The sequence below is a fragment of the Cetorhinus maximus genome, chromosome 4 (genome assembly GCF_964194155.1).
Source record: "Cetorhinus maximus chromosome 4, sCetMax3.hap1.1, whole genome shotgun sequence".
Classification (NCBI taxonomy): domain Eukaryota; kingdom Metazoa; phylum Chordata; class Chondrichthyes; order Lamniformes; family Cetorhinidae; genus Cetorhinus; species Cetorhinus maximus.
In genome coordinates, this window is record NC_135882.1 from 12,778,164 (window position 1) to 13,021,956 (window position 243,793).

A 243,793-nucleotide genomic window follows, 5' to 3' on the forward strand; every position below is an offset into this window, starting at 1 on the left:
CATTTACTGCGTGGGACCATTGTTTCAGTTCCCTGTCTTTGTGGATGGAATTGGTATCAAAGTAACAGCTAAGTGTAAGGATTTCTTTCTCGGGTCCATGATTTTTTTTTTGCTATTTTGTTTCATAATTGACTGTGCACAACCTAAGTCAGAGGTGTGAGTGCTATCAACTGAGTCTTGGCTGTCAGAGAATGGCTGTACACAAGTTAAAGATCATAATGTTTCAAATGTGCCCTTCCTGGTGAGTTATACTGAGTTGTTTTAACTTATTTAACAACTTTAAGGTGCACTTGGATTATCTTTGTCAATAGCTGCCTCACATTAATACCTTTGGTGACTGATCAATAACACAATTAATTTATTGTTTTTCTTCTTACCAATGCTGTTGGGTGCTCAAGGGTATTCAGGAGCAGAAACCATGTCTTGGTTGATTTTATTTGTCTTGTGTTGCTCACCAGCCCAGGATCACTGTAACATCCCCATGACTGCCAAAGCTGGGAGCTGCAGTTCCTCAGGGTAGTGTTCTCGGCCCAACCAACTTCAGCTGCTTCATCAATGACCTTCCTCCTATCATAAGGTCAGAAGTGGGGATGTTCACTGACGATTGCACAATATTCAGCACCATTCGTGACTCCTCAGATATTGAAACAGTCCATGTCCAAATGCAGCAAGACCTGGACAATATCCAGGCTTGGGCTGACAAGTGGCAAATAACATTCACACCACACAAGTGTCAGGCAATGACCATTTTCAACAAGAGGGAGAATCCAACCATCACCCCTTGACATTCAATGGCATTACCATCACTGAATCCCCCACCATCAACATCCTGGGGGTTGCCATTGACCAGAAACTGAACTGCACTAGCCATATAAATACTGTGGCTACAAGAGCAGGTCAGAGGCTAGGAATCTTGCGATGAGTACCTCACCTCCTGACACCCCAAACTTGTCCACCATCTACAAAGCACAAATCAGGAGTGTGATGGAATACTCTCCACTTGCCTAGATAAGTGCAGCCAACAACACTCAAGAAGATTGACACCATCCAGGATAAAGCAGCCCCCTTGATTGTCACCCCTTCTACAAACATTCACTCCCTCCACCACCGACACACAGTAGCAACAGTGTGTACCATCTACAAGATGCACTGCAGGAACTCACCAAGGCTCCTTAGACAGCAAATTCCAAACCCACAACCACTACCACCTAGAAGGAGAAAGGCAGCAGAAGTTCCCCTCCAAGTCACTCACCATCCTGACTTGGAAATATATTGGCCGTTCCTTCACTGTCCCTCGGTCAAAATCCTGGAACTCCCTCCCTAACAGCACTGTGGGTGTACCTACACCAGAGGTACTGCAGCGGTTCAAGAAGGCAGCCCCACCACCGCCTTCTCAAGGGCAACTAGGGATGGGCAATAAATGCTGGCCTAGTCAGCAATGCCCACATCCTGTGAACGAATATATAAATAATTTTAAAAATACAGGCTGGGATTAATCCTGGGACAGTAGGATGTTGAACGACATGGCTAGTGCAGTTGGATGTAAGTCTGAGCAAACCGTGATCCGATGGTATGGTGCTCTGTTTAGAGCAGAGCTTGAGGAATGCGTTCAGCTCAGCTTGTGAGAGAGATGAGAGAGACACTCAGGCGCTGGAGACAATGCAGAAGCAAAGAGTCATGAGGCTGATCTTTAGGACAAAGATGAGACAGGTTTGGGCTTTTCACCTTGGGAAAATATATATGTAGTTAATGGAATGGAAAACGTAAATCAGGAATATTAATTAAAATTAAATTGTGGTGTCTGAAAAAGGGACATGGGTCTTGATGGATGAATCAATGTGGGCCGAATGGTCTTCCTCATCCATTGTTATTTTGTGACCTTGTGCTTATGAATGCATCGGTTTGTGCTGGACCAGCCAGTGCCCATCTCCTCTGCTCAATCGATATAACACTCAGCAGGTTACAAGATGCCTTGCTGCCTTCTGCTTCATAGAAACCCGAGCAGAAAGTGTCCATTATTGCTCTGTTGGTGTGGTTAACTCACAAACAGGTTCACTGTGCTATGCACTTACCAGTAAGAATAATTCAGCTGCCTGAGCTGTAGTGTGTGAGGGTTGCCACTAGATGTCGGAATTATACAAATAGAGACGATTGCAAGCGACAGTAATATACAAATACCCCATAGATTCACTGATTCAATAGAATAAAAATGGTTGTTAAAAGTATGCCGTACAAACTGTTAGCAGGTATATTTTTATGTGAATTCAGTATTCTGTAAAAATAATAAGTCTCTTAGTAGCAACAGGGAATATTTTATTTAAACATCTTTTTTCACCACTGAATGAGTGAGGGTTTAACCATCGCATGACTGATTCACCCAGTATTACAACACACAACAGCTCTGTTTCATACTGAATGGCTGCTATGTTGGATGACATCGATTGTTGAAATCTCTAATTCTCTATTCCTGTACGAGGCAAGTCAAGTCCGGCCCTATCAGGGCCGAAATCTTGATACATTTGTTCTGTATACCCGGGAGGAGAAAGGACTTGCGTTTGTATAGTGGCTTCCAAGACCACTGAACTTCTCAAAGGACTTTACAGCCAATGAAGTACTTTTGTGGTGTCGTCACTGTTGTAATGTAGGAAATACAGCAGCCAATTTGCACACAGCAAGCTCCCACAAATGGGTAATGACCAGACAATCTGTTTTGATGATGCCGATGGAGGGATAAATATTGACCACGACACCAGGAACGACGACCCTGCTCTCCTTCCAGCTATTGTCACCCACTCGAGAAGTCAGGCCAGTGCCCATGGTGCAACCTCTCATCCACAACACAGCCAGCACATTACAGGTCGAATATCCTTTATCCGTAAATCCGATAGCCAAACAGATCCAAAAACCACACATTTTTTGAACCTCATCGACCTTTAGCGCCTTTTTATTTGCTTTAGGTTCTAGCTAGCCTAGGCTTAGGCTACTGTGATGTACGTAGGCTAGTCCAACATCCGCAATTACCTGAAATCCAAAACGCAATCGGCCCCGAGGGTTTTGGATAAGGGATACTCGACCTGTACCCGCTCCGTATCGCGCTGGGAGCGTCAGCCTGGATTCTGGTGCTTGAGTCCTGGAGGCAGGTACTTGAACCCACAAACTTTGGACTCAGAAGCAGGAATGCTACCAACTGAACCACAGCTGACGCCAGAGCAGGAGTGGCCATTTCAACAACACGAATGAGACTGAGTAAAAGGCTCCCTTGTAATGCAGTGATTCTCGCTGGAACACAGTTCCAAGGGCATCCTCTGACCTCAGCATCTCCTTCAGTCTTCGTGTGGGGGCCGAGATAATCACTCTGAAGGGTATGTCAGATGAGGCTCACCTTGCCCCGAGATTTACATGCACGCACTTTCCAACAAGGGTCGATTTATGTTTCTTCACTCCCTCATCCAGGGCCAGTAAAGTCAAATGTATCTCCCCTCCCTTCACCCTGGTGACCATCAACCCATACATCATAGACCATTTGTTAGCTATTGTGACTTTATGAATGTAACTCAGGACCTCACCTGATGGTACAGTTGCTTGCGATTCTACACATTACTAAAAGCGTTTTTAATGTATGAAAGCATTAGAGTCTCCCCTCCTCCACACGTTGCCCTCGAGGTGGCTGTGGTGGTGACGAGACCGTTGTTCACCTCCTTGTGGAATGTGCCTTTGCAAAGAAGGTCTGGAGAGAGATGCAGTGGTTTCTGTCGAGGTTCATCCCAAGCAGTGCTGTGACACAGGACTATGTGCTCTACGGGCTGTTCCCAGGGACACACACCGACAAACATCAACTGTAGCTGGAGGATCATCAACTCGGTGAAAGACACTCTTTGGTCTGCCCGAAACTTGTTGGTCTTCCAGCGCAAAGAGTTGGCCCCGACCGAGTGTTGCAGACTGGCACATTCCAAAGTCCAGGACTACGTGCTGAGGGATGCACTAAAGCTTGGGGCAGCCGCCGCAAAGGCGCAATGGGGAAGGGTCACTGTCTAAGACCTTTCTGCCACAGTGCACCAAGGGGCTGGGAATTGTATAGACCCCTCGGGCTGTACTGCTCACAATGAATGTATGTAGTGAATAATAAATGTATCACAATTGTATTGAAGCACCTCAGAGCAACATGATGTATGTTGATAACTCCAAAACCATTGCACTGTCTGACTGTCTGTAATGACCATATTGAAATGACTGTAATATTCATTGATTGTATTGAAGCACCTCATGATCCATGTGTAAAAGTTGAATCTGATTGTACTTCTGGTGATGGCCATTTAGAAATGTTTTGTAATGTTCTTTCAAATATTTTATGAATAAAGTATATTTTTCAAAAAAAAATTAAATAAATAAATGTTTAAAAACCAAGCCAGTTCATTCGAATGGTTCCAGGGATGAGGGGTTTGTCCCACGATGAGAGGCTGAGTAAACTGGCCCTATATTCTCTGGAGTTTGGAAGAATGAGAGATGATCTCATTGAAATGTACAAGGTTCTGAAGGGGCTTTACAGGGTCGATACAGAGAGGTTGTTTCCATTGGCTGGGGAATCCAGACCGTGGGAGCATGTCTCAGGATGAGAGATCAATCATTTAGTAGAAACTTCTTCCTCAGAGGGTTGTGAATCTTTGAAATTCTCTGCCCCCCCACCAAGAAGCTTGTGTATTCTCCATCATTGAATATACTTAAATCCTGGATAGATTTCTGGTCTCTCAGGGAGTCAATTGGGATATGGGGAGCAGATGGGAAAGTGGAGTGGAGGAATGATTTTGTTGCATGGCTGGGGTCTGGTCTTACTCCTATTTCTCATAATCCTTATCAATTGAGTTTTCACAGCTTTGAGCTTTTTTTCTGCATGTTTTTGATTTTGTAAAAAGAAAATGTTTTGTTCAAATGCACTAAACAAGTCAGAAGGCTGCGGGGGGGTGGTGGGGGGGGGGGGGGGGGGTGGGGTGGGGGGGGTGGGGGGTGACTTAATAGAGATCTTTAAGATTATGAAAGGGGTTTGACAGGGTTGGCGTAGAGACAATGTTTCCCCACCTACAGGACAGTCCAAAACTAGAGCTCATAAATATAAGCTGGTCACCAATAAATCCAATCAGGAATTCAGGAGAGCCCTTCCTTACCCAGAGAGTGGGTTATAATGTGGAACTCCCTGCCAGAGAGCGTAACTGTGGGGAATAGTATAGATACATCCACCCACCACCGTTCACCCAAAACATCCATGATCATGACATTCCTCCTTCCAACACCAAGTGTAGGGTCAGCAGACGCCTTGTTACTCGAAAGGCAAACAGACAACTTTCCAATTGCCAATAGTTTTCACTGGTAAACCAGAGCGCTCAGAGAAAGCATAACTGCTCCAAAATGGCCTCGATGTGTTAATAAGGAGGGTCCTGTCTGTTTCGCGAGGTTTAAGTTGAGACCTGCTGGAAAATGAAAGTGGAGAGGGGGGCTGCAGCCTGTAGCAAGCTTATTGTTTGGCCTTTTAGCCTCGGTTCTACCTGGTTCCTGCAGAAACAATTGAGCAATAGAGGGACTGTAATCGGGGGCCAGTGTTTCTGTGTTTTCAGTGGCTGCTAATTCGGGGGAGCTCAGCAGCAAATCACTGCGCGATCTTTACCTTTCTGATGTCCCCACACCCCACCCCCCACTACCATTCGCAAAGCACCCATAACGGCCAGCGGAATAACAAGCTCTGAAGAAGAAACGTTAACTCTTTCTTCTCTCTCCACAGGTGCTGCTGGACCTGCTGAGCTTTCCCAGCATTTTCTGTTTTTATTTCAGGTTTCCAGCATCCGCAGTATTTTGCTTTGATTACAGCGGAATAACAAGCCTCATCCCAACTGGAGATACCACAAGCCGACTGGTGCGATGCCAGGTATAAAACAACGAGCCAACTCTTACCCTCACCCAACACAAGCAGCGAGAAGAAGTGACTCTTTTTGAGTGATACATGATATATAAAAGCTAATGAAAGTTCAAGTCTGGTTTGAGGAGATCAAACAACATCTAACAGTCTAATAATGTGCTTCAAAAATTACCACTTCAAAAATCTTCTCATCTAGCCACAGTGACAATTATATGTATATAAACTATATTTATTTAGTTTTATGTAACTAAATATATATATATATACAATATATATACTTTTATATATGTCTGTGTATATATAATATAAATATACATATATGATATGTGTGTGTGTGTGTATATATATTTCTATACATGCATATTACATAAGCTAGTGCATAAAGTCACTTTCTGAAATAGTGCTAATCCACGGTCTATATTGAGGTTACTGATCTCAGGGGGTGAGGCACTGGACTCTGCAACTTAGGACTGATCCTCCAATCCCATCATGGGCCTTCCCTCACTTACTGACACTTTCTTAAAATTATGTTTTCATTATTGGGTTACCATAATAATAACTGGGTTTGAAGAGAATGTTTAGGAGAATTGAGGGAGAGAGGGAGAATGGAACCCTTCTAGACTCTCCAGCATGCTGCAGCAACCCTTACGCAGATGTCCAACAGCCCAGTAACTGCTTCTGTATAGCATTGAGTCTCCTCCTGTGAGCTGGGCCTCTGAGGCATGCACCTGAATCCTCTACAGTGGAGCTAGAACCCTGGGCTGGGTCTGAATCCCAATCTAGAGCAGAACTAGGACCCAGGTTGGGTGTGAATCTTGAATTAGAGCAGAGGATCTGAATATCAATCTATAGTAAAGCTAGGGCCAAGGTTTAGTCTATATCCTGATCTAGAGCAGAGCTAGAACCCAGGCTGGGTTTGAATCCCGATCTAGAGCAGAACTAGAACACAGGCTGGGTCTGAATCTCAAATTAGAGCAGAACCAGAACCTGGATTGGATCTGAATATCAATCTATAGTAAGGCTAGGACCAGGGTTGAGTCTATATCACGATCTAGAGCAGAGCTAGAACCCAGGCTAGCTCTACATCTCAATTTAGAGCAGAGCTAGAACTCAAGTTGTGTCTGCATCTTGATCTTCAGTCAAGGATTGGGTCTGTATCTCGATCTATAGCAGAGCTAGAACCCAGGCGGGCCTGTGCCTCAATCTACAGTGTATCTAGAACACAGGTTGCATCTACATCTCAATCTACAGCAGAGCAAGAACTCGACTGCGTCTGCATCTCAATCTCCGAGGGAACTAGAGCCAACAGAACCTCGATCTCTGAGGGCCAATGAAACAACAAGGAGTTCCTCCCAGATTGCTTCCTGTTAACAAGCAACAGTTTCCCCTGGTGACTTGACACCTGGTCTTTAAGAGTTACATTGGCCCTCTCATTGCAGGGGGTCCCAGGCGGAAAATCACACTCCCCAATTGGGTGGTCCACTTATCAGTAACACCAATGCCCGAGCAGCCTGTTGATAGCCATGGAGATAAGGCCCGGTTGTCAAAAACAGGCCAGAGACTCCAATGATTCCACCATTCCAGAGATTCCACCCAATGGCCACCTCAAATCTGTTTGGGCTGGTGGGGGGTGAAGGGTGAATGTGGATAAAAATCTGCCCCCACATCTCAGCACCCCCATTGCAGGCTGAAAAGCCCAAGGAGGCTAAATTGGTTTGCAATGTGTGATGACCCGGTGCCCATTCTGCCTCACCTCATTGCAATCTTACCCTCGCACATTTTTCCTTTCAGAGCTGCAAGGGGTGCAAGAGCAAGAGGACAATGAAGGTTGAAACACACTTCTCGCTTCCTTTAATACTCGTGGCCACCAGCTCAGACCCCGTTTGTGTCTTAAAGGCATTCGAAGGGTGAGATCCATGCTTGGTCAAACACTGGGCATGAGTGGGCTGCAGCCAGGACAGGGGGAAAGGATGGCACAGCGCCAGTTTCCTGGAGGGTGAGATTGCTTGTGAGTTCTGCTACAGAAAAGCACTTCAGTGGGCCAGGCCATCGCCTCAATGAAAGCGATCAGGTTGAGCAGCTAAGATCTTCCCTTTCTAAAACGATTTGACTGCCAATTAAAAGCTATTACCAAGATAGCTCCAGATAATTAATATCACACAGAATGGAAATAAGACTTGTGAGCCTACAGTTGTCCACGACTGTTCTTTTTTAATCCCCTTTTCGAATACAGCCACCACATTAACCTGGCTCTAACAGTGTTCATTGACTCATGATGATCATCAGTGCCTCACAAGCCTCACCAGTCTTTCTCGCCACTTTGGGATAAATAGTATTAAAAGTTTGTCTTAAAGTCTTTCAGTTTACCTAGGGCTCCCATCTCATTTCCATTGCACACGTACCTGCATTTTGTCTTGGTGCTGTTTTTAAAGAGAGGACATGAATACTTTAAAGGAGTACTCATCCAGAATAAGTACCATCATCCTCAGTTTTCAAGGCTTTTTTGCACCCAGTAATGTTCTCGCCTCCTCTGGCAGCCCTCTTAATACTGAAAGAATTCTTAACTGTTTTGCTTTTTCTCTGTGGCTGTGTTTCTCTTTTGAACATCTCCCTTGGTCCCTAATCGCTCTTTTGACCTGTTTCCACATGAATCTGTATGTGTAGACACCATTTTCTCTTCACTTCACTCTCAATTTGTCAATCCATTTAGAGTCAAACTTGTTTAGTCTGAGCTGACTGACCGTGCCTCGGTACTTGTCTCACATGGCCAGATTTGTGTTTTTAAAAGTACTACCAGTCCCAAAACATTGCTGCAGAGGCAGGTTAAATTCCAGTCATGCCTTTCAGACACCCTGGAGCTAATAGCTTCCTCATGATGTAATCCTTCGCAAAAATAGACAAAAAGCACCCAGATTCCTCAGCCTTCGTTTGTGTGGACATTGCACAACCTGGGCAAGCGAGAGGAGTGACGTTCAGGGCCTGGTTCTGCTGGACCTCCACCTGTACCTGATCCCGTTGGGTCAGGGTGATTGGGCTGGGGGGGGGCGCGGGGGCAGGGGGGTGGGGGGGGGGGGAAGAATCTGGGAGGGACAGGGGTGGCAAGCACTTAATGGGCACCCCTTTCCCAACATTACTGGAAGAGGCAGGGATATCAGGATGGCATTGGACACACAGCCAGTTCTGACTCAATTGTACAATACAGGTGTGCTTGTCCTGCTAGGACGTCCTCCTGCCAGAAGGGGGCCACGATGCCATTTTTTCCCGATATATCCAAGATTACTATTTTTTTTAACAACTCCACTACTGCTAAAGTGACGTTTTGATATCCTGTCGCCGTGATTCGGTTGGTAGTGCTCTCAAATCTGAGTCACAAGGTTCTGGGTTCAAGTACCACTCCACGACTTAAGCCCAAAAATCAAGCATGACTCCCCAGTGCAGTACTGAGGGAGGTGCTGCACTGGCAGAGATGCTGCCTTTTGGATGAGAACCATCTTGCCTGTTCGGGTGGATGTAAATGATCCCTTGGCACTATTTCCAAGAAGAGCAGGAGAGTTCTCCCTCGTGCCCTGACCAATATTTATCCCTCGATCAGCATCAAACAGATTATCTGGTCATTACCAGATTATGTGTGAGGGAGTTTGCTGTGTGCAAATTGGTTCTTGTGTTTTCTGATTACAGCAGTGACTATACTTCAAATAGTACTTCCCTGGCTGTAAAGCACATTGAGATGCTTTATAATAAGGCGTTATATAAATGTAAGTCTTTCTTTTCTTTATTTCTTTTCCTTTTTTTAAATAACTTTGCTTCTCAGCTGATGACTCCATCCATCAGATAGGGTCGCCAACTGTGGTTGGATATATTCCTGGAGGTTTCATCATATCACCTCCTATGATATTTTGTCCATGGCTGGATAATCCAGGGAAATCCTGGTGCGTTGGCAACCCTACAATCAGACCCCTGCTAACCCTCTTCACCCGCTGTCAGCTCTCATCTCATCCTTTCATGAGCAATAGACAGTGCCTCATTCCAGCCAACCCTTAGTGCATTCTGCGGTCTCAATCTCCTGTGGGAAATCCCAATATTTTCCATCAGTGGAAATCCCCAATTCAGACTCGAAGCTGAGAGGAAATAAAGTTATACTGTTCCGTGTGTGAGAGAATCGCAAACAGTCGCCAAACTATGTGAGTGAACAGGATTTGGGAGCTGGTTAGTGCAGAGCTGTCCTCAGGAAACTCCAAGAGGTTCACATCCGTCGACAGGGGGTTTCTCTGAGTTCAAAGCTTCTGCTGAAGGCTGACGTGAGGGGTGAATGCTGAGTGAGCTGAATACTGCCACCGAGGGCCAAATGGACAGCTAGTGAGAATCAGATAAATGCTCCATACAATGATCTGAAGTTCCAGATTGTTGACGTGGGTGTGTGAAAACTTTCCAATTCTGTGTTTTCCCTAAATTGGCCTGGCTAAACTGCTCGATTTACAGATTTCTGCACTTTAGCAGTCAACAAGGTGCTTAATATAAGAAATATGAAGGGATGTGCTGATTGGTCTGTTTGTTGCCAGGTAAGATAATCAAATTTGAGAGCCATGAGTCTGATGGGAGCAATCTTGGTCTACTGACCATTTTGATTGGCAACACATCGAAATAAAACTGTGAAACATTAACACCAGGGCTGAGAAACATTAAGTAGAACAGGACTATGGTGGACAAAATGCTCCGCACTGTGTTCAATACATAAACCTGGCTGCCTTTAAAGGCTTGTCCTTGATTTCTGTGGAGAAGCATAATAAATAGCACCTCTTTTTTTATTCATTTCCCTTTCTTCCTATTAGTCTCTTCTCTCTTGCTTTTCTTCCCCCCCACACATTTCTGCCTCAACTTGGTTTAATTGTTATCAGCTTCTGTCTCTCTCCTCTTTACCAGCGGTCTTGCTTCTATCTTCCCAACCTTTAACTATAATCCTGAAGACATTAGATCCAGTTGGCCTATCCTCACATTGACTTAGAGAGATCAACCGGGCCTTCCTTCTTAGCTCAGTAAGATGGTGGAGATGGGGGGGGGAAATAGGTTTTAATTTTTAACGCGACGGTCCAACGGGATTTTCAGCGGCAAATTCCCAGTTATTTAGGAAGTGGGACCCTTGGGAGGAAACATGCACAGTTACTCTTCACCTTGTGCCAACAAGCCTCACTGTCTGCACAACGCAACGCCCCCTCGCTCGCACTGTCTGGTACGAGAAAAGGATGCCAGGTTTTTCAGACGCCAGTTTGTGAACAATACGGTATTAATCATTTTAATTCCGCAAACAACTCAAGATGGACTTTAGCCAAGAAAGTAACTGAAACATTAGTTCCACATATTCTTCTGAAACTTGTCAACTTCCTAAAACAGCCCGGAAAAAATATTTACATCCAGGCTACAGCATGAATGAACTTATGACACACTTGGTCTCCTTCATTTACTACAACCCCATGTAAAATAAATCTTAGAATGCTTGCTATGGCTGCCTGTCTTTAGGCCTTATTATTATATAGAAGGTGCCTGAGGGCAGAAACTAAATAAATATGTATTGTTATCTTCAACAATCTTTCTTTTCTTCTGGAAGGGGCTTTTATAAGGTTCGTTTTAGCTGGCTGTTCTCCTGTACCTTGCCCAACTGTGCATTCTTCATGTGTAAGCCTAACAGGGAGTGTTGTCTGGCTGTCCATCTGTGGGAGCAATCACATCTGGGAGCGACCCTATTATTGCCTGACAGGCCCACACGTAAAAGTCCAGCAGGAGACGTAGAATAGAAATGACCTTCAGCATCCCAGACAAGCTCCCCCATCCTTATTTGGAGACACTTTTCCCAAGAAATTGGGGAGAGATGTATATAAAGTGGTCAAACCCATATGGCCTTTTACAGTGTTGCACTCTCCCCCCGCCATACAATTGTTTACCCTTCAGATGCTCATCCAGTTCCCTTCGGAAAACCAGGATTGAATCTGCCTCCATCACACTCTCAGGCTGTGCATTCCTGATCTTAACCACTCGCTGCATAAAGAAGTTTTACCTCATGTCACCTTTGGTTCTTTTGGCAATCGTCTTAAATATGTGTCCTGTAGTTCTCAATCCTTTCACCAGTGGGAACAACTTCTCTTTATCTACTCTGTCTATACCCATCATGATTTTGCACAGCTCTATCTAATCTCCTCTCAACCTTGTCTTCTCTTGGGAGAACAACCCCAGCTTCTCCAACGTATCCACGTAACTGAAATCCCTCATCCCTGGAGCTATTCTCCTAAATCTTTTCTGCCTCTCTAAGGTCTTCACGCTCCTCCTCAAGTACGCTGGCCAGAATTGGACACAATGCTCTAGTTGAGGCTGAACCAGTGTTTTATAAATGTTCATTATAAGTTCCATGCTTTTGTATTGTATGCCTTTATTTATAAAGCTCGGGATCCCAAATGCCTTTTGAACCATTTTCTCAACCCACCCTCCCATCTTCAATGGTTTCCCTGCCCTGCCATCTTCAACCATTGGTCCACGTTATGGCTTAGTACACCAATACAGGTTCATCAATTTGACACTGAGACTTCCGTGGCTGTTAAGGCAGTTGGGTGACTCACACCAAAGCGCCTACCAATGCCCCCGGTCAGAGATGTGTGCCAGGTGTACCTTGTGACCTGCCGCATGTAGATAAGCTGGAATCTGGGTTAGTGCTTGACAGTTATGGCCTTCTGCAGAATTAACCGGCCGGCTGATTTTATCATTTTCGAGGTCTTCTTGCTTGTCTCTCAGGCCGGGGTGTTGCCTAGCAGGACTCAGATACCCCAACACACTATGGCAGCTGTAACTGAGGTTAATGGAGGATTGACATTGTGCTCCTCCCTGTCAGGTGTGGCCCATTGGAGGGTCCCATCTAAATCAGAAGGGTTCGAGACCCACTCCAGCGAATTGACCACTAAACCCAGACTGAGGGAATGTTATAACAGGTGAATAGAGACTCTGCCTCAATGTTGCTACCCGCCTGTATTGAAGACGCTTGGGACCAGATGATCTGCACCATTCCTCACGCTCCCATGAGCCTCATCCCACGCCTCTTCATTTAATGCTATCAGCATTACCTCGCATTCCTTTCTCCCTCTTGTGTTTATCCAGCTAGTTTATCTGCCAGTACTGTCAGGTATCCTGTCTCTCAGATGAGACATCAAACCAAGTACCACCCACCCTCTCTGAAGTGAACATGGCAATATTGGGAAAGGTTGGGGCGGGGGGGGGAGTTATCCCTGGTGTCCTGGCCTATATTTATCCCTCAATCAACATCACTAAAACAGATAATCTTGTCATTTACCTCATTGCCATGTGTAGAATCTTGCTGTGCACAAATTGGCTGCCATGATTCCCACCTTACAATTAAACTTCAAAAGTACTTAATTGGTTATAAAATGCTTTGGTATGTCCTGAGGTCATGATAGGTGCTATGTAGATGCACGTCTTCCTTTCTACACCGTCCATCAGTGCTCTGATGAGCATTGTCATTAAGGCTTTAATTTCTGGAAGATTTTTTTCATATATATATATATATATATATATAAAATCAAGCCCTGCCTCTGGATGGAGTTATAACCATCTGGCTTCCTGATTAGCACAGTTTGGGAATGCTTTGATCATTTTGGTGGGGAGGGGGTTCCTTTATATATAAAAAGTTCTGTACATTTTTAATGCTATGTTCCTTAAGGAGCAAGCAGCTGTGTCAGAACTGGCCATGGCAGCTGTTCTCTGAGATTCCCGTTCTGGTGGTCTGGCCCCTGGTGTTGATTGTTCTTCAGATCTTTATTATTTTCCTCCCCTGGTTTAATCCAGTCACAGTTTGGAGTCTGGCTTTATTCCACATCTGATGTCAATAATATGCAGTATGCGATACAGCATTCCAGAAATGTTCTACTGCAATTACATAGAATGACATTGAATGTATTCTATTATTGTGGGTAATGTGTCTAAGTTTTCTGACGATACCAAGCAAGGTGTGAAGGTAAGCTGTGGGGAGGACACAGAGAGGCAGCAAAGAGGTACAGGCAATTTAAGTGAGTGGGCAGTTGGAGTAGAATGTGGGTGAGTGTGAAGTTATTCACTACGGTTGTAAGAACAGAAAAGAAGAATATTTTTTTAAAGCTGTGAAACTGCTCAATGTTGATGTTCAGAGAGCCTTGGTTGTGCTGGTGCAAGGAATGCAGGAAATTAGCATGCAGGTGCAGCAAACAATTAGGAAGGCAAATGGCATGTCGGTCTTCATCACAAGGGAATTGGTGTACAGGAATCAAGAAGTCTTGCTACAGTTGTACAGAGCTTTGGTGAGACAACATCTGGAGCACTGTGTGCAGTTTTAGTCTCCACATTTAAGAAAGGATATATTTACATTGGAGGCAAAGGTTCACTAAATTGGCCCCTGGGATGAAGGGGTTGTCCTATGATGAGAGGCTGAGTAAATTGGACTTATATTCTCTGGAGTTTAGAAGAATGAGATGCGATCTCAGTGAAACACACAAGATTCTGAAGGGGCTTGATAGGGTAGATGCTGCGAGATTGTTTCCATTGGTCGGGGAATCTAAAACACAGGGGCACAGTCTCAGGATAAGGGGCTGATTATTTAGGACTGAGATGAGGGGAAATTACTTCACTCAAAGGGCTACGAATCTTTGAAATTCTCTGCCCCAGAGGGCTGTGGATGCTCCATCACTGAATACATTTAAGGCTGGGATAGACAAAATTTTGGTCTATCAGGGAATCAAGGGATATGGGGAGCTGGCGGGACAGTGGAGTTGAAGCCCAAGATCAGCGGTGATCGTATTGAATGGCGGGAGCAGGCTCGATAGGGCATGTGGTCTACTCCTGCTCCCATTTCTTGTGTTCTTGTGTGCAGCAGAGAAACAGGCCATTTGGCCCAACCAGTCTTTGCTGATGTTTATATGCTCCACATGAGTCTCCCCCGAGTGCTCTTCATCTAACCCTAGCAGCATCTTCTTCCATTCCTTTCTCCGTTGCGTGTTTATCCAGCTGGTTTACCAACCACAACCTTCAAGACAACAGCCATGTCTCTCCTGCAAAACCAAAGTACACCAGGTGGCTGTTCTTGCTGTGTAGTGCCACTGTTTATGTTTGACCAGTTCTTAAAATGGCAGCAACAGTCTCCTAGCACCACAGATAACTGCAGTATTTTAGAAACTTGCCACACAATTCTCTGGCTGTGATAGTCTGTGCTTGGCGACCCCAAGCTGGTACCCACACACCAGGCTGTAAGGTCATATTTAGTTCAACCTGCCAGGAAAGATGAGAGTTCTGGCACAAATTGGGTGAGGTACACATTTATGTAGTATAAGGGTGTTTGCGTTGGTGAGGGTTGATGTGGGACTGGGGAAGTATTAGATGTAGAGAGTCACATGATGGTACACTGTGCGCAGAGAGTGCCCGAGAGAAGCCGGCATGAAGATAGCATCTAGGGCTATACTTTGGAGATATGTATATAGTTGTGTCTTAACAATAAACAGTTCATGTTCAACCACACAAAGGCCTCCAGACCTCTTAGTGAGACACCAAATGATCTTTCAACAATTTATGATGGCCTCTCATGCCTATCCATAGAGGTGCTGCTGTTTCCAGAGACAACATTTGGATCCGGATCCCAATGCCTCTGGCTCCCAGAATATTTGGGAATGTTATAAGCATAATACCAGGGCTTTACAAGGAGGGTAGCAAAACTGGGAGGTTATATCTAGCTGGAAAGATTGAACAGCATGGGGCTCTTTTCCTCTGGGAGTGTGAAGCTGAAAGGGGACTTGATAGAGGTCTTTAAGATTATGAAACGACAGACTTAGAGAAGAAGTTTCCACTTCTGGGAGATACCAAAACCAGGAGCCTTCAATATAAGATAGACACTCATAAATCCAATTGGGCATTCAGGAGAAACTTCCTTTACTCCTAGAGAAATGGGAATGTGGAACTCACTATCAAAAGGAATAGTTGGCACTAAAAGCAGAGATGCATCGAAACGGAAGCTATGTGAGAGAGAAAGGAATAGAGAGATAGGCTGATAGAATTAAATCAAGAGGGACAGGAGGAAGCTCGTGTGCAACATAAACACGGGCATGGACCAGCTGGCTGGCCTGTTTCTGCCTTGTATATTTTATGTACTTCTAAGGAATGCAAACAAACATGTTGTTTAATGATCCTCATCTCGCTGAAATTCATTCCTTATCTACTGTTTATCCTTCCCTTGCCACTGTACTTTCATACATATAATTGTCAGGCAAACTGCCAGATCTCTATCCCCAGTATTCAGCCAACACCCAACACTGTTCTACCATCAAAAGATAGATGCTGCTTTCTCCAATCCCCATTAGCTGAAGCATCTCATCTCCAATGATCCACCTGAGATCAGATGTGGAGACACAGACGCAGAGGGAAATTGTATCCACCTCATCCATGCGCAACAATATACCTGCAATTTCCTGGCAATGCATCTACAATTTCCTGTAATGTGTCTGTAATTTTCCTGTATTGCACCTGCAATTTTCTGGCAAAGCAGCTGTAATTTCCTGCATTGCACCTCCAATTTTCCTGTATTGCACCTGCAATTTTCCAGCAATGCAGCTGCAATTTCCTGCAATGCATCGGCAATTTCCCTCATCGCCCCGCCTTTTCCTGCAAAGCACCTACAATTTTCCTGCAATGCATCTGCAATTTCCTGAAACGCATTTTTAATTTCCTGCATCGCACCTGCCATTTCTGGCACTCCGTCACTAATTTCCTGCATTGCACCAGACCCTCAATACATCTGTTTATCATCATCTTTCTTTGCTCAATCCAAGGGGCATATTTGATGCAAATAGAAGCTGAAATTTGGCTGGTGGTTTTCGGCTTGCTGATCTGCCAGATTCCAGCTACCTTGGCAGCTGTCGATGTGAAAGGTTTGCCCGCAGCTGGTTGCTTCCTTGCCACAAGTGGCTTGTGCCTCACTGAGAAGGCAGTTGCCAACCTTCCTGACCTGCTGGCAGGAGCTAAAGGGTGCAAGAAGCTGTGGACTCTGTACAGTGATCAAAATCAACGTGTTCAATGAATGTGCAAAATCCAGTCCAGGAATGTGTCATTTTGTTTCCAGGTACTTTCCAAAAATCTAATGCAGCCCCTTCTGCAGTACAAAGTCCCCCAGTCAGCTCTGTGTTTTTCTAAATATCGTTGGTGGTGCCTACAATCACACTGAACTCATGTTGTCCAATCGTCAAATATTGCAGAGGAAATTTAAGCTCCGAATTTAGTGCTATAAATATTTGCAGACAATGCCTAACATTGTGCTATATAACTGCAAGGCATCAGCTTTACATTTCAGATCGCATTTTGGGGGTCTTCACAGGGAGGTTTTGAGGATGAATTGTGTGAGGGAACATGTATAACAGGGCAGGTAGCCAGTTCGCAAATTAATCTTGAGTTGTCAGAAAATTAAATTGGGGGCAGATTGCACATAATAAAAATAATGGTATTTTATTAATAAACTTGCAGACCTCATACGCCTTTGAGAAATTCATGTTACAATTACATTGGAAAGTAAGTGGCGAAATGGGATAGGGGAATCCAGCGGTAGAGCTACACATCTCATTAAAAATAACTACGCATGTTAATAAGTCCACAGATGCCACAGCATCTATCTTTTGATGGTAGACGCAGACTGACCAATGGATGTTGTAAGGCTGTTTGGTGTCTCACTGAGAGGTCTGGAGGCATGTGTGGCTGAACATAAATTGTTTATTGTTAACACACAGCTATATGCATGGGGAGAATTTTCTCCCTGTCGGTGGGGGGAGGTTGGGTGGGAGCAGGCGTACAGCTGATCGCCGCCCACGATCGGCTGCGTGCCGCCATTTTATGTGGGCGGGCCAATTAAGGCCCACCCAGCGTGACGCGCAACCAGAAGCACTGAGTGCTCCCTGTGCGGGTGGGGGGAGTAGGCTGATTCGGGGCCTGCGCAGAAATCTCCCTGAGGCAAAGAGCTGCCTCAGGGAGATTAGTTTGAGTTTCAAAAATTTTAATGAAGAAAGTAAAAATTTAGGACGTGTCCCCCTCATGTGAAAGTATCACATGAGCCGGGACATGTCTGTGAGTTTTAATGAAAATCTTTATTTCACTTATAAATCATCAATGAAACCTCATCCCGCCCTTGGATGAGGTTTCATGAAAAATGCGAAGGCCGCCTGGGCTCTTCGCCTGCCCCCCCGCCAGCCTTAAGGTTGGACGGGCAGCTATGTTAAGTGGTTTAATTAGTTTTTAAACGGCCTTAAGAGGCCTTTGACGGTTTGGTGGGCATGAAGCCAACTCCAGTACGTGCCCGCCGAACTGAAAATCGGAATGATGCGCGGTGACATCGGGACGCACGCAGGACGTCACCGTGCATCATTTTATTTGTCGGCAAGTGGGCCCTATCCCCCGCTCACCGAGCCGAAGATTCTGGCCCATATCTGCAAGGTATAGCCCTAGCTAGGTGCTATCTTCATGCTGACTTCTCTCAGACTCTCTCTCTATGCAGTCTATCATTATGTGACTCTCTGCATCATGATGTGGGTGGTACTGTTCTCCAGTCCCCAATGAACCCTTGCTTCGCTGAACCCCCTTATACTACAATGGGTTTTATTTCTTCAGGAATAGGACATATGTTACACTTGCACAGAACCTTAGTTAGACCACACTTGGAATACTGTGAACAGTTCTCCATACTATAGAAAGAATATAGAGGCACTGGATAAGGCGCCAAAAAGATTAACTAGAATGACATCAAAATTGAGAGGTTATAGCTATCAGGAAAGATGGAACAAGCTGGGGCTCTTTTCTCTAGAAAAGAGAAGGTTGGTGGGTGATTTGATAACAGTCTTTAAGATTATGAAGTGGTTTGCTAGGATAACTGTAGAGAAAACGTTTCCAGTTGTGGAGGGGTCCAAAACCAGTGGTCACAAACGTAAGATGGTCACTGACAAATTCAACTGGGACTTCATGAGAAGCACCTTTGCCCAGAGAATGTGGAATTTGCTGCCACGAGGAATAGTATAGATACATTTAAGGGGAAGCTAGATAAACACATGAGGGGGAAAGGAATAGAAGGGTTGATGAGGTGAGATGGATCAAGGCAGGAGGAGGCTTGTGTGAAGTATATAGGCTGAAAGGCTTATTTCTGTGCTGTAAATAATCTGTCACAATTCCATTTTTTCACAATTAGTAAGCACTTTGAACCTGCAACCCTCTTTGCCAATGCTGCGGTGAGGCATATCCTGTGAGTACCAAATGACGCTGGCTTACTTCTAAGCCTAACGTTTTTGTTTCCCTTGCATCACTTCGCACGGCTTTTCCTGGTGCTAACTTGGTCTTGTTCGTACAAGACAAGCTCATCAATCACTTCCTGCAGTGACCTGCTGTCTAATGAGAACAACCTCGCTAATTAGTAGGACCAAGTCTGTGTCTTCCTATCGTAAATCTAAAGGTCGCGCAGTCTTAATCCTGAAAGAGAGGCTCTTGTGAAGTCAGAGTGTGTGCTGCCTCCTCGCACTCTTCCGTTTACCTGCTTTTTATTGCAGCTGGGGAGAGATTATGTGGCACGGCTGCTGGCATTCTCCCCATGAAAACAGTGTGAGAGCAATGGAATGCTACTTTTCCTGTGTTAATTAGTCTCTTCTCTTCCCATTATTCTTAAGAAGAAAGAACAAACTGTCTGTAAACTGTCAATAAGGTAGCATTATAGAACGATACAGATCAGAAGGAGGCCATTCGGCCCCTCATGCCTGTACCTGCTCTTTGAGAGAGCTGTACCAATTAGCCCCATTCCCCTGCCATTTCCTCACAGCAATGCAAAGTTTTCCCCTTCAACTCTGAATCCAATCCCCTGTTGGAAGTTACTGTTGAATTTCCATTCAGACAGCACATTCCAAGTCACAAGAGCTCGCTGCGTAAAACATCCCGGCTTTTATTTTCCCATTTCCATTTTTTGGAGGAAGGAATGTCAACCTTATTTTAAAGTTCTCCATTTTCATTATTTTAGTTGATCATTTCATTGTCAGTTGCCTCTCCTCAGCTGAAAGAGGGGGAGGAAAATTATTCCTGGGGTAGAACTTTCCCCCTGTCGGCAGGGTTGCGCGCGGATGGGCGCAGACCCGGTCAGTGCCCCCGATCGGGTCCGTGCCACCATTTTACGTGAGCTGACCAATTAAGGCCCGCCCAGCGTGACACGCGCCCGGAGGCGCTGTGCGCTCCCTGCGCAGGCGGGGTGGGTTCCCTGAGTCGGGAGTGTGCTCTTGAGTGCAGAAATCTCCCCGAGGCACAGAGCGGCCTCAGGGTGATTAGTTTTGAGCGTGAAAAACGGAAAAAAAGGTTTTTAAAAAAAATATTCGGACATGTCTCCTCATGTGAAAGTGTCACATGGGCTGGGACATGTGAATTCATTTCAATAAAAACGTTTTTCAAAATTTAAAATCGTTCATGAAACCTCATCCCGGCCGTGGATGAGGTTCCATGAAAAATGCGAAGGCCGCCTGGGCTCTTCACCTGCCCCCCGCCAACCTTAAGGTTGGACGGGCAGCTCCGTTAATTATTTTAATTGACAGTCAAATGGCCTTAACAGGCCTTTGATAGTTCAGCAGGCGCGCAGCCAGGCCAAACTGAAAATCTGAAGGACACGCGGTGATGTCGGGACACACGCCTGACGTCGCCACGCGTCATTTTACGCCTCGGCGAGTGGGCCCCACCTCCACTCGCTGAGCCGAAGATTCAGCCCCTGGGTTCCTAGCGTGTCTGCGCGAGTCGCTATGAGGAGTTCCATCAGAGCAGCCTAACCTCACTCACTCCCTAATTATCCACACCTCCCTGCTAAAAGCCTCAAGCCTCCACTCAGTTGCTTCCTATATTAGTGCAGCTCTGTTTTAAGGCAAGAATGGTTCTTCCTGGAGTTGAATGTAACAGATCAATCTCACAAGGTATCACAGCACCTATAGCACTAAGCAGCTCAGGAAATCTCATCAATGGCCAAGTGAGTAAAGGAATAGGCTGGTGGCGTAAAGGAAAGAAAGGCCTGTGTTTATGTAGCGCCTTTCACAAACTCAGGACATCCCACAGCGTTTTACAGGCAATGAAGTACTTTTGAAGTATAGTCACTTAGATGAAATTCATAGTCTGAATAAGTTGGTCTTGGGAAGATTTGCTGGTCTCTCCCTGCCCATCAGTGTTATATGTTTGTATGTAACCAAGGAAACTCACAGGTGAAAACGAAAGATACTAAATGTTAACAATGACAACTGATTTTTGTTGTCTCCACTTACTTTGAAATTGATTTTTGCTGGTTTTCTAAAGAGAGTGTAACCCACAAGGTATATATTGAGCAGTTTACATTCCCAATGCATCAAGGCTTGTTTAGAGATATGCTTCACACATTTTAAGCATTTTTTGTGACAAGCCTATTCGACGTGTCAGGGCACTTGAATAAGCATTTCATGGGTTGTGGAGGTTAAAATGTTTCTACCATGACGACATAACAAGCCTGAGATTGACATTCCTCTGGTCAGAATATAGGTGGGGGCTTCCTCTTTCAAGGGCTCTGCATCTGGTAACACATCTTAGTCACAAGGAATGAATGATTTCTCTGCACTGTCGAACTCTTCCAGGGTGGATGCACCCACGTGAGAAAGGTTATGTTGAAAGTTCAGCATTCCTCTGTGGTAAATGGACAAACCAGTGAACTGCCCTAAGCCTGATTGTTGTGACTCATAACAATACTGTTCTTCCCCAAAAGGAGGCCTGCAATTAATTGAAGCCCAAACAGCTTGTGTCACTTGTCATACATAGCAGGCAATCACCTTGCAAAAGATCTTAAATTTGCCGCATTACCAAAGTGCGGAGAGCAATGTGATCCCGTGTTCCTTCATTTTCACCAGGAGGAGAGGTACAGATAGGTATTATTCAGCACCAAGTGAGGCAACGCAATAGCACGGATAGATCTGTGTAATCACATTGAATTGTTCTGTCCCAAATCCCCGTCCACTCTTCTTTGTGGCCAGGTCTTCAGCTGCTTAAGCCTTTTTGGCATTTTCCTTATGTAAACTGTCCACCTCCCTCTCCTTTCGACCCACATCTCTGACCCTCCTTGTGGTCACCCTTCCTCATCGCTCCTCCTTTAAGACTCCCCTTACAGCTTGACTTTTTAACCTAGCTTTTGACCATGCCTCCTAATCCACTTCCTGTGGGTCCAGTAACATAGTGGTCGTCATACTGGACTAGTAATCCAGAGGTTTCTGGACTAATAATCCAGAGAAACAAAGTCAAATCGCACCAGGGCAGCCGGGGAATTTAAATTCAGTTCATTAAATCAATCTGAAATTTTAAGAACATGTTATCAGTAGAAGTGGCCAGAAGGACATATCAGCCAGACTGGTGGAAGAAGCAAAATGAGGAAAAATGCGACTTCACCTCGTCCTCACCAACCTGTCCATGACGGTATCGGTAGGAGTGACCACCGCACAGTCCTTGTGAGGATGAAGTCCCGTCTTCACATTGAAGATGCCCTCCATCGTGGTGTGTGGCGCTACCACCGTGCTAAATGGGATAGATTCAGAACAGAGATAAAAACAAAGGGTCAAGAGGACTCGAAACATCAACTCTTTTCTTCTCCGCCGACGCTGCCAGACCTGCTAAGTTTTTCCAGGTAATTCTGTTTTTGTTTTAGATTCAGAACAGATCCAGCAGCTCAAAACTGGGCATCTATGAGGCACTGTGGGCCATCAGCAGCAGCAGAATTATATTCAACCACAATCTGTAACCTCAAGGCCCGGCATATCCCCCGCTCTGCAATCACTGTCAAGCCAGTGGACCTTTGATTGTTGAGGCCTGCCTGCCTGCCTAGTCCCGACAGAGAACAAAGTTCCGTAAATTGAAGGAAGTCTCTCATTCTGTTTGCAGCCTCAGCAGTGGCTACCTCTCCCGGTGGTGCTGCTGAGGCTGCGGAGCTGCCTGCTGTCTGATTGGGCTAGGAGCTTGGAGAGCCTGCCCGCTCTCCTTAATTGGCTCGACGGCAGCCAATCAAGAGACCGCCTCCGGAAAGATTGCCACTGTGGTCCTGCTTCCTGCCCGTGCTGAAGACCCACTTATGGTCCCAACATCGGGACTTAGCCCTTCCGAGAAATCCCGGCTAGTGTGTTTATCCATCAGGAACAGTTGCTGACGTGACAAGAAGCCTTAGCCGATCCCTCTCTTCCCAAACCCTTTTCTGCATCTCGATTTCGTTTCGATATTGACAGCTCTTCAAAACCTGTTTCTTTGACCCAAAATCCTGTCACCTCCCTTGGCCCAGCTCTGCTCCCTACCTACTGGGAGCTGCTTTGGTTCTCTTTGCTACATTAAAAGAAAATTGTTTTTCCGACTATTTCACCAACGCATCTCCCACATCAGGCGGTGTTTTAATTATTGGTCACACTGCACTAAGTTAAAACAACAGGGTTTAGGAATACAACCACTTTGTTGCAATACTTGTGCGAGAGCTTTATTTGGCCAACTACCGTTGACATGGGCCGGGATTTAATGCACCCCATCGGAGTGGGCTGGGTGGTGGGTTAATCGTGGGAGAGGCTGTGTGGCCCATTCCCACCGAGAGGGAAAACCAATCCCCATTTAGTCAACAGCAGGAATGAGATGACGTGAGAAACCTGCCCACTGGCTAATTAGGTTCATTGTTGAGACACTTAAAGGCCATTACCCCGGAGTCCACTGGGATTTAGTGGTTGCTCAAGGATTCTCCCAAACACGCTCGGGTCTCCCGTGCCTCATGAAGGCCGCCCGACCCTGGCCTATTGAGCATTTCCAGCACTTCTGTTTTTATTTCAGATTTCCAGAATCTGCAGCATTTTGCTTTTGCATTAATCACTCATATTTTCAATGTAGCTTTGATGTGTTAGTAAGTGGTGATTGAGAGACCCAGCCTTACAAAGGGGTGGGGGTGGGGGGGGGTGTGCCCGCTGAAAGCCCCTTACCCTTGCATCTGACCCCTTCCTGACCCCTCTCTGGCGACCCGCTCCCCGTGACCCTTAACCCGCCCACACTCACCTGTCTCCAGGGATCCAGCTAGGCTCCCTGGTAAAGGCCTCAGGATATTATCAGGGGCAGCCACCTCTCCCGGTGGCTCTACCAACAATGGAGAACTGCCGACCTCAGATTGGCCAGTGGCTCCTAGGGGGCAGTATTTCCACCCTACCAGGGGAATTAATTCTGTGGGAGGCCAGACGTTGCCCACTTAAGTACCTGATTGTATCTTACATGGTGTTGGGTGCCCCTTGGAGAGGTGACCTGGGTTTCTCATCGATGGGCTGAACTCGCAGCACCAACACTTCATTCCATCCATGTTTTCTTAGTGATTTGCAGTTAATGTCTTAAGATTACTGATTGAAGTTAAGGGTATGATGAGGCTATTCGAAAGCCAAGTTTCTGATAGATGCAGACGAGCAAAATTAACACTGTGGGCTGAATTTGCTGATTATGCACAAAACTGATATCATGGATCACCCACAGAATCAAAGAATTGTTACAACACAAAAGGAGGCCATTCAGCCCATTACATCTGCACCGGCTCTCCGAATGAGCAATGCCCCTAGTGCCGTTCCCTCACCTTCACCTCATAACCCTGCACATTCTTCCTTTTCAGATAATAATCCAAGTCCCTCTTGAATGCCTCGATTGGATCTGCCTCTTAGATCAGACTCTCAGGCAGAGCATTCCAGATCCTAACCACTCGATGTGTGTGAATAAGCTTCTCCTCATGTCACCATTGCGTCTTTTTGCTAATTATCTTAAATCTGCGTCCTCTTGCTCTCGATCCTTCCACCAAAGGGAACAATTTTTCCGGATCTACTCTGTCCAGACTCGTCACGATTTTGAATACGTCTCTCGAATCTCCAAGTCACCCGCTTTAGACACTGATCTCAGAATAAAAAAAAGAGCAATTTCCAGAATGGGCGTTTGATCAACAATTCTGCTTTCGCACCCGCCTTCCTTCTCTTTTAAAAAATACATTGAGCAAACCTCCTTTCGTTTTGCAATTCTCAGAGGCAGTTCATCACTCTTAACTCATCTGAGTTGGGGCAGTTTGTTTTTCACCGTGAGATCAGCTTGCATCTCTGCCAACCACAGACTGACAGAAACCAGCCAGCAATAACAATGGCCTTCCTTAGTCCATCAATGGAGAACAATTGAGCGTAACCTACACAGAGAATGACTTATCGTTGCTGACCACCGCAGTCATACTGAAAGAAGCAGAGTGCCTAGAAGTACAGGCTTGTTTTTGTCCTCACCATGGAGTCTGTCTGAGTTCTGTGCCAATATATTTCAATGCTGTACATGCATAGACAATAGTCTCCAGCCTGGGTAGGCTGCAGTTAACAAACAGATACTTTGTATGGAGCCAGACCCGAGGTCACAGGGCGTAAGTTGAGAAAGAAAGTGATATAGTGGCTTTCGACTATATATCTGTTCAATATAAGGCACTTTGTTTGCAAACAGTTCACAAACAGAGAATACCCTGAATGGAACTAAGACATCATGAATGACATTACACTGACTCCTGTTTGGTTAAGTACAAGTGTGTGTCTGTTTTGAGCTCCTGCATTCATGGCACACAAACACTAAAAGGTAACCCTGGTATACATGCAGATGGAGAATGACACCATTTGAACAGGAGTCATATCCTATTTGAGTGCCTGCTGTGCCCACCTGGCACAAACAGACGAATACCAGCTCCTCAATCACCTCTCTAGCCTGCCTTGGTCTCGAATCCTGGATTCACTAATGTCCTTTAAGGAAGGAAATCTGCCGTCCTTACCGGGTCTAGCCTACGTGTGACTCCAGACCCTTAGCAATGTGGTTGACTCTTAACTGCCCTCTGAAATGGCCAAGCAAGCCGCTCAGTTCAAGGGCAGTTAGGGATGGGCCACAAATGCTGGCCTTGCCGGTGATGCCAACATCTCATGATTGAATAAAGAAAAAGAAATAAGGAAGAATTCATCACCAATTTAGCCTATCCCTCATCTCACATATAACACAACTGCGATCCCATTATGGGTACATTGCATATATCACTGATTGATGCAGTAATAAAGCATGTCCCATTCATAATTAACCCTTCACCAGGCTGTATCTTACCAGGTTTATAGAAAGCAGGCACAGCAGAGCCTGACACTGGAGGAAGACTAGCCATATTGCAAAAGCAAAATACTGCAGATTCTGGAAATCTGAAATAAAAACGTAAAATGCAGGAAATACCCAGTAGGTCAGGCAGCATCTGTGGAGGCAGTAACAGAGTTTCAGGTTGATGAACTTGAATCTGACGAAAGGTTATATGACCGGCAACAGGGAGGGTTTTTAATTTCGGTGGGCGCGCGTGATCAGAGGGCCCAGGAGCCTCTGGGGAATGGACCGCCGACTGCAACCGGCTCCCGGCTGCAATTTCACGCTGGCCGACCAGCCACCGTAAAAGGTGCACCAATAGGCTCAGCGCTGCCAGGGTGGGGGGCGGGAGGAGGGTGAGCGCTGAAGTCAGCGCGGGTGCGGGGGAGCGCGGAATGAAAGCTCCCTGAAGGCAGAGAGCTGCCTGAGGGAGCTGAAGAATTTAAAAGCAATGAATAAAGATTTTAAAATCTAGAAAAAAATATCCACGCATCAGAATCCGTCACCTGAACATTTAGACGATGAAAATTCTGTGCAAACATTTTAATTTTTAAAAATTTAATAACAGAAACTTCATCCCGCCCTTGGATGAGGTTTCATCAAAAATGCAAAGTCTGCCTGGCAGATTCGCCCATCCTCCAGCCGTAAGGTTGGACGGGCCACGAAAAATCAGAGTCAATTGGAACTTTAATGGGTTTAATTGCCCTCCTAATTGTCGGCGGGCGCGCTGGCGAAATATCGCGTGAGTGCGGGGTTACATCGGGACACTTACCCGAAGTCATCGCGCGCTATTTTACACTCGAGTGGGTCGGGTGCACACACGCATGTCGAGCTAAAACTTCTGCCCGTTAACTCTGTTTCTGTCTCCACTGACGCTGTCTGAACTGCTGAGTATTTGCAGCATTTTCTGTTTTTAATCAGCTATGTGTATTGGCAGTTGTCTTTTGCTCAGCAACTCCACGGTGAGGAGAAGAACAAACCTCTACCTCTGGGAGCTCTGCTTCTTTCAGTGTTACTGCGGGGTCGTCAGCAACAATAAGTCATTCTCTGTGTAGGATGAGTAATGTGCTCATTGGCCTCCATTTGCCCCCAGTCCAACAACGCCTCAATCTTAAAATTCTCAACCTTGCCCTCAAATCTTCCCATGGCCTCACCCTTCCCTATCTCCTCCAGCCCTACAACCCTTAGATCTGTAGAACCCTCCAATTCTGGCCTCTTGCGTATCCCCGATTTTAATCACTTCAATGACCATTGGCGGCCGTGAATTTAGCTGCCTAGGCCCATAGCGCTGGAATTCTCTCTGTAAACCCCTCTGCCTCACTCCCTCGCTGTCCTCCTGTAGTAATTATAATTTTGATAAACGTAGGACTGTAGCTTTAAGAATAATCCTGTGTTGTGAGATCGCATGATATGTGTAAACGAATGAGTTAGCAGCGTGGGGAACCTCTATGGGAGAGTTCCTCTTTAGTTATAGAGTTTGATGCACACATGTAGTTGCTGCTGCTGTCTTGTAAATAAAGTTAAATGTGTCCACCAAGAAAAGTTGCCTGGAAGATCAACTCTATAACGCCTCCTTTAAAACCTACCCTTTTTTGTCCTCGTATCTCCTTATGTGGCCTAATGTCAAATTGTGCTTGATAATGCCCTTGCAAAGCCTCTTGGGATGTTTTTTAACAACATTAAAGGTGCTATATAAATGCAAGTTGTTGTCGAGTGAAGAGTTTCTACTCTGTAGGTTACATATCAAAATGAATTTGCAATGTAACAGCCCTGATTGACACTGTGTGATACAAATGGAGAAATGCCCATTGCATTACCTAGCCATTTGTTGCAGTGAAAACACATATTCTATTTCAAAAAGGCATCCGCTACAAAATAGTCGGCCCCCAGAATGAAAAGGAATGATTTTAATCCCGCACAGTTGGCATATACCAGATGATTGGGGAGTTAAAATTGCAGAGGTCAATTGGATCTGATTGGGGCTGAGCTGCCACTATTTTAACCTGTTCGCATGAGCTGGTGCCAAGATAACGACCCAAAGCCAATGGGGTCCTCAGGGCTGCCTGAATTTCCATTACTTCCCACTGTCTTCACAATCCAAACAGCTGGGGGCCGTGAGGTAAAATACCCTCTTCCCCTTTTCGTTTTTCTGCAATGGGTGAGGTTTCAGTTGACCAAAGCTCACCCACTGAAAACTGACCCACGTTTTAAAATCGGGGCTGAGGTAAAGTGGAGCCGTGTGACTAGTCCCTGAGCATCACAGCCCGAGGCTCCTTCGGACAAACTGCATGCGGAGCAACTAGGTTGGCCTGCATGAAAAGAGGAAAACTGAACAAGTGGTTTCCGTTTAAAAGTCATGCATTAGGTGATCCATGACTGACGAAGAGGAATGTCCAAACCCACAATGGAAACAGAGTGGAGGAACCTCTCTGACTATTGGGTCTGATCATAATACAAGGAGATGCCACCTTTTCAAACATAGCCATGAGGCAAAGGAAGAAACTGGACAAAAACCCATGTACACTGGCAGCCTAGTTCACAAAGCGAAGAAAACAGACCGAGGGACGGGAAGCTGAGTACAGTGAAGGAAAACCCCTGGGAGAAGAAGAGGAGCATTCGGCAGAAATAGCTTGCATTTACTGCCCGTCCCTGGTTGCCCTGGATAGATGATGGTGTTGGACCTTCTCATTGAACCACCATTCTCGTTGCACTGTTGGTGCTCACGGAACCTGTAAGGCAGAGGTCAGCATTACACAATATCACCAAAAATTGTCCTAAAGTTCAGTTGCATTGTTTTCACTTAAAGGTTTTTGATATAGTGCCTCATGTGGCTCTCATGCCAACAGGAGGTCCTGTCATATTTCAAACATTGATGCCAATGGAAGAGGTATCCACCATTGGCAGGCAATGGCCATGCAACTTAGGAGATGATGAGGCTGGAGGTTACACACCACAGGTTGTTTGGTCATCTTCCCTCCCTTTTCTCTTTCTGACTCTCTCAGTCACACATTCACACTGAAAATGAGATCCCACTCATCTGTCAGTGCTTATCCACGTGATTGCATGCAAGCTTGTCTTAACCTAGCTCGATTAAATGACGTCATCCTTTCAGAAAGACTGAGGAAGTGGACCTTCCAGGTGAAGAGCCAATGCATGCTGCAAAGCACCAGCAGAAAATTCACTAAGTTGGACTTAGTGAGTGATTTAGAGGGGTTTGTGCTGTGGGAATTCACCAACTGTGAGTGAGCAAGAGCAGCCAGAGGTGGCAAGGACCACCCAGAAAAGGGTCAGTAAAGGGCATCCTCGAGCTCAGCTCTGCTGAAGAGGCAGGAGATGCTGGTTTCAGGGGTCTTTAATGAAAGATAGGGGCATGGGAGTATAGGAATAGAGTTAGGCCATTCGGTACCTCAAGCCTCTCCACCCAATCAGTCGGATTTATATCTCAACTCCATTCACTCGCTTTTGTTCCATGTCCCTTGATACCATTACTTAAGAAAAATTTATTGATCCCAACCTTGGGAAAGTTCCAATTGACCCCTGAGTTCCAGATTTCCACTGCCCTCTGTGTGAAAGGGTGATTGATTTCTGTGCCTCAGCAATTGCTGAATGCATTGGACTGCCAGCCAGGGAGATACTGCAACATGTCAAAGAGTGTGGAGGAGTCCACTTCCAACCTTATGGCCTTCTCACACATGACATTAAAACTCTGCAGTCAACCATGGAGCACACGACCATCATAAGGGACGACCCTGCAGGAGTGTTCTACCAGGACCGTATAGGCTCAGGCATCTCCTCCACGTTGGACAAGGGTCATGATGAGGCCAGTCATTTCCTCCTCATTATTTGTCCCCTTGCAACCTCTGTTGCTTTGCTCAGATTGCAAAATCAGCTTCCAATGATTTCCAATTATCCACTCTAATTTCAATGAGACAAAGTCTAGCAGTTTAAAAAAAACATTATGTTTGCTGACAAATGCTGCTGAGGAATCCTAAGAGGAGCATTTAATCAAGGTGGGGACCCCACCACTTCCCTGCCTCTGCCCAATTAAGTCTGAGGCTGGAAGGCCGCTGGACTGCAATTAATGCTGTTAATTAAGAGCCCCATCTGGTCACCACTGGTATTCATCCAGTGACAGGCAGGGGACTCGCTATGTGGGAAGCATAGTACCAGCAGCAGCCACTGTCACCCCGGTGGTACTGCCAAGCTAAGAAGAGCTACCAACCTCAGACTGGTCAGCAGCTCTTGGTGGGCAGGACTACCATCCTCCAAGGTCCTTGATTCCGGGGAAGGCCCACCACTGTCCAGCTAAGTGCCTGATTGGCACTTAATTCGGTAGACCTTCCCGAAAAGTGTTCAGCAGGCAGGCAAGAACCCGCTGCCTCCATTAAATACCGCCCACAGCCTTTACTACTCCAGTCAGTAGTTTCAAGCAAATTTAAACTGAACCGATGGGACAGTATCTTGAGAGCCATTATATGAATTATTACCTGGTTAGATACACCGTACTTGGTTCAATGACTTAGTAGGTTTCCACCATGATGTGTTAGCAACGCTTTTTGGCTTTTCCTTTTAGCTTCATAAATAGAGGCATTGAGTAAAGCAGGGAAATTATTCTGAACATTTAAGAAGCTCTGCTCAGGCCACAACTAGAGTGTTGCACCCAGTTCTGGTCACCATACTTTAAGAACGTGAGCGTGCTTGAGAGGGTGCAGAGGAGATTTACCAGAATGGTACCAGGGATGAGCGATTTTAGCCACCAGGTTAGGTAGGAGAAGCTGGGGTTGTTCTCCTTGGAGCAAAGGAGATTGAGGAGAGGTTTGATAGAGATTATGACAGGTTTAAATGAGTTAGACAAAGAAAAGCTGATTGTAAAAGGACTAGGCGGGAGGCACAGATTCAGGATTTTGGGCAAGAGTTGCAGAGGAGATGTGGGAAAGAATGCTTTTGTTTCCACAACGAATGTTAATGATCTGGAACTCACCCTCCTCGAGGGTGGTGGAAACAGAGACCAACGATTTCAAAAGGAAGTTGGATGGACATTCCAAAGAAGAAAGGTACAGGGCTGTGGAGATTGAGGAGCTGAATGGGACTGATTGGATCGCTCTACAGAGAGCTGGCATGAAATTGATGGGCCAAATGGCCTCCTTCTGTGCTGCAAATGACTCTATGACAATACGTAGCTCAGCTTTTCAGTTAATTATTACAGCACCATAACCGTGACTTTGAAGGCTCTGGAAGCACATCTAACAGGACTGACATAATCCAGTAAAATCAGATAAACAGTGAAGAGAGAGAGAGAAAAAACCAGGCTAGATCCTTCAGGAAATTGAAGGCAAATGGCTTGCTGCCTGGAAAGGTGGTTGTTAGCCGGGTGCTTGATCAGGCGTTGCACAGTTACTGCTAATGGTAGCTGAAAGTCAGGTGACAGGATTAGACTCCACAGGGTTGCTTTTCAAATGATGGCACTGTGCCTGCTTTTTGTTTTAATTGGCCATTCTTTGGACTAATTTGTTAAAGCAACCATACTTCTGAGATTGTCCTTCTGCGATGAATTTTCCCCACCCCGCCAATTTCCCCCCCACCCCCACCTCCTCTTGTGGTCACAGAGACTCAGCCCAGCAGCAGTCAGGGGACCAGCCTGTTTTTTATTCTTTCACGAGGTGTGGGGGTCACTGACAAGGCCAGCATTTGTTGCCCAACCCTAACTGCCCTTGAACTGAGTGTCTTGCTAGGCCATTCAGAGGGGAGTTAAATGTCAACCCCATTACTGTGAACCTGGAGTCACATGTAGGCCAGACTCGCTAAGGATGACAGATTTCCTTCCCTTAAGGCACTAGAGGGGTTTTAACAACAATTGATGATAGTTGTCATGGTTACCATTACTGGCTTCCAATTCCACATTTTTTACATAATTGAATTTAAATTCCACCAGGGATTTGAACCCATGCCCCCAGAGCATTAGCCTTGGCTTCTGGATTACTAGTCCAGTGACATTACCACTATGCCACCACCATTTCCAACTTACCTAACTGGGCACTTTGACATGTGGGCCAAGGCAATGAATGTTGACAAGCACCCTTTATTATTGGAAAGATTGTCACAAACAAGCCTGGTCCTCTCCTGATCTGATGCCCAAACAATCAAGGGGTGGTGGGGTGGACAAAGCAGGCAAAAGTAGATCAGCTACCCATTACACACCCTGCCTGATTTTCATTTCCCTTGCATCCCAGCCAGAGAGGAATTTTACCCTCTGTTCTTTCCAGAAAGGGTCCCAGGGACAGGGGATTTTATTTTCAAGGTTAGATTGGAAACATTGGGGTTGTTCTCCTTGGAGCGAAAGAGAGTGAGGGGAGATTTGAAAGACGTGTACAAGAGTAAGACAGGTTTAGATAAGGTAGACAGGGAAAAACTGTTCCCGTGAGCTGATGGTACAAAGACGAAGAGGCACAGATTTAACATCTTGGGCAAGAGATGCAGTTAGGATGTGAGGAAGAACTTATTTTACTCAACGAGTGGTAATGACTTGGAACTCGCTGCCCACCACAGTGGTGGATACGAAAACAATCAATGATTTCAAAAGGAAATTGGATGGGCACTTGAAGGAAATAAACTTGCAGGGCTATAAGGATCAAGGGAGCGGGAGTGACTGGAGATCCAGCTTGGACTCAATGGACCGAATGGTCTCTTTCTGTGCCATAAAATGACTCTATGAGTCTAAATGGTCACTTGATTGCGGTAAGTAATGGGAACCCAATTGCTATTTTCCCCTCTTTAACGTAGGGGCACAATAATGCCAATCATAGCACGTACTGGCATGCCAGCTGAGAGCTAACCCTAGAATGAATAGGGGACTGAACCTTGCCCCTTCTCAGCTTAGTAAAACAGTAAGCTTTTCTCACTATGTCAGCAGTGAGGGAGCCAGCATTTGCAGGGTGTCCAGTATACCTGAATGTCACGGAGGTCAACATCCACGGAGCAAAGCTTTTAATTTTAAAAATTATGATTAGTGCATCAGAGAATTGCCAGTTTTCGTAAATCCTTGAAACAGCCAGGGAGACCCTGTGCCAAAAACCCAGCTGAAGAAATAATCGCAGTATTGGCTAACCGAGCAAGCTTGTACCAGAACAAATACTCTATCTGCTTGTGTGTCGTTCTTTCACACGTCATTAAATGGCCTCCATTGTCCGTTGGCATGCTTGAGTTATCAGTAATGGCGGTAATCCAAAGCTTACCATTACCTTTTGACATTTAGTGGTTTACAGTTCCCGTTCTCTTACGCTAATATGTTACAGTAAAAGCTTAAAATGTTTTTTTGCGTAAGTATGAAACTGCTGAATCCAACAAAAATATGGCCTCAGTAGATTTCAATATTTTTAATTCATTCTTGGCATGTGCGAGTCACTGTCTAGACCAGCATTTATTGCCCATCCCTAATCACCCTTGAGAAGGTGGTAGTGAGCCACCTTCTTGAACCGCTGCAGTCCAGGTGGTGTAGGTACACCCACAGTGCTGTTCTCTGTTGCGGTTTGATACGACTAAGTGGCTGGCTAGGCCATTTCAGAGGCCTGTTAAGAGTCAACCGTGTTACTGTAGATCTGGGGTCACATGAAGGCCAGACCCAGTAAGGGTGGCAGATTTCCTGCGCTGAAGGGTATTAGTGAACCAGATGGCTTTTTATGATAGCTTCAGGACCATTATTACTGAGACTAGCATTTTATACTAGATTCATTAATTAACTGGATTTAAATTCCCCCAGCTGCCGTGATGAGATTTGAGCTCATGTCTCTGGAGCATCGGTCTGGGTCTCTGGATGACTAGTTCAGTAAGGGGACAACTGTGCTCATCGCTAATGTATTTTAAACAATGTTGTACTCACAGAAATAACACAGAACCTGCAGCTTCCAATTTGCTTCTATTGCTATACTTCGCCAAGCCACAGGGAGGCTTACAACAACAATCTGACAACAAACACGCCTGTGATTTTCTCCACTGATGGAATAGAGACTCAAATCTTTAGCAGCGGGGAAACCAAACCTACATCTTTCTTTTCTGTGGACTCACGGTCTGGATTGTTTTCTAATAAAGAATGCCCAGTTTCCGGCTGTCTTCAGCTGGTCTGGCAAATTAACTGGACAGAGAGGTCGCTCCACTGAATGTCCCTCGTAATTTCCCTCCTGTTGTAGTAATAGGGTCTGGAACATAAAGGCCAGAATCTTCGGGTCGGTGAGTGGAGTAAAATGATGGGCGGTGACGTCGGGCGTGTGTCCCGACATCACCGCGTGTCATTCAGATTTTCAGTTCGGCGGGCGTGCACGCCGAACTGTCAAAGGTCCATTAAGGCCATTTAAACACTAATTAAAATAATTAACGGAGCTGCCCGGCCAACCTTAAGGTTGGCGGGGGCAGGCGAAGAGCCCAGGCGACCTTCGCATTTATCATGAAACCTCATCCACGGGCGGGATGAGGTTTCATGAAGGTTTTATAATTCAAATAAATTTCTTCATTAAAATTCATTGACATGTCCCAGCTCATGTGACACATGAGGGGACATGTCTGAAATGTTTCATTTCTCTTTATTTAAATTTTTGAAAATGTAATTAAACTCCCTGAGGCAGCTCCGTACCTCAGGGAGATTTCTGCACTCTTTCACGCACATGCACAAAGGAGCACAGGCCCCGACTCAGCTTACTTCCCCCGCCCGCACAGAGAGTGCTCAGCGCTTCTGGGTGCGTGTCACGCTGGGCGGGCCTTAATTGGCCCACCCACATAAAATGGCGGCGCTCTCCCTCTCCCACTCAGCCCCCCCGATGGGGAGAAAATCCTCCCCAAAGGGTTAATGCAGGACTGAGTGCAGTACCACCCACACAATGATGTAAGAAGGCAGATGACCTAGAGCCAGGGTCAACCTAGAGATGGACAAAGCTGTGTAAAGATGTAGGATGGCGTCATCTCCCCAACTATATATCTATATAGTTATGAGTTGTTAATAAAGACTTGCTGTTGATATACTCAAGGCTACGAAGGCTACTTCATGGTGTCCAAAGCAGAATTCTTCACCTGTGACCCTGCCAGAAACCAGTCCACCACATTTAAATGGGCCACCCAGTTGCCTTTGCTTTTCACACCATTTGTTGCCTCCGAAATATGCTGGTCTGGTCCAGGTGCTGGATCTGTATAGAGTCACACAACAACAACAACTTGCAGCTATATAAAATCTTCAAAGTAGTTAAAGTACCAAGGTTGCTGGACAAGAGTCTGGTCAAACAAAATTTGACACCGAGCCACGTAAGGGGCTATTAGAACAGGAGGCCAAAAGCTTAGTCAAAGTTGTAAGTTTTAAGGACCTTCTTAAAGGAGAAAAGAGAGGTGAAAGAGGCAGAGAAGTTTCAGAAATTACAGAATTTAGGGCCTAGGCACATAAGAACATTAAGAATTAGGAGCAGGAGTAGAGTTGGCAACTGCGATTAAATGTATTCCTGGAGGCTTCATCAGATGACTTGCTCCCACATTCCAGCCATTAGTTGGCCAACACACCCATCCTTGTGGCTTTATTGCCTTCCTAAGCCAAATGGAAAGCAAAAAAGACTCATTACCCAATTGGATGGTACATGACTGTCAGCCTTTTTTCCCTCACTTTCAACATTTTTATGTCTGGTAAAGAGAAATGTACAAAGAAAATGAAGCAAAAATAACATTTTTTTTCCAATGTCCCAATGATTTTTCTCCAGGGTTGCACACAGCGCTGTCCTCGAGATTGATCTTCAATTCCTGGAGACCCCAGGCCAATCCTGGAGGGTTGGCAACCCTAAGTGGGAGTAGGACATTCGTCCCCTGGAGCCTACTCTGCCGTTCAGCAAGATTATTGGTGATCTGACTGTGGCCTTAACTCCACTTTCCTGCCTGCTCCACATAACCCTGGACTCCCCTGTCAATCAAAAATCTAACTCAGCCTTGAATATTTTCAATGGCCCAGCTTACATTGCTTGCTGGGGAAAAGAATGCCGAACACTAATGACCCTCTGAGAGAAGAAATTTCTCCTCATCTCCATCTTAAATGTGAGATCCTTTATGGCTGCCAATGGTGGAAATTGGTCAGTCTTGGAGGTGCACAGAGATGTTAGAGGGTTGTAGGATAGGAAGGGGTTACAGAGATTGGGTGGGTGGGTGAGGCCACAGAGGGATTTGAAAGATGACAATTTAAAAAATTGAGGCACTGCCTGACCGGGTGCCAAAGTAAGTCCGCAAGCACAGGGGTGATGGGTGAACAAGTCTCGGTGTGAGTTAGGACGAAGGCAGCAGAGATTTGGTTGAACTCAAGAAGGTGCACGGTAGGAGGCTGGAGAACATTGGAATAGTCGAACCTGGAGGTAACAAAATTACGGAGATAAAATAAGTGCAGGGATTTGGACCAATGAGGCGAAGCCTAACATAGGCAGGGCAGAGACAGTCGTTATGGCGATGGAAGTGGGCGATTCGGTGAAGGAAAGGATATGGGGTCTGAAGTTCATCTCCGGGTCGAATTGAACGACAGTTTGTGATCAGTCTGGGTCAGAAAGTGAGCAGGAAAGTGAGGAATGGAGTCGGACATGACTAAGGGCAGAGTTTGTGGTGAGGGCCAAGAACAATGGCATCGGTCTTCCCAATATTTCATCGGAGGACATTTCTGCTCATCTAATATTAGATGTTGGGCAAGCAGCGTGACAACTCAGAGGCAGTGAAGGGGCTGAGAGACTCGGTGGTGAGGTAGAACTGGGTGGGCGGAATGGTCCCAGATTTGCACTAAGTGCAGTGGCAGGTGGGAAAAAGAATGTTTTACCTGTCGGCTGCAATGGTGGATTTTCACGCTGTATCGTTCTCGTTAATCATACATTCCAGGGAAACACGCCATTTCGCTGATGGCAGCCTCCGATTTGCCTGCCACGCCATCACTGCGCTGCTTCCTCATGCCGGGCACCAGATTTAAAGTACAGCCACGCGCACACCTCTCAGTGCTTCCAGCTCAGGACAGCTACACAGAAGACATGGTCCCGAAAGGCAAGAAGGCTGCAGCCCCCCGATTCAGTGACGCATCCCTGGAACGATTTTTGGACACCATTGGAGCCCACTGCAATGTTCTCTACCCCCGCTCTGGCCGCAGGAGGCCCATCAGTGTCACTACTCCAGCTTGGGAGGCGGTGGCAGAGGTGGTCAGTGCCAACGCTGCACAGAAGAGGTTCGCCACCCAGTGCAGGAACAGGAGAATGATCTCATCCAGGCCGCCAGGGTAAGGCAACTGTTTCATCACTCTAAACTCACACACTCACAAAGCCATCAAACATTCAATGGCATCTCAAGGGACATCACCACTCACTCTCTCACACATACCCTCACATCTCCATCTGGCCTCATCTCCTCTGGAGACTGCCTCCTCAGCCCTCAACCTCTTGGGGCCACTTGCGCAAATCATCATGTGTCCCGACACACGCCTTGGGATGCCCTCCTTCCCCAGTACAGTCCTCAAAGTCCTGAGTGAAGTGCAGCTCGCAAGGTGCACGTTGCTTACGTACAGTTGTGAAACACGTCGGACATGCTCGGATGATCCAGCGTGTGGGAATGATTCCGGCGAGCTGAGCTTATAATGAGATGCAGATGTATTACAATGAAGTTTCCGAGGTCTGATGGTGGGAAATTCGGCCCGTCATTGATGGGCAGAGCAGACAATTACAAATTGGTTTCACGACGTCATGAAAGCAATTTTTGGCCTTCTTGCCATATTGTCTGCTCACGCCCGCCACCAATGGGCACGGAAAATTATGTCCATTATGTTTTCAAATGATGCCACCAAGGGGCAGCATGGAGATGAGAAATAGGATGGCATCCAAGGATAGATCCTTGAGGGACTCCAGAGGTTAATTTGTCAGGGTGATAAGAGCAGCCATTGCAGGGGAATCTTTGGCTACAGCTGGATAGATAGAAATGGAATCAGCCGAGTGTATTCCCATTGAGCTGAACAGTGGAGGAGAGGCTTTGGAGGAGGCCGTGGTCAACTGTGTCAATGGCTGCAGACAGGTTGATAAGGACGTGGAGGGAAATTTTACTATGGTCACAGTTACATCGAATCCCATTAGTGACTTTGATAAGAGCTGTTTCATTTTGTGGCAGGGGTGGAAACCTGTTTGGAGGGTTCAAACATGGAATTATTCAAAAGATGGGCATGGATTTGGGTGGCAACCAAACATTCAAGGGCTTTGGAGAGGAATGGGAGAATTGGCCGTAGTTAAGGATGGTGAGTTCAAGGGGTAATGCCGACAGATTTGAATGGGGGGAAGGGACAGTGCCTGAGGAGAGGGAACCATTAACAATATCAGCAATCATGGGGGCCAGGAAGGAAGGTTGAGTGGTCAGCAGTTTGGATGGGAATAGAGTTGGGAGAGAGGGATGTGGGATTCATGCACCGACTGAGCTTGGAGGGGGCCTGAAGAGCGACAAATGCTGGCCTTGCCAACGACACCCATATCCCATGAAAGAATAAAGAAAAAAACCTTAAAAGTAATTATCCCTGAACCCAGGTGGCTCAGGGATTACACAAGACTCACACAGCCCTCCCATGCCTCCAGAGAGCCGCCAGCCTATTGGGATTGCCAGTGGCCTACTGGGAGGTTGGGGGGGAGGGTTGGTCCATGTTCATAGGTACTCAGTGCCCGATGAGGAACCTGGCATTGGGAAGGTGGAGAGCCTGCTGACAGCCTCCACCCTGCCCTTGCATCCGGACCCCTCCCCACCTCACAGGCAACCCCATCCCCGTAAACCCTAACCCACCCCACTTACCTCTTTCCAGGGATCCAGCGTCAATTCCTGGTGAAGGGGTACGTTACTGGGCCTTCTGATTGACCAACAGCTCTCGGGGGTGGGATTTCCGTACTACTGGGGACTTAATCTGATGTGAGGCCCGGCGCTGTCCAGGTAAGTGCCTGCTAACCTACGAATTGCCTCTTGGAGAAAGGTTCCCACCGATTCTCCAACCGGTGGGCGGGACACCCATCTCCAACACTAAATTCCTCCTTAAAGATTTCTCTCTGAGGTTCCTGTGCTTTGTGGAGGAGGCTGATGAAGATAAGGAAGAGTAAAGGATGGATGCAAGAGATTGTGCCCCTGTGCATACAGGTATAGACCCTGCCACAAAATCTTACAGATATATAGACTCAAAGTAATTTTTCCTCTTGGCAGTGATTGAGAAGGTGGCGTTTTCCCCTGACAGAGATATCCCAGGTACGGGAATGTGGTTTGAAGCCTCTTTTCACAAGAGGCACAACCTTGCTTGGGGCTGGGAAGACGACAACCGCACTTAACGTTTCTTCACCCTAGTGCTCCCATTTGATCCCTGGTGACAGTCGGCATATCAGTCAACCAGTCAGTAACTCATCGCTGGATTGGATATTGGAAGAATCCCCCTTCAGGTACACCTTTAAATTCCACATGGACCCAAGGCAGAGAGAGAGAGAGAAAGAGAGAGGGAGAGAGGGAGAAGAGAGAGAGAGAGAGAAAGAGAGAGAGGGAGGAGAGAGAGAAAAGAGATATCAACTTCTTCCGAGTGGTTGAAGTCCCACAAGTGTTGGCTGCCATTGATGCCAAACATATGGTTATGCCGACTGAAAATCTTATCACTTTCACCAACAGGAAATGTTTGAAATGCATAGCAGATTGATTAGCATATATGAAGAGGAAAAGATAGATTAATGACTTGAGGTGCCATTTTAGAACTGGGTTTGAAAGCTTTGTTTTGATGATATTGAGTTAGCTTTTTGTTTTTACCCTTATCCAATGTTCATTTAAATAGGTTATATCACCATATCCTCAATCTGGGTTCCTCTAGGCTGCTACAGGGTCTAGAATACAGACAGTTTCAATAATGAGCCAGGTTGTCCTGTGAATGTAGAATGTGCTGCCAGTTGGGATTATTTTAGCGCTGTGCTGTAAAAGGTTTCAGTTCACAAATCAACCTTCTATATAGGAACACAGTAAATAGGAGCAGGAGTAGGCCATTCGGCCGCTCGAGCCTGCCACACCATTCAACTAGATCTTGGCTGATCTTCTACCTCAATTCCATTTTCCCGCACTATCCCCATATCCCTTGATACCTTTAATAACTAGAAATCGATCTCCGTCTTGACCATACTCATTGACAATATGTCTGGGTTAAGATGTGAATTAAATGTAACTGGATCTAGTATTATTGCATTGAAATCCTTACACGGCGCATAGACTTGGATTATATTCCCTAGAGTCTAGAGAGAGCTGATCTAATCGAGATAAAAAAGGATTCGGTGGAGTTGATACAGAGGAGTTATTTCCTCTGTTGTGGGAAATCCAGAAAAGGGCGTCATCACCTTAAGATTAGAGCTAGGTGGTTCAGGAGCTATATTAGGAACCACTTCTTCATACAAAGGGTTGAAGGAATCTGGAATTCTCCCAATCAGCAGACAATGTTATTGAAATCTTCAAGGCAAGGGATATGGATCAAAGGAGTTGAGGCACAAATGAGCTGGAATCTAACTGAACAGCCGAACAGACTCGAGGCTCTGAATGACCTCCTCCTCTTCCTGAAATGCACAGCAACGAAAAGTTGGTGGAAGCAGATTCAATAGTAACTTGCGGAAGGGCACGTATAGCGAAACTGGTAAAATACAGATACCTAATTATGGATCAGTGCTCGGACCACTGTTGTTCACAGTTAACGTTAATGATTTTGAATTAAAGACTGCGGAGGAGAAATTTGCTCGCGTAGCGCCACTGTGTGATCTGTGTGATGTTCTTCAATGATGAAGAGAGCCACACCGCTGCCTGCCTAACTAATCGGCATACGTCTGCGCAGCACTGTTAGAAGCAGAGCTACACAAGCAAAATGCTTGCCCAAAATTTCTAAATTTGAGGACAATACCAAATTGGGGGGGGGGGGATGGTCAATATTGAGGAGGACTGTAACAAAATAAAAGAAGATACTAATAATTGTGCAGAATGGGTGTATAATTGATGTATAAACTTCAGCATAGTTAAGTGTAAGGTAAGAAAAATAAGGAGGTGATATATTATTTGCAACTGGGGTTGAACAGCCGAATAGATCCCGGAGTACTAGTATGCAACTCACTAAAGGTAGGTAATCAATGCAGATTAATTAAACCATTAAAAACAAATCAAACCAAACACTAGGGCTTATTTCCAGAGGGATAAAATTGAAAAAAGTGGAGAATCCTTGTTAAACCTGTACCGAATCTTGGCTAGACCATATTCGGAGTCCCGTGTACAGTTCTGGTTGCTGCGTTATAAAAAGGATATCGAGGCACCGGAGAGTGTGGAGAAAGCATTTTCGAGGACGATACCAGAACTGACAGGTTATACCTATCAGAAAACAAGGAACAAGCTGGGTTTCTTCTCTCTAGAAAATAGAACGCTCTGAGGGGTGACCAATTAGAGGTCTTTGATATTGTGAACGATTTCGATAGAGTATAGACACAAGGAGAGTGTTTCTGTTTTTGGGGTAAAGCTAAACTATGGGCCATCAACCTAGGATAGTCACCAGGAAATCAAACCGGGAATTCAGAAGAAGCTACTTTACTCAGAGAGTGGTGGGAATGTGGAACTCGCTACCATCAGGAATGGTTGAGGTGAATAGTGTATATACATTTAAAGTAAAGCTGGATAAGCATATGAGGGAGAAGGGAATAGAGGGTTATACTGATAGAAATAGATAAGGATTGATGGGAGGGAATTTGAGTTGGGCATAAATATCGGCATGGGCTGGTTGGGCCAAATGGCCTGAATGTATATTCAACTATCAACTATCAACTATCCTTTTTGCAGGTCTCCTTATTTTCAAAATGTCATTGTGTTTACCGACTGCAATCCTGGCTGATTCAAGTCTCAATATCGGTTGGGTCAAAAAGGAATCCAGTGACAATCCATCAGCCACTATGATCTTCAATCTCAGGTACAGTGCACACTTTGAACATTTTATAGTGTGCCATCTAGCTCTGTGCCGTGTTTTAAAGCGTAAAAGGGCTTGCTGCATTGAAAGCTGCCTATAATTTGTGACTTGGGAGTGTCTATTGTTTCAGCATGCCTCGAGGATCTGTTATGATATAAGTTATTTGGAACTGTCAATAAATGTTCACTTTTTGCCTGTGTTCAATTCTTGGGACTGTCCGCTTTCATGTGCCTGCGCAGAAACATTTTGCAGGGCTAAGGGGAAAGAACAGAGGAATGAAAGCAATTGGAGCTGGCACAGGAACAATGGGTCGAATGGCCTCCTTCTGTGCTGTAAAGTGCTATGAACGACCACTTGGAGTAGGTTTGGCATCTTCGCTGCGCAGGATGAGATAACAACGCGCAGGCGAGCTACTCTGTCAGATGACCAATCAGACAGTGAAGACAGAAATTAAGGCCCTTTCATTTACATATTTAAAATGCCTGCAAACCTTCCAGGATAAATTATTCTTCGCTTGAAAGGCAAAATTACAGCAGGCTCCAAAATGCTAGAAAACAGACCATGGAAAGCGTCAACAATCAAGCTGTTCTGGAAGGACATGTCGTTCTCTCCCCCTGAAAATAGATATTGCACCATCAATGTTTTTATCACTAATGTCTAAATCCATCACTGCTGCAAACTGAGCTGCTGTCTGTTTTAGGTTTTTCCCAGGCAGTAAAAATGTTGGAAATATTTGTACCATAAATCAAGACAAGCTGAGCCTACTGCATTTTACCCAGATTCCTCAGATTTTGAGCTGTCATCTTTTATGGATTTGAGACTTATTTGTCAGGCTAACAGATATGACACTTGACAATACAGCTACCAAATGAGTCATGCAAGGATGAATTAATGACTAATCCGCCAACTCGGTGACTAAGAGTTGTGATCTATCTTTACTGATGGGTTATCTTATTCTTCCTTGTGCCGGGTCCTCTATTTATTATGCTAGTCCAGATCATCATAACATATCCTTGCAATGCCCATTGAATCACAGCTTGTGATTTAAGGAGACAGCTGGTTCTTGCTACATGACATGAAGTTCATACAGATTTTAGGGACACCATTTTTACAGGCTTAACTGGAGTGACCACAGGCTGCCAACCTCGCTGTGACCCACGGCGATGCTTCGGTAGTCTGCACAACCTCAAGGACCAATAACTCTGAGTTGTGTAGGCTGCCAAGCAGGTCATATGAGAGCCCTTCAGCTGAATAATATCTGAGGCCACTGCCCAATGTGCCCTGTTCCTATGGACACCCTTACTGTAGGTTGTTTAGCTCAGTTGGCCAGGTGGCTAGACTGTAATGTAGAATAATGTCAACAGTGCAGGTTCAACCCTTGTACTGGCTGTGGGAGGTCATGGAGGCCTGCCTCCTCACTTTGCTCCATGTTTCTGGCATGATGCACCTCTAGCTATATATCGCCAATTGTCTCCCTCTAATGGAGAGAGATGCTTATGGTCCTTTGTGGACTAGACTTAATTACTTGTTAAGAAAGCCACTTTAGATACATGGTTCAAATATAATTTAAGACATATTCTGCTGCCAGGGCAACCACTAGTTAGTGAGTCAAGTAACCAGGCTACTTTTAGCAATAAACACCACTCTGTTGCTGGCAGACATGCAGCTCTCCTGCTCAACTACCTAGGTTTCCACATTGAAATCCATATATTTTTCTTTATGGGGGCATTTGGATTCCTTGCTCAAAATCATCCTATCAATGATAAAGATCTCTCACTGGCAATTAATCTGTCAAGCTTCCTTACTGTTTAAGGCCACCATGCCATGTTGGTAGCACTTCTGCTTCTGAGGCAGAAGCTTGTGAATGTTATTTCCACTCTAGTGCATATAATCAAGGCTGACACATCCATGCAGCGCTGAGGGAGTACCACAGCGTCAGAGGTGCTGTCTTTCAGATGAGATGCTAAACTGAGGCCCCGCCTGCTCTCTCAGGTGGACCTAACAGAACCCACAGCATTGTTGTGAAGAAGAGCAGAGGAGTTCTTCCCAGTGTCCTGGTCAAAACTTAGCCCCCAGTCAATATAACAAAAAAGGATTACCTAGTCATTTATTTCATTGCTGTTTATGGGACCTGGCTGTCCACAAAAGGCTGTCAAGTTTGCTACATTGCAACAGTGACTACACTTCAAAAGCACTTCATTGGCTCTAAGGTGCTTTGGGGTGTTGCGAAAGGTGCCATATAAATGCGAGTCTTTCTTTATTACTCCTGGCTCTTCCACACCAGGAGGTTAATCTGGATGCCTGCCTGATGATTGCCATGGGAGCCTTCAAGTGGTGCTTCCTTACTTTGACTGTCGGCCATTGGCCCTTTAAGTGGAGGGAGTAATGGAATACAATCTAAATTTCAGAAGGCTTTCATCATTGGGAGGAGTGCCACCTCCATCCATGGAAACCTAAACTGGCTCTCCCTGTGCTGGATTGGGAACAGTAATATCTTAGCGAAGCTGTCTTTCTTGTGCACTCGGTCTCCTGAAGAAACACCAGCATCGGACCAATATTGAATCACATGATAACGGTCACAAAATGGCTGCCTTTAACCCTTTCAGTTGCTGCAACAGCAGCGCTGGATTCTTTCTGAGGGCACCTTGAAGGTTCACTGAGGAAAAGTGCTGGGTTACTGGTCATATAACACCGACAGGTTTAAGGACATGTTCAAAAGAGGAGCTTACAGAACAATTTTAGTGCATCTCCAGGGCAAATGAGGAAAATCCAGTCCTGGGGAAGGATAGTCCAGAGGAAGGAATATGAATTGGATCCAACAAATTTGGTTCATTCGGCCTGAACGTGGCGCTATGCTAATTTTGGCTCAGTATTAAATTGTGTTTTTCTTTGCAGGTTAGATGTGATGACAAAACGCTCCTGCTCAAAGTTTTAGTGCAGTGGAAGTGGGTTGCCCTCACTGAATAACCTTGGATGACCGCCCAGTGCCTCTGCACGCAGATTTTATCATGAAGCTTAAAGAACATGAGTGCTCCACAGTCTCATTCAGTAATGCAGGGACACGTCCTTCAACCTTGCCTATTCTAAGATGCTGCCGAGCTGCAGCCTTCGCTGAGTGGTGTACTTACTCATTGTGCGAGTGGGGCCAAAGGCTCTTTGTTAAATGCTTGGGCAGTGGTGTATAGTGATACGCACCCTCAATCCATAAATAATACTGCGAGATTACATTGCATTGCCAGCTGAACGAAACGACTATAGTTGCTGAAGCTGCAATTGCTCAAGGGCGTTTCCAGTGATAACCTTGCGCCCAGAATTTAGCAGCAATTATTTATGAATGTGGAACATTTTTACAGGAGGGTTCAAAGATTAACCGTGGAAGCAAGATTCCATACAATTTTAAAATTTTCATCCTTGTTTTGAAATATCTCCATGGCCTCACCCCATCCTACTTCAGTAACCTCCTCCAAGACCTACAAGTCCTGTGTTTCTTTTCTAGAGGGATGGAATTGAAATGTTATGCGAAACCTGTACCGAACGTTGGTTAGAAACTCTTGAGAGAGCCGCGTGCACTTCTGGTCACCATATTAAAGAAAGGATGTAGAGGCACTGGAGAGGGTGCAGGGAAGATTGAGAAGGATAATCCCAGAAATGTGTCGGTTTACATATCAGGAAAGGCTGGGTCTTTTTTCTCTTGAAAAAAGGCTGAAGGGTGACCTCATAGAGGTCTTTGAAATTATGAATGATTGTGATAGAATGGATACAGAGAGAATGTTTCCTCTTGTGGGAAAGAGCTAAACTAAAGGCCAATAATATAAGATAGTTCCCAGGAAATCCAATAGGGAATTCAGGAGAAACTTCTTTACCCAAAGGCCAGAATTTTCCAGCCCCCTCCATGACGGGATCTCCCATTGCGGGAGGCTGCAAGCCATTGAAATCTTTATTCACATCGGCGGGACTGGAAGATCCCGCCAGCGTGAGGGGCTGGAAAGTTCCGGCCAAAGCGTGGTGAGAAAGTGGAACTTGCTACCACAAGGAGTGATTAATGCGAATAGTTCAAATGTATTTAAGGGGAAGCTAGACAAGCGTATGAGGGAGAAGGGAATAGAGGGTCACAAAGATAGATTTAGGTGGGGAAAGATGAAAGGAGGCCCTAGGACAGGATAAACACTGGCATGGACTGGTTGGGTTGAATGGCCTGTTTCTGTGTTACATATCCTATGTAATCCTATGTCCTAGATCTCTGCGCTCCTCCAATTCTGGCCTCTTGCACATTCCCAATTTTCAAAGCTCCATCCTTTCAGTGGCCTAGGCCCTAAGCTCTGGAATTCCCTCTCATAAGCCTTTCTGCCTCTCCACCTCCCATGATGCAATTAGGAACCCAACACCATTTTAGCCCAATAGCACAGAAGTCCTGCCCACTGCTCAACCCATAAGTAAGACTTTGTGAAATTGGTCTCTCAGAGCCTTATCTAAAAAGGCACTGATTATACAGGTAGTTGGATCATAATGATGTCTGTGCTGTTTCGATTGGCCGGAGAGTTTCAGTTTCTAAACCATCAATTCCTTTTTTTTCTCTTCGCTTACCCTTAGTAAGGTGTTATCTGCTTTAGTACTGCCAATTTTATTTGGATAGAAAAACCACTGGAGGAAGAGGAGCAGCAGCTGGGCCTATTATATGACATCAGTTTTCTTTCAATTCTATCTTGTGGGGCATTGCAGGCAAGGTGAGCGGAGCATAGTGATAATGTTACTGAATTTATAATCTAGAGTGCTGGATGAATATTCTGGAGACTTGAGTTCAAATCCTACCATGGCAGTTGGGGATATTTAATAAATCTGGAATTAAAATGTGAATTCCTATTAGTAATGATCATGAAACTCCTGGGTTGTTGAAAAGCATTTGATTCACTGAGATCCATCATGGGAGGAAGTCTGACATCCTTACCTGGCCTGGCCTGACTGGGACTCCAGACCCACAGCAATGTGTTTGCATCTGAAACCACTAGCAAACCACTTCGGGAAAAAAAATCGCTGTATGGTATACCTTTACCACATAGACTGCAGCAGTAGCAATTCAAGAAGGTGACTCACCACCACCTTCTCAAGGGCACTTAGGGTTGGGTAATAAATTCTGGCATTGCCACTGATGCTCACATCCCAAGAATGAATTTTTAAAAATGTATTGCCATCCCTGATGGTGCTAAGTTGCCTTCTTGAACCGCTGCAGTCCACGTGGCGTAGGTACATCCACAGTGCTGTTAGGTAAAGCGTTCTAGGATTTTGACCCAGTGACAGTGAAGGAACAGCGATATAGTTTCCAAGTCAGGATGGTGCGTGACTTGGAGGGAGCTTGGAGGTGGTGTTGGTCCCATGCATCTGCTGCCCTTGTCCTTCTAGGTGGTAGAGGTTGTTGGTTTGGAAGGTGCTGTCAAAGAAGCCTTGGTGAGTTTCAGTGCATCTTGTAGATGGTTCACACTTCAGCCATGTAATGCTGCTGATGGAGGGAATGAATGTTTAAGGTGGTGGATAGATTTCCAATCAAATGTGCTTATGTTTTATGGATGGTTTCAAGCTTCTTGCATGGTGATGGAGCTGCACTCACCCAGACAAGTGGAGAGTATTCCATCCATTATGATTCCAGCTGAGGTTACCCCTGGACAAACCTAATCCCAGAGTGGAACCCAGCTTGATAGATACTAACTTTTATTTATTTGTTTAGATGCTTGGAGAGGGGCTACTGAACAGAGTCACTGGAGTCAGCTAATGAACTTTTAACAAAAGCATAAAACATTTATTAAACAAGGAAAGATGAACTATACTCCTTCACCCACAATTATGCCTTTACAGATATATACAGACTTGTAAGGATAACATAAGTTACAAAACTATCTCATAATCTAATGTTCACATTAAGCACATAGTTCATGTAAACCAATTGCCCACCTGTGGTCAGACACACCACACTCTGAAACCAAGTGGCAGATGCCACCTCAACTAGATGGATGTCTCCTCAACTCCCCTCCCCCTCCCAGACACTTGTCACACCGTGAGCCAACCAGTCTCACTGAACTTCGTCTTTCACACGAGGGTTTCCAATCTCCACTCTCCAACCTCACCTTGGAATCTTCTCCCTAACTGATACTTTCTTTCAGACGCCTTATGCGAGGGTTCATCTCCAGGGTTTTGAACTCTCTTTCCAACGTTCCTCTTCCCTGGGTCACTACATACATTCAAGCTGTCTTCCATGCACCCTCTCTCAGCAACACAGCCGACAACAGTAACACTGCTTCACATGCCCATAGCAAAGTGTTATAGACTTTCAGTTGTCTCTTTCTACCTTCTTGCCTCTGCAAGCTGTTCTCACTTTAAATCTGCTTTCTGTAGCTTTTGTCTCTTTAAATCTGAAGCTTGGAGACTTTCTCTCTGCCCCTCACTCTTAACTTCATCAGCAGGGTCTTTTCCAGGTTCCTGTCCTTCCTTTGACTAGAGGGTCTGCTTGGGACTTTCTCCTGTTCCACTCCTCTGGCTTTTTGGGTCTTTTCTATAGCTTGGGACCGGTTATCTGTCCCCTTTTGCTCCAGTCTTTCTCTCTGGCAGCTACTTTCAACCAATTTTAGCTTGGGACTGGCTATCTGTCCCTTCTAGGTGGCTTCTGTTTGGCAGCAGTCTTCAAAAACAGAACTCAAAACTGTTTCTTTAGTTTTGTGTGTGTCTGTGGGAGGGACCTGCCTCTCTGGATCCCTATTGCTAGGCAACAGCACTATTTTTTTTTCTACTCTTGTTTGCTTAACTTAGGTTACAGTTGTAAAATTCTCATTAGAAATGCAAGCACCTTTTAAAGAGAAACTAAACTCAATTTAACCTTTCTTAACACACAGATACAGAAATATAAATCAAACTTAAACTTTAAAGCTAAAGCTCATTCCTAACACCCACAATATACAAATATAACTTACTTAAACTATCTCTATTTCCTAACACATCACACTCCTGACTTGTTGATGGTGGACGGGCTTTGGGGAGTCAGGGGATGAGTTACTTGCCGCTCTTGTAGCCACAGAATTTGTGTGGCTGATCCAATTAATTTTCTGGTCAATGGAGACAACCAGAATGCTGGTGGTGGAGGTTTTGTTAATGGCAATACCACTGAATGTAAACAGGGGGGTAGTTAGACTCTCTCTTGTTGGAGATTGTCATTGTCTGGCACGTGTGCAGTGCAAATTTGATTTTCCAATTATCAGCCTAGGTCTGAATGTTGTTCAGGTCTTGCTGCATATAGACACAAATTGTTTCATTATCTGAGTAGTTGTGAAATGAATGTTGTGCAATCACCAGCAAACATCCCACTTCTGACCACTTCTAACGATGGAGGGAAGATCATTGATGAAGCAGCTGAGGATGGTTGGACCTAGGACACTACGCTGAGAGACTCCTTCATCAATGTCCTGTGGTTAAGATGATTGCCCTTCAACAAGCACAACAAAGGGCTTGTTGAAACTCTTACACCTCACCTTTGGAGTTTACCTATTCTTTCCATGTTTGGACCAAGGTTTAAATGAGGTCTGGAGCAGAGTGACCCCCATGTCAGAACCCAAACTGATCATCGATGAGCAGGTTGTTGCTGAGGAACTGCTGCTTGGTTTCACTGATGGTGACACTTTCCATCGCTTTGCTGATGGGTGAGAATAGGCTGCTGGAGTGGTAATTGGCTGGATTGGATTTGGCCTGCTCTTTGTGGGTAATTTTCCACATTGCCAGCTAGATGCCAATGTTGTAGCTGTACTGGAACAGCTTGGCTACAGGCACAGATTGTTCTGGAGCTTGAGTTTTCAGTACCACATCCCAGGGGTTGTCAGGGCCCATAGCCTTTGCAGCATCCAGTGCCCGCAACCATTTCTTAATGTCATGTGGGGTGAATTGAATTGGCTGATGATGACTTTGTTCATGTTGGGGGCCTCAGTTGGAGGCCAAGATACATCATTCACTAGGCACTTCCAGCTGAAGATGGTTGCAAATGATTCAGTCTTGGCTTTTGCACTGACATACTGGGCTTCCTGCATCATTGAGGATGGGAATGCTCATGGGCCCCATTGGATGTTTAATTGTCCCCCACCAGTCAGGTCTGATCCATTCATTGCAGGATGCTTATGTCTGTCTATTGATTGCTGTTTATGCTATTTAGCAGGCATATCCCCCTGGATAGTAGCTTCACCATGCTGGTAACTCATTTTTAGGTACACTTGCTGCTCCTGGCATACTCTCCTACAATTCTCATTGCACTAGGGTTGGTCCCCTGACATGATGGTATTGGTGGAGCGAGGGATATGCCAGGCCATGAGGTTACAGAGTGTGGTTGAATACTGTTCTGTTGCTGCTGGTGGTCCAAAGTGCCACATGGATGCCCAATCTGTTCTGAATCCATCCCATTTAGACAGTGCTAGTGCCACACAATATGATGGAAGTTAACTTTTGTGTGAAGATGGGACTTCACCTCCACAAGGACGATGGGGTGGTCACTCCTACTAATACTGTCATGGGCAGATGAATCTGTGACAGGGTATGTTGGTGAGGACGAGCTGAAGCTGCTGTTTTCTCTCTTGTTGGCTCCCTCAGCAACTGCTGTGGGCCCAGTCTGACAGACATGTCCTTAAAGATGCAGTTTGTGAGATCCCTGGAGTCTAGTAAGTGAAGGTTGGATGGGGGATGTGGGCAGGGGTGATCGCCAGCGAGGGAGGGAGACAGGGGGTTAGAGGAATGGGCAGTGGAGTAGCTCTCAGCAGACATTCCCCCCTTCCCAATGTTGGGTCTCTCAATTAGGCATCGAGTGCCTTTGAATGAGGGGCTGTTCCCCAGAATGCCGCAAGCAACCCTAACAATGGCAGCGGGGTGAGGCTCCTAAGTGGGCATTAACTGGCCCCTTAACGGCAGGAAGGCCACCCACAAGCCATCAAGCCACCATACCCTAGACTTAATTAGGCGGAGTTGGGGAGCCGTTGGGGCTCCCACCCCGCAATGTCCCGCCCGATCAAAAGCCCCCTCCCCATCTCAGAATTCACCTCTGGGGGTGGGGGCGGTGGGGAGGGGGGCATTAAATTGCACCCCAGGGCTTGAATGCAACAATCTAGGTTGACACTTAAGTGCAGTGCTGACGGAGGGCTGCATTATTGGAGGTGCTGCCTTTTTGAGGTTAAATGCTAAATCGAGGCCACTTTTGTCCTCTCGGGTGGATGTAAAAGATCCCATGACATTGTTTTGAAGACGAGCAGGGGAGTTATCCTTGGCGTTCTGGCCAATATGTATCCCTCAATCAACATCACAAAAACAGATTATCAGGTCATTATCATATTGCTGTTTGTGGAGCTTACTATGTGCAAATTGATTGCTGTGTTTCCTATCTTACAACACTGACTAAACTTCAAAAGCACTTCATTGCCTGCAAAGTGTTTTGGGGTGTCTGGTTGTCATGAAAGGCACTATATTAATGTAACTGAGTTCAAATTCTCCAGCTGCCCTTGTGGGATTTGAACTCATATCTCCAGGTTATTAGCCCAAGCCACTAATCCCCATGCTGCCATTCCCAAAGCTATGTGGAGCGGGGTTGGGTGAGGGCATTCGTGGAAGGTCATACCCAGACACTGGATACAGACCAGGTGTTAGTGTTATAGGTCTGTCCTTGCAGCAGTATATCATAGATGCGCTTTGCCAGGCAGGCGGACGGAGACCTCTGTAACCTCTCGAAATGACTTGCTGGCTGCAGGACCAGGGAGCTCATGTTTTTCAATCGGTTATCAAAATCACTACAGCACTTTGCCCTTCCTTCCAACCTGCTACAGGTGACCTCAGCCGCATCTCGCAGTCTGCTGTCCAGAAAATGCATTAGGCAGGCCAGGGCCGAGTGGCATATCAGCTTCCCCTTTGACCTCAACCGTCAAAATGAGAGAGCTCAGGGGTTTGCAACTGGCTTCCCCCGCGTCCAGTGACTGCACACGCATTGCCCTCAGGACACTAAGCCTTCATTAGCAGAAAAGTTCAGCCGTCTATTAATGTCCAGGCAGTGTCAGGTCACAGATGTATGATCATGCAAGCTCGTGTAGGCTATCTAGACAGCTGTCACGGCCATTTATCAACTGAAAATTGACCACTTCCCCATTATTTTTCCAGGAACATGACAGGATGGCTGCTGAGAGATGGGTGATACCCCCTACAGATATGGATCACAATACCTCACCTCAACTCCACAACCCCATTACGGCCAACACAAGTATCATCAAAGTCACGGGACCCCTCAGGATCATTCGTAGCCATACCATCGAGATGCTGAACTCCAAGAGTCGAGCGAGGTCTGATGGTTTCCGACAACATGTCCAGCAGAGAGGCTCCCACATTTTAATGGTGTTCTATAGCACTACGAAGGCAGACAGAGAGGCCTGCCTTTGGAGGAGGCAACAAGAGCCACAGCAACATTCACCTGCAGAAGAGGAAGTGGCAGAACAGGAAGGGCCTCTTCAAAGCCTGGCAACAGGAGAGGTGAAGGGTCAGCTCGCGATTCCACAGACCTGTTCAAGCTCCTGCCCTGACAACCTACACAAGGTCCATCTGCATTAACCGTCCTTGTGACATTCCTCACTAGTCCCTTAATCCTGCAGCAAAAAACGTCAAAATCATTCAACCACACGCTAAATGAATGATATACTGACCGTGCAGAGCCAGAAGCTGCTATGAAACCACACTGCAGGCTAAAGTCCAAACAACAACAACAGCAGTGTGCATTTATATAGCTCCGTTAGCAAAACAAAATGACCTCACAGAAGCATACCGGAACAGATTTTGACACCGAGCCACATAAGGAGATATTAGGTCAGACAACCAAAAGCTTGGTCAAAGGGTTCGGTTTTTAGGAGTGTCTTAAATGAGGAAAGTGAGGTAGAGAGGCATAGGGAGGGAATTCCAGAGCTCAGGCAGCTGAAGGCACGGCCGCCAAAGTTGGAGTGATTAAAATCAGGAATGCACAAGAGGAAAGAATTGGCAGAATGCTGAAATCGGTGGGGTCGGGAGGCGTGGGTTGCTGGACTGGAGGAGATTACAGAGTTAGGGAAGGGGGAGGCCACGGAGAGATTTGAAAAGAAGGAGGGGAATTTGAAAATTGAGGTTTTGCTTGGTTGGGAGCCAGTGTAAATCAGCAAGCAGCAGGGAGGCTGAGGGTATGATTGAGGGCGTGGCAAGGAAGCAGACGTTGAGAGCCTGAGAGAAGGTAACATGATGGGTTCCATTGGGTGGCTCTCGTTCCTAATGAGGCGGAGGCTCATCACTTCCACTGAGCTGCAGGAACGAAGACTGCAGAGCTGATGGGCTGAATGGCCTCCTTCTGTGCTATAAGATTCAATGAAGGTGAATGGTTCCTTGAAAGTCTTTGTTTATTGACTCCACCAGCCTCCCCCAGGTGGACACCTGTGCTTCGAAGGCATTGTATAGGTGTGAGCTCGGAGCCTGTCGGAACTTCCAGCAAAGCTGCCAAAGCTGGTGATGATGGCTCCACTTGTGAGGACATGGCTGGAGGTGGTCACACTGTCCCGAAAACAGAGCAAAGTGGACTGCTGCCATTGGAGATGGCAACACAAGGCTGGAAGTGAACTCCTCCAGCCATTGTAGTTGTCAGTCTTTCCCATGCTTGGTTTAACTGCTTGTGTGAGACAAGGCGTATTTTCTTCATGGTTGAGCCCCTGAATTTCCCATCTCTGTCCTGCTCGGCTGAGCTGGGAGAGGATCTTCCTGGATTTCCTCCTGCCACCAGCATCATCTGCTGCTCACTGGTGCTAGGTGTCGCACCACAGGCAGATCCCTCTGGCTGACTGTGTGACTCATGTGGAATGGCAATACTACTGGCAGTGCTTGGGGGGAGATGGACCACGTGACAGTTTACCCTCAGGAGATTGCCCTTCTCTGAGGTGTTTTCTTCAGGGGATGTGGGCATCACTGGCAAGGGCATTTGTTGCCCATTCCGAATCACCCTTGAGAGCAGTTAAAAGTCAACCACATTGCTGTGGGTGTGGAGTCATCTGTAGGCCAGACTAGTAAGGATGGCAGATTCCCTTAGTGAACCAGATGGGTTTTTACAACATTTGATGGTAGTTTCAGGGTCACCATTACTGAGACTCCCTTTCCATTCCAGCATTATGAATTAATTGAATTTAAATTCCACCAGCTGCCATGGCAGGATTTGAACCCATCTTCCCAAAGCATTAGCCTGAGTTTTTGCATTGCTAGTCTAGTGACATTACCTCTGCAAAAAGGGACTAAGAGGGAAGAGAAAAGGGGCAGGGGTTAGTATGATGCTGAGAGGCTGGATGTTAGCAGTTGACTGTCTGGAGTGGACAACTCGAAGGTGTTAAGCCTGCTGAATGTTTTCACGAGTGAATGAAGGATTAGGAGGAGTATATGCTGACAGGTTGTGCAGACAGGCTGCCAGTTTCACCTCCCCTGATATTCATGCTCTGCCAGGCCCACTAATCTCCAGGGATTGCAATGCGAGTGAGGATGTAATGATGGGGATCCCTCCCTTCAGTCTTGGTCCTCTCCCGCCCATTAAGCATGGCCCTGGCCTGCGGAAAGAAAAGGTGGGAGTCAGTGTGTAGCTGTTTAAAGGTGGAGATGTGTAGGGCTCATGTATATAGTGCATGGGGTGAGAGGTGAAGAAGAAGGCAGATGGAAGGTGGATAATTGTAAAATCAATGTGTGGGGTAAGAAGTGAGGCAAAAGCCAGGCTTGTATCAGTGTTAAGATATGAAAACGCTGCCACTGTGAGCAGTGAAGAGAACAAATGAAGAGATGAGGTTGTTTGGAATAAGAAAGAGACATTTTGCAGTCCTCATCATGATTTAAAAAAACAGGTATTCTTGAGATGTGGGTGTCACTGAAAAAGCCAGCATTTATTGCCCATCCCTGTTTGTTCTGAGCAGGTGGTGACCTGCAGCTTTCTTGAACATAACTGAAGGTAGTAAAGGGTCAATCAGTTTGGAGTCACATCTAGATCAGCAGGTTTCCTTCCCTGATGGACATTAGTGGACCTGGTGGGCTTTTTTGACAATTTAACTGCTTCGTGGCCGTTTCTTTAAGCAGCTTTTGACTTTCAGCTTTTTAAAGCTGGTTTTAAATTGACAAACTCGTTCTCACGGTCAGGCCTCTGGTTAACCAGTCCTGTGACAGAACCACTGCAACATTGTAGCACATCCATTCTATGCTGAAGGATGTATTGGAGGGAAAGGAATTGTGGTGAGATAGGGGCTGGGTGAAAGGAGTGACGACGAGAGAAGTGGAGGTATGAAGAGCTGTACTCACCCTTGCTGCTCTTGGTCTAACTCTCCATCTGCATAACCTCCTACTCCTGTCTCCCTCTTACAGTTTTTTCCAGATTCCCCCTTCAAGGTGTCAGCAGTGGTTCAGTTGGTAGCACTCTCACCTCTGAGTCACCAGGTTGCAGATTTAAGTCTCATTTGAGAGGCTTGGACACAGAAATCTAGGCTGACAATCCCGGTCATTACCGAGGGAGTGCCTCAATGTCTGAGGTGCCACCTTTTGGATGAGACGTTAAACCAAAGCCCCATATGCTCTCTCAGGTGGATGTAAAAGCTCCCATGGCACTATTTCAAAGAAGAGCAGGGGCGTTCTCCCCATTGTCCTGGTCATTATTTATCACTCAATCAACATCACTAAAATGGATTATCTGATCATTACCATATTGCTGCTTGTGGGAGCTTGCTGTGCACAAATTGGCTGCTGGTTTCCTACATTCCAACAGTGATTACGCTTCCAAGAATACTTCATTGGCTGTAAACCACTTTGAAATGTTGCGAAAGGCACTATCTAAATGCAAGTCTTTTTTTAAAAAATTGCATCTGATGCTACTCACTTCAACTACTCCTTAGCGAATTCCACATTCTCACCACACTGCGGATAAACAAGTTTCTCCCGAATTCCTTATTAGATTTATTAGTGACTTATGGTCACTGTGACTCCTGCACAATTGAAAACACCTCGTCTACACCCACATCCTTTCATGATTTAATATTTAAATCTATTTTTATTTGGGAGCAGATTTGATAGAGGTGTTCAAAATCATTAAGGGTCGGGACTATCTCGGGAGAAACCGTCCCTATTGGCGGAAGGATCGAGGATCAGAGGACACAGAATTAAGGTGATTGGTAAAAGAGGTAATGGCAATATGAGGGAAAATATCTTTACGGGGGTCAGTGGTTAGGGTCTGGAATGCACTGCTGGAGAGTGTGGTGGAGGCAGGTTTAATTCTGGCTTTCAAAAGAGATCTTGATCTGAAAAACACACAAAAAAAATAGTGCAGGGTTATGGGGAAAAGGCAGGGGAGTGGGACTAGGCGTGGTGCTCTTGCAGAGAGCCAACACAGACATGAGGGGCCGAATGGCCTCTTGCACTGTCATTATTCTATGATTATTTAAACGCCGATGAACATTGCATTTCAGGTTTCACTCGGACACAGCCTGAATGTTGCAGTATACACTGCCAGGCATCTTTTTTTGTGTGAGTGTGTGTGTGTGTGTGTGTGCTTGCAAATCACCTTGCCAGCAATCCAGTCAGTGCTGCTTCACAAAGAGCTGTGCCAGAGCCACAGTGCAGCTGTGTAATATCCTGTGATCCACCCACTGGAAATGGAAAGGCTTTGATTGACAGGGGGCAGGCGGTGCAAGTGAATGTGTGTGTGTGTTTGTGTGCTGCTTTTACCCTGTGAACTGGCGTGAAGCTGTGGTAAAGCAGACAGGCTTTTCCCTATTGAGTCTCTGCATTTCGTTCAGTTTGCGGCTGCTGTAGTGGAGACCACGTAGGCTTTCCCGGGCAGAGGCACTGGCTTGTGATATATCTGCTCTTTTTGTTCTATTTCTTTTGTGTGTGTGCATTTTGGTTGAATGAACCATGGCCCCATCCAGTTACCTGTCCAGCTGGCCCCTGCTCCTACTAACTCTGCTGCTGGGCGTCCTGCCTCCCTCTCTGCAGGAACAAGAGGATGAGCACAGCAAACACCTTTACAACGCCGAGCTCTTCAACCACGCCGTGCAGATTGCTCCTCACTTCGTCATGTTCTTTGCACCTTGGTAAAGTTTGGCATTTCTTTCTCTCTCTCCCTCTCCCTGTCTTTTGTGAACCATTTATTATCCCTAATCAGATTTTTCTTTCGTTGGTATTGGAATGTGGAGAAACAAAAGTTTGTAGCCAAAAAAACAGAAAAGTTGCCCACTTTCCGCTGTGTTGGGGAGAGTTGAATGGGAGTTTAAAATCCCAGCACAGTTTTCTAATAAAAGTTGGGAGGGAAGAAGCAAAGGGGCCAGTTTACTAGAAGTTTACTCTTTTACAGTGTTAACTCAATGTGTTTTAAGTTTTATTGCAGCTCCTAACGTGCTGTGTGCCTGTGTCTGTGTACGTGGCATACGACAAAGGATGGGAAATTACGTTACGTAACATTGTTTTACACAAAAAAACTAACGATCCGTTTGTTTACCGGGGCGAGGTGCTTTTGGTGAACAATTGTGGAAGGAAGTGACCCGTGTTTGAAACGCTTCCAGTGCACCCTTCATGGAGTGGCTGCAAACGTAACTGGGTTTTGCAGCAGTGTAACTAACCCCCTCCCCATCATACATTTACATTCTCAGAATCAAACTGTTCCTGTCCCCTACACTTCCTTGTTTCTGAGTTCCTATTGAATGTATGGATGTGCAATGAGAGCTCCTCATGACTCAACACTTGAGCTTCTTCCAATTTCTCCTGTCCCCTATGTTACATTGGATGCTGATCTCTCTGAAAACTCTGTGCAGACATCAATTTTTATTTGATAGTTTAAATGTATTATATCAATTCCTCTGGGTGCCGTTTCTGAGTTGTATCAATGCCAGACACGTAGTTGAACATGGCTGATTTTGAATAATTATAAGAATACTTTGAAGTGTTTTTGCACTGTTAGTGTTGTGTCCTGCTTTTTAAACGTATACATTTTTTATTACAGTAATCCATTTAATTCGAAATGATAGGAAAGAGCAGACAGACTACCTTGTTAATTCTTACCAAACAGTAGTTGATGCTAGATCAATTGTTAGTTTTAAACCCTAGATTGATAGAAAGGTCTTAAGGGATATGGGGCAAAGGCAGGTAAATGGAACTGGTTGAATGGTGGAACAGGCTCGGGGAGGCTGAATGGCCTCATCCTGTTCCTGTGACCCCCTTCCTATAACCTAATTCGAAGTTTCAGTGGCAATTTTGTCTTGGTGGGTTTCTGTCTCCCTACTGTATTAGTTTCAAGACTTAAATTCAAATAAACCCCAACTTCTTGGAGTAGATTCACACTCTGATTGGACTGCACCAACTTAACATCACCTAAAAAATTCAGTTGATACAATTAGAATTGGGGAATATGTTGACTGTAGGGCTGGTGATTTGTTTGAATTTAAATCTGAAACTAGTGCAGAGATGGTTGCACTTTGAATGTAGATAACATCTGTGATGTGCTGTAGTACAGGCAGAATAAATTACCTGTACTGCCAAAAAGGAGATTCTTTTTAAAGAGGCTCAGTGAGTGTTCATGTGTATGCGGATGAAACATGTCTATGCGTATTGCATATCACAGGAAATGTTCGACCATGTATAGTAAAATCTTTTAATGAATTTTCCTTCCCTTGAACGATTGTTGTCAGAGATGCAGCTCACATCTGTTAATTTAAATGGATAAAATGTGCGGCATGTGGTCTCCAGTGTATGTGGAAACATTTAGGTCTGAGTTGGAATATTAATTTCCACTTAAACTGGCAAACTCTCATTCAACATTCCGACTGAGTTTTCTCACTTTTTAGATTTACATAATCTGGATGATTTATAACTTGAGGGATGGGGGAGGTTGTAGAGCCTGGCTGGGTAGGGAGGGGAGAAGGTGCACAGTTGGGTCAATCTGAACGTGAGAGACTGAGGAACAGGCTAATGTTTGGAGAGTAGGCAAGGGTTAAAGTCTGACCTGTTGGCTTGAAAGTGATATGTTTACCATCAGGGGAAGAAAGTTCACAGAGGAGACAATAGGCCCTAGAGGTTATATGCTTTTCTTATGGATGTGAGATCTCACTGGGCTTTGCTTCATAGTTGGCATTTAATACTGCACGCTAGCACAGATACATCAGAAAGCACAGAGGCACATTACATACATTAATAGACACATGCACATTAAAGTTGTGATTGTATTCTGTAGTTGCATCTTTTTGTTTGATTGTCATACATCAGGGAGCAAATGCAAATCAGACTCGACCTCTCTAACCTATAATGTTAAGTTGCCTCCTTCAGTCTTTTTGACTTTTTCAGTTTCATAACAATCTGCAACTGCTGCTGATTTGGATCTCGAAGAGTAACCTGTGTTTATTCCTGCAATTCACATGGCATTGCCACTGGGATCAGTAAGAAAGAAGCTGGCCAGTAATCTGCTCCTCAATATCATGGAGAGGAAGGAATAAAATGGTATTTGAAATAACAGATGTTACTTTGCTATACCGGATCCTTCTTATCTACTTACAGTTTCTGCAGCTGGTTGGGAGAGAGAGAATATCTTAAGTAGACATAGTGCCTGGTGCATGTGATTAATTTGATAGGATCTTTTAGTCCTTAAAAGTTGTTGATTTGCTTCACGGGACTGGGATGATTTTAACTTTGTGAAAACGGTACAGGGATTTGCCAATTTCTTTTACATCGCTTGCAATATTTATTTCGATTGAAATAAAAATTGAGGAAGGTGTAAAAGGGCTGATGATTTTCTATTATCCATTTTACACTATCAGAGCTAAAATGGCTCCCACTGTGGTTTAAAGTCTTTGTGAAAAGTACCATTGTCTGGGCAAGATGTGCCAGCCTTAAAGTTAGTACGCTCACTCGAGCATTATGGAAAAGTGCACTGAAACACTAGCAGGCAACACATGGAGTGGTAAGGCACGAGTTTGCACCTGTAATCAGCAGAATGAGAGTCAGCAATTACAGACAATGCTGAGGTTTTACCTTGGGGAACTGCAGCCCCAAGCACCATCTCCGGGTATGTCCAGTTCCAATGGCAGGACTGATACACCACAGGCAGGCGAACAGTGGTATACAGTCAGGTGGACTGATCCTGTGGCTGGAAGTCCTCAGCATCGATTCACATGAAGTCTCATAGCTGCAGCTCAAACATGGGCAAGGAAACCTCCTGCTGATTACCACCAACTTCCCTCCCTCAGCTGATGAATCAGTGCTTCTCCATGTTGAACACTACTTGGAGGAAGCACTGAGGCACATCGTGTACTCTGGGTGGAGGACCTCAAATGCCCATCACCAAGAGTGGCTCGGTAGCACCACCACTGACCAAGCTTCCTGAGTCCAGAAGGACATGTCTGCCAGAATTTGCCTGTGGCAGGTAGTGAGAGAAACAATACGAGGGGAAAATCCTAGTTGATCTCGCCCTCACCAATCTACCTGTCACAGGTGCATCTGTCCATGGTGGTATTGGTAGGAGTGACCACCACACAGTTTTTGTGGAGACCAAGTCCCTTCTTCACACTGAGCGCGCCTTCTGTTGAGTTGTGTGGCACTGCTGTGCTAAATGATGGGGAACAGATCTAGCTGCTCAAATTGGGGCAACCATGAGAGGCTGTGGGCCACCAGCAGCAGAATTGTATTCAACCACAACCCGTAACCTCGCGGCCCGGCATATCCCTCACTCTGCCATTAAGGCAAGGGAACAACCCTGGTTCAATGAGGAATGCTGCAGAGCATGTCAGGAGCAGCACCTAACACTGAGGTGTTCATTCTGGTGAAACCACCATACACGACTACATGCATGCTAAACAGTGGAAGCAACGTGCTATAGACAGTTAAGTGATTCATTACCAATCGATCAGATGAAAGTCCTGTAGTCCTTCCACATCCAGTCATGAATGATGGTGGGCAATTAAGCAACTAACTTGAGGAGGAGGCTCCATAAACGTCCTCATTCCCAATAAGTCAGAGCCTAGCATAAGTGCAAAAGACAAGACTGAAGCGGTCGCAGCTATCTTCAGCCAGAATTGCTGAGTGGATGATCTTTCACTGCCTTCTCCCGAGGTCCCTCCCATTATAGATATCGGTCTTCAGGCAATTTGACTCCACACACACACACACACCCGCAACCCCCCCCACCCCAACGTCTCAAGAAACAACAGCTGAATACTGGATACAAGGTAAGCTACGGGTTCCAACAGCAACCCGGCTGTAGTGTTGAAGACCATTAACACGTTTCTTTCTTTCTACAGTTCTGTTCTTCCACAAGTAGAGTGCATGAGAATGAAGTAACATGCATCAGAGAAGCCCGTGTATGGTTAGCACAAGCTTTAGATTTTAATCCCATTCACTTTACAGTTATACTGAATGTGCTGTATTTTCTCAACAGGTGTGGCCATTGTCAGAGACTTCAATCAACGTGGAACGAACTAGGGGACAAATATAACAACATGGAAAACCCTCCGGCAAACGTAGCTAAAGTTGACTGCACCAAAGATACGCAGACCTGTTCAGATCAGGGAGTCCGTGGATATCCTACGTAAGAGGGGTGTTTTTAAGGAGATAGGCGGGGGGAGGGGGAGTGGGAGGAGGGGGCCTTTCATTGAAAATGTTTTTAAACACCACGCGGGTCCTGAAAAAAGCCAGCCACCTACTCTAGGGCATTCGCAAAGTACCCGCACTTGTTGGACATCTGTACTCTCTCTGAAGATGTCAGTGATGTACAAGATTTATTCATTTTGGATCTTGGTTTTGATTTGGTGACGAGAGGGAGCGATCCTGCGCAAAAATCTGGGGTTTTTAGTTGTGTAATATTTAGTGAGTGCTGGTTTATATTAAGTCTGTCATTTATACAGCTTTATTTCTGCAATTGTTCCTGGCAACCAGGCTGATAAATTCGTAAAAACAAGAAAACCAAATGATTGAATTGATAAAATGTGCTGTCGGGTGCAGTGTTTTCTGCAAATATTTATTCTTCGTATTGTCAGCAGACCCGGGGAGATGGCCCGCATTGGAATGTGGGAAATCATTGTTACAGTAATAACGCTGCTCTGATGTAATCTGCAGATTTGTTACTGTGGTGAGCTGCAACCAACTAAACTGCATTTAAAACACAATTTTAATTATCTCTGTTAACACTTTATATGCTTGGTCAACCCACACCACCCCTGCCAATAAATTTTGAAAGATCTCTTGGTCACTGTGACATACCCAGCGTCTTTTTTCCTTCTAATCTTACCAGATGCTTTGTGCAAAAAATGTTTGTTTTTTTTTAAACCAAATAGCACTTTGAAACTAATATTAGATATATAACCAGTTTGCTGTGCGGGTTAATCGTTTTTTTAACATACAAACATATGAATTAGGCCACTCAGCCCCTCGAGCCTGCTCCATCATTCAATAAGACCATGGCTGATCTGAATGTAACCTCAACCCCACATTCCTCACATACCCCCGATAACCTGTCACCCCCTTGTTAATCAGGAATCCATCTGCCTTAAAAATATTCAAAGACTCTGCTTCCACCGCATTTTGAGGAAGAGGGTCCCAAAGACTCTCAGCCCTCTGAGAGCAAAAATTTCTCCTTACCTCTATCTTAAATGAGCGACCCCTAGTTCTAGATTCTCCTACCAGAGGAAACATCCTCTCCACATCCACCCTGCCAAGACCCCTCAGGATCTTAAAGGTTTCAATTAAGTCACCTCTTACTCTTCTAAATTCCAGTGGATACAAGCCTAACCTGCCCAACCTTTCCTCATAAGACAACCTCCCTAGTCCTGGTATTAGTCTGGTAAACCTTATCTGAACTGCTTCTAATGCATTTACGTCTTTCTTTAAATAAGGAGACCAGTACTGTACACAATTTTTCTGATTATCCATTAGACTGAAGTTGTTCAGACCTGACCAGGAGGCAGTGAAATATCAGGGACCACGAGACCTCCAATCGCTGGAAACCTGGATGCTTCAAACTCTGAGTGCTGAACCTGCTGTAAGTCTTTAGGAAGTCACTTAACTCTTGCAGTCGGAAGTGCTTTAGAATGGAGACTGTCACTGAGAAATCATAGTGGCCACTGTATGTTCTTATGACCAACTTGTTCTCCTCTTCCTGGACAAAACATGGGATATTGCTCATGTTTGTTTGCATGCTTTTTTAACAAAACTTTCAGACTGTCAAACTGTCAGCTGTGTTGTTACAATTAATCTACTTTTATCAAGGAAGGTATTGTTTGTGCCTTAAGCAATAACTGTTTCTTCGAGTGGTTCTAGATGAGGTGTGAAAGGCAGGGTCACAACCACCCGAATGCAGTGTATGGGGATCAAGAAAGAAACAAGAAAAAATGCATCAGCAAAAAGACATGAAACAAAATGGGGCAAAGGTTATGATCTAAACTTGTCGTACTCAGTGTTGAGTCCAGAAGGCTGCAGAGTCGAAAGATGAAGTGCCATTCCTTGAGCTTGCGTTGAGTTTCATTGGAATAGGGCAACAAGTCAAGGACAGAAAGGTCCTTGAAGCAAGGTAAAGAAATGAAATGACAGGCGAAGCTAGGGGTCACACTTGCGGACTGAATGGAGGCGTCAGTAAAGTTGTCACCCAACCTGCGTTTAGTCTCCCCAGTGTAGAGAAGATATTTCATTGCGTCTGTCTTATACTTTTTGTTTTATCTCTACCACAGAGAATAACAATATTGTAATACAGTGCGAGTGGCGATTGTTAAAAGCCTCAAACTACCTACAATAGTACAAATTTAAAAATGCAGGCAATATTTTTAAGTGTACAGTGGTTTTAATATCATTATTAAGGTCTAGAGTCTTAATATAATCCACTCCAGTCCAAAAAATGGAACAAATTAACAGCTACATGCAATTTTCTTTAGATATTAACTAGTTTTTCCCCATATTAATTCATAAATTGGGGAAATACCAGTCTCTCTGGAACAACTGTTTGTTTTTATAGCTTTGCTAGAGTTCAATTATGGCTTTGTTTCAGGTCCATAATGCTTCAAAAAAACTGTAAGAAAAAAAATCAAACTGCTGCTGGCTTGATTTTCCCTGTTTAACCCATTCTGTCTTCCACAATCTTATTTGAGTTCTTAGTCTAATTTCTGCCCTATTCCAACTTCTGTGTAGCCTTTTATTTGGAAAAATCCTCTAACACATTTCACTTAGCCTGTTGGTGAAGGGATTGCAAGTAGACAAACATAAATTCGAAATGATGTGCGTGTTTTTTTCAAAATAGCAATCATAGCGTATGGTGAACAGATAAAGTTGTTCTGTAGGAGTCTCTTGAGAGTTTGGTTTTTATAAAATACGTAAAAGGGAAACTCATGGTTATAATGACTCAGTAGCTCAACAAGCTAACTGTTAGTTTTGAATCCAAGAACGTGAGCAATTGTGGATCACCCTCAGCTTCTTGTCTTCCCTATTCTTGTTCCTTTCCACCAGCTTGAAAGAAATGAGCACTATGACCTCTTCATTATGAAAAGTGTGGAATAACTTTTATTCATTGCGATATTGAGGCCCGACTGGATAATTCACAAGAGTTTGAAATCAAATGAGGAGCTTTGGGTTTCCATCAGCTAATTATACATTTATTAAGGTCTGGTTTTTGTGGCCTTGACTCTGAAGTCCAAATGATGTTGTTCGAAGTCCATTACTTGCTTACTCTGTTGACCACTCTGAACAGTTTTGTGTAAATTAATTGCTACTTTTTTCCCCTCCATCCCAACATTCATTAACTCAGCCTGCTCAATTAATTGCAAGTTTTTGTAACTGCTCACTGTTGAGAAAGACCAGGAAAAGGATAATCCTTAAGTTTGCACTTGGAAAATGATATTGCAAATTCATTAGGACTGCCACATGTTGCGTGTCAATATCCATTTATGTGTTTTCTCAAACTTGACATCAGAGGGTCACTGTGGGTGGTTAAGGAAACTTGGCTGCACAGTAATATTGCAGTGTTCGGGCACCAAAGCTGACCAAGTCTCTCGATATCAGTTCCTTATTTTTAGAAGGTTCAGCTTCATATTTAAAGAGCAATAGATAAGAAGGGGCTATTGTGCCGAAAGTCATTTGCATGCCTGCAGGAGAAATATGCAAATGTGTTACCCTGTAACACCAGCAGTCAGAGAATACCGTGATAACCCTGAGTTACAGCAAAAACAGCGAGAGGCTTTGAATGGCAGGATCTTTGTTTTGCATTGACTGATCTTGATGTGCCCAATTTCGGCTTATTGCTGTGTTGAAATAGCCTCGAGAAATTGTAGCAGAATGGGAAAAGTCTGAACGTCCAGTGAGGATAGGTGTTTGTCTGGTAGTGATGACTCCAGTGTTGAATAAGTCAACTGACGTTCCCTGTATAATCACCTGTGATGAGTGGCTACTTGGGTGAGTTACTCTTCATAACGTAGGAATAGGAGGGATCATTGCAGATCGACACCTCAACTCCATTTACCTGACTTCTCTCCATATCCCTTGAAACCTTTAACCAATAAAAATCTATCAGTCTCAATCTTGAAATGTTTATTTGTCCTTTCATCCAGTGAGTTCCAGATTTCCATTACATTTTATGTAAAGGAGTGCTATCTGGTTTCACTCCTAAATGGACTCACTCTTAATTTTAAGATTATGCCTCCTTGTTCTGGTTTCCTTATTGAATTCCTTAATCAGTTAGATACCCAATTAGCCTCCTAGACTCAAGAGGATGCAAGCTAAGTTTAAGCAACCTATTCTCATAATTTACACCTTGGTATTTGTGTAGAACTCTATCCCTGCATGAGACAGCACCCTCAAAACAAGAGCGGACAGAATTGGCCAAGTTATTTGCCTTGGTCACGCGTTTATTTGAAAATGGAATCTGTTGTAATGGGGGAGTACTTTGACTGTCATTGTATGTGCTATTCGGATTATTCCTGCCAGTGTTACTTGCTGATTTAGGAGGTGATTGTGTAAGATCTGTCCTATTGTAACTCCTTTCAAACTTTCCTCCCCATGGGAATTCCAGCTCATGATTTCCTGTCCAATCATTTTATGAGCTGGAAAATTGTGGGGTAGCTGATGCAGCAACAAAGTCCCACTCTGTACCAGAGAGCTCAGTGACTCCGGCAAGTGCTATCTTTTGGCCTGTCACATCTACATGCTGTCCCTAAATGGTTTGGATTGACTCCATTCCTGGTAATAGAAGAATAAAATGAAGTACTTTTGGAGAATAGTCACCTTTTGTAAAGTTGCAAAGGTGGCAACCATTTGTTCATAACAAGGTCCAGCAAACAGCAACCTCTTCAGGCATGTTGTTTGAGGGATAAATTTTAACTGGGGTTTTGGGGGGGGGGGGTGGAATCTCCTGCTCGTCTTTGAACTGAGTTCAGGGATCTTTTACGCCACCCGAGAGGGCAGATGGGGTCACAGTTTAATGTCTTCATTGATCTCTGACAGTGCAGCACTCCCTCAGTACTGCACCGTGTCAGTTTAGGTGTTCAAGTTACTTGAGTTGAACTTGAGCCCACAAACATCTGCCTCATGTGTGAGTTTTATCACCTGAGCTCAGGCTAGTACTTGAAGCATTCGATTTAGTGCCTGAAATTGTAACCTTGATGTGATATTGAAACTCCAGCAGCCGGGCGTTTTAACAGTTGCCCCAACTCGTTCACAGCGTAGCAAAGCCAGAGAGAGGTGGAATAACGGCTGCCTTGGGCTGTTGTTGCTTTGAAGGCTGCACTGAAGTATTTCCTGTTCTCAATATTTCCATGGGCTCTATTTTTAAGAGGGTAGCTGCCCAAGGACATGCTGATGAATTAATTACCTTTGGACTTGTAACACCTACCATAAATTTGTGAAGCATAGGCAAGTAAGCCCGAGGAAGGGACAGCTGTGGAATCACAAGGCTGTAGTGTTTTCACTAGGATCTTACCAAGGCACAATGAATGGGTGTGTAAAAGCTTTATGTCCCACATGAACTGTGAGAAGTGACTAATGTTACATGATAAATTTTTGCCCTTTAAAGCTTGCATTACATGTGGAGAGAATATTTTGAGGTACAGAACAATAGTATGAGAAATTTACTCTAGAGTTAAGACAAAATAAGGCAAAGAATTCAGCCTCAGACAAGTGGCATATTGCTCATTAAAGTGTACTGGTTTAAATTCTGTTCCCCAGAAACCCTACCCGCCCAAGATTATGTTGCTAATCTCCTAAACGAACCTACTGATGCTTAGATCTAAGCACAAGAAATGGCCTCTCTTACTGTGGTCATATTTCTGGATCTAATGTATTCTGTTTTGCCTTCCTCCCCAACCCTGTCGCCCTTTAAGCTTGTCATCCTTTAGGAATTGATGTGGTCCCCTTATAAATGTGTCAGCGTAGTCAGTATTCATTAATATCTGCTGCTTTTGCTGGGAGTCTGCTCTGTAAATTGATCAAGCTTAAGCTCGAAAGACGTATCTGGCACAGCATTGGGCTATAGTCCTGACAATGAGTAGCTGCTGTTGACAGTCCAAGTTGCTTCCCTTTGTTGGGTAAGTTCTTAAATTTGGCTGTTCCCTATCAGACCTCTGGGTGAGCTTCTCACCAGGACCTGAAAGAGTGGGTACATGACATTACCTCATGTAGCTGGATTAATTAAGTTTGGGGTGAGAGAATGAGCGGAGAGGGCCGCACACCATTCTGTCTGTGGTAAGGGAAGAAAGTATTTTGATCAAACGCAGCATTAAGGAGATGAAGGGTGAAGTATGTTGTCCAAAGAAGAGATATATTTCCTTTAGGGTCAAATACCTATTGCTAAATTTGTACTTACAGTGCTGTTTTATCTCCCAATAACTCTGATTTAAAAATGTTATTTATTCTTGGTAGCAAATAGAATCTGAACAGGAACCTCCCACAGTCCCAGAAGCCAAGCAGGGCTTGTATGACCTATCAGCCAATAACTTCAAGCTTCATACTACACAAGGTATGTTTTACACCTGGTTAAGTATTTGTTTGTTTGGTGTTTTTAGGTCTGGATGTGCTGGGGCTCCATTATGGCCTTTTAATCCCTGTTAAAAGTTTGTAGAATAACTCGTATCCCTAGTATAAAAGCAAAATACTGCAGATGCTGGAAATCTGAAATAAAAGCAAAGTGCTGGAGAAACTCAGCAGATCTGGCGGCATCTGTGGAGAAAGAACAAGAGTTAACGTTTTGAGTCGATTGCGCCTCTTCTTCAGGACTGAGCAGCTTTGAAGAAGAGTCTTATTGGGTTTGAAACGTTAACGCGGTTTCTCTTTCTACAGATGCCGCCAGACCTGCTGAGTATTTACAGCACTTTCTGGCTTATATGTATCTTGTTTGATTCCGAGAATGGTGATGCAGTAGTAATGTACTGGGCGAGTAATCCAGATGCCTGGGCTAATGCTCTGGGGACGTTGTTTCAAATCCCATCTCAGCAGCTTGGTGGAATTTAAATTCAGCGAATTAATATATTCATAATTAATGATCATGAAAATACTGGATTGTTGTATAAACCATCTGCCTCACTAATATCCTTTAGGGAAGGAAATCTCTCATCCTTATCCCGTTGGCCTACATGTGACTCTAGACCCACAGCAATGTGATTGATTCATATCTGCTCTTGGAAATGGCTTAGCAAGCCACTCAGCTGTATTAAAACTGTTACAGAAAAGTTGAAAAAGAACCTTAGCACAGTGCCGTGGGTGTATCTGTACCGCATGAATGGCAGCGGTTCAGGAAGGCTGCTCCCACATCCTTCTGAAGGGCATTTAGTAAAGGGAAATAAATGTTGGCCTGTCTGCGATGTTCACATGCCAAGAATGAATTTTTTTTTAAAATTGTATTAAATGAGTCCCACAACAGACTTTCAAATGTGAATGATGGAGCTTCAGTTCCTCTTTTTAAAGGAAGTGGCTGTTTTTTTTAATTTTTTTGGAGTGACCACTTCAAAACACGGCTTTCCTTTGAACCATACAAGTAGGCCATCAGGAGGAGAGAATTTGCAATTACTATTTCACTGCTTTAATGGTAGCTACATTGTTAACCTTTTGTAAAGATAAGCACTGTACTTGATGAGCGTGTTAACCATTGGTAAACTTGCTATCGTCCTTCGAGTCCGTATGACTCTTCTTCGATCTGAAGAAGAGTCATACGGACTCGAAACGTTATCTCTGTGTGTCTCTCTCTCTCTCCACAGATGCTGTCAGACCTGCTGAGTTTTTCCAGCATTTTTTGTTTCCGTTTCAGATTTCCAGCATCCGCAGTATTTTGCCTTTTATATTATTGCTATAGTCCTGATTGGTTGACGTGTGTTAATGGTTTGAAGGAAGGTATATGGTTGCTCCTGCGAGAACCGTCCGTCCAATGCAAGTACCGGTTTTTGGGAATCTAATAGAAACCAGGCTTTCCCTTGTGAGCTTCGTGGAGTCACATAAAAATATTCAAATCAAGTAGACTCCTACCAGTCAGTTAGTACAGATTACTGATGTTAGACAGCCATTGGGCCAGCCATCAGTTGGATTCAGTACAAAGGAACTTGGAGCAAATAATTAAACCTAATTACTGATACGCTCATTATGAAGGAAAGAATTGTACTTTGGGAGAATAAGGCATGTTTCTCTCCCATCTGTGTTTGGGCTCTTCATGTTTTCTGTCATATTTCAAATGGGCACTGTGTGGTTTGCAAAAATATTCCAGTGTGACAGAATATGGACTCTGCCTGACCTCCTTGTCAGAAGTAGCTTACCCGACCGCCTGACCACATCGAGAACTTGGACCTGCAGGGGATTATGAATGAGCCTCTACTTACAGTGCCCTGCGGCTCCCACGTGTACTATTTACAGGGGGCACAGCAGCACCTCCCAACCTGTTGCCTCTACCGCTTAGGCTGGCAGGTTCACCATCACCTCCAGGTTCACCATCACCTCCAGGTTCCCCTCCAAGTCACATCTCACACCACCCTGACTTTGTACATATAGTGCTCTTCCTTTATCATTTTTGGGTCGGGGTCTCAGGACTGCCTACCCGACAGCATGGTGGGAGCACCTGCATCACACGGACTGCGGAACCTCAGGGAGAAGGGCCCACCTTCTCGAGGACAACTGGGGAAGAAGCTGGTTTTGTCAACCGTGCCTACATCCTGAATAATTAGAATGCAAAATGTGGTCAGTTTACCTCCGTTGGTAACACCCTGTGCTGTTGGGAGAACATTTTCTCTCCCTCGCACTTCTTTCCAGGTGAATTCTCAGGAATGATATTTAGAACTTTCGTCTGTTTTCTTTTAAAACAACTTCTATAACGTGCGATTTAAAACAAATACTTTCCAGGTTTTCACTTTATCAAGTTCTTCGCTCCATGGTGTGGGCACTGCAAGGCACTGGCTCCAACATGGGAACAGCTGGCATCAATGTTCGAGCATTCAGACGTGAAAATTGGCAAGGTGGGAGCATCAAAAGTAACAGGAAATATTCTTTCCAACAGAGTGTTGAAGAGTACGCTTAACAAGTTGTGTGCATAGCTGTGTTTACTCTAGATCACAGGATTTGATAGAACTGCTTGATTGTTGATGAGGATATGTTTGTTGGAGAGGAGTACAGTCTGATAATCCACTACATTATTTGCTATTATAAAGTCAATTCAAGATTAGTGCAAATTGCAGGGACTCTTTTCACCATTTCCCCCTCCCCCCACTTCCTTGAACACGATACCAGTGAACATAATTATTGGGATATAGAAATAAGTGGGGTGAGGGAGAGAGATCGCAATGATGGTTCTCTGTATTCCATCTTGGTTGCAAACTTTATCTGGGAATCTCTCATAAGAAGCCCCCGCATTACAAATTCATTGGGGCGCATTATTATTCCAACGCTGACATGTGCACTCTTTAGGAAGTGCTTTTCGAGGCTGTTGTGGTTGAGTAAACCCTGCAACCCTGGAAAGTGGTAGGATTGATCACTGAATCCTAATTGTGCCCAACCCCATGCCTATTCTCAAAGCCCAATTCCATTGGCGAGCTTTAAAGCCATTGGAGCAGAACTGCCTGTGATTCAGTTGTTGGGGTTGGCTAGGATACTGGAGAAGCATTAACTGCATACTGTCAACCTGATTTTGAACCCCACGAGTGATATCATGTACAAAATTGCCCTGGAGACCCTCCAACTAAATCTTCTCTCACTATCCTGAGAAGCCACAGTAGATCAAGGGCCATTTGACCTCCTACAGTGGTTGTCACTAAACCAGGGTACTTTGGTCAGTCATCAATTACAGCCTTTTGCCATAATTAACAGCAATGAGAGGTGAGCACTCTCTCAGGAAATGCTTTGGATCGAAAGTATAGATATCCCGATACAGTCCTTGACACATCAACAGGCTCTTGCTTTGAGCAATATGTCTGGCTGGGAACGATTTCAATTTGTGCTATTAATCTACTCTCAAACATAAATAAGGTGGTTTGCCCAGCTAAAGGGAGGTGCACAGCCCACAGACTGCCAGCCCTTTCACTTAAATTTTCTTCCTGATATAACTTGCATGTCAAAATTCCAGAAAAATAATTAGGCACAGTTCACTTTAGATGTCGAAACCTCTCAGCAATTTGTTCACTTTCTGACTGCAGCCTTTCCTCTGCAATACTGACTCTCTTGCGATCTAATCCTAGGTTGATTGCACTGCCCATCAGCAGTTGTGCTCTCAGAACCAAGTGCGTGGGTACCCGACTCTCCTTTGGTTTAAGGATGGTGAAAAGGTAAGTGTAATTTTTTATTTTAAATTGTGTGTGTGATGAATTTCTCCTCCCCCCTGGCCTGATTCAATAACGTGTGCTGCCTTCCATGTTTCTTAGCACATTCGAAACTTCAGGTGAGACTGTCTCAATTCCAAGGGATGGTCCTTGGTGCTTAATGTGTGCAGAAGTGATAGCCAAAGCTTATCTAACATGGTAAAACCTGTCTGCGTTGGAGTGGACAGATGTCCAATTTGCAGGCAGAATCTGTTCTTCACTCCACTAAGCACTGTGGAGCACCATCTGTATCAGACTGTGTGTGCACACCAATGCAAGTGTATAATGATGGAAGAGGCAAGGGAAAGGAATTCTCTGGGGGAAAAAGTGCATGTCATTTGCTGCCTTTTGACTGTGATCGTAACAATCTCTTTGGATATTCTACTTTTTCACTGTTCAGTTGTGAAGAGTGGTAAAGTGTAGCTTTTTGAGAATATTTTGAACCATAAAATCCCTCTCCAAATGTTCAAATGAATTCAGTGTTGCCCCTTTCTCAGGTTGATCAATACAAGGGAAAGAGAGACCTGGACTCTCTAAAGGAATACGTGGACTCCCAGTTAAGGGTAGCTGAACCTTCTGAAGAAGATCAGGAAAGTGATGAACATATTGAGGAAGAGGATCGACCAGAGGAGGAGGAGGAGGAGGAGATGGAGAAGGAACCGGTATTTAAGATATTTATGGTGGTTTCAGACAGAGAAGGTGCAAGGGCAATGTAGTTTTAGCCTCTTTTTGCTCTACAGTTGGGGAATTTCAGGTCTTGGGCACTGATTTTTCAATTCATTCATTCAACGATGTTTCATCAAACTAAAATGCTCTCTTCCAATCTTTATAAATGTTAGTGTCTGGTCACTGAACAAAGTTAATATGTGCCTTTCATGGTCTTGATTTGTTTGTGTTAGTCCTGGGTAGGAGATAGTTTGCAGGTTTAAGTTGGTTAATGGTGCTTGTAAGTAGATTATTGAAATCAATACATTTTTATATGGGGGGGGGCCATGGTGGAAAATTCACCTCAGCTGAAAAATGTTCATGTTGTGCTAAGCAACACGCAACACTTTTTTTTAAGAGGAAAAACCTTAAACTCAGTTAATTTAGTTTTTCTTTGATAACTCTGGCCCTAATCTACTGCCCAATTTAAACGTGCAATAAATAGGTTTTCGTTTCAGATGTTGCTTCTAATTTTAGGCTTGTGAAAACAGTAAATAAGTTGCACTTGAGAAATTCTGTGTTCTGAGATTAAACAGGTTGATACCTAATTAGAACACAAGGTATCAGGAAATGTTTTTCAAAGGTTTCATATGTAGATATTTTTTTCTATGCAAAGACCCGACAGGCTTGATGTAAAAATTAGCCATAATCACATCACAGTGGGTGGTCCATTTCTGTCCACCGTTCACCACAGACTGGAGTTCTGTATCCCAGATGTGCTGTGATGGTGAGACCAGGTACATTCCCCCTACATTTGAGGGGGGGGACGTACTGGCTAACGTAGTGGATGAAAATGAAGAATTATGGAGGTTTCTCAACTTGCCATCCGAGAGGGCCCAAGTTATGCCACTGGGGACCTTAAACGGGATGGAATAAGAGACTTTAGGATTCTTTCAGTCTAAAGCTGTGATGTGCATGCTTTACACTCATAATGACTGTTTATGTTTTTCCCTCACTGCAGTACAGTGTGCTGACCTTGACTGAAAGTGACTTTGAGCAGACCATAGCCATGGGGGTGACATTTGTGAAGTTTTATGCTCCCTGGTAAGTAATGTGTTCTTCTTCTGTGATTTATTAATGGAGGGAAATGTAGGCCAGGTCAAAAGGATCAAGCGGGTTAAGTTTATTCAGAGAACTCCCAGCCCTAATTAGTGTGCAGGCGAGAACTCATAATCTTGCAGCGTTTCATAGTTTGGCTGCTAAGGGAATATCTTTTCCTGTTAGGAGTGGGGGGGGTTTGTGGTAAAAAAGGAGTTGGGATTTGACGTTGTTGATTCTGTCCCACGATAGAGAAGTTTCTGGATAGAACATTCTGCAGTGTGGTGTCCTGGAAAGCCACGTGAGGGGTCTGTGAGGGACGAAATGCTGGCAATAACTTGTCACTTCAGCTACCACCCACCTGCCCCTTGGAAACCTTCCCAAATTTCTGATGCATTCGTAATGAAAAAATGAAATTGTAACCCACATAGGAACCATGTTGAGTGGATGGGCTCACCAATTCCACAGTGGGGGGTCTCTAGATGTCACTTACTTACTTTCTTGCTGTGGGAGGAGAGCCAGCAGGAAGATTCCAAGTAGCATGTTCCAGCTAGTCTCTTTCTACAAATCCTCCTACCCCCTGATGAACAGTCCTGTCTTTTCCTCTAGAACTTTCTTCTACTCCCCCGCCCCCCCCGCCCAGGTACCATGCCTAAGAGGGCGTTGGCAACCATGGATTTCGATCGGATTGGTCCATGATTATGCTTGGCAAAGTACAGCAGTGGTTTGCCGTTGCCTTCTGCAGTATGGCCAACCAGGAAACTCTCCCACTCTTACCGCCTGCCATCAGGCATATTGGAAGGATTTACAGGCCGATAATCAACCTGTTTGGCCACGTTATAGATGCACCTTCTGTGGCCATCAAATCCTGATATAAGGCTGAACTCAGAGCCTTTGGCCCAGAGGTAGCGATGCTGCCATTGCGCCACAAAACCTCTCTAGGACTTTCTACTAGATCCTGTAAATAACTGGGCACAATCACAAATGGGTTAATGCAAGTGTAGATTTGTAAGCTTTGGTCCCACAATGGGACTTGAGCAACTTTCTAACTCTGTGACATAACAGAGCCTTGGAGTCTTTCTGCGGAAACTCAGCAATGGTTTATGGGTTTGCATTTGTGGGAAGGAGGAAGAATGGGGGTTGTGGCTGTGGTTTGAAAGGGGGAGGGGGGTGGGGCTTGGCACACCTCCTAGTGGCTAATTTCAGTATGGCATTAGCAGCAGCCTTCAGAGCAGGCTGCACCTTTCAGAAAGGGAATGTGCACATCAGAAAACACACTTGAGAGGTTTGGCCCTCAAATAAATGTTGACATAAGGACTACAATATTTCCTTCAATATAAAGCTGTCAGCTTAATGAGCATGGCAACTGAATCTTTTGTGAAGTGCCATGTAGTTTCGGAGACCAGTGAGACAACTTAGTGGGCACCAGTACTTTGAACATCATCAGTAGTTAAAGTCCCCTTGTCTACAGTCTAGATTTGTAAAAGGCTTCCCTGTTTCTGTTCTGCTATGGGTTAACTCTCTTTTGGAAATGAGGGTGCAGGACCCTTGGAGGTGTGACAATATTTACAGGAGGGGGCCCCTCCACACTTGTGCACCAGTTTACAGTAAAAGCTAAGATATTCATTTTTGGACACTTCTGCTCAGCACATGGAAGAAGTTTTGCACTTTTAACATTAAGTACCTCCGCCTGTAATCCACACACTCTCTCTCTTTGTCAATAGGTGTGGGCATTGCAAGAGTCTAGCACCAACCTGGGAGGAACTTGCCAAGCAAGAATTCCCTAGTCTAAATGATATCAAAATTGCAAAAGTGGACTGCACTGAACAGCGTTCCCTCTGCAATAAGTACTCGGTAAGTAGAAAAAAAACTATCAGATGTTAAAAAGTAGTAGTTCGCGAGTGACTTTCCTTTTTCAGTTTGTCATTTTCCACGTGGTTCAAAGTAGCAGCATTGCTAAAACCGCAGTTTTTTCTTTGCAAGGTTAATTTAATTTTATGTGGCTGGCTTTCAAAAACTCGTGCAGGCTGTAAAATACAGGCTAATCAAGACTGACTTTCTCACTCTGGTTGGGAATACTGTGCAGTAGCAAGAAGTGTATCCACCAGCAAATACAGCAAGGTCTGCTGACTGATGGACTGTTGCACATAGAATGGCAGGCCTACCACATGCTGCTATTGAGCTGTGTTGATTTCTGCTCATGGGTAGGCGAGTAAATAAATGCTTTTTTGTTTCTAGATTATGTGGACAATATTTTCAGTTGACAGACCTCTTCCCTGTCCCCACTTTCTCTCTAGGATTTTGAATTTTTAAAAAATTCAATAAAGAGCAATGTCAACTCTTTTTTTGCAAGCTATCTTGTGCCAAGGTTTTGACGCGCTAGATTGTGCTTTGTCTCTCAGTCGGTCTTGTTCTACATTTGGTAGGCCAATAGAGACACTTTTTTTTTAATGTTGCATTTTGGTGCCAGTGTGTAAGTGTGTTGTATTACTGGACAGTGTGCTAGAAATTCTATGGTTTTAAGTGGGCTAGAGAAAGAATTAGTTTAGTGAAAGCAGTTTTAGGGTGACCATTAGGCTTCAATTTAAATGAATTCTACAAGGATCAGTCATGGGCAGGAAATCATACACTACTCGGCTTCTAATTCTCTCTGAGGTCTTGGCCTGAAAGCACGCCTCCCTCACAGCGCTGCGGTCTCCACCATGGGTAGCTTTCTAACACTTAATGAAAAATAGAATCGCAAAAGGGGTGGCGCAGCGGTTAGCGCTGCTGCCTCACAGCTCCAGGGACCTGGGTTCGATCCTGACCTCGGGTGTCTGTCTGCGTGGAGTTTGCACGTTCTCCCCCGTGTCTGTGTGGGTTTCCGCCGGCTGGTCCGGTTTCCTCCCACCGTCCAAAGATGTGCTGGTTAGGTGGTTTGGCTTTGGTGAATTATCTGTGTGAGTGTGTGCCCTGTGATGGACTGTGGCATCCCATCCTGGGTGTACCCCTGCCCATTGCCTGTCAGGATAGGCTCCGACTCCCTGTGACCCTGAATTGGATGAGGTAGTTCTGGAAAAATAAGTTAATGAGTGAGGATCACAGAAGCTTCTGGTTAATTGTGAGTTGAGAGTGACTGCCCTTGGCATCGAGGCAGCATTTGACCGAGTGTGGCATCAAGGAGCCCTAGCAAAACTGGAGTTATTGGGAATCAGGGGGAAAACTCTTCACTGGTTGGAATCATACCTAGCACAAAGGAAGATGGTTGTGGTTGTCGGAGGTCAATTATCTCAGCTCCAGGACATCACTGCAGGAGTTCCTCAGGGTAGTGTCCTCGGCCCAACCATCTTCAGCTGCTTCATCAATGACCTTCCTTCCATCATAAGGTCAGAAGTGGGGATGTTCACTGGTGATTGCGCAATGTTCAGCACCATTCACGACTCCTCAGATACTGAAGCAGTCCATGTCCAAATGCAGCAAGACCTGGACAATATCCAGGTTTGGGCTGACAAGTGGCAAGTAACAGTCGTGTCACACAAGTGCCAGGCTATGACCATCTCCAACAAGAGAGAATCCAACCATCGCCCCTTGGTGTTCAATGGCATTACCATCACTGAATCCCCCGCTATCAACATCCCGGGGGTTACCATTGACCAGAAACTAAACTGGACCAGCCATATAAATACTGTGGCTATAAGAGCAGGTCAGAGGCTAGGAATTGTGTGACAAGTAACTCACCTCCTGACTCCCCAAAGCCTGAACACCATCTACAAGGCAGGAATGTGATTGAATGCTCCCCACTTGCCTGGATGAGTGCAACTCCCAACAAAACTCAAGAAGCTTGACACCATCCAGGACAAAGCAGTCCGCGTGATTGGCACCACATTCGCAAACATTCACTCCGTCTGGAACCACCGCAGAGTAGCAGCAGTGTGTACCATCTACAAGATGCACTACAGGAATTCACCAAACCCACAACCACTACCACCTAGGACAAGGGCAGCAGATAAATAGGAACACCACCACCTGGAAATTCCCCTCCAAGTCACTCACCATCCTGACTTGGAAATATATTGCCGTTCCTTCACTGTCGCTGGGTCAAAATCCTGGAACTCCCTCTCTAACAGCACTGTGTGTGCACCAACACCACATGGACTGCAGCGGTTCAAGAAGGCAGCTCACCGCCACCTTCTCAAGGGGCAATTAGGATTGGGCAATAAATGCTGGTCCAGCCAGTGAAGCCCACATCACATGAGTGAATTTTTAAAAAATTATAAATCTATTAGAATATTTACCTTAATGTGGTCATGATGCTGAGACCCCTAACTGCGTTCAACGCTGCGTATTTGGCTTAATGGCCATAAAATCTAATTCTAAGCAATGGTGACTTCTGACTGGAGGATCCAGCCTCATTTCGTAAATTTAAATAAATGTTTTCAGTTCTGCACAGAACGAAGGGCCTTAACTTATTCTCTCAATTTTTTCCTTTGCTTGAATATCATTTTTTTCCACTTAGAAATGAGAAGGGCATTATCAGAACACATAGTTAGAGGGCAGTTACTGTGTTTGTACTTTGCTCTACCTGAGGGGTTAACCTTTTGCTGGGCTACGGCCCCACCAGCATCGGCCACTCTGATCCAAGTGATGTTTTGTTTGAACTCTGCCGGTGAATGGCGGAGGTTATCTGATCACGTGCTGGGCTTTTGTCCTGTCCTGTCAACTTTCAGTAGGTGTTCCTGGATCGAGGTTGCAAATAGGAAAATCCTTCGCTCTTGTATAGAGTTCCTAAGAGATCATCTATGAGATGCACTAGGAAACTGTAACAAAGATCAAATGCTTGTCAGCAGGTGCCTTCCTATGATATCATTTGGATCAACTTCTAGTATTGGTCCAAGGCAGTGTAGGGAGGAGGAGGCCATTCGGCTCCTTGAGCCTGCTCCATCCTTCAGTAGGATCTTGGCAGACCTGATTGTGGCCTTACCTCCACTTCTCATAACCCTTGACTCCTTTGTGGATCAAAAATCTGTCTTACTCAACCATGAATACATTCAATGACCCAGCCTCCACTGCCCTCTGGAAGAGAATTCCAAACATGAACGGCCTTTGGAGAAAAAAATTCATCCATACTGCAACCTTGTTCTCGGTTCCCATGAGGAGAAACATCCACCCTGTCAAGTCCCCTCCAAATATTATGTTTCAATAACATCACCTCTCATTCTTCTAAACTCCGAGTGTAGACCCACCCTGCTAAAACCTTTCCTCCTTAGGTTCATCCTAAGGAATCAGCCAAGTAAACCTTCTCTGAACTGCTTCCAATACAAGTATATTCCTCCTTAAATAAAGAGACCAAAATTGTGTACCGTTCTCTAGATAGTGAACCTCTGACTTAGGATTGGAGTGTAGTCAATATGGATTTTTGAAAGACACATTAAGCTTGGCTAATTTAGTTGATCACTGGCCATATTCAGAAAGTAATACATAATAAAGAACTGGTTACAAAGGTTGAGCCCCATGGTAAGTGTAGTGGCTGCTTTGAGGACTAGCTTAAGGATCAAAAAGAGGAAATGAAATGGACAAATTTTTCAGATTGATAGTTATGGTTAGTGTCATATTCCATGCACAAGTGATGTGGACAGTGGTGTGGAATAATTCATAGATTAGGTGATTTTTTTTGTCATTCATTGGACATGGGAAAATGTTGAAGGGTACGGGAAGAGTAAGAGGGTGTAGATAATTCTGATGTGGATATTGCATAAGCGCAGTGATCACCTGTGATTTCCTATTGTTTAACAGCACTGGCTAGAGTTTAACATTCATGGGTTGTACATGTGATATTCTATAGCTTGATTTCCACTCTCAGGTCTATAATACATAAAATTAATTGCTTTTTTTTTAGAAATGTGTTTGTGTGTTTTTTTTAAGGTCCGTGGTTATCCAACGTTGTTGCTGTTCCGTGCTGGTCAGCAGTTGAGTGAGTACAACGGAGCAAGAGATTTAGAAGCTCTTCACACCTTTATCCTACAGCAAGCCAGAGATGAACTGTAAAACTGTTTTGCCCAACCACCACCTCGTGTCACTGTTTACAAGAATTAAGTGGTTATTTTTTAATGTGTAAACTTTTCTGTTGTCATCAGTGTATGTACATAAAGGTTAATGCCAACTTACCCACCCTTCTACAAGATGGAGGTTGGCTGCAGCTTTCACCAGGTAGTGGTGCCTTCTATGTATGTGGTACTGAAAGGTGAGATTTCACTTATTCCACCACCCCTGTCTGCCATCTTTTAAGACTTCTGTGGATGTGGTTCATGTGTAGTTATCAGACAATCATGTTACATCAGTTGTACCTGATTAGCAATGACAATACGGTGGGGAGAAAACTAAACAGAATACCTCAGTGTATCACTAAGCCACGTTCACTTGCACAAGTTAATAAAAAGGAAGTCAAGCCAGTTTATTATGTGAGTGAATGATAGTGTTGTAGTGTGTGAAAGTTTGTATTGAATAAAACAAGAGTATGACTTGCAGTAGCAGACAAAATCCTTACTAGGATTAATAGTAAATTGGTTGAAGGATGAGCATTTCAAACTCCACTGAGTGAACAGAACTGGATAACGTTGTAGTTACCATGTTATGTGGTAACACGCTGCATCCCCTTTTGAGTTCTAAGTTGTGGGCTAAAAATCTCCAGGAACACTCTGCTCTCAATTGCATTTAATGAACGCATTTTCTTTTTGAAAACTGTGCACTAGAGAAGGTGGCTGAAAGTGGTTGTTTTTCATTTCATGCTAATTTTTAAATTGAAAGGTTCCAAAATGAATTAAAGCGTCAGACACGCCAGGTAATCGATTAAGCTGGTGGCCATTGTCAGAGCACTTCTTGAAAGAAAGAACGTGAGTGCTTGAGAACGCAGCCCCAAAGATGCATAACCATTTTACTATACATGCAAACTGTACAGGAAAACCACTTGATTTTAACATTGTTTATTGTTAGCATGTGTGTATGGAGAATGAATTGTTCTTCAAGATGGGCGGGGGAGCAGTAAATGTGTGTGTGGTTGGCACTTAGCTTTTGTATAAAACGAATCATTAAACAAATGTGATACTATGTCAACAGTTTACACTACTTGGCAATTTCTAATAAAAATTTCTTAACAAAATGATTGTCCAGAGTGCGTCTTATAAAAGTTAACGTGCAGAGTCTGTCCAAATGAGGGGCTGCAATGAGGTGGCGTTGCAGCTTTCCCTAAGGCTCGAGTTTGAAGCGGTAAAAATTTCCTTCCGAACCACATACACTGCATCTTCCACCCTCTTAAAACACAGTGACTGCTATCGCCATCATTACAGCCCCTAGTTAAAACGCGGTTACCAAAAAAAAACCCAAAACAAATAAATTACATTTTATGAAAACTATGTACAAAATATATTACAAAAGCCTTTTTAAGTAGAAACCTTTTTTTTAAAAAAAAATTGTAAACATTATTTACAGAGGTATTGCTCCAGGGAATCTTATATCGCTATGCCTTGAGGATGTAGTTACTCTCCAGTAGTTTTAGGTCAAGATGAACTTCCTTGTCCTTTTAATGACAGCCACATGCTCTGACCACCATGTTCCTGTACTTTTTCAATATAACATTGGAGCTGTCATCGAAGAAGAGGACAGAAATTGCATTCAGCTTGGTAGGAGCACAGCAGGGTTTTGGAATGTAGTCTGGGTTCATGAGATGGACCTACAGTCAAAGAAATTCAAAATGTTTAGGTCCATGCACTCCAATGCACCCTATGATACGCTTTCACACTGCCTTCCGTCAAACTCCAGCAGCTGCTGTGTGCTTTTTAATGTAAGATTTGACTTGCAATATTGGTATCAAATGCTACATTCAGGCAGCGAAGTCAAAAAGTATTCTCAACAAAAAAAATACTCTCATAGCGTGGAACCTCGACAAAACTGCCCAACGGTTGGACCTTAAATAATAGGAATTTTAAACTGCTGTTGTAGACTCACATTTAAGTGCCTGAATCTTTACTGTGCAGTTCTAAGAATATTATGCTCAGTCAATGTGTAGCATCGTCTTTAGATGTGAGCACAGACTTAGAAATCCTATGGGCAGAATTTCACGGCTCGTAGGTGGGCGTAAAATAGCGCACGATGACGCAGGCAAGCATGCTGACGTCATCGCACAATAGTTAGGTGAGTTGGCAGTGTGCCCGCCGACACTTTAATGGCCTTAATAGGCCTAAGCACTAATTAATAGCAATTTTTCGCTGGCAGGCTTTGCATTTTTGAGGAAACCTTATCCACGGGCAGGATGAGATTTCCGACATTAATTAAAAAAAACCGTTTTGACAATTTTTATTATGCTTCTGTTCATGTGAGAGTCCTGTGTGGGGACAATTTCTGCCCCCCCGCCCCCCCCCCCAGTATTTTCAAAATCTTTAATTTTGATTTTAAAACTCGTCAGCTCCCCGAGGCAGATCCCTGGCCTTCAGGGAGATTTCAGTGCACACTCCTCCGCGCATGCGCAAACTTATACGCTCGCCCTCCTCCTGACTTCCACCCCAAGCATTTCAGCGCACCTTTCACGCTAGCTGGCTGTTAATTGGCCAGCCAGCGTGAAATCGCAGGTGGCGGGCCATTTCCCAGCCGCTTCCGGGCACCCAATGACCCGAAAATCCTGCCCCCCCCTCCGGTGACTTTTTTCATGGGATGTGGGCATCACTGGCAAGGTCAGCATTTGTTGCCCATCCCTAATTGCCCTTGAATTGAGTGGCTTGCTAGGCCATTTCAGAGGGCATTAAGAATCAACCACATTTGCTGTGGGTCTGGAGTCACATGCAGGCCAGACCAGCTAAGGAGGGCGGATTTCCCTTCCCTAAAAGGGGCATCACTGATAGTTTCACGGTGACCATTTCTGACAGCTAGCTTTATACTCCATATTTATCAACCGAATTCATATTCCACCAGATGCCGTGGTGGGATTTGAACCCACGCCCCCCACCCCCAGAGCATTAACCTGGGCCTCTGGATTACTAACATAGTGACACTACCACTACACCACCGTCTCCCAGCATAGCATAGAGTGAGGTTAGGTACTTCCTGGGAGAAAATAAAACCGAAGTAAATGAAGAAACACTGGTCTGTTCACAGAGGTGGGGGGGGAGGGGAATTGATATGTCAGCAGGAAATTATAACTTTAATAACTCTAATCCCTGTTTGTAGACATGGATTGGAAGAACTATTGGGATGGTTGGGAAATCGAGAGTTTATTTAGTAAGGTCCATGTTGTACAACCAGTTGCATTGAAATGGCTTGTGTTCCAATGAGAGGGATAACCTCAATTATCAGTCATGTTTCTCTACACTGAATTTGGAGTTGGTATTCCTGTTTTTGCTTTCTGTCTGCATCAAAATTGTTCAGGCTGTCTTGCCTTTTTTGAAAAGTCTTTTTTTTTAAAAACATACGACAATTTAGTCCATCCGCATTCACGTGCCATTCTGTTTATTCTCACCTCTGCACCTTTGCCCGACTCTGTCCCCATCTCAGCTCTTCTGCTGCTGAATTCCTCGTTCATGCCTTTCTTCCCTCGAGACTTAACGATTCGGAAGCTCTCCTGGCCGACCTCCCACAGGCTGTCCCTCCACAAACTTGAGGTCATCCGAAACTCTGCTGCCCCTGCCCTAACTCACACCGAGTTCCATTCACCCGTGTGCGCGCTGACCTGCATCAGCTTCCAGTTTGCCTCCATTTTAAAATTCTAATCCTGGCTTTCAAATCCCTCCACGGCCTCGCCCTCCCTATCGCTAATCTCCTCCAGCCCTACAGGCCTCAGATCTGTGTGCTCCTCTAATTCTGGCCTCTTGTGCATCCTCGATATTAATTGCTCTGCCATTGGTGGCTATATCTTCAACTGCCAAGGCCCTAAACTCTGGAATTCTCCCCCTAAACCTCTCTGCCTCTTTCTTCCTTGAGGCATTCCCTTAAAGCCTACCTCTTGGACCAAGCTTTTGATCACCTGACCCAATATCTCACGTGGCAAGACGTCGCATTTTGTCTGTGAAGGGTGTTGGGACATTTCATTATGTAAGAGGCGCTACAGAAACACAAGTTATTGCTGTTGTCATTTGACTTCACCAGGGGTTCAGCAAGCGCGACTTAATATCCAAGATTAAGGTGACTTTAATTTTAATGCAAACCCAACAAAATAACACACACTTCCCTGGGTCAAAACTTAATTTTGCCTCGGCTGTTCTTTAAAAAAAACCAATGTTTTCACCGGGTTGGATTTTGTGGAGTAGGTGTGCAGGCACGGGAGAATTGTGCGGTGCGTCAGATTCCCAGTGGTGGGAAAACTGTAAAAGATCAAGTCAGCAGCGGGCAGGCAGCAAAACGGGAAACTTGCCCCGTCAGCAGCGATAAGCTCGTTGATGTGCTTAATTATCCATTTGCGTATCATCTAAATAAAATTCAACACAATTTAATCCTGCCTTTCCGATTTAGCGAGACGCTCATGTGTCTCTCGTGCTTCAGTACCCTGCCCTTTATATGTGGCTTCCTTGACTCAATTTGAGTGTCCTTTGGACTTCCAGGAGACTGAGTCACAGAGCACTGGGGTTGATCTCGGAGATGTTTCCTCCTTGTGCAAACTTGCTGAGCTGACATCCTGAGGGGCGGAGCCTCAGGCAGCGAATTCGTAACCCAGGAGAACTGTGTTCAAAATTTGCAAGGGTAAAGCGCGCGACTGAGGGGTAGAGGAGTCATCCCTTAAAGTGACATCACAGATCTGAGTCCCTAAGGGGAGGACACTTAGGCAGCTGCCTGTGAAGGAGGAGAGAGGTAGTGGCTGCATGGGAATCATCCCCCCCTATCCTCCTCCATCCTCGAGCTGGACTTTGACACCTCAGTTGAACCTGCTAATGCCCCCCCCCACCGGAATGATCTTGTGTGATGGCAGAAGAACCTCCTCCCTGGTCTTTGGGATGCCTTTTTGTGCTGTAGCAACAGAAGTTCAGATGCTGGCAGGTGGGGGAGAACTGCAGAACTTTCTTAAAAAGCCCGCCAGGCGATTTCCAACTTTTAACCCAGGGCTGCCTGCTCTTCGAATAGGGCACAGCAGCTCTTACCCGGCCACTGGGTGGCGCGGGCTTTCCGATTTCAGAGCACCCCCCCACGCCGTGAGATCCAGCAGCAAGCCCGCATTACTTGCACTAATTGTCTGTGCCAGGCCCCCGCCGACTTCTGGCAGTTGGTATGTGCCGTGACGATAGGGTTAGATCCAGCCTGTTATGTTATACTCACCAGTGTCTGTACAATTGCATGGTTTGTGGCATTCATATGTGCATTAAGAGGAAATGAGCACTCTCCATCACAGTAATACGCTGCATATCCTTCAGGTGCTATTATCCAATCCTTTGAAAACAAGAATCATAATATTGATAACCTTTATATAATTTTAGTAAAAATACTTTGCAGCTGTTGGCTGGGTATATTTCTTTCCCTGTCGGCTAAATGTTTTGCCTCCTTATCTCATTTCTAGTGATTATTTTCTGCTGTTGTCCCCTGAAACCTTCCTCACCAAACAAACTCTGCCAAGAAAAAAACCTCCAGTATCATTGTAAACCAAAGAGAATATTGAGTGCCAGGTCCCTCAATCATGTATAATCTCAAAATATAACATCACTTAGATACAATTCATGGGAAACATTAGGAACCCACCTGTCACTGGTCCAAGAACCCCACTGGGTCTCATTAACAACCATGTGAGCGCAACTGGTCACAAAATGGCATTTCTTTACACAATTTAGGCACTTAAAAATGTGACGAAACTAGTGCGTTAAAAATACTGAACATAGTATAAAAATATAAACAAATAGTAAAAATACTAAATATACTATAATAATATAAATAATAAAAACTAATTTAAAAAATCATTCTATGAATACTGCCAATACTGCATCAGGGCTCACTGTGTTCTTTCGAATGGACTGCAATTGGAGTCTTTCACTGTATCTTGTCACCCTCTGCACAGTCAAGGATATCTGTGGCCCCTCTGACTCAGTCTCAACAGCTGGGCCATGATTCCACTGTATAAGGGTGGGGTCTTTTTTTAGCAGGAAGCCCAGCTGACTCCATTGCACCTACCGCCCCTAACCCCAGTCCATCCCCGAGAGGGAGTGACAGCCTGATCTGCAAGTGATCATTTCAAGACCACTTCCTGTTTACTGAGAGAGGGCAGGAGCAAACCAGAGAGGGGGAAAAAGCAAAATCCCAATAGGAACGGGAATAGTGAAATCTGCAAAAGGAAAAGCCAGATAAAGAGAAGCAGGTGAGAGGGTCACTGAAGAGGGGGAAAAGAAGAGGATGAGGTTAGGGAAAGCAGTGAGGGTGCATGGAGGAAAGTGTTGGAGAAGGTGAAGGTGAAAGAAGGGGGATTGAAGGAGTGTAGCAGATGGAAGGGAAGAATGAATGAAATACAATGAAAGTGAAGAACGAGGAAAGAATGAGATAGAGAAACACAGAGAGACTGGAGGCAAAGAGGGGAGAAGGGATGGAGAAGAAAAAGCAGTGAAGGGAGAGGCATGTCATAAGGTAGATGAGGCAGACGGCAAGGAAGAGATGTAAAGAGGGGAAGGTCAAAGACACACCTTAATGGGTATGAGTTGATGGATTCAGAAGGAATGAGAGCAACAAACGAGGTAAAACAAGCCAATTTCCTGAGTTTTGTGTTTAAAATTAAAGCAAACTGGGGTGGGGATGGGTGGGAGAAATATGGGGCAGGATGTGGGCATACTTCTTACCAGCATTGCATTGGGGAGCACTGTAAACAGTTTGAGTGCCACCCTAAGGGGCAAACTGCCAAGTAAAAGTCAGACCCCCTTCTAGTGCTGCAGTGAACCTTGCATTAATGTCAAACCAAAGAGAATATTGAGTTCCAGGTCCCGCAATCACGTTATAATCTCAAAAAATAACATCACTATATCACTATCACAACATCACATCACAACATCATTATGCACAATTCATAAGAAACATTAGGAACCCATCTGTCAATTGATCCATGAGGGCCAAGAACCCCACTGGGTCTCATTAACATCCGTGTGAGCGCACCTGGTCACAAAATGGCATTTCTTTACACAATTTAGGCACTTAAAAAATGCGACTAAACTAGTGTTTTAAAAATAGAGTATAATATAATAATATAAACAGATAGTAAAAATACTACATTTACTATAACAATATAAATGAATAATAAAGGTGAAGTGACTGCTTTTAACCCCCAGACTTAGGATGAATTTTTAAAATATATTTAAGTGGAGCCGGTTAGCTAAAAAAGGTTTGGTTTTTAAGAAAGCTTTTTATTTAAGACAGTTTTCTCTTAGTGGCAGGGATAAAGTGTTGTACGAGCCAGCTGCATCGAAACAGCATAAAACATTTTCTTAATGTAGCAAGTTATGAGGATTTGGAATGCACTGCCTGAAGGGACAGCGAGCACTGGTACAACAGCAACTTTCAAAAGAGAATTGGAAAAATATTTGGAGGGAAAAGAAAGTTGTTGGCCATAGGGAAAAAGCAGCAGAGTGGGATAAAGTGGATTGCTCTACCAAAGAGCTAGCACAGACACAATGGATTGAATGGTCTCCTGCACTATTTCATCCTGTGATTCTATGAACATATAAAGTTTAAGTGTGCCCTGGACAGTAGGCTGAAGAATTTTTTTTATATATCTGGTGGTCCATGCAGTGCAGCTTCAGGATGAAGGTCCAACATTAATCTTTGAAATAAACAATTGAGGGAAGCAAATACAAAGCTGCAAACAACGGATGTACAGCAATTCAAGCCATAACATAACAGTGATGCGAAAAGAAGGATTTATGAAATGAATATTGAGGGGGGAAGGGACAGGGAATAAGCACACAGCAGGCGAAGGAAGGTTTTAAAGGAGAATCTAAGAACCAATCATGAAACACTGATCACTGCTCATCAACAATGGGCAAAGAGAAGAACCCACTCAGTATAAATCTTTGAGCAACTCCATGAGTTGATCAACTAATAGTAAATAAAGTTTACATAGTGCCTTATTACTTTAAAAGCACCTCACCCTTTGAAGCACAGTAAATGCAAACAAAGCAGCCTTCCACTAACATCCAATAATGAAGTGATTGACTGTTTAATTTGCTTTTTTTAAACTGTTGATTGAGGGCAAAAAGTTGGCCTAAGTAGAGCAGGAAAGATTGCTACTCTTTGTACCGTTTAGCGAGATCGGATGGGTTGGTGTGATCATTAACAAAAAAGCAAAAAGGCTCTTGGTTCAACATTGCACTCACAAAGGGCATCATTTTTGACACTTTTTCCAGTCCTGAGCGGGCTGCTCATTCCTGGAGAGCATCAAAGCTGAATCTTGCTCTGCCAAAACTCAACTGCTACCTCCACGCACGAATCACTGGATAGCATGCAGAGGCAGGAATGAACTGATTCCCCGTGCCCACCCTCCTCTCCTTAACATATGGGCGTGAAGGCCAATTGCAGAATTCCTATCGCCTCCCTCTCTGTGATCAGTTAACTCAGAGCGGGTCAGGAATGAAAGCTGGGTCATCCCTTTCCACATAGCTCAGTAACAAACCCAGTGCTGATGTACCCACTTAGTGAAGCAGAGAGCTGCGGGGGCTCTGTTATTTGGGCGGGTGGGGAAAGAGGTAATCGATTTAAGGGACTGTTAGGATTCATAAGAGCCATCAGCAAAACTACAAGTGGCTGACGAGATGCTGCTACTTGGACACAGCAGATTCACCTTGGGGCAAATCGAGATATCTAAAATTCTTTCAATGTGAAGTCTGCTGAGCTATTTCTGAAATAATGTGACCAAGTACTATTTAACTGTATTGCTTTGAAGTGCACTGTTGTGCAGATGGATACAGTCTTATTCCACACAGCAACTTTACAAAAATGGCAATTCGATTGACCAGGCAATTTGGTTTTTGCCATGATGCTTGATGAAGAATATTGGCCAGGGTAGCAGATAATTTCACGAGACTCCTGATGTATGTTTGTTCCAATTAACATGTTAATCGAGACTAACTTAGGCCCAAACTCACCTTTCCATTCCCATTGCCATAGCACTTGGGAACAACACCTCCCCCCTTTCTCTGCCATTAGATATCAACAGACAGACATATAGGCATGGATCCTCATCATTCTACTGAGTGAGGAAGACCAAGTTAGGGAAAAGGTATCACCTTCATTTTTTGAAGAAATTTTCTCTTAAGGGATGACCTCCTCCATCTAAGAGCACTTAACACAGAGATTGTGGTCCACAACATCTGGGGGTAGAAGTAGTAACTAGTATTTCTGCTTGCCTGCCAATGCGTCTGTGTGTCTGCGGTGTCTGTGGCATGCGTGTGCGTGTGCGCATGCGTGGTTGTGCACAGCCCTCCCCCTAAACATGGGAAAAATTTACTTCAGGTAGCACATTAACATTAGTTCTCTGGAAACGAATGCTTGAGAGATTTCCCAATTTGGCCCAGGAATGTGCTACTTGCTCAGCTCGTCCTTGCCAAATGGGTGATAGACTCTTTAGGCTGGACTTGTGCTACCAAGGCAGGTAGCTCGAGTCGGGAAATTTCCTGACTCGGCAACCCACCTTGGTTTAAAGGGCCCTGTTGGAGCCAATTTTCGCTCTAGGGCGGTGGGGGTGCAGGATACAGTTGTACCCGCTGACCCTGGAAGCAGTTCTTGCTGACCATGGGGGCGGACGAATGCTGAGACAGGCTGGCTAGAAAGCCCGCCTTATTTCTCTGGAACTTTCCCCAGTAGCTTTAGACGCTGTTAGACCCTCACCTCCCCCCACCCACTCCCCATGGCCCCTCATAACCTCCCATTCCACCTCCAAGCCAATTCACATCTCCACCCACCCTATGCCCCCTCATACCGCCATGCCCATCATGCCCCCTCACAGCCCCATACCACCTCCATAGCCACTCATTCAGTAACCACCATTGGGCAGACCTCAGCGACCATATGGAGATGAAAAAATCATTTCTAACAATCTAATACAACTATCTCACTCATACACACTTGATAGGGAAAAAGACGTCCCATTTCAGGAACCCATTCAAAGCTTTTAAATCTCAAGTGGTTAATCGCTCATTAAAACAAACTTATATTTAGGCCCTTCATCAAAAAAGGCTAATTCTTTAAGAGACTCTTTGAACTGCCAAGCTGTGAACTCAGAACCCCATGCTGAGATAATTGTAGCTTATGAAACTCAGCCAGACATTCATAATAACACCCCTTGGGGAAACATCAACATTGAAACTCTATTGAAAGTGCATGGTCAGGGGTAATTTTTTTTCTAACCTACACCAGATGGCCTGTCAATCAAAGCAGTTCAGCAAAGGTTTTTTTTTTCAACTTTGGCTAGCAAATTTGGCCTACATTTTTCATGGTTAAAGAGCAGGGGTACATTAAAAAAAACTTCAGATCATGACACTTAGACTTTATCTGCCCATCAAGGGCATTTATATCTACCCCCATCAATTTGTGACTCCCACATTATGGGTTAAAGCCCTTACAGCAGCCAAAACGTGGTCTGTTTGAACTTAGCACTGAGATTAGATGGCCCTGCTGAATTGGGGTTTCCATTCTTTTGTGAATCACACACCGTCCCCTTCTCCCAGCTCACAAAAAATTGAACTGTTGGAAATGGGGACGGGACCTCTGTATCCAGGTCCTGTCTGCCATTTTGAAAGGTCCACAGAATTGGAAATATAGCCCTTTATATATTAGTGATCAGGGTGTAGTCTGACAAGGGCATTGTATGGTTTTAAAACCTTAAAACCTACTTCTTTAACTGAACTTTTGGTTGCCTGTCCAAATACTCATTTGGACATTTCACTACATTAAAGACTCCATATAAATGCAGGCTGTTGTAGTTTTAGTATGACACTTTGACTTAAACTGAACTAATTAAGCAATATAGTGAAACATTTGGCACACTTTGCTACTCAATAATGACTCCAAACGTAAGTTTACCATCATCCCCAATTCCCTTCTACTCAACATATAGCTTTTTCCAACCCCAGCCATAGAACAGGATTTAATGTTCGAGGAAGGGTGTGTGAATGTCCACTGGTTGGGAAAGTGGTGCCAACCATTTTCGGAAGGCCTGCTGCAACTTTGTGAGAACCAGGATCTTACCTGGACAGTGTTGGGCCTCCTGTTGAATTAAGTCCCGAACAGGGTGGGAATCCCACCCGAGAGTTGCTGGCCAATCAGAGGTCTTCATCACAGGTTGCCACTGGATCTTCAGAGAGGCAAGTGGGGCAGGATGAGGACAATGTGGGGGTGCTGGAAAGGGAGTGGGGGAGGGGCATCAACAGCAAAGGCAGGTGTTGCCTTCCCATGCCATTCCTTCCAAATGCCAGCTTCCTCACATAGTGGCTACCTAAGGGCCTCAATGCCGTCTGGACGAGAAGGCCAACTTTCACCTTCCCACCCAGAGCTTGGTTGGGAGAGGTTTGGGGGCGGTGGTGGGGACTTAGGAGGGTAGCCAGATCTCCACCTTGCACCCTCCCACCTGATTTAAACAGCCTCTCCCACCTTTGAACTCTCCTCCAGGGTGGGGGCATTAAATTCCGCCCATAGCATATTTATCACACTTATTTGAACTGCATATCATCTGCCACTGATTTTCCCATTTGCAGATTTTACCTAAATTCTTCTGTAGCTCCCTGACTATTTCTTCCTATTCAATCAACTTGCCTCTCCAGTTAAATATTTGCAAACTGGGACAGTTTTCATTGGATTCCTAAATCATTAATGCCAGCGAGTGTTAGGATAGGCTACGAGAGTTGAGGCTATTTTAGTTAAGAGAAATGCAAGCCTGAAAGAGATTTGATTGAAGTTTCACAATTAAGGGATTAAATTATCAAATTGGGTTACGCAAAATTGAAAAGAATGGTGGGAAAGAAAAAAAAGACAGACTTTATTTATATGGCAATTTTCACAGCCATTGGACACCTGATAGCCAATTAAATCATTTTGAAGCGTGGTCACTGTTGAAATCTGGGAAACACAGCAGCCAATTTGTGTACAGCAAGCTCCCAAAAACATGAGTGCGATAATGGGCAGATAATCTGTTTTGTGATGCTGATCGTGGGCTAAATATTGGCCAGGACTCCGGTTAACTCCCCTGCCCTTCTTCGAAATAGTGCCGTGCGACCTAGTACATCCATCTGAGCAAGCAGATGGGGCCTCGGCTTAACGTCTCACCCAAAGGTCCAACAGTGCAGCACTCCCTCAGTGCTGCAGAGCACAAAAATCATGGCTGATGCAAACCCTGGTGTTGGACTTGAACACAGTGTCTCAGAGGAGAGAGAGTGCTACCAATGGAGCCAGGCTGACATTTAAAACAAAGAGAAATGCATACTGAATTCATGGGAAAAACAGTAACAGTTGAGTACTTCCTTTCACAAAGTCATCACCTTCTGGTAGAGGTTACTGACGTGTGCCGTTATCATGGGCTTCCTATAGTTGTTTGCGAAGGGGACAATTTGAAATAGTTGTGGATAAGGCTCACCCAGGGACACTCTTTGTAAGCTTGTGCCTACTGTGAAAAGCCAGATTTCAGATGGTGAGGTTCTGTAGAAAGATTAGCCCTAATTATGCTAACAGTATTAGTATGTAAACAGTCAGTAATTATACAACCTGGCTGCCCTGGAATTGAGCCAACAGGACCTTGGCTTCCAGTTGTGGGTGGGTGATCAAGACACCGAGAAAACACCCTGACTGCTAGCCCTATAATTAGGCCAGGGCCTAATTACATACAATCTGGCCTTGTCCCTGAACATTATTCTGTTGTTAAGCATCTGGACCTAGTGTCTGCTTCTCGCAGATATGAGCTCAGTTCATTCCCAAACAATAACTTGTAAGCTCAGTTCGTTTGCTACAAGAACATTTTAACTTGCCATAAACAGGCAAGGTCTGAGAGGACAATGATCAACTTTCTTTCTGAACTGGCATTTGAGCGATTAATAGTCACCGCAGTCACCTGGAGTTTTCCTTAAGGAGTAGGAGAGAAATTTTCCCACACTATATCTCCCCCTAAACTGACCAGGATTTCTCCCATCTCAGAAGATTGTGGGACTCGGAATGGGGTGGAGGAGGGAATCAGGCCTTAGCTGATTTCAACCCCTAACTCAATATTTGTGCAATGTTCACTGTTAGCACCAGTTTGCACACATATCCTTACAGGGCCGCGCCCCTGTCCAAAAAGCAGGACAAATCTAACCCGGCCAATTGCCGCCCAACCAGTCTATTCTCAATCATCAGTAAAGTGATGGGGTCATCAAGCAACACTTGCTTAGCAATAACCTGCTCACTGATAGCCAGTTTGGGTTCCACCTGGGCCACTCAGCTCCTGACCTCATTACAGCCTTGGTTCAAACCTGGACAAAAGGGCTGAACTCCAGAGGTGAGAGGACAGTGACAGCCCTTGACATCAAGGCAGCATTTGACTGAGTCTGGTATCAAGGAGCCCTAGCAAAACTGGAGTCAACGGGAATCAGGGGGAAAGCATTCTGCTGGTTGGAGTCATACTTAGCACAAAGGAAAATGGCTGTGCCTGTTGGAGGCCAATCATCTCATTCCCAGGAGTTCCTCAGGGTAGTGTCCTCGGCCCAACCATCTTCAGCTGATTTATCAACGACCTTCCTTCCATCATAAGGTCAGAAGTGGGGATGTTTGCTGAAGATTTCACAATGTTCAGCACCATTCGCGACTCCTCAGATACTGAAGTAGTTCATGTCCAAATGCAGCAAGACCTGGGTAATGTCCAGGCTTGGGCTGACAAGTGGCAAGTAACATTCACTTCACACAAGTGCCAGGCAATGACCATCTCCAACAAGAGAGAATCTAACCGTTGTCCCTTGACATTCAATGGCATTACCATTGCTGAATTTCCCCCACTATCAACATACTAGGGGTTACCATTGACCAGAAACTGAACTGGACTAGCCATATAAATAATGTGGCTACAAGAGCAGGTCAAGGGCTAGGAATCCTGCAGCGAGTAGCTCACCTCCTGACTCCCCAAAGCCTGTCTACAATCTAAAAGGTACTAGTCAGGAGTGTGATGGAATACTCTCCACTGGCCTGGATGAGTGCAGCTCCAACAACACACAAGAAGCTTGACACCATCCAGGATAAAGCAGTCTGTTTGATTAGTACCCAATCCACAAACATTCACTTCTTCCACCACCAACCCACAGTAGCGGCAGTGTGTACCATCTACAAGACGCACTGCAGGAACTCACCAAGGCTCCTTAGACAGCACCTTCCAAACCCAGGACAGCTACCGCCTAGAAGGACAAGGGCAGCAGATGCAAGGGAACACCACCACCTGGAAATTCCCCTCCAAGCCACTCACCATCCTGACTTGGAAATATATCGCTGTTCCTTCTTTGTCACTGGGTCAAAATCCTGGAACTCCCTCCCTAACAGCACTGTGGGTGTACCGGCACCACATGGACTGCAGCAGTTCAAGAAGGCAGCTCATCACCACCTTCTCAAGGGCAATTAGGGATGGGCAATAAGTGCTGGCCTAGCCCACGATGCCTACATCCCGTGAAAGAATTTGAAAAATATTTAGATTACTGGCTGATTCAAAGTTTCTCCTGGGGTATAAACAATCAATCCTGGCTGGGACCTCTGCATGATCTTTCCCTCATAACTTCCTCAAAGTTTCCAGTTAAAGCTTCTCTGTCACTAGGTCTTTCAGGGCTTCTCACAGGTAGCAGTATGCATTATACATTCTTTATTCTTTCATGAGTTGTGGACATCACTGGCAAGGCCAGCGTTTGTTGCCCATCCCTAATTGCCCTTGAAACTGAGTGCCTTGCTAGGCCATTTCAGAGGACAGGTAAGAGTCAACCACATTGCTGTAGGTCTGGAGTCACACATACACCAGACCAAGTAAGGATGGCAGATTTCCTTCCCTAAAGGAAGGTCATTAGTGAACCAGATGGGTTTTTAAGACAATCAATGATTGTTGTCATGGTCACCATTACTGAGACTAGCTTTATATTCCAGATTTAGGAATTGAATTTAAATTCCATCAGCTGTGATTGTGGGATTTGAACCCATGTCCCCAGAGCATTAGTCTGGGCCTCCGGATTACTAGTCTATTGACATTACCATTATGCCATCATCTCCTCCATGGATCCTGAACTGTAAGCCAATTGGGCTGGGAGACCATTTCATTTCTTAGTATTGTAAAGATGGTACCAATCCTCGATTTCTCCAGATTTCCAAAGTTGGCTTTTAAATCTCATGAGATTAAATGGGAAGTTTTGAGGGAAGCAGGTACACAAGAAGAACTTCTGTAGACAGGCCAAGAGACAACTAGTTCTTTGGGCACATACTTAGGAGAGAGAAACTAGAACAACTGGTAAAATTGAGGGCTGCAAAACAAGAGGGAGACAAAGGGAACCACCGACAGTTTAAGAAGCAGAAGAGGTAGAAGATTTGAGAACACCACCAAGATATTGGCTCTTATCAAGGACCGTGAAAGTTGGAAAGCCATGAACGCTGACATTGTAAAACATGGCACCTGAAAAGATTGAATGGTTCACATCTGCACCATTCCTGTTTCAGAATCACTGCTAAAAGCTCCAACGCAGTTCCTTACTAGTGTAGTAAGTTTACATCTTTAACCTTTCATCAGCTTTCTGCTCGATTCTGTTTATCTCCTCATCTTGTCCTCTTGCTATGCTGCAGCTCCTGGCAGCCCTGTTACCATTGAAAATCAAAGTTAAAATTGAAGGAATTTGCTCTTGGGTTTGTCCATGACTTTGTTTGGCTGAGATTTACAGTTAGGGTCTGAGTTGATAGTCAAATTATATCCCCAATATACTGTTGGTATGACCTGATGCGTGAACAGAACAAATTAAACAACGGATTCCTGGATTAGAATCATACCACTTTTTATGAGAACAGAACATTGCAGTGGCCCCCTCTGCACTATTAATTTTCAGCCCTGACAAAGACACCAACTCCTGCGGGAATAGCTCCACAGGAGTCAGGAACTGCTATGTACGTTATTCACGTATGAGCTTAAGACATTGAGTGTCAACTGGCTATTCGCCAAAGATGCCTCACAGCCAAGTTCCGATTCTCATCCAGTGTCCAGACTTATTCACTTTCCAGCAGAGGTCACTGAACAGTAATCAGGAGCAGGAAGCCTGGTTGATTCTGCCTTCCCCATCCTTAGCACAGGAGTGAAGAGACCAAGTCTCTCTCTCCAATTACAATACCAGCTAAGTCAGCAGGGAGCAGGAATCAAACTGGGGGCTTTCTGGCTGCATGCTCAGTCATAGGAGGGAGTGGAGTGGCTCAGGTTAGCAATGATGACAGGTAGAACTTCAACAACCTTATTTGGCTCCCTGGCCGTCAATACAAAATTAATAGGATCCCCTCAGAAATGGCATCTGAAACCTTCTTAAAGCCTTGACTTTTCATTGACGGAAGAATATAGTCTTATACTACTTTTTGGTAATTGGGAGAGATAATATAAGCTGGGCAAAAAACAGTTAATGAACATTTGTAATGGATTAACCATACGCACATTCAAATGAGGAAAGTCCTCTTTTATAATTAAAGCTGTTTGTATAAAAGCACAGGCTGTTGAAGGTACTGTATATGTCACTGTTACTGTATATGTCACTGTTACTGTATATGTTATTTCTTTATCCTTCTTGACAGGTTTCATTTCTTCTCCAGATGTTGATCCTTTGCTGGGATCCGATTCCATTGGTGCAAAATAACCTCAACTACCCTGCCTTTGACTCCCATTAGTGAGTTTGTGCTAGCAGGCATTTTATGGCAGGACAGGGCAGGGACACAGGATCACAGCTGAGAATGCAATGTGTTCATAAAAGCACCTTCCAACAGCAATTAGAGTCATGTTGGCACAGGAGGATGCCATTTGGCCCATCGATTCCATGCTGGCTCTCTGTACAGCAATCCAGTCAGTCAGTCAGTTACTGAATCCGTGCTCTATCCCTGCAAGTTTATTTCCCTCAAGTGCCCACCCAAATTCCTTTTGAAATCATTCGCCATCTCCATTTCCATCACCCTCATGGGCAGGTCTTTACTACTCTCTGCTTAAAAAAGCTCTTCCTCGCAATCCCCCCACCCCACCCACCCTGCACCTCTCACCCAAAACCCGAGTCTACTAGTCCTTGTATGTATCAGCAAGTAGGAGCCAATTTTCTTTGCCTGCTTTATCAAAACCTGTCATAATCTTTTGTGCACCTCTATCAAATTGCAAGACAATTAACAGCAGGAACCTTGGTCAACTTTCTTCTTCCTAATGCAGGGCACCAATCAATTTTAGCGTCACGGACACCACTGAGTAACCTACTACATATTAACATACACATAAGCATTATTACTTGCCGGAGAGCATTGTCAATCCTTCTTTAATAAATGTTGGTGAAAATAGAGAGTGAGCAATCAGCAGATTGGGAAAGGACCAGGCTTAAGGATCATACACCAAGAGCCCAACAAGGCACAAAACGTACACAGTCTGACACTCAATGAATTCCCATTGAAAGATTAAACCAAAAATTGAATCCTGATGCTAACAATGTAAATAATTTGATTCTCAAATTCTGCCTTGTCCCTTTGCCCAGAGGTGAATGTATGCACATTGTTATAGGCCTACTCAAAGAGCCCCCAAAACGTAAAAATCTTTTGATGCCCTGAAATTATTCCTACAATAGTAAAACCAAACAGAAGAAACTTTACAAAAGAAGGTCAAAATAAAACCCAAATTCGATTTGTGATTGAAGCACTACAGTCATCTGTGACAAGGGCAGTGATGCTGAGGATTGAGAGTTCAGTTTCCGATCAAATCTAGGGCAGGTCTGCTGGAAATACAGGAGCAGCTAGGGGTAGAGGGAAGGGCTGGGGAAGTGGCAGATGCAACTGAGAGGATTGGGAAGGTAAGCCATGAGAGGAAAAGCAAGCAAGCAAACTGGTTCAGAGTCAACACCTCGCTTGCAAGCACAGGGTTCTGTAAGCATCATTGCAGCCCTGCAAATAGACAAGGTCGGGGAGACACATTAAAAGGCATCGAGAGATAGGAGCCAGACAATATTTTCTGCTGGGTGCTTGAACAGGTAGGCCTGAGCTGCGCACAAAATTGGGCCTCAGATCTCACTTAAGTGAGGTGCAGACGCCTGCTGGGCATTCTCAAGCAAGTCACCAGCTACAGGGCTTCAGATTTCAGGCTTCTTCATCACTGACAGAAACCTCAGGTAAATCTTTACAGGGGGATAGGGGCTGTAATGGGCAAGGGTTGCAGCCAGCATGGAGGGCAATCGGGCGACTGTGGTTGACATCGGTTTTGAGGCGGTGATCAGTTTGGCAGTGGTTTTGGCAGGCCATAATGCACAGGTCAATTGTGTCCCTCTGCTCTGAGGTGTTTCCAACCATTAACAGCTGTGGCTTTCTGAACAAACTGGGCTCCTCAATTTTTAGGGTGAAAATCATTACCAATCGGTAGGTTATAGCCCAGCGGTTTCGAATCTGGGTCATGTATGGATTGTAGAGCCAGTGTACTCCAGGTACCACACCCTTAGAGCAGGAGAGCTATCCCCAATGCTCTGGCCAATGTTTATCCCTCAACCAACATCACAGGACCAGATCATCTGGTCATTATCACAGCGCTGTTTGTGGGAGCTTGCTGTGCACAAATTGTCTGCCGTGTTTCCTACATTAAAAAGGTGACTACACTTCAAAAGTAGCTAATGGCTGTAAAGAACTTTGGGACATTGAGTTTATGAGAAGTGCTATATAGATGCACATCTTTCTTTCAACAGCTGGCTTCTTAAAGACAAGATCTATATTTCCTAGAATTTGGAAAAATGAGAAGTGATCTCATTGAAACATAAAATTATAAAAGGGGTGTGACAGCATAGTTGCTAGAAGGATGTTTCCCCTGGTTGGTGAGTCTAGACCTAGGGTTCTCAGTCTCAGAATAAGGGGCTGACCAATTAGGACAGAATGGAGGAGAAACTTCTTCACTCAAATGATTGTGGATCGTTGGAATTCTACCTACACTAGTAGGTGTGCATGCTTAGTTGTTGAGTACATTCCAGTCAGAGATCAATGGTTTTTAGATACTAAAAGGAATTAAGCAAGATTGGGATAGTGCAAGAAGGTAGAGTTGAGGTAAAAGATCAGCCATGATCGATTTGAATGACAGAGCAGGCTCGATGGGCCGAATGTACTACTTCCCTCTTAGGTGCTTTCCCACTGATTCCATTTAGGCACTTGGGACACATGGACCATTATTTCTTTAATTGATGAGTGTTTAAGCCAATCAGAATTTTGTGTTTAATGGGCATTTTTGCTCTGTGGTGTATATGACTTACAAGGCCTTTAATTATGTGAACAAAGAGGTGCAAAAGTATGGAATTATAAGTTCCAACTAGCTGCTTAGTTCCCTGAATGTATGTGTGAATTGACTTTATTTATTATGCAAGCGTTTTTTCTGGAGTTGAGATGCAGGTTAAAGAAAGTGGCAGACGATAGTTTTTAGTCACGGGTCTGAAAATACTTTCTTCCCTCAAACTTCTAATAATGTTACTAAGCATGGCTGGCAAAAGCATATCTGACACCGGAGTCTCCAGCATCACCAATGCCAAAATCAGAAGCGATGTACAAAATGGGGGGAAAAAGAAGTGTTGTGTTTTTTTACCTGCCATCCTAAGTCCCGAAAACTCACATAGAGTTCATGCTTTTTGCAAGCTTGTCGCTGGTCACTGGTGTTGTATTCTGTTAGAAGAAATAAAATTAAATTAAATGAATAGCCACAAAGTTAAGTACGCAGGAGGGATGCTCTTTGGCCCATCTTGTACTTAAAGCGAAAACATCCTCACAGCAACCAAATGCCCCTCGAATTGACCTGCGTTTTGACTTCTGTGATTCTACACAAAAATTGATTCCAGGTATTAATCACTGGAAAATTTTTTCCCCAATGCCCAGTCCTTAACTTTCCCATTGACAGTCTGTACCCAAGACCCCTTGCCCTGCAGCCATGGTGCAATTTGATATAGTATTTGGCATTAACCACTTCCAGCCCACAATATCTCACACATCTCTACAAAAGGTCCCTCTCATTTGTTGCCTTTCAAAGCTGGAGTCAGTTTGTCTCAACATTCTCCAATAATCCTGTGGTCCTACTCAGCATCATTTCCAAAACTTAGGGCAGGATTTTTCGCTCGACATGTGGGCACATGCCCGACCCGCTCGAGCGTGAAATAGCGCGTGATGACATCAGGCGATGGCATCACGCACTCTCGCGATATTTTGGCCGGCGGGCGTGCGCTAAGCTCTGAGGAGCGCCCGCCGAAAATTAAGCCCGTTAATGGCGCAATTAGCAGAGATTTTTCACTGCCCGTCCAATGTTACGGCTGGCGGGCGGGTGAATCGGCCAGGTGGCCTTTACATTTTGCAGGAAACCTCATCCATGGACCGGGTGAGGTTTCCGTGATAAATTAAAATGAAAATAAATTTCGGTGGACTACATTACCTACATTTTCAGGTGACTGATTATGAAACTTGGACACTTCTTTCCGGTTTCTGTGCCCTTTATTATAGGTCGTTCAGCCCGCACTGACTTCAGCGCTCGCCCTCCTCCCACCCCCACCCCAGCAGTGCTGAGCCTTTCTGCACGCCCTTCATGCTGGTTGGCCGTTAATTGGCCAGCCCAGCGTGAATTCACGGTCGGCGATCCACTCCCCGGCCGATCCCGAACCCGCCGATTGGGCCTGCCCGCCAGTCTAAAAATCCTGCCCTTAATGTTTTCTTGTGTCTAAGTGACAGCATCGAAGTTGCTTCCTCCACAAAAGCACTCATATAGCTTCATCAAGCTAGCCTCAGTCTTAAAGTGCATTCATTTGGCAAATCTGATAACTGCCGCTCTGTAAGGATTCGACATGAGTCAGCATTGGGTCTATCTTGACTCTCAGATCTCTTCCACCCTCTCCAGCAATGTTTAAGACCTTGTCTCTTAAATTATCTCTCTCTAATTTCACCGGTCATTAAGTCTGAACGCTTCTGGAATACTTGTGCGAATTCTTCGTAATTCTTCAGTTTTCTCTTTCTCGGGCCTACTGCATCCCACTCCACCATTTAGTACAGCATCACTTGTGAATTTAACAAACTTACACTTAGGCTCAGATTCAACTCAATCGTGTAGATCAGAAATAGAAAGGGCACCAGTACTGTTTCCTGCTCAACTCCATTCTTGTTACTTGGATGTCTTCCTGCCCCCACCACGTCAATCTGTAATTTCAGGTATTTTATCTAGAATATGACTAACATAGGTTTCTGTAGCAACCGTTCAGGTGCAACTTGACTCAAAGGTTTGAGAGGCTAGGTAAACAGTTAGCATTGGGTTTTTGAATGCCCGCTTAGGATATCACATCCCTCAAAAAAGTCAAGATGGTGTCAATGTGACAATTGCAAATGTGACATGAGGGGAAACTTTTTCAAAACAACGAGTGGTTCGGGTCTGGAATGCACTGCCTGGAAGTGTGGTGGAGGCAGGTTCAATTGAGGAATTCAAGAGGGCATTAAATGATTATTCGAATAGAAACAATGTGCAGAGGTACGGGGAAAAGGCAGGGCAAAGGCACTAGGTCATAATGCTCATTTGGAGAGCCGGTGCAGACATGATGGGCCAAATGGTCTCCTTCTGTGCCACTAAAATTCTGTGACCCTGTGAATGCCTCTCTGCCTCAAACCAAGCTGGCAGCACTTTCTAGAACTTTAAAAAAAAGTTATACTCAATTTTGCTCCGGATGATTGATATATAATGAATGAATCTGTTATCCAGGATTTGCTTCATCAACTTTCCTGAAATTAGGTACTAGACTGGCTTGCCAACAGTGGGACCTCTTACGATGGGTGGCATGCTTCTAGAATCTACTTTGATGGATGTATCGTCATCAAGTACTTTTAAATTTATCTTTGGTTTCGAGCCCATTTTGATCCATAAGGATCTCAATTGGAGGAAAAAGATTCTTTCTGTGGCATTTCATTTTGACTTCAATAGCTGTGCACCTTTCTAGTTCCCCCTTTGTGATAGGACAATCCTAGTGGTTTATATGGTCTTGTTAAAGAACATGTGCTTACTGATCCTTGGTAATCTACTCACCACGCATGTTCAGCTGTTTTTTCCTTAAAATATTTCTTTTAACGTTGAGTGATTTTTTTTTTAAAAAAAGGTTAAACTTGATTGATTTACTTAAGCTCTTCCTTGTCCTATACCAGAGTATTAGTTTGTATTACTAGTTTATCCCAGGTTTTATCAAACATAATCTCATTTCAGCTGCTGTTGCCCAAGGTTACCACTACAGCCATTCCCAGTGTACAAATCCATTGCCCAGCTGAAAGGCAAATTACCCCCTTTGACATGCTAACAAACACACAGAAAGCAGCCATCCATTGCTTTCATTAGCTTAGATCCTAAATAGCTTTAGTTTATGTAGAACAAAAAAAATGATACAGCACCTTTCACAGAACACCCAAAGCACTTTACAGCCAATGAAGTACTTTTGAGGTGTAGTCACTGTTTTTAATGTAAGAAACACAGCAGCTAATTTGCGCACAGCAAGCTCCCACAAACAGCAATGTGATAATGACCAGATAAAATGTTTTTGTGATGTTTATTGAGGGGTAACTTGAATGAGCGGGGATATCTCCCTTGCTCTTCTTTGAAATTGTGCTGTGGGATCTTTTACAACCACCTGAGTGGGGAGGGAGGAAGGAGGAATGAGCCTAGATTTAAAGTCTAATCCAAAGATGGCATCTCCGACAGTGCTGCACTCCTTCAGTACTGAACTGGAGTGTCATCCTTGAATTTTTTTTGTGTGTGCTCATGTCCTGGAGTGAGACTTGAACCTCTAGAATTATTGTCGCTCCCTTTGCACTAAATTCTTCCAGCCAACTGCACAAATTCTCAACATACCCTGCTATCCCATCACCATTGCTGTTTAGGCTGTGAATTCTGCTACTGTGGCAACCCTTGCATGTTGTACACATCCCCATCACTAGGGGCCAGCTTTTCTGGAGCCTTGTGGAATTTCCCATGGATAGAGACCTTATCCTTAAGGCCTTTTGGAATTTTGAAACAAATTAACTAGTACTTAACAAAGAGAGAGAAGTTTTCTTAAATCGACCTTCATTGGCAAAGCCAAACTGATAAATGTGGATATTAATTTTCTGGGTGTTAGAAGGTCTTAATAATTAAGACTCATGGGGTTAATGTGGGGTATTGAGAGGGGCGGTTCATTCAACATGCTGGTCTTTTGCACTTCCCTGTGATCAAGAGGTGGCCATGATTTTACATGACTGGGCTGGATTTCTCACACCCCTGCCAGCGGGTCTGAAGGCTGGGGTAAAATCGAACAGGCGGCCTTCCCACCCCATACCCACCCAATTAATGGCCATTTAAGGGCCTCATCCCACCGCTGCTGCGGTTTTACCTGTGGCAGGCGGGTCACCCATGCCATGTGGGAAGTCTGGCAACTTCACTGTGCAGGTTGGTGTTGGGCAAGGTGAGGGTGGGGGAGAAAAGAGGGGAAAATCTCCTTTGCTCCCTTCTGGGTCCATCGGAGTCACACCCTCCAGAGGCCCGCCCTCACTCTTTAACTCTCCCACCTGGTCTCCTGAATTTCAAACTTCCCCATGTATCTCTGCTCCTCTTATTACCTGTTGATCTGATCCTGCACCATGCGCCCTCCATTCAGGTTAGTTCTCTGCTAAAATGGCAACCAGTGTCCTATGTACTTTACAGAATTATAGAATGGTACAGCACAGAATGAGGCAGTATTGCCTGCGTTAGCTCTTTGGTAGACCTATCCAATTAGTCCCACTCCTCTGTCCCTTCTCGAGTAAGCCTATAATGCTTTCCCCTTCCAATTCTCTTTTGAATGTATATCACATTCTCTTTGAAAGTTACTACAGAATCTGCTTCATTGCCCTTTCAGGCAGTGCATTCCAGATCTCAGCAACTCACTTGAGTAAAAGAAAATTCATGTTGCCTCAGGTTCTTTTGCCAATCACCTTAAGTCGGTGTACTCTGCTCACCGACCTATCACTGGAAACAGTTTCTCCTTATTTGCTCTATCAAAACCAGCCATTATTTTGAACATCTCTATCAGATCTCCCATTAACCTACTCTGCTCCGAGAAAAAACAATCCCAGTCTCTCTGCATAACCAAGGCCCCTCATCCCTGGCTACCAGTCCAGTAAATCTCTTCTGCACTCTCTATAAGGCCTCGACGTCCTTCCTAAAGTGCTAGGGCCTCTATTTAAATATTAAAAAGGGGAACTACTGCTTGATACAGGCTGGTGCTCTTGTAGGCCCCTTTCAAAGTGGCAGGGGACAATTAATAGGGCGAAACAGGCTAGCAAGGCTGCCAACCCTCTTTCTTTTTTTAGGCCTTTACTGCCTAACATTTGCACAAACGAAGAAAAAAATAAATCAGCCCTAATCTCTTTTTCCCAGATGTACAGGACAGATCATAAACAAACATACATACTCATGCTCTACACTGGAAGGTGCAAGGCATACATTTCAACTCAGCGACCATTTTGTCGTTGACATTCACGAGTTCAAAAGCTGCAAAAAGACTTGCCCAGCTTTATAGTTGAAAAAAAATTAAGACAATGGAAGTCTGCCCTGCGACCTTCAAAATCCAATGTATTGTATTCCTGTGATTAAATATAAAGGGGCAGTATGGATAAACGATGCAAAAACACCATCGTCCATTCAATCTAATCAAGAGTTAACGTTTGTACCCAATGGACAGTGTCATGTTCTGGTTAGAAATTGCTGCTGACAGGAGTGAAAAACTATCCTTTCAATTGCAAACCACAAAAGGAATTTGGGATTGGTAGGGTTAAGCAGAATTTCAAAAGTTTCGCTGTTTCATTTCTAAAGCTTCTTTGGAAATAGTGTGTCGGACATGCCTGTGTGTCAAGGTGTTTCCTTGCCCCTTGGTGCCGGTCTCTATTACGTCGCTGGAAAACCCTTTATGCCCTGAATTTTATTACAGCTGGAACTTTCTTAAATAAGTGCAGCTGTGTATGTAGGGCTCGGAGGTACCCTCCACACTGGTGTCCTTGTTGAGGCTCCCTTTCCTGCTGAGTTTGCTGCGATTATCCTGCATTTCCTATTCCTTCATATGAGCTCAAGTGCTCTTGGAGAACAGACAAACATTTACTGAGGTTAATCCTCAGAGGAACTGTTTGACAAGTCTAGGGCTGCCAAATTATTTAATACTTCAACATAATTAACTGCCACCGAAGTCACTAAGTTGAAGTAGCTTAGAGTTCATCTTTTTAAAGACCCTCCCTGTTTATTTAAGCGATCTTACTATATAAATGAGCGAGTGAATTGCTGAACCATTTTCTAACACCGTTTAACTTTGAAACAATCTTCAGCACAAATTCTGGGTGGGCAGCGGAACAAGACAATCGCTAAATACACATGGTCTACTGACACTAGGCTAAAAAGGGAGAAATGTAGATATCTGGTTTGAATGTAGAAAGGTTTCCCTCTTGTTTATACAGCAGCAGTTTTCTTTGACAAGAGATGAAATGCAACTTAAGAAAGTGTGAGTGTAGGGGCCAGTCTCTGTTGATAGAGTGAGTCTACGTCATCTTCACTGTCCAAGAGGGAGGGGGGGGTTTGAAACATTTTCCTGCAGTTGCCACTTCAGGCAGTGGAGCAGCCCTGGCAGCGACAGCACGTGACTGCCGTCTGTAGCAACTCTAGCATGGTAGGGGTGGGTGCACGGGGGATCTCCGTGACAGGACAAGTACCTCAAGAGTCTTTGCCAGGTTTGAAAGTGGGCAAGGCTCATAGGTGTCCCACAGTGTCCTCAGCTCCCACTGATGTCTCCAAGCAGCAGGCAATGCACCTCAGCGGACATACCCTTGTAGTTCATCTCAGCTGGTGAGCTAAACTAAGGGCAGCATCAGCTTCGGCTGCTGCAGTTTGGGGACGTCGCCTCTCTTAAGTGCATGGAGTCTGGAATGATGGAAGATCCTAGCAAGAGAACAATGGCTCTGAAAATGGACACCAGCAAGACGCATGATACATCCAAGGCACTCTCCTGACAAAGTGGGCTTTTGGCCAGTCACCTCGGTAAAGATTGGGACCTTACCAAGTTATCAGGCCACAGTTGGCAATGAAACCTAGTTACAACAATGCTTTTGCTTACAGTTGAAGTGATTGGCGCAACATTGCATCCAGCCCTTGGCAAGAGGAAGGAACCTGAAGAAGAGACAATAGAGACTGTTCAAATCCAGCAGTGCAGAGGGGAAGCAATGCTGCTAATTGCAAATCTAACACTTGGCTGCTGTATGCTTCTTGGAAGCATGCGAGGAAAAAGAAGTTTGCGAGGCTGCTGTTTACATTGCCACAATAGCAGTGTCATATCAGTGTGAAATGGGAGAGAGTTGATGGTGGTGCAAATACTACACTTTCTCCAGGGTTGAGTGTACTTGGGTGGTCTTACTCCAAAATCATTTGCACAGCGTAAGCAGCTTGAGTAAAGTGAATCACGCATGAAAACAACATATTACAAATAGCTGGACACTGAAGCAAGCCAGAGAGCTGGATTAGGTTTCTTTAAAGCAAGTGCTTTATGCAAGAGCAATGTGTACATTTTAAACAGGGAGCGTGATCCAAATCATACTTGTGGCTTTTCCTTTGGTATCAGAAAGTTCTCGGCCTTATACATGTTGTTATATTTTGACCAAGACTCGTTAGGTAGTCTTTAAGTCTCATTCTCAGAGCATGCCTTAGTTTTCTTAACATGTGATAGGAGTAGCAATAGGATGGACCAAGTCAATGTTGGGAATTAAAAGGGGGATTCGCTTGCATAAGGTCAGAGACAAACCAAAAGGGTAAAAGAGGATCTTCGTGCATTACAGTTAAACTTCTCCTGTAAAAATGAGAAGAACCTGTGTATAACCTTTTGCAGTGTCAGCAGACAATCGGTAGGTAGGACTTGCACCAGAGTCTGGTGGTTGTGTGTTCAAGTCCCACTCTAAGAGACTGGAACACAAAATCAAGGCCGAAACCCCAGTGTGGTACTGACAGAGTGCTGCACTGTTGATGGCGCTGACTTTCAGGTAAAATGTGAAACTGATGCCTCGTCTCCTCTTTCAGGTGGACGCAAACGATCCCATGGCACTGTCATGAAGAGCAGCAGGGGAGCTGTCCCACAGTGTCCTGGGGGCCAAGATTTATCCCTCAAGCAACATCATTATCTGGTCATTATCTCTTTGCTGGATGCGAGATCTTGCTATGCATAAATTGGCTGTTGCCTACATTACAGTAGTAACTGTACTTCAAAAATACTTACTCAGCTGTAAAGTACTTTGGGATGTTCTAAGTCGTGAAACCACCATGTAAAAGGGAGTTATTTCCATACGGATAAACAGCTTGCAAAAGCTACGGTCATGGACATGAAGGAGGTAAAATTTGCCTATTACAGGTCAAGTATCCTTCATCTCAAACCCTTGGCGCCAACTGTGTTTTGGATTTCAGATAATCTCGGTTTTCAGATACCGCATATAGACTTAGGCCAGTTTACATTATGATAGCCTAAGCCCAGGCTGGCTATGGTCTAAAGTAAATAAAATGGTTAGAAAAGCAAGATACCCACCCATGGCACCATACGCGACTCTGCTTGTAGAAGAGGGTTCACAAGGTAAACAGTGCAGATAAAAATCTCAAGGTAAACAGTGCAGACAAACGACGAGACTTCCCACGCTAAAGGTCAGGTGCAGTCAAGCGAGGCTCGTGTTGGCTAGGGTCAGAGACTTGCTGCGCTAAAGGTCGATGAGGTTGGAAAAAAGCAGCGCGATTTTTGGATGTGTTTGGTTTTCAGATTGACGGGTGAAGGACACTCGACTTGTACAGAGTGTGCAGAACAGGTAGTGGAAGACTGGCCACCCATTATACAGCTCAAATAAAAAAGGAAAATGTTGGGCAGCGGGTACAATCTGCTACCACTTGTTCTGAATCGCCGCCAAAATTAATCTTTAACTGCAACAGCCCAACACTGAGCCATCTTACAGCACTGCAGCCCCAGTTACTATATCTTATACCATAATATTTTATAAATCATCTCCACGGGTCAACAAGATAAATTTAATACAAAAAAGGAAGGGAAGATTACAGAAAAAGCATTTAATACAGAGGGTGCTTAAGATTCTTGGCATTAAGATTAAGGTTCCTGCTCAACGTGGCCCACATTCAAAGCTTAGTTCTTTGGGCCTCTCCTAGCCCTGATCCTCTTCTCCACTAGACTGGCATTTCCCGGCTCATGGTGTCGAGCTAAAATTGCCACTGATCTCAATGGGGTTATTGGGACACTTCACATGCTCAAATGGAACCTGACGGCGTTAGGTGGGTCCGCCTGCTGCACGCTCAAGTGGAGTAGACTAAAAACTGCAATTGGTCAGCTCCCCACTGCTCCAGGGTGGATAAGTAAGCTGGGTGATTTTAATAGCCCACATGCCCACTTTCTGCCAGGGCTGGTAGAGTTCCTCTCTTCAACAGCCCTCACTGGGAACTTTGTTCTAAAATTGGTCATGAAAAGTTGAGAGATTCTGTGACAGGTACAGGAATTTGATGCTGTCCAAGGTTGTGCACCTTTGTAAAAGGGCTCAGTCAAAATCAATGTTATATCGGGGCTTTAAAACCATAAGGTAGTCCCCACACCTGTCAGCTGAAACAGCTTCTCTTTAGTCAAAAACTAGTTAGGATTAATAAAAACACTGCTTAAAACATAAGATGTCAGTGCCCTGACCTTTGGCTACAGCTTTTATGGTAAAGTTGCCATTCTCATATAAAAGGGCCCTTGAAATGTCTCCTGCCACAATGTTCTATTATAATCTGAATCTGCCTATTGCCATGTGGAATACAGCATTGTTCCTTTGATACTCAGTTTAATTAAGCTCATAGATTGACCCTACACCCAGAGTAAAACTACCCCGAAACTTCCAGCTCAACTCCCATTCTCAATGTGATCACGTAGAAGAAACTCGACCAAAAGCTGAACTGGAAACCAGCACTGGTCTAGACGGCTTGCTTTTTTATATTAACTCCCTGTCTTCTATTTCTGGGCACTGTGTACAGTTATTGTGGTTGTACTGTATTTGATCCACCTCTCTACTTGCCTAATCCACACACAAATTCAACTGATTCGGCACCTTACAGTCTCTGAATGCTATTTCGAGTTCAATAATTCCAGCTCATAACCTTTGCTCCCATTTTTTCAGACAGAAGCCGTTGTGGATGATATTCTGTTTCACATTGGCTCCTCCTCTGGGCCATTTTGTTTTTTTTTTAAACTTGTCCCATTACCACCACCTTTTGTCTTACACCATCATTTAATCTGGGGGGGATGGTTGCATAGTGGTGATGTCACTGGGCTAGTAATCCAGCAACCCAAACTGATGTTCTGGGGACATGGGTTCAAATCCCACCCAGGTAGACTGTGGAAATTAAAGTCAATTAATAAAATCTGGAATTGAAAGCTAGCCCTGGTAACAGTGCCCATGACAGCTATCATTGATTGTTGGAAAAACCCATCTGGTTCACTAATGTCCTTTAGGGAAGGAAATCTGCCATCCTTACCTGGTCTGGCCTACATGTGACTCCAGACCCACAGCAATGTGGTTGACTCTTAACTGCCCCCTGAAATGGCCGAGCAAGCCACTCAGTTCAAGGGTAATTAGGGATGAGCAACAAATGCTGGCCTTGCCAATGACACCCACGTCCCATCAAAGAATAAAACTTCCTGCCTCCCACCCTACTACAGATCTTTTTGTTCTAGGAACCAGGAAGCTCGACACCATCCAGGACAAAGCAGCCTGCTTGATTGGCACCCCATCCACAAACATTCACTCCCCCCATCACCGATGAACAGTGGCGGCAGTGTGTAACATCTATAAGATGCACTGCAGAAACTCACCAAGGCTCCTTATACAGCACCTTCCAAACTCACGACCACTACCATCTGGAAGGAAAAGGGTAACAGAGACACATGGGAACACCACCTGAAAGTTCCCTTCCAAACCACTCACCATCCTGACTTGGAAATATATTACATTCCTTCACTGTCACTGGGTCAAAATCCTGGAACTCCCTCCCTAACAGCACTGCAGGTGTACCTACACCACAGATACTGTAGCAGTTCAAGAAGGCAGCTCACCACCACCTTCTCAAGAGCAATTAGGGACGGGCAATAAATGCTGGCCTAGCCAGTGAAACCCACATCCCGTAAATGAATTTTAAAAAGTTGTCCTCAAGGAGGTGATGGTGAGCCGCCTTCCTAAACCGCTGCTGTCCATGTGATGTAGGTACACCCACAGTGCTGTTAGGGAGGGAAATCCAGGATTTTGACCCAGCAACAGTGAAGGAACGGCGATATATTTCCAAGTCAGGATGGTGAGTGACTTGGATAGAAACATCTTGGTGGGTATTCCCATGCGTCTGCTGCCCTCGTCCTTTTAGATGGTAGCAGTTGTGGGTTTGGAAGGTGGCTAGACCACACTTAGAATACTGTGTGCAGTTCTGGTCATCCCAATTATGAAAACAATATAGAGGCACTGGAGAGGGTACAGGGAAGATTTACAAGGATGATATCAGAAATGTGTGGGTATACACATCAGGAAAGGTTTGACAGGCTGTGTTTCCCCTCTCTGGGAAGAAGGTCGAGGTCTTCAAGATCTTAAAGGTTTAAAATTATGAAAGGTTTTGATAGAGTGGATATAGAGAGAATGTTCCCCTATCTACATTGCATGGTATAATCATATTCTGCTTCTTTTAGCAACTTAACAGCACACATCCTAGGTAGATCGAGCTAAGCAACCACTTAACACCTGTAATTAATTTAACTAGCTGTATATCCAGATCAAAGTTCCTCAGTCATATAGTTCTGAAACAAATAAGGTGAATAACCAGTGATCTAACCTACAGTCCACACTCTGAACGCCCTTTTCAATTCCTCCTGCCCCAATACCATCTTGTCTGTACTCATTTAGGCAAATGGGCGCATTGTTAATGGAGTGATCCTTTTATACAAGCTTGAAACGTTAGACAATTGCTGCTATGGACAGCTGAATAAAGGAATTTTGGTGCCTACAGGGATATTCCCATTAAGGTTTTTGTACACGTTAACTATGATTGTAACCCTTGTAACAGATTGTTTGTCTTCTCCACACGCACATTAATGAAACTTTAATTAGGATCACTGCAGATGTATTTACCATTGTGTCATTAATCGATAATATAGTACTTAGTGTAGCATTTCCACACACACCACTGGATGCCTCATTAAGCGAGACAAGAAACTGTCTGCTTTGAGATTCCACTGATAGTAAATGCTACAGAGTGGCACCAATAAAATAGTTTCTGGTTTACTTCCTGCTCATAAAAATTTATGCCACACATTAAATGGCCGGATCTGCTTCTAACAAGCTGCTGAACGAAAGCCCCTCAAACAGCTACAATTAAGCTCGAGGTATTTAAAAAATGTTAAGTGACAGCTCGTCAGCCCACAAAGGCATTAACCCTTTCACCAAGCCGTTTGCTTTATGCCAGCATCCTTGTTAAAACAGCAAATACTGACTCCGCTACAATTAGGCCACAAGGAAGGGGAAGGGGGGATGTTTATCGTGGGGTTCAAACCCACCAGGAACAGTTTGAGCAGGAGATTAAGGCGAAGGCTGACTTTTCTTGGTTATTTTTTTGTAACAGCATTTCCTTGAGCTCAATATTCAGGCAGAAGTCGTCCACGCAGCTTCTCAGACGTACAATTATGTCCACATTTTTCTGCTTTGCCGGTTGAGAAAAAACAGGGCAGTTCGCAACTGAGTGGAAACATGGGTTCAGCCCTATGATTAATGACTTTCCACTGCTTGCATCTTTTTTTCCCTTTTTTAAAAAAAAAAATTTAAATAAAAGAAATATTTTCTCCATTCGGGGGTTGGGTGAATTCCTCACACCGGGGATGGTCAGTGATGTCAGCCACTCGCTGGCTTCCGACCTACAACTAACAAGTGGGAAGAGAGTTTGGAGTGATTGCCACGACGCCGGGTTGCTTCAGGATTCAGGCGGCTGTCAGTGCAGCCCCCTCCCCGCGAGTTATATTTCACCCAAAGCGATCCGCAACTTTCAAACCGAAGGTGCAGACAGTTTGCAGCGGTGAGATTTTGATGCAGGGCCTGTGAAGCATGCAATTTTTCCAAAATAGCCAAAAACATTCGGTTCCCTTTACTGAGATGTGTACCTGCTACCGGATTGTCCTTCATGTCCATCTACACGTCTCAAGAGGGGACACTGATGGCACCACACACCGGGTACGTCTAATGTAATCACTACAGTTCAGCTAAATTAGTGGGTCTTCAGCTTACATTTCTTACCACCCCCCCCCCCCCGCCCACCCCATCCTGCCTCAAGAAGTTACATTCACAGGAATGGGACCAGGGCAAAGGCTTATTGTGGTTTTACAACAACTTATATTGATGTAGCACCCTTAGCATAATAAAAGGTCCCAAGGTGCTTCACGGGAAGATTTGTAAAACAAAAACATGACACCGAGCGACACAAGGGGATATTAGGGCAGATGGCCAAAAGCTTGGTCAAAGAGGAAAGTTTTCAGGAGTATCTCAAAGGGGGAAAGTGAAACAGAGAGGTGGAGAGATGGAAGGAGGGAATTCCAGAGTTTAGGGCCCAGGCAGCCGAAGGCATCAATGGTGGAACAATTGGAAATCCAGAATGAGAGGAGCAGAGATATCGGGGGCAAAAACAAAAATAGCTGGAAAAATTCAGCAGGTCTGACAGCATCTGCGGAGAGGAACACAGTTAATGTTTTGAGTCCTTATATCTCTTCATCAGATATCAGAGGGTTGTGGGGTTGGAGGAGATGACAGAGGTAAGGAGGGCAGAAGGGATTTGAGAGCAAGGATACAACCAAAGAAAAAAGTTAGAGAGCAGAAAGTGGCCATTCAACCCATCGTGTCTGCGCTGGCCAAAAACAGTGAAAAGAAACTAGCTGTTCATTTTAATCCCACTTTCCAGCGCCTGGTCCGTAGCCTTGCAGGTAACAGCGCTTCAGATGCAGATCCAGGTACCTTTTAAATGAGTTGAGCATTTCAGCCTCAACTACCAACTCAGGCAGTGAATTCCAGACACCCATCGCCCTCTGGGTGAAAAAGTTTTTCCTCATGTCCCCTCTAATCCTTTTACCAACCATCTTAAATCTATGCCCCCTGGTGATTGACCTCTCAAGCTAGGGGAAATAAGTCTTTCCTCTCTACCATTCTTCGGCCCCTTTTCACAAATGTATAATAATTATCTTAATATTATTGTGATTTATTGTAAACATAGGTTAATAGTGGGGTTTGGATAGTGAATGAGTGAGTGAGAGAGTGAGAGAGAGAGAGAGAGAGTGAGAGAGAGAGATTTATTTGAACTAGAGAAGCTGGTCTGGAGCTTTGACTCATCAAAAGAAGCTCAGTTTGAAATGCTAAATACATAAACATGGCTGAAGTTTTGGAATGTGAGGTGAGGAGAATTTGCATTTTTAGATAAATCAGGGTAGTTTGAATTTCAAAGAGATGGTAGGAGTTTGCACCTAGCCGGAGAAGCTAGACCAAACAGTGTGTTAATTTTTCCCCAAAAGTTACTTTTCCCCAAAAGATATTATCAGCACCATGAAATGATTTATATTATGAGAAAGGTAAAGTTCTAAAGACATATGGGAACAATGGGATTTACATGAAAAGGGAGGAATATGTATAAAGGAGATTGAAGCCACGTGTCAGGGAAGGCATTGTAAGATCCAACACAAGTGTGAAAAGCCTCCAGTATTTGTGCATTAAGCTTGCTGTCTACAGAAACCGAAGCTGAGAAAAGCCATTTTGAATTCTCCTGTCCAGGGCATTGTGGTAACTTGCTGGCATCTGTTTAAAATCCATTTTTTTTTTTACTGTTGCCTTAGCAGGGGTGTAACTGGGAGCCAGATTAATTAGGGGCTTTAGGAGTTATTATAGTAAGAATTTGTAGACCTGTGTATGTCTTTGAAATCTTTTCTTTTGTTAATAAATGTTTAATTTAGTTTTCTAAAAAAATCTCAAATCTTGGTGGACTGAATTCAGGGCATGCATCTCAAAATAAGATACAAATTGCAAAACCATTGCGACAGCCGGATCGAGTTTCCCTCTTGGATTTGATCTGCCTGACACATGTCACCTGCCGCGTCATAACACCCTCAATTTCGTACACCTCAATTAGGTCACCCCTCAGCCTCCTCTGTTCTAAGGAAAACCACCCCATCCTATCCCAATCTCTCCTCATAGCTGCAATTTTCATGCCTTGGCAACATGCTTGTAAATCTCCTCTGCACTCTCTCCAGAGCAATTATGTCCTTCCTGTAATGTGGTGACCAGAACTGCACACAAAATTCCAGCTTTGGCCTAACCAGCGTTTTAAACAGTTTCATCATTACATCCCTGCTTTTGCAATCAATACCTCGCCCAATAAAGGAAAGCATTCCATATGCCTTCTTGACCACCTTGTCCATCTGTCCTGCCACCTTCAAGGACCTGTGGGCATGCACTCCAAGGTCTCTCACTTCCTTAAGCCCTCTCAATAACTTCCCGTTTACTGAGTATTCCCTTGCTTTGTTTGCCCTCCCCAAATGCACTGCCTCACACTTTTCTGGATTTAATTCCATTTGACACTTCTCTGCCCACACAAACACACCATTGATATCATTCTGGAGTCAACAGCTATCTTTTTCACTATCAACTACATGGCCAATTATTGTGTCATTTGCAAATTTCCCAATCATGCCTCCCACATTTCAGTCTAGATCATTAACATACACAACAAACAGCAAGGGCCCAACACCGAACCTGTGGAACACCACTGGAATCTGTTTTCCATTGCAAAAACATCCATCGACCATTACCCTTTGTTTCCTGTCGCTGAGCCAATTTTGGATCCAACCTGCCACCTACCCCTGTATCCCAGGAGACCTCACTTTCCTGACCAGTCTGCCAAGTGGGATCTTGTCAAATGCCTTACTGAAATCCATGTAGACAACATCCACCACATTACCCTTATCAATCCTCCTTGTTATTTCCTCATAAAATTCTATTAAGTCAGTAAGACACAATCTCCCCCTAACAAAACCATGCTGACTAGCCCTGGTCAATCCCAGCTTTTATAAGTGACGGTTTATCCTATCTCTCAGAATTGTTTCCAATAATTTGCCCGTCAGACCAACCAGCCTATAATTTTCTGGCCTATCCCTCACATGAGAATTGTAAATTCAAGACATTTCTTGAGCAGGAGCCAATATAGATCAGTAAGCACAGGGTTGATAGGAGAATGGGTCTTGCTATATGAGTTAAGATATAGGCAGCAGAGTTTTGGTCGACCTCAAGTTTATGGAGGGTAGAATGTGGGGGACCAGCCAGGAGTGCATTGGAATAGTCAAGTAATGATTTACATGTTTAAATATTAAGTAAACTCAATTGAATTAACTTAATAGATTATCCATTGAGTATTGCTGAAAAAAGAGACATGTCTAAGCTTTTCATCTTGCACTTGTCAGGGCACTCACAAGAATACCAATATAAGGGGAAGACAGCAATTTGTACTGTATGTGAAGAGAGTGCTAATTGGTTGGCAGGTGGCGTTGCCATGGAGAATGCATCACTGATGGTGACTGACAGCTAACTGCCAAGAATTGTTTGAAATTTAAACCAGGCCGCTTGACCCTGATTGGTCAAAGCATTGTCCCGAGGAATGAATCAGTGAATGGCTGTCACTTGTTTTGTTTAGCTGAAACAGGCGCAATGTGTACACATGTTCTTCCTGTCTGCAAAGAACAGGGCCCTGTGTATTAATATATGTAGCTTCCAGTACACACAAATGCGCCAAACTGCGAGCTGACTGACCATCTTAAATTGGTTGTCAGCGTAATTCTTAGCACATTGAGGATTATTCAGTAAATGTTGTCCAATCACTGATTGACAACTAATGTTGGGCACTATGTTTTGAGTTTTGCAAGCACAGACTAGTTGGGTACAATCTGTACCCTGCCCGTTGTGAACAATGGAAGGGGCATGCTGTTTGATACGGTCTGCCAGTCTTTGGCATGTAATGCCCACATACCTAGCATCACACTGGCACTGAAATTCATATACCACATTACTCATTCGAGAGATTGGCGAATGTCTTTTTGGCTTGATGGCAGCATCCTGTTAGTGGCGAATACCACTCATGTTGCTACTGCATAGTAGCAGCGTGAAACAGCTTCACCTGTTGCTCAAGTTTTTGAGATACCTTGTACTTCCAGGGTAATCTGAGGTAGACTGGGCACTTTTCAGCGCTGAAAGTGACGGCCTTAGGCCAGTTCATGAGCTTGCATGATACACAGCGCGGAATGATCTGATCAGGGTAGCCATTATCCTGCAGGATGCCTTTGATGCGGCCTATTTCAGTATCAAGCTTGCATGGTGAGCAAATGTCTTAGGTCCTATTTACAAGATTGCCAATAAAACTAGACAACATTTGCAGAATGATCCTCAGTGTCCTAGGAAGTACGCTGAAAACTAATTTAAGATTGTCAGTCAGGTTGGCAGTGTGGTGCACTTGCCTGTACTGGAAGCTACATATATTAATACACAGGGCCCTGTTCTTTGCAGGCAGAATGAACATGTACACACATTGCGCTATTTCAGTAAACAAAATGAGCGATAGCCATTCGCTGACTCATTCCTCAGGGCAATGCCCTGGCCAATCAAGGTCAATCTGCGTGGTTTAAATTTCAAACATTTCTTGGCAGTTAACCGTTAGTCATCATCAGTCTTGCATTCTTCATGGCAACACCACTTACCAACCAATCAGCACTCTCTTCACATATAGTATAAATTGTTGTCTTCCCCTTATATTGGTATCCTTGCAAGTGTCCTGATGAGTGCAAGACAAAAAGCTTAGGCATGTCTCCTTTTCAGCAATACTCAAGTTCTGCACCACCAAACGACAATTTAGATTATCCCTTGGGATTAGCTAAAGAAGGTTTTCTCACACCCTCCTTTCTCAAGTGCATGGGCACAATTTGAGCCAAAGTTTAAAGGAAACAAACATTTGTGTGTCATGTTGGGGATGGTGAACTTTTTAAAAACAAAAGCAGCATCTTCACCACTATTGTGTTTATTTAACAAATGAATTTGATCAGAGTGCAATATGTTTCGCATTTTTCTGCACAGAGGGAAGTTACAGTGCTCATTTTCTACATTGCCGTGCAGTTCATTCTCCATTTTTAATCCAAATGCAGTGGTACAAAGAATAGTGAAATTATCTCTGCAATGTATGCTAACTTATTCTAACGATTGTGCATGTCAAAACTGAGAAATCAATGAATTAGTAAAGACTTGTGTCAAGGGTTGACGTGGCTAAATGAACATCTTCACATGAAACGATACGAGTTTCACTCTTCGCTAGTTGACTTGGCCAGTCGAAACGGACAGAGACATTCCACAATCCTCATGGTAACATATTTTATAGCGATGGGCTTGCTTAAGGTTGTGTCAATTGAAACATCCAGATTTGTATAAATCTTTCGTCCTACTGATACAGTTTGCCTGTGCTCTGAAGATATCTGCACAATGAGGTCTGTGTTTGATCTGTGAGGAATGTGGTGGCAGGAACCATTTTAGCACCAAAAAATGTCTCGAGGAAGATACAATTCATTGAAAGAAAACATTTTCGGAAGGGGGGATAAGATTAGCCTAATCCAACTGCCTGAAACATCCTGCTATAATGTGCTGAAACTGAAAATTATCTTAAGTGTGGGATAATTTAAGTTCTCAAATGTGTCATGGGTTCAATATGAGTATCAGATCAATGGAAAAGATGATTAAAGCCAGACAACGGGTGGAATTTTCAGGTCCCGCCTGACAGTGGGGTTTACTGGTGTCGCCAAAGTCAATGGACTTTTGACTGTCTCACTGCATCCACCACGATGGGCCAGAAAATCCCGTCCACTGGCATTAAAGATGGAAAAAGCCTCAATTTCCACTAACTTTGGCCCAACAGGGGCTCCCGTGTAGATTTTCCATTTACTGGGAATGATACATCACTGATTGAGGCCATTTGGCCCACTGCGCCTGTGCTGTCTCTTTGGCAGAGCTATCCAATTAGTCCATTCCCTGGCTCTTTCCCAGTCAGCCTGTGATTTCTTTCCCTTCAACTATTTATCCAATTCTCTTTTGAATGTCACTGTTGCATTTGCTTCCACTACCTTTTTATGCAATAGGTTCCAAATCACAATCACGCACCATGTGAAAACTTGCTTCCTCAGGCCACCCCGAATTCCTTTGCAAATTGCTTTAAATCCATGTCATCAGGTTACCACAAACAGTTTCCTTCACAGTTACTCTGTGAAAGCCACTGAAGATTTTGAACACCTCTATCAAATCTTCTCAACCTTCTCTGCTCCACAGAGAACAACCCCAGCTTATCCAGTTCCTTCCACATGATTGAAGGCCCTGGCACCATTCTAATAAAACTCCTCTGTGCCCTACCCAAGACACTGACATGCTTCCTAAAGTGTGGTTGCCCAGAATTGAACAGAACTCAGCTGAGGCCCATCAGTGTTTCATAAAGGTTTCAAAGAATCACAAAACCTTAATGGCACAGGAGGCGGCCATTCGGCCCATCGTGTCCGCACCGCCTCTCCAAACGAGCATTGTAACCTAGTGCCATTGCCCTGCCTTTTCCCCGTACCCTTGCACGTTGTTTCTATTCACATAATCATCTAATGCCCTCTTGAATGCCTCGATTGGGCCTGTCTCCACCACACTTCCAGGCAATGCTTTCCAGACCAGAACCACTCGCTGTGTGAAAATGTTTTTTCTCACGTCACACTTGCTTCTTTTGCAAATCACTTTAAATCTGTGCCCTCTCGTTCTGGATCATTTTCACGAGTGGGAACAGCTTCTCCCTATCTACTCTGTCCAGCCCCCTCATGATTTTGAACATCTCTATCAAATCTCCTCGCAGCCTTCTTCTCTCCAAAGAGAACAGTCCCAACCTCTCCAATCTATCTTCACAGCCGAAGTTTCTCATCGTTTCACATAACTTCCTGGCTTCGGTACTCTATTCCTCCATTAATAAAGCCAGTGATCCAAAGTCTTCTCAACTTGACCTGCCACCTACAAACATTTGTGTGCATACACCCAGGGGTCTCTGTTTCTAAACCCTAAAATTGTACCATTTTGTTTATATTGCCTCTCTTCGTTCTTGCTGTCACCAATCCTTTAATTTTGTGCAAAAGTCTATTATGTGGCACTTTGTCAAACATTCTTTTTTTTGGAAGTCCAGATGCACAACATCTACTGCTCTACCTTTTCCGATATTTCATCAAAGAACTTGGTAAAGTTAGTCAAACATGATTGGTAAACCGATACCGACCAGCCTACAGTTCTCGGGATGCTAATCGATTTTTCTCCTCAATTACCGTGTCAAAGTTTCCCCATCACAGACGTTAGGCTGCCTTATCTCTCACTCCGTGTAAAAAAAAAACAAGAGTGTAACTTTTGCAATCCTCATGTCCTCTGGCACCACCCCCCTATCCAAGGAACATTGGAAGATTGTGGTCAGATCCTCAGCAATTTCTAACCTTACTTTCTTCAGTAATCGAAGATGCATCCCATCTGGATAGGGCGACTTTCCTGCATTGAGGGCTGCCGATCTTGCAAGTACACCCTCTAGCTACCCAGTATTGCTACTGCCTCCTCCTTTACTGCATGGTAACATCCTTTACTCTAAAGAAGGCAGATGGAAAGTACTCACTTAGCACCTCAGACAAGTCCTCTACCTCCACAAGGTTTGACTTTTTGGTTGCTTATCCATACCGCAACCTTCGTCTGACTACCCTTTTACTATTTGTTTCTTTATAAATGACTTCTGGCTTCCCTTTAAATGTTAGATCTTATCCCCCCCACCTTAATCCTTTTTTAGATCTCTTCTGTACTTTCTATATTCAGCTTCCGTATTATAAACCTTGCAATTGTCATAAGTCTCGTTTTTTGGCGCCATTTTAACCCCTATACCTTTATCATCCAGGGAGCAGTAGCTCTGACTGCCCTGCCTTCTACTACCCACCCACACCCCCCCCTCCCCCTCTCAGAAACGTGTCTATTCTGCTCCCTGAACCACCGCCACTTTGGAGGCCTCCCATTGCTCAATTAGACAAAGGCCAGGATTTTCCGCTCCCATTCGCGGTGGGGGGCGGGGAGTGGGAAATACCGCGAGGCGGCCAAAAATCGGTTTTACGCCGTGCTAAAGCCAGTTTGCGATTGGGCGCTCCAGCTGCCAATGGCGGGCCACGTTTCCCGCGGCAGCATGTCAGGAATGTCATTTCAATATATTTGCATCTGATTATCAGGGCTCCTCACTGGAACCACACCGCCCCCCCCACCCCACACCCCCACCCCCAACGCTGGATCATCAGGGCACGTCAGCGTGCAATTAGACCAACGTGTTTCACAGCGTATGTGAGCGATGTGCAACTGGCGACCTGCACATCGCTCATGACTTCCAAGGTTTGTTTGCCCACTTTTCATTGCGCAGCGCTCAGAGTCATCAATGCCAGGCTTCGCAGGCAGGACCACATCGCTTTCAGTGGGGTGTCACAGGCAAGTCTCTACCTACCAGACCAGCAGTAAGGCGGGGGTGGCTTTTAAGGGGCTACAGGGCTAGGGGTGAACAAGTGGGGATGGTTGCGCTCAGACACATGACTGGGCGGGGGGGGGGGGGTGGGGGGGGCCAGTGTGCTAGGGTAAGCATCCTCAGTGCCAGGATGGGCAGGATGTTACAGAATGAAATAAGCCACTTGGGGCCAGAATGGGAGGGATGCTGAATGAAGGAGTGCTTCAGTTTACATTGTTGAACTTGCAAAGTCTGTCCTTGTCCCAGTTCAGGGAGTGGGAGTCCAGTCTCAGTTGCGCCCAGCAGCATGTTGTGCACAGGGCATTGTCGTAACATCACGCGCCTTACCCGTGGGGTTTCTGGCATCATACTGGGCCGCAGGTGGCACACAGTCAGGGGAGGAATCCACAGCCTATAGATGGGGAAAAGGCACTGTGGGGGTATCCAAGGGTGCAAGTGACCTCAAGATGGGGAGGGATGAGGTCCACATGGGGCATAAGCACATCCACCTCAAATTGTTCAGGGGCTAACAAACGGATATTCACCACAAACACGATAGAATCAACGAACACAGAGGGAGGGTGGAGAGGTCTTGGAGGGAGGGAAACCTGAACATGGAGCTCCTCCAAGATGATGGGGAGGAGAGAGGCACAGCTGAGGCATGTTAGGAACCTTTGTGTCTAATGCTGAGCGGCACCATGGTAGACGAGAAGAAATCAGGAGCTGCCAAGAAAAAAATAATCAAGAAAACGCCACCAAAGGGCGGGAGGAAGAGGAATAGATCCAGGACAGAGAGTTGCTCCATCCAGAAAGTGATGAAGCAGGTTCACCCCGACATCGGCATCTTCTCCAAGGCCATGAGCATCATGAACTTATTCGTCAACGAAGTTTTCGTGTGCATTGCGGACGAGGCTTCTCGCCTGGCCCATTACAACAAGCGGCAGACTATTAGCTCCCGGGAGATCCAGACCGCCGTGCGCCCGCTGCTGCCTGGGGAACTGGCCCAGCACGCCGTGTCGGAGGGCACAAAGGCGGTGACCGAGTTCACCAGCTCCAAGTGAAACACCACAACACACTGGAAAAAAAAGACAAACCAGGAAAGCAAAGCAATGATGCACATTCATGCGAGACTAATCCTGCAAAGTGGCACCAAGTGATCTCCTTGTTTTAACCCCTTGTTGGCAGTGTGGAAATTCCCCAGAGCGATAACGAACTACACAGCAATTGGGTGACTGGATAAGCTTCAGAAGTGTGTTAGAATTATGGCGCTGGACGATGATGCCTCAGACCCCCCTCAAATAATCTCATTTCCTGACTAAATATTGACCCTCATGTTTATTCCAAAGGGTGTAGAATCAGTGCAGTGAAGGAGGATCCCAGTGTCCAAGCGCCAGGCCAAAGCAATCTATAGAGGGGTCCGTCATGTAAGGGAGGGTGGGGGCACACCTTGATATGGACCCGGCACTGGCCATCAATTCAAAGGTGATTACTCTCCGACACAGGAACAAAGCCCTTGAATCCACATTCACCAACCAGTCATTGACAGAGAAAGGATCTTTGGAGACTAATGCTGGCACTTGTCTGTTTCTCATTGATGCTGCAGAGAGGAGACCGTCAGCGATATGGAGCCTGGAATTATTGCTGCCTGCAGGAATCGCATACAGGCAGGAGAGAAGGGGAAGATTGCGATGGAAGCAGCTAGATCACCAATGGGAGGAGCAAAAGCCTGAGGACCAAGGGGCAGCAGAGACCCCTCCGGATACAGCGGAGGAGAGTCACAGAAACGTTGTGCATAGGCGGCTCACAAAACCGAGGGTGTACAGAACTCCTGTCTTACCTGCAGATGAGCGAGAGACAGTGTCGCCAACGCCTCTGCATATCCAGGGATCTGGTGACTGACATTTGTCACATTTTCCAGGAATTGATGCCATGGAGACTGGGAGGGCATCCATTGCCGGTGGCTCTGAAAGTAACGGCCACACTCAACTTCTACACCAGTGGCCGGTTCCAGGGCTCCACTGGGGACCTCTGCGGGATCTCCCATGCGTCCACCCACAACTGCATACGTGAGGTGACAGACACCCTTTTTGCCAAGGCCCACAATTACATCAACTTCGACAGAAATCAAGCAAGCCAGGATGCCAGAGCACAGGGATTTGCTGAGACTTCCGATTCACAGGCACTCATGTGGCTATAACAGTTCCCTGCAACAAGCAGTCCAATACAGGAAAACCACCACTCGCTCAACGTACAAGTAGCCTGTGACCATAAGAAACTTATCATGCAGGTTTGCGTCAGATCCCCAGGAAGCATCCACAACTCTCACGTCTCGAGTAGATCGCAGATCCCAGACATCTTTGAGGGACCACTCAGGATCCAAGGCTGGCTCCTCAATGACAAGGGGACCCACAAAGGACGTGGCTGATGATGCCCATGTAGCATCCACTGAACCCTGCAGAAAGAAGGTAAAACAAGGCTCATGTTACTACCTAAAGGTGCGATTCTGATGCCTGGACAGATCGGGTGAAGCACTCCAGTACACTCCCCAGGAGGTCTCACAGATCATCGTGGTCTGCTGTGTGCTGCACAACCTGGTGCTGCAAAGAGGAGAGGACCTGCCAGTTGCCAACCATGGAGGAGCTGCACATCTCCTCCGATGAGGAGGACATTGAAGAGGATGAGGGCATTGAGTTCGAGGAAGCTGAGGCTGCAGGGGAAGAGGCCAGTGCACGGGCCAGACAAGGCAGGCGTGCACATGAGGCCCTCATAGCCACCAGGTTCCACGAGGTGGATGACGAGTTGCAGTGAAGGCCCTATTGGACAAGTGCCCTCCATCGTGGGCCAACATGAACACCAGTGTTGCTATTCCTCTCATTTCAATCATGCACTTCAATATGAGAGTGAATAGTTACACATCAGGCTCACATTGCCCTGATCCTTTGAAGGGTGATGAAGCCTCGGGAGCATGTGTCTTTGCTGAGTTGAGGTGCTATTGGAGGAGGGAGTCCCGGTGTCAGACATCAGGAGCTGCTGCCTCTTCCAGTGTCGCTCTAGCACCCCAGTCGCAGCAGCAGCCTACAAGAACCAGGAGCTGTTCCACTATCCTCAGTGGCTTGTAGCTGTCTGCCTTCAATCTGATAAAGCTCCTCAAGGAGATCCATCTTCAACAACAGGGCAACACATTCTGTGTAACGTCGATGGTGAAACTGAAGGTGACACTTGGGCCAAGACAGCTGAGGACATTCCGCAGGTATGTATCTAATCAGAGATGACTCAATCCTCTGTGTCACCTTCTCCTCGACCACATTAACATCGGCACTCTCAGTTAGGGATGCTGGCCTGCTTTTATCCTTACCTTACTCTGCATGTGGACCACCTGAAGATGACAACGTCACCTCTTGTGTGCCAGACATTAAAATGCCTCCTCTCTCAGACCTGGCCCTTGCGAACTCCAAAATTCTCTCACACCACGAAGCCCTTAAGGTGACGAGTCGCTGCTAATGAAGAACAGACTTCAGCTTCAGTACATCCTCGCTCCTATCCCATTGCCCCCCTCAACATTGTCTAAAGCTACAATGTGCGCTTCCAGAGAATGCTCAAAGGCTCTGCTGACCACCAAAAATCACCGTTTGCAATTAGCATCCCCCATCTCGGTGAGTGTTTAGGTGATGGGACGCACGGCGCTGCATTCCCAACATGGTGACCAGAGCCTTGTGGCCGTAATCCAGACAATTACAGATCGAGAAACGGTCAAGGTTCTGGTTCGAGCGTCAGAGCAATAATGTGGCCGAGAGGGCAGAGTTTCGGCACCTTGAGTTGGGAAGGTTCTCCCACCTATTGGTGAGTTTAGCAGATATAGACTCAAAGTCAGAAACACAGCTGGCAGACATCAGCGCACACAAGTTCTGAGTATTGGCTCATAGCATGAAAAACCTGCCGGACAACAGAGAGCACATGGAGTTGCACGATATATAACCCTTCTCCAAGCGTTAACACATCTCTCCTTGCACACTACACCATCACCTTTCAAGAATGCAGACAAGATAGGGGAATACATCTGCCTCAATCTTACACAACCAAGAATAAACATGGCATGACCCTGCAAAGCATGTGAACGAGGTCCGTTCCACAAGCACTCTTAACATTAAGGTCGAGGCATCACTGATGTTGAGAATGATCTGGAAAAGGGACACACACTGTGGTGATATGGAAGAACACAACACAGACCAGAAGCCCATGATAGCGACATCTGCGATAAGTGGGGGGGGAGGCACTATGGTATCACACCTGATTGACAGCAACACAGCTCTTCATTAAAAAGAGGCATACACAACAGGAGATATGAAATGGGTGAGATTCTATTTACACTTGTGAACATTATAAACATGTCGTGAACACCCGTGCCACTGTTGTGTTCCTAAATATTTTTAATTTTCCTAACTCCACCACTACGTCTTGGTGCTTCGACAACGTTCACAGTGGAGGTGGAGGGAGCCTGCTGACTACTATGCCCTGCTGTCTGTGATGAATTTGGCAGGCGCCCTCTAGAGGGCCAAGGTGTGGCCCTCATGGAGGGCCCCGGCCTATTTTGGACGTCCTGCTGCACCCTTCTCGGCCTGTGGAGCTGGAGGTGATGGGGGTCACCGGAAGAGGGGATTGGGATCGGCCAGACAGTCCCAGAGTCACCTGGGTGGATGGCCCCAGGGTACCCAGCTTCAGGTCCTTCTCCCTATGGGTGTCCGAGTGCCCCTGGCTGTCTCCATGAGCAGAAAGGGCAGCTGGCGTGAGATCTAGGTGCCCCGCTACTCTCTCGTCTAGCCACTGATGGATGCCACCAATGGCTACAGCGATGGAGTGCCGCTCCTGCATCAGTGCAGGACCAATGTCCTGGACCGAGGTCTCAATGGTGGCCACCATCCTACCAGTGATGGCCTCGGTGCGTTGGCATGCCAGCACTATCACCTCAGACTGAAGGTGGACGGATTCCTCCATTGTGTGTTGCAGTCTGAGGAATGCAGCCGACATCCCTTCCCAATGTTCCCGTGACTGTCGCTGCAGCTTCACCAACTGATTTAGGACCGAGTCCAGAGGCTCGTCATCAGACTCGGACTCAGCAGAATTGTGGCCTCCAGCAGTGCTCCGCTCCCAGAGCCGGGTAACCTCGGATGTCCCTGCCTCCACCTGCTTGAGGACCAGGTTATGCACTAAGCTCACTGGGTCGTGACCCTGAGCCTGTTCCAGAACGAGGTCCCATCGAGGTGTGTCTCCCTGTGCTGCTGGACGGTTTGGGTGAGCGCCGTGATGGGTCTTCCAGGATGCTGTCCTCTGGTTCCTCATCCGAGGAGTTGGGGTCGGAGCTAAGTGCCTGGCTTGTGGATGCCCCCGGGAGCTTTCCAGAGGTGCCTGTGAAAGAAAGGAGAGATAATTAGTGCATTGCAGCCGAGTGCCAAACAGGACAATGCTCTCACAGTATGGTTGTCTGAGGGATGAGCTGGTGCAGGATCCTTCCTTGGGTGTGCACCACATATCTCACCGCCGCCGCAGGCACAATCCATGTCCTCTCCGGCCAGCTCGACGGCTCAATTCTCGGAGGGAGTGAGGACCTTGATGTCAGCCACTCCACCCTCAGTCTAGGGCCTCTCCCTTCAATTGTGTGCGAGATTGTCCTTCATAAGGGCAGATGGAGTGAGAGAGCAGGACGCATGCCAGGGCAGATGATAAAGGTGCCCTGCCAAGTGTGGGTGGTGAGTGCAGCCATGGACAGGATGAGGGCACAGACGGAGATGTGAAAGTGTGCGAGACAGAGTGAGTGGTGATGTCCCTTGAGATGGCAGCATGTGAGACGCCAGTGAATGTGTGATGGGCTGGTGAGTGTGGGAGTGGAGAGTGATGAGATGGTTGACTTACCCTGGTGGCACAGCTGAGATCATTCATTCTCTTTCTTGAATTTTGTTCTCCTCTGATTGAGAATTCTGTTGAAGCCTATGAGAGATGGAAATGCTTATCAGCCGAGGAAGTGTGAGCCATAGACAGGCAAAACTCCCCAACGACCTCTAGCAGTCTGTCAACAACAATTGTTCCTCTATCTTGTATTTCTCAAAGTATTTCAGATATCTGCTCTAGAGTTTTCTGAATGCTAAGAAGTCCTCATCACCCCTGGGTAAGTGGACTGATTTGGCTGACCTCTCCTGTGCTGTGTCAGCACTGAACACTGCTCCCACCGCCTCCCAAGCCGGAGTGGTGAGATTGGCGGACCTCCTCCAGCCATCACGAGGGTTGATCATCGTGGTGGGCCTCGACCGCATCCAACAGCGTTCCAGTGAGACGTCACTGAATTGCGGACGGGCATGCTTCTCCCCTTTGGGAGCCATGTTTTCTGTGGAGCAGTCCTGGGCTGCAGATAATAAAAAAGCCGTTTAAATATGGTACCCGGAGTGAAGAAGCGGTGAGCTCACAGCGGGACGGGCCAATCAGAAGCCGCCTGCCCGCGATCCGGCGTGCTTCCCACGCGTGCAAAACTAACGTGGCTGGAAGCAGACGGCACGGCGCGAAAACCCGCCATTGCAGCCGGCGGGCAGATGCCGGTTTTCGTGCCCGCTGTCGCACTTAGTGCGATGAGTGGGAAAATCCCGCCCAAAGTATTAAGAGAGTCAATATACAATCTCAATGCATTCTGCCACCACAAAGTGAATCCCTTTTACTTGGTGCTCTACAATTTTTAGAACGCATGATGATTTGGGCACCACGGGCAGGATTTCCTGGCACGCCTGCCCGCCCACCACCGCGATCTTCCGGTCCCGCCGAAAGTCACTGGGCTTTTGGCTGGCCCGCTGCATCCCCCATGGCTGATCCCGCCACTGCCGGGCTGGAAAATCCCAGCCTACGAGTCTATGAAAACATCGAAGGCAAGAGACTTCCACCCGGTAGTTTATTCCTTAAGAGCCAAACCATTTACAGATGGTTCCTGAGATGAACTGTGCTGGTTTTAACTGCCACTCTACAACATTGGAACCTGTCTGTGTAGCTCCCAAGATGCTAGCATTGTGCTCTCACACAGGAGTCAAAAATCTGTCCACTTACCCAGGGGTTATAAGGACTTCTTAGCATTCAGAAAACTCTAGGGCAAATATCTGAAATGCTTTGAGAAATACAAGATAGAGGAACAATTGTTGTTGACAGACTGCTAGAGGTCGTTGGGGAGTTTTGTCTGCCGATGGCTCACACTTCCTCGGCTGATAAGCATTTCCATCTCTTTTAGGCTTCAACAGAATTCTTAATCAGAAGGAAAGCACATTGAAGTATTCCTTCCCAAGAAAATAAAATCATCAAGCTGGAGTCCATCAGTCCCAGAACAAAATTGCTCTCACGTAAAGTGACTGGAGTTATTCCAGGGATGTAATGTCCATTTGTTTGGTTTGGCACGTTTCTCCTTGCCCCATAATGCTGCCACTTAATCTGCATTTCTGCTGAAAGTCATATAGAAGAGTTAATCTAGCAATACCAATGCTGCAGCAAAATCTGGAGCACGTAATACAAACAACTCAATTTGCTTGACCAGCATATTACGCGCACTTCTGTTCCAACAATAGCAGGCTGCGGATCCTGAAAGAGTAGAAGCACTAACCGTGCCAGCTAAGCAACAGGTGCAACCTGCCCTGTGAAGGAGATACATCTATCTAGACATAGCACTAGCGTGTAACTTAAACTGCTTCAGTGCATCAAGAGACGTGGTTGGCTTATGATTGGTCTCTGTTTTGAGACATCACCTTGTGTTCTGGACACCATGGAGCTCACTTAAGAAAAACCTCTCAGAGGCAGTCCTGCATCAATAAGCAGAAAAAAAAGACTAACTGCAGATCAGAGAAGAAATAGAAATCAATGCTCAAGTTGCATCAACCTCGAAACTCCCACCATGCACCTAAAAGTAAAAGTTGTGACACAAATTGCTAGTTTCCACCTCTGCAACATATCCGTCTCTGCCCCCTTCATAAGTGCTCTCCTCTCTCTCTCTCTCTGTCATCCCCTCCATACCTACAACGCTCCAAGACATCTGCACCCCTCCAATTCTGGCCTCTTGTACATCTTCGATTTTGATTTCTCCACCACTGGCAAACGGGCCTTCCATTACCTAGGCCCGAGGCTCTAGAATTCCCTCTCTAAACCTCTCCGACTCACCAACTCTTTCTCATCCTTTTAAGACACTTCTTAAAATTTACCTCTTTGACAAAGCTTTTGGTCACCTGTCCTAACATCTATTATATGGCTGGGTGTCAAATTTTCTTCTATAATGCTCCTACAAAGTACATTGGGACATTTCACTCTGTTAAAGGTGCTATATAAATGCAAATTGTTGTCATACTCATGAATATAGTGAAAATCAGCCGAAGTATTGAAGATATTATGATAAACGTCACAAAGATTCAACTAAAAATAGCCTATGTTTGCACACTGTTTTACAGAATGCCTATTTATGCCAAATGTGTGAATATTTTATTACAGTGTACCAAACGCTAAACTTCACTGAGAAACGCTCCAACTTCAACTTGAGTTGTGGATAAGATTTTGATGATAGATTATGATTAGAGTTTGCAGCTCACTTATAATCAAAGGGAATGATCGATTCAAATTGAGCAGTTTATTTGCAGCTCATTTCTCTCCCCATTGCCATTTTTATGCTCTTCCCAGTTTGCACTGTTCCCCAATCTGAACTGGTCAATTGACCTATTCCCAAGTCTCCTGTTTCTCACGGTAAGGAGTTCAGGTTGTGCCTGTCTGTGCATCAGTGATTTAGCTTTTCTTTTTAAATCGATTTAAATACTAGCCGGGTGATTAATTTCGAGTAGGTTTTCCATTAAGCTTTGAAATAAAAGCCCTTCATTTTTACAGAATGGTTCAAGGGAGGATGGGCTTTAACTACAAGGATAGCTTAGAGAAGCTAGGGTTGTTCCCCTTGGAACAGAGGAGAGTAAGGAGAGATTTGATAGAGGTGTACAGGATTATGACGGGTTTAGATAAGGTGGACAAAGAAAAGCTGTTCCCACTAGTTGATGGTACAAGGACTAGGGAGCATGGATTTAAGGTTTTGGGAACGAGATGCAGTGGGGATGTGAGGAAGAACCCTTTTACACGCCGAGTGGTAATGACCTGGACATCGCTATCTACAAAGGCGGTGGAAGCGGAGATGATGAACGGTTTGAAAAGGAAATTGGAGGAAAATAAACTTGCAGGGATAGCGCAGGGGAATGGGAGTGACTGCATTGCCCCACAGAGAGCTGGCATAGAGTAGATGGGCCGGGTGGCTGCTTCCTGTGTCGCACAGACTCAACCATTCTACTGCTTTTCAGGGAGCTACTTGAAAGTTTGAGGTGGCCTATTTTCACGTCCTCTCAGTCCCTCTCCCCAAGCACCGGTGAAACCAGAAGCTTTGCATGGAAGTAGCAGGCATGTGCGTCAATGTACTGAGTGTGTTTGCTATTTTTAAGTTATTGTTCGAATGAACAATGGCACCGAGGCACAAATCTCTTTGCAGCTCTCTCTGGCGAAGACAGATGTATAAAGGACAAAAGTGTCGTTTTCTTTTATTAATAAAAGCTGAAGGAAGGCTTTGTTCCACAACTTGTGTACTGCAAAAAAAAAGAACACGCTGAAATATGTGTCAAGTGATTTTGCTTCTTTTGGGTGGGGATGGGAAACGTGCACATTTATTAATGTAGCTGGTACAGTATCAGTAAAAGCTGCACAAACTACTAAACTTCAACTGTTAAATTTGTAATTTTGTCAGATGTTCTGACCAACAGTTTGGACATTCACAGGGAAAGCAGTGCCCATGGAGAAAGTGGATAACTGAAAAAATCCCTACACGACAACATCTGTGCTGACTTCACCTTAAAACCACTTTCATCTAAGTGGTCCATCACCGTCTTGCTTGTTCCCCTCCCTTCTGTCCGTCCCTCTTTATTTCAGCCCTATTTATATACACACACAAGGTTATTGCCACCCACAGTCTCCTTATACAGGATACATCAATTAATACAGAATCCAAAATCACAGATTTGTTGCAGCGCAAGAGGAGGCCATTCAGCCCATCCTGTCTACACCAGCTCTCTGAATGAGCAACTCATCTGGTTCCATTCCAGTGACTTCTTCCCATAACTCTGCACATTCATCCTTTTCAGATAACAGCCTAATTCCTTTCTGAATTCCTTGATCAAATCTGCCTTTCATCACAATCTCAGTTAGTGCATTGCAAATCCTAGCCACTTACTATGAGAAAGAGTTATTCATGTCTCTGTTGTTTCTTTTGCCAATTACCATTAATCTGTGCGCTCTTGTTCTCAATCCTTTCACAAGTGGGAACAGTTTCTCCCTATCTACATGTGTCCAGGCCTCTCATGATTTTGAATACCTCTGTCAAATCTCCTCTCAGCCTTCCCTTCTCCAAGGAAAACAGTCCCAACTCCTCCAATCTATCTTCGTAACTGAAGTTCCTTATTCTTGGAACAAATCTCATGAATCTTTTCTGTACTCTCTCTAATGCCTTCACATCCTTTGTAAAGTGCAGCACCTAGATCTGGATGCAATACTCCAGCAGAGGCTGAACCAATGTCTTATGCAAGTTCAACATAACCGCCTTGCTCTTTTACTCTATGCCCTTATTCTGTTCTGCCACCTTCAATGACTTATGCACAGATGCACCCTGGTCCCTCTGCTCTTGCACCCCCTTTAGAGTTGTACCCTCTATTTTATATTGTCTTTCCGTGTTCTTCCTACCAAATGAATCACCTCACACTTCTTCGCATTGAATTTCATCTGCCAATTGTCCACCTATTCCACTTGTCTCTGTCCTTCTGAAGTTCAACACTATCCTCCTCAGAGTTCACAATGCTTCTAAGTTTTGTATTATCTGTGAATTTTGAAACTACGCCCTGTATACCAAGGTCTAGGTCATTGATATATGAGGAAGAGCAAGATTCCCAACACCGACCCCTGGGGAACTCCACTACAAACTTCCCTCCAGTCTGAAAAATATCCATTAACCATTACTCTGTTTCCTATCACTCAGCCAGTTTTGTATCCATGTTTCTATAATCCCTTTTATTCCGTGAGCTATAACTTTGCTCGCAAGTCTACTGTGCGGCAAAGTATCAAATGCCTTTTGGAAGCCCACGTACACCACATCAACAGCATTACCCTCATCAACCCTCTTTATTATCACTTCAAAAAGATTCCAGCGAGTTAGTTAAACACAATTTTCCCTTAACAAATCTATGCTGGCTTTCCTTAATTAATCCGCAGTTGTTCAAGTCGTTATTAATTTTGTCCTGAATTGTTTCCATAAGTTTCCCCACCATCGAAGTCAAACTGACTAGCCTGTAGTTGCTGGGCTTATCTTTACACCCATTTTTGAACAAGTGTGTAACATTTGCTATGTCCCTTGCCTCCATGTATAAATCCCCTTTTTGATCCCTAATCAGCACACTCTTCCCTTTACCCCCTTTTATTATTTATATGCCTATAGAAGACTTTAGGATTCCCTTTTATGTTAGCTGCCAGTCTCTTTTCATACTCTCTCTTATTTGCTTTTTCACTTCTCTTCTGAACCTTCTATATTCATCCTGGCTCTACGTCATGTTATCCACCTGACATCTGTCATTAGCACACTTTCTTTTGTTAACAAAACACCATTTAACAATTCAAATAAAATAGTCTGCCCCTAGTAGGCAAATCAATTTGGAAGACATAAAAAGACAATGCGAAATACTTTAACAGAACGGCATTTTTGGAGGGAGTTGAAACACAGGTTTTAATGGCAGGAATCAACCACATTTAACACTCTTAACAGAAATTACTGAAAAAAGTGTTTATACATTAATTAGTTATTTGGCCAAAGAGGTCTTATTTATAGCTTCAGAGAAAGTTAATTATGTAGTATGTTACAACATTACGCTATCTTTTCTCTCCAACCTAGGCTACTGAAGGACCCAAGAAAGTCTATACTGCCTGAATTCAGTTCCCAACAGATACACACCCGCAGCACAAAATGACCTTTGATTCAGGAATAAGTGGTATAAATTCAACAATATCTTTTTGGAAGGGCAGATTGCACAGTGTAATAACGAAAGTTGTATTCACTCCTAATTTGAAAAGAAACTTTGTTAATAAAACACTACTTAACATTTCAAAGTAAAACATTCTACGCCTAATGGACAGGTAATCAAAGACTGAAATCTCTCACTCCCAACTGCTCTTAACTTACCAGTTAAACTTGTTGCTCTGGGTGACTCTTGAACTGATGTGGATTTAGTACGGCCTTGGTGTCTGCGTTTGTTTGTAGCCGATCGTGTTGTTCGAATGTGCACCTCACTGACTTTGAAGAAAACCACCATAAAGGGCTGTCTGTCATGTGGTCCATGATGTCCTATCAGGCCTGCCAGTTTGGGGTTGATGCCTTGACCTGCAAGAACATGAGATTCAAATTAAAAATACACAATCAAAACATTCGTTGTAGTCTATATATGCTTTTTGCAACACACGCTAGTTTATTTTCCAATTCAAAATAATTAGGAATATTCCAAAGGCAACATAGGGACACTGCTTCCTTACAGAAAGAAGTCATCTCAGTGGGGTTATGGGTTGAAGTCAAGTCTAAATGGATAAAAGTCTCCTTTACATGCTGTCTATGGTCTACAATTAATTTGGGTAATCCTAGCCCAGCTTGCAGAAGGCTGCTGAGTAAAGACCAGGAACTGAACACATCTGTTTAGCTCAGTGTCATTTATGGCCTTTTCATGTATAACTTTCAGTGTGTGCCTTTTTCTTAAAGGCTGTATAATGACTTCATTGAAACCCTTCAAACACAAGATCACTGCTTGACAGGCGTACCTGGCCATATGCTCTTTTATAGCCCTGTCCCCATAAACACCCTTGATACTGTGGTGACCTATTCTAAAATTAATTGCTCCTGAGCTGTTTTGCAAATATATTCTCGCTGGTCATATTTCATTCAAAGGATGACATCTTTCTGATTAAAGTCTACAGCTACAAGTCACAAAACATACATTAAAGGCCATGAATGATGGTTCAAGTTCTGTAATTCCCTCTCTCCACCTCTCTCCCCCTCTTTAAGCCTACCTCATTGACAAAGCTTTTGGTCATCTGCCCCAATCTCTCCTTGTGCTGGCCTATGAGAGATCAAGTAGACTAGGCCAATTAGAAGGGGGGGTCTCATTAAAATTCTCAACGATCTTGACAGGGTAGACACTGGGTGGATGTTCCCCTGGCTGGGGAATCTAAAACCAGGGGTCACAGGCACAGGGCAAGGGCTTGGCCATCTAACACTAAGATGAGGAGGATCTTCCTTTACTCAAAGGGCTGTGGAGTGTATTCAAGACAGGGTACATTCAAGACTCAGATCGACAGATTTTTGGATACTAAGTGTATCAAGATATTATGGAGATAGCGCAAAGAGGAAGAAATGAATGGGGAAGCAGACTCAAAGGGCTGAATGGCCTACTCCTGCTCAAGCTACCTATATTCTTATGTGGCATGTCAAATTTTGTTTGATAACGCTGTGAAGCTCCTTGAAACATTTTCCTTTGTTACAGACACTAATTTTTAAAAATTCTTTCATAGGATGTGGGCATCACTGGCTGGGCCAGCATTTATTGCCCATCCCTAACTGCCCTTGAGAAAGTTGTGGTGAGATGACTTCTTGAGCTGCTGCAGTCCATGTGGTGTAGGTACACCCATAGTGCTGTTGCGGGGGGAGATCAGTGAAGGAACGGCGATATATTTCCAATTCAGAATGGTGAGTGGCTTGGAGGGGAACTTCCAGGCGCTGGTGTTCTCATGTGCCTACTGCCCTTGTCTTCCTAGATGGTAGTGGTGGTGGGTTTGGAAAGTGCTGCCTAAGGAGCCTTGAGTTCCTGCAGTGCAAGTAATTGTCATACTCGGGTCTTTTGAACATTCCGGTGTAAATACTGCATGTTATTGATGACACAGAAAAATAATTTTAATCTGAAGGAGGTTGAAAAGACGGGTTACCGAGCCAACCTGTGAGGCAGATGAACATTGTTGGTGATGGTGCCTTTCAGATTCCATCTTTAACTCTGCAAGATAAGCCTTTCCACCATCTACAAGGCACAAATTGGGAGTGTGATGGGATGCTCTCCACTTGCCTGGATGAATGCAGCTCCAACAACACTCAAGTAGCTCGGCACCATCCAGGACAAAGCAGCCCGCTTGATTGGCACCCCATCCACAAACATTCACTCCCTCCACCACCAACACACAGTGGCAGCAGTGTGTACCATCTACAAGATGCACTGCAGGAATTCACCAAGCTTCTCTAGATGGCACCTTCTAAACCCACAACCACTACCCTCTAGAAGGACAAGGTCAGCAGATGCAAGGGAACACCACCACCTGGAAGTTCCCCTCCAAGCCACACACAATCCTGACTTGGAAATATATTGCCATTCCTTCACTGATCTCCCTCCCCAACAGCATTGTGGGTGTACCTACACCACATGGACTGTAGCGGTTCAAGATGGCTGCTCACCACCACCTTCTGAAAGGCGATTAGGGGTGGGCAATAAATGCTGGCCTAGCCAGCAACACCCACATCCCAGAAATGAAAAAAAAAAATAATGCAATACTATCAACTAGAAACTCCTTCAAACCAATTATCAAGCATCATCAGAAGTGTCTACAGAACATAATTTTTATCTTTGAATTATTCAGTTCTTTGTTTCATTTGCTTTTGGGAGTTGGGTGATGCTGACAAGATTATGTTTATTGTCCATCCCTAGTTGCTGTGAAGTGATGGCTCTGACCCTTCTTCAGCAGCTGCAGACTGTGCTTCTACTATAGACACCTTTGCTATTGTTACACAATAAATTTGACTATTTAAGTAGTTACGTAACAAAAAAAAATCATTAAAAGTTAATCATTTGTTCTGATGGTATGCTTCTGACCATTAAATCAATCTTAAAACGTAATACCATCCCATACAAATAAACTTGCCAAAAATCTAGCAAAATTCACTGCGTCTTAGTGCTTTAATATAATTCAAATTTCTTGTCAAGCCTGAAAGTGGATTCAGATAAGCTCCATACTTGGGCTTGAAAGACAAGTTTTAGCAGAACAATCAGGTTACAGTTAACTCCTTTTTTGAAATAAAAAAGAGAAAGGAAATTTTAGGAAGCAAATTATGGGGTAGGGCAGCTTTAAAATGAAACAACAATTTCTTTATTGCAATGTGTGTTCAACTTTTTCCAACTTTCTTCCATCGAGCCCAAGTTCAAACAGCTCACACCCGCTTTCCACGGCAATACGGGGGTAGGGCTCACTGTTCGACTTGAAGTGCGACAATGGAATAACTATTTGTGGAAAACTCTCTTTTCCCCTTGAGCCTGACCGACATGGGTTTTCCGAACGCAGCTTATTCAGCCCAGAAAAATAAAGTTAGGCATCTAATCCAATGGTTAAACAATTATTTTTCTGGCATCCTGTAGTTCCATATGAAATAATGACAGGTCAATTCCAAGAAAGACTTTTTTTTTAAAAATACAGAACTATGTCTAGACATAAGTGACGTGGCAGAAAATAAGGAAAATATTTAACTACGCTTAAACAAATCTGACTAACTCATTACACATTGAACCATACACTAATTCACATCTTTGCTTGTATTCCAATCTGTGATCTCAGTGATGTGAGCAATCCCCTTCTACAGATGTAATATTTATATTAAATATTTTGGGCCTGTATAAAAGTAGAGCTGTATTGCTGTGGACTCCCTTTGATTGGCCAGACTGCAGACTCGAACACGACTATCCCATCAACCAATGAGGTTCCAGTAACAGGATCCAATCAGATTCTAGAACTGTGCCTTAAGTACCAGAATAACCTGTTGTACTATTTAATTAACAAACTCATTCTGAGAAAAGTCAACAATTCAGAAGAAAATTGCGAACTTATCCATAAACTTGTTTCAACAACCACCACCACTCTCTTCAAATTAGCATACTGTATGTTCCCTCATCCAGTCAGCTGATGCCCCAACCTCGAAAGCCCAGAGAGAGAGAGTGCACAAGAGACAGAGATGAAAGGGAAATGTAAAGAGTATGAGTGGGAGAAATTAACCCTTTTACAATGAGAACATTTTATGCGTTGACACGAGGGAAATTACAAACATGATTATATTTCAAAAGTATCTCATTGGCAGTAAAAGTATTTGGGATACCCTGGGGTCAAGAAGAGTATTACATAATTGCAAATTGTTTATAGACATAATTATGCCAATGACCCAACTATCAGCAGTTAACTGCTAAGTCAGTGCCGTTTCGCATGCCAACATTTTAACCTGCTGGTATGTAAATGCCAATTAAAGATGGCAAGTTGTGAAAAATGAAAATGTTAAGTAATTTATAAAATTGTACTAAGTATTTTCAATAAATCCCAAAGAAAACACACTTTTTTGGTTCAGAATGACCGTTCTGACATGATACAATTCAATGAGGAATAGTTCTGACTGGTTGGTTATGTGACAGACACACGGGATGCTCAGAATGTGACTTGTCAAAGGTTTTCTCTCTCCAATTCTACTCTTATTTGTATCTCAAGTTTCTAAACTGCTTTTAGGGAAATAGGTTGGCTGGGTGATTTGACTCCATCAATGCTGGACATTTAAGCAGAGATGTGGAGGAAATTTTACACATTCTTCAAAACGTTTAGAGTTCTTGAGCTCCCCTAGTGCTGCAAGAGATTTGAATTAACTAGTGTAGTTAAAGTTGGACTCTGCCTTGGTTATAGTTTCTTGCCCAAGTGAGTGCATTTCTCACACACACTGCTTGAGAATGAACAAAAAAAGAATTAAAGGTATCATTTATGAAAAGAAACACAACAAAATTACAATCCATGTACTTGCATAGAATTTAAAGGCCATTCAGCCCAACAGGTCCATGCTGTCTTTCTTATGTGCCACATAAGCCTCCTCCCACCCTACTTTTAACCCCATCAGCATATCCTTCTATGCCTTTCTCCCTGATGTATTTCTCTCGCTTCCCCTTAAATGGATTCATGTTTTTTGCTTCAACTACTCCCTGCAGTAGTGAGCCCCACATTCTAGCTGCTCTCCGGGTAACAAAGTTTCCACTGGATTCATTGGTGACTGCCTTATAGTTACGATGTGCAGTTCTGGTCTCGCCCTCAAGTGGGAAAACATCCTCTCCACGTTTCCTGTTATCAAAACCTTTCCATTTTTTAAAAAAAAGACCTCTATTTTGACATCCCTCAAGCCTTCTCTCTCCTAGAAGAGTCGCAGCCTGTTCTGACTAACCTCGTTTTGCCCACGCAAGACTAAAAGGCTGAATTTGAGCCAAGTGTCTTATCAACGTTTTCAGTTCTTCATAATTTATAACACAAAAACTGTACTTAACAGCCAGATCAACTCTTTCATTTTGGCAGAAAAGGAGCCCCACCCCAGTTGCTGAAATGTTCGTCTTGCCCTACAAGGTTCTATTTCCAAAAAATCATTAACAAAATAAAATTTAATAAAATAAAACAAAACACCAGTCAATGCCACACTAACTCCCTTGATACCTCCAACTGAATAGTTGCAGAATTGACAATGTTCAGGAGAGTGTAGGTATGGACATCAAACCAGTAAAGGTTTAGTCGTTATACTCAATACACCCGTTCTTTTAAATATATGGATTTAACTCCTTCTGCTAAATGTTGTGCTGTTTATACTGCTCCTGCTCCTGCCAATTGCATTGTTTGAATGTACCCACCGAGAGTCATCATCACTGGAGCATAACTGAACTGAATAGGAAATGAAATTTTTGTCTAGCGCCTTGTTTCTACAATCTAATTTACCAATTTTGGGGTGTTCTAGCAGTTTCTTCAAGTCACGAGAGAGAATCTAGTCCAGTGATGATTCTATTATGGGAATGGCTGTTCTGATTGCAACATGATTACCATTTAACCTTTCTTTAGTTTCTTAATGCAGCAATATTGTTACAGAGACCAATATTTCTGCCCACGGTGATTGTAATATTTAATAAAATATTTTATTTTTTCTTTATTGGAATATGTTTCATGGGATTTGGGTGTTGCTCGCTAGGGGAGCTATTATTGCCCAACTGTAATTATCCTCGAGAAGGTGGTGGCGAGTTGCCTTCTTGAACCGCTGCAGTCCATGTGGTGTAGGTACACCCACAGTGCTGTTAGGGAGGGAGTTCCAGGATTTTGACTCAGCAACAGTGAAGGAACTGAGACATATTTCCATGTCAGGATGGTGACTGGCTTGGATAGGAACTTCAATGTGGTGGTGTTCCCACATGTCTGCTGCCCTTGTCCTTCTAGGTAGTAGTGGTCGTGGGTTTCGAAGGTGCTGTCGAAGGAGGCTTGGTGAATTCCTGCAGTGCATCTTGTACATGGTACACACTGCTGCCACTGTGCGTCGGCATTGGAGAGAATGAATGTTTGTGGATGGGATGCTAATCAAGCGAACTGCTGTTTCCTGAATGGTATCAAGCTTCTTGAGTGTTGTTGGAGCTGCACTCATCCAGACAAGTGGAGAGTATTCCATCACACTCCTGACTTGTGCCTTGTAGAATGCAGACAGGCTTTGGGGAGTCAGGAGGTGAGTTACTTGCCATAGAATTCCCAGCCTCTGACCTGCTCTTGTAGCCACAGTATTTAATTGGCTAGTCCAGTTCAGTTTCAGGTCAATGGTAACCCCCAGGATGTTGATAGTGGAGATTCAGTGATGGCAATGCAATTGAATGTCAAGGAGCGATAGTTAGATTCTCTCTTGTTGGAAATGGTCATTGCCTGGCACTTGTGTGTTACGAATGTCACTTGCTGTTTGGCAGCCCAAGCCTCGATATTGTCTAGGCTTGTTGCATTTGGACATGGACTGCTTCAGTGTCTGAGGAGTCGCGAATGGTGCTGAACATTGTGCAATCATCAGTGAACATCCCCACTTCTGACCTAATGATGGAAGAAAGGACATTGCTGAAGCAGCTGAAGATGGTTGGGCCTAAGACACTAACCTGAGGAACTCCTGCAGTGATGCCCTGGAACTGAGATGACTGACCTCCAACAACCACAACCATCTTCCTTTGTGCTAGGTATGATTCCAACCAGCAGAGAGTTTTCCCCTGATTCCCATTGACCCCAGTTTTGCTAGGGCTCCTTGATTATCTATTAAAAGTCACAAATGAGTAGCTTTAATTATCTCTCGACTCTCTATCCATTTTATATGTTTTACTTAAAGCTGCCCGGTTTGCATGATGGTAGCAGGTAACATGAAGCAGATTGGAGGGTAGGTATTTGGGGTTTTGGAACAATAAAGGAGGTAGTTTTGGGGTACAGCAATACTGATGGAGATTTCCAGGATTTGACAAGAGCGGTGGGGGTTGAGGATATGAGAACACTTTTGGGATAAAGGCCTGGGGCCATTGCCAGAGTTGGAATCAACAAGGAGAGCAGGAGGAAGGGAGGGATGGGAGGTGCCAGCAGTGGAGAGCACCAGACTGTGGAATACGGAAGATGGTCCAAGTGTGGAGCAGCAGTCTGGTAATGTTAGGCAAATACAACACTGGGATATACTGGACTGGGGGGTGGGTTCTCAAGATCTGGCATCAGTGGTGCGGGCAGTGGTCAAGATCTGATACGGGAGTAGGGGAAAGCTGACAGTCCTGCAGTATCGACTGGATAGAGGTACCAAAATCTACCAGTACTTGGACATGGAGGATCCTGATGTCTACTAACCATGGGGAAGGAAGTTCCAAGTCTGGTCATACTTGGAGCTAGATACTGGGACCCTAGCTCCGGGGGCATTGCAGGGAGTGGAATCTGAGACCAGTGGAGGGTACCAGGGTTGGCACAATTGCCTTCAGTGATGCTCCTCCTCCCAAGGACTGCTGGTACTGAACAGCCGCTGACCTCTGATGGCCAGCAGCTCTTGGAGGCAGGTCATTCATCCTGGAAGCCCCAGGAACCTCGACAGAAAACAGGTTGGCCCCCAATTGGATTTAAGTAGTGTTGGGGCGCTGAGAAATGGCTATGGTGGGGTTGCCACTGGCTCTCCAGCAGGCAGGCGGGTCCAACATGGCAGCCATTAAACCCAGCCCATTGCCTGCACTGTTTTCTGCAGCACAACACTGCCTACACTTCTAAAGTAGGTTTTGGCTGTGAAGTGTTCTATAAATTCTACTTTATTTAAAGCTGTAAAAACAGTTTGCTACACAGTGCATTTATTTCATTTACTTCATTACAATAGCTCCATTCCAGTGCAAAAGTAAGCATTAACAAAAGGCAGAATTCCTGCCACAGTCTGTGGTCAAGTGCTTATGCTAAAATATGAGCAAGTTATTAGCACAAGTTCCATGCTTCAGCATGAGTAGCCAATGAAGGGGTTTTCACATATAACAGAAGCAATGCCCAAAGTACTTGAGCCCTAGAACCTAATGAAGAAGTGGGAAAAGAGACTGAAACACTGAATTGGACAATTATCACACCTTAGAAAAAAGTGCTCGTAAACACCTTTAACAACAATCTAACACATTAATTCTCAAAGAGGGCTTAACACATCAGTCTTCACGTTGGAACAGGCGATTCTATGATGGCAACAGGAGCCTGTGGTCGGGGTGCTCTGGCCACTATCGGATAGTAAGAGTGGAACCAAGTAAGGATAGTCCCACTAATCCTGACAATAGATAATTGATCAACCATGCCCAAGGCTGCAGAGACATCAAGGAGAGATAATGCACCACTTCGGTTACGTTCCAATAGAATCTCTGGTCTAGAAAGGGATCTCTTTAAAGGTTATCGAACAACGCAAAGGAAATCGAGGAAGAAATCTCAGGAAGAAATCTGTAGACAAGTTCAAGCAAAGATCAAAAACCACGTTGGAATTGTTGGTGATAATAGGTACCAGATTGAGATAGGGAAAATGTATTGAGAAAGAGAAGAATTTCCTCAGTTAGCACAGTCACTTCAATAGGAATGAAGTGTTACTTAACCCAGTTCTAGGTAATGAGGCAAGCAGGCAATTTAGGAGGCATTAGCAATGTCAATATAATTTTTATAACTTCTTTATAATGGCACACCTACTCTAAGCCCAATCTAACTCAGGTCTGGTACAAGTTGAGCATTAGCTCTTTGCTCTTGTACTGTTTACCTCAAACTGCAGAATCAAAGGTTCTGTTTTCCTTCTTAAAGGCAACTACTTCACCATTGGTGACGTGCATTTATCTTCCTAGACTTTAGGCTCTGGAGTATCCTCCTTACACCTCTCAACCTCACGTTCCTTCGTTAAGACATTCCTTAAAATCTACCTCTTTAACCAAGCTTTTAGAAGAGGAGGTGTGTCTGTGTGCGTGCGTACACGCACATGGGGTGGGGGTGGAGGGGTGGCGGTGTGCGCTGTTGGGAAGAGGTGTGTGAGGTCTGTAGATGAGGGAGTGGCGGGGGGGTTGAAAGGAAGAGGTGTGTGCATGGCTGATAGGGGGGGTGCATGGGGAAGAGGGGGGTTGGGTAGGTGTGTCTATCTGTAGCTGTGTGTGTAGCGGGGTGAGAGGAGCTTCACGATTCTTCTCTCACCAGGGAATACGGTAATTGACTAAAACCTACAGAGTACCTAAAATAACATTTTTACAAAGTACTTTAGAAACACAGATTTTCATAGTTATATGATGTATTATTACATCTATAAATAGACAAACGTTTAACAATTATATACCGAATGTTACCATGCTGCTTTATTGATGTTTTGTTTTTGCTGGCATCTGGGGTCACGTTAATTTGAGTGTTAAAATTGGGTTACACTGAAAAATAGTTTGGGATGCACAGAGTTAGATAGCTGCTTGATTAAAAAAAGGAGGTATATTAACAGTTATGGGGTGTGAACAAGATAGTTTGAAGGAATAATTGGGTCAGGTGTTTGGAACACTGTCAAAGACCTAGTGGGACAAATGATTAACCGCTATCCTTTAACTTGCTATTGTGCACCAAAAGGTTTTGCTCTCGAGCTTTCCACTCTTGTCTTTACCAAAGCATCCAGCCTTCAACAATAACCTGATTTTAAGTCTAACCTCTGCATATCAAACGACCCCAGATTCACAGTGATGATAAAGGACCCCAAGCCCACTCTTAACCACGACTGTGCGCATCAGTACAGGTCAATTGGCAGCATTTGTATTTCTCAGCTAGGAGGTTGGAAATTGGGCCTCCATATCAGTACAGAGGGGATGCTGCATTATTGGCAAACAATTCTTTAATACAATAAAAGTGTAGCTCCCATCTGCTTGCTCAGCTGGACATTACAGATCCCATGACGCTGCTTAAAGAACAGAGAAATTTCCTAGCATGTGGGTCAGTATTTCTCCCTCAGCTGTAACAAACAAGTGTACAGATTAACTGGGCGTTTATCTTGGTGTTTTTTGTGAGGTGCTGCTGCTGCTCAATTGCTGTAGCACTTCCTAGACAAGAGATTTTATTATAAACTTAACTACTTCTGAATTCCAAAGTGCTTGGAGAAGTTTTGCTGTGAAAACAACAGGAGGGGGGCAGTTTTCAACTGCCCGCCGCACATTATTTGCCTGAAAAATGGGCAATTGGCGGAGGAGAAGTCAGGTGGGCCCTTCAGGCGACTCTTCGACCCCAAGGCCCACACCATTCAACTTTCAAAGCATTGGTTTAAACGGGTGCTCAGCACTCCCAGGAGGTAAGTTGAATATGGAAATCGAGCATCCTATGCCCATTGTGGGGGCACAGACCACAATTTTTGCGTAAAAAATGGACAGACCACGTGCCACAATTGAGACACCCAGTTGCACCAGCTCTTGAACGGCCTAACCAGCCATCCTTAAGAGGGACCCGCTGCCCACCTTTCGAGGAATAGTTTTGCTTATTGTTTATCTTTAAAAAAAGAGTTTTATGGGACCAAGAGGCCCAACTTGCTTATTGGATCCATGAGGTTTTCCAAACCCAACGAGCTGCTGAGATTGATGCCTGCAACTCGCTACTGAATTCAAAATGAGGCCTGACCCTGAAAATGGCCCCATTTTGGGCACAGTTTGTAAAGCTCCCTTTATATGAAGGCAAGTATTATTCATCTGTTTACAAGGTGTGGCTCCTAATCTTGGGTGAGGTGGGGTGGGGTGGGGTGGGGAGGGTGGGGAGGTGTGGAAAGGTCAGTTAAACAAGACAGGTGCCAACAACTTTGGTCTGGCACTAATTCGTGAGCCTGACCACCATTCTATGGGTGAAAACTCAGACAGTATTTACTCACACCAGTCAAGATGTGAGAGCAATTGAATAGCTGTTGTGCCAATAGTTTCCCCCTACTTGAAAAAGCGTTCTGCCATACGTCTCAGAAAAGTTTGGCTGAAAGCTTTCCAATCTGGCCAGACGTTTGGCAGCTGCTTGTAGACATGTGGTAAGCATTCCTCCTGCATGGGGACAAGCTTTGAAACTGACTGGAACCTGTGAAGAGGATTTCCGGAGAGGGTGTCACCTGGGACTTTTCCATAGTTCAACCACAAACCCCAGTTGTACAAACAGGCTTATGGCGGGGGGGGGAGAGAAAAATAGCAAGCACCTGAGCAAGCCAATAGAGCACCATGCTGAGTCAGCAATCCTATAGGCCAGTCACTTGTGGGTGGGATGCAAACATACGTCCAAGACAGGTTTACAGGTATCACTGACACTCTAAAGATTCGAAGGGATTGAGACTAGGCCAAAGGGCAATGTGCGTGTGCCAGCCAATAGGAATCACAAAACGTTGAGCTTCCCTTCCAACCGGCTACATGGAAACAAGTTATGTTTTAGGTCTACAGGTCTCATCCCATCTGCTGGGCATTTTGCCCGAGAAACTGAAGAGAGTTTTGGATCGATGACACCCTACTCCTTCAGATGACATAATTTTAGAATCAGGTCTTGCATTCTGCTCAGTGTTCTGGCAATACTTCCTTACCTCAGGAATCTACTACTTCCAAATATCAGGAGCAAAAGAAAACGAGCACTGCGTACTACCGAGCGAAACACAGCTCGGACTCCAATTTCAATTCTTGGTCAGTGCCATGTTTTTTGTGGGGGAGCTGGATCATTTGAGAGGGTAGTCACCTCTGCCCTTTCGCGAGTCACCCCAGGCCCAGGTTAAGGGCCCCACACTGAGGGTTACGAGCCACGGCCAACAGGTGAACCAGCGAATATTCAACAGAGATGGCAGAAGACCTACGGCCTCGAGGGACGATGGCTGCTTAACAGGTGGAGTGTTCCTCGGGTAGAGGGCTTGCGTTTCCATTCAGCACATGTGAGGGATGCAACGGGAAACCGCCTCATGTATTCTTACCCTTGGTCATCTTGTTCACTGAAATTGAAAATGGGAGGCACCTATGAGCAGAGCACGGGACTGCGAGGTGTGGAGAAATGGGCATAGGGTCTCACTACTACTACAATGCTATTTGACAGAGTCAGGATAATCGGGAGCTTGGCGGGGAGTGGGGGGCTTCATTACAATTGGCCTCATTAACTTATATTTACCCAGATTAAATGTAACTGGTGAGGAACACTTAATCAGGATCAGAAACGGTTCCCTTTACACATTTAGCTTTATGCACTGTTTGGCTGTTCCGAAACCAATGACAAAATATTAGCGTTCACACTGATTCAGTCATATTCCTTTCTGAAATTAGCCCCTGCCCTATCCCGGACCAGCTGATCTGAACCAGGTCAGGAGTAACTACTTCAGTCCTTCATTTTCTTTTTGTGAGTCGCTTCAGTCCATTTTGATTAAACTTGCAGAGGGTAAAGTTATAATCCACAGGGAGGAATTGAAGGGTCCAGAAAGAAATGTTTCCTGCATTCGAGTCAGAAATGTTCAAGCTAACTTCAGCGCAACTAAAAACCTGTAAAAAGCATACAGCCAGAAGTCAACTAAAAATAACAGAATCTCGCACACTAGAAATAGACACTGTGTTGTCAAGAAAAAAGATTTCGTCTGCAGCACTGTAAATACAGATGGAGTGGAAAAAAACCTGTTGCTATCGTATAAAGCAGCATTGGAAGACAAGTCACTTCTATTCATAAAGGGACATGCACGCATCCAGTTTCTTGGATATACACAGAGTTCTGCACATTTTATGGTTTACTAAATAATCTTGCCACAGCTAAAGCAGGGAGTGTGGCTCCTAATCTTGGGTGAGGTGGGGTGGAGAGGTGTGGAAAGGTCAGTTAAACAAGACAGGTGCCAATAACTTCGGTCTGGCACTAATCCGTGACCTGACCACCATTCTATGGGTGAAAACTCAAGACAGTATTTACTCACACCAGTCAAGATGGTAATTGCCAATACCTTCAAATACCTCCCTACAATAATCCAAAAGGAAATCCATTAATTAAAAACACTTACTCCATAAATGGAGAATTATTAGACTGGGATGGGGGTGGTAAAAATTAATTGACTGGACTCAAAAGTAGGCAGATTTGATTCAAATTAATTTAAAAGGAATAAAGCTTTTCTGAAGTGAAAAAAACCGAAGCGTTGGACAAACGTCGCAGGTCTGGCAGCATCCGTGGAGAGGGAAACAAGAGTTGACATTTTAAATCATTATGACTTCTTTGGAACCTAACACTTCCGAGTTCCGAAGGAGTCATATTGGACTCGAAATGTTAACTCTTATTTCTCTCTCCAAAGAAGCTGCCAGATCTGCTAAGTTCTTCCTCACATTTTGCTTTTATTTCAGATTTCCAGCATCTGCATTGTTTTGCTTTTATTATAAAGTTTTCCAGCTTCGTTTTCACACAAAGATTAAGCTATTAATGGGCTAAAGAATAGGGGTGGGGGGGGGGGAAAGATGCATCACCCTCGCAATAACTAACACAACTTCACCGAATGTTTATTTTGTGCAACAGTTAAATACATTGCACTGTTATGCCTAACCTTAAATCAATGAAGTAGGCGACACAGGGGAGTTGACCCTCGCTTTGTAAGCAACGTAACTGCTTAAGTCTACCCACCATCAGCGGCCTGCACGTGCAGCTGGAGTCCGAGGTTGTGCTGTGGGCTCATCACCCATAGATTGCTGGTAGCAGTGATGTCAAAAACCTGCCAGCCTTCTTCCGAGGCCCAAACCATCCGGGTATCCAACAGGTACAAATCCGTATCCCTGCCGAAGGGGAGGAAAAGAAAAGGTGAATTCTTGAGCCTCAGAACACTCCCGTAACACCTCTCGGGCTTTCGCAATTAATTACAGTCAGGTTTCTGAAACTAAAATCCAAATTGTTTTCAGATAGAAGCTTGTAACAAAAGCACCCATTGCCAAAACTAAATTGTATTTATGTGTAGGCCAGGCCAGGGTTGTTTTTTTTTACAGAAATCTGATAGCGACATAGTCACCATTAAAGATTCTACCTTCCTTATGAACAGAATTTAAATTCCTCAACTGGCATGGTGGGTCTTGAACTCCCGATCTCTGGATCGCTAGTTCCGTAGGTGTTAACTTTGGAAAGCAGCCAAGAGGCCTCACAGTCAGTACACATTACTGCAGCAGCTGAGTTTCTCATCTGCTTTCAAAGACAGGAGAGAGGGTGGAGTTTTGATCATTAAGGAGGATGTAGTTGTTCTGAAGAGGAATTACTGACTGCAGGAAGGAATTAAAGCAAATTGGGTGCAGCTGGATCAAGTAGTTGGCACAAAATTTTACCAGCTCCATGGCCCTCGGGGCAAGGATTCAAGATGAGGCATTGTGTATGCAAATAAGGGATACACAAAGTAATATCAGTGTTAATTACCCAGTTACTCACTTGGCTCATAGCGATCAGTCAAAACTTGATGGAGGCAGGGTGGAAACATTTATGAATATTAATGCATTTTTCTTGACTTAAGTGTCAGCCGTGGCTCAGGTGGTAACGCTCTCGCCTCTGAGCCAGAAGGTGGTAGGTTCAAGTCCCGCCCCAGGAAGTGGGTGCAAAAGTTGAATCTGACACTCCAGTGCAGTGCTGAAGGGGTGCTGCACTGTTGGAGGTGCTGCTTTTCAAATGAGAATTTGACCTCAGGCCCCCTCTCAGGTGGATGTAAACGATCCCATGGCACTATTTTAAAGAAGAGCAGGGGAGTTCAACCAAGTGTCCTGGCCAATATTGATTCCTCAATCAACATCACAAAAACAGATTATCTGGCCATTATCACGTTGGTTTTAGTGGGAGCTTGCTGTGCACAAATTGGCTGCCACACTTCTTACATTGCAACCACGACTACCCTTCAAAAGTATCTTATTGGCTGTCAAGCACTTTGGAACATCTTGTGGTCATGAAAGGCACTACATAAACGCAAGTTTTTTCTTTCGTATTCAGGATGTCGCAATGAATAATTTCCTAGTTTTAGTGCTTGGCAATGACTTCTGCAATGGAATCTGACCTCCATATGCAGGGGACCATGTGGGCAAGTTATCGTAGCTCCATTAAATTTCAATTAGTCAGACCTTCCTGCTGCCGATAATTTAATTAGTGCGAAGATTTCTCAAAGGAGAGGGGCTGATTAGGGGATTGCTAGATAAGACTTTGAGATGACAAGGTTTCCAAAATAACACAAGCAGTATATTTTGCTCAAGGGAACAGGGTGTTTAAGTTGGATAGGGAAGGGCACACTGTGAAGTGGGGCATCCATAGGAAATACAAAAATGTTAGGCTAGATCACAGGACGCTCTTGCCTTCCAGAACGGGTTAATGAAACGTGTGATCGGTGTGGATTCACTGTAGCCCTATGGACAAGTTCCTAAGAGTCCAGCACTATCTCAGGCTAAAATGGAAGTTGCTGAAAAGCAACTATAATCATTGATTCCAATTACTTACTTGATGAGACCTTGCTCCATTGCTTTGGAGTTTGGAAAGGGATTTGCCATTTTTTTTGTCTCCCCCAAGAGATTGTGTTCAATTGCTCCATTGTCTGTGGCTATGGATACAGTTACCTGGGCTCCAAGCTCTGGAATCACCTCCCTGCACCTCTTTCCCCCTTTAAGACGCCATTTAAAACCTCTCTGGCCCAGCTTTTGGTCATCTGCCCTAATATCTCCTTATGTGGCTCCATATGTGCTCCTGTGAAGAAACTTCAGACATTTAGTTCCATTAAGGCGCTGTGTAAAAAAGCTGTTGTTGACACCATAAAGATTGGAAAAATACAAAAACCATAAAGTAGACAAATAAGGCAAAAAATGTCAAAAGTGGTGATGGTCTTAGCTTGGCACCTATCAGGCTTTAGTCATTCAGTAGCCTCAGGACTGGCATTGCAGAGTCTGGAAAATCCTGGTAGAATTGAGCAGCCACTCACTAAAGGGGCAGTGTCCTCGATTCTACCACAGCTACAGAGGGTTCCTTTATTCTTTCTTTTTGAGTCCCCAGGGTGTGGTCATTTACCACACAGCTTGCCACCCGACACTAAAACAGTTCAGACTGTACCAGGGATGACGTGTCAGCTTCAAGCTAGGCAGACAGTCTCTCATCAGGCTGGGTGATGAGGAAGAAGATTGAGAGGGAGCAGCTCGTCCCCATTCTGTTCCATAAAGATAATTGGTCCAGATTGGTCTCCTGTTGACAATTCCATAGAACAGCACCTCCCAAATACCTTTGAACAGTGGGAGTTGTGGCACGCCCTGGATTTTCTCTGGAAAGTTCTTGCAGCATTATGACATCTGATGTTCGTAGGTTGTATAATCTGAGAGAGATGTTATAGCCGTTCAGTACTTGCTGGGCTTATAGTCCTTGTTATCATTCTCAATTGTTTTAATTGTACAGCAACTAGTTCTGTGTTGGAAGGGTTTAACCAAAGGAGTGCAATAGTCTCCAGCTGATCAGCAGAGCTGGTGCCAAGCTAGACAACATTTGTGCATTAGCTTCCCAAGTTGAGCCTATTATCAGGTCATTACTGCTCTGGATCTTCTGAGATACCTTGGTGAGGTGCTTCAGGTAGGGAAGTGTGCAATCTAGAAATTATTCCTAGATGTAGTGGCTTTGGGTCACCAAGAGATGTTGCATTCTTGTGACGTGTGGGCATGGTTAAGATGAAAACACGACAACACTGTCTTCAACACACTAAGTTTCAGCTTCCACATCGTGTAACAGCCATTGATGACTGAGATGTCTTTGGTCAATGGGGGTGCAGTGCTCTTATGCTCTCATTTTGCATGCTATGTTCACCCCAAGCAGCAAACCACAAACTAAATCCAGTTACCAGTTCCTTTATGGCTTTGAGGAACCATAGAGCAGTTACAACATAGAAAGGGGCCATATGGTCTGTCATGTCCACGCTCTTTGCATGTGCAACTCCCCTAGTTCCACTCCCCTGCCATTTCCCTGTAGCCCTGCAAATTATTTTTCTTCAGACAATTATCCAATTCCCTTTTGAAAGCCACGAATGAAGCTGCCTCCGCCATTCTCAGGCAGTGCATTCCAGATGTCAACTATTTACTGCATAAAAGATTTTCCTCATGACACCATTGCTTCTTTTGCCATTCACCTTAAATTGGTGTCCCCCGGTTCTTGATCCTTCAGCCCGACAAGGACATTTTCTCCCCGCTTACTCAGCGTTTTGAACACCTCTGTCAAATCTCCCTTCATTTTCTCCTTGGATCTCCAATCGATGCCCGCAATTGAAGTTCCTCATCCCTGGAACCATTCTCATGAATCTTTTCTGCACCTTCTCTAATGCCTTGACTATCTTAAAAAATACTGCGGAGAGTTTTACAACAAGGGGTGGTGTATTTTTATCTCCAAAAAAAAGAATTTGACAAAAAGTGGCTACTATTTGAACTTGAAACAGTGGGGATTCAGGCATGAGCTGGGAGTGGATAAAAACTGGATCAGATGCACTGGTTCTTCATTGGAATTATGTTGATGTATTGGTGTCCCCTGAGATGGTTGCCCTAGGGAATCAATCATAAAAACTTACAGCGCAGGAGGCCGCCATTCAGCCCTTCATGCCCGTGCTGGCTCATTGAAGGAGCAATTGTGTTTAGTCCCATATCCTGTTGGGTTTGTTTTGTCCTTAACCCCATAAATTCCTCATGCTAAAGTACCTGAACAACTCCCTTTGGAAATCATTTATCGAATCAGCTTCCACCACCTTCTCAAGTACAGAACTTGGACCCTGACAACTCAGTGAAAACATTTCATCTCGCCTAGATCTTTTGTCAATGATTGGTAATCTATGACCTCTTGGTATTGACCCACATGCCAGAGAGAATAGATTTTCTCTATCCACCCTGTCAAAAATCTATCATCTTGAAATTTTCTGCTGGTCCACTTCGTCTCTATCCCGAGGTTAACAGGCCCAACTTTTCCTGATAACTGAAGTTCCCATCCCTGGTAAACCTCCTCTGCACCCCTTTTTTAAATATCTTTCCTCAAGTGTGGTGCCCAGAATTGCCCATAATACTACAGCTGAGGCATAACTGCAGATTTATAAATTTCCAGCATGATCTCTTTTGTTTTATATTCTACTCCGCTATTTGGAACACTCCAAATAACCCCATATGACCTCCAAATAACCTCCTCCAAATAACCCATGTGCTTTTTTAAGCCAGTTTACCAACTTCCCCTGTCACCTTTAAGGATTTGAGTATATGGACACCGAAGTCCCATCCACAATTTCCAAAATAGTACCGTTTATAGTATTCGATCTTTCCACATTAATCCTCCCAAAACCTGCCCCAACTAATATCTATGTACATATAATTTCCACTGGAGAGCACTGGCTCCTGCACCGTTACCTCTGGAATCGCCCCATGATCTATTCTTGGACCCCTCGTACTTCTCATTCATATGCTGCCCCTTGGCAACATCAGATTCCATGATGGCACACAACTTTAGCTCACCATCACCTCTCTCAACTATTCCATTGCTCGTCACCAGACATCCAGTTATTGGGTCAGCAGATATTTTCTTCAATTAAATACTGGAAAGATCAAAGCTAAGGGCCTGGGCTTTTGGTTACCTGATATCTCCTTTCGTGGCTCAGTGTCCGATTTTGTTTTATAATGCTCCTGTGAAGCACCTTGAGACGTTTTATGTTAAAGGTGCTACGTAAATGCAAGTTGTTGCTATTGCCTTCCGTCCCCGCCACAAACAACTTGCATTTATATAATGCCGTTAACATAGTAAAGCAAACCAAGGCACCTCCACAGGGGCATTATCACACAAGATTTAACACCAAGGCACACGAGGAGATATTGGGGCAAATGAAAGGGGTTACGTTTTGAGAGGCGTCTTAAAGGAGGTAGTAAGGTAGTCAGGTTTAGGGAGTGAATTCAGGAGCTTATGACCTAAGCAGCTGAAAGCACAGCCACCAAAAAATACAGCAACAATAACAGCGATACACAAGAGGTCACAATTGGGGAACGTAGTGCTCTTAGGGGAGTTGTCGAGCTAATCCAACAATTCTGAATCCAATTGCAATGATCCCACTGCTGCCTTGGGTGAGATCAGCTGACATGACACAGAAGATAAACTGAACCTGGAATCTTCCTAGTCTGTATAGTTTAACATAACAGCTCATCATAAACATGCCCACTCGGCCCAAATAGTCAGAGTCATGACGGCACAGTAGTTGGCCATTCGGCCCATCAAGCCCATGGGGTTAAATGTCGAAATTAGTAAAAGATTAACTATATTCAACAACCCACTGCAACAAAGCTATAGTGTGTGTTACAATTATTTTAAAATTTTCAAGAGCTTTGACACTGTGAATCAGCAGATATAATGTTCTCTGTTTGGGGAATCAATTATCAGAGCGCAAAATACAGGACCCGTCGATCAATGGGGTTTTCCACTTGGTCTGGGAGTGAACAAATGACCAAATATGAGATGGCTTGCATAATGTCAGATATCTTCAACTTTCATCAAATAAATCCACGGAGGAGAAAAAGTTAAAATAAATTTCTTTACGCATGGCCTGCCCGAGCAAGGAATCTTTTGCCACAGGTAGAGCACGTTGCAGCTTTTAAGAGCAAGTATGATAAATATTTGAAGCAGAGAAAGATACAAGGCGAAGAGAAAGAGAGCTGGGCTGTAGAATTAGCTTTGGGTTAGCTCTAGCAAAGAGCTCGCCAAATGGCTTCCTTCTGCCCTGGTTCAACAGAAGGGGCTCGAGATTCTAAAGGTAGAACTTACTGTGAAGAGACTACAGTCTTGTCATGTCTGTGCCCAGAAGCACTAACTGAAGCACAGGATACAAATACATTTGCATGGTGACATGAAAGGCTGATCTGGTCTGCCATTTTTCCCAAGACTGGCTTTTAAACCTATAATTAACCAGATGTTTCACAGACTGGTCAGATGCATGTGATGCAACACCTCCACCCTTTCATTTGGTTTTCAATGCTTGCTACTTTGAAGCTTCCCCTTTTCTACCAGCTTGTTCCTTTTAGGCTTTGATTTGTTTTTTCTCTCTGTCCGCTCACACGGGGGCTTTGTACTCATGGTAAAGTTTAAAATCAAATCATTTCTCTGGATTCTCCTCTAAAACATCCCTTTTCATTAGCTCGTCCACAGTTCTCCCCACCAGGCGAGAGACAAAATAAAATTAAATAACCCGAATGTATCTAACTAACACGATTTTTAACAAGAGGCACAGCAATTAAGTACTGTTGCCTTTTTACTTCACAGACTCCAAACAGGATAAACCATGTTTTTTTTTGACATCCCCCCCACTCCCCTTAGTGGTTTCCTCGTCGAGGCAGTAGTGCTCTTGCACTTCATCTGAGGGAGAATTCGGTTTTGCTTGTGAAACAAAAAGGAACCCATGATTTAATGCTAACACAATGCCACCCATTGTGCGTGTTTGGCAACCTACAAAGACGTCTATTTGTTTCTCTCCAACTAAGCATGAAATTAGATTATTCATAACCTTTGAAAATATCCTCAGAGTGGATGTCTTATAACCACGCCTATTATATACATGTGCTAATAGAATGGCCAGCAGCAACCCCAGCTACTAAACTGTTATGCAGTGGACTGTAGTGTAAACCGTGCTTCAACCTGTTATAATGGTCAGCTGGAAAATCTCCGAAGCCGCCCATCTGTCGGACTTCATTTCACTTGTTTAGACTACGCCCCCTCCCCACCCCCACCCCTTAATAAGAAACATACCGATTGTTCGTAAATCACAACAATCAAATCCTGATCATTGCACAATTGCAGTTTACTAAGAAAGGCCAAGGCTAGATTTGGGTTTCGGTAACCTGAAGGTAAAATGTAAACCGATTTGAAAGTCACCGTGCGGCTGCTCGTTTAAACCACTCAGCAGCTTAATCTAGACAAACACCCTGGGCGGGATTTTCCGGTCCCGCCATTGGTCGCAGGCGTGACGGGAAAACTTGGGAGAGCAGCGAAAAGAACCGGCTTTTGGCCGCTCTCCAAATTTTCCCGTCCCGCCCACAACGACGGCCGCCATTGGTGGGCCCCGGAAGTCCCAGCCACTCTCATTTTACAAAATGGTGACTTAAAGTGTGGTGCAGTATCAACATTACAATATGCAAGCTATTAATATCATTCAATGGACCGTGAACTTAAAAAAAATGAAGATGAGATTTGATGCTTGGAGTGGTTTTGGAATTCATCAGCCACGCTTGCAAGGAGTGACTTGTTTGTTTTAAAACCATGTTTGAGATTCATGTACAGTTCACGTTCTACACAAGGTCCAACAAGATTCTTCACATTGAAGTAAACCGGCCTCCAAACCGAAGTGCAGCTGCGCACAAAAACCTTTTCATATATGACAAAAACAGGAAACGCTGGCAAAACTCAGCAGGTCTGGCGGGATCTGTGGAGAGAGAAACGAAGTTAACGTTTCGAGTCCCGAGGACTCTTTTTTTCAGAGCTAAAGAGAAGTAGAAATATGACGGATTTTATACTTTGTAAGAGGAGCAAAATAGATCAGGGATAGGTGGATGCTAAGGAGAAATTTGCCAAAGATGTCATGGAACACAGGTCAAAGGGCAATGGTAATGTTAAAGCCTAAAGAAGGTGCTGATAGCAGCAAAAAGGTAAAATAGAAGAATGTGTTAATAGCAGGTCAAGGGTCAGAGCTCCGTGAAAGCAAGACAAAAAAAAAACAAGTGACAGATGGCCTTGTGTGTGTCGGGGATGGGTGGTTTGGGGGAAAAGGACAGAAAAATAAATGTTAAAATAAATAAATAAATAAGGATTTTAAAAATCAGATAAAAACGGAGGAGCGTTTTCATGGTCTGAAGCCGTTGAACTCGATGTTAAGTCCAGAAGGCTGTAAAGTGTCTAATAGGAAGATGAGGTGCTGTTCCTCCAGTTTGAGTTGGGCTTTACTGGAACAATGCATCAGGCCAAGGAGGGACATGTGGGCACGAGAGCAGGATGGTGTATTGAAACGGCGAGCAACAGGAAGGTCTGGGTCATGTTTGTGGACTGAGCGAAGTTGTTCCGCAAAGCGCTCACCCAGTCTGCGTTAAGTCTCCCCAATGTAGAGGAGACCATATTGGGAGCAGCGAATATAGTAGACCAAATTAAGGGAGGTGCAAGTGAAGCGCTGCTTCACCTGAAACGAGTGTTTGAGGCCTTGCACGGTGAGGCGAGAGGAGATAAAGGCACCTTCTGCAATTGCATGGGAAGGGGATGAGGAGTTGAGGGTGATGGAGGAGTGGATCAGCGTGTGGAGGGAATGGTACCTACGAAATGCTGACCTGCGGGGTGGGGGGGTGGAGAGGAGAGGTGAGCAGAAGGTGTGTTAAGTGGTGGCATCACACTGGAGTTGGCGAGAATGGTGGAGGATGATCCTTTGAATGTGGAGGCTGGTGGGGTGAAAAGTGGGACAAGGGGGACCCTATCATGGTTCTGGGAGGAAGGGGAAAGGGTGAGGGCAGAGGTGGGGAATTGGGTCGGACACGTTTGGGGGCCCTGTCAACCCACAGTATGGGGAACCCTCGGTTAAGGAAAAAGGAAGACATGTCAGAAGAGTTGTTTTGGGAGGTAGCATCATTGGAACAGATGGACGGAGGGGGAGGAACTGGGAGAATGGGATGGATTCCTCACACCCTGCTTCCTGTAAGCGCCCAGTCGAAAGGTAAGATCAGATAAATTGTTGGGGACAACCACACAATCCATGTGTTTGTTAAAATGCTACAACAATTTAAAAAAACAAAGAAATTATTGAATAAGGAAATCACTTGTCCACTATGCACTGATCTGGGAAATTAAGTCACAGCTCTGCGCAAATGCATCGTGTCCTAACCAAGGCTATTGGGCAAGATTGAGATCAGTTTGGCAAAAACATTGAAAGACAATTTATTATTAAGAAAATGTAATTATGCCCATGAAACAGGCACTTTTAAAAATTTGTTTGAACCCTTGGCCAGGATTTTTCGGATAGTGGGGTTTCCCGGCCGGCCATCTGAAGAGTCGGTGGGGAACACATCCCCACAGGCACTGCCTGCCCCGCAGCCATTTCGCACAATAAAGAGCGTTGATTGGCTAAAGCCAGGATTCCCGCCCCTGACTTGGGCGGAAGTCCTGCCTTAGGGACCGGCAGCTCTCTAGTCCCTGCCGTGCCCAAAGCTGCAGTGGACGGGACCGGGGCTGCATGAAGTCTCCAGAGGCCTAAGTCCCAGGATTCCTGGAAGATAAGGTTTGGGGGGTCTCAGAGAGCGGGGAGAGGGTTGGGGAGGCCTGGGGGAGGATGGGGGTCAGTGGGCGATTGGGGTGTCGGGAGGGGGACGCCAGGGAGTTCCGGCAGGCGGGGGATGGTCCTGTGGTCGCTGGACCTTAAGTGAGGGGGTGCCCGAAGTTTAAAAAGGGTGGAGCACCCCCTTCCCACCCAAGGCCAAAACCCGATTATTGTCGGGTGTCACCCATACCCCGGGAACTCCTCCCGTTAGTCTAAAAATTGAGGCTGGGTGGGAAACATCCCTTAAATGGCCAATAATTGGAACCACTTAAATGGCGGGTGTTCCGCCTGCCCCAGCGCAAAATCGCAGAGAGGCTGGGGCTGGCGAGAACCCGGCGGGAAGCCCATCCGAGGAATTTTACGACTCAACCCCCGCCTACAAGCCGGCCGGTGGGGGGAGGGTGAAATTCAGGCCCTCTTTTTGGAGGTTAAAAATTTTAGTTACTGGGGCGAAAAATAAAAGAGGGACATATGGAGCAGGCGTGCCAGTGTGTGTGAAAGGGAGAAACAGGCTACTGTCTCAATCAGGTCCTTCAGCATCACCGAGTGATAAAGGGGCCCGACTGAAGTGTTAACCCATCGTCCGTCTTTCAAACATCGTCCGCTCGCAGATGTTTCTGGTTTTGCTTCACGTTTCCAGCCGTGTATTTATTTTTGGTCACAGCCGAAAATTTCTCGGAGTCGCACACACTTCACAGCTCACACGACGCGCTGATATTAATGAGATTCGTGCACACGTCGGAGAGGAGGAAAGCTGATTTTTTTACAATATCACGAGACATGATCAATCCCCGAGCGATTCAGGCCTTTGCTCCATCATCAGGACGTAACCGTTACAATCTTACAAGAACAAAACCTTTTCTGGCTCAGCATCCCTAGGCCTGCGCACCATCGAGAAAAGCTGCTCCAAATTACAGCCAAGCCACAACCCGCTCACAAACCACAACCCCCGTCTCTTATTTTCGTCAGACACAGCCATTTTTTAACATGCTGCCGTGTACTCTTGAAAGATCCTGTTTGCTTTCAAATTGCATGCACCCAATTCTAGGCCCCAGGCAACACCATGTTTAAACGTTTATACTCAGTCAATGCCCATCATTGCTCTGAATAGAACGACATCTGACAAACAATACAAGAATGAATTGATATATTTGAATAGTGTGTGCTTACCTGGAATCCACTGAACACGGTAACAATTAGTAGCGTAATGCAAAACAAACACTTGGAGGAGTATCACAAATATACTGCCAGAAGTCGGGTTGAAATGTCACAGCTGCTTTTAAATTGCAGACAGGAATTGCTTTTTAAAGCACATTTTCAGATTGCATTGACAACATAGCACATTGGAAGTCCAGTGTCCCGCATCATACAACATCTTGATCCCTGTAAACCACCAAATGAAACTTACCAGTCCATTGGCCCCAACAGGTACAAGCTAGTGAACATAATAAGCAGTTCTGTTCACCATTCTCCTGTAGACCAGTCATAGAGGAGCACCAATAGGAACTCAAGGTACTAGTTGGGCCAAATCTGCAACCCACACACATTTGAGGGAAAGTCACAGGGCATCAGAACATGCCAAATGTGAAAGGCTGGAGGAGGAAACACTATGTTCAAAGCCTGTTCTCACCTGTTGACATGCTCGTGCAGCACCTGGTAGATACTGATCTCAAAAGTTTCATTTTCAAAACGGCTCTTCACCCATTCCTTATAAATGCGAAATTCTGCTGCAGTGACAGCCTCTCCCTCTGGAATTCGGGACAGGTTAAATTTATACTCCTGGTGATGCAGCTGGTAGAGAGCAAAGCCTTTATCGTGTTCAACTGCAAGAAGGAAAATAAATTAAAATTTTAGAAAGTCAGAAAATCAAAATGCAAATATTTCAAATAGTGTATTTATATAAAATTCCCATGAGAGATAGTTATTCAGCTCTGTAAATCCGTGATGCATGTAGCTCATAACCTAGGGCATGGCAGGGATACAGTCCGATAGCTTTGCTGTGTTGGCACAGAAAGCTCATTCAGGTCATCTGTGTAGCAGCAGCTGTACCAGCTTATGGACGACGGGCACACAGCCTCCATTATATCACTGAGCCTGGCAACAAGGGAGAAACTTCCCATACTCAGAAGTAACTTATCTCTTTATCCTTGCCCTTTTGTAACTTCTACCAGAGTCGCGAAGTCTTTGTCCTAACACTCTTCCCTCAGGTCGTTCTCAAACCACAAAGGCAATAACAAATGACCTAACGGTCAGACTGAACCTTAGTGAGAGGCAGAGGCAAGGGGACACTCAAACACACCGGAGATCATACTGTGGTCTGTGCACATAAAGTGTGTAGAGTTATACAAAACACTAAGGTTGGGATTTTCCAGCCTCACCCGCCGCTGGGATCATCCGGTCCCGCGGAAAAGTCAATGGGCTTTTGGCCAGGCCGCCCAATCTCCCGTGGCAGGTCCCGGCACGATGGGGCTGGAAATTCCCGGCCTACGTCATCTTGTAATGTCTCTCATTTTACATGGTTGGACTGGTTTTTTTAAAAGAGTGCAATTTCTACGACAAGAATTCCAACAGCTTACGTTTATATAGCCTTTATATTTATAAACCTTTAACATAGGAAACATCCCAAGGCATGTGAAAGTGAAATGGAAACCAAAGCAGGAAAATTAAAGCACGTTTGAAAACACAGTTCAAGAAAGCTTCCTCAAAACCCATCATTCCTGACCTGAAAACCGGTTTTTTCTGTGAAGAGGGTTTGATAGCCTGACTAGGAGAAAGAAATATTGGTTACATTGTGAGAAAGGTATATCAGAATTTTCTGATTTCCCCTATTATATGGCAAAACCTTATCCATGAGAACTTGCAGGAAGGATCACTCCAGTTTTTATTAAAAAAAACATATAGGCTTAACAAGAGCCTCCTCTGGGGGTCCCCTGGGCCCACTGGAGCCCAGCAAACCACCCACCCCTGCCAAAGCAGGTCATACTCCCTTTAACCCTCCCCACCTGGCCCCTCAAACCCAGCCCCATACCCCACCTTGCTGGGGTCTGCCAGGTAGGCCCAGCCAATACCCCAGACTTACCTTGAAGTCAGGCTCCAAAAGTTCTTATTCGGGGACTGCCTGTAGTCACAACAGTGGCCACCGCTCAAACCTGGTGCTGTTGGGATCACAGAGCTGATTGGCTGACAGCTCTCTAAGGCAGGACATCCTCCCCAGACAGTGGGTGGGGGACAGCAGTCTTGACCTTAGGCAAATAACACTGATCTCAGGGTAAAATGGCAGCTGCGGGGCAGTCGCTCTTCAGTGGGCAGGCTCCCTGCCAACTTTATAGCCAGGGATGGGGGTCGGCGCGGTGTAGTATGGCGGCCTGTAAAATCCAGCCCATGTTCCCACTCTCCATCTCAGCTCCCGTGTCATGTGAACCATGGGCTTACTTGGAAAGTGTGTAGGGAACATTTCCTTTTTTTTTTCAAAAAAAACTAAAAGTATACAGGGCCTAAACGTTGAATGCAAATGGATGCTCTCTCAAGAATGTGGGTATGTATAGCTCAGCGATTAACAAACAGAATCTTAGGATGAAGCTGTCCATGGCAGTAATGAGTGGAAGTGACCACTGCACAGTCCCTGTGATGGCGAAATCCCATCTTCACACTGAGGATACCCTCTTCATCATGTAGTGTGGTACTGTCTCTGTGCTAAGCTGGATAGACTTAGAACAGATCCAGCTGCTCAAAACTCATCCAGAAGCTGCTGTGGGCCACCAACAGCAGAAAAATTGTATTCAACCATTATCTTTAACCTCATGGCCTGGCATATTCCCTCACTCTACCATTATCATGGAGTCAGAGGACCAAGCCTGGCTGAATGGGGAGTGCAGGAGAGCAAGCCAGGAGCAGCACCAGGCACACCTAAAAAATGAGGTGCCAACCTGGTGAAGCTACAAGACAAGATTCCGTGCATGCAAATGAAAGCAGCAGCAGCAGCATGCACATAGATATAGCAAAGGATCTCACAACCAAAGGATCAGATTGTGGTGATGGACAATTAAATAACTAAGCAAAGGAGGAGACTCCAAAACCATCTCCATCCATAGTGCAAAAGACAGGGCTGAACTGTTTGCAACCATCTTCAGCCAGAGGTGCAACGTGGATGATCCATCTCAGGCTTCCTCCTGAGATCCCCATCATAGATGCCAATCTTCAGAGAATTCAATTCATTCCTTGCGATATCAAGAAATAGCTGAAGGCAGTGGATACAGCAAACGCTATGGGCCCTGGCAACATTCCAGCTGTGGTGCTGGTGACATGTACTCCAGAACTATCCATACCCCATGTCAAGCTGTTCCATCACAGCTACAATACTGACATTGACCTGGCAATGTGAAAAATTGCCCAGGTGCATTCTGGCCGCAAAAAGCAGTCTTTGATTTACAGGTCATCTGGTGTAGGTTAGAGGGGAAAAAAATCATCTGTTGGTGCAGTTTCAAGAGGCATTTGTTGACATTTCTCCAAGGGCTATTGTGTAATTATGAATGCTTGGCTGAGTTTCAAAGGCTACAATTATCTCAGCCAGCAGTTCCGAGTTCACAGTTTGAGTGACATTTTAAAGAGACTATTAAAGGAATAGCTGCTTTTAATGAGGGGTCTGGATAGAAGTTGTGATTTGTTTTTATAAGAGATTAACCACAAGGAGACTTAAAAGCTTTGAATGGGTTTTATGAATGAGAGTTTTTTCCCCTACTATCAAGTGTGTATGAGTGAGAGCTATATTAGACTGATATTATCTTTATCAACTCCACATGGCTCCTGAGGTTTGCCCCACAGTGGATACTGAATGAGTGCTATGGAGGTGGCATAGGGGTATGAGGGGCATGAGTGGTGAAAGTTAAAGGGCTTAATAGCTTCTAAAACAACCCGGAAAATGTCCCAGAGAACCAATGTGGACCTTCTAACCAGCCCACCTCAGCACTCAACATTCACTTAAAACAAATAGTTCACTATTTAATTTTACTTCCTTATCTGAGCTATAGTCTGAGAAAAAGCAGCCTCTTTTATTCTCACCCATTAAAGAATTGCATTACAATATTATCACTGCCAATCAGATGTGCTAGATACGATATTCTTAGTGACTGGGACCCTTTAAGTTTTCAGCAGAAAGTCACCAACAATAAATGTCTTAGGGATTTTAAAAGATGTATCTGCACTATAAATGCATTACAGTTGCAAAGCTTTGAGAAATGCCTGCAACCAGAAACAAGTCAGAATCCAACCTGATACCTGGGCAAAGGGATTTTTACTTATTCGTTCATTCACATCACGGGTGTCACCGGCTAGGCCAGCATTTACTGCCCAGCCCTAATTGCCCTTGAGAAGATGGTGGTGAGCCGTCATCTCAAACCGCTGCAGTTCATGTGGTGTAGGAACATTAATAGTGCTGTCAGCGGAGGAGTTCCAGGATTTTGACCCAGTGACAGTGAAGGAACGGTGATATATTTCCAAGTCAGGATGGTGTGTGGCTTGGAGGAGAACTTGCAAGTGGTGGTGCTCCCATGCGTCTCCTGCCCTTGTCCTTCTAGGTGGCACAGATCATGGGTTTGGAGGGTGCTGTTGAAGGAGCCTTGGTGAGTCACTTCAGTGCATCCTGGAGATGGTACTACCCTGGGGAAAGTGATGTCACTTCAGAATCAGTTCAAGACTTGATGCCTAACCTACCCTTGACAAGTTTTATCAGCTCTGACTCAGCCAGTAGCACTCTTGCCTCGGAGTCAGAAGGTTGTGGGTTCAAGGCACATTCCAGAGCCTTGACTGATCCAGTGTCGCACCAATGTTTCAGGTTATGACCTTTCATCCAGACTGAATGAGCCTCACACAGTAAACAATAGTAAGCTCTGACTCATTGACCTGAAATGCTAACTCTGCTTCTCTCTCCACAGGTGTTGCCTGACCTGCCGAGTATTTCCAACACTTTGTTTTTATCTCAGATTTCCAGCAACTGCAATATTTTACTTTGGTTTCCTTCTTCCATCTGGTTCATAGTGCTCAAGATTCATGAAACAGGGTTGGGTAATTTGAACTTTATTATCACTTGGTGATAGAGGAAAGTGGGAAGGAACATTTCAAAGGGAGGCATTTTAAGTACCTTTCTGCTTACTAATGTGAGCAAAAGACAACAGCAGAAGAATAGCACTTGGTGCGAACCCAGTGCACTGAGAAACAAAGATTTGCAAATAGTGGTTCATATCCCAGCTGTGCTCTCACAACGAGGCTCGAAGTGAGATCTGCTGACTGCTCCACAAGGGAAAAGGGAAATGTTGGCCACTTTTATTGCACCACTTCAAGATAGCCTGCTTAAGAACAGCATTGGTTGGGGAATGAGGGAATTATATGGGGCAGCAGAGATCTAAAGAAAGGGGAAGAGAAACATCATGACCAGAATCTTCAGCTCGGCGAGCAGGGCCCACCCCCGCTCGCCGACACACAAAACGACGCACAGTGACATCGAGCGCGTGTCTTGACCTCACCACGCGTCATTCAGATCCTCAGTTCGGCGGGCACACACCTGCATCGGCTGCGCGCCCATCGAACTGTCAAAGAAATATTAAGGCCATTTGAAGTCCAGTTAAAATGATTAACAGGGCTGCCCATCCAACCTTAAGGGTGGTGGGCAGGTGAAGAGCCCAGGCGGCCTTCACATTTATCATGAAACCTCATCCACAGGCGGGATGAGGTTTCATGAAGGCTTTTAAAGTTTAATTAAAAAATGTTAATAAAATTCATTGACATGTCCCTGCTTATGTGACACTGTCATGTGAGGGGACACGTCTTAAAATTTTTTTTTTTCTTTTTATTAAAATTTTTAAAAATCAAACTAAACTCTGAGGCAGCTCCGTGCCTCAGGGAGATTTCTGCACTCTTTTGCGTGCATGCGTGAAAGAGCACAGGCCCTGACTCTCCCACCTCCCCCCACCCACACAGGTAGCACTGAGCGTTTCCGGGTGTGCGCCACGCCGGGCAGGTCTTAATTGGCCCACCCACGTTAAATGGCGGCACGCAGCCGATCGAGGGCGGCGATTGGCTGCATGCCCGTCCCCACCTGCTCCCAACCAACCCATCCCCGTCGGGGAGAAAGTTCTCCCCTATATTTATTTGTGCGATGTCAGCCATGGCTCAGTCAGTAGCACCCTCGTCTCCGAGCCAGGAAGATCCGAATTCAAGTCCCGCTCCAGGGCTTGTGAACAAAAATCGAGGCTGACATTCCAGTATCTCAGTACTGAGGGAGTACTGCACTGTCGAAGGAAGGTTTCCCAAGTCCATAACCTAATTTTAGTGTCTCTGAACAAAATTTTTACCTTGGCGTGCAGATGCATGCCCGACCGGCTCGAGCGTGAAATGATGCGTGCTGACGTCAGGCGAGCACCCTGAAGCCAACGCGCAGTCGTGCGATAGTTCGTTTGGTGGGCGCGCACAGGAATCGGCCACGTGCCCGCCATCAATTAAAAGACCTGTTAAGGCCATTAAAGTATCAATGAAGTTAATTTTTTCGCTGCCCCTCCAACCTTATGGTTGGCGAGCAGGCAAAAAGGCCAAGCGACCTTTGCACTTTTTTGGAATCCTCATCCATGGGCTGGATGACGTATGACAGAGTCACATGAGTAGGGACATGTTATAAGTGAAATTTAAAATAATGACAGGGTCACATGAGGGGATAAATGTTTTATAATATTTTTCACGTCTTTATTATATTTTTTTTGAAAACGCTTCATCTCCCTGAGGTAGCTCTGTGCCTCCGGGAGATTCTCAAGCACTCAGTCGTGCTCGCCCCGCTCGCCCTCCTCCCCCACCCGCACAGGCAGCGCTGAGCACTGCTGCGCGCATTTCACGCTGGGCGGGCCTTCATTGGCCCTGCCAGCATGAAACCGCCTTCCAGCCTCGATCGTGGACGGTGGTCGGCTTCCTGACCTCCCCCGCCAAGCCCGCCGGACATGGGCTAAATTCTGCCCTCTTATCACTGCCCTACTAGAATCAACTGACTCAGCTGGATTGCTAAAAGCAAAGAACTGCAGATGCTGGAAATCCAAAACATGAGGGGATGAGAGTTCTGTTGAAGGGTCATGAGGACTCGAAACGTCAACTGTGCTCTTCTCCACCGATGCTGCCAGACTTGCTGAGTTTTTCCAGGTATTTCCGTTTTTGTTTTGGTTCAGCTGGATTGCTATCTGAAAAGAAAGATTGTGCAAGATTATGCAGATAAGGCAGGGGAGTGAAACTAGGTAGAATGCTCTCAGAGAGCCAGTGCAGACTCGATGGGCCAAATGGCCTCCTTCTGCACTGTAAAGATTCTGATTCTGTGGTCATGACAGACAACAGCCCCATGTACCTGACCCCATGCACCTTGACATCACTGGCCTCAAGAGCGTCAAGCTGATTTTCTTGCCTCCCAACACCATGGCCAAGGCCCAGCCAATGGATCAGGGGGCGATTGGGGACCTGAAAACCAACAGACCCCTCAGGTTATCAAGGACATTAATAAGGAGGAGGAGTACAACCCAACTGTACTGGAGAAGGTGTGGAAGATGGTGATGGAAGCCACAACTGCTAACCGCTTTCGCCACACTGGGTTCAAACAGGTTACAACTGCAAAAGGCATCGAGAAGGAGGAGGAGCAGGGTGAGGCCAATCAACCCAATGACAAGGCACTTTTCACTTGGCTGCGGGAAGCTATGGAAATTCCAGCAGACAACCAGGGAGGTGGACAATGCCGTCCGCTGCACAACAGAGCTGACAGATGGTGCAGTTGTAGATGCAGTCTGTTCTCCTTTTCTGGATCGCACTCCCAATATTTTTCAATGCAAAGCTCTGGCCTTCCTGTTTTTTACAAGCTCAGACCATTGCAAGGTGTGAACAAACCGAATGAAGACTTTTCCCACACATTTACTGCGTTTTCATTTGGCATTTATGAGTATGTTGTTTTTGACATAGGCTATGTTTGTTGGCACATCCAGTTTCATAGAGATGCATTAAAGTGGGAATGGGTCCTCCTTGGCTATCCTGAAGCTCCGTTGAACACAAATTTTGTGGGCAGATCTCCTGGGATTCGACTCCTCGGATTTGATTGTAGATCAGTCACGACGACGATGAAATTACTGGAACATCACAAAAAACTCATCTGGTCCACTGTCCTTTAGGGAAGGAAGACTTCCACTCTTACTATAACTGGTTGACATGTGGTTGATTCTTAACTGCCCTCAAATGGCATAACAAGTCACTCCAGTTGTTAGGGATGGGCAATAAATGCTGGGTTTGCCAGCGATGCCCACACCCTCTCAATTAACTTCTTTTAAATCATAAAATGAAAGAGACGCCATCTAAATCAGCCAGCACATGACCAGGATCTAACTTAAGTATAAAGCTATTTTACCACTAGATTGTAAAAAAAAAGTACAGTAAACACCAGACTAATGAGTACGAGGGTTGAGCTCAGTGATCAGCTGCAGGCCCTAAAATACTGACAAACAGCTGAAAATAGCTTTAAAACTTTAGATAATGGCATAACATTACGAAAGGTAATTTAATATTAACTTACAGGCCGTGCAATTGAGTAGTTCAACTTCAATCCCTTAAAGAATGATGATTATTTTGCTCGAATCTGTCTGTTTTTCAAGAAAGCTACAAGCTAACAAACAAATAGACGGCCCAGTCTTAGGCAACACACACGGACTGATTCCACGGTGAAACATCTCAGACTCAACTGGACTGCTTTCGAAGCCTAAGTGTTCCCTCTTTGGGAGCGGTATATATATATATATATATATATATAAAAGCAACAAAAATAAAACCCTACTTTTACAGCCGAGTTTAAACTTAGCAAAAAGGTTTGAAAAGGACGAGACTAGTATTACATTGGGTTTTTAGCACCAGCTCACTAAAAGGTTTTGCAAGGACATGCGACTTTGAAGTGACTTTATGATAAGCATTAAAGCCAAGACTGCTGGAAGCATATTCATGACGTTTTCAGAAATGGAGGTCACTTCCTTAGGAGGCTATTGATTGCTAAATGGTAGGACAAAAAGCATACGTAGCATGCCATTACCTGGTTAGAATTTTACTTTCATTATGTACCCCCTTCAAAGCCCTAGGAGATGAGGCGTATCACAAACTGAGAGCTCTGTGGAAATTGCCAACACAATGACTTCGATGGAGGTGGGGAATACATCTGATCAAAAGTGCGACATTACATTTCTGTCCAAAACAAAAGTTAAACTTACCAAGGAGCTTGGGTGGGTGGGGGGGCAGGGGGAGGGGGCGTGTGGGGGTGGAAAGAGAAAGGAGATGTAGCCACTTTCACAACCTTTGTGCCAATAGAATTTTAAAAGTTAACTCAATTTGAGGCCGGTTGCAATTTACAGAATATTAAATACGCCCTTCTTCTTCAGTTGTCTGCCCGAAGGCATATCTGACCCATAGTGCCTCAATCTCCACCACAATTAGGACAAGGAGGCAGGTTCTAAATCCACCCTAGCACTGACTGAACCCCATGCTATTGGCACCAATCTGATCCACACTGGCTATCCAGCCAACTGAGCCAGCCAACCAACCCACCCCCCAAGGAGTCCAAGTGGCACTTTCAAATGCATGTTGCAGCCCAGAGCTAAGGGTAGTGATGGTGGAGGCTCCAATTTCTTTCCATCACACGGCTGACCAGGAATCTCCCCCGTTCCTACTGCCTGCCATTAGCATGTGTTGGAAGGACTTACAAGTTGATACTCAACCTGTTTGACCACATTAGGAACACACCTTCCTTGGGTGTTAATTCCTGGAGTGGCTCAGAAGCAGGGACACTACCCACTGCACCACAAGACCTCCTCAAATACATCTTTACAACTGTACAGAAAACTAGGTGTTGCACAGTTTGTATTCTGCACCTTTAGCATTTGAAAATGCAGTTGAAGTTAAAAAGGGAGATTTTCCTCTCATGTCTCAGATTGCAGTGCTCGGACTGCTGGTATGCTTCAATAGCCAGAAAGCCTTGGGTTGATCGCATAATCCTGGAACGTTGGTGGTGTGGTTGCAAGACATCCAGGAGCAGCCAGCGAGCATAGTCAAAGAGCAAATGAGGCGTTAAGGTAGTTACAAGTCAAGAGACCTTTCGTGGGCAAGCTCGGCAGAATACAATGGAAATGGAAACCTGACAAAACAGGTCCAAATTTAAAGCTAGTAGGAAGATAGAAATTCTATTAAAAAAGGCAAATGGAATGTTGGTTTTCATCTTGACAGGGCTGGAACACAAAGGGAAGTTATACGCAAGGTGACGAGAGCCCTTATTCAGACCCCACTTGGAATAGTGTATTCAATTTGGTTTGTGTTCCTCCAGATTTAGAAGGCTGACCTGATCCGGGTGTCTAAAAATACTAGAGTTTTTGATAAGGTAGAAACTAGTCCCCCTGGCGGGGGAACCAAGAGCAAGGGTCTTAAAAGTAGAGCCAGTCATTCAGGACCAAAAATCAGGAAGCAGTTTTTCCACGTTGAAATCTGGAACATTGAGGATACTGGGACAATGGGAGCTTTCAAGGCTGATCTCGATTTTTGGCACACGAGGGTATGGAGCAAAAGCAGAGAGAGAGAGTTAGGTTGCAAATCAGCCATGATCTAAACGAATGGCGGAAAAAGTTTGAAGGACTGAATGGCAGTCTCCTGTTCCCAAGACATCTCTCAGATCTATTTGGAATAAACTATTGCCCTTCAGTCTCCAAATCCACTGTCCCCTATTTGTTTTCTATCTGCGAAACATTAGGAAGCCTGAGCAAATACTATAGCTGTATATATTGTAGCGAAACAAACTTCAAAGTTACATTGAAATAATTCAGCATTTCCATTACAATGAAAACAGGAACAAGAGCTTTATCTAAACTGGCAACAATCTCTCCTATTCACTCCCACTCCCCAAATAGAGAAAGCACATATATGAAGGAAATTAAACTAGGAGTAGAAATACTGCTTTATAATTTATATTAAGAGCACTGCAGGTAAAATATATGTCCAGTATTCTAACATGCATCAATCTGTGTGCATTTGTCTACAACTCAAAGAACATTGAGTAAAGCCGAGTGAACATTTGTCACGGCTTAGGTTTTATTCATGACAAGATTCTAAATGGGTTATAAAGTTGCTCCCGTTTGATGCAGCAGTACAACACATTTGGAGGAAACAGAGGTAGGGATTGCACTGGGTGGCATTTCCTCTCCAGTCCGATCTCCTACCAGAACATCAAGCTGAAAAGGGCAGATCCCAGGAACAGGACCAGCTCACCAAACTTCAGTGTAACCAAACAGGGCACGTTTTGCCCTGAGTGCACTACAAGCCCAAAACCATCATGAATTTTTCACCGACCTAGTGCCCTGTAAGCAGCCAGCTTCTTCAGAAAAAGGAGGCAAACTACAAAAATTTAAAATCACACGCTCCCATCTTTAACATTGCCTTTTTTAAAAAAAAAAGTGTGCAAAACTCAACAGGATCTAACTGATTGACAGAACAGGCTCGAGGGGCTGAATGGCCTTCTCCAGTTTGTCGAAACAGATTTATTCTCAAAATTATAAATTGAAAACAAAATCTTCAAGATGCCAGTATTGCCATTTGCTGCACTGACAATTATATTTTAAGAAAAATTGGCATCTTCATGCATTTTTGACAGCTTTTTGTCCAACTTTTATACAATAATGTTATTTCTGCCCACAAGAAATCCAAACTCAAAACAGCAGGATGGTTGACTGTATTTATACAGTTCTGACGTCACCTCACTCTCCAACATGCTGTTGTTTACAGCTCTGGCTGATAATACATGCAGTGAAGTTAAGTAACTTCAGTACTTTTACTAACACTTCGCAAATGTGCTAACACTTTAAGGTTTACCTAGAGGAATTGTGCTAATTGTTCATGCAGGAAAATAGCATTGATGTAAGCGCCGAGACCCAAGGCACTTTACAGATAGGTGAACGGGAAACAGATGCTGAACTGGGAAAGGAATCAGGTGAGGTGGGGCCAACCCCTCGGTTGAAGAGGCGGATTTTGAGGGCGTTCTTAAAAGGGAGAGAGAGAGAGAGAGAGACAAACGTTTAGTGAAGGAATTTCAGAGTAGGAGCTTTGTGACTAAAGGATTTGGTGTCAATCATGGGACTAAGGGATGGGGGATGAGTTAGGGAACTTGCATTTATATAGCGCCTTTCAAACCTCAGGCCGTCTCAGTAAAATACTGACAAAATGTAGCAGCCAATTTGTGCAGAGCAAGGTCCCCCCCGAAACAGCAATGATCATCCATTTTAGATGATGACTGAGAGATAAATGGAGGCTAGGGCACCAGGGAGAACTCCCTTGTTTTTCTTGGAATAATGCATCCACTTGACAAAGCAGACGAAAGATTACACCTCTGACTGCACAGTGCTCCCTCAACAATGGACTGAAGTGCCAGCCTAGGTTTAAGTACTCAAGTCTGTGCTATTGGATTTGAATAGCTGAGAGCCAAAAGTTGGCAGGATACTGGTCAAAAGAACTGAGCATGTGGATGATGGGAGCAGGACAAGGAGAAACATAGTGTTCGAGATCACAGAGCAGATTGGGACAAACCATGGATGGAACTGAAGACAAGAACAAGGAACTGTAAACTTGAGGCATTGACAGCCAGTGAGCCAATTCAGATAGTGAGGGTTTGGTGATGGGCAAGTGGAACATGGCATTGTTGGGGGGTGGGGGAGGGGGGGTACATGAGATAGAGTTTGGGGCAAATAGGAGTTTACAGGAGATGATTGGCCAGCAAGTGAATTGGAGTACTTGGGTATAGTAGCTGTGAGGGCACTCAAGGATTTAAATCAATAATAGAACACGGAGTAGTGGCAGAGGCAATTGGTGATGCAGAAGTGGAAGCAAGTGGTCTTTGTAATAGAGGATGTTGGATTTGAAGCTTCAGTTCAGAGTCAAACAAGATAGCATAGTTACATGAAACTGGGTTCAGCCCAAGAGGCTGCCCAGAAAGATGTAGACTTGTAGATTTAAAATGAGTTTCCATTTTAGGTCAGGCTATGGTTCAGTTGGGAGCATGCTCGCCCGAGTCACAAGGTTCTGGGTTCGTCCCACTTCAGGGCTGGAGCACAAACTCAAAGCCGGCACTCCTGTGCAGTACTGAGGAAAAGCCACACTGTCGGAGGTGCCGTCTTTCAGATGAGACAGTAAACTGAGGCCACATCTGCCTACTCCAGTGGAGGATAAAAATTTCACAGCACTTTTTTTTTTGAAGAAGAGCACGGGAGTTATCCCCAGGGTCCTGACCAATACTTATCCCTAAATCAACATGACAAAAACAGATTCTCCGGTCATTATCACATTACTGCCTGTGGGACCGTGCTGTGTCTCCTGCATTACAACAGCAACTACACTTCAAAAGTACTTCATTGGGTGTGAAGCACTTGGAGACATCCTATGGTTGTGAAAAGTGCAAGATTAATATAAGTCTTTCCTCTTCCCTTTTTTAAAAAAAAAACTTTCATTCAAATATTTTAGGGCAATAGCTTCACTCTGCCAGACATACTCCTGGAAGAAACAGCTTGGTGATGTGGTAGGTGCAAAGGAACCTTGTATAAGAACCCCAATGTAAATTGCCAAAACATAAATTACAATGGAAAGCCTCTTCCCTATAGCAGGGATTAGTAATAGAAAATAAAAATCAGGGAGTGGTCCAGAAACTGGCTGGTGTATTTTGCATCTGTAGGATGAAGTGTTTAAAATGCATCACTTTGGAATTCAAGGACTGCCCTTCAATAATCGCTCCCAAAGGTAGTCACCACTCTCTTTGCCAGTCCTAAAGGCACCTCACAGTTAATACTCAATAGAGCCTTGAATGTGCATCAGCAGCTGAACACCACTTCAGCTGTCCCACAACTTTTACTTTAAACTCTTGCTGGGAAAGGAATGTTGCAGCAGATAAAAAAATTTAAGTGGGCTTTCACATACTATTTTAAAGTCACCGCTGTTACAGTGGTAAGCACCATACCGATAAATGAGACCTGAGGCGGCTTAATTTGGAGGGAAAACGAAGTCTTAAAAAGCAACACGCAAGCATTTAACTGAACCGAAACAGGAAATAAACAGGAGAAAGAGAGAGGAAGAAAAAAAACCTTCAAACTACAAGATCAGATAGCAAACAAATGGAGAATGCGAGTTTCAAACTTCATCACCGAATCCCAGGAATACTGCTGGTCTTAAAAGACTGAAGAGAATTACCCCTCTTGAATCACTGGCCTCTCATCAAGGCCTGTTTGTTTCCAAATTTTACTTGGGTAGAATGGAAATTGCCAACTAATTGGAATGGCGAGATACATAGGTGGTGCGGAGCATTACTCCCTCTTGTACCTGAGTCACCATCACCTTCCCTCCCACCCCCAATAACACTGTTCCCCCTTGTACCTGGGTCATGATCACCCTCCCTCCCACCCCCAACAACACTGCTCCCCCTTGTACCTGGGTCACCATCGCCTTCCCTCCCACCCCCAACAACACTGCTCCCCCTTGTACCTGGGTCACCATCACCTTCCCTCCCACCCCTAACAACACTGCTCCCTCTTGTACCTGGGTCATACATCACCCTTCCTCCCCATCCCTAACAACACTGCTCCCCCTTGTACCTGGGTCACACATCACCCTCCCTGACACCCCAATAACACTGCTGCCCCTTGTACCTGGGTCACTCGTTATCCTCTCATGGAGATGCTGGACTTCTATATTGCTTCACCAAGCTAGTCCAAAACACACCGCATTCTCCACAAATCAGGAGATGGCAGCTTAGTTTTGAATGCCATAATGTCTAGTTACATTAGCAGGAACTGTCATAGCCATAACTGACCAACTATCTAACGTTCATACCAGTACCTAGTGCAAATCATCCCTGGTGACACAGCTTACAAGGGACACAAAGGCAAAGCTTCAAAAGACCACCAGGTCTGGGGCCCAGCGTTGAAAGATTGCAAGTGAATTGATGCAGGTGCGGAAGAGGCACCATTATGGTGCCAAATATAAAAACCTAAACTGACACTCACTCTGTATTCAGACTCCCTGTGTTGACTTGAAGCCAAAAGACCAGGTTACATTCTGACTATCTGCTCAATTGAACTTCAACACAGGGAGTTTTCCCCACAATACTGACCTGTTTATTTTACCACTTTAAATAATGATCTCACTCACTAGAAAAAAATGTATTTTCAACAACAGTAGCTGTTATTCATTCCAGTCAAAAAATGGGCTGAAAGATCAGAGATTACCTCCATGGCCAAAACATTAACCGCTGGATGGTTCTACACAAAGCTGGTCAGGTTTCAGTCACCTTTCCGTTTAGTTGGGTCTTACACTGGCAACGTGAACACATTCACACAGGAATTGCTGACGTTTATCTGGTCAATTTTCTTAAGTTTCAATTTCTCTACTTCACCTTTTCACATCATAATATTAAGTAGAAAAGGAGTAGCTTCCAAAAGGATATTAACAGGCAAGATATGCCAAATGTAGAGGTGATATTTTGAATCCTCTTTTCTGCATTTTGCGTTTGGAGGGATACTGAAATAATTATACGGGATCCTTTGTTGCTGAAAACGCCATCTTTAAACGTGCTGCCTTCACTTAGCATTCACATCGGCAACGATTTTTTTCACCTTCCTATCAGGGGACTACGCCTGGCTTCAACAGCCATAACTAATGTGTGAAACAGGACTTCCCACTTTGACAAATTGGGCCTTTTTAATTGATGGATACATTACCACTTATTTGTTGCTACATTAATGGGTCCAGACACTGGAACCACTGCTAATTGAAAACAGGCGGACACAGTCAATACTGGCATCCGCCTGGCCACTCGCCAATTTGCTAGTTAACATTGAAAATCTCTTCCCACCTGAAACCATTTAGCCAACAGAAGTGTTAGGCCACAGGGTCAATATGTTAAATGAAGGCTTAAGTGGGGACTCGCACTACCTGGTGTGGTAATGAAGCACGTAGGCCCTTGAGGAGCTCCTGTCAAGGCTCCGCACAGTTGGCTAACCTTACCTGGGGTAGCCGTAAACTGAACTTTTCCCAGGGTTAAGGAAAAAGGGTTGAAAAAAAATAATCAGTCATGGCTCCGTCTCCTGAATGCTACCCCTGCAGGGTTATGTGGACACTGGCTGAGAGCAGAATTAAACATAGATAACTAGCATGGTTAAGCAGCCTGATGACATTTGAGGCTCAGGCAAGGGTTCCTGCTGGAAAGCACGCATGTGGCTCTCAGATGATAACACAATAGGATTCAGCCGCCGTGCTGATACAGTCGAATAAGCTAATATAGTCTAGGTTCGCACATGAAGAACGGCCACCTGAACCAACCGGGCAGTGCCATCTGTAGAACTGTAGCCCAGCATAACGCCACCTTTTGAGGAGGAGGAATCATAATCGACAGGGCGCGGGGGGTTTGGGTGTTAAGCTGGAAATGGCTGATCCTATGTAGCTGAAGGCTTGCCACAGATGTTGAGCTTCAAGGGTCTTTAATTGGGAAGCTGCAGTGACAAACAAACCATTTCCTACAAACTTGTTACAATTGGATTCTATCGAGACTCACTTCCCCTTGGTGTGGATTAACCCAGTAACTAAATAAAGAAGAATTGCATATGCAGAGCATATTTCATATCTTCAAAGCACTGGCTTTGCAACATTTTAAGTGCAGTCATTGCTGTTTACTAAGAAAATATGATAGTTCCACAGATAGCAATGACATTTTTTTTAAAATACATATTACCTGTTAAGTATTTACAGCAGAGAAACAGGCCATTCGGCCCACTCAGTACCTGCCAGTGTTTATGCTCCACACAAGCCTCCTCCCCTCACTTCTTCATCAAAGCCCATCAACATGTCCCTCTATTCCTTTTTCTCTCACATGTTTATCTAGATTCCCCTTAAATGTATTTATGTTACTGGCCTCATCTACTCCCTGACGTGGCGAGTTTCACATTCACACCACTCCCTGGGTAAAAAGCGGTTTCTCCTGATTTCCTTACTGATGTTTGGTGAAGTGATTAATATTGGCCAGGGTACCAGACAGAACTCCACCCAAACGCATTCTTAGGTGGGTGGTGGTGGGTAACTGGAAAGCACATCCACGATCAGGGATTTCAGGGTACGGGCCATATCTGCACACCACTCGTTAGATGGCCAAACAGGTGGAAAGGTATGAAGAAGGGTCATACGGACTGGAAACGTTAACTCTGTTTCTCTCTCTCCACAGATGCTGCCAGGCCTGCTGAGTATTTCCAGCATTTTCTGTTTTTTTATTTAGGTGGAAAATGTCAGCTGGCTTGGCAAGTAGTAAAGAGGGCAGGCCAGAGGCCCTCAGCCAACACTAAGCAGAAGGCCCACCAACACATGCAGGTAAGTTGGGGGGAGAGGATGGCAGACGTTCAGCGTAGTCTTGCGAGTGGGAGAATGGGGCAAGGGAAACTGCAGCTTTTCCCTTTGTGGCTCAAAGGCGTACTCCTGTTCCCTCTTGTCATTCGGAGAAAGGTTTTCCACTTCACTTGGAGTGGCCTGTTCTGTCAGCAAACTCCTTTAAGCCCAGGGCCCCACTGACATCACAGCATTAACCTTTATGCAGACAGCACAAAAAAGATTGTTCCCATTAACTGATGGCACTGGGTCTGGGGGGCTCAGATTCAAGTCTTTGAGGCAAGAGATGCAGGGGGATGTGAGCAAGTTTTTTTTTTAAATGCAGTAAGCGGTAACGACCTGGAACTTGCTGCCTACAAGGGTAGTGGAAGCAGAGACGATGAACAATTTCCAATGGAAATTGTATGGGCATTTGAGGGAAATAAACTTGCAGGGCTAAAGGGAGTGGGGCTGACTGGATTGCTTTACAAGGAGCTAGCATGGACTCAATAGACTGAATGGCCTCCTTCTGTGCTGTAATAACTCTATGACCTCATCATCCGCTGTCAAAACCAGGAGCACTAAAATTGGAATTTGGTGGGAACGGAGCGGGAAAGGGAGCTGCTCCATTGTAAATTCTCTCAGGCTCTGTGCTCACCAAGCGAGGGGGGGTGCCGCCCTCCCCAACAATGTCAGGAACAGAAATGAAGCTCTCCTGACAACTGCATCACTTTAAAAAGTTACCCAGGTGTGAAAGTAATTCAAATCTCAGGTAACACCATTTATAAACTCCTTAACCTTTGGGGAAAATTCCCAGGAGATTAGTGCTTTCTAATCATTCCCAGCTATCTTATTTTGCTTCATGGAATCTAGCTCATGTTGGACATAATTTAAGTAGAGTTCATATCAGCGCTTGTAATACAAGGAAAATATTTATACGCAAAAGAAGCATCAGGAAAGCATTTCCTCTGGCATGAAGATTTGCTACTTCTTTATACAAAGATTCAGAAGGGTGGCCAGTCTAGCAGTGAACTGTATAACTGCAATCCAGAGTCTCTAACCAGTGGTGGTTTTTCTCAAAAATATAAAAGTTCTGCCAGGAATAAGAAAATGTATATTTCATCAGGTCCTGAATTTATGAAAATAAAAAGCACGAGACTGAAATATTTTATTTAATAGTCTAATTAGAAGCATGACAGGGCACCTCAGTCCCTTAGAATGTGCATCCTGTTCCGTGTGGACAAATATTTTGCCCGTGTGCAATAGCTGTCATCAGCTGGAGGAGCTCGAGCTCCAGGTTTCAGAGCTTGAGCAACAGCAGCCATGACTGCCGTGCAACCTCTAGGCTACATGGATAGCACGTTTTGGAAAGTGGTCATCCCGCAGCTGAAGCGTGTGCAGGGAGAGAGGGAATGGGCAAGTACCAGGCAGCCAAGGAAGACCAGGCATGCGTTGCAGGGGTCCCCAGGCTGCATCTTGCTCTCGGCTTTCAACTCTCAAGAGTGGCGAGGGTGATTATTCTTCTGGAGAGTGCAGCCGCAGTCAAGTCCACAGCAACAATAATGGCTCAGTTGTACAAGGGGGCAGGAGGAAGACTGGGAAAGCAATAGTGATAAGGGATTCTATTGTAAGGGGATCAGCGTTGTTTCTCTGCAGCTGTAAATGTCAATCCAAGATGGTATGCTACGTCCATGATGCCAGGGTCAAGGATGCCACTGAGCAGCTGCAGAGCACCCTGAAGAGAGAGAGTTCATTGAGACACTGGATGGGCTAAATATTGATAAAGAGAAAGTATTAGAAAGGCTGGCTGCACTTAGTTGGTAAGTCACCAGGACCAGATGGTTTACATCTGAGGATACGTAGGAAGTAAGGGTGGAAATTGCAGAGGATTTGACCATAATCTTCCAATCTTCCTTCGATACTGGGGGCTGGTGTTGGAGGACTGGAGAATTGCAAATATTACACCTTGTTCAAAAAACGAGAGTGCACAAGGATAAACTCAGTAACTACAGGCCAGTCAGTTTAAACCATTTAGTGAAAAAGCTTTTAGAAATGATATTGCGGGTCACTCAGACAAGTGTGGGTTAAGTAAGGAAAGCTAGAAATTTGTTAAAATGCAAATAAAAGCAGAAAATGCTGGAACTGCTTGGCAGCATCCGTGGAGAGAGGAACTGAGTTGACGTTTCATCAATTGTGAATTGCCTGCTTTATATTTCCAAGAATTTCTGTTTTTAGTTCAGATGCACCGCAGAAACTCACCAAGGCTCCTTAGACAGCACCTTCCAAATCCATGACCACTGCCATCTAGAAGGACAAGGGCAGCAGATAGATGGGAACACCACCACCTGGGAGTTCCCCTCCAAGCCACTCACTATCCTGACTTGGAAATACATCTCTGTTCCTCCACTGTTGCTGGGTCAAAATCCTGGAACTCCCTCCCTAACAACACTGTGGGTGTACCTACACCACATGGACTGCAGCGGTTCAAGAAGACAGCTCACCACCACCTTCTCAAGGGCAACTAGGGATGGGCAATAAATGCTGGCCCAGCCAGCGAAGCCCACACCCCTTGAATAAATTTTTAAAAAGGATTCTAGCATCAGTAGTATTTTGCTTTTGTTTTAAGGGAAAATTGTACTTAACTAACTTGACAGTTTTTTGATGAGGTATCAGGGAAAGTTAATGTGGGTAATGCAGTTGATGTCGTGTACAATACATGGATTTTCAAAAGGTGTTTGATAAAGTGCCACATTACAGTCCATGGAATAAATGGGACATTGGTGGCATGGATACAAAATTGGCTCAGCGACAGGAAACAGTTGTGGTGAATGGTTGTTTTTCAAACTGGAGGAAGGTTTACAGTGGGGGTTCCCTAGGGGTTGATACTTGGACCAATGCTTTTTTTGGATATGTATTAATAACTTTAACTTGGGTGTGCAGGGCACAAAGTTTGCAGATGACAAAACTTGGAAGTTTTGTTAACTGTGAGGCCGACAGTGATAGACTTCAAGAGACATCAAAGGGTTGGAGGAATGGGCAGACAATCGGCAGATGCAATTTATTGCAGAGGAGTGTGACTTGATGCATTTTGGTAGGAAGAATGAGGAGAGGTAATATAAAACTAAAAGGTACAATTCCCATGGGAGTGCAGGAGCAAAGAGATCTGGTCTATAAATTGCTGCAGGTGGAGAAAGTGGTTAATACAGCATACAGGATCCTGGGCTTTATTAATAGAGGGTGAGAGTACAAAAGCAAGAACGCTTTGATGAACCTTAATATAAAACACACAGGTTTGCCTCAACTGTGTCCAATTCAGGCACCACACTTTACGAAGGATGTGAAGGTGTTAGAGACAGTGCAGAAAAGATTTGTGAAAACAGCTCCAGGGATAAGAGACTTCAGTTACATGAATAGATTGCAGAAACTGCAGGCTGTTCTCCTTGCAGAGGAGGAAATTAAGAGGAGACTTGATAGAGGTGTTCAAAATCACGAGGGGTCTGGATAGAGTAGATAGGGAGACACTGTTCCCATTGGTGCTAAGGGTCAAGAAGCAGAGAACAGGGGTTTAAGGTGATTGGCAATAGAACAAACGGTGACGTGGGGGGCAGGGGTGGGGGGAGAAACATTTCCTCACAGCAAGTGGTTAGGACTTGGAACGCACTGCCTGAGGCTGTGCTGGAGGAAATTCATTTGGGGCTTTCAGAAGGGATCTGGATAAGCACCTAAAGATAAAAGAAAACTGCAGGCCCATCACCATTTTACGTGGGCGGGCCAATTAAGGCCTGCCCAGCGTGTCGCACACCCGGAAGCGCTGAGCGCTCCCTGTGCGGGTGGGAGGCGGAGGAGGGAGAATCGGGGCCTGCGCTCTTTCACACATGCGTGTAAAATAGCGCAGAAATCTCCCTCAGGCACTCGTTCAGTTTGATTTTTTTTTAAATTTTAATAAAGAAAAAAACATTTTTTTTAAGACATTGCCCCTCGTGTGACAGTGTCACATGAGCTGGGACACGTCAATGAACTTCAATAAAAAAATTATTCCATTTATAAACCCTTCATGAAACCTCATCCCGCCCGTGGATGAGGTTTCATGATAAATGCGAAGGCCGCCTGGGCTCTTCGCCTGCACCCCCCCGCCGACCTTGAGGTTGGACGGGCAGCTCAATTAATTACTTTAATTAGTTTTTAAAATAGTCTTAATAGGCCTTGGACAGTTTGGCAGGTGCGCAGCCGACTCTGACGCGCACCCAACGAACTGAGGATCAGAATGACGCGCGGTGAGGTCGGGAGGCACGCCCCCCACGCATCATTTTACACATTGGCGAGCGGGACCCCGCCACCCCCTCACCGACCCGAAGATTCTGCCCCAGGACTCTGGGGAAAGGGTGGGGAATGAGGCAAGCGGAGCTTCTCTTGCAGAGAGCTGGTCAAATACGCCAGGCCATATGCCCCCCTGTGTGCAGTAATGATTCTAACACAGCTGCTTTCAAGTGGGCGATGCACCAATATATCAATTTGAATCCTTTTGTCTGAGGTTCAAAATTAAAGTAATTAAGTTGCTGAAGTGACCCGCCCTGGGAAAACCATGCACAGGGAGACATCACAGCGGCATCGGTTTGTGCAGCTAACATTTCACAGCTGTTCAATGGTGCTGTTTAATACAGGAACAAAAACAGAAGAAAAGCTGGAAGTACTCAATGGGTCAGGTAGGATCCGTGGAAAAACAGAACTCAGCCAGTGTCTCAGACCTCAAAGACGCTTCCTCAGGAGTGGGAGATATTACAGATGAACCACATATTTTTTTTTAAAAAAAAAGCACATGGAATGCAACGAGGGAAAGGGGGAAGGGAGAGGAAAAAAAGGAAGAAACAGAAAACAGCCACGCAGCAAAAGAGATGGAATGGATTGTGATGTGCTTGTGTGGAGAATGGGAGACAATTAAATGGCAGGCGTGATATCAGCACAAGACAAAAAGGAGGCATAATGAGAGAAATAAACTACATGTAGGAGACAGAGTATGTGATTAGCTGATGGTGAATAGGTAGAAAGGGAATCCTTAAAAAAAAAAAGACAGGGTGGGGCAGGTTGTAGTGGTCCAGAATCTGATAGCAGGCAGGCAGGTCAATACCCAAGGCTGCAGTCTATTCACCAGTTGTGGCCCAATGGGAGGTTCCACTTCAATTACCAACCTGCACCCTCCCACATCTCTAGAAGCACATATTGCCAGCACCTAACTGCCAGAGAGAAAATTGGAACTGCTGTTAAGGTCTGAAGTTGTTAAATGCTAATATTTTGGCCGGGGGGTGGGGGTTGCAAAGTGCTCAGTAGAAATTTGAGGTGCTGTTTATCGAGTTTCCATTGGGCTTCACTGGACAGCCTCCTGCAGTGATAGTTGGTGGTGGATGAGCATGTGCAGTTCTCCAGTGGGCGTTATGGTCCTGGGCAGGTTGACGGTGCCACGTTCTGTGAGACGTAACTACCAAGCAGTGGCTGACGCCCCACTGGATCTCGTTCAGACTCACCACACTCGGGGTGGGCAGGAGGGGCCACGGCTGTTCACTTTTTGATATCATTCACCCTTCATATGGGTGCGGGTGCCCAGGCAAATGTGACCCCTGTGGGTGCTCCATCACGTACGTGCCCACGGGTGGCCATCTAGGTATAATTCTACTGGTGATAAAAGCAAAATACGGCAGATGCTGGAAACCTGAAACAAAAACAGAAAATGCTGGAAAAGCTCAGCAGGTCTGACAGCATCTGTGGAGAGAAGAACACAGTTAACGTTTCCAATCCATATGACTCTTCTTCAGGCTCTTGTTCTGATGGCAGAGCTCTGAAGAGTCATACGGACTCGAAATGTTAACTTTGTTTTTCTCTCCACAGATGCTGTTAGACCTGCTGAGTTTCTCCAGCATTTTCTGTTTTTGTTTCATAATTCTATTGGTGCCCTGTTGGTACGGTCTCATTGACCGTCTGGGTCTGGTCCCATAGATGCTGCTGGTATAGTACCATGGGTGCCCTGCTGGGGTATATTCATAAACTGGCTTAAACCAATTTTTCCATTGGTTCTAATTTTCCAAAATTCTCTAGATTCTGGAAAGGTCCCATCAGATTGGAAAATAGCGAACAATATTCAAGAAAGGAGTGAGGCAGAAAGTGGGAAACTACAAGCCAGTTAGCTTAACATCTGTCATTGGGGAAAATGCCAGAACCTATTATTGAGGTGGTTATATCAGGGCACTTAGAAAATCTCAGTGCAATCAGGTAGAGTGAACATGGTTTAGTGAAAGGAAAATCATGTTGGACTAATTTATTGAAGTTCTTTGAGGAAGTAACGAGCAACGTGGATAAAGGAGAACCTGTGGATGTGCTGTACTTTGATTTCCAGAAGGCATTTGACAAAGTGCCACATCAAAGGTTACTACACAAATTAAGAGCTCATAGTGTAGGGGGTAACATATTAGCATAGACAGGGGGATTAGTTAGCTAACAGAAAATAGAGGGCAGGCATAAATGGGTCATCTTCAGGTTGGCAAGATGTGATGAATGGTGTGGCCCAGGGATCAGTGCTGGGGCCTCAACAGTTTCAATTTATATCAATGACTTGGATGAAGGGACTGAATGTATGGTTGCTAAATTTGCTGATGACAAAATTAGGTAGGAAAGTAAGTTGTGAAGGCGATATAAGGAGTCTGCAAAGGGATATAGATAGGTCAAGTAAGTGGGCAAAAATTTGGCAGATGGAGTAATATGTGGGAAAACATGAACTTGTTCACTTTGGCAGGAAGAATAGAAAAGCAGTATATGGATTTAAATGGAGAGAGATTGAAAGCTCTGGAGGTACAGAGGGACGTGTGTGGGTATCGTACGTGAATCATAAAAAGTTAGTATGCGGGTACAGCTAGTGATTAGGAAGGCAAATAGAATGTTGTCGGCTATTGCAAGGGAAATGGAATATAAAAGTAGGGATGTTTTGCTACAGTTGTATAGGGCATTGGTGAGACCACACCTGGAGTACTGTGTACAGTTTTGGACTCCTTATTCAAGGAAGGATACAAATGCATTGGAAGCAGAGAAGGCTCACTCAACTGATACCTGGGATTGGGCGAGGCGGCGCAGGGGTACTTATCTTATAAGGAAAGGTTGAACAAACTGGGCCTGTATCCATTGGAATTTAGAAGAATGAGGGGTGATCTTATTGAAACATAAGATCCTGAGAGGACTTGACAAGATGGATGCTGAAAGGATTTTTCCCCTTGTGGGAGAGACTAGAACTAGGGAACAAAGTTTAAAAATAAGGGGTCTTCCATTTAAGATGGAGATGGGAAAAAAAATTTTCTCTGAGGGTGGAGTGTCTTTGGAACTCTTCCCCAGGAAGCAGGGGTCATTAAATATTATTAAAAGCAGAGGTAGATAGATTCTTGACTAACAAGGGAGTCAAAGGATATCGGGGTAGGCAGGAATGTGGAGTTGAGGCCACTGTCAGGTCTGCCATGATCTTACTGAATGGCGGGGTAGGCTCGAGGGGCCAAATGGCCGAGTCCAGCTCCTGATTCCTAAGTTCAAATGCATCCTCATCTCTGCCTTAAAGAGGGAACTCCTTATTCTGAAATCGTGCCCCCAGTTCTAGATTCCCCCACAAGGGGAAACATGCTCTGAGCATCCACCTTGTCAAGTCCCCTCAGAATCTTAAAATCACCTCTCATTCTTCTACACTTCAATGAGTATAGGCTCAACACGCTCAACCAGTCCTCATAAGACGAACCTCTTCGTCCGAGGAATCAGCCGAAAGGACCTTGGCCTAACTAGAGGTAAAAGGTCAGCCATGATCGTATTGAATGGCAAAGCTGGCTCGAGGGGCTGAATGGCCTTCTCCTGTTTCAGTTTCTGATAGTGTGTGGAAGGCCAGAGGGGGAGGGACGATTGGCACTGCAGGGAGCTCAGGGTGTCCGGCGGTGCTTGGGTTCCCCATTTTATGGGAGACAGCATACCTGATTTGGGGATGTACTTGGAAATCACACACAGACACAGACACACACACACGCACACCACTGCCACCAGAAATGGGAAGCTTGGTGGGTGGGGGAAACTTAACTTGGCGCAAAACCAAAAATCAGTTCCCCAACATCAGGAATTAAGTTCTCGGACTTTAAAGGCGGGTTGAGCTTCATGAAAAACAATGTCAGGAATCCTTTGTGTGCACATCAGCGCGTCGTGCATGGTCATTAAAAGGTCAGCGTGCTGGAATTTCTTTTACCTGACAAATTAAAGTTCCCCGCCAGTCAGAAATGAGAATGTTCACTTTCACGACTATATCCAAGTGGCACGCGCCTGGCGAGCTTTCCTTCTCCCGTTGACCTTGAGGCAAGCGGATGCTGCTTTCAGTCTTCGTCGGGATCGCTCGTAACGTCACTCATATCGGCAGCCAGCAGGACAAGCTGTGTAAAGGCTGGGCACAGGGGGCAGGGGGAAGGTTGCATGGCTGTCCGGGTGGCCCTTCAAATGCGGCACAAAGGCCTTCGGCCCCAGAAGCTAACAGCAGGGACGGGCGACGGCGACTTCCTGCCCACTCCCACTGAGAGATTCGCCGGCCAGCACGAGATCGCGCGTGGTCAGCCTTCCCGCAGCACCCTCTCCAGGAAAAGCGGGAATCACTCCCGCTTCTGCGACCACCACCAAACTTAGACTCCAGCACGGAAGATTCCGCCCACAGATTGTGAGACTCCGAAGAGCGGTGCAGGGGGGGCGACGGATGGGCAAGTGTCTCCATCTCCTACACTTACATGGGAAGGGAGAGCAGGAGATGTAGGCAACAGGAAGAGCCAATTAAGATGCCATGCAGGGAACAGTCCCTTTGGCATTCTGAGGAGGCAGAGCGAGGGAGATGGTGAGATTGTGCTGCAGGAGCCATGTTGAATGCAGAGGCTGGTGGGGTGGGAGGCGTGCGTACGTCTTCCATTCGATTATCTCCTGTTCTCTACCCAAGCATTTCGCAGGTCATTGCATTTCTTCTCATGTGTGTTTTGTCTTCCCCCCCCCCGCCCCCCACCCACCGCCAACCTTCTCGCGTAATGTGGGGTGATTTGTGCTCCTTTTAAAATGCTGCTCATCTGTAACACATCCTAGTTTTCTGGGGATGTGGTCTGAAACATCCGCTGACCTTTTTTTCTCCACGGCCACTTCCCAATTGGCTGAGTATTTCCAGCTTTTTCTATTTTTGTTTCAGATTTCCAGCGTCTATAGTATTTGTGTTTTTTTTCTCTGTTAAAATGCTGATTTCTATTTTGAGATTGATACCTGGTGCCCCTCACCTCAGCAGCAAAGGCAAAGCTTTCCAGCAATCAAACATTGGTCAAATTTGATGTTGGCAAATAGCTGGTGCGTACAATTGCCAACAATTTGCATTGATATAGCCCCTTTAACACGGCAAAACGTCCCAACGCCCTTCACGGGAGCATATTATATCATCAACATAAAATAGCTAAAAGAAATTTTGGATAAGAATGTGATAGAAAATTAGTTTGCCTTGTGTCGATTGCTGTTAGACATGTGTTCTCAGAATGGCCTCACGTAGCTTGCCAGAGTTTAATCTGGTTGACATCACATTCTTTATATCAGCGTAATGTTAAAACTACTTTGCACCAAATTTAATTGTGTAATATAACCAGCCTGTAAAGGGAAACTTTCAGCCTGTCAGAAAGCTACTGCAGTTTAACAAGACCATATTCAGTAAATAAACCTCAGTCTGTAGCTTTCCTCTTCCTGTGGAAGTTACACCTTGGAAATGTTTATATTTTTTTTAAAAAAGGGTAAAAAAATATGGAAAATATAAAAGGGGCACTTGGCAGCTCCAGCGAATTCATTTAAAGTCTTTCTGGCCTGAACGGTTTTCCAAATATGCATACACCATTCAGAAATACGTAACTCACTACATCCAAGGCTTTAAAGCCATTATCGTCCTCCTGATGTAGTTCAAAACCTCTATGTGAAAACCAGTCACAAATCACCCCACATTGTACTTTGAAAGCAAGCAAACTCCCAAAAGACTAGGTAACAATGTCCTACTGTAAATGGAAAACTATCATACCAAGAGCAACCCAAAGAGAAGGACTGGAAAGAATTTGTGAATAGAAGCTCAATAGTGAATAAAAACCAGAACAGACAGATATAAATAGGCACTGTTGCCAAGTACTTTCAGTCCTGGATGAGCAACGCAGTTTGCAATTACAAATTCCACCATAGCAAGTTGGGAAGCTGAATTTGATCAATTGGGTAAATTGCTGTAAAAAAAATTAAAATTGCTTCACTAAATCTCTGCAAAGACGGCAACTGGCTGCACGTGCCAGGATTGGCCTACACATTGTTCCAGTCCTTTATTATCTGATTCTCTTAATGTCCACTGCAATGGAGTGTTAAACACTGTACAGATCTACAGGCAACAACCCCAGCAACAGACAAGATCTCACCCCTGCCAACCCTGCGGAAGTCCTCATCATCAACGTCTCTGGAGTGGCACCAAATGTCCCACAGGACAGTCATGCACACGTGGGACATGTCCATCAGCTAACATCCAAGACTTGTCCATCACAGAATCGCCATCCCTCAGCAGATCCTGGGCCATTAGGAGTGACAGCACAATGGTTACACAGTCGGGTGAGCTTGCCCCTCCACCTCCCCCCAAACCCCCAAGTCTCACCATTTCTTCGGCCGATCAGCACCTATCACTCAGTCGTACCCAGTGAATTAGTGCTTCATGGTTAGCGCTATATAGAAGAAACCGTGAAGAGTGTACACGGATTGGAAGAGGTCAATAGAAGAGTGAAAATAAAAGACAGCCTTGCATTTATATATAGTGCTTCTCCTACCCAGCGGACATCTCAGTGCCTTCACAGCCAATGAAGCACTTTTGAAGCAAAAACAAAACAATGGGAATGCTGGAAATCTGAAATGAAAACAGAAAGTGCCAGAAATACTCAACAGGTCTGGCAGCCTCAGTGGAGACACGTTTCAGGTCAAGGTGACCGTTCATCAGAATATCAAAGCTGATATCAAAGTCATCCACCTGAAATGTTAACTCCGTTTCTCTCTCCACAGATGCTGCCTGACTGGCTGAGCATTTCCAGCATTTTCTGTTTTTATTTTAAGCACCTTTGAAGTGTAGTCACTGTTGCAATTTAGGAAATGCAGCAGCCAGTTTGCACTCAGTAACCCCCCACAAACAGCAATGTGATAATGATCCGATAATCTGTTTTTGTGATGTTGATTGAGGGGTAGATATTGGCCGGGACACTGGGGAGAACTCCCTTGCCCTTCTTCGAAATAGTGCCCTGCAAGCAGGCCTCAGTTTAGCGCCTCATCCAAAAGACGGCAGCTCCAACAGTGCTGCACCCCCTCAGTGCTACACTGGAGTGTCAAGCTTGGATTTCTGTGCTCAAAATTGACTGGGATTTTAATCCAGAACCTTGTAACTCAGCTGAAGGTGCTACCAACTGTGCCACAACTGATACTGGTAACTTGATAGCTCCACCACCACATTCCTCCATTTGCTTGATCTGTGGCCCCAACCTTCCCAGACCACAGGCTAACAATCCAACCGGTAAATACAAGCATTCCTGAAGTGGATTAGACTCAGACAATAACAGTTAAAATCCTCCTGATCACTACTCCAGACAAAACTTGAATCAACCATATATCTTTCTGAAATCCAGGGTTCTACTCCTACTAACCTGGTGAGAATTGCATTTTCCGACATGAACATTAAAATAGAACGACTCGGTGGTTTGAGATGTGTCGGGAGTTTAGGCTCCCACCACCTCCCTCCGTGGGACCCTGTCACAAAGAGTCAGGAGTTCTTGAAAACTTACATCATAATAATGACCTGTTAAGGTGCAGAAACCCCAGGAAATTGTGAGGCAAGTGACTTATGCCATTGTGTACCTCACTTGTTAGGATTTTCCTGCTGCTCCACAGAGACACTCGACAAATAGGTTACACAGCTAACTATCATAGCTCTGCTCCTCCATTAAGATTGAGTTGGCAGAATTAAAGACAGTGTATAATTACCACAGCCAGCTAGATCATTGCAGAATGGTACGGGGGGGGGGTGGGGTTCAGCGCGTTTGTTGTAATCACAGGAACAGGTTACTCTTTAGGATAAGAAATAATGCTTTGCAGTACTGAGGGAGTGCTGCAGTGTCAGGGATACTGTCTTTCAGTTGAGACATTAAATCGAGGCCTCGGCTGCCCTCTCAGATAGACGTAAAAGATCCCTTGGCACCATTTCGAAGAACAGTGGGCGAGTTCTCTCAGGCAGCCTGGACAACATTTGTCCCTCAATCAACATCACAAACACATTTTCTGGACAATGCCGTTTCTGGAATCTTGCTGTGCACACGTTTGCTGTCACATTTCCTACATTTGAACAGTGACCATACTTCAAAAAGCGGTTCATTGGCTGTTAGGTGTTTGGGGCATGCTGTTGTTGTGAAAGGCGCTATATAAATGCAAGTCTTCCATTTTTTTTTGCTGCCAAAGTACAAAGGGGCAAATTATGGCCCCAATATTTTCAGGGGTCCGGTCGGGGGTGATGTGGATAGGAGAGAGAATTGGAATGGGTGAAGCTGAAAATGGTGAAGAACCTGGCAAGGCCCATCTTAATAATTTGTTGCTTCACCGCCCACCAACCAGCCGATTGAAGGGGCACCCTGGCCAGTGGTTAGGAAGGAATGCTGGCGGCAGGGGGTCATGTTGGGGAACAGTCCCTGGCAGTCAAGAGTGGGTGGGGAGAGGTGAACATGCGAACAAGGCCATTCAGCCCCTCGAGCCTGCTCTGCCATTTAAGAATATCATGTCTGATCTGATAGCAACCTGAAACCTGCATCCCACCTACCCCCGATAACCTATCCCCCCCACCCCCCTTGCTTACCAAGAATCTATCCACCTCTGCCTTAAAAATACTCAAAGGCTCTGCATCCACCACCTTTTCAGGAAGGGCGTTCCAAAGACTCACGGCCCTCGAGTGAAAAAATTTCGCCTCATCTGTTTTAAGTGGGCGGCCCCCCCCCCCAATCATTTTTAAACAGTGAACTGAATACCAACCAGGGCAATGGGAGGCCATCGGCTTGCTTGAAGGGCCAGGGTTAGGGGTGAAGCCCCTTTGCTCCTCCTGGCCACAAGGGGGTGCCAAAACAGCCATGCGCCTTTGGAGACCTGGCAGCTCCCGCCTCCATTTCACTGGCAAGATTTCTGATCCCCTGGAAATCCTCTGCAGCAGCAGTTAACTCCAAATTGGGCTCCCAATTGCACTGGAGGAGCCCAATTTAAATATGCGTCTCACTTCTACACGGTAGAACAGTCAAACAAGCCATTACCTACAGCAAATAAAAATGCATGCAGGAGCCTGGGGTTCATAAGCCACATATTTCAATTTTTACCCTCACTCCCTGACCCTCTCTCGCACATCAAGGGGATTAATATCTGGATGGTTGCAGGATGCCAGGTTCTAGCCTCAAACTATCACCCAAATCACCCAAATTCTGTTGTGAATGTGGTTGTTAGTGATCACAATGCGCCCATCTACACCTCCTTAAAAACCAAATATTACATCCCTGCTCTATCTTATGAATTAAACGGACAGGCAGAAAAACAGTCAAGGTGCTCATTTCTGTCCATTGATTTTAATGTGCAAACCTGTAGTTGAAATACTTCCAGGCCTGAGTGGCATCATATCACAATGGCAATACTCTGCCCATTGCCCAGGTCAATCCCAATCGCCTATGCACCCATCCGGAGAAACAAACTATTGATCATCTGCCCTGATACCACCTTCAGTGGCTCAGTGTCAAATTTAGTTTGAAGCGCTTGCCTTTAACTTCATAAAATGTCAAAAGCCGAATTATTTTTCCAGCAAAACGCATCACAAAACTGTCGCTGAAGGGCGGGGAAGTACAATGGTCCAAAGAATGGCATGCGTTGGCAAAATCACCATTGCAGCAAACTCCAGGCCTTAAGTTATCATTTCAACATCCAATAAAAATTCATCCTTAATTACTGCTTTGTCTATTGGAGATTTTGCGGGATACGCCACTATATTCCCTTTTCTCTGAAAAAAAAACACATCTTTCCAGCAGTTTAGACAACTAATTACAAGTTGATTGTTACACAGAAGCCAAGAGGCACTCGAAGATACTGAATCAATATATCCTTCTTTTGAAATGTTAAGTCCATTAGGGTCAAAATGCCTTTTTTTCCCAAAAAGAACATAACTCTTAGCGTCTAGTAAACAGGATCTTAGAGTGAGAGAGTCAATTTTGTCTCTCAGCAGGCCTCCTAGGTAGGTAACTGCATGAATAATGCAAACCTCAGCTCTTCCAGAGTTCAAATCTCTGTCAGCAGCTAAAAACTGCATTTCTGTAGACCTTACATAACATAGAAAACATCCAAAGATGCGGCAGAAGTTTAATCAGAAAAAAATCTTACGCTAAACCAAAGTAGGAGAAATTAGGAGGCATGACTAAAAAGCTTGGTCAAAGAGATGGGTTTTAATGCAAATCTTCAAGGAGGAGCGAGGCTCAGAGAGGTTTAGGGAGGGAATTCCAGAGCTTAGGGCCAAAACAGTTGAAGGCATGGCCTCCACTGGTAGAACAAAAGGAATGATGGATGCACAAGAGGCCTGAGAGAATTCCCCACTTCATATTCACTCTAAAGATCTTGCAGTTGCCAGTCATTCATGATTAAAGACAACTGTAGGAATAATTGGACAGAATGCTAATTTGTAGTTGCTCAAGTTATCTGGGTCCTGAGTGCTTGTTTGTGCTTTGATGATGAACAATTGAATAAGGCCTAGAACCTGTATTCTAATGTCCAAAATCAGCCATCACGTCTCAAAAGGTTCCCTGACCTGGTGACCTTCAGAGCGAGACTTTAAAGGGAAGCAGTTTCCTTATTATCCCAAGTCATTATAGAGCTGCATGGAAAAAAGAATAACTTGTGTTTCTACTGAGTCTTTCACATCCTTAAAGATATCCCAACACACTGCACTGAAATATTTTGAAGAATTATTTTTGTCACACACTGCAGTGTAGGCAAATGAGGGGACAGTAAAGTTCCACTAACAGCCAACTGAGATGAAAGCAAAATGCTGCAGGTACTGGAAATCTGAAATAAAAACAGAAAAGGCTAGAAATGCTCGGGGTCAGACAGTTCCTGCGGCGAGAGAAAGTGTTGACATTCGACATTAACTTCTCTCTCTGCAGATGCTGGGTGACCTGCTGAGTACTTGCAGCAGCTTGTGCTTTTAGTAAGATAAAATGGCAGATGAATCTGCTTTCAGTGGAGTAGGGTCGAGGTAGAACTCTCAGCCAGGGCACATCCAACTCTTTGAACAACGCTACAGAATCCTCTACATTCTCAACAGACCAGACGAGGCTTTCGTGCAATATCCCAGCTGAAAGACCAGAATTTTCAACCACTCAATACCATACTGAAGAGGTTTTGCGTTCAAGCACTTTTGGATACAGATGGATCGAAAAGAGGGGTTCTAGCGAGTATCTTGAAATCGGAAAAAGAGGTTAGAAAGGCAGAGAGGTTTAGAGAGGGGGTTCCGGAGCTTAGGGCCCAGCCAGCTGAAGACACGGCTGCCAGCGATGGAACGATTGAAACTGGGGATGGTCAAGGGGCCAGGAACTGGGAGAGCGCAGAGACCTCAGAGGTTGCCGTGCCGGAGGGGATTATAGAGATAGGGAGGGGGCTTGGCCATGAGGAACAAGGAGTGAGAACTTTAAAATTAAAATATTGCTCAGCTGAGAGCCAATGTAAATCAGCAAGCACAGGGAATGGGGCAGAAATCATAGGCGTGAGTGGGACTTGATGCAAGTTAGGACACGCACAGAGTTTTCAAATGAGTTTAAGCTTATGGAGGGTGCAAGCTGAGAGAGAGCAGTCAGGAGTGCTGTAGGAGAGTCAAGGAACAAAAGGCATGGATGAGGGTTTCAGCAGCAGATGAGCTGAGGAAGGGGTGGAGTCGAGCGACGCCAGAGGTGGAAACAGCAATGGTGTGGCTATTTGGTCGTGGCCAAATGTGACGCCAAGGTTGCAAACAGTCTGAATCAGCTTCAGCAAGCTGCCAGGATGAGGAATGGAACCAATAGCTGGGTAATGGGGTTTGTGGCAGGGGCCGAACACAATGCCTCCAGTCTTAGCAATATTTTGTTGGAGGAAATTCCTGCTCCTCCAGTACTGGATGTTGGACAAGCAGTCTGCATTTTAAAGGGAAGTGGAAGGAGCTGGTGGTGAGGTAGAGTTGGGTGCCATCAGTGTACATATGAAAACCGACAGTTTCCAGATGATGTCACTGAGGGGCAGCATGTTGATGAGCAATAGGAGGGGTCCAAGGACAGATCCTTCAGCCCTATGATCCTTCACGATCAGAGTGATTCTCCAATTCTGGCCTCTGTGCATCCAATTTATTTCAGCCCATTACTGACAGTTGAGCCTTTAACCGTCTAGGCCTCAGCTCTAGCATTCCCTCCCTAAACTTCTCTGCCTCTCTACCTGTTTTAAGACACTTCTTTAAACCAACATGTCCTAAAATCCCTGCATGTGACTGTCAAATTTTGTCTCATAAGTTTCCAATAAAGTGTCTTGGGGCATTTTACTACTTTAAAGGCGCTATATAAAGGCAAATTACTGTGCGGTTAAGACCTTATCCTTTTAAGTAACCCTCTGCTCCATGTATTATTCTCAGTTGAAACAATAAGCAAAAGACATCAGCCATCTGTTAGGCATTCACTGGTTAGTTGTATATTTTAAGTATCTGATTTACCTCAGCAATGTACAGATGACACTAGTTGTAAGTCTACAACTGGTTTATTTAGTACTTTAAAATATCTTTACAGTTACATGATGTCTCCCCATAATATCAAGTGTGCTGTGATTTTGTGGATAGAAGCATCAGTGTGACACCGAGACACACTGAGCAAAGAATCCCCCAACTTCTGTGCCAAGTCGATTGACCTACACCAGGCAAAAATTAACCAAGTCATCTTGGCAAGGTGGCAGAGGGCAGGCAAGTCAGCTGCCAACACCTCCTGGTATGTATGTCATTTTAAAAATGACTGGCCGACACTTGAGTAAGCATTGACAGTGTAACCCTGGGCCTCAATGTACACCCACAAAATAATGCAGCTCGCTCCTGTTCTTATTTTTCCTCTCACCAGTGACAGAACAACCTCGCCACTTGAACCAAGACAAACAGAATGACTCACTGTAAAGATAACCCTGAGGCCTACAGGTTATCATGGTCCTATCCTGGGCCTGCTGCCACTGCTGGAGAGGAAATTTGTTTAGTCCCTCTACGTCAAAGAATTAACGCAACTCAAAATAAAATTGGGAAGTCCGACTTCCAGTCAGACGATAAACTCTGATTGCATTGAGTGTGTTTTTAAAGGAAGATAAAGGGAACATAGAAAATGCTGCTCCGCCAGCAGCTGAAAATATTTAGAAGACAACAGGAAAATATGTTTTGGCAGGGGCCTTTGGTGAAGGATCATTCTTGTTTTATTTTCTCTACTTTTTATATACCCAGTAAACAAAGTATGATGGTAATGACTAAGCTGAACAAAGTGTTAGAAATGTTAAAAGATTTGGTGGGGTAGATATGGAGAATCTATTTCCTCTGGTGGTAGAAATCAAGAGAAAGGGGGCATACTCTTAAAATTAGAGCGAGGGCATTCATGGGCTAAATTCAGAGCACAGGGGTCAGTACAGCACAAAATGCAGGGGTACGTTTTTCCCCCCACGCAGGGGTGATTAGAAATTTGGAACTCTCGCATCTGAAAGGCCGCGGATGCTCCACAATCGGACCTTTCAAGACGGGAATGGGCGGATGTGTTAGGCAAGGGGGATATAGAGCAAGGCCCTATTCTCCTACACAGGCTGCTGCACAAGATCCCCAATTTACCAGCCAAAGAGTTGCTGGGGAAGTGTTCTGGCCAACTTTCCTCACTAAACCAACTTAGAAGAGGTGAACGGATTAACTAGTCATCCCTCTCTGTTGTTTGTGGGATCTTGCTGTGCGCAAATTCATCCACAAAAACAAGTACCACACTTCTAAAGTAATTCAATGGTTGCAAAATGGTTTAGCATATCCACAGGCATTGCATAAATACAATGGGCGGAGTCATCCGAGGTTTGCACAAAGTGCAGTAGCGGGCGGAAAAAAAAGACATTTTACTTGCCGGCCACAAAGGCAGGTTTTCGTACGTTATCGTCCCGTTCCCAGCGCATCCTGCCTCATTAATAATGCATGCACGGGAAACATGCTGGCCTCTGATTCGCCCAACCCGCCATCATCTTAGGCCTTTGGTAATCTGGCCGCCATATTTAAAGAGCGCCCCCCACACACACACCTTCATCTGCCCCGTGGAGCGTGTTCTCATCCCATCCATGGCACCACTCACCACCCACACGTGCCAGGCATCCTTCTCATCTGGCCTGGCAGGCGTCCTGCTTACACTCTCTCCATCTGTATTCATGAAGGACAAGCTGGCACACAACAAAAGGGAGAGGTCACAGACGGGTGGAGGAATGCCCAACATCAAGGTCCTCACAGGCTTTGAAAATGGAGTCATCCAGCTGGCCTGTGATGAGCTGGACCGCCCCTGTGCTGACGGTGAGGTCAGCGGTGCTCAAAGAAGTGAAGATCCGGCAGTGCAACATCCATCAGGCAACCATGCTGTGAGCCAGTTCCCCTGTTCTGCAGTCCACTGCCATGCACTAATTATCTCTCCTCGCTTTCACAGGCACATCTGGGAAACAGCTGAGGGGGTCTACAAGCTAGATCCTCAACTCAAGCCCCAAAGACACCTCAAAAGAATAACCTGATAACGCCCTAATTGAAGACCCGTCACAGCACTCATCCACACCTTCCACCAGCGCAGAACTGGGCGGGACCTAGTTCTAGAGTAGCCACAGGGTCACATCTGTTGAGCACATCGCACTGTCTGACCCACAGTAGGCGGCAGCAGGGACTTCCCCAGTTTCCGGCAGTGGGAGGACTGCTTGAGGCCCGAAATCTGCTGAAGTCGAGTCAAGATGACGAGCCTCTGGACTCAGTCATACCTCAGTTGCTAGAGCTGCAAAGGCAAGCTCGGGAACCTTAAGAGGGATGGCCACTGCACTCCAAAGATTGCAAGTCACTTTGCATCAGTCAGGACAAAGAATTTAAAGATGCAGCATTGACCTAAGCATCAGAAGCAACGAGGCACACCCAGCCCAATTGGCTCTGTGGGGTCCTCCTCGTCAACATCCAGGGACCTGTGCCAAAATTGGGAGAGCTGTCCCACAGATGAGTCAAGCAACAGCCTGATACAGTCATACTCAATGAATCATACCTCACAGCCAATATCCTAGACTCCTCCATCACCATCCCTGGGCAAGCCCTCTCCCACCAGCAGGACAGATCCACCAGAGGCAGCACAGCACAGTAACATACAGTCAGGAGGCAGTTAATGTGGGACATCCTCAATATTGACTCCAGACCCCATGAAGTCTCAATGCATCTTGCCAAACATGGGCTCAGAAATCTCCTGATTACCACTTATTGCCCTTCCTTAGTTAATGAATCAATGTTCCTGCATGTTGAGCATGACTTGGAAGGAGCACTGAGGGTAAGAACACAGATGTACTATGAGCAGGGACTTCAGTGTTGTGGCATCACTGCTGTTCGAGCTGGCCTAGGGCATATCTGCCAGACATGGCCTGCAGCAACACAAAGGAAAAACCTGCTTGCTCTTGTCCTTACCAATTTACTTGTCAATGAGTGACCACCACAGTCCTTGTGAAGTAGTCCCGTCTTCACAGTAAGACTCTCCATCATATTTGTGCGGTATAGCACTGTGTTAAATGAGAGAGCCAGATCAGACCGAGCAGCCTAAAACTGAACATCCACGAGGTGCTGATGACTACCAGCAGCATAATTATACTGAACCATAATCTGTAAACTCAAGGTCCAGCATATTCCTCACTCTACCATTACCATCAAGCCAGGGAATCAACCCTGGTTCAATAAGGAGTGTAGAAGTGCATACCAGGAGCAGTGCTAGGCATAAAATGAGGTGCCAGTGTGGTGAAGCTACAACACAGGGCTACATGCACGCCAAACAAAGAAGGCAGCATGCTCTAGAAAGAGCAAAGCAATCCCACAACCAACAGATCAAATCAAAATTCTGCAGACTTGCCGCATCCAGTCATGAATAATGGCAGACATTTAAACAAGTAACTGGAGGAGGAAGCTCTCTGAACTTCTTCAATGATGGAGGAGTCTGGCACATGCAAAAGACAAGGCTGAAGCATTTGCAACCATCTTCAGCCAGAAGTGCCAAGTGAACTGCGTGTCTGATAAATAAGTGCAACTTGTTTAGTTTGGATTATGTCCTGACTCTTGTGTATGCGCGACTGCAAACGAGGAAACCAAAGACTTGATAGAGGAAATCTAACAGTCTGACCCAGATCACGTAAAAGGTGAAAGGAAGGTTATCAGGGTAGGCAGGAGGTTACAATCAGATCAGCCATGATCTTATTGAATGTGGAGCAGGCTTGAAGGGCCAAGTGGTCTACTCCTGCTCCTAGTTCATATGTATGTTCGTAACCGTTCATCCCAACCTCCTCCTGAGGTCCTCACCATCACTGGTGCCAGTCTTCAGCCAGTTTGACTCATCACGATTTCAAAAATGGTTGCATTTCTAGCCAAGCTATTCAGATACAGCTATAAATTCAGCATCTACCCAAGTACATTCTTCACAAAAATCAGGACAAATCTCATCTGATCAATTACTGCCCCATTGATTTACTCTGGGTTTAGCGATGGTAATGTCACTGAATGCCAAGGGAGACTGGTTAGATTCTCTCTTGTTGTAGACGGTTATTGCCTGGCACTTAAGTGGCAAGTAACTTTCACGCCACACATCAGCCCAAGCCTGAATGTTGCCCAGGTACCACATCCCCACATGCAGCAAGACCGGGACCACATTCAGACTTGGGCTGGTAAGTGGCAAGTAACATTCCATGGCAACACCATCATCAACATTCTAGGGATCACCATTGACCAGAAACATAACTGGACCAACCATATAAATACTGTGGCTACAAAAGCAGGTCAGAGGCTAGGAATTCTCCGTCAAGTAACTCACTTCCTAAGTTCCCAAAGCCTGTCCACCATCGACAAGTTACAAGGTACAAATAAGGAGTGTGATGGAACGCTCCCCACTTGCCCGAATGAGTGCAGTGCCAACACCACTCAAGAAACTCAACACCATCCAGGAAAAAGCAGCCTAATTGATCGGCACCCCATCCACCTCCTTAAACATGGACCTCAGCGACCCAAGGCAGTGGCTCAACACCAGCTTCACAAGGCCAATTAGGACAATAAATACTGACCTTGCCAACAATGCCCAGTTCCCATGGACAAATTATAAAACAATTCCCTAAAACCAGCACTTTTCCCCCAGAGGTTTCGTCAATGAATTTTAAAAGGATTTAACCAATGTATGAAATTGCTTTTGTCTGCTTCAAAGCTCCACTATTACATGATCTGGGTCAGACTGTTAGATTTCCTCTATCGGGCCTTTGGTTTTCCTCGGTTGCAGTCAAACATACACAAGAGTCAGGACATAATCCAAACTAAACAAGTCACACTTATTTACCAGACACGCAGTTCAAAGAACGGATTCCTTTTATTTAAAAAAACAGGTTAAATCGTTAACCAATCTTTCCTTCTGAAAGAAATCATTTAACGGGTGTGCTAAGGATTGCTGGGAGGATGTAGAGATTTGCGAGCAGAGTTACTGAACAAACTATGTAATGGAGCCAAATTAACAATTATTACAAAAATCACTGACACACCCACCCCACAGCTGTTATTATGGCTCTTTATATTGTCCGTTTCAGTCTTTTCTAAGTGGGAGCCTCTCGCATGAGATCACTATTTACACAAGGAAATATTCAAGCAATTATAAAAAATGTTGGTTATTCACACATTATTTTTTTTTTAAAAAAGGGTGACACTAATGGGCAAGGCTATTTTTACCCTCGAATTTTCACCCTCCACTCCTGAAGGTATCGAGTCATGCTGGGGTTACGTCCTACCCGTTCCAGCAGTCCTCCGGTACCATACCCAAGTGAAAGTCCAGATAGTGAGTGGCAGCAGACTACTGTGGGCATCGCAGCGGAGCCTAATCCCTGAGAGTGGTGGGGTTGGTAGGGGGTGGTGGTGCGGGGGTTGTTGGTGGAGGGTGGCGAAGATTAGGGGCCAACAGCAGCATCTTAAAATCACACTCCAACTGAAAATATTGCAGCATGAACAAGAATTGAACCTGGGACTCCCCGACTCGTATGATGTGGCAGTTGTTTTATTCACAGAGGATTAGTTTTTTATGGAGGGGATTCTGGGGTATTTCAAATGGACAAAACACTGAGCTGGATTCCTAGAAGGCAGCTGGGAGAGACAGAACTTGCAACACATTCACATTCACAGCAAGAATTATTCATGAATGTGAAAGACTGCATTACTTCATTACAGACACATTCTCATGCCAAGCACAGAGACAATTCACAACCGCAACAAATAACTATATTTTATAATATTTCACCGACGCTCATGTAAAGCAAAATCAATTGTTTGGGCATACAGCCATGCTTCACTGGATAGCTTTCCTAATATTAACGCAGTTTAAGTATAATACATGCTTAGTTATAGCCCCTTTATGGCAAGATATTAGAATTCTTCAGCTAAATTTTAGCGTTTGGATCAATGATAGCGTTTGCCCTCTTTATAAAGGCCAAACACAATTACATTGTAGATAAAAGCATTATTAATTTGCAGTGTTAGAGCACATGGTATGCAAAGTCTCCTCAGCACAGAAACCAGTTAAGCAGCCAATGAAAAATAGCTAAAGAATGTGTCTAAGGAAATACGATACTGGGTACACAATGGGAAGCATGAAAAGCAACACAAAATGACATTAGAGATAAACAACTAAACACCACAGTCACTTATGGGCTGGTAAGATAAGGCCCAAGGCAAGAATAATGCAATTAAAAAAATAACAGAGTGAAGTGGTGCAATACCTCTAGAAGCAAAATATTTAACCCAACCCAATCATTTAAAGCCGTGGTTTTCGTTTATGGCAGTGGTTTTCAAACCTTCTCGTCTGCCGGCAACTTAGGTGGGGCAAACGACCTAGTGGACCACCTACTGGTGCTACCACACCCGCTTTCGCTTGCCACCACAAAAAAACTCATCAAAATTAATGGGAACTTATGAAAACTAGAAATATTTTGAAGCTTTTCCACTGCTAACTGCAATAAATGTGCATTATTTTCTTAAAATTAAATATGTGTAAATTAAGTTATGCAAAAAAAGTATAGACATTTTCATATTATAAATGTCAATAGTACAACTACAATATATATGTACAATAATAGTAATAATAATGTACATAATAGTACAACACATAATATATATATATATATATATATAAGTGGTGGGGATGAGGGTTCTGGCCTTGGCGTTGCGCATCAGTAACTTGCTTTTTGGGTCAGCTCACAGGCCACCAGTGGTTCACTGACCACACTTTGAGAACCATTTCTTTAGGCAGAGGAAAAATGGCCAGACCTGGTCCTGTATGACAATCGCAAATCAAACTGATAGCTTTCCTAATTTCCCACCCTTGCCCTCACTTTTAATATTTGGTCATTTCATAAATACGATTATTACTCTTTGCCAACAGATCTGCCACAAGAGAGACAATTCTTCCATTACTTTTCCTTATGCTGACTGCAAATGGCAGTCTGAACAAGTAGGCCCATGTATCTTTCAAACTGAAGATTAATTATGACGTATGCTAGTCCTCCCTCAAGACTAACAGTCGACCCTTTTATCAATGCACTATACCAAAAATACTTAGATGCTCAACATTTACTGGCTTCTCCAAATGGGCCGAAAATCTTTGTTTGTTCATTGTCACCATAGCCTTAGTGGGGCCATTGGCATCACCTTACTTCTATTCTGGTTTTCTTCAAATCTCCCTCAGTCCCTGTCTCAATGTTTCCACCCATCTGATTTTTCTTCTTCCTCTTCTGTTTTTATCCTCAACTTCTCCTTCAATTGTTGGCCAGGACAAGGTTGTCAGGTCTTCGTTTCCAGTGTCCATACTTGGTGATCTTTCTCTCTCTAACATTATATGTTTCATGTTAGCTTACAATATGTTTATAGAGAAAGAAATAGTTGCACAGCACTTAGCATCATGATGCTAGTAAGGGGGTGCACAGATGGATACCACATCAACTTTTGATCTGGGATGCGGCGTGATCAAGAAACGGAGGGAAAATAGTGGACTATTTTGGTAATACTCAACCGGTCCCCACACTCCCTAATCCACCCACGACCCACTCAATGTACGCTATCTTCTTTCTCTCTGCTTTTCTCTCTTCCTTTTGAGTTTCCTGTCCACCAAGATTAACAAGGGTGGGAACTATGGGCTGTTGAGTGAAGGAGCAGAAATGTCTGGCTCCTATTGAGCTCCAAACTTGCATGTATGCTCTGTATTGCTATGTGCCAGTCTGTAATCATTTTGCCGCTTGCCAATCTCCAGTGGGCCCAGGGGAAGAAAATATCACAGTGTAACTTCAGGAGAACAGTAAGTTTGAGCACTGTAATAAGCAACGGTTTATCCAATGATAGCAATTCTGGTTTCTGTTGGCATGAGGTCCACCCTGGTTACTCTGCGCCAGAGATTCAGTAAAACAAGGGAGCGTGCATGTGCAAGATTCACATTTGTGCAGTTGTTCAAACATTGTAATCAGTACTTCAAGGCCACTGTTCATGTATGTGCAGGCCAGCAATATGCATCGTTGGACCCTGGAGGCCAGACCACCCACAGTCAGACCCAGTGCTACTGACACGTGTGCTGCTCGTCTCTGGAGTTAGCAGCACTTTTGTTCTAAGGAAATTTCACACTACTCAATATCAAGAGTATCAAATCACTTAGCATACGGGGCTAATCTGATAAAGCTCTTGCTGTTACAGGGTTATTCTCCAGCATAAAGAGACGTCAATTTCAAAAAGCACCATCCCTAATACAATGAAGACTGTCCCATTTCCCACACCAGCTGCACTTAAATCATGGAGCTGATTCAGTGTCAATTATACAATATTGTGGACTTGGAGCATTTTAGCTCATTACAGAAAGAATATGTGATTGCTCCAGTCTGTTGGATGTTAACACTAGTCCTGGGTTGAAACATATTGAAATTCACATGCCTCCGAGCTTCCTAGAATCTTGGAAAATTAAAGTGTGGCAATTGCTGGGTCAGACTTGAGAGTGTACTTAGTTACGAACAGTGCCAAAATTCTTAGTCACTGTGTATTGATGGGTTTCTATTGTCCTCCCACGGGGTAAGGAGTACTTTAAAGGTCATAACAGTCTGACTATATCAACAACAAACTACAATATTCTACATAACTTCCATCTGTGGCTCATCTCGGAGCATTCTCACCTTCGATTAACAAGGTTCTGGTTCAAGTCCCTTTCCCAGGGCTTGAGCACAAAAATCAAGGCTGACATTCCAGTGCAGTTCTGCGGGAGCACTGCACTGTCAGAGATGCCATCTTTCGGATGAGACCTTAAACCAAGGCTCCAGCTGCCTGCTCGGATGGACCCAAAAGATCCACAGCATTATTTTGAAGATGTTATCCCCAGTGCCAACTCTGCTATTAACACCTGCTTTATTCTTTAACACTATCATTAGCACTCCCTTTGTCTTGTGTTCCATGACATCTTTGTCACTTAATCTCTCCAGTCCTCCAACCTATCCCTGACCTTCTATTTTGCTCCACCTGTCCCTCTCCCCCCTTTTCAACAACATAAAACCCACCACATTTCAGTTCCAAAGGAAAGTCATATTGGACATGAAACATTAACTCTGTGTCTCTCTCTCTCCACAAATGCTGCCAGGCCTACTGAGGTTTTTCCAGCATTTTCTGTGTTTATCCCAGTGTCCTGGCCACTATATATCCCTCAATCAACACAGCAAGGGGAGATTATCTGGTCATCAACACACTGCTGTTTGTGGGAGTTTTCCAAGTGCAATGTTTCCTACATCACAATAGTGGCTGCAGTTCAAAAGTGCTTCATTGGCGTTAAAGCACTGAGACTCCAAAGGTCACATAAAGCATTATAAAAAATGCAAAGTCTTTATTTTTGGGCATCAAAAGTAATGCACACACTAGCCCATCAGCTTTCCCTGTAAATTGCTCATTCCCATCGCCCTGGATAGCATGTGATAATTAAGACTGTATCTCGTGATCAGGCCCTTACAAGCAAACATATTTCACTGCTGTGAAAGGGCCAGTACTTTACAAAGCACTTTACTACAGCTTTTATTTTAAATTGTTTCCTCCTCTTCCTCTCCCTTTTCACACCCACCCTCCCCCACGCACACACAATGCACCAATCAAGCATTTCTGCCACACAGATGGAATTCCAGGAGGACAAAACAAAACCCAAGGCAGAAGCAATTATCAAGTGTTTAGTGCTGATAAAGCCAATAGAAGCGTTGCCTCTGGAAAAAGCAACCAGCATTTCTTGAATTCAGGAATGTCCTGCAGGCTAGATTCAGCACCACATTAATATTTGACCTGTAAATGCTTGATAATGACACCTGGCGCAAAATGTATAATTCTCCTCCACGATACGTCAGGTTCTACACTTGTTTTCTCGGTCTGGAATCCACTGTCAATTGCACATTTTTCTGCAACGTTTCAAATCACGGACAAGGCTACAAAATCCAAATCTCTGACCTGTGCCCCCTCCCCACTGGAAACGTTGATGTGCAAGCTTGGCCGCACTTCCGGTGATAGGATATCGACTCAAAACATTAACTTTGTTTCTCTCTCCACAGATACTGCCAGTCCTGCTGAGTATTCCCAGCATTTTCCGTTTTGGTTTCAGACATCTGGAGTATTTTGCTTTTGCCTCAGAAGATGAATTGCGTGAAGTGCTTTGGGACGTCCGGAGGACACAATAAGCACAATATAAATGCAACCTATCCCTGATCTTCTATTCTGCTCCAACTGCCCCTCCCCGCTTTATTCAACAGCATAAGACCCATCACCCCTCTCTAGTTCTGAAAAACAGTCATACTGGATTTGAAACATTAACTGTTTCTCTCTACACAGATGCTGCCAGACCTACTGCGTTTTTCCAGCATTTTGTTTTTAAAACAATATAAATGCACTTCTTTACTTAATTTCACCACCATTTTAAAAACTTTTCTTAAATATTTCACAAAGTGAAATTTACCCCCTGTGCAAAACATAATCTACAGATCTATAGGACAAACACTTCCTCCTTACAATTTTGTAGATGAATGCCATTTATATTCAATGCAAATTTAATAATGTTATCATCACAACTGCCCAAGGCTATCTGGTTAGAGGTCACTGCTGCAACTCATGGATAAATTTGCATTTTCTGTACAGCTTAACTGGATACCACCTGCCTCTAAAAGCACAGGGTTGGGTTGTGCATCTCTGATTCAACTATGAATATTTTTAAAACCCAGAACAGCAATCCATTGCGATCAAACACGTGACCAACCCGTCCTGTATCTCATCAGCCTTAAAACAATATTCCATGCAATGGCTTTGTAAAATATCTTTTCACCTTTCTGTCCACAACTAATCTTAAAGGTTTGCCAGTGAATTTTTAGAATAGGAAAGAAAATCACGTGGGTGGTATTATAATCAAAACTGCTGACTTCATTGCAATGTCAACTTCTGATAAGGTAGCCTAAAGTTTCTTGACTTATACCAAGTTCACATAACACATTGTATGACTGTGGACATCTCTTTTTTAAGAACAACTTACCCGCTTTAGTGATGACAAAATTCACAAAAGCATCATGGATTTTAAGGAAAGTCTGAAAAGGAGTGAGAGAGATAGAGAGGTTTAGATAGAGAATTCCAAGTGGGATCTAGCAGGCTGAAACTCAACAACAATGACAGAATGAAGGAAGGAGGCAATGGATAAGAGGGAAAAGGGTCAAAGGACCACAGAGTTCAGGGTAGGGTCTGTAGGATTGATGGAAGTTACAGAGATAGGGAATGTCAAGGCCATGAAACGATTTTTAACATGTGTAATCATTTTAATTTTGAAGTGTTGGGGGACTGGAAGTCACATGTGGAGATACAAGGAGGTAGCCTTTGTACTGGATGATGTGGAGTCAAATGCTCAGCTTGGTGTGGTTGAATTTTAGTTTATCATCATGACAGTGCTGGCGAGAAGGATATAGGTGATGGCAGGCATCCACACTTTGTGCTGGGGACCAAAGACAATGGTTTTAGTCTTTCCAATATTTAATTGGATGACATTATGGTTCATCCAAGACTGAATGTCAGACAGATGGTCCAATCTCCACCATGTCCTCCCTAACTCCAAACTCATCGTTCTGATCATTCAGTCAGGCAGCATCAATGCAGCATTTGAGAAGAGGGATCATGCCACCCTCTGTGGTCGTCCTCGGCATAGTTGCACTCCTTGTTGCAACACAATCAATTTGCTTCCTCATCTAAATGTGGCCTTTCAGTGGCAATGCCATAGGGGGTCAGCTTCCATGGAAATGTTGACAACAGCCACTTCTACCTCTCCAATGCTTTCTTCGAATGTCTCAGTGCTGTCAGACCACCTAAAGGAAATCATGGATGAGCTACAATTTCCATCAATTGAACCTTGCTTTCCAATGCCATCAAAAGCCCTTCATCCTTTCCATCAACTCAATCAATTACCCAGGCCCCTTGCTCAGACTGGACAGATGGTATGCACCCATCCTGTTCCAGCCAGGACTGAGTTTGAAACGTCATATTCTATCCATCACCAAGAGCTTTTGTACCTACCTCCACCTGACCTTATTTCCCCTGCCACTGAAACCCTAACTAATGCCTTTGTCATCTCTACACTTGACATCTCCTACACTGTCCTGGTCAGTCTGCCAATCTCTGTCCTTCAAAAAACTCCAAAAAAATTTTACCACCCACATTCAGCAGTTGATCCCACTAATCTACGATTCTCTTAATGTTACTGATCTACATTGTCCCCCAGTGACTAATCCCTTTACAGCCTCAGCGCCTTCCGGCATTACAACAGCATCTACACTTCCAAATGCTTCACTGGCTCTGAAGCGCTTTAGGACATGAAAGGTGCTACATAAATGCAAGTCTTTTTCTCCAGACCTTATTTCCCTCAGACATTCTCTGAACCACCTCTGCATCTCTTCCTCCCTCCATTCCATCTTCAGTGACAAAGCAGCCAGCTAACTTGATTCTCCTCTTTAGAGCTCTCTTAGTCACAAGGTTCCCGGTTCAAGTCCCACTCTAGGGCTTGAGCACAAAAATCTAGGCTGGCACTCCAGCACAGTACTGAGGAGTGTTGCACTACTGGAGGTGCCATCTTTTGGATGAGACATTAAACTGAGGCTCCATCCATCTGACTGGGTTGATATAAAAGATAGACAGTATTTCGAGGAAGGGCAGAGAAGTTGCCCTCAGTGTCGTGGTCAATACTTATCCCATAGTCGACATCACAAAAGAACAGGTTGCCGGGTCATTATCACATGGCAGTTTGCGGGATCTTGCTGTGTGCAGATCAGCCACCACATTTCCTACACTACACTTCAAAAGTACTTCATTGGCTTTAAACCACTGAGGTATTCGGTGATGGTTGTAAAGAACATGATACAAACACAAGTTTTTTTTTAAGTTTCCAAATTGCCCCCCTGCCCCACTCCCTCCCACCCACACACTTAACCACTTCTCAAGGCAAAACAAACTCATGCATGCAACATGGTGACTGTACTCGTTCAGGGAATGTCCATATTGAACAAACTGCATTGCTGGTCTATACAAACGGCCATGAAATTAGTTTCCCCTTGACGACTAGAACATTGAGTGTCGAGCTGCATTTACTTCGGTGTTCCCAGTGACCAAAATCATCAGTATTAAATTAATTGCCTAAAACTGACAGTGCAAGATACTAACGCCATTGGTTAAAACAATGAATTGCCTGTTCTCTCAAATGCTGAATTATAAAGAACGAGAGAGGGAATGTACATAATACTCCCAGGCAAACTGCTTGGTTATGCTTCACACTCTTGCTTTAGGAGCCTCCTAACTCCCTGGAGTGTATTATTGCTTGTAACTGTCCCAGACATCTTATTCACTGTGTTTATTCTCCCAGGTGCTAACATTTCTTGTTGATTTATTGAAAAAGCTGCCCAGTGTGCATCCCACTGGCACATCACATGGGCACAACACCTGCATCAAAATAATAGGGTGCACAGTCACATCAACCAGCCAGCTGAAACAGAAAGCAACAAGGATACGTCTCTGCACAAGGACGATGGTTCTACATCTCACGACTTCCCAGGTCCAAGGTTACACTTACGACAGCTCCAGCACCATCCAAGGTGCACACATTTCCTGTCTGTTGTTTGGAGGCACAAGGGGAATTGTTGGGAACCTGACCCATTGTTAGCCACTGGGTCGAGTGGAACGGATTCACATTGTATCAGCCCTCGACCTGAACCAATGCCCTTTAAGAGAAGCGGTGTGGATACAAATTTCAGAGATAACAGGGAATTACCAGCTTAACGCTGGATTTCTGCAGCCTCTTGTCATACCACAGCCTGGGTTCCCGGGCAACTGAGAGCAGCAAGAACCAGCTGTTAAACGTTGTGGCCATAATGAATGGGGAGAACCACATGGCATCGAACATACATCTGTCTTTCAGACGAGACTTCATGAGATGCCCCATCTGCCCTCTCAAGTGGACACAAGAGATCCCGTGGCGCTACTTTGCAGAACAGGGGCGTTCTCCCCAGTGACCTTGGCCACTATTCACCCCTCGACCAACATCACAGAAACAGATCACCCGGCCGTTGTCACATTGCTGGCCACGGGAGCTTGTGGTGTGCAAACTGACCTCCCTCACAAAACAGTGACTACAGCTCAAGAAAAAGTACTTTATCGAGCTGTGGAACACCGAGGCGCCCTGTGGTCACGAAAGGAGCTATAAAAATGCAAGCCTTGCCTTCTGAGCCACAAACGAGTGGGCCCCAGTGCGACGATGAATCATTATTGCTGCAGAAATTCGAGGGTTTTAAGTTGTGCAACTGTGATCAAATATCAGCGTATTCATTATCTACGTATTCATTAATTGCACTAATTTGACGTAACCCCACTCAGATGTGGGACGATGTGAAGCAAGTGCCAAACAGCGGTTGATGTGCTTCACAAAAAGCCATGAACTCTACCCTCACCCATTATAATCAGCAGACCAGTATTTACCAAGTGGAAGTGAGCACTATTAAGACGATCATGTTAGTTGCTGTCACTGATATGAACCAGTTAACTGTTTCTCTCCCCCACCCCTCCCAAAGCACGCCAACTTTATTGAGCAAGAGCTGTTATGACTGCAGGTAAATACTATCCACTCCACAGGGACCTGTTTTAACGTGCAGATTATACCAGCCACCATCATTAACCAATGCTTTTTTTTAAAAAAAAATCTTCTTCCGCCTCGGGACCCAGTAACTGGAACGACTGGGGACCCACATGTCAACCCAAGATTTAAGGCGAATAAACAAAGAATTTGGTGTCAATATTTTGTTTAGAAAGCTCTGACTAATATACTCCCAGCTAAGTTCCCAGAGCAGTGCCAAGAAAAAAAAACTACAGTCAGACGGAACCGAGGTTCACATTAGAGCAGAGGGAGATGTTATATATTTTTTTTTTCCTTGGGTCGCTCACTAGGTTAATGGCATGTTTGCAGCTAATTACCCTCCAAGGTACATTCCAGCTATCAAAATCTCGCAGGTGCGAGGTGTGCAGCATCTCGGGGACTTTACACTCTTGCATTCTGCTCCGTTGCTTCAGTTTTCCCCCCGCCACCCCACAAATCCAATTTATGAATGAAGTCCGAATCTCGAGTAAGGACTGTTCGCCTTGTTTTGTCTAACGTTGACATGGGCGACAGGTGCCATTGCAGTCCGTCAGTCAAATATCTTCTAAACATTATACAAATTTTTTTTAAAAAAGGACCATCTTGCGTGTGTCACACTTGCAGTTCAATACTTTGCTTTCGCGCGGCACAGAATAGGCACTTTAGGGGGGGGGACTGAGGCTACTGAGGCCTCACAAGTGCGCGATTAAATTAAAAATCCAGCAAGGTTGGAGGTTTCGAAGAATGCATGCTTAAATATAGACTATACATGTTTTTTTTTTAAATAGCATCCAAGTACTTGCAATTGCATTCACTACACACACTTCATTCAAAGACCCAACAACAGGCCGGGTTACAGAACCCTCAACACCAAAGGTAGTCCTGAAAACACATGTCTTAACCACTACACACGGATAGCACACAATGAAGCGTGAGTGTGTTCCAAGTGTTCTGTGGTAATGCGGGCCACGTCTGTTCTATGGATTTCGGGCAGGAACAATCCATCCACACAGGTTTAGTGTCTGGCACCGAGAAGTACTTTCTGATAAGATCGCCCCAACAGACAGAGAGGGAGAGAGAGAGAGAGATAAGCGAAGCCTTCTTCTGCCTCCAGCCCCATTCTAGGAGGAAAAATGAATGATCCTCTCCCTCATCATCTGCTTTACGAACCAAAAGTGATGGTGGAGGGGGAGCATTTCAAAAAGCTTGCACAGAGAAGATAAGAGGAGAAAGTTTCGCCTTACCCAGGTTCACAAAACTCATGACCATGTCGGCCTGGTTGAGGAAGGTGCTGTCCTGTAAGCTGGCCAGCGGCGGGCTCTGCGTGGTGAACACGGCTCTGTAGCGGGGCGAGAAGCCCTCGCCCTCCTCCTCCTCCTCTCCCCCCCCGGTGGACATGGCATTGTACAGGTCGAGCATGAAGAGCGGCGCAGAGTTCTGCTTGCCGTGCGAGTGCGGTCGGGGCCGGTGGGGTAGCCCCAGGATGGAGAGGATCTCCCGCTGCATGTCCCTCTTCTCGTGCTGCTTCAGGCGCCGGTGCACGAAGCTCGAGTGCATGTCGCCGGTGTCCAGCAGCAGGCTGCCCGCCGCCACCGACAGCCACTCCAGCAGCAGGCAGCCACTCCACAGCAACCCGACTCCCTGCTCCATTGAAAGTGTTCCCATTGTCCAGCGCATTGTGAACCGACAGAATTCAAAACTTTGGGTGTGGGGGTGGGGGGGGGGGAAACAAAAACGCTTTTCTATTTAATATAAATATGATTTTTTTATATATATATATAAATAAATAGACGCGAGCACTCTAGCTGCAGCCTTCCAGTGAGTCCCTGTGTATGGCGCGCTCTCTCTTACACACGGTCCCTGCTGCTCACATCTTGTGAATGAACGATTCGAACCTCGCAGCAGGTAACACTCCAAACCCTTTGTTACGTCACCTGATTGACAGCCCAGATGGTCGACACAGCGTTCCATCTGCGCCCAGCGGAGGCGGGGATTTTTGCTGCGCTCCCCTCTCCTCCCCATTCATCAGTCTGGCTGCTGTTAGTGTCTCTCTCTTTCTCTGTGTGTGTGTGTGTGGGGGGGGTGGTTTTACTCGCAGTTCCAAGGGAAATAAATGTTTGTGAAGTTACAGTACTTAAACGTTGCACGTATCTTTTTCCGAGCAATTTGTTCAGGAGCTACACAGAATTCTGCTTGAAGTGCTGAGTTGTCTTCTAAAGTTCATGAACTTCTCTAATTTTAATTCTCTAAGTTTTGGATGTGTTTAAGGAGCGTTAGATTCGGAATTTATATTGTCTTTGGGAGTCACTACATCCGTTTTAAATCAAACATTCATAAGCAGGGCGCAGCTTTCCGAGTTGGCTATTAACTGAATGTTATTTTAGCGGTTATCTACTGCATTCCTTGCTCCATGATAATGGGACAGAGTATTTTCACCGGAAATGTTCAGTCTAGCACTGTTTATTTCTGCGCGGGGATGAAATGAGGGATTTTTTTTTTCCCGAATATACCAGCTGGCCAGTGAAAATGCTTTTGCAGAAACAGGTAAGGATTACAATGCAGCTTTGAAGCTGTTGAGGCGATCTTCAATGCTCCTGGACCTGCTCCTATGCTGTAAATGTTTTATTCAACCCATTACGCATCATCGGCGCTTTATACGATGCACATATTGCTCTCCTGTCGCTTATCATTTCAACGTACCACCTTTAATGCCCACATATCCGAAGCCCAATGCAAACTGGAGGAACAGCCCCTCAACTTCCAATTAGGCACTTTACAGCCTTCCAGACTTAACGTTGAGTTTAACAACTTCAGACCATTAACTCCCTCCTCCATCTTGACCCTTTTTAATCCAATTTTTAAATTTGTATTTATTTTCATATTTTTTAATTTTTCATAATTTCATTTTTTAAGCCTTTTACCCCATCCCCTTCCCCTTCCCCCACAGGGCCATCTGTCACTTGTTTCTATGTTGTGCGCTGACCCTTGTTCTGCTATTAACACATTCTGCTATCTTACCTTTATGCCACTATCAGCACCTTCTTTAATCTTTAGCACTATCATTAACACTCCCTTTATCTTGTGCCCATGACATCTTTGTCAATCTCTCCTGAGCTCCCACCTATCCCTGACCTTCTATTTTGCTCCACCCCCTCTTAAACAGTATAAAATCCATCACATTTCTACTTCTCTTCAGCTCTGAAGAAGTCATACAGACTCGAAATGTTAACTCTGTTTCTCTCTGTGGCGCAACGGATAGCGTGTTGGATTTCTAGCTGCTGTTGTATAAGAGATTCAAAGGTTGTAGGTTCGAGTCCCACCAGAGTCTGTTTCTCTCCCCACAGATGCTGCCAGACCTGCTGAGTTCTTCCAGCATTTTCTGTTTTTATTTCAGATTTCCAGCATCCGCAGTATTTTGCTTATATCATTTAGTAAACGGTTATGTGTCTTTGCATTATTAAATAATTCATAAAATAAATGAGCGTTGGTTAATTTAAATATAAAACCAAATAAACGTGTAACATGCACGGGGGGTACCAGCTACCTTAAGTATGTTAGATAGTTGACTAAAAAAGACTGACGCTGGGATTGAACCAGTACAGAATTTCATATAGTTCGCTTTCAACAAGGAGTTATTCAAACTCCAACGTGCTATCAACTCAAAATAAAAACGGAAGGTGTACCTGAAGAGGAGTCATGTTGGGCTTGAAACATTAACTCTGTTTCCCTCTCCACGAATGCTGCCAGACCTGCTGAGTTTTTCCAGCACTTTCTGCTTTTATCTCAGATTTCCAGAATCCATAGTGTTTTGCTTTGACTTTAGTGATTTCATTTCTAAACATTTCTAAAACATAAAACTAGGTTCTTCTACATTCCATCACTTGCTTCACAGCTTTTGTGACAGCTGGGGTTTCACATGGAAATTCCTCTTCTTGGGACGCCACCTGGAGATTCAGTCAGGAAAAGCAGAGTTGTGTGCCTCTTAAAAATCATTTAGACTTAGCAACCCAGCTGAAAGGGGAACACGCGATTTAAATATGGTTATCAAGATATCGCCATGAGTCTGAATAGCTCGCAGGTTATCAGCTAATACCAACATTGGCAATTTTGTTTTTTTTTTGCACAGACTTTAGCATATTTAAACACCAATAAATGCGCCAATTTAAACCAAACTCATCAGGCAGAATTTTCTGCCTGTCGGGCGGGCGGATCCGACCCAATCTCCGGCGGGCGGGGAGCCGATCCCCGCCGGAGAAGCGGGCCCCGCCGCCATTTTACGTGGGAGGGCCAATTAAGGCCCGCCCAGCGTGATGTCCTGCGGGAAACGCTATGTGCTTCCTGTGCAGGCGGGAGGGGGGAATCTCCAAAAGCAAGAATGCGCCCTTTCGCGCATGCACATGAAAGAGCGCACACCTCCCTGAGACAAAGTGCAGCCTCAGGGAGATCGCTTCCACGTTGAAAAATATTAAAAATAGAAAAAAAAAAATTCCCTAACATGTACCCCTCATGAGATGGGACATGTTCATAATTTACATAATAACTTTATTAAAAATTTTTAAACCCTACATGAAACCTCATCCCGCCGCTGGATGAGGTTTCATGTTTTTTCTATTCCCCGCCGGGGTTCCTGGCTGACCCGCCAACCTTAAGGTTGGACGGGCAGTTCCTTTAATTGTATAAATGATCCTGTCAATGGCCTCAATTGGCCATTGACAGTTCGGCGGGCCTGCAGCTGATTTTGCTGCGCCCCCACCTTCCTGAAAATTTAAATGGGGCGCGGTGACATCGGGGGTTCCACCTGACTTCATCCCGCATCATTTTGCGCGTTGGCGTGCGGGCCCCGGCCCTTGCTCGCCAACAGCAAAATTCTGCCCATCAAGTTTTATACCTGCACCAAAATGAAAAGCCTCAGCCCTGGTTCAGTTAGCAGCACTCCGGTGTGAGTGAGAAGGTCAGCCTTCAAGTCCCACTGCACCACTTGAGCACAAAAATCTAGGCTGACACCCCAGTGCAGGGCAGAGGAGATGCTGCACAGTCGGAGGTGCCCTCTTTCAGATGAGGTGTAAAATGGGCCCTGCCTGCACTAACAGATGGACGCCAAAAATAATCCCATGGCTCCATCTTGTATGTCCGGATGTCTTGACCAATATTTATGCCCCAAACAGCATCACAAAAACACTGCTGTTTGTGGGATCTCACTGTGTGCAAATTTCCTATATCACAACAGTGACTACACTTTAAAAGTACTTCATTGGTTGTAAAGGGCTTTGGGACCTCCTGTGCTTCAAAGAGGCGCTATATAAATGCAAGTGTTTTCTTTCATATTTAGTAACTGTGCATACACGGAGATCAGTAAACCAGCGAAGATCTATCAGGGAAGAGAAATGTTTCTGACAGGACATCTCACCAGAAAGCATTAACCTGTCTTTTCCCTATTCAGGCACTGATGGTTATGCTGCACATTTCCAGCATTCACTTGGGACACAAGTGGAGGTGTTCTGACCAGGATAGTCAAGGTGTGGAGGGTTGGGGGTAGATGTTTACCTTTGCTGTCCAGATGGTCATTTGACAGAGTGGGTTGTCCACCTGCTATAGAAATCGCCTGGCTTCTCATTCTATTGGAATCACTGCAGTGATAACCAAAAACCACCCTATGGTCTTTAGCGGGTTGCTTTCTCAATTATAAATTATAGGCAGAAGCATTAACAGGATATTTTACTGCAAGGACCATCAGAGCAGAGAATAATGTCCTCACCTCATACAGCATAGAAGAAAGCCATTTGGCCCATTGTGCCTTTGGCAACTCCTGCAAAGAATTAGCTGATGAGTCCCTCTCTCCTGCTCATTCCCCATAGCTTTGAAGTTTTTTTCCAATTCCCTTTTGAAAGTTATTATTGACTCTGTTTCCACCAGCTTTTCAGGCAGTGCATTCCAGATCACAACAACTCACTGCATTAAAACACCTCTCTGCATCTCCCTCCTGATTCCATTGCAATTCCCTTCAATCTGTGTACTCTGCTGTTTGATCAACTGCCAGTAGAAATAATTTTGCCTTACTTTATTTAAACCCATCATAATTTTGAATACCTCGATTAATTAATAATCTCCCTTTAGCCCCATCTATTCTAAGGAGAACAATCCCAACTTCTCTAGTCTTGTCACACAACTGAAGTCTGGTTTGATGAGCTGTACTACCATCCAGATTGGGATCTACAAACCTAAGAGTCGTTTGAAATTAAAAACAGAAAATACTGGAAAAACTCAGCAGGTCTGACAGCGTCTGCGGAGAGATAAACAGAGTTAGCGTTTTGAGTCCGTATGACTCTTCTTCAGAGCTAAGAACTGTTTGGTTCTTCTATGCCTCAACCAATTTCTTTCTGCCTTAGTAAGCACCTTGTTTATGGGATTGGGTTACGTTTGAGACCCAACATTAACATAAAGCACTAAAATTAAAGCAAAATACTGCAGATGCTGGGGATCTGAAATTGGAACAAAGAATCATATTGGACTCAAACTCTGTTTCTCTCACTGCAGATGCTGTCAGACCTGCTGCGATTTTCCAGCACTTTCTGCTTTTATTATTCACATAAAGCACTTCCAGGTTGAGTAATTCAGACAAGTTGGCAAATAACCATTCTACCCCTGCACCAACAATCAACCAAATTGAACCTTTTTTTTTATTCATTAGATGTGGGCATCACTAGCTAGACCAGCATTTATTGCCCATCTCTAATTGCCCTTGCTTAGAGGGCATTTAAGAGTCAACCACATTGCAGTGGGTCTGGAGTCACACGTAGGCCAGACCAGGAAAGGAGACCAGGAAAGGACAACTGATTTCCTTTCCTAAAGGACATTAGTGATCCAGATGGGTTGTTATAACAATCAACAATGGTTTCATGGTCATGGTTAGACTTATAATTCCAGATTTTGATTGAATTCAAATTCCACCATGGCAGGATTTGAACACGGGTCCCCGAAGCATTACTCTGGGTCACTAGTCCAGTGACAATACCATTATGCCACCACCTCCCCAATCAATATAACTTCTTCCACTTCTTCCAACCAACATTCTTGTGGTTTAAAATTTTATGCCAGTCCGGCATTTTATGCAGGTTTCTCCATTCTTAAAACACCTAATGTTGCACATTGCTGTCATCTCCCCCAGTAAGCTCTTTGAAGCTGCTGAAAAGCTTAGCAACAGCAATTGCTACTTCAACTATCCACTATACTTTTAGTTATAATATAATCACTGACAATTGAACCATGTAATTTGCTTATAATATATTTGTGCACAGTAATAAAAATAACTTAAAATTGCTAGCTAAACTATTTATGGACACAGACACATAATGCTTTAAATATATTAAAAACTTTCAGACACCCAATTTCACATTTACATTTCAACCTTTGCTGCAGTAATGCAAAATAAATTGGTTCTAGATGGTTGTCAAATCGCAATACTGTTCATTATTTCTTATAGCTTGAATCATTTTAACTTGCAAAAAGATTATAAGCATGCACTTTTAGAATGAATTTAATTGACAATCCCAACCTTGCAATTCATCAGATCCCTTTAATTTATTTACCATGTTACCATGTTACTACAATAAATTATCTACATCTATTTCTCGAACTTATAAAACTAACCTAGAGCCAGACGCTATAGCAATGATACTGTGGCATCTTTTGTGTTGTTTGAGTTCCAAAAATTATAAGCAGTATTTACTTATGCTTAATACTGTAACGCTCAACAACTTTAGTGGGATAAGATGGTAACTTGTACTTGACCCAAGTCCAAATAGAAGGATGACTTTCAAAGTCAAGCAAAAATCTGTTAATAACTATGCCAAATGTGACTCAAATCACTTAGAAAACTGCATTTCATTGGAATGGTTAGAACTGGTGTAAACAGTTTGGCATCATACAAGAATGATTCCCATCCCCTCTCAATCAAACAGTCCAAGTGATAATGACATGTTCCTTCACGGAACCTCTGTATTGATCTGTGTATATTCACAAAACTTTGGCAAACAGGAATTGAGTTTAAGTTTTTCTTGCACTAATGATCAAATTGTCTTTCTTCATTTGACTACAGCTACTGTTTGAAGTGTGCTTCTTCCTTAGAATGCAGGACATGAAAGTAGCAAACCAAAGCACAGGTTAACACAATACATCCCATAGCACTTTACAGCAAAGATGAGGTGGACATCAAGCATGAGGAAGTCAGTTGGGATGTGACTGAAAACAGGGAAAAAGGGGAACAAAGTTAAATGGTTCTGGAAAAAGAGAATTTCAAAGGGGAAAAATGTGATAGAATGTTTTGGAAGAAATGCAGTGAATGTAGTTCAGGAGTTTAGTAAACTTTTGATAAACAGCTGCATAAGCAAAGCAATTGTTTGAGAAAATTAGCATCCATTGGCCTAAAAAGAAAGTGGCAGTAAAGAAAGAAAGATGGCTTAAAGGGTTAGAGCAATTGCTGTTGACTGGCAGACAGTGGCTATGGGCTGCCGGGGCATGCTGAACCAAGTGAGTTATATACAAATTTGCAACTGCAGGTACATTTAGTTATCTGAAAACTATCAGATATGGATAAAAACATGAGTTGTTCTGGTTGACACACTTTCACATTAGTTTTAATGCACCAGTAAGTTTCTATTTCAGAAGACATTAAACTACCACTTTTGTTCCTGAGGTAGTGAAAGGTGCTATTTTAGTGCAAGTCTTTCTTCTGCTCTTGTACTATTTAACTGCTTGCCTGACATCAATTCCTGGGTGAGTTGTAGCATCCTACAGCTCAATGTCAATAAATCTGAATCTACTCTGTTCAGCTCTAGCTAGTACCATCGTGGCCCAGTGACAGCCAATGAAGTACCTTTGATGTGTCATTTAGTCACTGATATAGGATTGGCAAAACCCTGGAATTGGTGCAGATGACAGAGGCAGACTTGGGTGCTAACACCATGCAGTCTGAACTAGCACCTCCAGACGATGCTGCTGAAGACAATGCGGCTCTCACTGATAAATAGGAGGGGAACAAGAGTGGCATGGGAGGAACAGTAGTTTAAGAAAAGGCAGTGACTGCACTGGGACAGATAGAGTAGTGTTATAAAGGGGAACAGTGTTCGAAGAAGCAATGAAGGAAAATTAAGTAGTTGAAGTGGAGCAGCAATGTGACCACAAACACAGAGATTTTCCACAATATGATTAAAGTGGAATTTGTTAAGAAAGATTATTCATATTGCACACTTTCCTGATACTTGATTCCACCCCAATATACCTTAATACCATAAACTTGAGCAATTTTGGTCTTGCAGATAATCATTGATTTTATTTTCTAGTGCCATGTCATTTTGCATAGTTTGCCAGAATTGTTTAAAAATAGTTTTATGGGGAGTGAGCGTCGCTGGCAAGGCCAGCATTTGTTACACATCCCTAATTGCCCTTGAGAAGGTGGTGGTGAGCCCTCTTCTTGAACCGCTGCAGTCCATGTGGTGTAGGTACACCCACAGTGCTGTTAGGAAAGGGAGTTTGAGGATTTTGACCCAGCGACAGTGAAGGATACAGGCGATACAGTTCCAAATCAGGATAGCGTGTGGCTGGACGGGAACTTGGAGGTGGTGGGCTTCCCGTGTGTCTTCTTTATCATTTCTTCTTTATCATAGCCTATTGTGTTACAGATAATGTATGAACTTTGATGGTTGTGGCAGGTACATGGCATTTTATTTTTGCTGCAGTAGCTGTAGAAACAGGACCTAAACCCACAGACCCAGTTTGTCCCACTTCCACTGTCCTGCCTCAGAATACCTAGCACATCAACACAAGGTGCAAAGCATAATTAATACATGGATCATCACTTAATTACATTCAATTGCTGGCAGTAATTAAAAACAGTGACTTTCATCATATCTGGCAGCTGAACAAAGTGAATAATATACAAATTTGCAACTGCAAGTACATTTAGTTATATGAAAACTATCAGATATGGATAAAAACATGAGTTGTTGCTCATTAACACACTTTCACAGTAGTTTTAATGCACCGGTAAGTTTCTAATTCAGACAACATTAAACTACCACAATTTGTGTCAGAAATATGGAGGTACCAACTATCAATTCTGCTTTACAAGAATCTCATTTGCTTATTGAAATGTGACTAAATACTTGAAGCACAATCTTTACAATAGTATACATTTTATCATAAAAGTACCAACAGTGTTATTCATTTATACCGAAAGTATGAGAAAAAAATTATACAGTATATTTATTTCCCTTTTATATCTTTATTTTGCACTTCTCCATTTGCGTCTCCGCAGACCGTAATTCAGGAGCAGGAACCAAAATGACCCACCTTCCAAGTGTTTGCCTATGTTGAATTTCAGGTAGCCACTGTATAGTGCACAAGAACAATCTGGGGTGGGCTGCCTTGGAATTTTTCCTTGCTGGGCTAATGTGGCTTATTTCCATTTAACAGCTTCTGCCTGATGGCACTGAGTTGCATCAAAGCAGCACTGCAGCACAATTAATAAATATCAGCCTTTAAACAGAATTTTCCAAGCTTACTGATCTCCAGGGTTCTGCACTCTCTCTCTCTCTCTCTCTCTCTCCTGTTTCAAGTAGCTGAATGGAGAAACTGAAGCAAAAAAAATCTGAATTACTGGCACCTAGGACTAATGTCAGTCTGTTTAAAATAAGAACAACTTTGGGATCGGAATTCCTTGGCTGTGCTGGAAAACTCTTGCTGTGACTTCTGTGGAAGTCTGCCAGAATAGCCAGAAACTTCAATGGGATGCAGATTTTTTTAGCGAGCCGGCTGCTGGGCAAGTTCTTGTCGGGTAAGTCTCTGACGCAGGAGAGAGGGAGGCCTCCCTAAGACAGGGGTTTCTGGTTGAGGGCCTTCAGTCATGAATCAGCTTAGCAACGAGGTACACCAGGCCTCAGCAGGCATGTCTCGCCAACAGGGCTGGCGTGGGGCCCACCTTGGGATTAGGCAAGGACTAGAGTCTGAACCCCAAAATATCAGCCACTCAAAATTTTTAATCTTTAAGTGGTTCCTCAATAGAGGTCAGCATCTGGCCACTGTGCCTGATCTTTCTAACTTTAGTGGGATGAGTGGGCAGGATTACTAGCAGGCAAGATCCCAGCTAACTGCTTGGATCCCAACAAATTGAAGCCTTCCAGAAAAATATTTACAGAGCCAATACATCATTGGTCCAAAAATAATTGTTGGACAATATATTTAACTATATTATGCTCGGTATGTAACATGTTCAACAAAAATACATTCCATTGAACAACAAAAACTCAGCAAGAAAGCTCCATTTCTGGCTTACTCAGGAAGTTAAGGATAGTATTAGATTAAAAGAAGAGACTTATAATGTGGCAAGGAATAGACGTAAGCCTGAGGAATAGACATGTTTTAGAAACCAGCAAAGGACCCATCCAAAAAGTTGATAAAAGGGGAAATAATAGAATGTGAGAGTAAACTACAAGGAATTTAAAAACAGACTGTAACAGCTGTTACAAGTATGTGAAAAGGAGGAGAGCAGCTGAAGTAAATATTGGTCCCTTAGAGGCAGAGACAGGAGACATCATCATGGAGAATAAGGAAATGGCAGAGATGTTGAACAAATATTTTGTGTCTGTCTTCACTGTAGAAGACATGAATTACATGCCAGAAATAGAGGGGTAACCAAGAGGTCAAAAAGAGTGAGGAACTTAAGGTAATTAATGTCATCAGAGAAAAAGCATTGGAGAAACTTAGACTAAAATCTTGATAAATACCCAGGACCTGATGGCCTACATTCTAGAGTTCTAATAGAAGTAGCTGCAGAGATAGCGGATGCGCTTATGATTTTCCAAAATTCCCTAGGTTCTAGAATGGTCCCAGGAGATTGGAAGCTAGCACATGTAACTCCACTCTGCAAGAAAGGAGGGAGAGAGAAAACAGGGAACTACAGGTCAGTTAGCCAGACATCAGTTGTCAGGGAATCTCTTATCGAAGAAGTCTTAACATTGCGCTTAGTAAGAAATCATAGTGAGGTCAGAAAAAGTCAACATTGTTTTACATAAGGCAAATCATGTTTGACAAATTTATTGGAGTTTGTTCAGGAAGTAACTAATAGGGTAGATAAAGGGGAACCAGTAGATGTTGAATATATTTAGGGCTGAGAAGGACAGATTTTTAACTTCTCAGGGAATCAAGGGGTATGGGGGGGGTGGTGAGTGGGAAAGTGGAACTGAGGCGGAAGATCAGCCATGATCTTATTGAATGGTGGGACAGACTTGAGGGCCATATGGTCTTCTCCTGTTCCTATTTCTTATGTCCTTATGTACTGAGGGAAAAAGCTATGTGCCTCAGTGAGAGGCCCAGTTTCAAAATCAAACTGTTGGAATGAAGATTGCCTCTCTTTCTGCTGACTGGAGGCGTCCAGTGCAAAATACTTTTGGCCGCCTCAACCCAACTATTCTTGGGTACAAGCCAACAGCACAAAGCTGTCCATTATTTGGCATTGATTCGGCGCTTTCACTTGCGAGACTCTCAACGTGGTTTAAGGAAAGAAAAAAAGACCCAAGACTTACCAGGTTTCAAAGAGTCATCTTCCAGCATGCTTTGAATTAGCCAGGAAACAGAAACAGATTCCGGCATTTTCCCTGACACATAAGATATGCTTTCTTAAGACACGTTATTCATGCTGAGTAAAGGACGCTTTACTTTCTATCTGGTCTGTAGCTGCCTGGAGTATTTGATATGAACACTGGGTAATAGGAAAAGTGTTGGACAATTTTCAAGATGGTAAGCAATCATCCTTGGAGAGACAAGCATCAGCTTACATAAAATAAATATTTAAAGTACCATCTGCAAACATAATAGTGCTTTTAGAAACAAGTAAAAATAACAAATGACACTCAATCGAGGATTAATTTATCATACTTGACTTTAGACAGTTAATTCAATTAAGTCCTAAAGAAATTGCAAGTGCTGCAGATGCTAGAAACCTGAAATAAAAACAGAAAATGCTGGAATCATTCAGCAAGCCAAACAGCATCTGCAGAGAGGAACAGAATTCAAAGAGAGTCTAACATTGCTTCTTTCTCCACAGATGCTGCCTGATCTACTGAATGTATCGTAGGAAGATATGATTTATGAACATAGGAACAGGAGGAGGCCATATAGCCCTTCAAGCCTATTCCACCATTCAATTAGATTGTGGCTGATGTGTAACCCATATCCCTTTATGCCTTTGGTTAACAAAAATTTTAATCAATCTCCAATTTAAAATTAATAATTGATCTATCAACAATTGCTATTTGTGAAAGAGTGTTCCAAATTTCTACCCCGCTTTGTGTGAAGAAGTGTTCACTCCTGAAAGGCCTGACTCTAACTTTTAGACTATGTCTGCTAGTCCCCCAGTTAGCAGAAATGGTTTCTCTCCCTCTCCCTCTCTCTCTCTCTCTACCCTATCCGTTTCCAGCATTTTCTGTTTTAATTCCATAATTTATCCACTCAGGTTCCATTCTCAATGATAATATTTTGATTTTTCCTCCATTTCTTGCAAAAGTAACCAAACTTGACATTTGCTTTACTGAAAATAAATGACAGCAATTACCAATTTTAACCTTCCTCTCATTTTATTCTCTCTCTGTCGCCTGACAACTTTTAGCCACCTGTGACGTTGGGAGGCGTCCCTGCTCAGTTAGAATTTTTTTTAAAATGTTGTTATTATGAATTATTGCTTCGAGCTGAACCTGTGTTAACTGCAGGAAGAAAGGGATACCTTAAATCAGGAAGTTCCACAAAGAGCCCAATCTGTGCTGATCAGGACCCCAATCAACCACCATCCCCCCGGCCCCTGCAAAAAAAAACCCTTCCCGTGGTTCACATCTCTTCATACTTTTCAGAAGCTATGAGAATTTTCCTTGTCTTCCAGTCCCTAGGATGAACTTGTTTGCACGGGATGGCTTCCTTTGAAATCACATCTTTAGCATTGTCAAATTCAGCCTGCATGCCTTCAGTAAAGGAGGAAGCATCAGACATACCATAATAAGCAGAGGCTCTGTCAGCACACATGCAGCGCTGGGGGGAAGCAGATATCTTGTTCTGCCAACTCTACGGCACTTTGAAGAGCTGCGAGGAAACATGAATGAAATAAGTACATGTTGGAAGAGTTCATAGTCAGACCACAGTGCCATCTAGCTGTTGGTCAAATGAATTGTTGAAGTACAGACACATTTTATTCAAACAGTGTTTAAATTGCGCACTGTGGGAAACTTAAATCCTGTACCTTAGTTTTCCCCTGGAGGTTAACCATCAGTTGGCAGGACAATGGAAAATCGGCCCATTCTGGATAATGGCAAAGCAAGTAGTCATCGGCAATCCCTTCATCAGTCCCATCCATGTCTGTAACAGGAAAAGATACCATCTCACCCGGTGGTCAGCTCATTCTGGTCTAGGTAGTACAATGTCATGCATGCTGACGCTTGCTTTCCTGCCAGCTGTCTCAATGCCTTTACTTTAAGGCAGTGTCTCATTCCATCTCATTCCGGAAAAGCAAGTGCCTGGGAGAATGCTGGAAGATCAAGGCTGGCCTCTAAGCAATGGCTGTTGACACCTGCACACTGTCCAAGGACACCAGCTCAGTACTGCTGATATGATGTTGAATCAATGACCAGAATCAACATTGGGCAGACTACTATAATTCAGAGGATATGTTGCAGATGCCTATAGTCTTGGGATGTTCTGCAAAACGTTCCAACTAAAGTCTTAAGGGTTGTGGTGGGGTGATGTACATTTAGTTTTTCAAGATCTCTCCTTACTCAAGTCAAGAGACTGAAGAGACAGACACCAAGGGATTCAGGTGAGGCAGCAACAGCTGTATCATGAGGAGAAAGTAAAGGATAATTCAACGTGGGCAGTGAGAAACATTCGGACCAATATGATACGGAATATCCTCTTCTGACTTACAATTCTGTCCACTCATTAATAATTCTGCCAATGCCATCTTTTCACCAGAAGCTGGTGTTTGTGCACAGAAACTGATTTGTACTGAGTTAACATACGTGGCCTCCCATCAGAAACATTTCCAATGCTCACCAAAGAAAATGGGTCAAAGTACGTCCTGCTCCATCACTGTAACTTTGGTCGGTGTGAAGAACAAACCACGCTTACACAGGTCCTGCCAACTCCTACCAGTGGCAGAACCAGAGAGGCAGCATGAAATTCACCCCTTCCCTCCACCGCCAAAGTTTAGGATTTTTGTAAATTTACTTTATTCGGTATTGTCAGGCCAGAATTTCTGCTTGTTGACAGGAACTTATCTTGGTAATTGGAAATTAAATTGGTCATCTATAAAACCTAAAAATAAAACAGACTTGCACGGAGTGCTACATTTTCCGAAGTAGTACTTCTGAGCTTGGTTTATTTATGTGGTGGAATGGTTGGCTCGCAAGTCAGGAGCTCCAGACAATTTCCCTTTAAGTTATGTGTTTTTTCTCCAGATCAGATTTGAATGCTTTGGTATTTTCAACCACAAGGGATTCTCTGTCTCTTCAACAGTTAATCCATCACCAGGAGCTCAACGGAACTTGCTGGGGTATTCAGGGGAACCGCTGAAGCAGGTTTGTAGGGGATCTGTGCTTCTTCAGGATATTCAGGCATTCGCATGTTTTCAATGGAGGTCCCAGGACAGCAATGCTCAAAGAATCTGCAGGTGCCATTCTTATTGATTTACACGGTTTTCAGGCAGATTCTGGCACTGAAATCCCTTGTAGGCTAGAATTCCATTTTTCTGAGCATGCTTGTAAAGATGGGGGCGGGGTCAAATAAAACTAAAAATATTGAAAACAGAGGCTGGGATTTTCCAAAAAAAGTCAACGGACTTCTGGCTGGCCCACTACAGCCCCAGCCACCACAGGGAGGGAGGGAGGGGTGGTGGGGGGATTGCCGATAAATCCCGGCCATGAATTTCCCATACACACTAGTCAGTATGTAAAGTGATGTTAAAGACATATAGCCTGAGGATTACAAGTGCAGTTTGGAAACTGCTGCAGAGTTGTGTCTACGTGAATTGCATATGTGCTGTTATTATGACACTACTTTGCAAGCACAAAGGTATATACAGGGTCAGCTTCACAAGATCAAGGTGCTGACAGATCACAGCCCACAAAAAATCTTGGATTGCAACACTGTTGGGCCTTAAGGGCACTTCTTTTATGTTGGAGAGTGTGACCTCATATCGTAACTGAGGGTTAGAGGGCCTAAAATGTAACCAAACAACTGGGAGAAAGTCCCAAAGAACCAAAACGTGCCTTTTAACCAGCACACCTCGGCACTCGACTGTCCCTGTGGCCACCTTAAACCTGCATCCAGGGCCAGTGGGCCCGACTCTATCCTGAATCCACCCCCAGCACGAAGATCCTGTCATTCAGGGGGTGGTGGTTGGGGTGCTGAGGGGGGCGCCTTTCTACTGAGGCAGGTGTAGTGAGCCAGGAAATTTCCCAATTTGAGTTACCCACCTCGATATGGGAAATCCAGGCCTTAGGGGTGAGTGATCTGTGAAGCAGGTTCTCAGTTTTTTCTACATTATTTGGCAGGATAGAGGACAGACATTCTGGTCTCTAATTAGTGGAGTCTCATTTTGATCCTCTGATGTATCAGAATGTTTGCTGCTTTTCACGAGGGTGAGTCAATCGACAAGACCAATTTGGAAAAGGTGACAATGGAGAGCAGCTACTCAGCAGTTAAGGTCTGACAAACATAAACATCCATGACCACAGAACAAGGATTTTTTTTAGGGAATAACTTTTTTAAGGGAAATGCTATTGTCTCTGACATATAATTCCAAGGATTGGGTGAATATTTGATACTTGACTTGGATTTCAGATGCCCTAGCATCTTAACATGGTATTCAAGAACTCTTCCTTGTCGACTGAGATTTGACATCCAACACTATCCTCAAGAGGGATGGTGAATTACAGCGGACATTACAGAAGCCTATGCTTCCGACATACCAGCATAAGGCAACTCAGGTGCAGGCCATGCAGTGGTCAGACATGACAAATGTTGAGTGCCTTCATTCAGGCTGGTCGTTCGATGGTGGATGGGTCAAGGACAAACCTGCTTGACAAAAGAGTTAGCAACTGCATAGAAGAGGCCTTCAGTAAAATCACACATTTAGAAATCGATGATGGAATTCAGCATTGAATGCAAAGATGAACGTGAAACAGTAGCACTACCATATCCCTCTCGGACCAATTTCTAACTAAAAACTTCATAAAGTGCATGAGTAAATTCCTTCATGAAAATTCCTTGAGAAAGAATTACATTCATCAGGCCATTTCAGTCCAAGATACACAGCACTAGAGCACCAAGTTATGAGTCTATAAGGTTTTAACTCCAAGTCTAAGAATGAACTTCTTTGCAGGTCTGGAAAATTGTTGACTGTACAACGATTTCACTCCTAACTCCTTCAATAAACTATGCCTTTCTCTTTCTGTAAAACCAGCAATGTTGAACAGTGATCACAGGTAGATTTGTGACATCCAAAACAAACAAAGGAATCTATAAAGGTGGTAGGACAGTTTGACTAAGTGATTTATCCATGGCTTTGTCAACACAAAAGAAGACAAAAGCATGGAAGTTATGCTAAACCATGAATCACTAGTTGAACCTTGAGGGGGTCTTGTAGCGCAGTGGTAACATCCCTACCTCTGGGCCAGAATTAAAGGTTCCACTCCAGGACTAGATGGCTATAAAAGGTGCATTCATTCATACAGGTTGATTATTAGCCTGTAAAAATCTGTCCAATGTGCCTGATGGTAGGCGGTAAGAGTGGAAGAGTTTCTTGGCCAGCCATGCTGCAGAAGGCAACGACAAACCGCTGCAGTACTTTGCCAAGCATAATCATGGACCAATCCAATGGAAGCCCATGATCGCCAACGCCCTCTTAGGGCCTGGTACCTGAAGGAGGAGGAGGAAGTGATGATAAGCCTCAGCCTCAGTATTGTGTCTAATTCCAGATACCACATGTTAGAAAGGATGCCAAATCCTTGGAGAGGGTGCAGAAGAGATCCACCAGAATGACAACAGGGATGAGGGACTTCAGTTGTATAGCAAGAGCAGAGAAGTTGGGATTGTTCTCCAAAGAGCAGAAAATGTTAAAGGGCTGTTCAAAAGTGTGACTGGCTTGATAAGAGTAAACAAGGAGAAACTATTTTCACTGACGGGAGGGTCAGTGACCACAGATTTGATTATCGCCAAAAAAAAAAATCAAGGGAGTGATGAGGAGACATTTTTGTCATGCAGTGAGCTGTTATGGCCTGGGGCACACTGCCTGATAGGGTGGTGCAAGCAGATTCAATAGCGGCTTTCAAAATGGAATCAAATACTTAAAGTGGAAACATTTGCAGAGCTATGGGCAAAGAGCAGGAGGCGGGGAGCCAGCACAGGCAGGGTGAACAGAATGACTTTCTTTTATGCTGTAAGATTCTCTGGCTGGAGTTTTTCTCCAGGAGTGTGGAACAGAGGGGGACTGTTTCTGGCTCCCAAAGCCAACCCTGGTGGGCGGGGAGGTTTGGGGGGAGGGGGGAGGGGGTGGGGTGGGGAAGGGGGTGGAGTGATATGTGAAAAACAGTCGCACATTGGTATTTTGAAAGGGGCTCCCCCTTAGTCATCCTGGAAACATCTTTGCTGTCCAATTATGGCTGTCAGGCAGGCTCACAATGCTGAAGGGCCAATCAGAGGCCTTTCGGCTTGAAAGGAACAACTGGCTGTAATGGAAGGTAAGCAAGAGAGAGGGCACTTCAAGATGAAGATGCCTCCTCTCACAAACCTTTTTAAACTTAAATATTTTTTAAAAATTCATTCGCAGGCTGGGCCAGGATTTATCGCCCGTCCCTAATTGCCCTTGAGAAGGTGGCAGTGAGCTGCCTTCTTGAACTGCTGCAGTCCATGTAGTGTAGGTACACCCACAGGGCTGTTAGGGAGGGAGTTCCAGGATTTTGACCCAGCAACAGTGAAGGAACGGTGATATATTTCCAAGTCAGGATGCTGAGTTGGAAATTAAATTAATTTAGTTGATTTAATTAATTAAAATTTTAAAATGGCTTTTGCAGCCAGGCTACCAGGTTGTGGTGAGGGCTGGGGGTTGATCTTCACTACAGGTTGGCCTGTGGCTGCCCCTGCACCCAGGGCAGGCAGAGAAGGCTTGCCTTGAACACTGGCCCCCTGGCCTGCTGTGGAAAGTCACCTCCTGACAGTTAAACCCTCCACCTTGGGGAACCCAGAGGCCTGTTAGCAGGATCCAAGCCAGTTGGTGAAGTCAAAACCAAGACATGAAGCTTTTCCTTATTGAGAGAGTTTGTTCAGTCTCAATACTCCTCTCACACACCCAATGTCCTAGCTGTCCCCTATTTATACTCTTCTGGGTATACCCATTTCACAAAAAAAATCCAATTGTTAGGAAATAGAGATAGTTTAAGTAAGTTCTATTTGTATTTGTAGGTGTTAGGAATGAGCTTTAGCTTTAATGTTTAAGTTTGCTTTGTGTTTCTACATCTGTCTGTTAAGAAATGGTCAAATTGAGTCTTAGTTTCACTTTAAAAGGTGGCTGCATTTCTAATGAGAGTTTTACAACTGTTGCAGCTAAGTTAAACGAACAAGAATAGAGAAACTGGGCTGTTGCCTAGCGACAGGGGCCCAAAGACACACAGAAGAAACTAGAAACAGCAGTTTGATTTGGAAGCTGTTTGAGTTCAGTTGGTTTTGAAAAGAGCTGCCAGGAGAAACTGGAGCAAAGGGGACAGATAGACAGTCCCAAGCTAACGAAAAGACCCCAAAATCCAGGGGAGTGGAATAGGAGGAAGTCCCAAGCAGACCTTCTAATCAAAAGAGGGACAGGTACCTGGGAAAAGGTACTGTTAAGTGAAGATAAGAGTGGGGCGCAGAGAAAAGCTCCAAGCTTCAAGTTTAAAGCTTCAAGCTTAAAGAGATAAAGGCTTGCAAGAGGCCAGAAGGTCCAAGAAGACAACTGAAGGTCTGCAACTCTTTGCTACGGGCATGTGAAGCAGTGATACTGTTGACGGCTGAGTTGGTGAGAGAGAGTGTGTGGAAGACAGCTTGAATGTATGAGGTGACCCAGGGGAGAGGAACATTGGAAGGAAAGTTTGAATCCCCGGAGGTGAACCCTTACAGAAGGTGTCTGAGAGAAAGCGTCAGTTTGGGAGAAGATTCCAGAGTGAGTTCTTGGAAAGTAGAGATTGGAAACCCTTGTGTGAAAGGCGGAGTTCAGCAAGACTGGTTGTCTCACAGTGTGACAAGCATCTGTGGGCAGGGAGTTGAGTAGATCCATAGCATCTGGTCAGGTGGCATCTGTCACTTGGTTTCAGAGTGTGGTGTGTCTGGTCACAGGTCACCAATTGGTTTACATGAACTGTGTACTTACTGTGAACATTAGAGTATAAGATAGCTTTCGTCACTTGTGTTAGCCTTATAAATCTGTATATATCTGTGGGTGAAGAAGTATTGTAATATATTCATCCTTTATGTTAGATAAATGTTTTATGCTTTTGTTGAAGTTCACTAGCTGATTCCAGTGACTCTGTTCAGTAGCCCGTCTCCACGTATCCAAACAAACAATTCAAAGTTAGGATCTATCAAGCTGGGTTCAGGATCAGGCTTGTCCAGGGGTAAAAACAAAAAACTACTGTGGATGCTGGGAATCCAAAACAAAAACAGAATTACCTGGAAAAACTCAGCAGGTCTGGCAACATCGGCTGAGAAGAAAAGAGTTGACGTTTCGAGTCCTCATGACCCTTCAACAGAACTAAGTAAAAATAGGAGAGGGGTGAAATATAAGCTGGTTTAAGGTGGGGGGGCGGGGTAGGGGTAACCTCAGCTTGGGATCATAACACAATAAAAGAAAAGCCAATTGATAACCCTTTAAAGGACACTGTAACTAATAAAAAAAAATAAAGGAACCGTACCAAATTAAATTAAAACATCTTTTTGGGGGTCCACTATTTATATGTGCTGAAAGTACTGAATTAAACAATGCCCTTCACCTGTGTATCTTAACAATATAATTAACATACTATTAACAAGGCCGACTGTAAAAATGGCCTAGAAGCAGGATGGAGCTGGGAAACCAGCACATTGGCCAGCAGGGCTATCACACTTCCCTCACACCTCCAATCCTGGCCCAGGAGGAGGCCAAAAATTTAGCCCTATGATTCTATAAATCTGCAAACCTTTGGACGGGGTAAGATGATGGCAACCTAGGCACTGAGCACATTCTTAATTACAGCACAGCACTGGCAAAGGCTTGGGACCAATCATTTTCACTGACCAGCAGTCAATGATACAAAGAAGGAAGTGGAAAAAAGTAACTACTAAAAATAAGGTACATTGGTGTTCGTTTAGCTTGAATTCTTGGAGATTGGCATCCATAATATTGTTATCATTGAGGAAGGCCACACAGTTTACACTAACAAACCTAAATCATAGAATTAGAGCACTTATACAGAACATCCGAGGGGATGTAAATGGGCGAGATATGATTGGGAAATTTGCAGATGACACAAAAATTGGCCATGTAGTTGATAGTGAAGAGGATAGCCGTTGTCTCCAGAATGGTATCAATGGTTTGGTTGAGTAGGCAGAAAAGTGACAAATGGAATTAAATCCAGAAAAATGTGAGGGAATGCATTTGGGGAAGGCAAGCAAAGCAAGGGAATACTCAATAAATGGTAGGATATTGAGAGGGGTTGAGGGAGTGAGAGACCTTGGAGTGCATGTCTACAGGTCCCTGAAGATGGCAGGACAGGTGGATAGGGTGGTAAAGAAAGCATCTGGAATGCTTTCCTTTACTGGACAAGGAATTGAATACAAAACCAAGGATGTAATGATGGAACTGTACAAACACTGGTTAGGCCACAGCTGGAATTCTGTGTGCAGTTCTGGTCATCACGTTACAGAAAGGGCATAATTGCTCTGGAGAGAGTACAGGGAAGATTTACAAGAATGCTGCCAGGGCTTGAAAACTGCAGCTATGAGGAAAGGTTGGATAGGCTAGGGTAGTTTTCCTTAGAACAGAGGAGGCTGAGGGGTGACCTAATTGAGGTGTACAAAATTATGAGGGGCCTAGATAAGGTAGACAGGAAAGACTTGTTTCCCCTAACTGAGGAGTCAATTACCAGGGGGCATAGATGTAAGGTGATTGGTAAAAGGATTGAAGGGGACATGAGGAAAAACCTTTTCATGCAGAGGCTGGTGGGTACCTGGAATTCACTGCCTAAATTGGTGGTTGAGGCTGAAATGCTCAACTCATTTAAAAGGTACCGGGATCTGCATCTGAAGCGCTGGAACCTGCAAGGCTACGGACCAGGCGCTGGAAAGTGGGATTAAAATGAGCGGCTAGTTTCTTTTATCTCTTTTTTCTGGCCGGCACAGACATGATGGGCTGAATGGCCTCTTCCTGTGCCGTAACTTTTCCAAGGTTCTACGGGAAACAAAAATTGTCATGGGATTACTATGATTCACCGCACTTCGCAAGGTTAGCTTCAAATAATTGCAGTTCCTCACAGGTCTTTAGGTATCGAAACCTTGGGGCTATGTGCAAACATTTGGTTGCACAACTGAGCCAACATTCCATCTGATCCATACTTGGTGACACTGCAATACTTTCCAGACACCTTAAACAGCAATGCAAACATGTGGCGGCGCGGGTAGGAATGCCACGTTGGCCTTAAAATTATTCTGTGAAAATAGACAGACAAAAACTCTTCAAACCATGCGCCACGAACTCCTCACCCTGCCATTTTAACGGCGGTTTTAACCCATTCATTTTAAGCTGGTCACCCTGCCCATTAATATAATCACACGGGCGAATGCCCTCCAGAATCTATCTAGCGTTCTCAATATTCGCACAGCGTTAATTTCCAGGCCACTGATTTCCAGAGCTGGGACGAATGCTCTTTTATTATTGTGAACTATTGTGAAGCATCAACATTCCTTCCCAGCTGAGTCAAATGTTGGCAGTGCAAGAAGCTTTCTATGTGAAAGTCACAGCAAAGTGCATGTTTGTTCTCACCACAAGCAGTCTCACTGGTGCAGCAAGAGGTCAGTGTGTCAAGCCTTATGTGACTTTGACCATAAACTTACAGTGGGAATGAGAAAAAGTGGCAAGCTAACAAAACTGGGGAAAGAGAAACAAGCTTTCCATGGGCATGTTTAGAACCTGGAATTCTGCGCCCCTGGAACATCCGAATTTAAAATTTAAATTCTGGAGTCTCCTCTGTAGCCGATCTTAGTTTTCCACCATTGTGACAACAACCCGTGTGTAACTCTTCACTCGCATATCTTTGCCAGAGTTAAGAATTGCTCAGTTAAAATTTACATAAGCAATGCTGTATTACTAAGCATATTTGATCTATTACACCAAAGGAAAATATTAAGCTGAAATGCTTTAGGCTTGTGTTAATATGAGTGTTATCCTCGACTCATCACCTCAGATCGTTATCAGCACTCCACCCTGGTGTGCTGTGAAACTGTTCACAAATGTTAATTGTCTGTCTCTATCTCTCTGCTCATTTCAGCCCCAGTGCTCCCAATGTCAGTTCCACTACTCCTTCACATTTTAAACATGCATGTAAAGTGCTGGTGCCTTGCCTCATCTCACTGTAAGAATTACCAGCTGGTATAGTAAATAGCTAATGTTAAAGTCAGCACATTCTGTTGACCAGTACTTGAAATGTCTCTGGTTTATATGACTCTGCGAGTAGAGTAGATGTTTACTGTGTAACAGCAGTATCTAGAGAAGTGTAAATTGTGCTGTTACTGTTCCAGCTGGTATCTCTCTCCAGAGTTGGAGAGAGGCGCAGCACATGACTAAAGTGCTGATGAGTGGGGAAGTTGGACAGAGTAGAAGCAAGACAGTTTTAACTGCGCTGCCATGTTTTCAACCAGGATCTGAAAAAAAGAATGTGCAGAAATATTTGTACTCAGAACTTTCTGAGTCCCAGGCCAAGCGAAATATACCGTCTGGGAAAATTTTATATTTCGGAGCGGTTCAAAAAAATTTAAATTTGGAAGGATAAAACTAATTGCACTTTCACGTTTTTAGTTTAAGAATGAGAATTCCACACACTCATCATTGTACTTTACTAAAATCTTAGTGATAGCACTGGGCAGTGTTTCAACGTTACAACTTAAGTGGCATTCAGTCAAATACTAGTCAAGTCCTTTTCTTCTCCCCAGTAAAATTTAACTTGGACATGACTGCTTGCTTCTTTTCTAAATGAGATGTAATGACAGTAGTGGCATATAATATTAGCTGACTGCAATTAGTTCATTTTCCTTTTAAAACTGAGGATCATACAAACCTTGACCATCTGGGACGACTCAATTGACAAGCCCAAACTCATAAGCTTCTTGCGCACTGATTGGACGCCCAGTCAAAATAAGGTCCAGTGCCCTGGATAACCCAATTAGCTTTGGCAGCCTTACTGTGCCTCCATCGATTAGTGGAACACCTGAGAGAGGGAAATAGAGATGTCATTTTATGCAGCTACTGTGCCGCTGTGAATGAAACAGGATAAAGTCTTCTGTTCAGCTTCCAAACGTACCAAAACGTCTGCAGAATACTCCCATGATAGCACTTTGTTCCACCACGCATAAATCAGCCAACAAAGCGAGTTCTAGTCCTCCGGCTACAGCATATCCGCTCACAGCAGCGATCACTGGTTTTGAAAACTGCATTCGGGATGGGCCCTATCAAGAGCGGAAAGTTTATATCTGGGGTAAAACAAAACAAAATTTCAGCAATACACAGCAGATCAGTAAATACTTAAAGTGCTTTGCACGCAACCATTTCCATTTATGTAGAAACAACAAAAATACTTTGCATTTATAGAGCACATTTAACCTAGTGAAATGTCCCAAAGCACTTCCCAGGAGTATTATCAAACAAAATTTGACACTGAACAACACAAGGAAATATTAAGACACTTGGCCAAAAGCTGGGTCAAAGGGATAGATTTTTTTTGGAGCATCTTTAAGGAGAGAGGAAGGTAGAGAGGTTCAGAGAGGGAACTCCAGAGCTTAGGGTCTAGGTGGCCGAAAGCAAGGCCACCATTGGTGGAGCACAGAAAACTGGGGATGTGCGAAAGGCAGGTGCAGTCATCTTGGAGGGCAGGGGGAGATCACAAAGATTTGAGGGGCGAAGCCACGGAGGGATTTGAAAACAAGGACCAAATTGTAACCTTGAGACATTGCTCAGCAGGGGTCAACGGAGGGCGGTGAGCACCAGGGCGGTGTACGAACGGAACTTGGTGCAAGTTGGAACGCAGGCAGCAGAGGTTTGGATCAGCTTAAGTTTATGGAGGGTGGAAGATGGGAGGCTGACCAGGGCTACATTGGCATAGTCAAGTCTAGGAGGAACAAAGGCATGGATGAGTGTTTCAGGAGCAGATGAGCTGAGGCAGGGGCAGAATTAGGTGACGTTACACATAAATTATTCAACGTACCTTACAGTAGGAAACAGTTGACACAAAGCAGGAAATAGGAGATAGAGGAAGTGATTGAAGGTGTAGTCAATGAGGATACATTTTGCAGGGGGTCATGAACAAGGGGAGAGAGGTCGCAAGGGAAGAAGGTTCGAGAAAAGGATTCCAGGTTACATAGCCTGTTTGCTGAAGGCTGTATCACGGACAGAGACTTTACTTCAATTTTAGTTAAATTTAGAAAGGACATTGTGGCCTTGGAGAGAGTGCAGCAAAGATTTACTAGGATGGTACCAGAGTTGCAGGGTTTCAGTTATCTGGAGAGAAAAGAGGGGCTGGGTTCATTCTCCCCAACGCAGGGAAGTGTTCAAAATTATTAAGGGTTTTGATCGAGTGGATAGAGAGAAACTAGTTCCACTGGCAGGGGGAATCAAAAACTAGAGGACACAAATTTAAAATAATTGGCAAAAATAGCCAGAGGGTAGATGAGGAGAATTTTTTTTTAAAATCACAAACACTGACTCTGTGAAGAGTTAATCAGCAATGGTGAAGAGTCAGACATGTTAATGTCTCAGATAAGGAGGGAAGGGTCCACAACTGAATCAGCAGCTTGTCCTGTTCCTTCCACACATGCCAGGTGACCCCCCCCCCGCCCCACAATGTTTCCAGCATTTTCTCCTTTGTTGTCTTTACAGGTTGCAGTGTCTTTTTTAAAATAACTGACCAGAGTTTACAAAGGAAAGTGAGGAACAGAGATCACCGTGTGACAAAACTGCATAGAAATATGTACGAAGTGTCAAAGGGGCTTGTGCGGGACATAAACGTTGGTATATGCTGTAAATTCCATGTAAAATAGAAACATTTTCCATTTTACTGTTGCAGCAAATGGATTGGTGCGAGACCACAGCTCACAGCTGAAGAACAATTTTTTTTCAACTTTGAGCACATTAATTGAAAGCAATAAAGAAGTAGAATTGTAAGCCAAAACATCAACATCAGGTTTTAATTTTAATTTCGCAGAACCAAACCACTAGCTTCAAGTTTATCATCTGATTTTCATCTTGGTTGCTATTGCAGACACGGAAAACAGTGTGATGATCCTTCCATGACCTCGCCTCCACCCCATCCCCCATCTTTGTTATCTCCTCCAGCCCTCCGATGTATCTGCACTCCTCCAATTCTGACTTCTTGAGTTTCCGATTTTAATCGCTGCATCATCGGCGGCCGTGCTTTCAGCTGCCAAGGCCCTAGGCTCTAAAATTCCCTCCCTGACCACTTCTGCCTTTCCACCTCTGTCTCCTCCTTTAAGACGCTCCTCAAATCCTACCTTTTTGATCAAGCGCCCGTCATAATATGCCTTTGTTTGCGTAGGTGTCAAATTTCATCTGATAATGTAGTAGAATGCGCTTCACAGGGACATTAAAGATACTTTCTAAATGCAAGTAGTTGTTGACATTATGGAAGGTTGGTGTCAGTCCCCAGCATATAACATATAATCTTGTGAGTTAACTAGGATCATGAGGGTAACTGAAGATTAACTTGCTAATAGTGCTTAAAGTGCAATTGCATTCAACAATACATACCATAGGACCTGGATCCTTCGTGACATCCTGGTCATGCTTTGTGGACGCTGCAGCTTGAGGCAGCTCCTTTAAGTCATAACCGGCACAGAAGTTACCTCCTGCAAAAATCAGAAAAGAATCTGCAACTACTGTTTGTACACACACACGCCACGCACACACACACTTCCCCATTTGGCTGTTCATCCATCTCAATGTGCAATTTAACGACATGGAGGCAAGGTCGGATGTAGGCAAGGAACCTGGAGCTTAAAGTGGGCTAAATGACTTCTTAAAAAAACACAGGCAGGACACTCAGTTAGTGTCCCTTCAGGTTAGTAACCAGAAATTCATCTGATTGTAACTCCGAACCACTTTCTTTTGCATAAATTACCCTTCAAATTCAAAAAGTTCTGCTAAAATCATTTGTTTTTATAGATGATACATTCTAAGAAATCAAATTACCTGAGGCCTTGAAGCATTTGCATTTTACAGTGAAATTGGAAGGATCCAATATTGAGCTAATTGGGTAAATGCTGTACAAGGTCACATCAACCAGTTAGCCCCGGGTTTGATAGTGGTTCACATTTGATTTAGTTGGACCATTACACTTAGCCACAAGTGTCCCCAGTTAAAAAGGGGTAAAATCAGCTTCTGTTCACCTTCACTATCCAGTGCTATCACTATCCATTCTGCAGTGTCAACGCCAGATGAGAATGATACTCAAAGATGGCAGCCTACACAATTTCATTGGTTTCCCATTCATGGAGGTCAGCTGCACTAGGTCTGAGTCATAAAGCTGCAAATTGAGTTAGAAAGTTGTGGTTCCACTTAAAAGAATACTGAGTTTCATTGCACCACCAAATATATACCAAGGAACTAGCTGAATCCTTAATAACTCGTAGTCAACTGACTAGTCCCCCCTAAATAGACTTGTAAAAGTGCCCTTTTTAAATCTGCTACATAAAGGTTGCTGAGAGGGGGCCAGCAAACACAAAGAAAGCGTCTCCTAATGTCTCCTCCCATTTAAGACAGAGATGAAGAGGAATTTCTTCTCTCTGAGGGTAGTCAATCTGTGGAATTCTTTACCGCAGAGGGCTGTAGAGGCTAGGTTGTTAAGTATATTCAAGGCTGAGATAGACTTTTAATTTTTAATCAGTCAGGGAATCAAGGGTTATGGGGAAAAGGCAGGAAAGTGGAGTTGAGGATTATCAGATCAGCCATGATCTCATTGAATGGCGGAGCAGACTCGATGGGCCGAATGGCCTAGTTCTGCTCCTACATCTTATGGTCTTCACTAAAAACTACATCAGCCAATGACGGCCTCTCATAAAGACCGTGAGCCTCGGCTCTTGCTAACCCATTCTACTACAGACTGGACGTGTGCAAAAGCTCTCTGTTTTATATCTTCATTTCAAAGCAAAGTCTCCTTGTATTCAATGAAGCAGAGTGACACGTTCTAGAAAGTCTCTCACCATCGTGCATCTCTCAAGTTTTTTCACACAAATGGGGAGATGTGACATCTTTATCTCAGTGTTAAATAGTGTAAGTTTTCAAATGATTTTATAACACCATTAAGGAATGCCTTGTATATACACAGACCTCCTGGTGTAATTCACATAGAGGCTTTATGGCTTAATTGCTTGAGACCTTCCCTGGTTTAAGCTGGCTGAGTGTTTGTGTTAGCTAAAAACCTTTACCCGGTTTAGGGCAGGTGAGATGTAAACATTTTTTTAAAATCTCAAACCTGAACCCAATCCATTCACTTTAGTGTTTAACAAGGGGGAGACAAGGGATGGAAAGCAAGCAGCAAAAACCACTTGCATTTATATAGCACCTTTAGCATTAATAAAAAAACCCACATCCAGATGGCAGGTTGGCTATTTAAATATTATCGTTGGGGTGGCAGCCTCACATTTAATCTGCTTTCCGGTTTAGCCCTGGCTGGTTGGGTTTCCCGGACCAGCAGGAGTATTGCCCTTCCTCCCCCTCCACCTCCCAGTTCCCATGTTTACGTTCTCTTCTGCTATCTGACCACCATCCCCTCCAAAACAACCCCCCTCCCATCCCCCTGGGATTGGGATCAGAACTGCACATCCTCCCCCACCGCTTGGTTGGGGATCTGGAGACCTCCTTTCTCAACAGGATGCCCTGCTGCTCAATCAGGCCTGGGTGGGATCTTGTAGAAAAAAATATGCACTGACATCCGGGTTTCTTCGATCACCCAAACCAATTCCCCCAAACTTCTCCTTGGGTGGGTGTAGTACCAGGAGTAGCCACCACATCCCCAGTGCCGCTGCTGAGCAATGAAGAGCTGTTGGCCTCTGATTGGTTGGCAACTCTCAGTGGGTGGAACTTCCACTCTGGGGATCCTTGAACCTGAGGCAGGCCCACCACTGCCCAATTAAATGGCTGATTGACACTTAAATCCACAGGTCTTTCTAAAAAGAGGTGACGTGGGGCTCTCCAGCCAGCAGGCAAGTCCCCCATTGCCTTCATTAAAAACCGTCCATTATGATACAGGAGGCCTTCAGCCCATCGAATCCATGCTGGCTCACAGCAATCCAATCAGTCCCATTCCCCCGATCTATCCCCGTAGCCCTGCAATTTAATTTCTCTCAAGCGTGCATCCAATTTCGTTTTGAAATCATTGATCATCTCTGCTTCCACCACCCTCGTAGACAGCAAGTTCCAGGTCATTACCACTCGCTGCGTTAAAATAGTTCTTCCTCACCTCCCTCCAGAATTCTGGCAAAATCACTAAAACTTTGCTCATTCTCATCTCCAATCTCCTTTGCCTCACTGACCCCCAAACCTCAAAGCCTCTCTCTCCTCCTCTAAGTTATTGCTCAAGACCTATCTCTTTGACCAAGCTTTTGGTCATCTATGCTAATGGCTCTTTATGTGGGTGGTGGCATAGTGGTATTGTCACTGGACTGGTATTCCAGAGACCCAGGGTAATGCTCTGGGGACCTGGGTTTGAATCCCACCATGGCAGATGGTGAAATCTGAATTCAATAAACATCTGGACTTAAAAATCTAATGACAACAATGCCTTTAGGGAAGGACGTCTGCTGTCCTTGCCTAATGTGACTCTTAAATGCCCTCTGAACAAGGGCAATTAGGGACTAGCTAGTGAACAAATAACACTCATACATAACAGGCACTATATAAAGACAAATTGTTGTTCTTAAGTGCTCTATTATTAACAATGTTTGCAAGAAGTTCCCCACATAGGTCCACCTTCCCGGTTGATAATGTTGCCTCTTCCTGCTCCCTTGGTGTTGAAAATTGCAGCCCCTGTTGAGAAATTCTGAGGAATTTTTGCCCTACTTCTGACCAGGGAGTTGCGGCTCAGGCAGTGAAATATTTATGAGAGAAATGTGTCTAATATGTTCACCCTGTTCCTGTGAAGTTACAATACCCATAATATGCTGTGACAATCAGGCAAAGCATTCACAAACAACCAAGGCACAAAACATCAAAACTAACAGGGCTACATTACTTCAGTTTTATACAGAATAAGCTATTCAATTATGAGTTGCCTTTAATGACAATTCTGAGCTAACTTTGCTGTTCTGAATGAGTTTGAAACATAAATCGGTGAAGAAGACAGATGTTTGTGCCCGTGTCAGAGGGGAATGATGTCGGTGTGGGACGAGAGGCACATGTACAACAGCAACTTTCCTTCCATAAGGAACGTTAGTGAGCCAGTTGAGTTGCTATGACACTCCAACATGGCCACTTTTACTGATACTGCTTCTGTTTCAGTTATGAAGTGAATTCAAATCCTCAAACAAATAGTCATGGTGGGATTTGAACACATATTCTGCTGGATTATTAGCCCAGTAACATCATAAACAACACTGCCTTTGCTTCAAAATCTATTTGCTGTGTGGCAGTGATGGGCTGTTGTATTCAAACTACAATGCGGTTGTAAGTAGCATCAGGAACTGAGCCCCAGGTCCTGGATTATCTGTGTGCAAAGGAGCGGGTAATCCACTTGTCTGAATAAACAAACCTGTTCCATATAGTACAGCCGCTGTCAATGCTTTGTCCCTCTCAAATGTAGTGAATGCTTCCAATAGTTGTAGCGCTGTGTTCCCGTTGACAGCATTCCTTACATCAGGCCTGTTAAGCCCAATGGTCATAATTGATCCATTCTTCTCAGTGATTACATAATTCTTCCCAGCTACAAAACAGAACAATTTGATGTACACATTATACTTGGTAAATTTTCACTTTTACATTCTCACAAGAGAACGGCACACCCCACACTAATTTTTTTATCCTTTGAAATTATATCTCGTGGCATCTCCAAAAGAGTTAATGGATCAAACGTGTGCTGTCCCATTTTTCCTGGAAACATTTATTCAGAAGTCGCAAACTACTCTGAAGCAAAAGTCAGCCAGAATTCTAGCTCTGACCTCTGTAGTGTTCAATGAGGTTAATCACGCATTCCTCCCCCACACCTCTCCTCCTCATCTATTCTCAAGCATAACTGTCTTCAAATGGATCCACTTCTACCTGCCCCAATGCATCACCAGCAATGGCCTCTGCTCCACCTTCCACACCATCACTTTTGAAGTATGGAATGAGTGTTGGCCATGGCTCAGGTGGTAGCATGCTCATCTCCTATTCAGAAGATTCTGGGTTCAAGTTCCGCGCAAAAATCAAGACTGGCATCCCAGTGCAATACTGAGGGAGTGCTGCACTCTTGGAGGTGTTGTCTTTGAGATGAGGCAGATCTACTTGCTCAAGTGGATGTTCAAAATCCCATGGCACTATTTTGAAAAGAGGAGGGAGTTATCTCTAATGGCCTCCCCAATATGTATCCCTCAATCAACACCACAAGAACATTTTATTTGGTCATTATCACATTGCTGTTTGTGGGAGCTTGCTATGCACAAATTGACACAGAGTCAGTTTCTATGAGCATATTAATGGCATCCTGTTCTGCACACCCAACACCTCAATCTCACAACCAGCACTATTGACAAATGGTCTGCTTGACATTGTGGTCCCACATTTCCTGCGTCAATCCACTAAAATCATTGCAATGATAGTTCAAAACAATCGGTCTTGTTGAGGAGACTTCCATTAAAGTCCCTTTGATAAGCCTCAGTTGCGGTACAATTTAAAAATTACTTTTATCATGTAATAAATTAGGCTATTCTTTTTCTCTGGCCACCTATCTGCATTGCAAATTTCCCTCAAAACCTGTCTATATTCACAAGCATTAGGACAACTGGACACTACCCGTAAAAAAGGCGGACCACCGAACACCCAACACAATACATTGTGCTAAAATGGTACTGTTTCTTGCTGTTGTCAGTTCTCTCAATATCAAAGGAGATCCACAGCAAGGCATTTGGAGTGAATGTAGCCAGTGGGGTGGGGTTCAAAATGCCGATGTGTCAAGCATGTTGAAGACCAGGTTTACAGGGAAGTCCAGTCATTGGCACGGAGCATTGAGCTTCTGGATAAGCAGTAAATTGCTATAGTTTCTGCAAGGCAAGTCAACCAGAACCAGTAATTCAACTATGAACTCCTTTTCTTTAAAAATCCTCTCGCAACACATCCCTTCAACTAAGCTTTGGCTCACCTTGCTTAACCCTCGTTCAAAGACTCAATACCCGCTCCTTTTCCATGCAGGGACTGTGTAAACGTTAAATGCAAAACTGTTGCTGTTTAAACCGTGGACAGGCAGACTGCTCAATCCATCAGGATGGTCTCCCCAAAGAAGTACCAAGGGGTTTTCCCACTGTCCTGACCAATATTATCCCAACCAACACCACCATAAGCTGATTATCTGCTCATTAATCACGCCATGGTTTATGGGGTCTATACTGTTTACAACTTGGCTGCTCTGTTTGCCTACAACTCAACAGTGACTATAATACATAAGTACTTCATTGGTTATAAAGCACTTTAGATTAGGGTTGCCAGCTGATTAAATGTATTCCTGGAGGTTTCATCACATGATTTGCCCTCATGCTCCAGTCATTATCCAGCTAACACATCCATCCTTCTGACGTACTGCCTTCCTACACCAATTGGAAAGCAAAAAGACTCATTACCCAATTGGATGATGCTTGCCTGTCAGCCAAACAGCCTTTTTTTCCCCCCCATTTTCAACATTTTTATATATGGTAAAGTGAAACATTCAAAGGAAATGACAAAAAAACCCAATCTTTTTTAATGTCCAGATGATTTTTCTCCAGGGTTGCACACAGCAGTGTCCTGGAGATTGATCTTCAATTCCTGGGGACTCTAGGCCAATCCTGGATGGTTGGCAACCCTACTTTGGATGTTCTGGGTTTGCTCTTTCCCAATGATTGATTAGCAAACCTTTCCCAGGGAAATAAATTGTGCACCAGCTCCCTTATCTAGTACTTGCGTTCATTCACCTCTCAATGTTTTGAATGCAATCTGTCTGGGCAAGGTTGCATCAGCGGCTTTAAGGTCACTGTTGTGCAATCTTCCTTGTGGTGTAAACAGGGTAAATCAGGCACCAAAGAAATTATTTCACATGGGCATAAAGAAGACATTATCCTATTGCAGACTGCAAACCCATTTAAATACAGAAAGGCCATTTCTGTGTGGTGTCAGAGCAAAATTCTGCTTGGAGTCAGCAGTAGCTCAATCGGTAGAGCTCTCACCTCTGAGTCAGAAAGTTCAATCCCTACTCCAGGTACTTGGGCGCAGAATATAAGCTAACACTCTGGTGCAGTACCAAGGGAGTGCAGCAGGGCCAGAGATACTGTCTAACGGATGAGAAAGCAACACGTATACCTAAACCACATGGACTGCAGCGGTTCAAGAAGGCAGCCCACCATCAACTTCTCAAGGGCAATTAGGGATGGGCAATAAATGCTGGCCTAGCCAATGACGTCCACATCCCATGAAAGAATTTTTAAAAACGAAACCAAGCTCCTTTCAGGTGGATGTGAAAGATCCCACAGCACCCCTGGAAGAAGAGGAGAAAAATCCTAAGAGGATGACCCATCATCCATGGTTAACTAAAGACGTTAAGGAAAGCATCGAAAGTAAGGAAAAAGCATTAACTGCGCAAAGATGAATGGTTGGTCAGAAGATAAAGAACAGCAGAGAATGACTAAAAGGTTAATCAGGAGAAATAGAGTATGGGAGGAAGCTAGCTAGAAATGTAAAAATAGATAGCAAGAGATTCTACAGGTATTTAGAAAGGAAAAGAGTAAGTAAAGTGAGTGTTGGTCCTCCAGAGAGTGACAGTGGGGAGTTAATAGTAGGTAATAAGGAAATGGCGGAAGAAATGAACAGATATTTTGCTTGTGTTCACTATAGAGAATACAAAAAATATTCCAGTAATGGCTGCAAATCAGGAGGTGAAAGGGAGAGGGGAACTTGGTGAAATTTCAATCACTAGGGAAGCGGTACTGAGCAAACTGATGGAGCTGCGGGCTGACAAGTCTTCGGGTCCTGATGGACTTCAACCTAGGGTCTTAAAAGAGGTGGCGAATGAGGTAGTATATGTGCTGGTGTTAATTTTCTAAAATTTGCTAGAGTCTAGAAAGGTTCTATCAGACTGGAAGGTAGCAAATATAACTCCTGTATTCAAGAAGGAAGGGAGGCAGAAAACAGGAAACTATAGGCCAGTTAGCTTGGCGTCTGTCCTAGGGAAGTTGTTAGAATCAATCGTAATAGAATATAGCTGGGCACTTGAAAACTCAAAGGAAGAGTCACCATGGTTTTGCAAAAAGCAATTTATTGGAGTTTTTGAAGGAGTAACATACACTGTGGATAAAGGGGAGCCTGTAGACATATTGTACTTGGATTTCCAGAGGGCATTTGATAAGCTGCCACATCAAAGGTTATTGCAGAAAATAAAAATTCATGGTGTAAGGAGTAACATATTAGCATGGATAGAAGATTGGGTGGCTGGCAGAAGACAGAGAGTATGCATAAATGGGTCTTTTTCTGATTGGCAGGATGTGACGAGTGGAGTCCCACAGGGGTCAGTGCTGCGGCCTCAACTTTTTACAATTTATATCAATGACTTAGATGAGGGGAGTGAACACATGGTAGCTAAATTTGCATATAACACAAAGATAGGTATGAAAGTATGTGGTGAAGAGGACATAGGAGCTTGCAGATGGATATAGATAGGTTAAGTGAGTGGGCAAAGATCTGGCAACTGGAGTTTAATGTGGGAAAATGTGAAGTTGTTCACTTTGGCAGGAAGAATAAAAAAAAAAGTATTACTTAAACGGGGAACAACTGCAGAATTCTGAGGTGCAGAGGGATCTAGATGTTCTAGTACATGAGTCACAAAAAGTTAGTATGCAGGTACATCAAGCAATTAAGAAGGCTAGTTAATGGAATGCTATCCATTATTATGAGAGGAATTGAACATAAAATAAGGATGTTATGCTTCAGTTATACAGGGCATTGGTGAGACCACACCTCGAATACTGTGTGCAGTTTTGGTCTCCTTATTTAAAGGAGGATGTAAATGCGTAGCAGGTAGTTCAGAGGAGGTTTACTAGATTGCTATCTGGAATGAGTGGGTTGTCTTACGAGGAAAGGTTGGACAGACTGGGCTTGTTTCCATTGGAGTTTCGAAGAGTCAGGGGTGATTTGATAGCAGTATATAAGGTCCTGAATGGTATTGACAAGGTGGATGTGGAAAGGATGTTACCTCTTGTGGATGAGTCCAGAACTAGGGGGCACTGTTTTAAATTAGGGTTCACCCTTTTAGGACTGAGATGAGGAGAATTTTTTTTCTCTGAGGGTTGTGCGACTTTGGAACTCTCTACCTCAGAAGGTAGTGGAGCCGCGGGGTCATTGAATATTTTTAAGGCAGAGGTGGACAGATTCTAGTTTGGCAAGGGAATCAAAGGTTATTGGGGGTTGATGGGAATGTGGAATTCAAAACACAAGCAGATCAACCATGATTTTACTGAATGGCGGAGCAGGCTCGATGGGCCAAATGGCCTACTCCTGCTCATATTCCTTATGTCCCCAGGTGCCCTGGCCAGCTTTCCAGCCAACTCCTTAAAACAGACGAGGTGGTCATTAATCACACTGTGGGATCTTGCTGTGCACGGCTCAGCTGCCGTGTTAACTCCACGACAAACAGCCACGTGTAATCCAATATATTTAACTGGCTGTAAAGGGTCCTGGGGGAGGTCCAGGGGTCGTGAGAGGTGGCTGTATCAATCCTATCGGGTGCTGCCTGATGTTTTGAGGCGGAGCCATTCACCCAAGGGAGACTCACCCGCCTCCCCCTGTCCAGCTGTGGTGGTGACACTCCTGGCTGGTACCAGCGGGGCTCGGCTGCAGCGCCAGGCTGCTCCCTGGAGCTGACAGCGAGCTGTCGCCTTGCTTGGGGCTCCCAAAGCGGCCGCAGAGCACCACAAGCGACTCCAGACCGACATGGCCAACAAACAAGGGCACAGTGCAGGGGAAAAACACTGACACCTGCTCACAGAATCTCCCTCTGCAAACTGTGGGCAAATGTGGACCCAGACTCCTCGGGACTTACTTGGGGCCAACTGAAAAGTTTCAATTTCCCCGGCTCCTACTCTAGCTCACACACACACAAAAAAAAGTCCTCCTATAACTTCCCGTGAGAGTGGCAGGGGGAAGGGATCAGAAACAGAAGAGTTTATCTTTCTGGTGCTAGCGATATATAAACTGCCTGGTTTGTATGTTGAGATACATTAAACTCTGACTGAAGCTTGCCCCCAAATTCCCTCCCCTAGGCTTTCTCCCCTTTGCACCTTCCAGGCATTTTATTGGGTTCAGTTCTTGATCCCACCACCCCACCTCATCCCTGAATTTCCACTCCCCAAAAGGGGGGAGCCTCCGATTTTCTAGCCCAGGATCTGATTGCCCTGATTTGTTCAAGTTGGTCTCTCCATCAGAGCTATGCACTTTTAAAGTTGAGCTAACTTTATTTGCCAGAAGCTTCTCCTTAACCCATTTTAGTGGAAAGAGTACAGTTTTTTTAAACTGCAGTATATTTGCTTAACAAAAACAGAATTACCTGGAAAAACTCAGCAGGTCTGGCAGCATCGGCGGGGAAGAAATCAGTTAACGTTTCGAGCCTTCATGGCCCTTCGGCAGAACTGAAGCATAGTTAGGAGAAGGGAGAAATATAAACTGGTTTAAGGTGGGGGGGCGGGGGGAGAGAGAAGTTGAGGGTGGGGTGATTGTGGAGATAAGCAAGCAGTGATAGGAGCAGAGAATCAAAAGATGTCACAGACAAAAGGATCAAAGAGGTGTTGAAGGTGGTGATATTTGTCTAAGAAAAGTGCTAATTAAGAATGGAAGACAGGACACTCAAAGTACAGCTCTAGTGGGGGTGGGGTGGACAGACTAACAAGGTTTTAGTTTTAGATTTAAAAATAATGGAAATAGGTGGGGAAAGAAGAATCTATATAAATTATTGAAAAAAAAAGGGGGGGGTGGAGAAACGGGGTGGGGATGGGGGGAGGGGGAGTTTAAGATCTAAAGTTGTTGAATTCAATATTCAGCCCGGAAGGCTGTAAAGTGCCTAGTCGGAAGATGAGGTGCTGTTCCTCCAGTTTGCGTTGGGCTTCACTGGAACAATGCAGCAAGCCAAGGACAGACATGTGGGCAAGAGAACAGGGTGGAG

The 243,793-nt window shown here is 44.6% G+C and overlaps 3 protein-coding genes and 1 long non-coding RNA gene across 4 annotated transcripts; 2 read left to right on the forward strand and 2 right to left on the reverse strand.

The window, feature by feature from the left end:
• Positions 1-56,754: 56,754 nt before the first annotated feature.
• Positions 56,755-80,765, forward strand: txndc5 (thioredoxin domain containing 5). The gene is made up of 10 exons (XM_078539943.1): positions 56,755-57,196; positions 61,525-61,674; positions 63,018-63,123; positions 67,980-68,076; positions 70,440-70,552; positions 71,768-71,854; positions 72,385-72,549; positions 73,554-73,636; positions 75,355-75,484; positions 79,532-80,765. The coding sequence occupies exons 1-10, from the start codon at positions 57,018-57,020 to the stop codon at positions 79,652-79,654; spliced, it is 1,233 nt and encodes a 410-aa protein (XP_078396069.1). The 5' UTR covers positions 56,755-57,017; the 3' UTR covers positions 79,655-80,765.
• On the reverse strand, positions 80,574-207,964 carry bmp6 (bone morphogenetic protein 6). Its single transcript, XM_078539942.1, has 7 exons — positions 207,344-207,964; positions 157,757-157,949; positions 146,460-146,608; positions 132,682-132,879; positions 99,363-99,439; positions 84,902-85,012; positions 80,574-81,335 (listed from the first exon to the last, which is right to left on the reverse strand). Exons 1-7 carry the CDS (start codon positions 207,774-207,776, stop codon positions 81,186-81,188), a joined length of 1,311 nt encoding a protein of 436 aa, XP_078396068.1. The 5' UTR covers positions 207,777-207,964; the 3' UTR covers positions 80,574-81,185.
• Positions 207,965-208,198: 234 nt separating this feature from the next.
• On the forward strand, positions 208,199-219,401 carry LOC144679506 (uncharacterized). The gene is made up of 2 exons (XR_013576354.1): positions 208,199-208,643; positions 219,199-219,401. It is a non-coding gene; the product is annotated as an uncharacterized LOC144679506 (long non-coding RNA).
• A 133-nt stretch (positions 219,402-219,534) lies between these two features.
• LOC144679505 (enoyl-CoA hydratase EchA19) lies at positions 219,535-242,732 on the reverse strand. The gene is given in 8 exon segments (XM_078539946.1): positions 219,535-220,049; positions 220,051-220,190; positions 220,192-220,223; positions 230,474-230,623; positions 230,717-230,861; positions 233,176-233,273; positions 237,173-237,343; positions 242,411-242,732. Coding segments are annotated over 8 exon segments (945 nt in total). The 5' UTR covers positions 242,571-242,732; the 3' UTR covers positions 219,535-220,000.
• Positions 242,733-243,793: the final 1,061 nt, after the last annotated feature.

Bases quoted from the DNA above. Each gene is read 5' to 3' on its own strand.
- txndc5 (XM_078539943.1), top strand. From the start codon at position 57,018: ATGGCCCCATCCAGTTACCTGTCCAGCTGGCCCCTGCTCCTACTAACT. The intron at 70,553-71,767 runs GTGGGAGCATCA...ATCTAATCCTAG, and splicing joins CAGACGTGAAAATTGGCAAG to GTTGATTGCACTGCCCATCA. The intron at 73,637-75,354 runs GTAAGTAATGTG...CTTTGTCAATAG, and splicing joins GTGAAGTTTTATGCTCCCTG to GTGTGGGCATTGCAAGAGTC.
- bmp6 (XM_078539942.1), bottom strand. From the start codon at position 207,776: ATGCGCTGGACAATGGGAACACTTTCAATGGAGCAGGGAGTCGGGTTG. The intron at 85,013-99,362 runs GTAAAAAAACAC...TTGTTTTCAAAG, and splicing joins TTCGGGACTTAGGATGGCAG to GATTGGATAATAGCACCTGA. The intron at 81,336-84,901 runs GTGAGTATAACA...CTTTGACTGTAG, and splicing joins ATGCAATTGTACAGACACTG to GTCCATCTCATGAACCCAGA.